Here is a 279,468-nt window from a genome sequence, read left to right as displayed (position 1 = left end):
ATCAGATTGTGCAGGGCTTGAAAAGTGAAGCAGAGAAACCTGTACTTTATCCTAAAGGTAACAGGGAGCCACTGAAGCTCTTTGAGCTGAGGAACCATGTAATCAAACTTGTACTTTAGGAATATCACTTGGGCAGCTGTTTGGAGGAGGAATTAGAGAGGGAAGAGACTTGAAGCAGCTGATATCAAATAGAAAGGTCATCAGCAAGTGGTTCTGTGGATAGAGAGCTAAACCTGGGGTCAGGAAGAACTTAGTTCAAATCTGGCCTCAAATACTTTCTAACTGCAGAGACTGAGGCAAACAGGGTTAAATGACTTATCCAGGGTCACACAATTAGTAAGTGTCCAAGATCCTCATCTGTAAAATGAACTGGAGAAGGAAATGGCAAATCACTCCAGTTCCTTAGTCAAGAAAATGCCATGACCAGCAATGTATTGGTATGCCATGGTCCTCAGGGTCATGCCTGAATTACAATTCAATAATTACTGCAGCAGTAGTTAGAGCTCAAAGGAGAAGGAAGGTAGTGATAGTATGAATAATGAAGAGATGAGTTGTGGAAAAAGTGGAAGGGGAATCAGCAAGACTGGGCAACTGCCTGGATCTAGAGAGATGTCAGCTAGGTCCCACCTTCCCTCTTCATTGAGAGGGAGGCCCTATCTCAACCCCACCCCACAGGCCTCTCTAAGAGCCTTGCAAAAATATGGTATGTGGATAAACACAGCTGGGGGTAAACATTGCAAGCTATTAGTCAGTCCTCCTGTGGTGAGACTTTCTGTTCCTTAAATGAAAAGCTTGGTTGAAATACCCATGGAGACTACAGGGAGCCAGGAATAACCGTCTTCCCCTCCCAGTCACTGAAGAGGAAGGTTAAGACTGCATTCTTTCTTTCCACCAACAATTCTATCAGGGCTCCTGTGAAGGCTGCTGGAGGCTCCAAACTTAATTGTATTTGCAAGCACACTATTCATCACCTCCAGAGCCTTGTAAATTTGTAGAGGCAAGCCAGGGCTCAGATGGTTCCTTCTGAGGTTTTTCCCTTGGGAGGGGAATAGGCGCCTAGGTATCTACCCTTCCCTCTCCTAGAAGGAGAGACATTAGTCAAACCCTCCCAGGGCTTAAGGAACCTTTGTTTAAAATGACCATGAGAGAAACCACTTCATAAGACCATGGGATCATTTAAAGTTGGGAAGTCCCACAGGGGCCATTAGTTAAACCCAGCCCCATTTTACAGATGAGAAAACAGAGACCCAGGGAAGTTATGCATTCTCTCCAAAGTTGCACAGGTTGAAAATAACAGAAGAGGGATCTAGAGGGAAGCTTCAAATCAAGGGGGAAGGATGTTTTCCCCATAAGCTGGAAAAATAATAACTCACGTTTCTATAACACTTGACTCAGAACTGAGTGACATATCCCTGTGATATGTCCTTATGAGATAAACCATATAAATAACATCAATCCCACTTGTAGGGAGAGATCTGACCTGTGATTTCATCTATTCATTGGATTCCCAGTGTGGAAACTCCATTTACTAATGATGATGAGCAACTCCTCCATAGCAATTTGTAACCTTGGAGAATTACCTGGGATCCCGAGAAACTGAGTGATAGGATCATAGATTTTTTATCTAAAAAGATCCATTCTAGCTCATTGCTGTTTAGATGTTTTATCATGTACAACTCTTCATGACCCCCATTTGGAGTTCTCTTTCCTTTTGGGGGGGTGTTTTTTGTGGAGGCAATGAGGTTAAATCACTTGCCCAAGGTCACACTGTTAGTATCAGGAGTCTGAGACTGGATGTGAACACAGCTGCTCCTGACTCAGGGTTAGTACTCTATCCATTGTGTCACCTAGCTGCCCCCTCATTTGGGGTTTTCTAGGTAAAAATACTGGAAGTTTTCCATTTCCTTCTCTAACTCACTTTACAGATGAGGAAACTGAGGCAAGTACTTCACTTAGCTGATGAGTATCTGAGGTCAAATTTGAACTCAAGTCTTTCTGACTCCAAGTCCAGCACTCTATCCACTGGACCACCTAGTTGCTCTCATTTTAGCTTAAAGGCCATCTAATACAACTCTCTTCATTTTACAAATGAGAAATGTCACATAAGGAAGGAAAGAGCAGAGCAGGAATTCAAACCCTCCCACCCCTGACTCCATATTCAGCACCCTTTCAACAATCTTACCATGTTCCCATAGCTAGAATGTATCAGAGGCAGAATTTGAACCCAGGTCTTCCTGACTCCTAAATTGGTCCTTTATCAACTGACATTGCACTGCACCTAGAAAGAAGGAAAGGTTCAAAGAGATTGTGACTTGTCCATGGTCACAGAGCTAGTAAGTGTCAGAGTCAGTCTTTCTGACTCCAGATGAACCCTCTACCCACATGCCATCTATCTGCCTGGTTACAGAGTCAGAGCTAGGGTTCTAATGGAGGTCCTGTACTCATCCCATTAGACTCTTCTCTCTTACCATTCCTCCACTGCCTTGTATGATGAAAGGTACAATCAGAGGAGAAATTGAGAGGGGACCAGGTAGGTGGCTCCCTCAAATATTCCTCTTTACAAATATCTTTAATCTCAGAAAAGTCAAATCAAAGTAGTTGGCTTGGATCATTTCTGAGAATTCCTCCCAGAACCAGCCTTTAAGCCCTAGAACATTCTTCTCAATATCAGCCACTCATCCTTTGAAAGTAAATTTGATTTCTTAATAAGAACTCATGTTCAAATAGCATTTTAAGGTTAACAAAAGACTTTCCTGGAAATGGTTCATTGAGGTAGGAGATATATGTATTATTAATAATAATACCATTTTATAGAGAGAAAAACAAATTCCCAGCAAGACTTTACATATTTTGTTCATGATCATACAAGGAAATCTTCAAGTCAGGATTTGAACCTATCTCTTGACTGCAAGTTCACTCTAGTGAACTACTCTCATCTCATCTGTCAAATGAACTGGAGAAGAAATAGCAAAATACTCCAGCATCTTTGCCAAGAAAACCCCAAATAGGGTCACAAAGAGTCAGACAAGCCTGAAACCACCAAACAAATAATCAATTCAACACATTAGTTTCCATGCTATCCTGTCATTTTTCATCTCTCCCACTGGCTCCTTTCCACCTGCCTACAAACATGCTTAGGATTCCTCTGTCCTAAAAGAAATGCCTTCCCTGGACCTTCCTTCTCCCATCTAGTACAAGTCCCTTCCCTATCAATTCAACAGACATTGATATAAATCCCTGCCCAGGGACTGTGGATAGTAACAAAGACAGAAAGATGACAAAGTCCTTACCCTCCAGGAGTTTACATTCTATGGAAGGTGGGGATGGAATGAGGGAAAACAAACACACAGATAATTATCTTCTAAGGTAGAAGCAAGAAAGCAAAGGAGGAAATCAGACTAAGTGCTCTAGGAAAAAACAGGAGGGAGGAAAGAAACTAAATTGGAGAGATGAAAGCATTCATGAAGGAGAATATAACATGAGGAGAAGAAAAGAATGGAATTCTCTCATGAGAGAGGATTTCAGCAGGTAGATAGGAGAAAGGGCCATATTCCAGTAGAGGCATGCATGGTTCCCCTGCTGGGGCACAAAGACAGAAAATCACAATCAAGGAACTACTAGTTGACCAATTTGACTTGAAATGTAGAGTTATTAAAAGAAAGTAGCATGACATAAAGATGGAAAGGAAGGCTGAAGCCGAACTGTGAAGGGCCTTAAATACCAAGCTATGGAGCTTTCATTTTATCCTAGAATCAAAGGAGACCTTGTAAGTTTTTTGCAGATTGTGACATGGCCAGAACTGTGCCTTCAGATTATTATTTTGGCAGTTATGTGAAGAACAGATTAGTGAGGGGAAGAACTGGAGATAGAAGATGATTTAGGAGGTTGCTATAACAGCCCAGACAAGAGAATGTTGACCTAAATGTCACCCATCCTGGTGAAGATGAAGGACTTGGCAGAAGATGTATAGAGATACATTGAGGAGGTAAAATTGACAGTCTAGGGAAACTGATTCAGTGTGGGTTTACAGAAAAAGGAAGTATCAAGGAGAATCCTGAGATTTCAATCCTGTGCCTCAGTTTGCTCATCTTTAACATGAACTGAAAAAGGAAATGGCAAACAATTACAGAATCTTTTCCAAGAAAACCCCAAATGAGGTCACAAAAAGCTTTTACATCTGAAATTACTGAACAGCTTCAAGGAAGATTCAATCTTCAACAGAAAAAAGTCATATATTCTAAGGAAGTTAAAAGTTCCCATAAAAACTAAAATGCTGATAGCGGCAATTTTTGTAGTAGTATCGGATTGCAAGAAAAGTAGATGTGTATTAAATGGGGAAGAGCTAAAAAACTGTGATACTTGAATGTAATGGAATATTGTTGTTCAGTCATTTTTCAGCCATGTCCTCTTTGACCCCAAATGGGGTTTTCTTGGCAGAGACACTGGTATGATTTTCCATTTCCCTCTGTTGCTCATTTTACAGAGGAGGAACTGAGGCAAACAATATTTAGTGACATGCCCAGGGTCACACAGCTAGTTAAGTGTCTGAGGGGGAATTTGAATTCAGGTATTTCTGACTCCAGGTCCAATGCTCTACCCATTACACCAAATATAAACAGAAAGAATAAAAAAAAAATATGAAATTTAGGCTGTGTGATTATAATGACTAAGGTTAACCCCAAAGCAGAAGAGGAGATAATATGCTTCTTTCCATTCTTTGAAGAAGTGGGGGATTATAGATGTACAATGTCACCTAAACCAGCAGATTCACTTGGGGCACCTGTTAGTCTGTCAGATGCTTGTTTCCTCTATGTTTTTTATTCTTTGTTATAAAAGACAACTCTCTCCTTGAGGGAGGGAAGAGAGAGATATTTGAAAATTAAGTGATGTGTGATTTCTATGTATTCAGCTTTTATAATATGAAAAACATAATCCACAAATGCAGTTGTGATCATTATGGACATGGAATATAGTATCAATTATTATTTTAGACTAGTAACTACATAAGTTTGCCAACTTTTGTTAACTTGAACTATATATATATAGAACAACATAGAGGAAAGAATAAATATTAATCTACATGTATCTTCAGGACTATTAAACTTCTTGGTAATTACAATTTTGAAAACTGAAAAAGGAAATGAAGGTCATATAAAAATAAAAATGTCAATAAAAATTTTTTAAAGAAAGGAAGTTTTACTGAAAAGGGGGTTGTCCATTGAGAAACTTAATAGGCTAGTATAAGAAGAGGATTATTGTTGTTTGACCTTCATTTTCAAAGACATGATGAAGAAGTAGAAAAATAAAAGGCCCCTTTTCCTGGAGGAGCCACACAGGTCTCCAATTTTGATGTTTCTCATCATTCTTCATGGGGATGCCCCCAATACATCATTACACCATGTGAAGAAGAAGAAGAAGAAGAAAGAGGTGTATCAGGCTGAGGGGCTTCTTCAGTTTGTTTTTCTTTTTCTTGTTTTAGGAAAGTGAAGGCTATCATCCAGTCAATATATAATGCTAGGTAACTTAGAACAAAAAGTAGTGGCTATGGATAAAGCACCGGCCTTGGAGTCAGCAGTACCTGGGTTCAAATCTGGTCTCGGACACTTAATAATTACCTAGCTGTGTGGCCTTGGGCAAGCCACTTAACCCCGTTTGCCTTGCAAAAAAATAAAACCTAAAAAAAAAAAAGTAGTGGCTACTGCTTATATGATCCTTAAAGATATTAACTTAGACTTTAATTTCTTGTGACAAAAGCCAGGTAGTTTGACTTTGTCTCCCTCTTGCATACTCTGTTCTAAAATACTGGCCACTGCCTTCCCATATAAAGATAATTGAGATATTTTACCCATTACAAGGAGGTTCAAGGAATGAGAGGAACCTCCTAAAGGTTGGCTTCAGTCAACAAAGGAAGAGAAAAATTCACCTGTTCAGAAAAGAATTAGGAGTATCAAAGAAAATAAGCATTTATTAGACTCTTATTATATGCTTTAGGCATTTTACAAATATGGTTTCATTTAATCCTCACAAGAATCCTGAGAGGGAGGTGCTGGTTATATTTCCATTTTACATTTGAGGAAACAGCATAGGTAGTAAATGTCTGAAGTCAAATTTGAACTCAGGACTTCTTGATTGTAGGCCCAATGTTCTATCCACTGTTCCAACTAGCTGCCTACAAGAAAAAGAAAGGCAAATGTTTGGAATAGTCATGATGGAGAGGTTGGAGTGGGATCATTTAGGAATAAAAAGTACTTCTCTGCATTTTTTGAAGGAGCAAAGATCAGGAAACAAAGTACATGTGCATGAATTGGGAATAGTCAAACAAACTGTAGTACATGAATGTAATGAAATGTTGTTGTTGTTCAGTTGTGTTCAACTCTTTGTGACCCTGTGGACCATACCGTTCATGGAGTTTTCTTGACAAAAGATACTAGAGTATTTGCCATTTCCTTCTCCAGTGAATAAAGTAACTTTTCCAGGGCCAAACAATTAATATGTGTCTGAGGCCACATTTGAACTCAGGTCTTCCTAACTCTAGGCTCAATACTCTTTCTACTGAGTCACCTAGCTACCTCCTAGGCAAACTGAGGTTAAGTGACTTACCCAAGGTCACACATCTAGTAAATGTCTGAGGCTGGATTTTAATTCCAGTCTTTCTGACTCAAGGTCCAGGGCTCTATTTCTGACTCCAGGCTCAATACTCTTTCTACTAAATCACCTAGCTATCTCCTAGGAGAACTGAGGTTAAGTAACTTTGCCAGGATCACACATCTATGAAGTGTCAATGGTCAGATTTAAACCCATATCATCCTCACTACCAGGCCCAATACTCCATCTAAGTGCTAATAAAATATCACTGGGCCATAAGAAACAAAGAATATAAAGAATACAGTGAGAGGTATTGGAATATTTATTAGAACTGATGCAGGGTGGCTAGGTGGCACAGTGGATAAAGCACCAGCCCTGGAGTCAGGAGTACCTGGGTTCAAATCCGGTCTCAGACACTTAATAATTACCTAGTTGTGTGGCCTTAAGCAAACCACTTAACCCCATTTGCCTTGAAAAAAAAAAAGAACTGATGCAGAAGAGAGTATGTAAAACTGGGAAAATAACATATGACTGGAACAAGGTAAATGGATAGAAGAACAATTGAAAAATCCAGCATCCTGTATTTCAGAACTCATAAATACATGCAAAAAGACCACCAGGAATATCATTTCATTTTTATCTGGAGAATAGTTTCTTAAACTGTCTTACTCTGGCATATATGGTACCTTCCCAAGCAAACCATATTGCTATAATTCTCCAACATCATATCCATGTAAAATTTGTTCTGAAAAAGATGCAGGTGCCCCTACTCCTCCTGGCTGAAGACCAGAGCAGGTCCCTAAATGTCATTAATTCCTATGAGTACTAGAGGTCAGAAATCCAGGCCACTTCTTCCTCAACAATAGCACATTTTGGAGAAGGGTAAAGTTTTCAGAAGACAGAGCTCTTTCTCTGGTAGGGTCTCTGAGTGGAGCCAAAGTGACCAAGAATTCAGGAAGATGCCCAAGATTGACATGGGACTGATTTCCAGCACTAGAAGGAGCAAAGAGGAAGGGGAAAGGGAAATTGGAAAATAATGGTGACCTAAAAAAAATTCATCAATAAAAATTTTTGTTAAAAATATTTCTGTGTATCAGTGAAGGCCTGAGGACAACAAATCACAATCATTTGTAGTGAGCTCAGCACAGTTTAGTGGATTCTTCTGACACTTTAGGAATAAGAATGAAGAAAGTGAGGGTGATCCAGAGTTAAGGAATTAACTATATATTCCTTCTCCCCTTCAGGCAGTTAGGTAGTGTAGTGGATAGTGTAAAGGACCTGGAATCAGGAAGACCTGAGCCCAAATCCTGCCTTAGACACCTTTCTATCTGTGTGACCTAAGGCAAGTCACCTAATGCTGTTACCTTCAGTTTCCTCATCTGTCAAATGAGCTGGAGAAGGAAATCGCAAACCACTCCAGTATCTTTGCAAAGAAAACCCCAAATAGGGTCATAAAGAGTTGGACGTGACTGACATGACTAAACAACTCCTCCCCTTCACAGCTATACTTCTTGAAAGACTACATATATACCCAAATGCCTTCATTTCCTCACTACCCACTCTCTTCAACTCATTCTGATACCATTCAGCATGAACACTGTGGCTTGCACACAAAAGGTAATTTAATAATAATTGTTGCATTCATGTTCCAATGATTTCTCTGCAGCTCCTGACATTGTGAGCCACTCTGCATTATTCAATGTTCACTACTTCTTTGATTTTAAAGATGCCAAATCTATTCCTATACCAAGTCTATCCCTACCTTTCAAACCTCTCCTTCACTTACTCTTTTATTGTAGTTATCCCTCAAATATCTGTTTTTTTCTCTCTACTTTTCTACTCCCTTTGAAATCTCCTCTCCTTAAAGGTTCCACCAACATCCCCATTTGCCTATAACTCCAAATTCCCTTTTGACATATCCAAATGCCTGAATAGCCCATCATCATATCAAACTATATTCATCCAAAACTAAGCTTATTATCTGTCTCTGTTCTCCTTCTGAGCTTTATTTCTGTCTGTGACATCACCATTTCTTCTCTCCCATGTTCATAATCTTGATGTAATTCAATAATTTGTATATAAAGATACTTAATATGGATGTTGATTAGAATAGAAACTTTGGTTCTTCCTTCTCCCTCATCTCTTATGTCCAATCAGTTACCAAATCCTATTGATCTCACCTCCACATCTCTAGCATCCATCCCTTCTTCTTTATTTCCACTTTTACAACCCTAGTACCAACCTATATTACCATCATCCTGGACTATTGCAATGACCCCATAAAAGGTCTTTTCAATACCTCTGATCTCTGAACCCTCCTACTGTACTTCACACTACCACCAGGATGAACACAGTGAACTGCACATAGTAAATTTTTCAACATTGTTTGCTGAAGTGATTCTTCATATAATTTGGTCATCTGCTCAAAAAACTTGGGTCTCTTCTTCCTATTGAGAAAAATTCAAATTTTTTGAATTTTTGCTTTTCCTGGCATTCAAGGCCTTCCACAAACTCACAATGACCCACTTTTTCAGCCTTATATTATTCCCTCTACCAACTCTAAACTCTGTGTCTCTCTCCACCCAGCTATCAAAATACTATGTAGGCTCTATGTTCTCCATGCCTTTGCTCACACTGTTTTCTATGCCCAAACTGTCTTTCCCTCCCTTCTCCACTTATTGAATTCCCAAACATTTTGGTTTCCAACCCAAATGCCTTATCCTCTAGGTTTCTCTGATGCTCCTCACTCAAAACAGTAATGAGCTCTCCCTCTAGTCTCCATCACATTTTGCTTTGTACCTCTCTAATGTATTCATCACAAAATATTGTTTACTATCTGTTTATGTTTTACATCCAACGAGACTATATGATGGGTGGAATCTGAAATAACTGAGGAAACAAAGGATCAGTCTTCTGAGCCCATCAATTTATTAAATAATACAAAAAAGTCGCATAACAAATGGAGACCAGGCCTCTTCAGCTTGGCACTAGACCCTGAATAAGGGAGGCAGAATTTTATGCCATAAAAGAAGAGTATTAATAGGATTGATCAGGACAACAGATTAGATAATTTGATTTCTTTGAAAGAAAAATTAGAGGCTTTCTTGGAATGGGGAGAGCAATTCCCTAAAATTAATAAAAAGAATGTCCTACTCCCCCAAGTATCTGACTTCAATCAAAGGAACATGGAAATAATAACTGACCAGTATGGGACCAGTTTGCAGATAAAAACTGTATAATTGTGAGAAAACTCCTTGTATCTATTTTTGGACCTGACTGAGTTTCTGGTCAGCATAACCTAGGTCCTTACCTAAGGATCTCTTAGCAACAGGTATAGATGATTTCACAGTTTCATAGTCACACAGAGTTAGGTTCAAACAATGCAATAAAGTTTTCTTACAATTTCCATAATTGAACAAAGTTTTTTCACAAGACAGAAATTGTACTAGACCATAATGGAATAGGAAGAGAACTGAGCTAGCTCTAGAATTGAGTCACAAGATGGAGACAGTGTGATTCACTCAATTCCCACAGTTCTCTCAACTTTGAGCTTCAAAGGGCAAGGACCTCATCTTATCTAAGTTTTGCATTTCCTCCAGGGCTTAGAAACTTTGTTTTACACACAGTAGAAATACTTGACTGATTTTTGTTAGATGAATAAAGACTCATGCTTCTAAAGCATCTCAAAATCTCCAAAGCCCTCTTGTACTCCCAATAGCCCTGTGAGATCGATAATAAAATTATCATTGTCTTCATTTTATGTAGCAGATGGAGAGAGAACAGTAGAGGCTACACATAGGAGGATTAGGAGGCTCAGAGAGTGAATGAACCCACAGTCAAACACAGTCCCTTTCTGCTAGAGAAGGGATTTAGGCCTACTTATTCAGATTCTAGTCTATTGATTAAGAAGAGGTAACCAAGCTAAGAAATCCTGGTTGTTTTGTTTTTTTTAATGAGGTATGATTGAAAAAGTAGACAGACTGGTGGTTTCCTCCTATGGCTCCTTTCTTGACCTTCAAAACAAACTTCAGAACTGTTCTGAACCCAGGCAGCACCATAGGATGTTTTCTGAAGGAACCATTTTTAAAGTGTTAACCATTATTTCCCTTTGGCCAAAATGAAACAACAAAGTTAGTTTTATAAATGAAGTTTAATTCTCTAGGATCTTACCAAAATCCATGGGTGGATGACATCCTTACAAATATCAACAACTGAAATAATTGAGAAATCAATATTTGTAGAATTTTGACAAAGGATCATAAAATTTTGGCGGCCAACCAATCAGGTTACACATTTGTACATAAAGGTGACATTGATTACTTTATGATTCTCTAACCCATCCATAAGGTCTGATCCATGTCAGAACTGACAAAGATCCAATTAGCCCAGGACTACTGTCTCCTCTTCTGACACTATGTTTTATGTGTTATTAGATATGATATAGACATATGAAACATTGGAGTTTCTTCCTTTCCAAAATGTCATAAGTACAAGAATTTATTCAGGTTCTCATTTAGATAACCAGAGCAAATTCCTGCCTTCTCAGGATGGTCCTTACTTGTTTACACAGCTTCTGCAGTAAAATTTGTAGATGCAAATAGAGGGGCATTCTGTTTCACACAGAAAGTGCCTCCTCTGGAGGGGCAGAGGTGAACATTCCAAATTTACAGACCTCAATTAGAGGCTGATAGAACAACTTTTGATCAGAAATTTAGATCAGAAATATTTAATTCTAATTTAAGAATATCAGATTAGACAAAAGAGATGACCCTGATTCTATCCATTCTGCGATCTCCAAACCCTGGTCTCCTGACTTCATAGTCACTCTCCATAATTGTTTACAGATAAGAGCAGATTGAGCAGGTCAGTGAGTAGGAGTCTGGTCAGCCCTGGGGGAAGGGAAGAACCTCTGAGGTCTAGTACCATTCCCAAAGAAGTAGATGGTATCAAATGAATCCATCCAACCCAGATTCCTAGGGATGAATCAGAATAAATATAACCTGCCTTGGAAATGGCAAGTAGAGCAGTTTAGGGGAGAATAACCTGGGGAGAAGTCTATGGGAAGTGAAAGGGAAATTAAGGCCCAACCTCTAGTTCTCAGCTCGTAAACCATAAACTAGGGTATACTCAATACAAACTGAAATGAGTTGAATTCAAACTCATTTCAGTAAGTTAGTCAAAGATACAAAGAAAGGCCAAAAAATAAAAAACCCTGCCCTCAAGGAGCCTACATTCTAATGAAAAAAAAAACAAAACATAAATAACCAGAAATAGAGACAGAGGCAGGGTAGAGGAAAGGTAATCTCTAGCAGTTGAGGGAAAGAGGGCAGAAAGACCTTCTACAGAGGGAGGAATGTGTCCCAAGGCAGAGCATTTCCAAGGATCTATACAATGCAATTAGAAAGATGAAGATAATTTTTGTTTTACATTCAAAGACAATCCAGCTATGACTGCCAGATTGTCTTGACTTGAGTTACCCAGAATATTGCTTCTCTCCATTGGTGTGGAAAGATGATTGACTGTCTTTGGCAACAATGACTTCCCACCTACTTCCCACTCAGACTTCTGTGGCCATTCTCATCATTGCTATTTTTTTTAAATCCAGACCTATGATTTCAGCAGTATAAGGAGGTTCCCATGCAAACAGGCCCTCCCCCAATGCTGTTCAGCAACTCATTTATATTTATAATCCTGAAGAACTGAGAGGTTAAGTAACTTGTACCTTGTACCTACCTCTTGTTGATTCCAAGGTCAGACAACCCACTAAACTTGGTCTCACTATTATAAATAATAATAATAAATCTTCTGGTGTATCACAATGAATTTAGTCACTCTAATGATTAAGGGATAGCTAGATGAAGCCATAGTGTACACAGCACCAGACCTGAAGTCAGGAAGACTCATACACCTGAGTTCTCATCCAGTCTCAGACACTTACTAGCTGTATGACTCTGGGCAAGTCACTTAACCCTGTTTGTCTCAGTTTTCTCATCTATAAAATGAGCTGGAGAAGGAAATAGCCAACTACTCCAATATTTCTGCCAAGAAAATTCCAAATGGGGTCATGAAGAGTCAAACACAACTGAAATGACTGAACAACAATAACAACAACAAAATAATATATATAAATGCTTTGCAAATGTTAAGTTATATTAATGCTATTTTTATTAAATAAGAATTCTGAAAAGGATTATATTTGAAATCATAAATTTCCAATCGAGTCTCAGACACTAAATGTGTGATTCTGGGCAAGTCACTTAATCTCCAATATCTTTCCCAAGAAAACCCCAAATGGGATCACAACGTCTCAGAAATTATTGAAATAACTAAACAACAACAATAACAAAAGATTCACATAATTGTAGTCCATTGAAGCTGTAATCACAGAATAAAACAATCATAGAAGAATTAAGATTGTGGGTGGTCTAGTGGGCTACAGTCTATTAGTGACAATGACTCACAATAACAAAAGATTCACATAGTTGTAATCAATTATAACTGTAATCAAAAATAAAACAATCATGGAAGAATCAAATTGTGGGTGATCTAGTGGACTAGTCCATTAATAATGTTTGTTTTTCACTCTCAAAGAAGACTATGACATCAGGGAGGTGATGCCATGACAAGAACAGGAATTGGATTTGAATGGGGGGTGCTGTATGTACTAAGTCACAAGACTCACTTTCTCCTCCAGAGCTATATAGGTCCAGTGGCCAGATAAGAATCAGGATGATTGGAGATGTCCGTGGATGTGAGGCAGTCAGGGTTATGTGACTTGTCCAAAGTCACACCGTTAGTGACAGAGACTGGATTCGAACTCCTGTCCTCCTGACTCCAAGGCCAGCACTGTAGCCACTGCCATAGTGATATATACAAAAAGAGAAGTAAAGGGAAAAACATGCAAAAATTCTGTGAACAGAAAAGAAGATGAGCCAATTCTATATTTAGAGTGGAATTTGGAGGCATGGACAATGTGGAGATTGGTTGGTTTTGCTTCAACATAAAAATTTGTAATGAGTTTATTTTTCTTGCTTTCTCAATGGGTAGAGGAAGTAAAGGGGCAAAGGAAAAGGTTTGGAACTGAAAATAAAAGATTGAATTTAAAAAAAGAAAAAGAAAACAAGAGAATGAGATAACAAGAGGGACAGCCCAAATGTTGCTCTGATACATAAAAATTATTATAAGACCTACAAAAAGTCTTCAGTAGTGAACCTTTTCAGTAATTGAAGAGTTTTATAGGAGGTGGGTAGATCCTCAATAGGAAAGTAATGGGAAGTCATTGACAAGAGTTGCAAGAATGAGAAGATCCTGATGGGGTATGATCTGTCATATAGAAGGACAATGGATTGAAGTATATAAGAAATCTGTATATATCATGTTCTTTAGTCTCTACATTCTTCACTTTACATTATTTTTTACAAATTTTTCAAATTTTTTGCATTATGAACTCTTGTTATTTTTCATACTGAAATAATCGTGACATTCACATAAATCTGTTTAGTTTCCCCCACTGGTTGGACATCTGGGTTGCTTCTAGCTTCTTTCTTTATGAATGCTGTCATCACTCAGAATATTTTTGTTCAGAGAGGTCTTTTTTTCTCCCATAAATAACATCTATGGGCCATTGTCCTAGTGGTGGGATCACTGACTTAAAGGATATGAGATTTTGTAGTTCTTATCATGATATAATTTCATATTGCTTTCCAAAAAGATTACACCAATTCATAGCTCCACCAGACTGGCAGTAGAATAATATTCCTGTTTTTTTCTGGTTCTGTTAGCACTGCATTGTATTATTTTTAATTTTGTCAGTTTAATGGGCATAAAGTGGTATCTCAGAACTGCTATAGTTTGTATTTCTCTTATTATTAGGGAATGTGGACACCTTTCCAAGTAGAGACTGGTATTTTTTTCCTACTTTTGAAAACCTTTCATTTCCATTGGTCACATCTCTATTTTGGGAAAGGTGCTTCCCTTTATAAATTTGTGTCTTTCCTTTATAGACTTTGCTTGTCAACAGGACTGTTCATAAATTCTTGTGAGATCATCTGACATGAGCTCTGGAGGTGAGAGATAAGCCAGTTTCAGAACTAAAGATGATGAGGAGATGGGGCAATTATATTCAACAAGCAGGACAGTGTTTTCAATGCCACCAAACTGCTCCCTGTCACCAAAGCCCACCCTTTTAACACTGATATTCTCTCACTGATGCTGTCACTGGAAGCATGGAACACCGGGATCTCAGAAGTCACAACTGCAGATGAGCTAAAGGGAAAGGAGAGATACTAGGTAGGTTTGAGCAGGCATGAAACACCCATGGTGATGATTACTGAGATCCTGCAAAAGCACCACCAATAATGACAGCTAGGTGGTGCAGTGGATACAGCACTGGGTCTGGAGTCAAGAAGGCTTACTGGTCAAGTCTGACCTCAGACACTTACCAGCTGTGTGTCACTGGGCAAGTCATTTAATCCTGTTTACCTCAGTCTCCTCACCTGTAAAATGAACTGGAGGAGGAAATGGCAAGCTCTTCCAGTATCTCTACCAAGAAAACTCCAAATGGACTCATAAAGAATTAGATATGACTGAATAACACTCCATCAACAATAATATAATAGCAGCTCGGGTTGAATTCCCAAGGTGGAACTTTGATCTAGGATTATGGAAACAGTGAACAAAAATGGGGGGAAGGCAGTGTAGTTAGGGAATAAAGAATCATGATGGTAGGTAATAAGAAGACAGCTATCAGTCCAAAAATCAAGGTGAAGGGTTCACATCATAAAGTGTCTTCCTTCTGTCATCCTTTAGTTCTGACCAATTGTTCAGTCAAGTCCTACTCTTTGTGTCACCTTTATGGTTTTCTTAGCAATTACTGAAGTGTTTTGCCATTTCCTTCTCAAGCCCATTTGACAGATGAGGAATAGACTGGGAGAGATGAACTTGGCCTTCAATCCAATTTAAAAAACATTTCATTTTGTAATAGCAAGCCTTAAGGATTATAGCTGATAGCCAAAGATATTGCTGATGATGACAGCTCTGCCTATCCTGGGCAGAGCTTGGGGAACCTGACCATTCACCTCCAAACAAGGGTTGTACAATCCAGAAAATGAGCCCCACCCATTGTGGTCACACCCAGTGTGCACCTGTGTACTACCTGGCAGGACTACAGGACACGTGAAAGCCAGTTCTTGCAGGTAAGGGAAACCAGGCCCTTTTCCCCCCCCTAGCTTGTGAGTTCTGGTGCAGTGGATAGGTTTTCTAGGTCTGGAGTTAGGAAGACTTCAGTTCAAGTCCAACCTCTAACATTTACTAGCTATGTGGCTCTGGGAAAATCAGTTTCCTTAACTATAAAATGAGGATAATAACAGCACCAACCTCTTAAGGTTGTTGTGAGGATCAAACAAGATAATATGTGCAAAGCACTTAGCACAGAGCCTGGTTGTATTTTTCAATCGTGTTCAATTCATGACCCCATTTGGGACTTTCTTGGCAACACTTTGCTATTTCCTTCTCCAGCTCATTTTACAGATGAAAAAACTGAGGCAAATAAGTGACTTGGTCAAACAGCTAGTTAAAGTGTGAGGTCAGATTTGAACTCAGAAAAATTAATCTTCTTGACTCCAGATGGAGGGATGTTTTTCAGGAAGGCTTCCTAATGGATATGGTCCCTGAACTATAGAGAAAAGGGTGTGCATTATGGAGACACTTATACAAATACAAGATAACAGGGGTCCAGTTTAGCTAAGTTCTCAGGTTTGGGGTTCCAAAAGCTGACAAAAGGTCCAGTCTGTGATGAATTTGACTCTCAAACACTTGTCCATAACATCTATTCACAAATTCCACTTTATTTTGAGAAACAAAGACTTGGAGAACCAGACAACTAACAAGGGCAACCCCAGGATTCTTCCAAGGTTTCTCTCCCCACTAGTTCCCCTCATCCCCCAGTCCTACTCTGATCTTAAAGGAAAGAGATCAGATGCCTGCCCAGCAATGAGTATGCTCTTAGCTCAATCGATCTCCTTCCCCTCCCCCTCCCCCCCCAGAGTATGAGAAATTTGTCTAAGCATATAAAGAATAGTTCACAAATAATTAACATCCTACTCAAAATGATGCTGTGTACATGTATGGGAAACCCTAGAATGTATATCCTTTCATATTGAATACGAAAAGGTTTACTGAAATCAGGGTATGTCTAACATGAAAATGTGCTTTGCATGACTACACATGTCTAACCTATATCAAATAACTTGCTTTCTCAATGAGATGAAGGGGGGGAGGGAAGGAGAGAATTTGGAACTCAAATTTCTTAAAACAAATGTTAAAAATTGTTTTCACATGTAATTAAGGAGGAATAAAATACTAAATATTAAAAAGAGAAGTGAGGGTGTGGGAAATGGGACTGAAAATGTTTGGGAACCCCTGCTGTAAGGCAATGAGGAAAGCTAAAGATTTCTGAGCAAAGCTGTGCACTGAGAAATTATGTGGGGACTTGAAGAAAAGTTGAGAAAAGAGAAAACAAAGGAGGTCAATTAGAAGGCTATTTCAGTAGCACAGGAAAGATGTGAGAATAGTTTAATTTAATTATGATAATAATAATAAAATGGCTAATATTTATGTAAGAACATTAAAGTTCACAAAATATTGCAATTACCCTAGGAGATAGGTGTTACTGTTATCCCCATTTTACAAATGAGGAAACTGATTGTTTCCTAATGGGTAGGATTCTATGATGAGGCTTCAAGAGTCTATTTGTAGACCACAATTCCAGAGGAATCAAGATAAACATGTACAGAATGCAAATTGGGACATGAATTTTTCTGGGTATGGACAAAACAAGAACTATTTTACTCAACTAGAGATGTTTGTAACAGGAGTTTTGCTATTTTTTCTTCAATATGGGAGGAGTAGAATGGGAGAGGAAGAAATGAAAGGGAGAGAATTTGGATCTGAAAAATGAAATAAAATTTAATTTTTTTAAAAATCTCACTATCTTCAAGGATCAGTAGTTCTCAGGTTTGAGGTTCCAAAAGCCAACAACAGGTCCAGTCTGTAATGAATTTGACTCTCAAACACTTTTCCAAAATAGATCCATTCACAAATTCCACTTTATTTTGAGAAACAAAGACTTGGAGAACTAGACAACTAACAAGGGCAACCCCAGGATTCTTCCAAGGTCTCTCTCCCCACTACTTCACCTCACCCCCAATCCTACTCTGATCTTAAAGAAAAGAGATCAGAGGCCTGCCCAGCAATGAGTGTGCTCTTAGCTCAATCTTCAACCCCTATCTAAACCACAGAGTCTCTAGAGCTCTAGGTGATGGGGCCCAAAGTCTATGGAACCAAAGGCACAAGTGGCCCTTTGAACCCAAAGAAGCCATCTGTAAATCACTGATGATATTTTTGTGTTCTTCAAAGCCACATTTACTTCATCCTGATTTTCTATCCTTTTAGTGTTAGGCTGGCCCCAAGAGGCAGGAATAATTACTGTATGAATCAGGAAAGCAGATCCAGAAGTCAGGTTACAAGCCCTGGAATTCACCCTCAGCCCTGGGGCCTCCCCCAGAGGAAGGCTCAGCAGAGAAAACAAGAGCAGCCTCAGTGCACAGCTGCTCACCCTCCCCAACTGGGCACACCTGCCCGCAATGTCCTGGGGGGAAGTCAGCTGCCCTCAGCCTGATCCTCAGACACTGAGGGCCGCACTTTACTGTGGATAAAATCCACCAGCTTCCCCAACTGTTGCTCCAGCTTCTGATCTTCACCGTGATTCTCAATGATCCAATCAAATGCTCCATAGTGGTCCAAGTCACATTCTGATTCGGCATCATCCACTCCTGTGGAAAGAGATACATGAAAGGTCAAGTCACTCAAGGCCTCTCCAAAGGTCAGCCCAAAAAAATACCTGTCTTAGAGTTAAAAAAGGACCCCCAGAAGTCACCTGTTGCAGTCCAGATCTAGATAGTACACTCCACAACGGTCTCAATAAATGGTCATTAATTATTAATAATTAATGATTAATATGCATGTGCTGATAATTAAATATTATTTTGTTAGTATTATCATTAAATTATTGATACTAAATCTCAACAGGTGACTATAATAAAAATAATTGCTGGCATTTCTACTTAAAAAACCTATAATGATAGGAAACCACAATCATCTAAAATACTTTGTTCTACTTTTGGCCACCTCTCTAATGGATAGGATTAAAATTGTTAGAACTGAATCCAATAATCATAAAAACAATCTGGTACTAATAAATAGAGGGCACAGCTGGGTGTTAAAGTGAACAGAGCAGTGGATATGGAGTTAAATCTGGCCTCAGACTCTTCCTAGATATGTGACCTTGGGCAAGTCAATTAACCCTGTTTGCCTCAGTTTCCAGGGAAAGGAAAGGAAAAAAGCACCTGTAGTACTTTTACTGAGAAAATCCCAAATTAGGGTCATGAAAAATTGGACATGACTTAACAATCAATAACAACAAAAAAATAAGAGTAGGGGATCAATGGAATAGATTCAATACACAATACACAGAAGTAAATGACCAAAGTAATATCATATTTGATAAACTCAAAGGTCCAAGCTTTGGGGATATAAAATATCAACATTTGACAGAAATTGCTGGGAAAATTGGAATGCACCTCAGCATAGCAGAAACTAAGCACAGACCTTCTTTTCATGCCATATACCATGATAAGGTGTAAGTGGATAAATTATTTAGACATAAATGGCAATATCATAAGTATAATAGGAGGGTATGGATACCAATCAGATCTATGGCTAAAGAGTTTATGATTAAACAAAGATAGAGAGGATTAAAGGAAGTAAAATAGATAACTTTGATTACATGAAACTAAGAAGTTTTGTACAAATAAAACTAATGTAGACAAAATTAGAAGGAAAAGGGGAAACTGGGAAGAGGAGAAATTACAGTAAGTTTCTCTAATAAAGGCCTCATTCCTCAAATTTATAAGGAACTGAGTCAAATTTATTAAAATAAGAACCATCCCCCAATTGATAAATGGTCAAAGGATATTACGCAGCTTTCAGAAGAGGTAATCAAATCTATCAATAGTCTTATGAAAAAATGTTCTATATCACTACTGATTAAAGGATTGCAAAATAAAGCAACTCTACCTCTCACCTGTCAGATTGGTTAGCATGATAGAAAAGGAAAATAAATGCTAAAGAGGATGTGAAAAAACTAGGACACTAATACACTGCTGGCAGAGTTGTGAACTAGTCAATCACTCTGTAGAACAATTTGTAACTATGGCTATAAAACTATGCATAGCCTTTGACCCAACAATACCTGGTCTGGAAAGGGACCTATTTGTACAAGAATATTTATAGTAGCTGTTTTTGTGGTGCCAATGAGTTGGAAATCAAGGGGATGCCCATCAACTGAAGAATGGCTGAACAGATCTGTGTCACATACAACTGATGGAATATTACTGTGCTTTAAGAAATGAGGAACCAAGGTGGTGCAGTGGATAGAGCACTGGGCCCTGGAGACAGGAGGACCTGAGTTCAAATCCGACCTCAGACACTTAATAATTGCCTAGATGTGTGACCTTGGGCAAGTCTTTTAACCCCATTGCCTTAGATAAATAAATAAAAAAGAAATGAGGAGCAGGAACCAAAGCAAAGTTAAGTGAGTAGAAACAGGAGAACACAATGTTGTAGGGATGATCAACCATAAAAGACTCAGCTACTCTGATTGATACAATGATCTGAGACCCGTGATGAAAAATGTTATCCACCTCAGAGAGAGAAATGATGAATTCTGATTGAAGAAACATACTTTTTTATTTTTTTCTATTTTTATTTGTTTTATTGTGTTTGTGGATTTTTTGTTTTGTTTTTGCAACTGACTAGTCAGTTTCCCATTTCCCTTCTAATTCTGGGTGATCTGTTTTGTTATTGGATCAAACTGTAGGACCCTTGCCTCTACTTTCTATTCTCCACTGATGACAGGTCACAAGGACCAGGGCAGTTAAAACACATCACTCCCCACCAATCCCCCAGTCCAGTCCATATTCAACTCAGCTGTCACAGTGATCTTCCTAAATTGCTGACCATGTTTACATCTGTCTCTTCAAATCCCTTCATAGCAACCTTCCAGTGTGCTACACCTTATACCCCTTGCCCCAATACTGTGAACCAATGACAAGGTCTCTTTGCTGTTCCTCCATTTCCCAACTCTAGGTATTTCCTTGATCATCCTCCATGCCTGATAGGCTCTCCCCCCTCATTTCTACCCCTTGGCTTCCCAGACTTTCTTCAAGTACCAGCTAGTTAAATTCTACCATCTATAGAGAGCCTTTCCCAGCCCTCCTTAATCTGAGTCATCCTTCTGAAACTACCCTCAATTTGTCTTTCTGTATCTTACTGGTATATTAATTGTTTGCATGCTGTCTCCCATTAAGACTTCTTAAGAGCAGGGATTGTCTTTTGCTTTTCTAGGTAACTTCAGTGCTTACCATAGGGTCTGGCATATAGTTTTATCTACTATTTCTTAACTGGCTGATTAATCTAAAGTATCATTTTTTGATATGAAGTTTTTTTTTTATGAGATTCTCTGGATGGATTTCCCTGCCTAACTTTGGTCTTAGATGACATTATAAAGCATTGAAATGCCTGAGCAAAGAGCAGCTGCTGAGGAGAGGAAGAGGACCACAAGTGATCAGGGTGTCAGGAATGCCAACCTAAGACTAAACATGCTATAGCAATTCATAAGGTGAAAAAACAAGACTTAGAATGTGTAGCCTCAGAATGTTAAGAGAAATAGAGTTCCCTTTCTATCTATCAATCATGGGATTTAGAACTAGAAGAGACTCAACCTCCTCACTTCACTCTCAGGTAAACTGAGACCCAGGGATGTTAAGAAACTAAAAGTACATCAGAATTTCTTCCCTGTATCCAAACCTTGTCACAAATGAAAATTCATTTTAAAAAACCTCATTCCTACAGTAGTGGTGTTAAGAGTATAGGAAAAGAGGCATTACAGTAAGCAAACATTTTCCATCAGAGCACACTGGATTTATAAACAATAACAGATGGGGACAATTCTTTGTGTCGGTGGCAAAACTCTGCCTGTATCTGATATTTTTAATATACATTTGCATGTTTTCAAAATCCACTAACAACTCAACTATTTCATAAGTTGGGGTCTTAGATTCTGGAGAGCAATTTAGAACTATGCCCATAGGGCTATAAAACCATGAATACTCTTAGAATACCACTACTAGGTCTGTATCCCAAAGAGATAAAAAACAGAAAGGAAAAGTAACTATAAGTATAAAAATATTTATAGCAGCTTTTTCCAACTGCAAAGAAGCAGAAATTGAGGGGAAGCCTATCAACTGGGGAATGTAATAACAAGTTATAATATATGATTGTGATGGAATACTACTATGTGGTAGGAAATTATGAACAGGATGCTTTCAGAAAAACCTGGAAAACTAACATGAACTGATGCAAAGTGAAATGAGCAGAACAAGAAGAACATTATACATAGTGACAGCAATACTGTATGATAACCAATTGTGATTGAAGCTATTCTCAACAATGATCAAAGATAATTCCAAAGAACTTATGATGAAAAATACTATCCATCTTCAGAGAAAGAACTGAGAGGGTTTGAATACAGATTGAAGCATATTTTGTTTAACTTTTTTTATTTTTCAGGGAAAAGGTTCTTTCACAACTAGACTAATATGGAAATGTTTTGTATGACTGCACATATACAACCTAAGTCACATTGTTTGCCTTCTCAATGAGGGGAAAGAGGAAATAGAGAGGGAAAGAATTTGGAACTAAAAATTTAAAAAAAAATGTAAAAAACTGCATTTACATGTAATTAGGGGAAAATAAAATAATATTAAAGAAAAGAAAAACAAATAAAATAAAAAATTGGGGTCTTAGAACAAGAGTCACACTTAAATAGCTTATAGATATAACTCTTTCAGGACTACAAAACAATTTCCTAGGTCAATCAAAGAAATTTAACTTTAGGGGGTGGCTAGGTGGCGTAGTGGATAAAGCACCAGCCTTGGAATCAGGAGTACCTGGGTTCAAATTCAGCCTCAGACACTTAATAATTACCTAGCTGTGTGGCCTTGGGCAAGCCACTTAACCCCATTTGCCTTGCCAAAAAAAACTCCCTTTGATGTGGCTAAGTCAACCAATCAAAATACATCTATAGGACAATACTTTGGTGCAAAGTATTACACTAGGTTAGATATAAAGTTAAATAGATATTCCTTGTCCTAATGAAACTTACAGTCTAATGTGGGCTAAAAGGTATTTGCATTTTATCTGAGTGATCTGCAACATTACACTACCAACCATAATACAAAATATTTTATGAAATTTAAGAGAAAAGGCATTACTGATGAGGGATGCATCAGGACATCTTCATGGAAGAGAGGAAATCTGAGTAAGATGTGAAAGCAGAAGTTATCTTTTTGTGTGTTGTGAATTTTTTCTTAGGAAAATATCTTTAAATACATAAAATAAAATACTTAGAAATACCAAAAAAACCAAATATGCTGAAATGAAAGATCTAATTTTTCCCCCACCCAAGCTCACATACACCCTGATCTCTATACTATAAATATAAAATTTAGAAACTGGTGTTTAAGAACAACAAATCGAATTTATTTTGCTCTTTCAAGCCTACAAAGCAATTTCCTCAGTTAATCAAAGAAATTTAACTTTGACTAAAAACCCCCTTTGGCATAGATAAGTCAACCAATCAAAACACATTTATTAAACAGCTACTTTGGGCAGAATACTTAACCCCTGGTTAAGAATTTCTGCTTAAAGGCTAGGTAGAAATTTAACAAGCAAAATGGGGAAGGGAGGACATTCCAACCCAAGAGTACACCATGACCAAAGATACAGAGGTAAGTTAGAGAGGTAGAGGGGACCCAGAACACGCTCAGAAAGCATGCTGATTTGACCAAAAAGTCCATCTCTTGGTCCCAAGCATTTTCTCTTGTTCTCCTACAAGCCCAGAATTCTCTCCTTTCTCTGCTCCAACTACTAACCTCCCTGGCTTTCTTCAATTCCCAACTGAAATCTCATCTTTTACAAGAAGCCTTCTCCAACCTCTCTTAATTTCAGTTTTAATTATTTCTTATTTATTCTGGATACAGTTTGCTTTGAATAGTTGTATTTGTATGATGTCTCCCCAATTAGAGTGCAAGTTCCTTGAGGCAGGGACTGTTTTTTTGCCTCTTTTTGTATACCCAGTTTAGCACCATGTCTGTCAATAGCCTGCTTAATAAATGTTTCACAAATAGTATTGAATTGAAGAATGGTTTGTAAAAGGAATTAACACAAGGCAGATTGGAAAATTATAAAGACACAGGATGGCTGAAGGTCTTGAATTCTAGGCAAAGAAGGGGGAACTTCACCTAGGAAGCAAGAAGGAGCCATGGAAGACACTTCTGAGCAAAGAAGCAGCACGATTAAATCTGTTCATGGGAAAGATGATGTTAACAGTGATACGAAGCAGAAACTGAAGGAGGAAAAGGATGGAAAGGAGAAGTCCAGCAAAGAAGCTTCAGTTCCTGAGAACAAGGACAAGGATGAGTTGTAGCAACAGCAGATCACATAAAGGCTAAACCCAAAACAAGCAAGAGTGTACAAGAGTTCCTTGGATCTAAGGCAGAATCCAAGCACTTTGGGACTGGTGCCATCCCAAAAGCACATAGCCTGCCCACCCATTATATTTATATTTTCAGATATAGATAGGTGTAAATATATATATATATATATATATATATATATATATATATATATATATATACATAATTAGGAATAATTAACAGAGGGAATAAATATAAAAATACACACATATACATATACACACATATATCATTAGGAATTGTTAACAAAGGTAATGTACAAGAATCCAGAGGGTTTGGGGAAGGTTTCCTGCAGAAGGTGAGGTTTTAGTTAGGACTTAAATGAAGCCAGAGAAGTCAGCAGGCAAACAGAGCATTCCAGGCATAGGGAAACAGTCATAGAGAATGTCTAGGCAAGAGATGGTGTGTCTTGTTTGGCCAGGAGATCAAGGTCACCTGCACTCACACTTCAAGGCAGTCATGCATACTGTGGCAGAAAAAGTACTGAATCTGGAGACTGAAAACCTGAATTCATGTCTCAGCTCTCATATTTACCATTTGTGTGATCATGAGTGAGGATGGCCCCCAGAGGCAGACCTCTGAGCACAAGATGGACAGGCATGGACAGGTTGCCATCTGCATCACTGGAGGGACCTCCCAAATCAAAGAAATCATTACTTAAGTATCTGAGTGACAATGGGAAAGTTGTCTCATCTTTCTGGCCTCAGTTTTCTTATCTGTAAAAAAAAAGGACTTAATACCTGCATTATCTAACTTACAGGGCTGTTTTGAGGAAAATGCTTTGCAAAATCAAAAGGCTGAGTAAATGCAGACTGAAATTTTTTTGAGGGACATGATACCCACACACCATGCTAGGAAGCCAAACCTCTACCCTGGGAAGGACATGATGTCCTTTACCTCTTTAAGTCTGCTGGCTAAGACTTCAAAAAAATTGGGGCAAAGCTCACCTGCTGTGAACACCCAGCCCCGCAGTCGCCGGCTTTCCTCTGATGCCACCACTCGAACCAGCTGGGTCACATCACCAAAGGAGGATTGGAACCACTGGATATCTGACACTCTTCGAGTATCACTCACCAGCTGATGAAAAGAACACACAGTCAAGACAATCCCCAGGATTAGCATGTGTGCCTTACTGGGTTTGGGGGTAGAAAGAAAGAGAAGAGAAGGCAAAAAACCAAAACAAAACAAAACAAAACTGAAGGCTATAGATCCTCCTCTCTCTCCCCTAACCAAGTTTAGGAGTTAGAGGCTCTAACACATCAGCAGAAATCCCTTAGAGTAATATACCTGCCAACCAAATTCTAATCTTAGATGCTCAAGTTCAAATGCTATCTTATAATACAATGGGGAGACAAAAATAAAATCTAATTACATAGGGAGAAAGGAGAAAAAACTGACCAAGGAAAGGCCCAAGAATTAAGAGAGGGACTAGGAAAGGTTTCTTGTATCAGATGGCATTTTAGTTGAGACTTAAAAGAAGCTAAGGAGGTCAGTAGGTGAAGAGCAGGAGGAAGAGTATTTCATGCAAGGGGGATAGCCAGGAAAAAGTGTCTTAAGGCAGGAGGTTGAGTTGTTCATGGAACAGCCAAGAGGTCAGTGTCACACACCCTGAACCTTCAAGACAGCCCTGAATGGTATGGCATAAAAAGTATTAAAATGGTTTCTCCCTTGATCATGAGGGTGGAAGGCTCTTGAGGTGAACCCTCTGACTCTCTGTCCAGAAGCCATTTCTCTTTCACAGGGTCTTCAAGGAACCCCAGAAATCATCTAATTCCAGCTATTGTATTTTACAGATGGCAAGAATGAGGCTTAGGATGGAGGTCAGGTGAATTGCCTAAGGTCAATAAAGGTAGTCAGACCCAGATTCAAGCCCAGGCCCTCTGGTTTCAAAGCCAGCACCCTTTCTACTATACCAGGAATAGAAGATTAAAACTGACAAGAATTTAAATGCATTGAGTCATTAGTTACTACATAATGCCAAGTTCTCCCTCCCTACAAGGTTGAAAGCTTTGTTGACAAGTTCTTTCATCCTAGTCTCCCATACTAACACTAGCCCCACAGATAATGATTTTGAGTTTTAACCAACCAGTTGGGGGCGACAGCAAGTTTCTTGCCAGCAAAAGATTCTCTGGTATTCTTGGAAGACTTCCATAAAATAATCTGCTTTTCTCCTGCATCTTGACATTTATCCACTCAGCAATATCTATAGCTAATATTAAACAAAATAACTAGAACTTCAGCCTAGAACATTCACTAAGCAGTTATGCCTAGGGATTCTGACTCCTAGGATTCTAGCTTCAGGGGCTAGAAGAAGCCCCAAACCCATAATTTCAGGGAACTCAACTAAGGATGAGGTATAAGATTTTAAACCCATATCTGCTATCTTTAGACCCAGGGACCCCTCTATATGCCCATACTGCCAAATTCTAAACACAGCCCCTGACTCTGGCCCTGCAAGTTCCTGCTGGCCTCCTGGTCAGGAGGACCCAGCTGGTCTCACTGTGCCACTGCTTCAATTCCCCATGTGGAACCTGCTCCTAGATGAGGGTGTGGACCTTGCCTCTACCCTATCTAATCTCTTGTACTAATGAGACAGTTGGCACTCTGGCAGCAATATGGCTCTAAAGGAAGCCAAGAGGTAGAGATAAGGAAGGGCAGCATTCCAGAGGTGGGAGACAGTCAAGAAAAGGAATAAAGTTAGAAGATCATGTCATGAGTGAGAGCAACAAGAAGACCAGTCTAGGAGAAGGGGGGCAAAGCTAAGATAGAAGCATGAAGGCAGGTATACTCAGAAACTCATTCCCCAAAATACTCCAAAAACCATCCAATTATGACTTTAGCCAAAATTTAGAGGGGTAGAACCCACAGAAAGACTGAGTGATACAATTTCCCAGTCCAAGACAACTTAGAAGTGCCGCGGGAAAGGTGTGTTTCACCAGGACCAGGGGTTGGAAAAGGCCACGATGAGCACAGCCACAGCACAGCTGGGCCGGGCGCCTGGGTCCAAGGCAGAGGGGCAATTTCCAGAACTCTTGGCCCAGTAAGCATGGGGACAGCGGGAAGAGGTGGTGAGTGAAGTCTGCCGCACCAGAGTGAGTGCAGAGTGGAGCTCCAGCTCAGAGTAGCCCTGGGGTAAGAATATGCAGTGGGAGTCGGCAGAGCCACTCAGCATGTCCACAGCTCTCAGCCTATAGATGGTAAGGGGGTTGGGAGAGACTGCAGAGGTCTCTCTGCCCTCCCTGGGGCAGGACTCAGCTATTTGCCCACACTCAGATCCAGGTTGCAGTCTGGGCCCCTACAATACCACCACAGCCAAGCAGTGACCCTCCTCACAGCTCCAGGACAGAGGGGAGGGCCTGAACACAGGCAAGAGGGCAGTCAGAGCCTCTTATAAGACCTTAGAGGATTTCAGGTCCCTGTGGGTTGTCCCAAAAAAAACCCAAAGCCTTGGAAATGCGGTAAATCAGTCATAGGCTAAGGAAATGAGCAAACAACAAAAAAAGAAAAATCTGACCATAGAAAATTACTCTGGTCCCATGGAGGATCAAAATACATACTCAGAAGATGACAAAATCTAAGTTCTGTATCCAAAACCTTCAAGAGAAATAGAAAATAACTCCTTCAAATGCAGAATGGAACTAAAGGAAGCTGATGAATTTGCAAGAACCCGAAGAAATAAAACTCTCCCTAAAAAAGCCAAAAATTAGAAGAAAATGTGAAATATCTCATTGGAAAAACAACCAACCTCGAAAACAGATCCAGAATAATTTAAAAATTACTGGGCTACCTGAAAGCCATGACCAGGAAAAGAACCTAGACTTCATTTTTCAAGAAATAATACAGCAAAATTGCCCTGAGATCCTAGAAGCAGAGGGTAAAATAGAAATGGAGGGAATTCAACAATCACCTCCTGAGAGATCCTAAAAGAAAAATTTCCAGGAATATTATAGCCAAACTCAAAAACACTGAAGTCAAAGAGAAAATACTAAAAGCTGCCAGAAACAAGCAATTCAACTACCAGGATTACACAGAATCTGGCAGCATCTACATTAAGGGCTTATAGGGTTTGGAATATGATATTCCAGAAGGTAAAAGATCTTGGTTTACAACCACGAATCAACTACCCAGCAAAACTGAACATCCTCTTTCAGGGGGGGAAAAGATGGACTTTTTTTTTTTTAGGTTTTTGCAAGGCAAATGGGGTTAAGCGGCTTGCCCAAGGCCACACAGCTAGGTAATTATTAAGTGTCTGAGACTGGATTTGAACCCAGGTACTCCTGACTCCAGGGCCAGTGCTTTATCCACTGCACCACCTAGCTACCCCAAAGATGGACTTTCAATGAAACGGGGACTTTCTACTGAAACAACCAGAGCTGAACAGAAAGTTTGATCTCCAAGTACAGGACTCCAGGGAACCATAGACGGGGTGGGCGAGAGACTAATTATGAGGAACTTAATGAAGTTGAACTGTTTGTATTCATAAATGAGATAGAAGATACTGATAAGTCATATGAACTTTCTTATTTATAAGAGCAGTTAGAAGGAGCATATACAGACAAGGCAAGGAAGAAGCTAAATATAATGGTATAGTAAAAAGATGGAGTCAATGGGTGATAAAGAAAAGTACTGGGAGGAAGAGAAAGGAAAGGAAGAAGGGGCTAAGATATTTCACATAAGAGTCAAGAAAAAGCTTTTACAATGGAGTGTAATGGGGGAAGGCGAGGGGGAATGAGTGAGCCTTTATTCTCATCAGAAGTGGCTCAGACAGGAAACATACACACTTAATAGGGTATAGAAATCTATCTTTCCCTAGAGAAAAATGAGAGGAAAGGGAAGGGGGAATGGGGGGGGGGGGAGTAGGTGATAGAAGAGAGGGAAGATTGTGGGAGAGGGTATTCAGACACAACACTGAACAGGGACAGGATGAAAGGAGAGAGAGAACAGAATAAATGAAGAGTAGGGAGGAATAGAGTGGAGGTACAGGTATAGCAACTGTGGGAAAAATATTGAAGCAATTTCTCTGGTGGCTATGATGAGGAAGGCAACTCATCCCAGAGACAGAGCCATTGCAATCTAAACACAAACTGAAGTACGCTTTTTTTTCCTCTCTCACTATTCTTGAGGTTTCTCATCTTGGGGGGGGAGGGGATTTATGATTATTCTTACAACAAGATTATTGTAATAATATAAAATAAATAAACAATAAAAAAGAAAAACAGTCTAGCAGAGGTGGCCTAGAAAGGCATGAAGAGGCTAGATTGGGAAAGACATAAAATGTCAAACTGATCCTGGAAGTAAATGGGGGCTGATGAGGCTTATTCTGTCATGGGGTAAGGAGGTGAGGAAGGAACTGTGCTTTGGGAAATCCCTTTGGCAGTTGAGCAGAAGATGGATTGCAGTGGAGAAGACCTGAGAAAAGAGACCAGACAAAAAACCTACCTGTCATCCAGATGAGAGGCAAGAAGGTCCTCCAACAAGGAAGTGGAGAGAAAAGGATGAATAAGCATGGATAATGTGAAAAGGGAAACAAAATCTGATGAGACACTGGATATGTGGGATGAGGACAAATGAGGAGTCAAGAATGACAACCCAGGTCATGAGTCTGAATCAGTGGGAGGATGATGGTATCTCTGACAGTAACAGAAAATTTGGGAAGAAAGGGGAATGAGTTCTGTTTTAAACATGAAATGTCAATGAAACATCCAATTCAAGATGTCCAAAATGCAAATGGTGATGAGAGCCAGGAGCTTGAAAGATTAAGGACCAATAAAAAGACTTAGAAATCATCTCCAGAGAGATAATGGAACCTATGGGAGCTGATGAGATCACTCAGTGAGAAAGAATAGAGCAAAAAGAGGAGGAAGGACAGAACCTTGGAGGATACCTCAAGTTAGGTGGGTGAAGATCCAGAAAAGGAGACAGTAAATTCAGAGGGCTAAGACAAAAAGGCTCATAAATTAAGCAAGGCCTTCAACCTTAAAATACAGTCTGATGAAGCAGGAAAAAGAACAATGAATAGAGCCCCAAAACTCAGAAAGGACAGATTATCCAGGAAGAGTATGATCAATAGTATCAAAATTCACAGAGTTTAAGAAGAATGATTATTAAGAAAAGATCATTAAAAAACATCACTTGTACAAAAATATTCATAGTAGCCCTGTTTGTGGAGGCAAAGAATTGGCAATCAAGTCCTTCAATGAATGGCTTAGCAAACTGTGATATATGTATGTCATGGAACACTATTGTTCTATTAGAAACTAGGAGGGAATTCAGGGGAAGTCTGAAGGGATTTGCATGAACTGATGCTGAGTGAGATGAGCAGAACCAGAAAAACACTGTACACCCTAACAGCAATATGGGGGTGATGTTCAACCTTGATGGACTTGTTCGTTCCATCAGTCAACAATCAGGGACAATTTTGGGCTGTCTGCAAAGGAGAGTGCCATCTGTATACAGATAAAGAACCGTGGAGTTTGAACAAAGTTCAAGGACTATTCCCTTTAATTTAGAAAAAAAACTAATATGTTATTGTCTGATCTTGTTATCTCTTATACTTTTTGTTTCTTCCTTAAGGATATGATTTCTCTCCCATCACACTCAATTTGGATCAATGTACAACATGGAAAAAATTGCTTTCTGTGGGGGGGGGGGGCAGGGGAGGGAAGTAAGATTGGGAGGAAAATTGTAAAACTCAAAAAAAATAAAATCTTTAATTAAAAAAAAAAGAAAAGACCATTAGTTTTAGCAGTTAAGAGATCATTGGCAATTTCCGAAAGGGCAATTTCAGTTGAATGGAGTCAGAAACCAGATTGCAGAGGGTTTGGAAATGGAGAAAAGACAAGAAGTGAAGGTCAACAGGGATCATATGGAACAAGTTTACCTCCTTCCACATGAGCATCCTTTCTCATCTTCCTAAGGTATAGTCTTTAGTTCTTCCCCATCCCAATCCTTCTCCTTGGGACATTTTCCAATGTCATTCCTGAAACATACTGAGAACTGAGCACAATGTTCCAAATATGATCTGAACAGAGAGGGAGCACAGGATATACATGCTTTATCCCATATTAGACTGGAAGTCCCATGAGGGCAGGGAATATCTTATTTAATTTTGCATCTCCCCTCGAACTTAAAACAATGCTCTGCATCAGAGAGTTATTTAATAAATAGTTTGATTGGTTGACTTGTTCTTGTCAAAGGGGGGGGTTGTTGAAATTTAAATATCCATGAAAAACAGATTTCTCTGTAAAAATCCTTGCAAATAGGAATCTTTTACTTTACTCTCCCTCTCGGCATCTCAAACTTAAGTCTAAAACATTCCTCTCAAATAGAGTTAATCTTATTCCTTTGCCAAGACAAACCCCAATTCATGTATCCTTGATCCTATTCTGTCATTTTCCAGCATATTATCAACAATTATCAACCCATTATCACTCTCTTATCTTCAACTTCTCCCTACTGTCTCTTTTCCCATAGCCTACAAATACATCCATGTCTTCTCCTTCATCCATAAAAAACTTTAATTTGAATAGATCATTCCCTGGAGCTGGCATCATCTTATACCTCTCTTACATTTCTCAGCTAAATACCTATAAGATTAGCATTAGTATTACTAGTATTAGTAAAAAATTCATTTTTTTTTTTTTAGTTTTTGCAAGGCATTGGGGTTAAGTGGCTTGCCCAAAACCACACAGCTAGGTAATTATCAAGTGTCTGAGGCCAGATCTGAACTCAGGTACTCCTGACTCCAGGGCCGGTGCTCTATCCACTGCGTCACCTAGCCACCCCAAAAAATTCATCTTTTAGAGGATAGGATACAACAAAAGGTTGCATGTTATGTACAATAGAGAGCCAGTCTCCAAGTCAGGAAAGATCTGAGTTCAAGTCCTGCTATGGATACGTCTGTGCTTCAGCCAGCTCTCCAAGATTATAGGGTATATATATATATCCATCTGCCCAACTGCAATGGTAGAAGGAGTTTCTTCATTGAGAAGCCCCTATATCAATTAAATCATACATATACATGCATAATACACACATATAGTAAAAAATAGATTTGAATTTATAGACCAGAGGATTGACCATTATAACATGAAACCATATTTTTTTTTCAAAGGGCAGAACCTGATGTCCAGAAATTAGGCATGGATTAACAAACATGGTAAAACAGAAAAAGAACATGATTCTTTTTGTGGGAGTGGGAGGACACAGGTTCAAATCTCACCTCCAGATGTGTGGCCACAAAAGTTATTTAAGTTAATTAAAAGGGAGGGTTGGATTAGATGGTCTCTGAGGACCCTGGAAGCTCTTGATCTAGGATGCTACAAGCTGTTCCCAACTCTATCCCCACCCTACAGTCTCTTTCCTGATGTCCCTGTTTAGTTGAAAAAGAATTTGGCAATAGTAGATAAAGGCTTGTTTTCAAAGTGACTAAATGGGGGGGGCGGGTATTTATGGTCAACTGGGACCTAAAAGTGGGTTTTATAAATAGCCTAAGTAGGACTGTGACCACCATCACTCCCATAGATTCTGGTCATCCTAGTCTTGGTAAATGTGTCTGGCCTGAGATGACCCCCCACCCCCGTGTATTTTGTCTAGAACAAAGGATTATATAAAGAGAGAACCAATGGAACTTAATTTTTAAAAATGAACCATTAAAAAAAAATTAGCCTCACTTAACCTCTCCCAGTCTCATTTTCCTGGTCTGTTAAAATGAAGCTAACAATAACACCTAACAAACAGGGTAATAGTAAGGATCAAGTGAAATAACAAATGTAAAGGGCTTTGGAAATCTTAGCAGGCTTATGTAAATATGAGGCTATGAGAATTCAGACTACTCCTGGGAAGGACAAACACTGAAGCTTAAATACTGTCACAATAAGAAGACAGGACTCATAGGAAAAGATCCTGATGCTGGGAAGGACTGAAGGCAAAAGGAGAAGGGGAGGGCAGAGGTTAAGATGGACAGACAGTGTGATAGAAGCAACATGCAGGATCTTGGACAGACGTTAAGATTTAGTGGAGGAGAGAAGGACCTGGCATTCTCTGGTCCTTGTAATCACAAAGAGTTGGACATGACTGAATGAATGAACATCAATGATTATGATTATTATTATTATCTACCTGAGTTTGAATGCTGCCTCATTTGCTTATTTGCTGGGTGACTCTGGGCAAGTCAATTAACATATGCAAAATGGGGATAATAACTGTATCTCCCTCCCAAGGCAGTTGTGAGAATAAAATAAGATAATGCATGTACTTTGCAACCTTAAAGCCCCATAAAAATACTAATTGTCATTGTTGTGGTTGTGGTGGTTGTTGTTGTTATTATTGTTATTAGAGTGTGAGCTCCTCACCAACAGGAACCAAGTCTCCTACCCCACAGGAGAGAACACACCAGCTGTTTAGTAAATCCCTAATGTGTATGGTTCTCCTGTGGCACCAGAGAATGAACAAGAGCAGGAAGAGGGGAGGGGTTCAGAGGAAGGAAGAAATGCAATTTCTGCCTCCTTGGGAGGGATCTGCTACTTTTAACCACATTTTGCACTCCAGGGACCAGTGGGGGAGGGGAGGGGAAGGAGGAGCAGGCCAAGGCAAAGTCTCCCCAAAGAACTCTCTGACAAACTGCTATCATAATTGCCCTTACCCAGACAGGCTGGGGGACCCCCTCCACAATCTTCCTGCAGAAGAAGCCCGGGTCGGCCTTCCTCTTCTCCTCTCCCCAGAGAATCATGTCCTGCCGAAAGGCCTCTTTGTAGCTGCTGGCATCAAGGAGTCGTTGGAAGTCCAGTCCATGTTCCTGCTCAAAATATGTCAAAAAGCATTCTCAGCCTGATGCCCAAAGAGGCCACTCCATCTTCTGGAGATCATTGGTAATAAGTGGTGATCATTCCTGTCTCTTCCCCACCCCTGGGAGGACACTCCCCTCCATTTCCATTTGTCTGGGGATTATATTGTGTGAATTAAATGCATTGTGTATAGATCTTTCCCTGTTATTTTGGAAATAAATTTCCCTCTCTTGAACCTGTACAGGAGCTGAGTCTCAGCAAAACATCAAAGAAAAATGAAAAAAGCTTGCATTTGGGGCCTTGCCTAATCTTGAAGCCCTTCAGCTCCTTCTTAAGGTACCAGATTCTTACACTTGAACATAGGATGCCTGAAGATGGAAAGTCTTTCAAAGAAGTTTGATGTTCTTACTTTACTAGTCAGGACACTGAGGCCCTAAAAGGCTAAACACTTTAGGATCAGAAGAGTTCATCTGGAATTGGAAAGACTCCAGAAGGCATATAGTCCAATGCCTCCATTTTAAAGATGAAGAATGTGAGTCATGGAGATTAAATAACTAGCCTATCATACCCACCATAATCATCAGAGGAAAATTTGAACTCAGGTCCTGAGCCTCCAGAGTCAGTGCCCATCCTACGCTACACTTGGCTAAGGATGCAGTAATTCAGGGCTGGCATCAAGATTTTTGCAATGCGCTTTCCTTGATACCACTAACTCCAACTATGAACTCATCAGATCTCCAGTGGAGTCTGGAACATTCCAGGGGGACATTTTAAAAGGGAAACAGATGAACCGGGACCTATGTGAAAGGACAATGGAGCCTGTGAAGATCTGGATGTCATATCAAATGAGGAGCTGAAGGGCTTGGTCCTGGTCCTAAGGCACTCTAAGGTCCCTCCAGGTCCTCCAGTTCTCTGACTTGTGACCCAGCAGGAACAGGCTGGAGCAGAGGGAAGGGGAACAGGAAAATTGGCTCAGCTCGAGACACAGAGAAAAAAACCAGAGTGGTAGACTTGTTCCTTATTGCTCTAGAAGACTGTCCTGGAGCCACCAGGGGAAGCTCTGAAGGGACAAGTTCCTCAGCAGGAGATAAAGGCATTCTAACAAATAGGGCTGCCCTCTGTGGGGTGGGCTAAAGAGAAAAACTAATCTACATTCTCCCCATCCCCTGCTGTTGTTTAGTTATTTCAGTTGTGTTCTACTCTTTGTGATGGTATTTGGGGTTTTCCTTGGCAAAGATACTGCAGTGGTTGGCCATTTCCTTCTCCAGTTCATTTTACAGTTGAGGATACTGAGGCAAACAAGGTGAAGTGACTTGTCCAAGGTCAGACAGCTAGTGAATATCTGAGGTGTGATTTGAACTCAGGTCTTCCTGACTCTACTGTGTCATCTAGCTGCTTACCCAACCACTGCATGGCCCAGAAAGCTGTCCCAGATCGATCCATGCATCAACAAGCATTTACATACACATTCCCACCCACAAATTTTATACATGAGCACACAAATATTTTACATGCGCAGGACACACAAGTCCATTGTGGTCTGCATGCTGATATACTGTACATGTGAACATATGCATTACATGCATATATATGGTTGTATGAAATGTTTGTGTCCTTGCACATGCATATACATGCTTATATACATATCCAGGGAGCTCCAAAATTCTTGTGCATTTTTAAATATTAAAGTCCGGGAGCAGCTAGGTGGTGCAGTGGATAGAACACCGGCCATAGAGTCAGGATGACCTGAGTTCAAATCTAGCCTCAGACAATTAATAATTACCTAGTTGTGTGGTCTTGGACAAGCCACTTAACTCCACTGCCTTGCAAAAACCAAAAAAAAATTTTTTAAAATAATAAAATTATTAAAGTCTTTGTCCAGGAGGCGGCTAGGTAGTGCAGTAGATAGAGCACTGGCCCTGGAGTCAGGAGTCCCTGAGTTCAAATCCAGCCTCAGACACTAAATAATTGCCTAGCTGTGTGGCCTTGAGCAAGCCACTTAACCCCACTGCCTTGCAAAAACCTAAAAAAAAAAAAAAGTCTTCCTCCAAGGAGGCTTGGTGGAAGAGTATTTAACCAGCACTTTTTTCCCTTTTTCTTAGGGCCAGCTGGGTACATAGGATTCTACCTCAGACACTTACTAGCTGGGATACTGGGCAAGTTACTTAATCTTTCTCAGTCTTAGTTTCCCCATATGTAAAATAGGAGAAATCAGGTAGAACCATCGATAAAATACTGGGACTAGAGTCATGAGGAAATGAGTTGAAATCCAGCCTCAAGACACTTATTTCTTGGGTGACCTTAAATAAGTCACTTAACCTTGTCTGCCTCAGTTTCCTCATCTTTCATATGAGTTGGACAAACACTTCAGTATCTTTGCCAGGAAAACTCCAAATGGGATCATGAAGAGATAGACAGACAAGAATGAACAAGATTGTTGGAAAGATGGCTGCAATGACAGGTGGTCATCTGCTGGTGTTTTGGGGCCAGGCTCAGGCCCTAGTGAGGCAGGTGATATCTACCATCCACAGTGAGGAGGCTTCTGGTCACTTGTGAAGGAAGCTAACCTTCTTTGTCGTGCTCCCAGGGGTGGTGGTCAACTACCTGAAGTTGGGGGAGCATCACAAATGGCCCGGATTCATCCCCTACCCTCACCTTCACATCCAGACCAAGTCCTTCCCATGGGAAGACAGCAACCATACTCTATTTCATAACTATCACCTCAATCCTCTCCCCACTGGCTAAGAGGAGGAGGAGTAAAGAATACTTGGAGCAGACAAATCAAGCACTGGGGACCACAGCAGCCGGTGGACCATCCCCTTCTCTGTATGTGGATCAGAAAATTATATGGGACCTTAAGTTAACTTGCAGCACACAATAACAAAGATGCTGACCTTTTATCATTTTGCTTGTGATTAGGACAGCTTAAAATAAATAATCCTCACCTTAAAAAAAAAAGAACAAACAACCATAATATATGGATATTAGTTTCCTAAAGTTGTTGTCAGGATCAAATGAGATGAATAATTGTAAAGCACTCTGCAAACCTTAAAGCTCTATATAAATGTTCTCTATTAATTACAGCTATATGTGGGGGCGGCTAGGTGGTGCAGTGGATAGAGCATCAGCCATGGAGTCAGGAGGACCCAAGTTCAAATGTGACCCCAGATATTTAATGATTGCCTAGCTGTGTGACCTTGGGCAAGTCACTTAATCCCACTGCCCTGCAAAAAAAAGAAAAAAGAAAACAAAAACAAATTATAGCTGTGTGCAAAATAAATACAAATTAATTTGATCTAGGAAGCCCTAATAGAATTCAAAAAAGGCCTTATGTAGAAGGTACCTGCAACTGAGCTTTGAAGGAAACTAGAGATACTGAGACGAAGAACTAAAAAAGAAAGAAGTACATTTCAGGCAACAGACTTAGGCAAAAGGGCAGGGGTGGGAGAGATTTTTGGGGAGGGAAGATAAGAAGACCAGTTAGACTGGAATGAAGTAATATATAATAAGGCCAGAGATGATCTGGAGCCAGTTGATAAAGGGTGTTAAGTGCTAGAGTTTCTATTTGATCCCAAAGGAAAGGAGAAGTCACTGGGAGTTCTGTGAGTCAGGAATGAGATGGTCAGACTTGTGCTTTAGGAAAAATCACTTTGGACGTTGAGTGGAGGATGAGGTGGAGGAGAGAGACCTGAGGAGGATTCCAGCATGCAATTCAATTAACACTTCTTCAAACATGGTATTTCAAACACAGTGATGGAGCTTGGGCAGACAGTCGGGCTGTGTCCATCACCCCACAAATGACATTCAAACAACAAACCTTTACTGGGCCCTTAAGGAAGCTTGTGGAGCTGCCATCAAGGGGTTCACAATCCAACAGAGGAGGTAATATCTACCATTTGGCTTTTTTTATTAATGAGTTAGTCCATGATAATTGACACCAGAAAGGGACAAACAAGGTGCTCTTCAGAAGGAGAGTTGCTCACTTCTGGCTAAGTAGAGAAAGGCCAAGGGCAGCTTCATGAAAGAGGCCTTGGAGGAAGAATAGGATTCTGACAGGCAGAGATCAGAAGAGAGCAATGGAATAAGCAAAAGCATGGAGGCAGGAAAAGTACCAGGTATACTGGGGAACTGTGAATAATCCAGCAGAGCAATGGGAAATAATTAAATTCTGAGAGCATTTTATTAGGTGCCTACTATTTGCCAGAGTCTATGCAAAGTACAAAAACAAAAAAAAGTAGTTCCTGCCCCAGGGAAACTTATATCCACCCAGGCAGTGAGAAAGAAAAAGGAAGCCACTGGAGTTTTATGAGTAGGAGTGTAAGGAATCATTCCTCTCTGGCCTTCACTCCTGACTCTCCAGATTTTCTCCAACATGTGTCCATGAGGACACCATCCCTTCTCAATTTCCTTTTATGGACTTTCTTCTCTCTACTAAAATGGAAATTCCTTAAGGACAGGGACCATCTTTTTACTGTATTTGTATTCACAAATTTAGCATAGTGCCTAGTCCATAGAAAGGGCTTACATAATGTTTGCTGACTTGACTTAAAAGCCTCACCTGCCTGAAGGTATACCACCTAATAAAAGTGGAGCCCAGAAGTGGGCTGGGGCAGGCAGGAGCCAGTCTGAGATGAAAGACATGTTACAGCTTACCTGCAGATGAGCATTAATTACCAAGCTGAGTGCTACAGCTGCATCATGACGTACCTGGGCGTACTGTTCCTTGAGGGGTCCAGAGAGTCGAAGTACAGCACACACGTCCAGCCCCAGTCTGTGGAATGGGAAGATCCCCATCCCCCCAAAAACTGAGTTAGCTTACTTAGACCTGCAATTCCCCACCCAGTGTTCTGCTCAACTTTCAAGCCAATACTTGTACAATCTGCATAGCCCAGCACCTACCACTCCCCTCTGGCAGGGCTGAGTTTCCCTTGCCAGACATACTCAATAGATTTTTCCCACAACCTTGAGCCCATGACTCTACCAGTTTCACCAGTTACCTCATCGGCATGAGTGATGAAGGTTAGAGAAAAGGGAAAATATCCTGCTGGTGGTAAAAGCTGTAACATCACTATGGGAAGCTAAGAAATGCATTTTTCGAAAGACTCTCAGCAGCTAGGTGGTGCAGTGGATAAAGTACAAGCCCTGGAGTCAGGAGGACCTGAGTTCAAAATCCAGCCTCAGGCACTTAATAATTACCTAGCTATGTGGTCTTGGGCACTTAACCCAATTGCTTTGCCAAAAAAAAAAAAAGACTCCCATCAAAACAGGGAGGCTCCCTACTCAAGGAGATAGCCTAGACAGGGAGAGACAAGGCCAGACCCTGGGTGAAGTCCTGGTTCTGCCATCATCTTGGGGCAGGGCCTCATTGCTTCCTGCCTGGACTGCTGTAATAAGCCTGCTGGTGAAGCTGCTGGCCTCAAATCTTTTCCCACCCAATCCATCCTGTAATCAAAGTGATTTTCCTCAAGTACAGGTTCTAATGAGTCAAAAATTTTTTTGACTTTTTTATTTACTTTATTAACTTCTAAAATTTTTTATTTATAGTTTTATATTTATTATATAAATATATTAAGTGATTTATTTTACTGTTGCTGATTATATAAATATTTATATTATTTACTTAATAAACTCCAGTGGCTCACTATTATCTCCAAGGTCAAATATAAAATCCTCTTTTTGGTAATTCAAAGGCCTTCATAACCTATTCCCCCACCTCTCATTCTTGTCTTCTAGCACCAGTCACTCCAAGTACTCTATGATCCAGGGTCACTGGCCTCCTGGATATTCCATGATCAAGTCACTGTCTCTCTGCTCTGGGTGTCTTCTCTGGTGATCCCCCTATATCTGGACTTTCTCCTTCATCTCAGCTCCCTGACTTCCCTGGATTCCTTCAAATCCCAACTAAAATCCCACTCTTGACAGGAATCCTCTTCCAAGTACTCTTAATTTAAGGTGGTCTCTCTGTTAACTATTTCCTCTTTATCCTATTATTTTTCTTCCCTATTAGACTGTGAGCTCCTCTTGGACACTTTCTTTATATCCCCAGGTTTTTGCACAGCATATGGTATACAGAAAGCATTTAATAAATGCTTACTGCCAACTGACCAAGCAACCTACTTTTCCTTCCAACTTCCACCTCTAAAAAATAGAAAGGGCTAGCTTAGATGACTTAGATCCCTTTCAACTGGGACATCTCTGGAACTTCTCAAGATCCCTCCCAACCTTCAACTTCCAAGACTGATGCTTAAATCAAAACTGGAGCTCAGATCTGAAAAGCCAGGCCTTAGATCTGCTGAAATCGAAGACATAAGAAGAGAAGCCTGGAAGGAGGGGAGGTGGGATGTTGGAATCCCAGAGTTGGAAGAGACCACAGAATTCACCTAATCCAATTCCTTTTTTTTTAAATAGAATTGTTTCAGTCATATCTGACTCTTCATGATCCCATTTGGAATTTTTTTGGCAACTGAGAGTTATTTCCCATTTCTTTCTCCAGCTCACTTTACAGATGAAGAAACTGAGACAAGCAGGGTTAAGTGACTTGCCCACAGTCACTCAGCTAGTTAACATCTGAAGCTGACTATGAATTCAGGTCCTTCTGATTCATGGACTGGCACCTCCCACCACAGCATCACTTAGTATGCCAACCTGAAGCATGAATCTTTCAACATCTCCAATAGGAATCAAGAAACATTTTTTAAAAAATCTAACACATGCTGAATGAGTGACACTTGTCATTGTGGATCTAAGAGATTTCCAAAGGAGTCAGGACAATCTAGCAAGTTCCACCAGTGTGTAATCAAAGGTAAATTCCTTAATGACTCAGTGCACTAAGCAACTCACTAATAAGATTTTAAGTTATACATAGGTGTGGGTAGGAGTTTTCACACCAAGAGTTTCTCCAGATAGATGATAATCACAGATTCAGCTCTTATCTACCTACCTAGCTAAAGTTTTATTTATATGGCTACATATAAAATATGTAGATATGTGTGTGTGTGTGTATATGTATATATATACATATATGTATGTATTTAGGTATATATATATATATATATACATACACACACACACATACATCTCTGTACATAGGGATAACAAGTCATTTTAATCCATGGAACATTTATTCTTACCAGACTAGTTCCCTGCCCAACAAGAAGCAACCTTGCTGAACTGAAGTCATTTTTTCAGTTGAGATTACTCTGGTTGAAGTAAAGTTGAGAATGCTATCTACTGAACTACCCATGACTCTCCCCCAAACCCAAATCCCTTCAGTATTAAGCAGTCAGCCTAAGGCATTTCCACATTCCACCTTTCAACAAGGCAACCTCGAGGCGGCTAGGTGGCGTAGCGGATAAAGCACCAGCCCTGGAGTCAAGAGTACCTGGGTTCAAATCCGGTCTCAGACACTAAATAATTACCTAGCTGTGTGGCCTTGGGCAAGCCACTTAACCCTGTTTGCCTTGCAAAAACCTAAAAAAAAAAAAGGCAACCTCTCTCCCTCATCTATAGCCTTGAATCTAACCCCCATTCCTATCCCCCACCCTCAATAGGCATGCCCTTCTTAAAATGTTTAAAATAATTCTAATGGCATGTACTTTCCATTTTAAGTGCAAAGTACTTCACATATACTATAGCACTTGGTGCTCACAACAACCTTTGAAGTAGGCACTATTATCCCCATTTTACAGATAGGAGCCTGAGGCCAGGAGAGGTTAAAGAACTTGCTCAGGATCATCATTTAGCTATTAAGTGTCAGATCTTCCAGGGCTAACACTATTCACTTGCACCATCTAACAAAGAGGGGAGGAAAGGTCACTAGTGTCATATAGACACTGAGAAGTCAAACTTGAGGCCTAACACTACCAAATGTTATCCTATCCAAATTAAAATTGGGGAAAAAGCAAAATAAATAAAATACATAAAAACATTTTAAAACTAAGTCAGTAGGCAGCCCACGGGGATCCTTTATGTACAGGATTAATGTCCCTCTTTTTTTCTTTTTCAAATTTGACATAACTGGTGTAGAGCAAAGAGACTAATTGAATTTAAGAGTCATAAATCCTATGTCTAATCCCAGCTCTGCCATTGTGTGATACTAGGCAAGTCTATTTATATGGGCCTTAGTTTCTTCATCTCTAGGGTTCCTTCGAGTTCTAAATCCTATGATGCTACAAAGTCTAAATCCCTTGTTTTGGTAGCCTGCAATGTCACTCATTTCTTTGGGGCCTTCAGTCAGCTTTCATTTAATTCAAGAAGCATTGATCAACAAAAATGCCAAAGACCGGCCCCAGGTGTCAACAATAATGCACCTGGCCTTCCAATCTATAGAGAGGGGGTGGACTGCACGTGCAGAAGGCCACATACACCGTCAGATACAATGAACGTGGTAGTTGTTTCACTTCGTTGTATTTTGGGGTAAGTTCCCTGGTGGGCAGGTAGAGGGCTGAGGGTATTGGGTACTGACTGTGACAGGCTCAACCAACAAAGGGATATTTTAAAGCAAGCTTTGAATAAAAGATCCTTCTATGAGCAAATTTCAAGGTGATGGGGATCCGGAAGGAAAAAACAAAAAACCATTCCTGCCCTCAAGGAGCTTATGTTCTAAAAGAGAAAAGTCTCTGCCAAACGGCGCCTTATTTGGGTGGCCAGGACCCCTCAAACCCTTTCCCCAGATCCATCCCCGAGTGGCCCTTGAGCATCTTTCCCACACCTGGCAGCTCTCCCTCCTCCCCCGCTGACTACCTGCTCCGCAACTCATCCGTCACGAAGTCCTTCCCGGACTTCCTCTTGCCGCTAAACAGGAGCACTAGCCTCGGAGATCCGGCCCTCGGGGCCATGGTACCCAATTCCCAAAAAAGCCCCGAACCAGGTAAATTGTCCGGACCGGCCTGCCCAGGTTCGGAACACGTGGGGGGAAGGGCTTAACCAATCGGCGGGGGGGAATGAGTGAATGGAGAAATTCTTTCCTCTTTCTGCCTGAAACTGCACAAGATTCTAGGCTCTCAAACTGTTATTTTTAATCATAAAGGGGAAAGAGAATTTATTTCATCGAGAAGCGAGAGCTATTATCCCCGCTGAAGCCCTCTCCTCGAAATACTCCCCCCCCCTCTCTCCTTTGGGTCGATCCAACCCCTCCCTGGACCGCACCACATCTCCGACTCCGCCTCCTTTATCGGAAGAGGGGCGGGATGAGCATTCTCATTTGATCCGAAGGGGAAGCATATTAAAACTTCCCGAAGTGAATTTTAACTTGACCCTTTTATACCTCTATTTACCTTAAATATATTGATTTATAATGAATAGTTTAAATATGTTTTTTAGAAATTTGTCAATTATTGGTATCTTTACACCAGTATACACCAAGACACATTGAAATTCCCCCATCATATAAATGGTTCATTCCAGGGATTTTATTCAATTACCAAAGAGGCGGGTGGGGGGAGGTACCTAACCTCGACTAGGGCTTTAGGGGGGAATGTTGTTTCTCTGCTGTCATTGAAGAGTAAACAAGCTTTACATGATTATGGGTCCCTAAGGAGCAAAGACAGTTTTAAAAGCCGCCCTCCGATTCCTGAGCCTTGCGTAATAATACAAGCATTATTATGACTGTTGGGGGGGGGGAAACTGAGGCTAAGTGACTTTTCCGCGGCCACTCTGCTAACCAGTGAATTGATCAAAGATGCTTTTTTTAAACCTCACAAACCTGAACGGGGTAATGAGACCCTAACCCAAAATGACTACTCGGAGTCCTCTCAAAGTGGCAGCAAAGAGTTAAAATTTAATTCGGTTCTTGCAAGAAGCTGAGCAGTTCCTAACTCTATGAGAGAGAGAGAGAGAGAGAGAGAGAGAGAGAGAGAGAGAGAGCAGGAAAAGCCGAATTACAGAAGCTAAAGCAGGGTTAAAAAACCACAAAAGCCACAACCCATCCCCCCCTCCTCTTTTTCTGCTGACCCTTACAATTGGTCAAACTTGATGGTCCGAAGAGAAGGGAGGTGTACCTAAGCTTTCCCAGGAGGGTCTGTCTTTGTTTATGTCTTATAAGGTTAGGGTGACATGATTTTTCTAGCCAGAGATCTGGGTTCTCACGATCACCGGATTCTTGAGAAATAGAAACTGAGGCCTATGGCTTAGACTATAAGCACTATGTTTCTGAAAAGTCAGCACTTTGCCCCTCACAATCCCTCCTCTTATTTATTATATTCTCTACTGACTTTTCACCCATTCTATCCCCTGTTCTGCTTGAATTTTTGTAATAACTCCTCACAATGCTGTTCAATTTCTTTATCTCAACTATCTCAGCTCAGAGGAGTCCAGCCTTCTCTCCTTAACATCAGCATTTGGGTTTGGTCTTCAGCCAAAAGAATTTGAGGGAGGATTTTATGAACTGTACTAGTACCCAACCATATCATGTATGGTATATAGGCAGGGTGGATTATCAAGACTCCTAATACTAGAAGTGTCTACCACACTAATTGATGCCACCAGCTCCCTCCAAACCAAGCCCACCATGAAGTGTTAAAGGGAGAGTTCCAAGTCTGGACAGGGACATGGGCTATTTTTCTAATTTCTGTGGTGATCTCCTTCACCAATTTTCCATTGTCATCCATTTTCATACAACAAGTGGACAAATTCAATTTCCCACAAACACCCCGTTCCTCAGACAACAGGTAATCTAATATTAATCTGTGTTGTAGTACAGCTTCCCTAGTTTGGGTGATCTCATCTGCCAATAAGTCCAGTGCCTTTGCCATTTAATTAGTTATCATTTCCACTACAGCCTGAAGCCCAATGATTCTATTTAACATATAGATTGGTGTCCTGTATCCCCAACTCCTATCTTGTGCCCACGTAGCAGGGCCACACTCTTTAATTATCCTTTGTAGGGGCCAGGCATTCCCCCAACCATTAGCATCTCCAGTTATTGTTAGAGAAGTATCCATACTCCATTTCTGGTTTCCTATGTCATATAATTGAACGCCTAAAGAATTTCTTATTTGATCTGGGAGGAAAAAGAACTTAGGTTTAATTAATCCTATATAGCAGATCCCTGTCCAATTTAGTGGGAGGTGTGTGTAGGCTGTTTGCCCACAAACCCAATAATGCCCTTTTAGAGCCGGATTCATTTTCTGCAAAATCCTGGCCTGATTATATTCTGTTACAGGGTAATACTGCATATCCTGATCCCCTAGAGGGCCTGCATCACACCTCATCTGCCCATCATTTTTGTACTGGCATTTCCACAATTGTGGCCTTTCTTCCCAGCTACATCTCTCAGTGCAAGGTTCTCCACCCCTATTTCAGGCACTCCAAAGTAATAAAGAACCCTTCCCATCCACTGGTGTTTACTCATCTCCAACTTTGGAGCTAAGTAATCAGAGGACTATTGTTCTGATTATACTTTTTACATTCTGCTATGGATACATCTTCCCACTCCACTGAGTATATATTGGCAATAATTCTCAACCATTTTGCCAGTATGACATCTAACCCAGGTGCCATCATTACACTGTACACAGGTCTATCCCAAGGGCCTGATACCTAGGGCAATCTGGCACTAATTGTATATTGTCAACCTTAGCAGAGAAAGTCCACCTGCAGCTACTTTGTCCTAAGTCAAGTCCCTTCCCAGTTTGGTTAAGGCAATATCTCCCTGTCACAGATTCCGCCAGTGGCCATTGGTGTTTTTCCTTCTCATTCCAAAATCCAGTTCCACTATGTACCAAGGACTTTTTTACTCAATAACCAAACAGGTTCAAGTGGAACTGGCACCCATGGCTATGTGCTCAATCCTTGATGCTCCCCACAAATCCAACAGTTAGTTACATTGAAAATATTAGCAGTGGTTTGAATTAAGTTCTGAAAAGTGTTTTCCTCTTCAAAGAAGGTGTCTAAAACTGAGGCCTGATATAACAATAGGCTCAAATTTAGAACATGATATCTAAGGCACATTTCTGCAGGATTGTAGTCTTGACCAGAACCTAGAAAGCGAAGGGGGCCAACCCCAGGGAGTGACACTGTAATTATACCCAGGAATGGGTCCCACATGGAAATTCCTTATATTATATACAATTATACCAGCTAGGAAGCAAAGGAGTAATAACAAAATTATAACAAAGGGGAGAATACCAAGAATCCTCCACCTCCTGGGCAAGGTATTGGAGAGTCCATTAGTCCTATACTTGCTTAAAATGCAGTTTCAATCCATTCATGGGTTCAGAGTCCACAGTCCATTCTTTTGGTGGATTCACAAATGTTTTTACTCTGGTATGGTGGGTCCAACCTTGCTCCTGGGTCCGAACAGCAGTGTCTGAGGTCAGGTGAACCTAAAACAGTCCTTCCCAATTCGGAGTCAACTTTTCCTCCTTCCATGTCCAGATCAACACCCAATCGCCTGGTTCAAATTTGTGGACTGCAAACCCTAAAGGAGGAGTCTGTGCAATAAGTCCTTTTAGTTGAATGTCTTTCAAATGTTGGGCCAGTACCTTTATCTATATATCTATATATCTATATATCTATATCTATATCTATATCTATATCTATATCTATATCTATATCTATATATATATATATTCCCTGACAAACATCCTTATTATCTAAACTAGGATCCTATTGTTCAATTCAGCCAAGAAATGGATGGCCATACAACATCTCATAAGGAGATAACCCAATGTCCCCGTCTAGGCTTTGTCCTGATCCTTAACAATGCAAGGGGCAGGCATTTGGTCCAAGGTAATTGTGTCTCAAGAGACAACTTTGTTAACTGTCTCTTAATTTCCTGATTCATTCTTTCCACCTTGCCAGAGGAGGGCGGAAGCCAGGGAGTGTGTAGTTCCCAGGAAATTTCCAAGGCTTGAACCAGGGACTGGAGAACCTTGTAGGTAAAATGTGTCCCTTGATCTGAATCAATCCTGTCCACCATACCATACTGGGGAATTACTTGTTCTAGCAGAATTTTGCTGACCATGGGAGTAGTTGCCCTTGAAAGAGGGAAGGCCTCTACCCAGGAGGTCAGATGGTCTACTATGACCAACAAGTATTTGAGGCAGCCAACAGGAGGCAGCTCAGTAAAATCCATCTGTACACTCTGAAAGGGTCAAATTCCTGGAGGCTGTTCCCCCTGACGGCGTTCGGTGCTGGGCAGCCCTATTTGTCTTTCAACAAATGAGACACCCATCTACCAATTGCCTGACTATTGGATGGAGGCCAGGAGATACATACTTGGCTAAGGCCACATCACACAGATTCTGGACTCCCCAAAGACTGCCTTGCTGTAAAGTCTGCAAGACTTGCCTCATACCTGCTTTGTTCAGCACTTCCTGTCCATTGGGCAAATGCCAGTGTCCCTCATCAAACTCCTTAGCCCCCAGGTACAATATTTTCTGCTTTTTCTTATCTGTAAAGGATGGTGAAGAGGTACATGAAGGAATCTTTGGTATTAGTAATAACATACCTTTCAGTCTTACAAGCTTTCCTTCCCCAGCCGTCTGAGCCATCTCTTGAGCAAGGTGGTTACCCCTAGCTTCAAATGAGTTCCCTGATTGATGTCTTTTGAAATGTACTACTGCAATAACAGGGGGTTTAAGAAAATTATTTAAAACTTCTCTTATTAGGGCATTGTGGGCCAAATCTTTCCCTTTACTATTTATCATTCCTCTCTCCTCCCATATTTCCCCAAATATGTCTACCACTCCCTAAGCATATTTGGAATCAGTATAGATAGTCCCTCCTTTGTTTTCCAATCCTTTTAATGCCTGGTTCAGTGCATACAGTTCACAAGTCTGAGCAGACCATCCTTTTGGAAGGTCTTCCACTTGAACAACTGTATTTTTATTCCCATCTATTATAGCATATCCATTCATTGTTTTGTCTTCCACCACCCTCCAGGATCCATCTACAAACCAGTCTTCCCCACCTGGAATGGGTGATTCCTGTAAGTCCTCTCTCACTTTAGTCAGAAAATTCACAACTTCCAAACAACTGTGTTCTAATTGCTGAGAATCCTTGGGGGTAGCAGACAGAAACTAGGCTGGATTCTGGTTATGATGGTGAGTTAGTATCAAATCATCCCTTTCTTAAGAGAATTGTTTCATATTTTAATAAGCGAGAGTCTGTTTCTGTTGTTCATCATCCCTTCTAATAAAACTTTAGTAGCTTCCTTCAAGAGGGTTTCAAGGGGCTCTTCATTCCATAAGTCTATCTTCTGTAGCTTCCTAACTATGTCTGGCCAGGCATTGGTTACAAAATGAATTTTCAGCATATTTTCCCCTTCTGGACTATAGGGATCTATCCCTGAATAATTCTGGATCCCTGCCTTTAATGTCTAAAAATGCTGATGGGCACTCATCTTTAGGTTGCTTAATCTCAAAGGCTTTCTTTAAATTTTGGGTCTTTGGGACCACATTCTTAATTCCAATTATTATTAATTCCCTTAAATCCTACATATGGACTTGATACATTGGGTTCTTGTTGTCCCAGTGGGGATCCCAGATAGGAAACTTGTCTTCCCTAGGGGGCGCCCCCCCCACTCCTAATCCTTGGGGGTAGTGAGGGTCCCATTCTGGAATAACATATTCATAATATGCATGAGCTCTCCCCAGGTATTCAATCTCTGACAAACCCAATCCTTGGTGGAGCTATATTTGGGCCAAATTACTCCACCACCCAAATTTTTATCCCCCATATAATACAACAATACTTAATTATCTTTTTCTCATCCTTACTTTTGATATTTTGGTGATTGGTCCCAGTCTTGCAACTGGCTGCCTAATGGACTGTCCTTTGGTATTTCCTAATCTCCTACTGCAGCTTTAACTTCAGATTGTTCTTTTCCCCCATAATTTAGCATGAGGTCCATCACCAGCACCTCTGAGTCCATGACTCAACAAATCATCCTAGTCTCTACTAGGCTCACAGTGGGGGTCCCCCGCCCACCATCAGTCACCCTAGAGTTCTTGGTGCTCCTATGAGCCAACTACCCTTATGACTCACCAGATTGTGTGCCTCTGGGTTATACATGTATAAGTTGCCTGATTGGGTTTCCTTCGGGGAAATTTTTTGGATCCATTCCTGGTCTTTGCTTCCACTGAGTTACTCTGCTTCAGGTAGTTTGTCTCAGGGAGAGGGAGACTCCATGACCAGCATCAAGGACTGTTGGAGTAAAACTCTTAACAGGTACCTGCCCTTGAGCTGAGTCAGGGGTCGTCTCTCCCTAAGACCACTATCCCGTAAGAGCCCCCCAAAACTGTTCGGGGTATTGAGACCCTAACCCAAAATGACTACTCGGAGTCCTCTCAAAGTGGCAGCAAAGAGTTAAAATTTAATTCAGTTCTTGCAAGAAGCTGGGCAGTTCCTAACTCTCTATGAAAGAGAGAGAGCAGGAAAAGCTGAATTACAGAAGCTAAAGCAGGGTTAAAAAAAACCACAAAAACCACAACCCATCCCCTCCTCCTCTTTTTCTGCTGACCCTTACAATTGGTCAAACTTGATGGTCCAAAGAGAAGGGAGGTGTACCTAAGCTTTCCCAGGAGGGTCTGTCTTTGTTTACATCTTATAAGGTTAGGGTGACATAATTTTTCTAGCCTGAGATCTGGGTTCTCACACTCACCTGATTCTTGAGAAATAGAAACTGAGGCCTATGGCTTAGACTAATTTAGCACTAAGTTTCTGAAAAGTCAGCACTTTTGCCCCTCACAGGGACATAAGAAGTCAACCAAAACTTCATGAAAGGCAGGGAAAGTGTCTTAGGGAACTCAATTCAACAGAGGCCATTCAATCCCAAAGTTTTTTAAATGGAATAGAAATAAGATGCTAGGGACATGGAGAGACTTAGCCTTGACTCTGATGTCTTAAATGGTTCAACTCAAACTAAGAAAAAAAACAACTGTGCTCTTCAGGAGTCATTTTGGCACTCCAGGAGACAAACAAGATCTAACTCTCCCAGGGAGCTAGTCTTCCAGAATGAGTTTGAAAGTCCTTTCCTTGGGTTCCAGCCAGGCCACCATCTCCCATCCTCATTTTCCTTGGAATAACAAGGACCTTCTTTAACTCTCCAGCAGAGAGTCAGCGATTTCATTAGCCAGGGACCTAGGAGTTGATGACAAGCAAGGGACTAGACATATCCAGCTTCCCTTCCCCCTCTGCCTGGACCCCTATCTATCTGTCTCCCCTGCTATAATGCAAAGAAGGCACTAGAATGGTTCCTTGGGGTTCAGAAAATGACCCATGGATTCAGTTTTTCACTCATACTAACAACAATATGCATTCTCCCTCCCAGTCTCATCAGAGAGCTGAAATCAGTCTGTGGCTACTAGGAGCAAAAAACCAAAGCTCCTGTATCAAGTGGGAGGAGAATTTTCCCAACCCAACATTCTCTGCTGTCTGCCTTTTCTCCCCAATGCATCACTACCCATCTCCTGACCATCTAATGACCCCTCTTCAACAGTCTGTAGCCACCTCTGAACTCTGCCTTCCGTTAGAAGTCCAAATACCCAAGGGAAACCTGTACTAAGGGAATGAATGTGATTAGAAAAAAGAATTTAACAACTGTTAAGTACAGGTACTAAGGATAAGAAACAAAAAAAATTCCCAAGCCTCAAATAATGTACATTATATTGGAACAATTGCTCAAGATAGTCTTACTGTCTTCCTACTCTAAGGCCCTTTTAAGAGGAAGGAAGTGGGGAAGAGATAGTATAGTTGTGTAAATCCTCTTTGTAACTTCCAAATGTCACCCCTACTTCCTTTGGGGGTCAAGTCAAATACCTCTAGTGAGGTACAATGGAAAGAACTCCCTAGGTTCAATTTTTTGTCTTTACTATTTACTAGTTGGACTAGTCACTTACATAAACCTTGGTTTCCTCCTCAATAAAATGGGTATGACACTGATTTTAGGTTGGATATGCATTTGTTATCCCAGGTAATGAGAAATGCTGTAGCAGCAGCCCCCACAAAATCACAAAAAAAAGTGTCACTTTACAATTAATTTGCCAACAAAAGCTATAGTAAGATAGTTATAGAGATATAGAGATACTACCATTTTTATGATCCTGAGCAATAAGATTGGAATTTAAAAGAAAACAGAATTTTATTTTCCCTGACTATAGTGGTATGGTAAATAGAATGTCAGACCTGGAATCAGGAAGACCTGAGTTCAATTCTAACCTGGCACTAACCAGCTGTGTGCCACTGGGCAAGTCACTTAACCTCTGTTTGCCTCAGTCTCCTCAACTGTAAAATAATAATAATTACAGCAACTATTTCACCAGGATTTTGTGAGGATCCAATAAGATAATATTTGTAAAGTGCTAAATATAGTGCCTAGTGCATAGTAAATGCTACAAAAACATTTATTCTTCCTCTTATATATATCTGTTATAAATAAAATGTTAATATATTTTAATTTTAAATTTCTAATATATTTTATTTTTAAATTTTTAATATAATATATATGTATATGCGTGTATGTATAGCTCCCTCCATCAGATGGGGCACTATACACAAGTAAACAGGAGAATGGTACTATCTCACTGAGATTCCCCTTCTACCTGTCAGGGAAAATAAAATTCTTTGTTTTCTTTTAAATTCCAATCTTATTGCTCAGGATCATAAAAATGGCAGTATCTCTAGATCCAAAGTCACTACTCTGCCTCTAAAAATTGTCCTAGCTCAGCCTTGACCTTCTATATTTCTAATATACAAGTAATCAACATTCTACAGCTACACAGTATATTACACAGGTAGATTCCAAAGAAGCTATAATAAAAGTTTTCCTTCACTAAAACTTCACCCAATTATGTTTCCAAACCTCACAGCATTCCATCTCAGAATGTCAAGGGGATGGTCCTGAAACATTTGCCAATCTTTATCCCTACCCTGAAGGTCATGGGAAAGATCAAGGAAAGGGATTGTGTGCCTGTAACCAGCAGCAGGAGTCAGCTCTGCTAGCAAGAGAAGAAATAGGAAAAGGAATCCCCAGGGTCAGCTCCTTTTTTGAATTCATAGCTAACATTCTTTATCCTTGCAAGGGGTTACATTCCCTGAAGATTCTTCCTTCCAGTAACTGTATTCACTGTATCTTTTTAGCTGGAGCAATGTACCTCTGCTCCTTACTTGGATTCATTGTCTCTTATCATTCTACTGCTGTGGGTGGGGGGTAGGGGGATGATGGGTTGGGGCTGGGTGTGGGAGGGACACAAAGTCCTCTTCTACTTCTTCATAGAAACCAAGGAATCCACTATATCAAGAGCTCCCAAGCCTGGATTGTTGGACTCCCGGGAAATTTGACCAATTCTCTCAAAACACTGTCTTTATACACTGGGGCTACTAGGAGCCCCAAACCAAAGCTGATATAATTGGAGAGAGATTTTTACCTGATAGTGATAAGGAAAGACCTAGATTAATTTTGTTTACACTAAAACATAATTGTTGTGAGCTTGTAGACAAATTCCTTAGCACATACTTGACATTTCTGAACAATATTCTGGGTTTACTTTGATTACATTAGTTAGTTGGTAGTAGAATATTCTCTTTTATACATGTTATCAGAGAACTGGAGCAGAATTTGTGAGATGGCCACCTCCAAAAACAAAATTTCCCCTAATATTTTATAGGACACAATGAGAGGACAGGGACACTGGGTGACTACTTTTTTTTTTTTTAGTTTTTGCAAGGCAATGGAGTTAAGTGACTTGCCCAAGGTCACACAGCTAGGTAATTATTATGTGTCTGAGATCACATTTGAACTCAGATCCTCCTGTCTCCAGGACCAGTGCTCTATCCACTGTGCCACCTAGCTGCCTTCGAGTAATCACTTTCAACAAGCCTCAAAAGAAGACAGGAAAGTGGAAAGATATGTAATAAGTGACAGTACCCTTTTCCAGCTGTTTGCAATGGGGATCTGGGAGATCTCAGAAGGAACAGTACTATGACTGTTCCTAAGTCATTGAGATTGGAAATGGGAGACTTTGACAGCCTGGAAGTCTATCTGCCATTGTTGAAGACTGGAGAAGAAAACCAAACCTCTAACAATCAATCTCCTAAATAAGAATAAGGTACTGTTGAAAATCCCATGAACTGGTGAAATCCAGGGACTGAAAGCTCTTTTTCATATAGTTTCTCTTCCTTATAGTCCCTAACCCAGAAATGGAATCTCAGACATGAAACCCCTTTCTTCAGTCTTTCCCATGACCTGAGGATGAAGAAAGTTTTTCCAAAATCTTTAAGAGTATTAGCCCAAGGTTTAGAGAAATAGATGAAGGCAAATCATTCCATGTAGTAAAGTGTATAGACTTTTTTTCTTTCCATTTGCATTATATTCAGGAAACTGTGGTCACAGTATGTTGAATAACAGGGTCCTATGATTTTGGGTTTCAGTGACAGAGGAAATTCCAGGGTAAGGGCTCTAGAATCATGTATGAACTATAGATTTCACATTGTTGTAATTTTAAGTAAAATTCCGGTGTCCTTTTCCAAACCTGCCTTGTTACTTGAAGACTAGTTAAGTTACAGGGGGATGGGAGGTTGAGAAGTGTGATCTAAGTTTCTCTAAGTTCAGCTCTCACTGTTCACCAGTGGGGATACTGAAACCTTTTTTTAGGGGGCTATACTACACATGCTAGGGAAGATAGAAAAGAACTGAGTTGGCTAATGAATTGTTGGCTTCTGAGAATTACCTGGTAGACAACTTAAAGCTTACACTTTCTAGTTGGATAAATAATACAGGGACATAATACCTTTCTATAAACAACAATCAAGTAAATCTGGATTTCACTCCTCTAGTTAGGTACTCTTGTCTTACCTACCTCACTGAGTTATTAGGATGCTATGTAAATGAGAGTCATTATTCTAAAATAGTGAAGTGACAAGATATTTCTCTAATTGATAATTCAGAGCTGGACCTGGGTATGCAACCTTGCCATCATTTCAGCTGCCTTACAGAATGGAAGTAGGTAAAAATTCAGGGGTGAGTGGCTAGGATTAGGGTAGGGGAGACCCTCAGAGGGGATTTTGAAGAGTTGTAAGAGCTCTCCATATTACTGACCATCCTTCTCTCAGCTGTCCCAGTCTTTACCCTCACAAAACCACTATTCTGCTCAGGCCCTCCTCACCTCTCACCTGGATTATTGGAATAGTCTCCTAAATGGCCTCCCTGCCCTCCCAACTGTCCTCTTAATCTCACAAGCAAGTCACTAGTGCTAGGACCTAGGGATGCAAAGATCAAACAAACTAAGAAATCCCTGACCTTAGAAAAATGACATTCTTTTTTTTTTTTTAGGTTTTTGCAAGGCAATGGGGTTAAGTGGCTTGCCCAAGGCCACACAGCTAGGTAATTATTAAGTGTCTGAGACCTGTCTTGAACCCAGGTACTCCTGACTCCAGGGCCAGTGCTTTATCCACTGTACCACTTAGCTGCCCCAACATTCATTTTCAACATTCATCCTTGGCGCAGCTGAACTAAAATAATCTTTCTAAAATCTGACCATATCACTCAAAAGCCTATTCAAAAAATCTCCATTACTATAAGGCTGACATTCAATGTCTTCCACAATCTGGATCCAATTGCCTTTCTAGCCTTCTTTCAAATAATTCCCTGTTGGGGTCTTTACTGGGACTAAATGAGACATCACAAAAGAATTAGATAAATGAAAGCAATGGGCCCTTTTATTAGGAACATTTAGTAGATTGGGGTACCTTTTCTCTGCCAAGGGTCATTTGGGATATTTGTAACATCATTAGCAAGTTATATTTGGTCAAATATTTCATTAATTCACTCCTAAGAAATTACAATATTAATTGAATTTAGAGTCTCTCCTGTTTGCCTTGATAATTACCAGACCAAATCAACCTCCCGCCTGCAGATTCCCTGCCCCATTTTAAAGGAAGGTTGTGTCACTTAAGCAGAGATGACCAAGGAAAGGTGGGAGGATGCAGGGTCAAGAGAAGGATCCAAAGGTATATTGTACCCTACACTGTAACCCAGATGACTCTGGAGTAGAAAGTGAGGCTGGTGATTTTCACAGCCCTCCCTCACTTTATGTTCAATTCACTTGCACAGTAATCACATCCCTGATGTCATGATCCTCTTAAAGAAAGAAGGACACAAGTAAGAGGGCAGGGATGAAGAAAAGGGCATGTGGCCCCAGCATCTCATCTGCCCTGCTGTATATATAGGTGGGTGCTCTGGCAGCTAATCAATGACTTGTCTGTCAAACTTGAAAACTACTCAATCCCATTTCCTTCATGTTTGACAAAGGAAACGATTTTCTCAGGCAACTTGCTGCTTCCAGTCAGCCTCCTCTTCCCCTCTCCCCCATAGAAACCATACAAAGATGTACAAGCCAGCTATACCTACTTGTAAACCCATTCCATTCTGAACCTCATTAGTTAGACCATCAACCACCAGGGGCTCTGTCTTATCTCCTTTGTCTCCCTTGTTCCAAATGCATTTCATCCCCTCTTCCCCATCACCCACACACCATCCCACTTTCAAGTTCTCAAGGATGCTTTGTGTTATAGAGCACCATGATCTGTTCTTATTTTCTAAGAGGCTGGTTGATCATTGACACTGGTGATTAGAAAGGGGGTAGGGTGGTTGGTTTATTTGGTCACTGAGCAGGGAATAGCTCATGATACACAAAAGGAAGTATCCCTTTTAAACCCTGATACTTCCCAAAGCCAAACTGAAGTCACAGAACTGGAAGTAGGAGTGCCATGAGATGAACTTTGAATGTCACATCACCTGTAGCCTCTGGATGGCTCACTCTGGATGGCATCCTGCACTTCAACTGTTACTGTTGGTCTTTTTTTATTTAGACAAAACCTCATTTTAATGTAGTGTATAAAATGTTTTTTGGGAAAGGAATACAGTGTAATGTCTAGTGGGTAAGCTTTCCTTCCTTCCTTGCTTTCTTCCCTCCCTCCTCTCCCCTCTGCCTTTCCCCTGCCCCAATTCCCTCCGTTTCTGATGAGGCTCTAATTAGAGAATTGTTACTGTTTTGATCATGATTAGTCTGGTGGTGCTTACCCATAGCACAAGCTTAAATCAAGTACTGAAACTGTCTTACAAGCTAAGTGTCTGCATGAGGTTACATCTGTTGTACCTACTGAGAAATTTGTATGTAAATGTACAGAAATAAAAACAAAAAAAAAGTTGCCCCATTAAAAAAAAAAAAGAATGAAGGACAAACAACAGCAACAACACTGGGACTAAGTCTAGAGTTAGCACCCTAATTTTAGGTGCAAATCCCCTATGTTTGACCAAAACGGATACCTCCAAAGTAGACCTGGAGAGGAATACAGTCAGGAATGTGGTTAGGAAGCCATGGGAATGGTGGTCCTTGAGCCATGGAAGAGAGGAGTCTGGTATGGCACTAGAGTGACTGCCTCCAGGATTTGGGACATCATAACACTAAGTTCTTCAAGGGACTCATGATTCATATTCACTCCATGCATCAGGGCAGCTCTAAATCCTACTTGGGTAGGTCTGGTTGGTTTTGGATTCTGAGATAATAGCAGGGAGATTGCCAAGCAACCAAGATACAATCAGTTTGTGCCCTGGAAGCTCCCAGGCATAGATAATACAGATACAAAGAGAGGAAGATGCATTCCAGAAAAAGAGCCAAGGGGGAAGAGGGAGATCCTGGTGCATGGAGGTCGGATCTTTTCCTTGTTGTTGATTGGTTGCTTGGTTTTTGCTTATCTTTGGATTCCCAATGCTTAGCATAAATTCCTTGGTCTGGCATAAAGTAGGTGCTTAATAAATACTTGTTGATCAGTTCAAAAAGGAAAAAGACTAGGTCAAAAAAAAAGACTTTTCCATACTATACTTAAATTTATAAAGTATACATTCTAGCCTAGCTAGACCACTTGGAAGCTAGAAAGCATTGTGGATAGAATGCAGGGCCTGGATTTGGATTCAAATCCAGCCTCAGACAATTGCTATCTGTGTGACCCTAGGCAAGTCATTTTTAGTTTACCTCAGTTGCTTCAACTGTAAAATGGGGAAAGAGTTGTTAGTTAAAAATGAGATAATTGTAAGGTGCTTACTTAGCATAGTATCTGGCATAGAACAGGCACTATGTGAATGCTAGTTATCAATCATAATCATCATTATTTTTATTATTATTACAATTTGAATTTTCTATCTCCCTCCTCTGGACATTCAAATAGGCCATTCACAGTTCCTATGATATGATGACCAGCCATCCCATAGAGCATGCCCAGTTGTCATTGCTGGTTCTTGACAACCACACGAAAGCTAGCTACTTGTTTCCAGCTCTATGTGACTCATCACTGAAGGGCTTAAACTTATTCATTATGAAGAGTCCCCTTAACAGCAGCGGAGCCAGAGAACCTAAGGACTCAGTGAATATGCAAAAGGGAGCAGTTCTCAATCCTACTCCACCTCCTCTCTTCCTTTCCAGTAGTAAATGCTTCTCAGAACTGTCTTAAGCTGTTTCCTGGGATCTTGGTTGGGGAGAGAGGTTCCTGTTTGTCTTTTATTTTGAAGACCACAACATCAGGGAGGTGATGCCATGACAAGCTCGTGAATTGGGTTTGAGTGAGGAGGGGAGAGAGGGAGCGAGATCCCAAATCCTTACCCAGTCTCCCTGAGTTCATAAATACGTGGCAATTAAAACACTTAACTCTACTTGGACAAGTCTGAAAGAGGTTTGGGCTGTCTCTTTTGTGTCCATTATTTCTTTATTTTGGGTGAACACAAGATCCTGACTCTTATCTGGTTAGAGCTGAATGGTAGCAGGGGAAGATCCTTCAGAAACTACTTCAGCATTCTTGGAGGGAGCTGACACAAAAAAAATTAGGTCAAACCTGGCTGCTTTATCAGCAGAAATGAACTCAGAAAGGAGTTGTGTAGATATTGTAGAGCTATAGTGAAATGCAAAATGTCTAATTAGAAGTCCTACAAACTGGTTTATATTCAATTAGGTATCAGTCTCTCAGTAGATTGTAACAGCAGTTACAAAATATGTTACTATTGGGTTTTTTTAAGTAAGTTTTTATAAATATACCCCTTTGAGTGACCCATGCTTAATATTCCTTTTGTGTACAAGAATAAATTCTAAGTCTCAAACCTAAGTGATATTGTACATTGAATACTTTTTTTCCTTCTCCCTCTTTTTAGGGAAACTCTAGATGTGAGCCATAAATAAATCATCTTTTGTTTCCTGGAAGAGTCAGCTAAATGGTATGGGGGAATAAAATAATGGGTCTGGAGTCAGGAAGACATGAATTCAAACCCAATCTCTTTTTAACTATGTGACCCTAAGTGAATTAACTTGACCTCAGTTTCATCAACTATATAATAAGGGTAAAAATACTACTTACCTCAAAGGTTTGTTGTGAAGATCAAATGAGATAATTGTAAAATATGAAACACAGTGCCCAGCATATATATTAGGCTATGAAAAGGTCTTTCCCTTCCCTTCTCACTTCCCACATCTCCACATGATAAATTCCTTCCCTTCTTTTAAGATCTAGCTCACGTTCCATATTCCCTATAAAGCCTTGAAAGGGTCTTAACAAAAAAGAAGCTCCTCTAATGATTCTCTCCTCCTGACAATAACCAATCAGTTATCTTGGGAATAATCCCAATCACTAAAAACTAACCAGGAATTGTCTGTGACTCTTTGACTGGGTGCCTATGGGTATATCTACTATCTCTATAGGGTAGTGCCCATCAGATATCCAAAAGGTTTACCACTCAAGTTGATCAGGAAATTTCTTTGATCATTGTCAACATCTCTTCTGGAGGATTAATAATACTTGAAAGAATGGTGTGTGGGAAAAGTACACCACAAACATTCAAGCTCTATAGAAATAGCAGTTCTGATCTTTGGAAGAGTTTGAAATGGCTGTCCTGGAAACTGCTTATGCTTCTTAGATAGGAGCATAAAAGAATGAAATCTTCAAAAGAAGAGTCCCCAGAGAGATTATTTCCAAAAGTCATACTCTCTGTGAGTTTGGTGTGTCTGTGTTTACATTTATTTCAGTCTATGTCCCTCCGGAGATGATCGTCACCCCAGGGCAGAGAACCAGAGTTCTTCCTCCAGCAAATATAACCAAAAATGGTAGCTGACCTTCGAAAAAGAAAGTGATTCTGGGCAGCTAGGTGGTGCAGTGGATAGAGCACTGGCCCTGGAGTCAGGAGTACCTGAGTTCAAATCCAGCCTCAGACACTTAATACATAGCTGTGCGGCCTTAGGCAAGCCATTTAACCCCATTGCCTTGCAAAAAAAAAAAAAACCTAGAAAAAGAAAAAGAAAGTGATTCTTCCTCTCCCTAGCAACTTCCAACTTGGGGGTAGAGATAAGAATTCAGGTTACCAGTAGATATAATCTAGGCCATACTGAGGCTCTCTGAACCCAAAGAAGATAGAGTTCTTGCATCAGGAAGTTTAGTTCTTTACATTCTAAATCCCTCAATTTCTCCTGTTGGAAGTTGTTGTTCATTCTCAAAGAGGACCAAAGTAGCATCACTATATTTGGATCAAGGAACAGTGTGGCTGATCGGAACAATACAAGTTCAGAAGGCTCTATCACAGGTCAGGCACAAATAATCCATATGAACATTTGGAGTGGATTTATCTCTAAACTTGTATATCTCATGTCTCTTTCAGGTTACTGCAATTCTGCTTCACTCATAGAGCATAGCACCTTCTCTGATGTGGGCACACCATGCTGAGTGTCCCACACTATGCCAGAGTTTCCCATGTCTCACAATCAATTCCAAAATTTTTCACCATCCTTGAAAGTGTCCTTGTATTTCTTCTTCTGATCTCCCTATGAACACTTCCCCTGTGTGAGTTATCCATAAAAATATTTTCTAGGCATACATAAGTTTGGCATTCGAATAATTGGAGTTATGCTCTCTGAAGTAAAGTTGGAATGCTTAGCAGTTCAGCTCAAGAAAGGACCTCCATAAATTACAACAAAAACGTGCATACCTTTTGATCCAGCAATACCACTACTGGGTCTATACCCTGAAGAGATTATGAAAAAGGGTAAAAACATCACTAGTACAAAAATATTCATAGCAGTTCTGTTTGTGGTGGCAAAGAAGTGGAAATTGAGTGAATGTTCATCAATTAGGGAATGGCTTAATAAACTGTATAAATATGTTATGGAACACTATTTTCTATTAGAAACCAGGAGGGATGGCAATTCAGGGTAGCCTGGAGGAATTTTCATGAACTGATGCTGAGCAAAATGAGCAGAACCAGAAGAACACTGTACACCCTAACAGCATCATAGGGGGAATGATCAACCTTAATGGACTTGCTCATTCCATCAGTGCAACAATCAGGCACAATTTTGGGGTATCTGCGATGGAGAATGCCATCTGTATCCAGAGAAAGAATTGTGGAATTTGAACAAAGACCAAAGACTATTACCTTGAATTTCAAAAAAAAAATCCTGTTATCTTATTATGTAATTTTGCTCTCTTATACTTTATTTTTCTTCCTTAGGGATATGATTTCTCTCTCATCGCATTCAACTTAGATCAATGTATACCTTGGAAACAATGTGAAGACTGACAGACTACCTTCTGTGGGGGGGGGGTGGGGGGGAGGAAAGCGAGATTAGAGGGAAAATTGCAAAATTCAAAATTAATTGAAAGAAAGAAAGAAAGAAAGAAAGAAAGAAAGGACCTCCATGGCTCAGCCAAGTGGTACAGTGGATAGAGCACCAGCCCTTGGAGTCAGGAGGATGTGAGTTCAAATTCAGCCTCAGACACTTAATAATTGCCTAGCTATGTGACCTTGGACAAGTCACTTGACCCCATTGCCTTGCAAAAACCAAGGAAAAAAAAAAAGAAAGAACCTCCATGTCTGGTATCTTATTTTTCCAGATGATCTTCAGAATCTTACTAAAACAATTCAAATGAAAATGATTTCGCTTCCTGGTTTGGCTCTAGTATATTGCCCAGATTTCACAGGGATACAACAGTGAGGTCAGCACAATGGCTCTGTAGATTTTTAATCTGGTAGGCAAATTAATAATACATCTTCTCTCCCACACTTTCCTTCAGTGCCTCCCCAACCCTAAAGTAGCTGTAGTATTAGCACTTGTAAGGGATACTTTCATTCACACTGGCAAGCTGATTCCCCAGACTTCTGTTCTCAAAGTTCTAGAAGTAACCCAATGGGCTAAGGGGTAGTTTTCTAGTAATATAGCTCATATATAATATGCTTCCCATTAATTATTAACTAGTTAGACAATTATTGTAGAAGCAATTACTACAAAACATCTTCCCCACAAATGTCTGAAACACTTTCTCCAATAAGTATATACAGAATCCAAAAGAAAATGGACTTCATCTTAGAGAACACACTTAGCAGAGGAGGTATCTCATAACTCTTAGTTGAATGAAAAACTTTTTCTCTCTCCATGGATTCCTCATAAAATTCTCCTTGAACGTGGGGCAGTGAGGTAGTACAGTGGATGGAACACCAACCTTGGAGTTTGGAGGACAGGAGTTCAAATCCAGCCTCAGACACTTGACACTCACTAGTCATGTGACCCTGGACAAGTCTGATTACCTCATATCCAGCATCATCAACTGTTGTCCTGATTCATATCTGGCCTGTGGACCTTAGTTGGTTCTGGAAGAGAAAGTGAGGCTGGTGATTTAGCACAGCAGCCTCCCACTCAAATCCAATTCATGATAAGCATCACCTCTCTGATGTCATGGTCTTCTTTGTGAATGAAAGACAAATATAATCCTTGAGTAAAGGTAAATCTCTGCTGGGAATAGTGGGCCTGAAACTTCATTCTAGATGTATGCATTATTTGTTATTAGCCCAGTTATTATTATTATTATTAGCCCAGTCTCTCTAATAGCATGAATAAGGGGTGGGAGACAAGGTGGAGAAACATTTTTTCTGAAATTATTTCCTCCCACTTCATCTAGTTGCAATCTGGCAAAAGCTTAACTCTCAGGATGAGTGCTAGAATGCTCCTTCTGGAATCTTCTCTGCCATAATTCTTTCAGCTAATTTTGATACATTTTGTCATCTGATTTTTATCAAATGACTTTTTGTGGTTTTTGCAAGGCAATGGGGTTAAATAACTTGCCCAAAGTCACACAGCTAGGTAATTATTAAGTGTCTGAGGCTGGATTTGAACTCAGGTACTGCTGACTCCAGGGTCAGTGCTCTTATCCACTGTGCCACCTAGTGCCCCATATCAAATGACTTTTTGAATCTATTTCACTCTTTGAACCTAATTTACACTGCTGATTGACTGAGTCAATAGAGGTATCCAAGAATTCTTTTCACTACAATGTCTGGCAGAGAGTAGGTGCTTAATAAATACCTATTGAACTGAATTTACTGATTGATTCTATAATTTAGTCAGGAGGGATTCTTACCTGTCCTGCTACTTGGTTGAGATTAGGTTATAATAACCCTGAAAGTGTGAAGGCTTTCATAGTAGGAAGTACATTACTTGAACCACTGAGATGGTCTCTTAACTGGTCCTTCTGGCTTCCCATTCCATCCTCCATGTCACTGCCAAAGTGATTTTCCTAAAGCCACAGTCTGGCCACATGATGATGCCTTTCCTCAGTAAACTCCTATAGCTCCCTCTTGCCTCCAGAATCAAATATTATTTCATCTCTCTCTCAAGCTTGTTTCTTATGGAAGGTTTTAATGTACATAAGTTCTAGTGAAGTTGAATATGTATATAACTTTTAAATAAGCCAATACCTATACACATGGAGTATTCAATTTTTTTTTTCACTGATTGGTTATATGATCAAAAAAGTTTGGGGATCATGAACTCTCATAGGGCAACAAGGGGTTAAATCTGGGACCACAAATCCCATCCACATTGCTTCTATCTGACAATTTAAATTCTGGGTACCCAAGAAAGCATTTTTTAAAAGGGTCATCTTACCTCCTACTAATTGCCAAGTAAATGAAAGGAAGTTAAGTGGTACAGTGGATTGAGTGCTAGGCCTGGAGTCAGGAAAGCCTCAGTTCGAATCTAGTCATAGACACTTACTAATTTTGTGATCCAGGTTAAGTAACCCCACTCACACAAAAACCCCTCAGTTTCCTCATCTGTAAAAATGGGCATAATAATAACACTTAGCTACCCAGGTTATGGTGAGGATCAAGTAAAATAATATTTTTAAGTGTTTAGCACAGTACTATATAAATGGCTATTCCCTTCCCCCCTCTAAATAACTCTTCACATCAGAGTCCTCAACTTTCATGCATCTATGTTCTTAGTCATAATCATAAGAGCTGACGTTAATATGATACTTTTAAGGCTTACAAGCACTGTGCAGATCCTATTTCAAGTTTGGCCTTCATAATAATCCTGGTGAGGGTAATCCCACTGCCGTTCTCATCCTTTTTGGTCATTATCATCACTGTTTTATATATGTGGCTCCTCAAAGAGGTTAAATGATTTGCCTGTGGTCACAGGCATTCTAGAGCAATTCACTGCCTCTCAGTATAGTTGATATTTATATTGTTGTTATTGCTCAGTCATGTACAACTCTTTCTTGGCAGAGATACTGAAGTGATTTTTACCATTTCCTTCTCCAGCTCATTTTAATGATATACTGATTTACTCATTTACTGAAGAGGAAACTGAGGCAAACAGGGTTAAGTGACTTGCCCAGTTCACAGCTATTAAGTGTTTAGTATTCTATCCACTGTACCACCTAACTGAGAATAATAAGATTTACAAAGTATTTTAGGATCATGATTTCATTTGAACCTCACAATAACTTTCTCTATATAGAAGGATCTGAATTAAGCCACAGGGAATTTTGCCTGGGATTGAACATGGTATAGTAAAGAGATCTCAAAATTTGATTCCTTTATTCAGGGGACTACCAATGCCAAGGTTCCATTAACTATGCTGCAAAAGACTAGGGCAGGTCATATAGGAGAGAGGTCCATAGAAGAAAGTAAGAAAATTGCAGTTCTCACTATGTCTATCTCCCTTCATGTTGGCTTCAATATTCTTCTGGCTTGCCTGGTTTCCTTCAGGTTCAGCTAAATTTTTCACTTTCTAAGAACTGTGGAGTTTGAACAAAAATCAAGGACTATTAATTTAGGGGAAAAAAACCTGATATCTTATTGTCTGATCTTGCTATCTCTTGTACTTTATGTTTCTTCCTTGATGATATGATTTCTCTCTCATCACATTCAATTTGGATCAATGTATACCATGGAAACAATGTAAAGATTGGCAAATTGGGGGCAGCTAGGTGGTGCACTGGATAGAGCACCAGCCCTGAAGTCAGGAGGACCTGAGTTCAAAATCCAGCTTCAGACACTTAATAATTACCTAGCTGTGTGGCCTTGGGCAAATCATTTGACCCCTTTTGCCTTGCAAAAACCTAAAAATAATAATAATAAAAAAATTGGTAAATTGCCTTCTGTGGGGGAGGGGAGTAAGATTAGGGGAAAAATTGTAAAACTCAAATAAAATCTTTAAATTTTCACTTTCTAGGAAAATCCTTTCCTGATCCTCCTTAATGCTCATGCCTTTCTTCTAGTGATTATCCTAAGAGAGGCTGTGTGGGGAATCAGAAGTATAACCTAAGGGGCGGCTAGGTGGCGCAGTGAATAAAGCACCAGCCCTGGAGTCAGGAGTAACTGGGTTCAAATCCGATCTCAGACACTTCATAATTACCTAGCTGTGTGGCCTTGGGCAAGCCACTTAACCCCGTTTGCCTTGCAAAAGAAAAGAAAAGAAAAGAAAAGAAGTATAACCTAGGAAAGGAAAGAAGACAGAGCTGGCCTGGATTTCTTCCTTAAAATGGAGATTCTGGAAGGAAATAGTCTATCAGAAGAAGAAGAGGCTGAAGGGGTTGATAGTACTTCTACTGTGTGAAGTCCAGGCACTGAAATGACCTTCCAGAGTGGAGAGATTTCTGGGGCATTGTAGAGAAAACCTGGGAGAGTCAAGAGTGCAGCCCCTCATCCGTAGCTCCCAGAAGCTGAAGCAGGTACAACAAACCCCATAAAACTATATCAGTAGATGGATGAGTTAACCAGACTCAAACCCCTTGGTGAGTTGGGTGGGGGAGGGAGTAATCTATCTTCCAAGCATGTGAAGACTTCCTCCAGACATGCAGAAAGGGCAGATGAGAACAATTTGTTCCAATGGCTATAAAAGTGATTGAAGCAGTGGAGTGCTTAGACCTTGGTCAAACATTGAAGACCCCAAATTCATCCATTCCATCCTGTGACATCACTAGTCTTCTTGACTTTGGTCTTGCCATTGGACTTTAATGTCTCTGGAAAAGTGTTTGATTCTTTCAGCTAATCACAAAATATTTCCTGAAAGGATCATTAGTCTTTAAGATCAAAGTAATTTATTCCTTAATTATTCCTTTGATTAAGGACTTATAGTCACATCTAGTTTGATTGATTGACTGACTGATTGATTCGATTAGAGTTGTCTGGGCCTTTTGTGATTACATTAATTGGGGTGAGTATTTTTACCCTCAGTTCCTTATTGGTGCTGCCTGCTACCCTCAATATCCTGAGTCCCAGGGAGCTCTGAGTTCCCAAGGGGCAGAAGGGTAGGGTAAGGAAGACTTAGAGAATCAGACTAGAGTGGGGCACAAGAAATCAAGGATAGATGGGCAAACACATAAGTATTTCCTTCAAGTTCAAAGTCAGTTCTTCACAGATGAGCTCAGGTCCTACTCTGAGCTGTGATGAAAATCTCTTGAGGAGTGGTAGAGCAGGAGACCCAAGGCTCAGACAAGAACCCAAATTGCTAGTTACCAAGAGGGTGAGAAGTCCAGGTCAAAGGCCAGATTCAGGACTTTTGAAGACTGGAAAAGGAGTGAAGATAGAAACTTCTGAGATTCTGAAGGTCTCTTGAATCTGAATGTATCAGGTGCTATTTTGGGTCAGCCCCAGAGAGTCTTGAAAGTTTCCCATGCCAACAGTTAGACATGATGTAACTTCTATCCTTAGGGGCCATAGCATGTGGGGCAGGGTGATGAGGGAAGGAACTAACCAAAAACAAGAATTTTATGGCCACAAGTGTTGATGAGGAAGGGTCGTGTTACCAGAAGGGAGAGAGAAACTGTGGAATCCTAAATAGAAATTGAATGCCAGTCCCTTGTACCAGTCAGGGAGAATAAGAAAAACAGAAAGGGGTGGAGGGGGAGAGAATATCTTCTTCCCACCCTGTCCTGGGAACAACTCTAAGCTCTACTTTGGCACAAATAGCCATAGACAACACCCCTTAAACACCTACTTTGCAAAACACCATGCTAAGCAGAAAGATGAACAAAACAAGGTCCCTACCATCAAGGAGTTTACCAATAATAGAAAGATGAGATGTGTAAATGAACACCAAATGGATAACCAGAATAGAGGGAGAATGCAATGAGTGTACAGTAGAGGTCATGGAGATTCCAAGAAGGGCTTAGCAGAGAGAATTTAATGGAAGCTATGACTCTTGTAATGGGCTTAGAGGGAGAAGTTCACTAGATAAGAGGCGGAGGGGATGTGATTTCCAGGACTAGGGTTCCCCATTCTTACTAGAATCCACAGAGACGAAATAAAGCATGAGAACAATGAGGAGGCCAGTTTAGCACCATTCTCATGGATGGATGGGGATAGTGGGACATAAGATTGGAGATGGCCTCTTCCCGTTGTACAGAACTTTGGATTGGAGACAAACCCTAAGAGGTACCTGGGTCTGAAAAGCATTATAGAAAAGTGAAGGAGTTCTGGGTAAATACTGAGGGGGAGGACTGGGGATTAGAAAACAATAGGAAAGAGAGAAAGAAGGTGAAGGGAATAAGTGTATTGTTATTGGGGAATAAATGTTGTTACTACATTTTAAAGTTTTATAGTAAACTGTAATTTTACAGTAAAATGGAACAATAGTCCCTACCTCCCAGAGTTGTTGTGAGGATTGAAGGAGATATTTAGGTGAATTGTAGTAGTAAGAATGTGAGACTAGGTTTACACTCTGGTCTTCCTGAATCTATAACCTATTCTCTAAGCACTATACCACTTAGATTCCTATGAAGAAGGAGGCTGGAGATCCCTGAGGAAGAAAGCAAGAAGACATTCTTTGGGAAAAGGGTTGCATATTGAGAGGGGTGAGGAGAGAGAACTAGCTGGAGGAGAGAATTTAAATTGTGTAGAGTGCTAGGGAATTTGTTGTCAGTACTATTTAAATGCCCTTGGAAAGTCACTTATCCAGGTTTGCCTCAGTTTCCTCATCTATAAAATGAGGTAGATGGAAATGGCAAACCACTCTTGTCTCTTTGCCAAGAAACCCTCAAATGGGGTTATAAAGAATAGGACATGATTGAACATTGACAAAACTGGTTAAATGTATTAAAATTCTTCAGTTTGGAAAAGGCAAAGAAAGAAAGAGATCCCCAAGGCCTATCATTTTGAGCAGTAAGTCTTATTCCTTTCTAATTCCATTAAAAACAGAGACTAATGCTGTAACATGAAGGGGGAAAGTCAGTGGGGAGCCCAGGCAGGGTCTAAGATCCCTTCCCTTAGATCCATTCCTAACTGGATGAGAAATATTTGAGAATTAGCTAGCATGGTGATAGGTCAGGACTACTGGCTCAGTGTCTAGTCCTTTCCCCTATAATGTTTGTCCATTTTCTCAAAGAAAACCATGACATCAGGGAAGTGATATCATGACAAGCATATGAATTGGATTTGATTGAAGGGGGCTGTGCTAAATCACCAGCCTCACTTTCTCCTCCAGAGCTATCTGGGTCCAGTGACTAGATATGAATCAGGACTGCTGGAGATGGCTCTGAATGTGAGGCAATCAGGGTTAAGCGACTTGCCCAGGGTCATACAGCTAGTAAATTTCTGAGGTTGGATTCAAACTCCCATCCCCCTGACTCCAAGGCCAGTGCTCTAGTCCTCTCTCAGTGAGTTTGGGAAGGAGGGGGAGGGGAAAGAGGAAGAAGTTGGGGCAGAAAAGAGCAAAGGAATTTAAGAAAGAGACAAACAATTTGAGGTCCAGGTTAGTCAGAAGGACACAGACCAAGGCAGAGTATACAAATTTGTCCAAAGCAAAGGATTCCCTGTTATAAAAATCCCCTTGGAGATCCAGTGCAAGAACCTAAGTTTTTTGAAGAAAGCATCTTTAGGCATGGTAAGATCCTCCAGATGTTCTTGTGAATAGCTAATATTGTACTGCCTTCTCCTGCTCCCCTCAAGATCGTAGCACCCAGAGATAATCTATTTCTGCCACTCTCAAGCCATATTTTAGACAACCCATGTGAACTTCCATGACTTACAGAACTATACACATAATTTTACACACAGTTATGTGGAACTCTAAGGGTGATGAGGCACCTTCCCCACAATAACCTTCTAAAACACATAAGACAAGCATTATTATCTTTATAGAGGACTAAGCTAAGGTTCGATCAGGTTGGACACACAAATACCGGATGTCAGAACCATAACTCAACCCAGATCTCTAACTCCAAATCCATCATCATCTACACTTTACCATGCTGGCTTTGACTCTGGAGGTGTAGCTCTGAAGGTAGGTTCTCATGGCAAGGAACTTGATGAATGTGGGGTCTTTTTCCTTGGATCCAGAGCCCCTGTCCACCCCCACCAGGAGCCTTGTGTAGAGGGAGTGAAGATATCAGGCTCTTTATACTATCTTTTCCTTCTGGCTTAGATGTCTACTCCATTCCCTTGAACAGGTTGAGCCTCCTACATGATTTAGGAGGCCAGGAAACCAAAGCTGGTCAGAATCACAGGTAGGCAGTTGGCTCCTGAGGGGAAGCTAACCCAGTCTTTCCTAGAGGGAAGGGTGGGGAGAGAAGCAAGCATCCCTGTAGCAGCTTAGAAAGGAACAATTCTGGGATCTCCAAGCATCCTCCTATCTTCTGAAAGATGGAACACTTACTCAAATGAAGAAGGTAGACTAGATGATTGAACCCTTCTCAGAATCATTTTTTTTAAATTTTATTTATTTAAGGCAATGTGGTTAAGTTACTTGCCCAAAGTCACTTGATAATTATTAGGTGTCTGAGGTCAGATTTCAAATTTGAACTCAGGTCCTCCTGACTCCAGGGCCTGTGCTCTATCCACTCTGCTACCTAACTGCCCCTCAGAATTGTTTTTAAATGCATAGAATTAAGATTGCAAAGGAAAATAATTCTAATGAAATAAAGTTATCTGTGATATTAGAAGACAGTCCCAGCCCAGTCCTTTGCATAGGTGAGAGGATCATAAATGTTGCACATTGCATATATTTAGACTTATGATCCTCTCTGATTTTTTTCTTTTTCCCCCCCTTAAAAAAACACTATCTAGGAATGCAAAGGCAATTTTCAGACAAAGAAATCAAAGCTAACTATAGTCATATGAAAAATTGCTCTAAATCATTATTGATTTGAGAAATGCAAATTAAAGCAGCTTGGAGGTACCACTTCATACCTCTCAGATTGATTAATATGACTAGAAAGGACAATGATCAATGTTGGAAGGGATGTGGGAAATATGAGACATTCATACATTATTGGTGGAGCTGTGAACTCATCCAACCTTTCTGGAAAGCAATCTGGAATTATGCCCGAAGGGCAATAAAATGTGCATATCTGTCTATATCCTGAAGAGATTATGAAAAAGGGTAAAAACATCACTTGTACAAAAATATTCATAGCAACCCTGTTTGTGGTGGCAAAGAATTGGAAATTGAGCGAATGTCCATTAATTGGGGACTGGCTAAACAAATTGTGGTATATGTACAATATGGAATACTATTGTTCTATTAGAAACCAGGAGGGATGGGAATTCAGGGAAGCCTGGAAGGATTTACGTGAACTGAAGTTGAGCAAGATGAGCAGAACCAGAAGAACAGTGTACACCCTAACAGCAACATGGGGATGATGTTCAACCTTGATGGACTTGCTCATTCCATCAGTGTAACAATCAGGGACAATTTTAGGGTATCTGAGATGGAGAATACCATCTGTAGCCAAAGAAAGAATTGTGGAGTTTAAACAAAGACCAAAGACTATTAACTTTAATTTTTAAAAAAGTTATTATGTAATTTCCTTTAGGATATGATTTCTCTCTCAATACATTCAATTTTGATCAATGTATGGAAACAATGTAAAGACTATCAGACTGCCCTCGGGGGGGGGGGGGAAATGAGATTAGGAGAAAAATTGTAAAATTCAAAAAATAAATAAATAATCCAGCCTCAGACACTTAATACTTACTTTAGCTGTGTACTCCTGGGCAAGTCACTATCATGTTTTGCAAAAAACAAACAAAAAAGGGGGGAATAGAGAAGGATACTGGGGGAAAACAAAGTGATATGAAAAACTGAAGACATCAATAAAACATTCAAAAAAGAAATATATTATCAAAATGCTAAAAGAAAAAAAGAATTTTATAGACTCTTAAGCTAAGAATATCTGTTCAGAGGCAAAAACACTGGATTCAGACTGGAGTACATGTTTAGAATCCTGGTGAAGTGATCCAAGTGGATAGAATCTTGGGCTCAATATCAGGAAGATGTATGTGGGTTCAAATCTAGTCTCAGAAACTTACTAGGTGTGTGATGCTGGAAGTCACTTAGCTTCTATCTGCCTCAGTTTTCTCAACTGTAAAAATGGTGATAAAAAGACTTCCAAAGGTTATTGTGAGGATCAGATGGGCTGTTATTTGTGTGGTATCTAGCACATCATAGATTTTAATAAATTCCCCTTTCCCTGGGGGAAGTTAAGGCTGCTGGATCATGAGCTCAGGAGATATAGTAAGGCCACATCTAGGTGTAGATTGACTAGGTGCCTACACTGAGTCTGGCACCAAAATGGTGGCAGTGAGGGTACCACGGAGCTCCTAAGAAGGGGGTGAACTGTTCCAAGTAGAAATAGTGAAGGTCAAAACTTCTATGCTCATCTCCAATGAGACTAGTCATGAGTGTCCACTGCATTTCCCTCCTGGTAGAGATAGGGAAATCTAGGCTCAAAAAAAGTGGGGTGGGCAGCTAAGTGGTTCAATGGCTAGAGTCCTGACCCTGGAGTCAAGAGGACCTGAGATAAAATCCAGCCTCAGACACTTACTAGATGTGTGATCCTGAGCATGTCACTTAACCTCAATTGACAATAAAAAATATTTTTAAAATTTAGGTTAAATGTTTTTAATTACTATATTACTCCTGGACAAGATAGAGGATCTCTATGAATCCATCCATCTCTATCCTTTGATTCCCCAGGACAGAAAAAGGAAATGAGGTCGAGATAGATTGGTTGGGGGCCAGGATAACCAGGTATGCCTCTTTTTTTCTCTCTGACTCAGCTGCTTCAAAACCTCTAGCTCATCATGTCTGTTTCCTGAGGAGGTAGGAACTGGGGGGAACCTCCTTGCTACTCCAGAGCTCGTTATGCAAATGCAAGAAAAGAAGTCTGAGAATCGAAACTGTTTGAAAGGCTTAAAAACCAGGTCCAAATATATAAGAGACACTGGAAGGGTCGACCAGACTTCATCCTGTCCCTAGGGCTAACCTAGGATGTTGAACATTGTAATTCTGAGGACCCTTACAAAACAACCTAGAGCCCCTGTCCATAGCAAGGTCCTGAATTCTGGGATTCCTCTTTCTAGGTTTGTTTCCCTTATTCAGCAAACATTTAACCATATGCTTTGTGAAAGGGACAACTTTGGGGCTAGGAAAATAGAAATGAAGTCATCCCTGCCCTCAGGGAGAATAATGATAGTCATCAATAAAATGGAGGTGATAGGTTTAAAAGTCCCAGGATCCTACTTGCTAAAGCCTAAATAGGCAATAAACTTATCTGCCAACCTATCGTGCACTGGGTCTGAAGAGGGGTACAGATGTCTAAGTAATAGTCTAGGCCTGGATAAGGCAAGGCTAATGTCCATCCTACCCTTCTTTTCTCCACCTTGTCCTTGGCATCCAGAGGATGCTGGCCCCAGAGTCAGGAAGACCCAAACTCAAATCCAGCCCAGACACTAGTTATATGACCTTGGGCAAGTCACTTAACTCTTTTAAACTGGGGGTAACAGCCTCTTGATAAGGGTACTTCCTCTGTGTCCAGTCACTTTTTACTTCTAATTTGCCCCTCTTTCCCTGGGCATTCCAGGACACATTTAGATAAGATACAACTCTGGCATTCACTAAATCTCTGGGTATCCCTTTATTTCTCTGGACCTCAGCTTCCTCAGCTGTAAAACTAAGGCAGTTGGATTAGCTAACTTCAAAGTCCCTTCTAGTTCTAAATCCTTTAATTCTATGAAGCCAAAAAAAGTTCCCAGCTCTGCCTTAGTCTTTCTTCTCCCTGGTGTAGCGCCTCTGGAAAGAGCATTAAATGAGTTAGAATGAGCTGGCTTCACGGCCTCCATCTGCTATTAGGAGATTCAGTAATTCAGCTCTTGCTTCAGGGGGATTATGACACCTTCAGCTCCACCCTAAAGTCCCTTCCCTCCTGAAAAGGCTCCTCCCTCATCTGCCCTGCATCATCTAAATCATTTCCTAGCATCCTTCATGGCTGTATTCTTCCTGAGGTTTAAAGCTGGTGTCCTTTTGTACTGACTCTTAGTCTTTCTCAAAACCAAACATCATAGCCTCCAAAGCTGTCTCTGACTTATTTCTTGTCTTCCATGTCTTACTCATCTCCCAAGGCTGAGAATCTTTCCCCACAAACTCCCCTCCTCCCATCCCCCAGGGTCTGGAGCCCCTTGTGCCCAGTAATGACAGTCTCTTTGGGACCTTTCAGCTCTTCCCTTCTCACCCCCAATTGCAGGAGACAGATTCGGCTGCTCAGAAATACCATTCTGCCCTTAAGATTTAGTTGGGGGTTTCTAAGAGGAAAGTGTCCGGAGCTTCCAAGAGTAGCAAGTAGTATTAGGATCAGATCTCAGGAAGGACTTCATGTGAGGTGACCAAGGGAAAGTAGATGGACTCTCCTTCCCTAGAGACTCAGAAATAGAGAAATAGAGCCTGAGTTAAGAGACCAAAGATCATGAGACCTTTGGATTCTTTGCCCATTACAAAATGTGACAAAATTGACAAAAATGTAAAGACAGGGCGCCACCTAGTGCCACTTCCACCAGCACCCCCACCCCCACCCCACTATTCAGAGATGTTGGGGGCCTCCAAACCCCTATTGTCTGAAGGCTCAGTGGGGCATTTCTGCAGATGCCAGACCCAGTGAGACCTTTGGGACCTGTCAGCTCTTCCCTTCCCCCCATCCCAGCATGGAACACATCCCCCCCACCCAACCCTCTCCCCATCTAAAAACCAAGCCCTACAGCCACATTGCTAACAAAGAAACTTTATTGACTGTGTTGATCCAGTGTCCAAGCCAAAATTCTGGAAGCAAGGGAGTCATCCTCCCAACTCAATACCTACAAACAAATCTACATGAGCAGCAAAGCCTCAGAGCCAGACCCGAAATGACATCCCACACTGATCAAATAAACCATATCTGGTGAGAGATTGGATTCCCAGGGGTTATCTGGGCCCCTTGTTGCTGTCCTCCTCACATATATACAAATAAGGTGTGAAGGGAGGGTCTATCTTGTCCCTGGATCTGATCTACACTCTCACATTCTCTCTCTCCCTCTCTCTTTCTCTCTCTCTCTCTCTCTCTCTCTCTCTCACACACACACACACACACACACATAAACCCCTCTCTCTTACTTTGGCACAATCTGTTTGGCCCCAGAGACATCAAGGTCTCCATCTAGGTACCTGAGACAGTGAAGAGGGCCCAACTGTATTTGCACACATAAATAAGCAGAAGCAGTGTCAAAGCATTTTCAAGCTAAAACAATGTCTCCTGAACAAGCTGGGGTTTGAGCTATCTTTGCTGCTCCTGTTCAGTACCACACACACACACACAGGACCTACCTACTCCTGGGAGTGGAGGCAATGCCTGTGCCAGAGGGAAATCCTCCTCTAATGCCCCTATGCTCCCCAGCTTGTGTCACAAACCTCCCCAAACACACCACACACATGCAGTGATAAATAAAAAATGAAGGAGGCTAGGGTTCCCCAAATTTCTCTGTTGGCTGGGCAGAGCAATGAGCCATGGGCAAACCCTGGGCTCTGAGCCCCTCCAGGCCTCTTCCTCATCCCTCCCGGTAGTTTATGGGCCTCTCCTTGGGCCCTGAGCTTCTGGGGCCCTTCTGATACTTGTTCTTCTTTCCAGATCTGCAAGAAGACATGGAAGGTAGGGAAAGAGGTGGTTTAACATTAGTGCTAACTGAGGGAAGTAGACTGACAACTGTATAAATTGTATCCCTCTCTTAGATTTCCCTGCATCATTGAAATAACAATTCTGGACCAAAAGATTAAGCTGACAGAAAGTGGCTCCTAGAAGAGATAGCAGAGAAGACCCTCATACATACAAACACATATCAAGACCCATGGATGCTACTTCCACTGATGAATGACACCTAATCCCTCAGTCATTCTCTAGCTTTGGTCTCCTAGTTTGAAAGGCTATGCCAAGAGAGGGATGGGATGAAAGGTCCCACTGAAGGCCAGGGAGAAGAGCCGGAGACAGCCAAATTTTCCCCACCTTGAGTCTGATTTTCAGTAGAAGCTGGCTGGAGTCAAACCCCAACCTAGGCCTTCAACCTTCTAACTCCTCCAGTCCCTCCTTTGGTCCTTCAGTGGACCAAGAATTTCCTAGATCAGCCTATTTTCTGTTCCACTCCCCCATAGGGCCCACATTTCTTCTCCCTGGGCTCCCATACCTCTTCCTCACAGCCTTGTCCCCAAAGAAATGGCCAAAGATGAAATCCTCAAAGTCATCGACTTCATCATCATCTCCTGTCTCTCTGACTGCAGCCTCCTCCAGGCTGTCCTCCATGGTCTCCACAAAGTCCCAGAAGCGCAGGCGGTCATGGCGGAAGAAGCCATCATCACTGAAGTAGGTGGAGAGGAAGGGTAGTGGTTCTGGAAGCCGTTGGCCCCAGGGCAGCCGAGCCAGGTATTTCTGTAGCAGTGATGCCAGTTCTTGCTTCCGAACTGGAGTCAACTCCACACCAAACATAGACAGCCCTTCTTGGCGTGCACACTCCACTACACCTGAGCATCCCTGAGGCATGCGATACTTGTGGTCCAGCACCCTCTTCCAAGCCAGCTGGGGATCATGCTGGCCAGGGCTGACCCCCTTGGCCCCTTCCCTAGGGGTCTTGGGTTTCTGCCCATCTGAGGATGGGTGGGGCTCCTCATTCCCTCTTGAACCTCCCCAGTTCTTCTTGGCATGCTCCTTTGACCCTCTCCATTCCCTAGCATTCTTGCCCCTCAATTCTGCTGTGCCTACTTTCTCATCCTTCCACCTCTCTACTGACTCCCCGTCTCCTTTGCCCCTTAAACTCTTCTTCCTCTCTCCAGCAGATTCTTCCTTTTTGCGTTTCCACTTCTCTGCCTTGTGATCCCCTTGCCTATCCTTCCATTTTTCCTTCTGACTGGGCTCCTTAGGGCTGGTGAAGTGGGTTCCTTGCCCCCAGACTTTGGAGGTGTTAGTGGGACCTCTGGGGGGCTGGCCCTCCTTAGAGCCCCAGCTCTCTGCCCCCTGAAGTTCCACAGCCAGCCTCCTCCCCAACTCTGCCAGATCAGCCCGGTCCTTGTCTCCCAGCCCTGACTCATGAAGACTCCTCTCCAGATCCCTTTGCACAGAGCTTAACAGCAGCCTCTGCTTCTCTAGTTCCCTACGCAACATCTGGGCCTCAGCCTCCAACTGCTCCTTCTGCTTCAGGAAGCCCTGGGACTCAGTCAGCCCAGGGGCTGCCTCCTGGGGGGCCGTCCCTGCACCTTGGCTGCTGCAGGCCCCATCGGTCCCCCTGGAGTAAGTCTCCTCCAGACCTCCAAGGCGGCTCCGGAGCTCTTGCATCTCTGACTCCAACACCTGCTGGGACTCCTCTCGTTGCTGCAGGGTCTCCCGGAGCCTCTCGTTCTCCTCCTCCAGCCCTGGATGTTTGTGTAGCAAGTTCTGGAGTTCTTCCTTCTGAGCCTGACAGGAAAAAAAAAAAGACATGGCAGAAGCTGAGCATGTCATGGCCTAAAGAGGAAAGAGGCTCATCAGCAGGGGTATGTGACCATGCCTAAAAAGTGACAACTTTCCACCTCTAATTGATCAAATCGCAAAATAAGGTTGTCTCTATCAGAAGGAGACTCTGTCCCATCACTCAAGTTCCAACTTCCCAGTCAGGGAAGCTCTCCTTTTGACTCAGAATCACAAATTATCAGAACTGGAACTTAACCTAACCCCCTATGCTTGTAGCTTAGGATGGTATCAGAGAAGGGATGCAAGCCCTCAAGGGCTCCTCAACACATGACCAGTGCTTTTTCCACCAAATCTACTTATCATCACCATTAGCAGTAGTGTCCTAATAGCTAACTCTCACTGAATCATTTAACTGTCCAATCTCTACCTGCAACTGAGCCTGAAGGAGCCGGATGTCTTGGTTCTCCTTGGCCAGCTTGTCCAGCAGGAGGCTCATGGACTGGAGGTTTGGGAGATTTCCAGGGGGTGAATGAGCCTGTTGCGGCTGCCTCAGTCCATCCTTAGGGACAAGAAAGCTGGGGGGTCACATGCACATAACCAGAACCAGCCCCCTTTACATGCCTCCAAACAAGTAGATACACATGGGAATGAGTTCCCAGATATATATATATAGAGAGAGAGAGAGAGACACACAAACAACCTGGATCTCCTCAATGTCCTGAGATGCAGACTCTGGGATCACTTGAGCCTCCAAGTTGTCCGCTGGCCCTAGCAAAGAAAGAGAAAGTCTGGGAAACAGGCCACTTGACAGCTAGCCAACCTCTACCTACTTACAAAACAACGAATAATCCAAAACACCATCTCAGTGCAGAACTGCTAGAGGTACACACATTCTCTCTCTCTCATTCTCTCTCTTCTCTCTCTCTCTCTCTCTCTCTCTCTCTCTCTCTCTCTCACACACACACACACACACACACACACACACACACTTTTCCCTCTTCTTCCCCTTTCCCCTTCCTCCCAGCTCCCCAAAAGCCTGTAACCCAAGAACTCTAGTTGGGGTTATTTTCTTCCCCCTAAGAACTAAAACATTAGACACATACAAACTGAGCCAAGCCCCCATCCCACTCACCAGCCTCAAAGTCAGAGAAACCACCTGGAGACAGATAGAGAGGAGTCTGGGTGAGTCCCCTCTGGCATCAAAGTGGGGAAAAGTGGGGACAGGGAGAGGAAAAGCAGAATCAGGATAATGGCAGGAAAAAAGGAGAATGAAAAAGGAGCAAAGTTTAGAGAGGAGAAGGGGAACAGAGGGCCAGAGAGGAAGGAGAGGGCAGGAAGAGCCCCCAATGCTCACCAGAAAAGAAGAGGAAGCCAAGCCCTACAAGGACCAGTGCTCCAAGAAGACAAGTGTTCAGGGTGAGCCCAAGCTCCCCACTTCCTCCTTCACTGCTGACTTGATCATGCACACCCAAGGATGTTGGAGAAAGAGGTGGGCTGGATTCCCGGCCCCGACGTCTCCTTAGGCCCTCCACATCCAGGTCATCTTCACTACTGGAGTAGCTGAATTCCTCGTCAACCTTATCTGGAAGTAGCGAAAGGGAGGAGGGAAGAGTTAGCTATGAGTTCAGGGAACCATGGTCAGAGATGGAGAAAAATAAGAAGTTGCAAAAACAGACAGGACAAAAAAAAGGCAGAGAAGGAGAGCCCCACACTGACCAGGAGTCAGCTCCAACATTCACTAGGTAAGGAACACTGAGGCTCAGTTTCCATATCTACAAAATGAAGATCATCTAATGGGGTTGTTGTGAGGCTCAAATATGAAAGCACTTTGAAAACTAGAAGCACTAAAGGTTAGGTGACTGGCCCAAGACACATATGTAGTAAGGGGTAGCACTGAGCTCAGGTCTGTCCTCTGCTCACCAAATAAGTGGAAATGGCAGAGGGGAGCTCTAGGAAGCGGGGGGGGGGGTGCTCTTACTGCCATCAGGCAGAAAAGGACAGATGAAGGAGAGATGGAGGCAGGATTCTTACCTGCTTTAGAGGACCAGGGATCACTCTTTGGAGAGCTCGGTTCCCTGGGATCCAGGATTTTTGATTCCAACTCTGTCGGTTCTGTGTCCTCTGGCTGCTCAACCTTGGTTTGTTCTTCATCTGGACTTGGGAGATTCAGGTTCTTCTCATTGCTCTCCAGGGAAACCTGACACATGATAAGAGCCCTAAGCAAGGCTCCCCAACCCCCAGGTTCCCATCCCCATTTTACAGAAGAGGAAACAGAACCTCATCACAAGTTACTTCAATGAGTTGAGTTAAAAGTTGAAACCAAGTCTTCCAATTCCCAAGCCTTTTCCCCCCACCATCCTTTCTCCCATGAGGACCCTACCTTGGTATCTCTCTCCTCTGGTGGGCAGGCACCCGGCTGGACAGGAGGGTTCTTATGAACAGCAGATGCTGTGGGTGGGAGGCAGGAAGAAAGCTCAGAGAATACTCTCCAAATCCTAATCCCAGCCCCTGCATTCCCAAAAAGTCTCTCCTGCCCCAGTTTGGAGTAAGGAAAGGTCAAGAATAAGATTAACTGGGAAATCAGCTGACATAGGGTAGGGAGAATGTAAAGCTGAGATGACAGGCAGTAAAAGGGGACAAGGAACTCTCTTCTAAGGGAATCCAGATGATAGAAGTCCACCTGCTCCCCCAGGAAACTTCAGAGCTCCTACATGAGGTCTAATTACCCTCTCTCTCCAAGGTTCCTGGAGGCTCATCTGTTGGAGTCTGTGGGGCTGTCTGAGATTCTGTGCCTAGGGTCTCTACTGGCAAACATCCCTGAAGGAAGAAGGGTGAAAAGGAGACATTTACTGCTGGGGAAGTTGTTTCCCCATCCTCTCAAGAGGTCAGCCTAGCACCCACACCTCAGCCCCTGCACAACACTGACAGACAGACAGACAGTCTCTGCTGGACCCAAGACTGACCCTCCTCTTCTCTCTCTCTCTCTCTCTCTCTCTCTCTCTCTCTCTCTCTCTCTCTTCTTTCCTTCTGTGTGTCCACTCCCTGAGCTTCTGTTATTGCCTCTATGCAAAGGTCTCTTCCATTGCTTCCCCAGCTTTGGCTCCCCAGTCCTCCAACTTGGTAAGAGCAAGGCAAGGATACCTGGGGCTCTCCCCTCACTCTGTCACGTTCCCTGGGTTGATATGAGGGAAGTCCCTTTACAAGCTATAAAATGAGATGTCTAGAACAGAGGCCATTTCTGCACTTAGCACATTCAAATTCACATCCATAGGGGCAGCTAGGGGGTGTAGTGAATAGAGAGTACCAGTCCTGGAGTCAGGAGGACCTGAGTTCAAATCCAACTCAGACACATAGTAGTCGCCTAGCTGTGTGACCTTGGGCAAGTCACTTAACCCCACTGCCTTGTAAAAACTAAAACAAAAAACAAAAATCAAAAAACAAATTCATATCCATTTTTTTCAGTAAAGAGAGCTGGTCTCTGAGGCAAAAAGGTCTAGGTTCATAGTCCCAGGCAAGTCTCTTAGCCTGCACATCAGCCCAATCCCTCTCTTAGCCTGAAAAGTGAATGAGAACATGTTGACCTACTGAGGTGAAGGGAATTTCCTTCCTGGGGCAGATCCTATACAATGAAATAATGGGTGCAGTCCTTTACCCTCTCCCTCTATTTGTGCACTTCTCTTATTTACCCAATTAAGTTGTAAGATTCTTAAAGGTCAGGACTAAGTTTTAATTCATCTCAAGCTCTCTACCATCTTGTGAGTAATACACCCTTACTGAATTAAATAAAAACGAAGGCCCTCCACGTCTGTCTCCAAACTATCATTTCAGCTTTGTCTCCTCCTCCTCCCTGTAGATGTACCCTCCACACCAATCCAACAAATGGATCTGGCCAATAACTCCTGAATATGCCATGACTGTTCTTGGTTTGCTCATTCATTCATACTGTCCTTCCAATCTAGAAAGAGCTTCCACTGTGCCAACTCCTCCAAGTCCTTCTGGAGATCCTTTAAGGCCTGGCTCAAGTCCCGCTTCCTCAGCAGAACAGTCTCCGGTCAGCCCAGCCCTCTGTGATCTCAGGAACCAAGACAGTGTGTTAGAGCAGAGTTCTTGCTACATTTGGAATTCAGAAGACTGATTAAAAATACCATTTTGTTGAGAGATCATGAACAAAGTCATTTACCTCTCTGAGCCTTAATTTCTATATACATAAAAGAGGGATAACAATAACACTCCAGGCCTATTCCACACAACTGAGACCATGGGTGAAGTATCATATGAATATGAATTGCCAGTTTTCCCCCTAGGTATTGCCTATACCAATCATTTGGCCTTTATCATCTACAAGTGGCAGAACAGATCACTTGACCAGCATTTTCCACCTGAGATGTTTAACCAAAGGCATTTGACCTGATTGACTCCACCAGTAATACAGTGCAAAGCAGAGACAAACTATCACCCTGCCATTACTGTTGGGTGACCAAGTCTCACAGTCAGCACATCAAAGAATCATAGATTCTCAAAGCTGACTCCGGTGAGGGCAATGCCAGGAATGCAATACTCCTGCCATTTGGCCCTCCTTTCCTAAAGAGCTTCGGCAATTGTTACTAAAGCCAAAGATGGAAAGGGTGCTTGATTCTGAGCAGGGTGAGAGACACACAGACCCCAGTCCCCATCCCCAGACTCCAAATACACCACCACCCAGAGCCCTAGACTTCTCAGGGATGCATCAAGGATAGGGCCTGGCAAACCTGAACACATGAGACCCATGAACTACTATTAATGTCACCTGAACAGAGCACTGGTATTATTATCAATTACTTAACTAATTTAATTGGATCCTGCACATGTGGATTTCTGATCCTATGGTCTAGTCCTGAGAAACTCTGCTCTGATCCTGTTCTATTCTTTGCTACTTGTTTTACAGCATTTTCCTCTCTCCACCTTAGGCTGTGTGCCCTGTAAACTCAGATAGGCAGTCAGGCAGGGTCTGTTCTGGATTCACCTCAGTCTATCCCACAGCCTCTGGCTCTTTGCTTTATCTAGAGAGGAAGTGCTCAGTGCAGTGACTTGCACATAGAGTTGATCTGAATTAGTCCTCTCAATGAGTCTGCACCTTCCCCTGAACCTTGATGGTTCAGAAGTACAGTCACCAAGCTCTCCCTCTTTCCTACCTCTAACAGTGAACCTCCTGACTGCTTCCCACCCACTGTTCCTATCATCCAAGTAAGAGGAAAGAATGGGTTCAGAGATCATGTATGAATATCATTTACCTCCCCAGGACCTGTTGTTCCTTCCTTCTTCCACTACCATCCTGACTTCACTCTTCCATCAGGGCAAATCTGTTGCACTATTTCTACTATGCTTCACCCACTCCCCCAGGAAGGGACCATTCCAGTCTTCCAGAGACAACTTCTGTTTTGGGTTTTTTTTTTGTTTGTTTTGTTTTTTTTAGGTTTTTTTTTGGTAAGGCAAATGGGGTTAAGTGGCTTGCCCAAGACCACACAGCTAGGTAATTATTAAGTGTCTGAGACCAGATTTGAACCCAGGTAACGCCTGACTCCAAGGCCGGTGCTTTATCCACTATGCCATCTAGCTGCCCCCCAGAGACAACTTCTAACCAGTTTTCCTAGCCATATTTTGCACTAGATTTCTTAAGGAACACCTCCCCAGACTAATAATGCCTCTGGCTCCACTCATTCCTATCTGCTTCCCAAACTCAAGCATGGATAACTAAGCCTACAGTCTGGCTACCTTGATCTGTGGTTCTGGGTCAGCATCCCTGTGGGTGGGGTGGGGTGTCTCTATTGTCTCCAATAAACTGAGAACTCAAGGTATCTAAGGACTTAATTTCTCTCTTTTTCTAGCTTTGCCACCTTCCCATTACTGCAGCACCCAAGGATTGGCACATTCAGAATTGAAGAGGGATATAGACTCCTAAAATTAAAATCTCTGGGAATCTCTTCCCCACCACGCACATGTTCTGGCTCTCCCCTGAAATTCCCAGCCTCTCCCCCCATCTTACCTCAGAGCCAGCAATCACCCAGCTATTATCAGACTCCGGGCTGGAGGACTCCATGGCTGGTCACTGTCCCTGGGGATCTCAATAGACACCACCTACTGAGAAAAGCACTTAGAAATGGGAACTACTCTTAAGAGATCACCTCAAGAGGAAGATGAGAAGACCTGGAGGTTAGGGAAGAGAAAGGCAACTGAATGCAGTCAAGTATCCAGAATCAAGGACCCTGCCTAACACCAGAGCTACCAACTTGTAGACAACATTTGACTTGCAAATGAGTATCTGCAAATGTCCACAAAAGAATAGCCTCTCCTAGGGATTGGCTGGGCCTGCCTGGGGAATGACCTTGAAAGGATACAGAACTTCAGAGCTGGAAGAAACCTAAGGGATCATTTAGTTCAGCTCTCCCTCATTTTTACAGTTGAAACTGTAGCCAAAGGAGACTGGAGGAGTAAATCGCCAAGAGTCAGGCTCAGCCTCAGAGTTGGGAATAAGAACCCAGATTTCCTGACTCCCCAGCAGTACCTTTTTCACTCAGCCAAATTCTGTCTCCTTATCTCTCCTCCCCAGGCTCTCCCCCACCAGTGAGTAACACAATTAGGAGAAAGCAACATGGTGCAGCAGAGAGGCCCAGGCAACCTCTGCAACATACCACTCTATGGCTTGGAGGAATTACAGCCTCTCTTATCTGTAAAGGGAGGGGGTTAGCCTAGAAGGTATCGAGGGTTCCTCCCAACTAGTACCCCATACTTTCAGACTATCTCTCCCAGTCACTACTGTTACCTTTCCTTTTAACTGGGATCTCATATAACCTACCCCAGACAGAGACTCCCCCAGAAGGTTAAACTCAATTATCCCTATAGCATAGCTTTCTCCTCCACCTTCCACTCCTCCCCCAACCCCCCCCATTCAAATCGAGAGAGCCATAACAACTCCATCTTATGATTCAATTTTAGAACTCCCATAGTTCCCTTCCTATTCAATTATGGGACTAGTACAACCTGGTCCTGCATAGCTCTCTCCCTAGCTGCTCCTTAGAGATCCTTAACTAAAGGACTTAGGTTATGCTTACCAGAAACCCGATCCAAAAACTGATGCAAGGAGTTTTCTCACAATTAACCATCTCAAGTAATCCATATATTTTATCTGAAAACCAGCCCATACTAGTTAATCAGTTACTGTTTTCATGTACCTCTGATTGAATATAGATAACTTCTTTATTCTGATTTCAGAGAACTGTATCAGTTTTCTCCCCCCTCCTTAACTCAGAAAGCCCTTAACCCTCCCTCCTAATAGGAATCAGATTACCTAATTATACATCCTATTTTGAATCCTGCTTATTGTTATCTTTGAATATATAAAAATCTGTCTCCCCCTGTACAGGAGTGGGGGGGTCCAAGCTGGGGAGACCTGGTCCTGATTTATTAGGCAATTGGCATGCACTGTTTAAAACTGAAACCTATATTTACTCAGTTATTTTATCTTTTGCCTTCCCCAACTACCACAGACAGAAGTTTCACCCCATTCCCTCTGGCTAAACCAGGACTCATTCTTCAATCCTCAATCTCGAGGTCTTGAGGGGAAATGTCTTTCCTCTATCTCTCTCCTCCTAATTTCATAAAGCATCCTTATTATCTTTCCTCCAAAGGCAGAATAGTGGAAAAAGAGTTGATTCTGTAGTCAAGAGGGAAGAGTTCAAAATCCTAGCTCTTCACAAACTGAGTAGTCATGAGGTAAATGAATTTAGCTTTCTGAACTTCAGTTTCCTTAACTTTAAAGTGGGAATTACGAGAAAAGTACACTATAAACTCTTAAGTGCTCTATAAATGGGAGTTGTTGTTTTGACATTTCCAGTCATATCTAACTCTTTCCTGACCAGAGGTGCTGGAGTATTTTTGCCATTTCCTTCCCCAGTTCATTTTGCAGATGAGGAAACTGAGGACCTTGCACAAGATCATACAACTACTAAGTATCTAATTCAAAGCCCAGCACTATCCTCTCTGAGTCATCTAGCTGCCCACTGAAAACCCCATTTTTTTTCTGTGGGGGGAAGCAAATTTTAGTCAAACAAGTTTTGTACCCTAAACAAGGTTTGAAAATTATACTCCTTTAGGCTATTATCTATCAGAGAATTTGAACTTTTACTGTAATACATGTGACTTAGGGTCACTTATCACAACCGGAAAAGATCTAAGTCAGGGTACTCTTGTTTTTTAACAACTGAGGAAACCGAGGACCTTGTGCAATTTGCCTAAGATCTTAGAGAAAGAAAGAGAAGACTGAGCCCTAGGTGCTCCAACTTCAAATTTAGTGCTTATCATAAAATGACTAGCAGCAGAATATGAAACCTGGGGAATGGATGATAGGACCAAAGCAATAGAAGAGAAGTATCTGCGCTATTAAGGATTCTTGAAACTATTAACAAAGAGACACTAAAACTAGGACCCTCCCTTCCTCCCCAAAATATGGCTTCACTATGATGAAACTTTAGTCTAAAGGGAACAAAAGAATAATCTCACCTTTAAAAGCAATAAATGATTTCAATCTCCTGCCCCCATGGACCTGCATGGAGGCAGATGGATGGTTGCTAGACTTTCTCAGAATTCAGTCCAGATTCTCTGAACACCTACAGATCTGCCTTCAGCTCCATGTGCCTATATTCTCTTCCCTTCCCACTCCTCCTCTAGATCCTTGCTTAGTCAATCATACCCTTTTACATGCTGTTTCAATCTCTTCCTTTTGATTAGTTCTTTCTCATATGCCTACAAACATAACTTGAGTCCTCTAATCCTAAAAAATAATTTCTTCAGTAGTTCAAACCAATTTCTTTCTGATTTACCACCCTTTCACCACCAGAAATCTTGAAAAAGTATCTACAGAAGTCCCATAACTTCTAATTCTTCTCTCAGGTCACCATGGACCTCCTTATCACCAAATCCAATGAATTTTTAGTCCCATACTTCTTGATCTCTCTGCAGTTTTGGAAAATGATCACTTCCTTACTATGAAATATTTCTGCTTCTCTGATGTAATCATTCCACGCTTCTTTTTCTTTTTCTAACTTGATAATTACTCCAATTTCATAGAGTTCCTGTCTTCACACCCACAAGGTGGGTGATCACTAACATTCAGTCCACAGTCCTCTTCTCTTTTTTTTGCTACAGTGACCACTAATCTCATTAGTCACTATGGTTTCAGTAATCATCCCATAGAAATGACTCCCTGGGGTGGCTAGGTGGTGCAGTGGATAGAGCATCGGCCCTGGAGTCAGGAGTATCTGAGTTCAAATCTGGCCTCAGACACATAATTACCTAGCTGTGTGGGCTTGGGCAAGTCACTTAACCCCATTGCCTTGCAAAAGATAAAAAAAAATGACTCCCATATCTCTGCTCAGCTATCCAGGAGCTCTTTTCCAAACTCCAGACCTGTATCTCCAACTGTCTACTGACCTCACTAATCAAACAAGTATTTCTGAAGTGCTCCTCTGTCTAAGGCACAGTTCTCTTATGGCAATACCCTCATACTTATATAGTTCTTTTCCATAAATCTGAGTGCACTGATTACAATAAGTACTTAATAATTGTTAGCCAAACAACTGAAGGCTTCAAAAATGGTATACCCTGCCCCTTCAGGCCCTTTTCTTTCCTTCTTCCATGAAGATGCATATGTGATGCTCTTTAGGGTCCCAGTGCCACCACCTTTCCCCATCTCTGCCTACCCACTGAAACCTTACTCACTCCTTTAAGTCCAGTTTAAAGACATCTCTTCTGAAAAGTCCTCTCTAATGGCCCTCTTTCCTACCTCCCCACATTTCACATGGCAACTTCGACAAATACATATTACAACATAATGCATGTAATAATATCCTATTCCCCCACTGATAGAAGGCGGGGACTTTATCTGAACTTTGTATCCCTCCAGGACCACACTGTGTTTTGCACACAGTGGTTTATCATAAATATTTTGTGAATCTAATCCCTATCTCCTCCACCCCAAGGTTCTCTCCTTTACATCTGCCAGTCAGCTGCTACAGGCCTCAGTCACTAGGTAAGATTGTTGACAAGCAGTAACAGGAAGGAAGTGGAAGGAGCCACAGGTCGGGTCTCTGTTCACCCCTCCTTCTGGCACAGCATGCTCAAATCCCCCAGTGATGGCCACCATGGCAACCAAGGTGATGTCAGGCCCACTGTCACCATGGGGATGAGGACTAGTATTTAGGTCATTGATATATTCTCTCCCACCCTGGGGAGACCCAAACAAAAAGTAGGCTCATGCCCAAGCATCCTGTTTCCTTCTGTGCCAGCATCCTAAGGAAAATCCCTTCCCCTCTTAGGGTCGGCTTCTTCATCCGAAAGCTTCAAATCCTGATCTGATAGTTTCTGCATTTCTATCTAGCATGATAAAAATGCAAAGAGCCCTGGATTTGAAGTTGGAAGGACTGGTATCCAAATGCCACACTTTAATAGCTATGGGAAAATCACTTCTGAGTCTGTTTCTTCATCTGTAAAATGGAGATAAAAATGCTTTGCTGCGACTACTTCACTGGGTTCCAGTGAGGCTAGAGAGCGTGGCCCTGTCAACTATGAGCATAACTCAGCCTCCATTTCTCCCTAGTGGTGACTCCGAACAGGATTTCTGGGGCGTCTCGCCCCAGGAGCCGGGGGATTTATCCGGACTCACCCGCCTGACAAGATTCCTTGTTTCCCTCTGACACTGCGCTTCTAGATTCGCAAAGCGCTTTCCAAGTCCTGCCCAGTCCAGACCCCCGACAAGCCCGAGGACCAGCGCTTAGCACGGCCGCGTTCCAAGTGAGGGAGCTGAGGCCGGGGTCAGTGAAGGGGCCCCGCCCCGGGCCGGGGGCCGAGAGACCTCCTGGCTCCTGTGTCCGCCCAGAGCGGGGCAGGGGCGGCGTCCGGGGCCGCGGGGGCTGGCGCCGAGCCCTGGCTGGCGGGGCCGGGCCGCCTCGCGCTTGTCCCTGTCAATCTCCGCATCCCGGGGCTCGGGCCAGGCTGGTGTCGCCGCCCGCGGGCCGGCCTGGGGGAGGGGCAGGTGGGGGTGGCGGGGCGACCCTCGATATAGAACCCGCCCTCCCGGGGGCCGGCGGGTACCTGGGCGCCCCTCCCTGCCGGGCCCAGCCCCGGCCCAGCCGGGGGACATTACCTGGCCCCGCTCCGGGTGGGCTTCGTCTCCTATAGAACTTACTCCCGAATCCCCGGGTTTCCGACCTTTAGTGGAGGGGGGCACGTGACACGCCATGGACCAATGGGGACGCTGCTCTTCGGCGGGGGAAAAAACTTTGGACCAATGCGAGAAGGCGGCGAGTCGGCGGAGGCCCGGCCGGCGCTTCGACTCGGGGAGGGGAGGCCGAGCGCCCAGCCTGGCCACCGCGCCCGCCCCGCGCACCGAGCCAGGCCCAGGAGGCCCACCTGCCCGGGACGGACGGGGGCAGCTGCGGGAGAAGGGCGGAGGGAGCGAGCGCCGCCCCCTCCCTCCGGGCCCCCGGGGCCTCGGCCTCTGAGCCCTGGCTCGGGGCCCGGCCTGGGGAGGAGCCCAGAAAGGAAACTCGCGCTCCGTTTCTCACGCCCCGGACGGGCCTCCTGGGCCCCCGCACCCCGTGGGAGCTGTGCGGCAGCCCACGCGTCCCAGGCTCACTTGAGCCAGCGGCTCGAGCGGCGGGAAAGCCAGTGAAACGCGCGTGTCAAACGGCAGAGACCCTCAAATACCCCCCGCCCCCCCAAACACAAGCCTGGGATCCAGCGCGGTTTTCAAAGTCACTTTATAAATCCAACCATACAAAAAAGACCAAAGGCCCCACCGACGCCAATCCACCTCGGCCCACTCCACCCTCTTCGTGGGGGATGGAGAGGGCATCGCTTTGCAAAACGAGGGGGGGGGAATAAGAGGAAATGCACAAAAATAGCTAGAGAATGGGGACACCGGGGGCAAACAAAAGGTAACACAAAATGTAAGTGTGGCAGTCCATCCATTCGTGCTCCCCCGCTTCTCACATTACTCTTTGTTCTTTTCCAGGGGAAGAGGGATGAGAACACAAGTTCACTCTTCCATCAAGCTCCCAGTCTTAGCCTGAACAGAAAGGAAACAGATGCCCAGTCCCCTTGCCTTGGAGTCATCCTACCCAAGTGCCTGGATCTGGGGAAAGCTGCTAGGATGCCTAGTTGAAGAAAAGACCAGGGCATCTGGTCCAGGGGGAGGTATCTGGCCCTTTTCCATTACTCCTCAACTAAAGGAGTACCCATGGCTAAAAGCTAATTCCTTCCAGATGACTAAACCTCACTCCCATTCACTAATGGAAAGCTGATATGCAAGCTAGGGGTATCAGCAGGGTGAGCAGAGGGCAAGTTAAGTACCCACATACCTCAGAGCCAGAGAGGCCCTATATTGGACAATCATCTGTCTCAATCAGCAGAATGACTATCAAGAGAAAATACACAGTAAAGGGCTAATGTAAATCTGATTTTTAGACTGCTAGGTCATTATTAAGCTTGGAAGCTGAGAGGCTGGGGAATGAAAAGTATGAAAATATCCAATTATTTCCCCCCAAGGATTCCAGGATTGGGGGTAACCCTGTCCCGTTCAAAGGAGTAAGATGAAAGCTTCACTTTAATACTGTAAGAACAAAAATAAATGGAGAAAATTGTCCTCTTCTTAGGCTCTCAGCATGGTAAAGACACAGGAGCTAAAGGTAAGAGTAGATCTGAAAAAAACCGTTTTAGGATAATGTGTTAAGAGATATATAAAGTGTTGGGGGGTAAGGAAGCATGACTGGGACCAAGAGATAAATAGACTTAAGTTGGGGAGGGAGGAACCTCTGACTCTGGTGTTTAGAGAGGACTGTCTCAAAAGCATCTCTCAACCATTCTGATCTTGCTGCTACCAAAATCTCTAGGATTTTGCTATGGTTCAAAAATCTATCTAGTTTTCTCAAAGCCTTTTGGTTCCAGAAAAGGGAGACCAGTGGAAAGGGGATAGTTAAAAATAGTGATGACCCCTACCAACTGATTCCACGCATTCTCTAATACTGTCTTCTGCACTGGGTTAAACCCCATAGTAGGTTACTGAAGGAATAGGGAAACTACCTCTGGCCAAAGTGGGAAAAACATTCAGGAGTTTATCCCTCAGAGTGAGGCTGAATAGAAGTGTTAGGCACAGATACTAGAAGGCATCCAGCACCAATAATGTCCTCTCATCTCCTACCCCTCTTTCTTTTCCTCTTTAAGATACCCTGAACAATCAGAGAATGGCATTGCTCAGTGGGGCTTTGGTCTTCTTTCTTAGCCTTTCATTGGCAGAGCTCTAGGCATTCTCCTGCCCAGTAAATCTCTCTCAACCCCAGGAGTCACTATGCCTCCTCCCAGCCTGAGTGGGGAGCTGGATCCAAGAGCCACAGGAGGAGAAAGTTCCATGATCCTTGAAGAGATTGCCTGGTCCCACATCAAATGTGCCCAATTCACCCATCATTGGCAGCCACTAGTTGCCCCATGCCCTCTCGGATGTAGACTGATTGGATCTCCTTGGTCTTGAGGCAGAAATCACAGGCCCAGACAGCTGAAGCTTCAGTGGTCAGTAGCCCATAGGCATTCTCTGTCATTCCAGTACACTCTCGATGGAACCACTTCTGACATGATGCTTCACACAAAATGGCATCTTGGTCATCATTCACTTCACTCCGGCATGCCCCACAGGGGTACACTAAGCCTGGAGGGGGCTGGTGCCCCGATGCCCCACCTGTTTTATTTGGAGGTGCCAAGCTATTGGCATCTGGGGTGCCCCCACCCCGACCACCACTGTTCTGAGGAAAACTGGGCTGGTTACCATTGACAGCAGCAGCAGGTGATCCCGAATGAGGCTCCTGGGGGAAGGCAGTCGCTGCAGGAGGGTTTAGGGGCTTCCCTCCATCCTCTCCCCCAGGACCAGGAAAGCCAGGATCAGGACCAGGAAACGGGCTCGTGTTGGGGGGCAGACTCGGGAGCCCTTGGCCAGGCCGTTGAAGAGGTGAAGGCCCAAAGGGAGCACCTGGCTGGGCAAATCGTTGGGGAAGGGAAGGAGGGCCCAGCTCCCCTCTGGGTGGCTGCCCCATAGTAGGTGAAATCATGGGTCCAAACCCCCCCACAGGGCCTGGCATCATTTGTCCCCCAGGAGGGCTAAAGTTCTGGCCCAAGGGTTGGTTAAAAGGCTGGCTGGGGAAGTTCATGTTACCTGGGGGTGGGTATCCAGGGCCCTGAGGGGGCATATTAAAGGCAGGACCCATTGGATTGGGGGGGAAAGGAGGAGGCTGTCTTCGAAGTGGTTGAGGTCCACCTCCACCGCCACCACCATAGCCTGGGGGCACCTGGCCTGCCATGCCCCCTTGTACACGGAATCCACCAAAGGGCACAGGACTGCCAAGAAATGGAGGAGCTGCCCCCCCAACTTTGGGGGCCCCAAAATCATCCTCAAATGGGTTGGATGCCACCAGATGATCCACCATGGGGGTTGGGGGTGGTGCAAACTCTGTCAGGTGTGAGTATGCAGGGCCCTGGACAGGGGAAGGAAAAAGAAGGGAAGGAGGTGTTAAATGTGAACAAATAGAAGAAACCAAAGACCTGGAGAACAGGGAGGAATTAATTATCCAGAAATAACAATTCACTTACAGTAGAAGGGAACAAGGGATCATGGAAACAACAGAAATAAACTGGCAGCTAGACAATGATTTGTGAAGTGCTGACAAAGTCAGACCAAAAAGAGGACCTTCTATCAAACCAAGTCTCTTAGCTCACTTATACCACTCATACCACAAAGGGGTATGAAAAGGGGTCTTTGAAATAAGTAAACCCAATCCACCTTTAGGGTTAAGAATGAAGGGGTAGTGAATGGACCAAGAAGAGATCTATAAAACAGCACCAATAGGAACTCTTCCACCCCTTTTCTTGTATACCTAGTCCAAGGAATATAGGGGAACACTAAAACTTAAAAGCAGAATAGGCACATGAGAATTAAGATTTTGGCATCCCTAAGGCTAATGGGAAAAGACTACTAGCCCACATAATATACAACATTCACCTGAGTATTTGACTTGCGCCGTTTCTTTTCTGGGCTCTTCATTTGCAAACCTGGGAGAAGGAAAGAATGGTTGAGGACAAGTCTCAGGACAAGACACAGGCAATTCTAGGACTCTAAAGCCCCCTTCCCCAAAGTCATGTTCCAAGTCTTAAAGCTCTGTCAGGTCCATATCTTATGAGTGTCTTCCCTCAATGCTACTAGGTCTATGAACTGTTCCCAGATCAAGTCATACTCTTCTCCCTACTCCCTACTCCCATTCAAGTTAGGATCCCAGGCTGAAGAATGGAAGGAGGAAAATTCCACTTAGTCTGTGATTTAAAGGAATGTTTCAGAGCTACAATCTACGACTCCCTTGATTCCTGATCCACCCCCCCCAATTCTCATGAAATAGATTAAGGATCGAGCTAGAGTTATGTGGAAGCCTGGCATGCCTTTCAGATTGATCCTAATCAAGGGCCCCCCTCAATTTTAGAAGTAGGAAGATTCCAACAACCTTAGAAACTCTCCTGGACCCTTGGCCTGCCCACTCTCTCAGCTCCCTCAATAGAAAGTAGTGTCTCCTATAAATCCAGACACCTGTGTAGCCACTGATTGTCCTGTCCCCCTGCAATGTTCTGTCCTCTCACCTCTTTTAGTTTCTCTGACTCCCTTCTAGATTCAGCTCAACCATTCCCCAATTAATACATGACCAAAGGATATGAACAGGCAATTTTCAGGAGAAATCGAAGCTATCTACAGTCATATAAAAATCTTTTAAATCACAATTGATTAAAGAAATGCAAATTAAAGCAACTTTGAGGCACCATACTCCACACTTATCAGATTGGTTAACATGACAGAAATGGGAAAGGAAAATGCTGGACAGAATGTGAAAAAAACAGAGAAACTAATGTACCCTTGATGGACTTGAGAAGAGGTCCAACCATTCAGGAGAACAATTTGCATATTAAACTACGCATACCTTTTGACCCAGCAATACCACTACTAGGTCTAATCTCCAAAGAAATCAAAAGAAAAAGAAAAAAGACCTATTTTTACAAAAATATTTACAGTAGCTCTTTTCTTGGTAGAAACGGAGTGGATACCCTTCAACTGAGTAAAACTGAAGACCATTCAACTGGGAAATAGCTCTACACAAGTAGAAATATATGACTGTCATGGTACACTGTGCTGTAAAAAATGAAGGGAATGATTTCAGAAAATTCTGGGAAAGACTTATGAACTGATACAAAGTAAGCAGATCTGGAGAATATTGGACATAGTAACAGCAATATCGTAAGAATGATCAACTGTGAAAGACTGAGCTACCTGGATCCAGGCAATGATCCACCACAATTCCAAAGGGCCCATGTTAAAAAAAAATGCTATCCACCTCCAGAGACCTGATAAACTCTAAGTTGAAGTATCTTTTTTTCCACTTTATTTTTCTTGCCCCCCCCCACAACATGGTTAATGTGAAGATATGCTTTTCATGACTTCATAAGGGTATCATATTTCCTGCCTTCTCAATGGCTGGGGAAGAGAACTGGAACTGAAAATTTTTTAAAAAGAAAAAGACAACTCAAAAGCCCACCATTTTGGGGAGGCCTTTCCTAGTCTCACCCCTACCCCTCTTGCTAATGCTTTTCCTTTCAGATCATCTCCCATCCACTTTATATATGCTTGTATGCTTGGTTGTTTACATTTTGTATCCACCATTAGAACATTTACTCCTTGAAGGAAAGTACTGGCTTTTGCCTTTCTTTGTATTGCCAGTGGCAAGCAAAATGCTAGACAGATAGATATGTAGTAAGCCTTTAATAAATGCTCATTAATGGTTGTCTCTCAAACTCTCCAAATTCTTCCCTAGGCCCCTCTAGATCTCACAGGCACACAGCATGGGAGATTTCCAGGGTCATTAGCCATTACAAATTGGTAAAAACCACCTAACCCTCAATATACCTCAGTTTATAACGCCTTCTGGATTCCTCCTCTGTGAGCCCCTCCTCTGCCCACCCCAAATTCTAGACCAAATCACGACTCTTGTAAGGGTCGTCGTCCTGGGAGACTTTCAAACTTAAGGTTTCTGGGGTTGACATCATGTACTTCGACCTGGAGCCTCAGAGCCCTCAGTCGGAGACACCTACAACTCCCAGCCCGCGATGCCCCCCAACTTTAGGCCCCCACCCCCATCCCAGGGACCCTTCCTCTCGCTCCCACCCCCACTCCGGGCTCCTCTCCTCGGGCCCCTTCTATCTCAGCACCTCTCTGCCTCAGGCCCCCGCCCCCCGTCACCCCGAGCTCCTCTGCCGGGCCCCCCGCCCCCGCTCTCACCGGCTTTGCCCTGCTTCCTCCCGGTGCTGGGCGGCGCTGGCGGCGCGGCGGGGCCGCCTCCTCCCTCCAGCTTGTCAGGGGGGGGCGGCGCCGCGGCGGCCATGGGGCGGGGGCGCGGGTCAGCGGCGGCGGCGGCGGCGGCGGCCGGGACGGCGGCGTGGGGGCGAGGAGCCCCCGGCCTGCACCATCTCCCAAAGGGGGGGGTCAGGGCCGGCGGAGGCCCCTGGGCGGTACCATCCTGGGCAGCTCGGAGGAGGCAGCAGGCCCCGCAGCCGATGGGGAGCTCCCTCCCGACTCAATGCCCGCCCGCCCGCCGCCAGGACCGGAAGCGGAAGTCGGCCGAGGCCGCACCACTGTCGCTCCGTGGGGAGGGGAGAAACGAGCGGGCGGAAACGAGGACGCTACCATTCGCACGCAGCTTCGGGAGGCGCGGACCGCCAGGGGTGGGGGGGGTGGTCCGGCCGGACCTAAGCGTCCCACAGCACAGCCTTCTGGAGCAGCCTGCGGCCTGGAGGGGCCGGGCCCGGCCGACTGGAGGCCCGGGACCTGCGCGCCCCAACACCCACCCCTCCCGGTGACGCTACCCCCAGACACAGGTACAGGCGCCAGCCTCACACTCACACCATCCACCCATCCACCCTTCCTAGCGACACTACCCCAGATACACATAAAGGCACCAGTCTCACATTCATCCAGCCACTCCTCCTAATGATACTATCCCTGGATATATATAAAGCCATGTATCCAGCCTTCTTATACTGATACTGTATCCAGACGGTTTACATTTCATACTCATCCATCTTTCCTTCAGTGATACTACACCCAGTCATATCACTAATGCTTTTCTTTTCAGATCAACTGCCATCCACTTTGTATATGCTTGGTTGTTTACATTTTGTATCCTCCATTAGAATATTTACTCCTTGGGGGTGGCTAGGTGGTACAGTGGATAAAGCACCGGCCTTGGAATCAGGAGTACCTGGGTTCAAATCCAGTCTCAGACACTAAATAATTACCTAGTTGTGTGGCCTTGGGCAAGCCACTTAGCCCCGTTTGCCTTACAAAAACCTAAAAAAAAAGGATTAGAATATTTACTCCTTGAAGGAAAGTACTGTTTTTTGCATCGATAGCGCACACGCGCACACACACACACACACACACACACACATATACATACAACCACAGCCACATAGCTACATCATTTATACCCATTCACCCTTTCTATAGTGATATCAAAGCCAGACACACAGCTTCAACAATGATACTACTTAGAAATCCTTTCTACACATAAATACATCATACCCAGACACAGACATTCTGGTCCTTTTCCTGCATACAACCATTATCACTATCACAGCATATCCAGCCAAATGGTCATAACACACATAGCCATATCATTATCACAAATGTATTAATTCCACACCCACACTACTTTAATAATATATCCCACCTTGACATCACAACTATGCAATCATATCAGTATTAGATCACACATCCTTCCAACATATCCATAACACATTTTTCAGAATTTTAATCACACGCAAAGGAGTACCAACATCTCATCCATACATCCCTTGAACACAACACATACTAATGCTTACCATTAGTGATATCCCCACCTCCTCCAATATCCTATTACCCCTCATATCACATCACCACAAATACCTCCCACAAGTCTTATTAACCAGATAGGGCAGTAAAGTGGCATAGAGACTAGCCTTGGAGTCAAGACAGGAGTTCAGATCTGGTCTCAGAAACTTGACTAACTCTGTGACCTTAGGCAAGTCATTTATTCCCTTTCTGCCTTACATCCAGGGCCATCTCCAGTCATCCTAATTCATATCTGACCACTGAACCTAGATGGTTCCAAAGGATAAAATGAGGCTAGTGAAGTAGCAGATCATTCCCCTCACTCAAATTCAATTCATGTGCTTGTCATGCCATCAATTCCCTGATGTCATGGTCTTCTTTACATCATCATCATCAACTACCAGACACTAACTCCAACATAACACATACACATTCCCTTCACTTTTAGGTCAAACCAGAACCTGCTTTCCTTTCCCCCAAACCCAATCAGGCCCCAAAGAAACTGAAGGGGAGGCTAGATCGAAACAGAGACATTTGATAAAAGAAATAATGATCTTTAATGACATTTTCCCTTTGGTATAAGTGAGACCCGTGAATAAATTCAAACAAAATAAGGGTAGGAGAGAAATAGAAGAGGAGATAAAAATACAGTCAACTCTCCATTATCCACAACTCCTTAGGAGGAGTATCTTCTATCTCTTTTGTTTTTCTCACAAAGTCTAGCAATAGGTACTCAATAAATACATTGATTTGAATGATCCCCTCAGAGGCTTATCTGCAGCAAAGTTAAATTCCAGCCTTTTTCCTAGGCTAGGATGAGGTCTGGCTTTTAGTCCTGGTTATGTGACCTTTCAACAATCACCTAACCTCTATGCATCAGTTTTTTCACCTATGAAATAGAGATAATAATGCCTGTGCTACTTACTTCACAAGCATGTCATGATGGTAAAATGATATACAAGTTGAAGTCTTTGAAAAAAATAAAGGTGCATTATGTGTAAAGATGAGAAAACTTTTGTGCTCAAGCAAGACATAATTAGAAAATAATTTGGTTGCCAAAACTAACATTCCCACACTAAATAAAAAATTATTTAGGGATTATCCACTGCTATAGATAACCATCACCCTCAAATTAATGCAGAAAATTGAGAGTTGACTGTATAAAAGAACCGAACACTGGATTCACTGTCCAACCCAAAGGAGTTGGAGAGGCTACAAGGGGCTACACTTTGGCTGTAAAGTAGGACAATGTGCATGCAACGCTGGGAGTGGGGGAATGGATGTTTACGAAATGTATATACAGACCCCTGGAGGAAGGGACCCACCAGCCAGGAGGCACTCTGTGGATAGGGCAGAGGGAGGAACAGGGATGGAACAGTCACCTCCCCCTGACCAGGAAGTAGGATTCTGTGATAGGCTTGGAGGACTGAATATCCTCTTTGAAGAAGGACAAGCAACCATATCTGTCCCTAGTCTCCCAAGCCCTGATAGGAGTTGGGGGTAGGTGGTCAGACTAAGGGAGGACCATGGGACAGGTCCTGGGGCAGATGGAGAGTCATCATTTCTAGCCCACAGGAAAACTTTGCATAAAACTTATTTAGACCTGGCGCACGGTCAAAGGCACAAGGTTTATACACTGGAGGAGGGACAGAATTTTATCCCATTGAAGAAAAATCCCATTCCACTGGAATTGTCCCTAAGATTCCTTTCTCCTGTTAGGGGGTCTTGCTCAGGCCCATCTGAAGGCCATGAGGCTGGCATTGGACACTACTACTCAGTGGAGGAGAAGGATTAATCCCTCCTCTAGGTCCTGAATCCTAGGATCCAGGAGATTTGCAGATATCACAGAGTGCTGCAACCATAGCATTTTCCCCAGAAAACTGTTGGAATTGGGACCAGAAAAGTGAAAGGGAGTGTCCTGGAGGCTGGAACAGGGTTGGGCACAGGATCAGTCAGTTACAGCTTCCGTTCCACTGGCTGCTGAAGACATAGCTCGCTGCCTGCAGAGATGATGGGGAGGTGATTGTCCATGTGGTAGCTGATGAGGTGACTGACACTCTCAAATCGATGATCCTTTGTCCGAACCTGGTATTAAATGATAAAGGAAGTTCAGACATTGAGGACTTTTTTTTGGAGAGGAGGGGGGAAGGGAAGGTGGTTAAAAAAAAGCTTAAACATCCAAGAGAAGGTAAATAAGGAAGAAAGAACTGAGGCAACTGGGATGATGAATAGGAAAGGATAAAAAGAATGAAGAAAATGTTTAAGTCTGAGGAAGAACTAAGTATCAAGTTAACAGCTATAACTGAGGAATTCTGGATCTTAGAAGAAAAGGGATAGGGGCAGCTAGATGGCATAGTGCATAGAGGCTCTCAGGTCAGGAGGACCTGGGTTCAAATCCGACCTCAGATAATTGCCTAGCTGTGTGACTTTGGACAAGTCATTTAACCCCATTGCCTTAAATTTAAAAAAAAAGGGGGATAGAGATGACTTAAAACAGAGGAAGGGCAGAGGAGGGGCAGATGTGCAGGGCAAAGAAAGACCTGAAACCATCACCTATGAAATAAATTAATAATAAGTCTTGGGTAAAGACAAAGAGACATATCTGTAGACTGGAGAGATTTACCTACTTGCTCCCCCCAGAGGGAGCTCAGTAAAGAAGCGTGATGAAAAAAGGTAAATATTATGGGAAGAAAAAGATGACAGTTCTAGAAGAGAAGAGCTAAAAGCATATGTGTACTACTATCTGTTCTAGGGATCTTATGGAACTGTGCAATGTGGGGAGAAATGTATGTGATGGTAGAGGAACTATGGGGAAGAAAATACTGGATCTGACAGTTAGGAGACTGACCCTGCCATTTACCTAGCTGCATGACCTTGCCTTAGCCTCTTATCCTCTTCAAGCCCTATTCCTTTATCTGTAATAAAAATAATAATGAAAATTGCTAATAGCAGTATTTATATAATGAGTTCAGGTTTGTGAAGCACATTACATGTTATCTCATAAAAACCCTGGAAGTTAGATGCTATTATTAACCCCATTGTGCCAACAAGGAAACAGATCACACACAAAAGTAAAATGACATGATCAGCTCAGGAAGAAGGGATAAAAATACAGTCAACTCTCCATTATCCACAACTCCTTAGGAGAAGTATTTCCTATCTCTTTTGTTTTTCTAGCTCCTTACAGAGCTAGGAAGTGTCTGATGCACAATTTGAATTCAAGTCTTCTTGCACTCTTCTCATTTCACCACCTACACATACTCCATCAGTCAATATTATTAGGGATCAAGTAAAAAATTAAGACAAAACAAGTATTTGAAATACTTGGAATAAAAATTATATACTAATAGAATAAGTAGCAGAATATTAGCTATTAAACTGACCAAGGGTTAGAGGTTCAGGATCTAGAAAAGAAGTGGCCTATCTGCAAAGGGGAACAACCTAGATTCCAAAGTATTTTCCAGAAAGTGACCAACATAATAACCAACCACAATTCCTTCATGATAAAATAAGCTCCTTCATGATAAAGGCTGCTACCCAGCACCTGTTACAGAAGTAATGGACTGAGTGCATTTTTTTTTGGTATAGCCAATATGGGGATTTGTTTTGCTTGACTATATTTGTAACAGGTATTTATTTTGTTAATAAAGTCTCTTCGAGCTCTAACACTCTAATTTTTTTTTGCTTTAAGTGGATACAACTGGAGGGAACAAACTTATGTATCAGGCCTAAGAATCTCACTGGGATTAGACATTCCCTAGTAGATGGAGTTGGTTTACAGGAAGAAGCAGAAGTCAGGCATGGAAGGGTGACAGTAGAAACAAATGCAAAGAGTAACATCTTGGGAAGATGATAGAAGGCCAGACCCCACCCAAGCCATTTACAAATCTATAAACTTACCACCCCTTCGGGATCAACGAGCAGCAAGTGTTTGGGTTGGCCACTCTGCAGACCAGTAAGGACATACTGGCCTGGGGTAGTTGTACTCTCCCGAACCAGGAAGTCACCATTGAGCCTTAACAGTCCTTCAGCCTCCCGCCTACTCAATTTCCCATGGAACCAGGGCTCCCCTCGGAGCTGCTCAGCCATTGGTGTTGTAGTGGCAGGCGGGGGAACCCGAAGCGCATCTTCAAATGGTTCTGAGAGAATAAAGGCAAGTCAGAGTAAAGAAAGGAAGCAATACATTGTTCTTTTCCACTAGAGGGGACCCTCTTGGAATAAGCACAAAATAGACCCATCCCCAAACCCCACCCCGCACCACAGGAATCAAGTTGGAAGCAAGGGGAAGCCAAGAAAGAAGGAAAACAGGAGTTAAAAAAAGAAGAAAAAATGGGGAGAAATAATCATAGGAAATATAAAAAGAAAATAAAAGCAAGGAAGAAAAGAGTAACACTTACTCATGTCAAAGAGGTCACGTGGGGCACTGCCATTGGTAGTAGGGTTAGGAGGACCACTAGCACCTTGCCGAACTTTTTCCAGGTTCTGGACATTGACATAGGAGGGATCATCAAATAGTTCTCTACCTACCACAGGAATAGGAATTCATCAGCCAGAACTCCTGAGTCTATAATGCTCTTAAATCTCTTCCCAACCCCAATTCTCCAGCTGTCCCAACCTTCCCTTCATTCATACCTGGTCCAGAAGTTGGAAGCTGTTTTCGATTATCAGGGTCACCACCAGCTAACTGTCCAACGGGCTACAGTGGCAAACACAAAGTGAAAACTGAAGATACTAGTAGCATACCCTACTCCCCTAGTTCCAAGTTGACTTTCTTGCTCAATCTAGGTAACGTACCAAAGTAGCTCCTAGGTGGTTGGTGGTCTGGGTGCTAGGAGGGGGTGGACGAGGAACCCCTGGGGCAGCTCCATCCCGAAGTCTCATGTCTACCACCCCACCAAGAGGGGGTTCCTTCCCTGGGAAGTCATTGTAGTACTGATGGTCAGGTGGTTCCTCTTCTTCCTCATCCCAAGCTGAGCCATCAAAGCCAGCCATCCTGGGAGAAGAGGAAAAAGGAAAGCTCATTCATTCCCTGGCCCTAGTCACACTGCCTGCAGAGAATGGGATCTCATAAAGTGAAGATTAGATATCCCTCACTCAAAGAGGAGGCTCTACTTTCTGGCTCCTATGGAGGAAGCCACTAGAAAGGTCAAAGTAGGACAGCAATTCGAATAAGGATTGTAACTTTTAACCTTCTAAGGAACCTGAGAGAGGTCACCAAGTATAATCTCATTTCACAGATGAAGAAACTAGAGCACAGAGAGTTTACTTGTTCTCAGTCACCCCTCTATTCCATTTCAGAGGCAGAATATGAACCCAGGGCTGCCCAAATCCAAGTCCAGCACCCTATCCACTAACCTCTGCTGATTCTTATCTAGAAAAAGTTAACATTGTAGACGGAATACTAGACCTAGATCTCAGTGGGAATCATGACTAACTGTGTGACCTTGGTAAAATCACTTAATTTCTATCTGCATAACATTTATTTCATGGAGCTGTTTAGTGAAGATCAAATGAGATATTTGTATAAAGAATTTTGCAAACCTTAAAAATTATATAATAATAGAATAAGTAACAGAATATTAGCTATTAAACTGACCAAGGGTTAGAGGTCCAGGATTTGGAAAAGAAGTGGCCTATCTGCAAAGGAGAACAACCTAGATTCCAAAGTAGTCTATTTTTCCAAAGAAAGGAATGGGGGAAAAAGAAGCCATTACCACAGCTGCAGCGCTATAGCTTAGACCCCAGGAAAGAATTCTCAGAAGACCAGTAGAAAACATGGGAAAGAAAGAGGCAGGATAGGCATTGAGGACATAGGACTAACTTCATCATTCCCCTAAGATTCTTTTAGCTCAAGAAAGAACTTGTCAAGAGAGGTCACAGAGGAATAGTAATCCCTCACCTCCAATGCTTTCAATGCTCGGCATCTCTGCCACTTCCTATGTCTTGACTTCACTAGTTCTTCTTTTGTCCCACACCCAGTTGTTAGTGTTTTCTCCTTTGTATAATTTAATTCTTTAATTGTATTGATTTGTTGAAATGTAGTATTGTCCCAAGTAGAATAGAAGTTCTGACAGTGTGAGGGAGAGGAACTGTTGATTATTTTTGGTCATTTTAGCCTCATTCACTAGCATCATGCTTTACAAAAAAAGGAGCTTCAGAAAGACTTGCTTTGATAGACCAGATGGGGAAATTTAGGTTTCTATGATATTTCTGAAGTGTTCTTTCCTCTAGGAAATATTCCCACCCCAATGCCCACATCTCTAACCTTCATCCTACCTGTCGTGGGGAGTGACAAGCTTGGGTGGGTTCCTGAGGTATTGTTTGAAGCGCAGCTCAAAGGCCTGGCCAATGGTACTGATGACATCCTGTGCTAGTCCTTCTGGACACTCCAGGATGTGGCAGGCTATGGGCACAGCAGGCATTGTCCTTATAAGCAACAAGTATGGGGCTGGGGATGTTCAGGCACTAGCCCAGTCATCCCAGGCTCCTTGGAAATAGCCACCCACTGGGCAAGGGAGGCTCCATATTCCCTCAATGACCTCTTGTATCAAGAAGGGGACCCCTGACCCACTGAACTGGCATCTCCCTGATCACCCCCATTAGATTCCCTCTTACCTCTCTGATTGACAGGATCTTTGGCAACATAGGCGACATACTCCGCAGTGTCCTAAGGGGATCAGGTTCCGAGTCGGAGTAAGAACAGCCAGCTTGGCTTTATTATCTCCCCCACCAGTCCCTGAAAAACTTTCCCTAACCCACCTCCACCCAACCATTCTGGGTCACCCCAATCCACAGTCCATCAGCTTTTCCCCGCTGCCATTCCTTTTTACCACAACTCACCGGATCCCCACCGGAGGCAAAGGAGATTGACTGCATGTGGTGATTGGCAATGATCTAAGGATTCAAGGTGGTGGGAGCCATTGTTAGCAATTCTACTGTGACCCACATCCTTCAACCTTTAATATTCCCTTCCCTTCTAGATCCCGTATTTCTTCCTGTTCCATTCCCTAGTCCCTTTCTCCACCCAGATATCCAGTTCTTCCCTCAGTTCCACCCCCTGGGTTTCTCTGATTCTCTTCATGGACCTGAATGATTTCTTATCCCCAAATCCCCCTACCCACCCATTCACTCGACCAACCTGTTTACAGTCTGCAGCCATGAGGTTGAGGCTGCTGGTAGAAACAGTTAGGGTGATGGGCATGCCAGCAAACTTTAGATTACTCCTCCCCAGTATGGAGCTGAGTGGGCGACTACAAGGCTAAGAAAAGATGCACAGAGAATTTGGGGGGCTAAGGGCCACAGGTCTACCACTGAAGAAGACCCAGTTTCCATAATCAAAACCCAACTTCCCCTCCCTCCCCATCTGCCCCTCCATACCTCCTGGCTTCCCCTCCCTCTTTCCTCCCATCTGCCACTCCACTGTAATGCTCCCCAGCTACCTTTCTCCTCCGTGCAGCCCCCTTGGCCCCCGGCACAGCCTCGCACACCAGACTGATGGCTTCTCTGAGAAGACAAAGACGTGCTCAGAAGCAAAGATTTCCTGGGGCCCCAACATAGGTCTAAGGGAGGGGAAGTCAGGGATAGACTCCAGGGGCACTCTGAGCTCTTTGTAGTGGCTGATTGAATTAAGGGCCTTTAATATTTGATGATACTAAGGAGCTGCCTGCTGGCTGATTGGATTAGGGCCTCTGGGCCCAGTGATGGACCCAGTCACTTCCCCTTAACCTCAACCCTTCTAGTCACCAAATACTAATTTCCCCTGAAACCATGCCCCCCCCCTTTTTTTGGTGTCTTTGTATTCCTATGGCTTGGCACATAAGAAGTCCAATGAAATAAGCTCATTGATGCAGGTGCTAACCCTGCTCCATTCCAAGGCCAGGTAAGTGAAGAGAGACCCAAATCTTTGATTGGGCTTCCCTAAGTACCTCATCCCTAAGTAATAAGGCTCTTCCCCTGCTATCATGACCATATATCCCCAGTAGATCACTAATTTCTAGAAGCCCTAGCAATGCTGACCCTCCCCCAGCCCCAGAGAGACCCCACTCACCTGGTGACCTGGGTGCGTGTACTGAAATCCAAGGCCCGCATCGACTGGAGGACCTCCACACAACCCATGTACTGAGGGAGGAGGAGGGAGGAAAAGTGGAGCATTTGATCTCTGCCAACTACCATCAGCACCACACTCAACACATGTACACACAAAAGACCCCCCCAGGATTTTCTCCTTTATTAACTCCAGTATGTGAATGTCTACCCACTGGTCCTGCTTGGTATTTAAATGTAGAACACCCCTCGGTCCCAGTGTACAGGAAAAGAAGAGTAGGTTAGAAAAATAGTCTATGGAGAGTAATGGGGAAAGACAATCTTTAGGTGCTGAGAAAAAAAAAAAGGCCAGAATGATATAGAGGAGAAGAAAATAGGAAATAAGAATGGCTACAGAAGAATTAGGGGACTAAATTTTTTTTTAAAGGAACTAGAAAGGAATGGGAACCAACATCTGGGGTAGGGAACAGGGTAGGTAGAAAGTAAAATATGGAGGGTCAATGTCCCTGAAGAGGAGGTAAAGGATAAAAATACAAAATCTAGCAAACCAGGAATTTAAAAGGGTTTTGGGCAAAGGAGGCCTGGATGGCGTGAAGGGAGGAATATTAAGGGTACAAATAAACTCACTCACCCGAACAAGGTAGGGAACCCCCGGCCCCATGACCTTGTCGTTGGGATGCAACCAACCCCGAGTCGGCTTGTTGACAAAGCTCCCGTGACGAGTCCACTCCTCACCCCCCAGCTGGCCCCCTTCCACCCGAGTCCTCCGCCCGCCGCTCAGTTTGTTCATGTCCTGGAGAAGAGGTGAAGGGCCTGAGTCTGGCCCAGCCCCCCCTGCATTTCTTTCCCTATCCTCAGGGCCCCGTCCTGACTCTTCAGAGGTCCCAAGTCGCCCTCCAGTTGGGTTGGCCAGCTTTAAATTGCTCATCCGAGGGAAAAAAGAGCAAAGGGTTGTAGGACTATCATCCCCCAGTACTGGGGGCAAGATGGGTCCCAGGGAAGAAGCAGAGGGAGAAGATAGCTCCCCAGGGGATAAGGATCCCAGAGTCCCCTCTTCCAGTGATGATAGAGATTCATTCCGAAGAGGGTTGTACTTGGACTTGGGGGGCAGGAGATCCATGGCTGAGGGAAGAGAGGAGCTGCTGTCCAGCCCGGCCCTCTCCCCAGTCAGGGTAAGGGGGCCGGGCTGGGGTCATTCCCAGGCCCTTAATCTGATCTGCTCTATACAGGCAGATAATCACAAGAGTCTTTGCAGGGGAAGACCACCACTCCCCCAGCTCAAACTCAGAAAAGCCCCAGCTCCAACCCCGCCTAGCATGAAGTCTCTTCTCTGGCTGGAGAAGAGAGAGAGAGAGAGAGAGAGCTGGACCAGAAACAGTTTGGCTCCTCCTAAGGGGAGGAGAGTTGGCAAGCAGAGCCCAATCAGGAGGACAATGCTGACTCACAGGCACAGAAGGGGCAGAGCCCCCCACTTCTACCCCACCCAAGGTCTCAAATCCTAAGGGAGGGAATTTCTGTGGCCCTCCCATTTCCACATACCCACCACCCCCTCCTCCCAACTGGGTATAACCGGGAATGAGGAAAAGGGAAGGGATGATGAGAAAAGAGAATATATCTGAAAACTTAATGCCTGACACTGGGAAGGGGGAGGGGAAGGCAGGAAGCTAGTGCACAGTGGGGAAAGAACCGAGAGAAAGATAGGGAAAGGAGGCAATCCTTGACATTTCCCTTTCCCACCCCAGTTATAAATTATGGCAACCTTGTCCTCGAGCCCCTTACCACTGCTTGCCCTGAGGAGAAGACGATCCCTAGGGAACCTCAAGGCCATTAGCTAAAACTGCCACAACAGCTGGTGATAGAGTAGAAAGGAAATCTCTTATCTCCCCTGACTGGGGAACAGGGAAGGGAAGAAAGATAGTAAAGGGGCAGAAGGAGCAGGGAGTCAAGAGAGAATTCAAGAGCAAGGGAGCAAGGACAATCCAGGGCATCAGTAAAGCAACCCAACAAGATCTCCAAGGGAGGCCTAAGGGACCCTAAGGAGTTTGGGACTATAAAGGAAGAAGGCAGGTAAGGAGAGTCTCTCTCATCTTTTTAAGTATCTCAACTTGACATAAGGGAAGTGAGCCAGCCCCAAGGACAGTTCTGCCCCCCCCCCTGTACTAGCGGAACCCAGCTGCCAGTTTCTTTCCAAGATGATGGTTAAGCCAAGGAAGCATCACTTGGAAAGTGGGTAAGGCGCTCCTAAGTCATTTTTTCCTGGTTTTAATACCAATAAGCAAAAAGTCCTAGGTTAGAAGACTAGGATGTATCACTACCCAACAATTCTTCTAGGGAAATTTCATATATGCTAGGATTCCTCTACCTTTGGATATGGGCACTTACTTATTCTATGAGGAGCACAGGAAAGAAAAATCCATTATTGATCATAGGATCCTAATTATCCCAATCCCAGAGGTCTATGCCCTGATCCCAAAGCTAGGAGGCTTTCATATAGTCATCTCCTCCCCATAGCCACCTGGCAATGTTATAAGGGCAGATTTAAAAGCAAAGAGGGCTACAGGCAGCTCTTGGCATCACAGGAGATACCTTAAACATATACATGGGAATTCAGTTGTTGCTTCTTTCCCAGTTATCCCTAAATTTCCCTTCTGAGATCTAGTCCCACTCTGAAAAGGAGCTCTTCTCCAACCCCCACCCCCATATTCTAAGCATATAGAAAAAGGGAGTTTGGAAGTCAGGTTAGAGTCTGGACACAGGAAACAAGTCCAAAACCCATTTCCTCCACCCACAAGTTCCTGACTTCCTGCCAAACCAAATGTAGGAGAGGGCAGAAACAAAGGCAGACAGCAAAACTAGAGGAACTAAATTCAGAACTGAGCCTCAGGTACATTCCTAGCCCAGGGAGAGAGGAAAAACTTCCTTTCACCTCCTAGCCAAATTCGTATTCATAGAAGTGGTCAAAAAAGTGGCAGATTTTAAGTCAGATTAACAAGGCTCAAATTTCACTTCTCCTTGGCATCTGGAACTTTAAGCAATCTATGTCAAAGTCTCCTCATCTATAAAATAAGTGAGGGGGAAGAGAGTTGATCTGGATGGTCTCTAAAATCTCCTCTAGTTTGGAATCTATGATCCCATAAAGGGGGGAGGGGAGAGTAGAAAGATGTGCTTGTTTCAACCCATCACCCTAAGACACTGGGAGAAGAAATGTATCATTCCCCATCTCCTTACTCCCCAGGGCGTAGTTCACAGAAAAGGAAGACCCAAAAGATAATTACAGCCATGGCCTACATACTCTGTGCCAAGACTCCTGTATTACCTATGAGATACTCACTATCTCATAGCTTTCTCGGCAAAAAAAACAGTGAGCCATATGTAAAGGAGTATTTAGAAAAGAATGTGGAAGAAATCCAGTTCCAGAGAACTAAAAACTAGACTTTCAGAGGTTTGGAGTGGGGGTGGGGAACATTTGCTTTCTCTGCCCAGGGAGGAGGGAAGGGAGGAGAGTACTGTGGCAGGGAGCAGCCGGAAATGGCAAAAGCCTCAGGAATGTTTCCTGGACTGAAGGTTAGGCAGGCAGGGAAAAGATGGGGAATACCCAGATGAGAAACTAGGAGTGGGGGCTGGGGTAAATTCTCTAAGGCCATAGAACAAAAAAGCACCCCCCAACTGCACAATACCCTGCTCTTTGAGGGTAGGCGGGGAGAAGTTACCCATTTCACAACCCCATTCCACACACCAGGGAATCCATGGCCCAGCCCAGCTCCTGAGGTACAGGTACGACATGCAGCTGTCTCTGGGGGTGGAGCCGGTCCTGGGGAGGGAAACTTAGGGAGTAGATCTGGGAACTTGTGAGGGATTCCCATCCCTTCTCCCCTACCTCCACCCAACCCATTTCAGGTCATCCCACACCCAAGAACAAAATTAAAGCCCAAGAGGGAAGGAAAGTATAGCCAGTCTGCAACCCCCCAGATTTGAGTTAGGGTTAAAAACCAAGAGGTGGTAAAAAAAAGCCCTTGGTTTAGAGTTGGGAAATTTAAGATGATTCTGACATCTAATATTTAATACTAATGTGATCATATCACTATTTCCTCATGTGTAAAATGGAAATGAGAAAACTTGTACTACTACCTCTTCTAAAGGAGTTTACAGGGGTATTGATATATATTTTGGTTATTTAAATTATTACCATCATATGGGGGAGAGGTAGGAGGGCCAACAGGGACACAAGAAACTGGAACTGGGGAAAAAAGCTAGACTGTATGGAAGAACTGTGTGATTGGAAAGGGAGGTCATCTTTCTGGGGTTGTAGTAAGAACCTTTCAGATTACAGAGGACCCTCCAGATTTTTAAGGGCCACCTTAAAAAACTAAAAAAAAAAGTATCTCTTGGAAAATATGATTTCAGAGAATTATAAGGGGCAGGGTCATCTAAAATATTTTCCAGCCTACCTTTCTAGACTTGTATACGTTTCTCTTCTTCACGCACACTTTCTTCCAGCCAAATTATCCTGCTTGCTGTACCTCTGCCTAGGCTGCCGCTCGCCCTAATCCCACCTGATTCATAAAATGCCTAATTTCCTTCAGAGTTCCACTCAAGTGGCATTATCTCCTGGAAGTCCATCCTGATTTTTCCCAAGTGCTGGGGCATGCTTTGTATTTAGCTTCCTAGACGTGCCTGGTCTCCTGTCCATATGGAGCAGGCCCTAGAAGGGGCTGTCTATGCCCACATAAACAAGCGCTGGGCCTGGCACGGGGACCAGGGAGAAGAGAGCCGCGGTGGGCAGAAGGGCCGGGGCCTTAAATGAGGCTCCTCAGAATTCTAGTGGGAAATATTTGCGGGTCGGATGAGGGTACCAGGGGCCGGGGCCACCCGAAGGGCAGGCCATAAAGAGTTCTAGGGGTGCCCCCCCCGGGAAGGGGTGTGCGGGGGGTGTTAGGGGTAAAGAGGGCGTGGTTTCTGGGGGGTGAGTCGGGGATGCCCAAAGCTGAGCTTTCCAGAAAAGGAGGCGGGAAGAGAGAGAATCCGGGAAGCGGGAAAGAGTTAAGTAGGTGACAATTTTGGAGGGGTTCGGGGAGCCCCTGAACTGGGGGCTGGACTTCCGGGGATGGGGTCCCAGAAGGCGGGACTTGTGCTTGAATGGCCGGAAGTGGGATTCCAAGAGATGGGGGAGGGGAAGCATTAGATAAAGGTGATCAAAACTCTGTACTCACCAGGGCCGCATGGGGTCTCCGCTCCGCGCCGCGGGCCGGTCTTACTCCGGGTCTGGCGGCCGCAGCTTCTTCTAGTAGAAGCTCCAACTTTCTCCCCCCCAAGGCCCAGCCTCCCCGCAGAAACTTTATTGCACTCACTTCCGGCCTGACTAACCTTTGACCCATACGCATTACGTGTCTCCTCCTACCTCCATTTCATTGCCCCGCCTCTCTCTTTAGTAGGGCGGGGGGGGTGGGGCCCCCAAGTAATTATATCCAATAAGAGCTTGTATATGATCTCATGGGCGTACACGAGACGTGCCGTCTGGTCCTATGGACCAATAAAAACCCAAAATGGAATAGAGTGAAGAGCATAAAGGCCAATAAGAACCTCAAACATGGGCTTTTTTTCCCGCCTCCAATCGAATGAGCCAATCGGCCGAAGGAGCGGCAGGTTTGAAAGCGAGGCCCCATATAGAGTCGTGGTGCGCGCGCATAGCTGTTGTTAGGCGGTTGGCGGCGCGGGGCTGGGGTCCCCCGGGAGGAGCGGTCATGTCGCATAAACAAATTTACTATTCGGACAAATACGATGATGAGGAGTTCGAGTACCGGTCAGTGCGGGCGCGAAGGGGGTAGCCATACTAGGTACAGTAGGTATCGGCGGGTGAGGGCGCGAGGACCAACTCGTCATTAGCAATTGAGGGGAGAAAGCTTGAGGCGCATGCGCGAGATCGGAAGTTAGAGGCATGCGCAGAAGAAGTTTATAGTGGGGGGGAGCTGTAGTTAGAACGCATGCGTAGAACTCGCGGCTTGGTAAAACGGACTAGGAAAGGGAGAAGCTGCGAAGAGTTGTTTTGTTACCTCTACGGGTCTACCATCTTCACCCATCTCCCCTCCTTTCAAACTGGCTGCTCCCTTTCATGTCGGCACTAATGCTAAAGGAATGCCAGGTGTCTATATAAATAGAGAGTGCGACACGCCCGCCAGGGCTAACCGTTAGCCCAAAGAAAAAGGAGTTACCAGAGTTCAGTGAGTCGAAAGTTCAGGATGTTGAAAGTGCTGTATTTGCCAGGAAATTGTAGGTTGAGGGGAGAAAGGAAATGCAGCTATTTACATACATTGTTGGGTCATTTAGAAAAGGGATTAAACTTCATTTGGGTGGCTAAAGAAAACAACTAGGACCTAGAGGTGACTGATTAAGAAAGCCCTTTTTAATTATTAATGGTGTCGGCAAATGTAAGCTTTGTATTGTATGTTATTAAGTAGTGCCTTGCCACTGAAACTGTTGGGGTAGAGAGCCTTAAATTACTGAGTTAACCAAATGTTGAAGAGGAATTCTTTAATGGGATTTAATGGCAGCCTCGACTGGATAATCATTAAGAAACTTTTGAATTCTAAGATTATTTATATTTTGGAAAAAAACAATTTTATTAAAACCTAATGGCACATTTTAATTTATTCTTATAATGTGAATGTTCTTAAGATAGCTCCAAGTTTCTTTCCAACTAGATTTCAAGTTCCTTATGTACATGAATTTCACTTGTATATCCCACAAGTACTAGTTTAGGGTTCTGTACACTTTAAATGATTTGAATCAACCAACCTATATTGAATGACTACCCATAATCAAAATGTTATAGAGAACTAGTTTAAAAAAAAAAGCCCAGATTCTATTTGGGTCCTGGAAAACTTGCTTTATCCTTAGGTGTTCATTTAAATAATCAGTACCCTGCCAATTATTGAAACAGAATGGGGGCAAAATCAATTGTTTGGTCCTGTGGAAGATTCCAGTTTGGCAATTCAGCTGAAATTGCTTTATTGTGGGTCTTGGTTTAAAATATGCTGTGCTATTGTATTAAGCCAAAATTATTAGGTCACGTTAGTGGCTTTAACTCTAGGCCTGTTAGAATATAAACTCCTAATCAAGGACTTGGGCATGAAACATTTCTTTGGATACAGAGGCCCCTTTGTAGACAAGAGGCATTCATTGACATTAATGAAGCTCAAATTGGGTCACTAGGACTCAGATTCCAAATAATCAAACTACTCATCTGCCTCCCTGAGTGACTTAGGCCTTAGGTCAGTACCTTGACTAAGAAGTAATTCAATTTTTCCAAAAACAAATCAGAAAAGTAAAAGGCATTTAGTTTTCTAATCAGTGCATTGGCTTTTCAGAACCATTGTCTATCACAACCTTCTGCCAAAGTCTTCATCTTTTCCATATATTGGTTAAGATCTATCATCAATCTGCATGTATAACCGATATCAGAATGCTTACTGCCTTAGGGAGGGAGAAAATTTTACAAAAATAAATGTTGAAAATTATCTTTACGTGTAATTGGGAAAAAAATATTAAGATAAAAAAAGCTAGCATCAATCAAGTCATAAATTCTAATTACACCATTCTTGTCAGCATCAATAAATATTAAGTGCTCAATAATATACTACAGATCTTTGAAAGAGTTTGTATAATAATTTTGGCTAAAGATTCCCCCATTAGATTGTAAGCTCCCTGAGGGCAGGAATTGTTTGTATCTCCTTGGTCTGTGATATACCTTTCAGTACAGACTAGTGAAGCATACTACACAGTGTTGATTGCTACTACACAGTGCTTGCATGTAAACCATGCCCATATTTCTGTTACAGGCATGTCATGTTGCCCAAGGACATAGCCAAACTGGTCCCTAAGACCCACTTGATGTCTGAGTCTGAATGGAGGAACCTTGGAGTCCAGCAGAGTCAGGGCTGGGTCCATTACATGATCCATGAACCAGGTCAGTGGAAAAATGGGTAGGATAGCATTGGCAGAGCAATAAGGTCATATATCAGTATAATTAACTAAAAAGATGGGAAATTATAGTCTGTGCGCTTTGGTGCCCACATAATGGCTGACTTTTTTTTTATCTATTCAGGTGGGATAGATGAGAGCCCCTTTGTACAACATGGAGAATTGTGTTAAGAGTAAACTATCTAAAGGTCAATGATGGCCTGTCATTGGGATTTATTAAGCACCTACTATGTGCCAGGCACTGTGTTCAGTTCTGGGGGTACATAAAGAAGCACAAGATAGACTCTATTTTGAACCAATGAGTGAGCTAATGGAGGACACAGCTAACAAACTGTACAAACAAGCTATGTGTGGAATACATAAGAAATAAGTAACGGAGGACACTAGAATAAGGACTGGGAAATGTTTCCTGTGGAATGTGAGATTTTAGCTGGGACTCGAATGAAGCCAGAAGGCAGAGATGAGGGAAAGCAGTATAGGCATGGGGGACTTCCAGGAAAAGAGTATATAAAGGGAAGGGGTATAAGGCCTAAGAAAACATGAAAGGTGGAAGGATGACTTCAAATATCAGTGGATTTTTATAGTTAATCCTAGAGGCAACAGGAAGCCACTGGAGATTATTAAATAGAAGGATGACATAGGCATGTATTTTAGGAAAATCAATTTGCCTGTTAAATGGAAGCTGGGTTAGAGTAGGAAAAGGCTAATATTCTGACTTACCAACAAACTATTGTAATATTCCAGACTTGAGATGATGAGGGTCTGCATTAGAGCCATGGCAGTGTCAGAGGAGAGAAGAAGGTGTATTCAAGACGAGTTTGGGGGAAAGAAGAATTCAGTTTTAGACATGTTTAAGATCTCTATTGGATAGCCAATTCAAGATATCTGAAAGGAATTTGTAGCATATTGATATGGACTTGTTATATTTTGTATCCTCTGATTACAGACTAGTTAATAAACTGCAGTCAAATGTGTCCTATATTATTACAACCTCTATTTCCCCTGCTTCTCTGACTCCTAGAAACCCAATTTCTGTACTTAGAACATAATTGAACTATAGCCCCCCAAAAAATTTTTTATAAATCACAGATAACTCATCAGAAATTCAGCTTTAAGGCAGTGCTAATAAAAGATATTCCTACATCTATGCAAACCTAGAAGAGGGATAATTGATGTTAATATTTGTTTATTTGCTAGCAAATCAGGCTACTTGGTCTTTCTAGGGCTGAATGGTAAAATAAAACTTAAATTCTAATATTAGAATGTGCATATTAGTACATAGATGATGACTTGAGGGAAAAACTTAACTCATGATAATGGAGCAAACTTGTCTCATCTTATCCAAATATCTATTTCCCTTTCTTCCAGAGCCTCACATCTTGCTGTTTCGACGGCCACTGCCCAAGAAGCCTAAGAAATGAAAGAATATACTACTCTGTTTCAAGCTGTACATAGCTGTCCTTACCTTCTAACATCTTTCTGCTAATAGTGTTGCCTTCTTGTTTCTCACTTGGGATATTTAAGGGATGTTTAATACACTGTTTGAAAGTGCTGGTGACTCTTGTTTCTTGAGCAAAGCTGACACCACCACCACCCCCCATTGGGTGCTCTGATGAATGTAACTTTAGCTGAGCTTTGCCTCCAAAAGCCATGGCAAGCTCTATTTCAAGCTGAACACATTGGTAGATGGACAAAGCATCAAGAGTGACTGAAGACTCATCACTGCTCAGTTGTGGGGCTTGTATAATTGTTGTCATTTGTGGGGGGTTTTCCTGCCAGGTTGTGTGCAAGGTGACTTAATGGATTTATATTTTCATTTGTTGGAAACTTTCCATTTTATTCAAGAAATGTCTGTTCTGTTTACCCCTTGAATAAAGAGGAAGTTTTTGTAATTCAATTTTAGGTTGCTTCTGCCTATGATCAGGATGAGTATCATTCAAGAGATACCAGGGTCCTAATTATCTGATTTCAGTACTTTGCAGATAATGAGGTTCATTTCAGGGAGTTGATTTTAAGAATAGATTAAGCTGATTATTCTCAAACATCTGAAAATTTTAATTTCAAACCTTCACTAGCCTAGGGCTGCTCTATCAATAAAGTGCATTAGTCTGTCATTTTTATATCTGTATGTCTACAGTCAAAGCACTGCTTAGCTAATTTAGGTATGAATAAAGGGGACAATTCCATTCAAAACTGTTCCTTTTCATCGAACTGAAGTATAAAGCTGTGTTGGCAGTTCTCTAAGCTATAGACCCCTCAGAAGTGCTGCTTTTCTACCTATTTTTTTTTAACTTAATAAAATTTCCCATTAAATGTTGGGCCTGAATGGGACATTCAACAGATTGGAAGCAGCCTGTTTGAGATCTTGTTCAGTTTTCTACTGACAGTGCAGATGTGACACAATGAGCAGGTAAGACAAACAGTTAAAGTAGAAATTCTTCAGGACACACCAAATACCTTGGTTTCCAAGGACATTCCTCTGGCTTTCTCTTGAGGATGAAGGTTTATAAAATTGTCCTGCTAAGAAAAACTGAATGGATTGAGTTCAAGCTGGCCTTTGACCAGTGACCTTTGGTTTGAGTGGGTAGACTCTGTCAATTCTGCCTTGCTACTATTGGATTTCTAAAATGAGATGCTAAGTGACTGTCCTAGCATAGATTTAGGAATTTTTATTAGTAGGTGAAGTAGCTCACATATAAGCTTCAGGTTTACAAAGGTTTGAAAAATGTAAATTTTTAAGAAACCATGGGTTTTTAAAATGTTTTTGAAGTCTGGCTTTCAAATTATCTTTGTTCAGTTGTTGGAAAATAATCACTGGTACAATAATATCAACTTAAAAGCATTATTGATTTGAGATAATGTCCGAAGTCATCCAACAATATTTAGTTCATTTTGTGAGAATGTGAGTATACAAATTCCCTAAGATGTGGATAAAGCTCCAAATATTCTATATGAATAAAGATTCAAGGAAAGAGGGGAAAAAAGAAAAATGTAACTTGTAGGTTGATATGGCCAAAGCCATACAGTTAGCAAGTGTCACAGATGGAATTTAAGCCCAGCTAGTTGGCCCGGTAAGTCTAGTAGTCTTATGTATACCTTGCTGGCCTAGCTGTTTTAATTTTGAGGTCTGACAAAGGTCTCACAACTCTTAGTGGATCATGTGGTGGTTCCCTACGGCTGTTAGCGCCACTTAGTAATGTTGCTTATTAAGCATAAGCTGCCCTCGCATTGTTTGAATAGGAAGGCTAGGGAGGAGCCCGAGTCCGCACCAGTAAGTGGCCCTAAAAATAAAATGGAAGTGAACTATGAACTTGACACTGCAGGGAAAGTTGCCGGGCTGGGAAGCACAGGCTGGGCGTGGCGGGGGAGTTTTCCTAACAGTAGCTGTCTTTAGAAGGCACTTCCAGGCTCAGAGTCCCCCCCCCCAAAGCCTGTCCTTTGGAGGCGGCGGAGCGGCGGGCCCCGCGTCTCCCGGGGGCACCCACGGATGTGAGCGGCGGCCCGCCGCGCCTCCCCCTAGGGACTGCCGGGGGCCTCGGAGCGCCGCCCGGCCCCACCCCGCGCCGCCGCGCCGCCGGGCGTGCCGGCCACGTGCTCTCCGACAACAAGCCGGCGCCGCTCGCGCTCTCCGCCGGCTCCGCCCGCCGCTCCAGCCCCCGGGGGCGGGGAAAGCCCAGCCAATGGGCGAGGCGCGCTCGTGTGGCTGAGGGGCGGGCTGCGTACGGAGGCCGAGGCGGGACTGCCGGCAGGGAGTTGGCGGCAGCCCGGTGAAGGGGCCGAGGGGCAGCCGAGGACCCGCGAACCCCGGCGGCGGCGCGGACAGCGGGCTGCAGCCCAGGTTGGAGGACGCGGGCGCTGTCGGGCCCGCGCGGGGGGCCCCGGGGCGGGGGGCCAGGACCCGGGCCCGGAGGCGGGAGCAGCGTTTAAAGGGGCGGCTCGAGCGGGCCGCCGCCGCGCTCCGCAGCTTGGGCCTGGGGTCCGGCCCGCCCACACCCACCCGATTTTGCAGATGGGGAAACCGAGGCCCGGAGAGCTCAGTGATTTATCCAAGGTCACACATGCGTAAGTAGCGGGGCCGGGGCGGCGGGCGGGTGGTCCCGAGCTGTCCCCGCCCCTCCGAACCCCGGTGCCCTCCTCAGACAAATAGCGCAGGTGGACCAGATCACCCCAAGATCGGCCAAAGGGCAGGCGTTCCACGGTTCTCTGATGCCCCCACCCTTCCAGTCTAACTTTCAGTGCCCTCCAGGTGCCCCCCACTCTAGTCTTGTCTCCTACCAGGCTGACACTCTCACTCGAGCCATAGCTCCCGATTTTCTGTAAAGCTGGCGGGACCCTCATGTTTCCGAGCACTATACCGGGGCCTGGGTGGCTACCAGAGGGTCCCGCAGTATCCAGGACGGTGGGCCATGGACACCCCCAGGAAAAGCGTGACTGCCGGCATCATCATCATCGGAGATGAAATCCTCAAGGTGTGTGCGTGTGTGTGTGCAAAGGGCCCCACATGGTCTGTGCGGGCCCCAACAGGCGGGCATACAAGTGGGGACCTGGACCCTAGGTGACTCTTCCCTTCCCAGGAGAGCAGCAGCTTAGTTTGAACTGAGAGGGAGAAATGCTCAGGTTAGTCCTGCTGGGAAAGAGGAAGTGAACTTCCCCTAGAGCCACCTAGTCTAAACTTGCAGGTTCCATGACACGGACTTCTCAGTACAACACACCTCCTTACAACGTGACTGAGCCCCTGCCAAACTGGTTACTTAACTCACCCCTGGTTCATTTTGTCAGCTAGGATTTTCCTGGCTTCTGTAAAACTCCCAAAGGAACCCATCATTCATTCAACAGACATTTATTGAGCACCTACTACATGCCTAGGCCTGCATGCTAACATGGGGAATGCAAAACTGTATATAGTATTGTCTTAAGGAAGAAAAGAAGGAAGGAAGGAGTATTTCTTTGAAGTGTTTGCTAAGTCTACAAAGCAAAAAAAGTGCCTGTCTTCAGAGAGCTTATATTTGTAAAAAAGTGCTTAGTATAGTGCCAGGCTATAGAAGGTGGCATATAAATGCTAGTGATTATTATTAATGGGGGAAGAAAGACCACAAAGGGGATTCAGGTTAAAAAATGAAAGGGGGGATAGATTCATATCAAAAATAACTAAAGGATAAGACCTTCAGAATCATTATTTGAGAAACTCCCAAGACTAGATCACTTCTAGGTGATTAAGTAAAGCTGAGCCTTGAAGGTCAAAGGCAGAAATGGTAGGGTGGACCTTTCAAGGGAAAGGAACAGCCTGACCAGTGGATTGAAGATAAGAAAGCACAAGTTCTGTAAGCACTCTATAGTCTGAATTGGCCAGAATACAGGGCACATGTAGGCGGGTCGTGTGTAGCAAGGTAGCCAACCATGCCATGATGAGTTTGGACCGTAGTCAGTGGGAAGTAGGAAGGCCCTGAAGGATTCTGACCAGGATAGTGGTGATCAAAGCAGCGAACTAGGAGGATTGGTGTCTTGTATAATAAGATGGGCAGAAGAGAGGAGAGCCTAGAGGGAAGAAGACCAGAGGTAATGACCTAGATTGTTGGCAGTGAGAAAGGAAGAGCACTGGACTAATTGGATTATTAATTAATAATAATCACTAGTACTTATATACCACCTTCTATAGCCTGGCCATATCCTAAACACTGTACTAAATTTGCCACTTAAAAGCTGGGAGATTTAGAAGTAACTATTAGAAGTGAGGAGTCAGGAGGGAAAGAAAGGAGTTATATGTCATTCTGAAATCAGAAAGTCATGAGAAATGGCAGATTCTATGAGAAATATAACTTTATTTTGGACTTCATGAGTTTGCAGCAGTACATCCAAGTAGAGATGTCCAGGGGCAATTGAAGATAGGACACTGCAGCTCAAAGGAGTAGTTTTTGCTGGAGATTAAAGATTGAGACATCATTTTCCTGGAGCAGATAGTTAAAGGAATGGCACTAGACAGTCTCACCATAAGAGAAGGCTTAAAGAGAAGAGTAGAGGGCTAAGTATAACATCATGGATCTGATCCAGTGAATGACTCTGACTCCATTCCAAATCTTAACCCTAAATAATTTTTCCTTATCTACTGTTTGGCCCTCATTCATTTCCCTCTCTCCCTCTTTCTCCCTCCTTCCTTCTCTCCTCTCCCTCTTCCCCTCCCCTCCTCTCTCTCTCTCTCTCTCTCTCTCTCTCTCACCCACCCACCCATTCCTATAATACCTCCAAGAAAAGAGGTTCTTTTTTCTCCCAGATGGGAATAGCTACTCTCCTTCAACATAACCACACAGCAGACCTCTTCACCCCACTTCTTCCACTTTTCCCAGGGCTACACTCAGGACACCAACACCTATTTTCTGTGCCGGACCCTACGTTCCATGGGTGTTCGGGTGTCCCGGATTTCTGTGGTACCAGATGAGGTGATGGCCATTGCGGAGGAGGTGGCCTCCTTCTCCACCCGCTTCACCCATGTCCTCACTTCTGGTGGCATTGGACCCACTCATGATGATATCACCTTTGAGGCTGTAGCCCAGGCTTTTGGAGACAAACTCCAGCCCCACCCTGAGTTGGAAAAAGCTGTGAGAGCCCTGGGGGGCACTGGGCAAGAGAAGCTGGTTCAGGTACCCTCCACTGCCCGCCTCCACTATGGTACTGACCCTGAGACTGGGGTCCCCTTCCGATTCCCCCTGGTCTCTGTCCGTAATGTCTACCTCTTCCCTGGCATTCCAAAATTACAACAGCGGGTGCTTGGGGGACTGTCAAATCTATTCCGGAATGAAGGGATGCAGTTCCACCTTCGTGAACTATATCTAACCCTGGAGGAATCGTCAGTTGCCCCCATCCTCACAGAGGCACAGACCCACTTTGGACGCCGACTTGGCATTGGCTCCTATCCAGAATGGAGTAGCAACTACTACCGGGTGAAGGTGACGCTGGACTCGGATGAGGAGTCAGCAGTTGAGGAAGCCCAAACCTATCTGGCTGCCCGCCTACCCCCTGGAGCCCTGGTGCCATTTGTGGCCAGTGCTGTGGAGCAGGCTGGGGAGGCTGTGTACAGACTAGCCCAGTCAGGTAGGAAGAAGGTTGCAGGAGAAAGGGAAGTGGCCCCAACATTCCTGTCTCTGGCAGCAAGTTATTTGTCTTAGGAATGGGGACTATAGCCAGTACATCTGGTAACAAGAAGTATGGTTTGCTGTAGCTTTCCTTTCCATCCAAACAGTGCTAGTGGGCAGGTTTGAATATTGCCTCTGGTTTCTCAGTCAGACAAACCATAAGGAGATGCATGCTTCACAGTCCAAGGACTGGGCTAGACATGGCCTCTTTAATTTTCTTTCAATTCTCAGATTCTATATATTCTGCAGTACCTAGGGAAGACTGACTTGGTCCTAGCCCCTGGGGTGGGACAGAATTGAAGGGCTGTTGAGCTGTAAAGAGCCTGGGAAAATTCTGAGCCTATATCTATCTCCCAATCCCTCTGATTGTGTCTTCCCTGTACTCCCCAACATTCCTGGCAGGGACTCCACTGGGGAAGAAGGTAGCAGGGGCCTTGAAGATAATGGAGGAGGCCCTGTCAAGGTACACCCTGACCCAGCTCTGTGTGGGCTTCAACGGGGGAAAGGACTGTACTGCCCTCCTACACCTCTTCCATGCTGCTGTGCAGAGGTACCCTAAGCCCCAGGAGGGCCCTCCTTCCTAGGTGTGTCAGGGGAGAGAAGGAAGACTTTTCATATCAATCAGCAAGGATTTGTGTGTAGGATGCCTTCCATAGATGTGCAAGATGGTAGGGAAGATACCTAGACAGTAGTTATTAGACACCAGCCCTCCCCTCTTGAAACTTATAGTCTGGTTGGCCTGACACCATTGCAATACACAGCCAAAGAGCAGTAAAACATATTCACTAATCATGTTCTGTAGAAGTTAAATCTTTAAAGTTGGGAGAGGTCAGACTAGGGTGGCTTCCTGGGGGAAGGGAACCTTAAGCTGGTCCTTGAGAGGTGGGTGTGCAGGATTTGGATGTAAGAAGACAAAGGAGGGCATTCCAAATGGAGGGGGAAAGGACAGCGTACACTGTTTTAGGGGGCTCTCTTCTCACAAATGAGAAAACCTGACCCCTCTTCCCCACTTACTCAAAGGAAATTCCCAGAGCCCAAGGTCCCACTGCAAATTCTCTACATCCGTAGCATCTCCCCCTTCCCAGAGCTGGAGCAGTTTCTGAAGGAAACAGCCAAGAGGTATTGGGGATTAAGAATTTTGGCTTGGGAGAGGCTATGGGAGTTAAGAGGAATGAGGATGTTGCTTCATTATGGGTTCAAAAGGTGGTTTATGGGACCCTTTCCAGGTATAAGCTGCAGGTCTTACAGGCTGAGGGCGACATGAAGCAAGCATTGAGTGAAGTTCGAGCACAGAACCCCCAGCTGGAGGCTGTGTTGATGGGCACAAGGAGAACAGATCCTTCATCCCGAAGTCTTAGTCCCCTCAGTCCTACTGACCCAGACTGGCCCCAATATATGCGTATCAACCCACTACTGGTAAGAGAGAAAAGATTCCTGACTTACACTGCCACCTTCCTACTCCTCATATTCCCATCATTTCTGGTACCAGTATACTATCCTTTTTAAAAACTAAGCTGAGGGCGGCTAGGTGGTGTAGTGGATAAAGCACCAGCTTTGGAGTCAGTAGTACCTGGGTTCAAATCCGGTCTCAGACACTTAATAATTGCCTAGATGTGTGGCCTTGGGCAAGCCACTTAACCCCATTTGCCTTGCAAAAAACCTAAAAAAAAAAAACAAGCTGAGAAGGAGGTGCTCACTTTCACCTGTAAAGTATAGGAGAGGATGGAAAAGCATAGTAACCTTCCTCCCTCTAGGGAACAAGTTTGAGAAAAAATGCATGGTTCTGCCCATTCTCCCAAAAGTAGAAAAGGGATGTGTGCTGTGTAGATGATTCAGATATTGGTACCTGTTCAGTGAACTGACTCTTGTTCTCTAGGACTGGACATACAGAGACATCTGGGATTTCCTCCGTCAACTGTTTGTTCCATACTGCATCCTATATGATTGGGGGTAAGAGCTAGTGTGGTGAAGAGTGATAAGAGAACATTAAAATGGGCAATCAGGCATTTATAGGTACTATGTCTTTTCTCCCTATGTCTCCAGTTACACGTCTCTTGGTAGCCGAGAGAATACAAAGAAGAATGTTGCCTTGGAGTACCCAGGCCCTGGGGGATGCCCTGCCTATCGACCAGCCTACCAGTTGGAGAATGAAGATGAGGAACGAAATTCACGAACCTGACTCTTTGGACTTGGTGTTAGTTGGGGGCATTTTTGTCCCCATCTGCTGCTCTGCTGAGCCCCCAGTTCCAGCAGCCCTGCCATCACTGCTGATCAATAAATGGTATTTACTACTGTGTCTATTGCTTCTGCTTCATGGATGTAATTGGGACCTCTTCTCCAAAACTTCAGGAGAGCCCCACCCTCAAAGACCTAGAGGGTGAGCAGAAACCCAGAAGTACAGGGTTGAACTGCCTCCTCTCTGCCTAGATACCCTTAACACCAAGAAGGTAGAAGCCAGAGGGCAGGGGAGTTAGGGAGATGGAGGTTGGGGGATATGGAAAAAGAGGGGCTTGGATAGGCTTGAGCTGACATTGATGCTTCTCAATGCCAACATCAGCAGGGCTCCACGTGAGGATATATGACCTGGGGAAGAGAGAGGAGGGAGCTATGCCAGTGGGTAGCTTGGCAGGATGCCCAGGGTTCTCCTACACAGAGAGGGGAGGGACAAGGGGTTAGATACTCCCTCCCAAGTCCCACCCAGTCCAGGCTGACACAGCCTATTATCCCCCATTCCAGAATCTCCCCTTGCCTCATCCAGGGGCTTTGTCTCTGCTAGTCATGAGAGCACCCAGTGCCTAGGGTAGGAGAATGTTTATAAAGGCCAAGGGAGTCAGCCCTTTCTATCATGAAGAACTATCCCTATGCAACCGAGGGCTGTACCCGTGGCCCAGGCCTTGCCCTTCTCCCTCAGCCAAGCCCTTCATGATGCTGGGTTCCGATTGCCTGTCTCCAAGATGGGCACAAGCTGGGGAGTACTCCAACGATGCCTGAAGGAGGTGGCTTATGTCCTTCTCTGCTGCTGGTGTATTAAGGAGCTGCTAGACTAGCCCAGGTATTCAGGACTCTCCCTGCCCATTCTGATGCATGTACCATATCTGGTACTCTCAGGTGGACACATTGGGGGCAGGATTTTAGCTTTCTTGGCAATGTTTTCTGAGCCTACCGTTTTCTCCTCCTAGTGTCTCCATCTTCAGGACTCCTTGTGTCCTCTGTGCTTCCCTGAGAGTACCAATAAATGAGTGGTGTTCAGTGCCTACTGTGAGCTGTGTGGGCTTCTAGCCCCTTTCAACTATGGGGCTGTTTGATTTCTAGGCCCTCTGGACGATGAGAGCCCATTCCTGCACAAACAGGATCTCAGTGAGCTGACAGGGAGAGAGCAAGGTAGGAGTTCATAGGAACAAGGAGGTAGAAAATAAACTGCCTTGTGCCAGGCAGGAGTTTTTTGGGGGGTTTGGTGTTTTGTTTTTCTGTTGAGGAAACATGATCCTCGATAAAATGGGGGGGGGGGCTGGTGGTTCAGTATTTTAGGCCCCACCCTGGCTAGCATTGCTACTGCACTCAAAAGCTTCTCTATCTCAGATACATAGCACACACCACCCTCCTGTGCAAAAATACCAGGGATAGGACACTGTCCCTCAGGGCCCTAGATTCCATCATCCTCTCTGTCAAACTGTAGAAAAAGGGATAGAAGCCTAGTCTTGGTCCTTGGTATAGCATAGGAAATAGGACCAGGATGGTGGAGAAGAGAGAGAGAGAGAGAGAGAGAGAGCTTCCACAATTCAATCTTCCCTTTCCTTTCCTTTAACAAGGCCTGGCCCCCAGTTTGCCCTAACCTACCCTGTGACTCAGGCCCTGGCCTCCTGCCTCTACCAGGCCTTCTACCAGCCCCTTTCCTGTCTCCCAACCCATGACCAACCCCACTCCACCCAGCTGGAGTTGGGATATTGCCCAAAGGACGAGGGAAGGGGGTGCAGTGTGAATACAGGGGGCTGAGAAAGGAACCTATGCCAGGAGAATGGAATGGGCAATGGGATGCTTGGCAAAGGGGATTTTGGGGAAATGGTGGGTGGAGATGGGCAGAACTGTGGTCTGTGTGAGAGAGAGTAAAGTCAGAAAAAGAAGCAGTGACAGGAGACAGACAAATTCAATGTGCGATTTGAGCTATGGGAGTGGGGTAGACATCCGGGAGGGTGAAACCAGGCAGCTGGAAGGGATATAACCTTTTTCTTTCTCCCCACTTCCATTCTTTCCTCTCATACTCACCAAATATATTCTCTCTTTTCTTTTTTCTTGATGAACCTGGTGTTGAGCCGAGGTGTTGAGAACAATAAAGCCTCACCTCCCCAGTTTAGTAGGGAAGTGGATGGTTTTCTCTCCACTACTCCCCTTTCTGCCCACCTCCAGGTTCCCACACTTACAGATGGAAAGAGGAGAGAAAGGAAAATCTGCACCCCTTTATCTTATATCCACCAATATTCCTGATACCATTGATTGGGTATTCCTATTATTTATTACTCCTTACCTAAAGATGCCCATGGGTCGCATATTGACTTAGGTTTACAATGTAATGTTACCTATTTTTTATTGTATTTTTTCTGTATGTTGTTAAACATTTCCCAATTTTAATCTGGTTCTACTGCACTGGGGAGCGTTGAGGTAGGCACCCCTTCCACTCCCCACAAATAGTGCTTTTCTTCTCCTATATTCACAAGGCCCCAGTCCCAGCTATCCTGGGTAAGGACCTCAGGGTAGAAGAAGGCAGTTAAGGGGGTAGGGTTGGGACAGACAAAGGTGTTTAAAGGTAGACAAGGTCTCAGTTCACCTAGGAAACACTATGAGGGATCCTTTAACATGAATGTTCAAAAACCCACATTAAAAATTCTGCTCTACCTGACCCCTGACTATTTTGTGAAGCCAGGTTTCATTTGTCACAATGAAGGTTTAAAGCTTTCAGTAAACATTAATACATTGCCCACCCCCTGAAGGGTGCTTCTCTGGAGGTTTCGGACTTGGGGGTTGATTGGGGAGTGGGTGTTGCCTGTGTTTCCTCATCCCAGTGGTCTAGTGGGCGGTGCCACATTCCTTGTTCTGTGTGACTGAAGGGGAAGGGGAAATCGGGGTGCGCTTTGAGCGGGGGTCGGGGAGACAGAGGGGATTTTCCGAGTCGGCGTTTGAAGCAGCGAGGACATCTAGAGGTTTCCAGTGGAACTGAAGCAACCTCAGAAACTGAAAGACAGACGTGGAAGGGGGGTCCAGACCCGAAAAGGACCCCCTAGGGTCCCTGAGGAAGAGGAAAAACGGAGCACGAGGCTAGGCTCCACAGTCTCTCCGCCAGGGGCCACATGATCCCCTTGGACCTTGAATCGGGAGAAGGAAAGGAACTTGACCTCGTGAATAAACTGGATATCACAATAAAAAAGAACAGACCCTTGGCATCCAGCATCTTCCTGATTGTGAGGTCGCGCAGGGGGGGTCACTGGTGGCTATAGAGCGGGGGATCCTCAACACCCGCTCCCCCTTTCTGCATACATTTGCATCTTAGTTGCATCTGAGTCATTTCCTTTTTGTATACAAAATCCCCCCTTCCTCCCCACAGGGTCCTACTCTGTAGTTGCCCCCCCCACACACGTCTTCCCCCCCCCCCCCAGGTCCCACTGCCCTCTTCTAGATCCCTTTCCTCTTCCCCCCTTGGCCAATCCCTCAAACCCCTGCCTTCTTCTCCAGGCTCTCTCCCTCAAAGCCCTCTCTCCAGCCTCGGACTCTAAGAACCCCAAATTCCAGGATTAAGCTACCCCCAAATCAAACCAGTTTCTTCTCCCTTCAGACCCGCGCCCCCTGCAAGTCCTTTGAAGGGGGAAAGAGGTGAGAGTGCGGGGTGGGGCGGGGTCTGTTTTCACCACCCGCTTCCCCTACACCCCCCCCCCCCCAGTAGTTTTGGAAACTTGCTCCCCAGAGCTTCCTGGGGCTAAATTTAAATTTACCTGCCTAGGCCCTGGGGGGCGCAAAGATCCCAGCGGAGATTAGAGCACAGGAGCCGACGGCTCTGCACCCGACCTCGGAATAGGCACCGGAGTTATAAATAGACCTGCCCGCAGATGCTAGTGGGGGGAGACTGAGGAAAGGGGAGGGGGCCCCCCACCAGCCGCGGCCCCTTCAGGTGGGTTGGGCGGTCGCAGTGGGAGCGCTGGGGTGGCGGCGGCTGGGGGGGCTGCGGTCTGGGCGCCCCCAGCGGTTTCCTGGGCGGCTGGTACTTGGAGGGAAGCGGTGGAGGCAGGAGGGGGCCAGAAGTTAAGAGGTGGGCGCAGCAGGTATAGTCTTTTGGGGTCCCAGCTTCCCTACTAGGGGGTGGCTGACTCTCCCAATCCCAAAAGGCAGGACTCTCCAGAGCCACACTCCTGCAGAACCCCTTCCTTCCACACCCCAAAACATTTCCTTAGTTCTCAGAGCATTTATCTCCAAAGTGGCTGCGCCTTCTCCAGAGGATGGGGTGGCAGCTCCCACTGCCAACTGCATTCTCCAGGCAAATATCCTTCTTTTTCGGGTCACTTACCTCACCCCGTCCTCTCCTCCATCCCCAAGTGGTTACCTATCTGGGTGGGTATGTCTAGAAAAAGGGATGGGAGAGGGGAGGACCCAGCTCAGCCTGGGGAGTCTGGAGCTCCCCTCTCCGCTGCTTTCTCCTGGAGGTCCCTGCAGGCCTCTCACAGCACCCGGGGCCAAGTTCCAACCCAGCAAGTCGAGGTGGCAAGAGACCGAAGGGGGCCTGGATTTCGAGGGAAGGGAATTGGGGATAAGTCTGAATCTTTCTACTTCAGATGCTCTCGACCGTTTGGTTTAGGATGTCAAGAAACGGGGACAGTTTAGTCTGGATCTCCTGCCCCACCTTCCTCCCTCGGAGCCAGGATCCCCAGGGAACCGTAGGCTGGAGACTGAAGAGAGAAGACTCGGAAGGTCCGAGGGGCTTCCTTGGATGGACTGGGGATGGAGGGAGGAGCTGCAGGGGATATAATGGTGAAGATAGAGGCTGAGGAGAGAACCGGAATGATTGGGATTCTTAGGGAAATGAAGATTGAAATTCCTCGCTTCTGCTACCCTGTAGCCCGACCTTGGCGGGGAGGGGAGGAGGAGAGGGGGGGAAGAGTAGCTGGTGGCGGAGGCTGGACTCAGCCTTGCCTGCACCAACCTAGGAGGTCACCGCAACCTTCTCCAGCCCTTAGAAGTGTGACCTTGAGCGAGCCAGAGCGCGAGCCTGTTTCCTCATCTGTATAATGGGGATTCTAATCTACGCCATGCCTACCTCCCGGGGCTGGAGTGGGGCTCAGAAGAGACTTTACTGTAAGAGCGCTATATAAATGTCAGTTGTCATTACTTGTCATTATTTATTGTGCCAATTTATCCCTGGCGCTTCCTCTTGGCCCCCTCCGCCCCTTGTGCGAGCCCTCTCCGCTGACTCAGTTCTACTCTGCCCCTGGCATAGCGCTTTCTTGATTTCGAGTGTGCCCCTGGCACTGCCCCCTCTCGCCTGGCACCGGCCCTTCCCCAGGCCGGCCTGTCCCAGGAGGTAGGGAAGAAATGAAGAAACCCGGGTCTGGACTCTACTCCCTCCAAGTCCTTACAAACCGGACTCTGTCCGCTGAGGCCGGGAAGAAAACCCGGAGAAACTCCCTGACCATCTACACAGGGACTGAGGGGTGGGGGGGTGGGGGAGGGGGCGGGGGGAGGGGGAGGGGGGCGGAGAGCAATGGGAACGGATGGAAAACCTGGAGCGGATCTCCCGAAGCAGTATTCCCACCCCTTCACACACACACCCCTTAAGTGCCCCAGAACCTCACCCCCCTAATTCTCCAGTGAGATAATGTCTGGGGGTGGGGGGCTGTTTGCCTTGGCCTGGGCCCTCTGGGGCGCCTCACACTTTCCGCCCCTGGCTGGGGCGCAGGGCAGCGGCCCCGAGGCTGAGTCACGGCCGGCTAGGGAGGGAGTGTGGATGAGGGAGGGGCCCGGACCCGAGCTCCTCCCCTCCCCCTAGCCAGGGGATCCCAGGTCAGCCAGGGTGAGGGCCCAGGCCCCCGCGACGCCGCCCATTGTGGTCCAACAGGTTCAGCTAGTGTCCCGCGAAGCCACCTGCTGGGGGGGGGGCAGGGAGCCCCCGGGACCAGGAGAGGAAGGCAAGAGAAGAGAAGGAAAAGAGCGAATCTGACCCGGTTCGGCCTGACCCGAATGGGAAGAGGACCGGGCCGGCTGGCCTGGGGTGGGAGGGGTCCTTCCCGGTTCCTAACGGAGCCTCCCAGTCCGCTCGCGTACCTTTGGTCGGGAACAGGGTGAAGTACCAAGTGCCCGCCCTCCCTCAGGTGGCCGTCCTGCCACAAACTCTTTCTCCCCTCCCCAAGCTGCACCCCTTCGCAGCTTTAGTCTCCGGGTCGCATCCCGGCTTGAACATTCCTCCACCGTGGCCTCAGTTTCCCTAACTATCGAAAGGTGAAAGGAATCCAAGGCTCTGGAGCTGGGAGAGGAGGGGCGGGGAGAAAAAGCAACGTGCCATCCCCATTCCCCCGCCCCCTTCCATGAACTCAGCCTCTCCCCGCTGGCGGTGCCAAGGCCGCAGCCGGGCACAGGGGCTGGAACTCGGAGGCCGAGTCCTGCCTTCGTGCTTAGCCTAGGCGTAGGTCCCCACCCAGTGGGGTACCGTGACGCGTGTGGGAGGGACACGTAATGAAGTCTCCAAGTCCAGACCCCTTCCCTCCAGTCTAAGGGGATGGGGGGTGGGGGGGTGGTGAGGGACATGGATCTCAGGCCTTGGCCATTGGTGACTCCACCCTCCCCTTCCCTCCCTCCTGCTGCTGGGCTTCTGCTGTGACCTGATTATTTCCCCTGCTCTGGTTTACCACCCTTCTCTTGCCCTACACAGAATCCCTGATTGCGCCCCCAGATCAATCTCCCCCCAACCCTGCCATTAATTCCTTTTCAAGTCACTTCCCTCTCTGTTGCTGTCCCACCCTTTGAAGAGCCCTTTGGGACTGGATGGGAGCACTAGGGGGAAGGGGGGAGGGGTTGGTGCCCAGGCCGCAGCCGACAAGGTCCCCACCCCCCCCTTCTCCCGGTACCATTCCAGACCAGAAGCCCCTCCCCTCTCCCCAAGGGCCAAGAGTGGGGCGGGACCGAGAGTTCAAGTGATGGCTATTTCGACCAATACAAGAGCTGGGCGGGGGAGCTAAGGGGGCGGGGGCGGGGCATCCCCCTCGGGTTGGATGGGGTAGAGGGTGGGGTTTGGGTTAAGGTGGACTGGGGGAGATAGCGGCAGGAGGAGGGAGAGGGGAAGAGGTACCGCGGCAGGTGAAGGGGAAAAAGAAGGAGAGAGGGAAAGAAGAGAAAAGAGTAGAGAAGAACAGAAAAAGGCAAAAGAGAAGGAGAGGGGAGACCAGAAGGGGGGAAGGAGGGAGGGACAGGCCGCGCAGTGTCCTGGAGGGACAGGCTGGACTAAGGGGTTGAAGTTTATGTCCTTATTGGGCGGAGGGGGGGGCCCGAGGGGGGGGTGGAAAACCAGGAAGTGACAGAGGGTGTTGCTAGGGCTGGGGAGGGGAGTGGGGGGGGCTGCAGGAGAGGGCGGGGGGAGGGAGGGAGGGATGGGGGGAAAGGAGGCTGGAGGACAGGTGAGACAGCAGGACAGGTGAGGCGGGCCCGGGGGGGGTGGGGGCGGGGGGGTGGGGTGGGTGGGAGCCAGGTGGATGAGCGGCTCCCAGCAGCCGAGGGGGGGCGGGAGGCAGGAGGAGGCAGAGGGAGGCGGAGGAGGAGCCCCCCAGGAGCAAGCAGCCAGCGGACTGCCCGCGGCCTTCTGACCAATATTGGAGCAGAGCCCCGAGGCTCCGGCCCCCTAGGTCCCCCCGAGCCCGCAGGGCCTGGAGGGGGACAGCCAGTGCCCTACACCCCGCGCCTCCCAGACCTCGGCGGACAGACCCGACGGCAGAGAGGTGAGTGCCCCCCTTCTGCTTCCCTTCGCGGGCTCGGGGTTCCCCTTCTCCACCGCAGTGTCCTTCTGTCGCCCTGTGGAGGGGGGACCCCGCTCGGCCGGGCCACAGACGCAGGCCCCCCCCCAGCCTCTCTGGGGCGCCCTCCGTGAGGAGCTGGCCCGGCTGGGAGGGGGTTGCGGAGCCGCCCCCCCCACCCCCCGCCGCGGCTCCCGGCCCGGCTTCCCGGGAACTTTCTCCGCACTTCTCCGGGCCCGGCTGCCCCGGGGCGGCTGGGAGCGGCTCTGCCCGCGCGCCCCCCGCCCCAGCTCGGGGATGTCGGGGGACCCTCGGCGGGGGCCGGGCCGGGGGGCATGGAAACGCTGAGTCTAACTAGGACGCGGCCCCCTCCCTGGCCCCGGCGCGGGGAGCTGGACCCCCGCCAGCGGCCGGGAGGGGGTGCCAGGAGGAACCGGCCCGGGGAAAGTTACCGGCTGCACTGGGGGCTTCTGGCTCCCGCCCGCTCCCCGCGCCGGAGCCCCCGGCCCGGCCCCCTCCCCGCTCCCTCCGCTCCTGCGGACCGGGGAGCCCCTTGGCTCGCGGGGCGCCCCTTGGCTCCCGGGCCGCCCGCCGCCTCACCGCCCGGACCGGGACCGGGACCGGGACCGGGACCAGGACCGGGACCGAGGCCGGGCCGGCCGCTGGGAGGGGCTCTTCCCCCCCTCAGCCCCCCGTCCCCGGCGCCGGAGCACCTGCCCCCACCCGTGGGTGCGCGCGCGTGGAGGGGGTCGCCGCCGCCTCGGCCAAGTGGGATCACGCGAATGCACGGGTGGGTTTTGAAGGGGGATCGGGGGTGGGGGGGTGTTTGGCCGAGTCTCCGGCCCTTTCCCTCCTCCCACCCCTACCCCACCCCGAGTCGGAGAGCGACGTGTCCCGGCCGGAGCGAGGGGGGGCTCCGGAGTGGAGGGGGGCGGCGTGGGCAGCGGGTTGTGCCCGGACACGTGCCAGCCCCGGCGCCCCTGCCCGGCTGGTGTTTGGAGAGAGGGCGGGGTCCCCGCTCCCCCAACCCCCCCCCCACGTATCAAAGGGCGGCTGAGACGTGGTGAGACCTCGGGGCGCCCCGGGGGGCGGGGAGCCTGGGTCCGGGGCAGGGGAGGGGCAGAGGCGCCGGGGCTCGCTGACCCACAGGAAACGAGCGCTGCTGACCTAGTTTGGGACACCGGAAGTGGGTGCTCCGAGGAGAGGGGGAGACAGGGAGGCCGGCGGGCGGTCCTGGCTTCCGGGCCAGGTGGAGGGCTTTCCGGAATGAGCGTCCTCCTGCCTGGGACCCCTGGCCCGCGGCTGGGCATGAGTCAGCGCCGCCCCTCCCCCTCCCGGGAGCCGAGGGGGGCTGCAGGGCAGGGAGGGGTTAAACTGGGACAGGAACTCTGCTGGGGGGAGGAGTGGAGGGGAGCAAAGCCTGGAGGATTATGGGGCTGGCTTCTTCCCCCCCAACTGGTTTGGTCACCCCTCTACCTGCCTGGCACTGCCAAAGGGGAACAGGCATGGAGGTGTCGGGAGGGAGGGTGGGCACCAGTGTCAGGCTGCTCCGAGCTGGAGCAGGCTGTTGCGTGCACGGTTGGGGGGCATTGGTGGCGGCTGCCCTGGTAGTTCCTCTCGGTGCCAACCGGAGAGAGAGTGGAATGGGGGGAACTCCCCCCGGAGCAGCTGATGAAACCTCGGAGAAATCTCTGCTACCGCCTTCCGTTCTGGCCCCGGGGACCCCAGACTCCCCCAGCGCCACCTGTGTGTTAGATGGTTACCGTGGGCACCGTGCAGCCGTTGGGCACCCCTGGGCACTGCCCCCTCCCTTGGGCGCCCCTGGGCACCGCCCTTTCCCTCTTGCTCTGGGGTTTCAGGAAGGGGTTAACACCATTAGGGAAGGGGGCTCTAGAAAAGGAAGGAGGCAGTGCCCACTGAATTTGTATGCCAAGAAAAGAGGCCGCACTGAAATCAAGCACCGTCAGGTCTAGGCCCTGGGGAACCGGACCCCAGTGTCCAGGAGATAAGAGCTGCCCCCTCCCCCTCGCCATGGTGCCCCCTGGTACTCAAGGGCCCCCAGCTTCTCCTTGGCACGATGCCTGCCCTAGGAGGGCGCGGCGGGCAGCGGGGGCTGGGCTAACAATGCACCATCGGGCCCTTTGTGTGCTTATACTTGGCACCCTAGGGAAGGGTGGGGGAGGGGTGCCCCCCTGGTAGGCATGGGGGGTGGGGCGCCTCTGGGTGGGGACAGTGAAGATTTGGGGAGAGCTGAAAGGAGAATAAAAGCAGGTGGAAAGGAAAGGGAAGTAGGTCAGATAAAGGGGCTAGCCCCCATCCCAATCCCAAGCCAGTCCGATGCACCACCAGTAGCACCTCCTGGCTCCCAGATGGTATAAGATTTGCAAGCAGGGAACAGTATGTGGTTGGGAGTTGGAGGTCAGAGGTCACTGTCACAGAGAGCTGCCCAGATGGAGGGAGGAGGGCCTCGTGTTCCCCCTCCCCTCCTGTAGGCATAAGGCCCAGTTCCCCTGGCCCTTTGCCTCTGAGAGGCCTAAGGAATAGGGATCAAGAGTCAGAGGCCCCACCCAGGTGGGTAAGTAGGTGGGCATTTTGCCAGGGTGCTGGCCCCAGGACTAAGGCCTCTAGTTCTGCCGGGCCCAACCTCCCAGCAGGCTTCCAGGACAGAGCCCACCTGGCATATAGAGCCTTTCCCCAGATTCAAGACTACCTGAGCTCTACCAGGCTGTAATAATGAAGGAGTGAGGGGACCTGTTACTGACTCCAGCTGAGGCTGGGCAGAGGGGTGGGGAAGGAAGGTGGGGATGGGCAGATGGATAAGACCCTGGCATGGGTGTGTCTGCCCTGGCCTCTTCTCCCTCTTGCTGAGTAAACTTGTGAGTAAACTTGACGTTTTGCCCGGACAGTTTGAAACTGCCTTACTACCCCCCCCCCCCCCCTTAACCCCCTATCCCCACCCCACCTCCTCTCAACTACACAAATGAAACCAGGAACCAAGACAGGCCTGGAATGGGAGGAGGGAAACACTTGCCACCCACCCTCATGAGTCTTGAAGGAACAAGAAAGGTTCCTATCCCCCTATGCCAGGCAAGTTGTCTCAGTGGGAATCTCCTCTATGCATAGGAAACTTCTAGATGTCAGAGGAGGGATGATCTCAAAACAACCATATTACTTTGACAGGGACCTTATAGCCAGTCCTACACCTCAGTCTTGGCACCCCACCCCCCAGACCTGTCTGCCTTTTATGTGAGCAGACACCTTGACAATGACTTGGAGAAAGGCACTCATCACCCCCTCCCCCACTCCATGAACCAACACTATCTATAAAATAGGTCACAAGGGAGTAAAAAAGAGATAGGCCCGAAGTTAGACTCTTGCTGTTGGCATGGCTTCTGGCATTTGGGGGGATGAATTTTATCCACAGTATGCCATCATCTCTTATTGAGGGAAGAGTTAGTCTCTCCCTCTTGACCTCTACACTGAGGGCTAACTCAACAAAGCCACGTGGCCATAATTGACCATACAGGCTAGCCAGCATCTCCAGTACTATCACTTGTCTCCCCCTACTAGCATCCTTAGATGCTGAATCCCACAATTAACCAGGTTCGGAGGCCAGATCCAAAGGACAGGATGGCAGAAAGATAAGAGTCAGTCAGACTAGTCACACATTATGCATTTCAGGAAAGGATTAATGACTTTAGGGAAGGGGGCTATAGAAAAGGAAGAAGGCAGTACCCACTAAATTTGTATGCCAGGAAAAGAGGCCACACTGAAATCAAGCACCGTCACATCTAGGCCCTAGTAAACTGGACCCCAGTATCCAGGAGATAAGAGATGCCTCCTTCCCCCTTGCCATGGTGCCCCCTGGTACTCATGTATGACAACTGAGTCAGCTGCTGAAGTGGACAGTACCATTGTGGGGCACCCCCAAGTCCCTGCAAGACTTCTGAGTGGGGGCTCCCCTAGGCCTTTGTTCTAGGGGCCTCATGTCTCTGGCTTTAGTTTCCTTCCTGTTTCCCCTCCTACACCCCCACCCCACCCATATACCCCTTTCAACAGACATCCTCTCCTCCTTCCTTCCTCCTCGCCTCCCCTATGTTTGGGCCCTGGGGTAGGGGGTTGCTTGCTTCCCACCCCATGTGTTCCTTCTCCATCCCGGCTTTCCCAAACCTAGGCTCCTCAGGAATCCTTGCCCATCTTCCAATGCTATATGCCACCCTGCCTGCTACTTCAATGTTGGGGGGGGGTAGTGTGGAGGAAAGAGAGCACCTATATTGGCCAGAGTGGCTCAAGTGAACTACAACTCCCATGGTGCACCAGGGAGTTTCATGTAGCATACCGGGATCTGTAGTCAGGCTGGAGTTGCTGGAAGAACAAGCTGAAAATTTTGGAAGTGGGATAAAGACTAAGATAGAGTTAGGTAGGATAGATCTTCTCCCTATTTGTACCCCCCCCAGCCACCTCACACTCCTTTGGCCTTCTCTGTGACTTCATGACACCCACAATTTGCGTGAACCTGATGCCAATGTCATTTATGCCCTCTGGGAAGAAAGATTCCACCCACCCTCCTCTTGTGGCCCCACCCCAGAAATGCCCACGCCCTACCCAGGTGCCCCCAGGGGAAATGAAATTGGGGGGCATCTTGTGAACCCCCTCACCTGCCCCAGGCTCTGCTCATTCTCTTTATGGGGATCAAAGGGCAAAGTACTGCCCCACCCACCCCCTCCCAGGCACAGGGGCTCCAGGGAACCCAATGAGAATTGCAGGGACTTTGGTGTCCAAGCAGATGCCGAGGTGGCGGGGGTGCCTGTAGCCTGGCATCTGGTGCCTGAGAACACACCCCCCTCCCCCACCCTGGGGGAGTAGGGCCTCCACTGTTCTGCTATAGATAACCGCCCATCACTGACTGCAGGTTCTCCATGATTGTGTTTATGGAGACCTGGAAATAAGTGCTACCTCTAGAGGGAGGGCTTCAAGGAACCAGGGGCCTCTAGGCTTGTCTGTCTATGGGACCTAGGGGTCCAAGGCTGTGCCAGGCTGGCATGAAGGGTAATATAACCTTCCCCCACCCCCTACCCTAGACTTGGCATGAGGATCCTGGGAGCAGGAGGATTGGTTGGGGGGGAGGGCAGTACTGCCAGCATCCTGGTGGGTAGGTGCCAACCGGGCAGGGAGCTGGTGAGGGGCAGCTGGCCAGGGGCACAGTGCCAACTGCCAGCAGGAGAGAAGGGGAGGGGGCATTTCAGGGGACATTGCTGAGAGTCTCCCCACCCTGTTCCCTTCCCAGGCCCCAGCAAAAACCAATTCAACCCAGTGCCTAGTCAGCTATGCCTGGATTGGAGGGAATCCCCCAATTTCAAAACCTCCCACCTCAAGGTACCTGTCCCTGAAAGCCAGGGAAAGGGAGCCTCTTTGTTCATGCCCCTACTTTAAGCTAGGACCAGAGTCCTGGGTGCCCCTCCTCAGGCCCGGGCAGGTCCCACCCAACCCAACTGGCCAGGATGGCAATAGTCTTGCGCAAGAGGTGGGGCCAGGCCCTTCCCAGCAGATGCCCCCTCCTAGCTCCTTCCTCTTTCAGTGCCTGATGCTCCCCTCCCCTTACCCCTAGAGAAGACACTATACCCCATATCCCCCTGGCCTTTGGGGGTTGGTACAGTTGCTGCCCCCTGGCCTGGTTGGCAGGGGCAGGCACCCAGGCCAGGAGCTGTGGTATGTGAGTGGGTTTGGGGTGAGGCTATAGGGAGGGCGGGGTGCTGCCCCGCCTGGCCCCTGAGGGCTTGAGCCTGTCACCAGGGTGGGAGGGTCTGGCCAGCTCCCATGGGGGGTGGGGGGCCCTATTCCTTAATGAGGCTCCTAAGGGTCTGAGACCTGGGCATCAGAAACATGAAGGTTGTCGGCTTTCTGCTCCTCCCCTCTATTCTCTTTCATCCCTTTTCTGAGCCTCTTCCAAATCTCCCCCTCCTTTCTTTCCGAGACTTATCTGCCCTCCCCAGTCCCACTTCTTTCTGTCTCTCCCAGGCCACCAAATACATTTTGATATTTGTTTTTGCTCAGTGTCGCAGTTCTCTGCTCACCCCCAGCTCCTTATCCTTCTTGCCCCCTCACCTGCTTCCCCTTCCAGAGTTAGGGGGAGGGAGGAAAGGGCGAAAGGAGGTGGTAGTGATGGTGCCAAAGGCAGAGTTTTGCCAGATTCTTGGGTCCTTCTCCCACGGTTGCTGGCCCTCCCAGCGGCCCCTCCCTCCAAGCCTGGAGGGGGGGAGGGCCAGCACCCAGAGGGTTAAGGCTGCTGGGGGGAGGGGCCGGGCCAGGTCGTGGGCGGCCTCTTTGAAGAAGGGAGCTGGATTGGGGAACGGCCTGCCCCCCCATCCCGCCCCCAACCCGCCCATCAACCCCCCCAGCCCAGCCTCCCCCCCCTGCCTGCTCCCCCCAGGGGCCCAGGACGACTTGCAGCCACCGCCCCTCAGTGTGCAGGTGAGTGGGGCCCGCTCCCCAGGGACTAGGAGACTGAAGCCCTAGTGAGTCTTGGAAGAATTGGGGTCGACTGGCAAAGTCTTGAAAACAGTCTGGGGGAGACGAAGAGATTCCATTCCTGGGGAGATGCGGTAAATGAAGGGACAGAGGGTACTGGGATGTCTGGGGAGAGGTTTGAGAGATTTGAGGGGACCAGAGAAGCAGAAAGACAGGAGAGAAATGGACCCTGAGGGAGCCGTCCTAGGTGATTGTTGGGGTGGGAAGATAGGGTTGGCAGGCCGACCAGACCAGGGAGTTGGGCTCAGGGGACCAGGCTGGGGTGTCTTCTGGGGCTGGGGGGCTCAGGTTTCTGCCGGCAGCATGGCGGGTATGGGGTTACCAGGCGGCTCGGTTACCCGCCCCACAGACGCCGAGCCTCAAGGGGGGGGGCAGCAGGGCAGACCCTGGCACCTTTGGGCACATTGGCTAAACCTTCATGGAGAGAGTTGGCTGGAATAGCTAGAATCCTGGGGTCTTCCTGAGGGGATAATAGGCAGAGTGGGGTGCCCCCCGGGGAAGTCCGATGGTTCCAGGGTTGGAAAATCTGACGGTCTAAGCATGTCCCCACCCCCCCCCACACACATCCGCTCTCACTGTTCCCCACCCCACCCCCTCTATCCTTCTTTCTATTCCCCTCCCTCTATCCCTTCTTTAATCCAAGAGACTGGCATGAGGATTTTGACTAATGGCATTGCCTCCTATGGCACTGCCAGGTCTTGAAGAAACAACTCTGGCTCTGATTTTTGTGTCTGTGATGTGCTCCATTCATCTATCGCCTTCTACACTTGAGTGAAGAAACTGAGAAGGTCTGGGGGAGATATATAGAGGATTGGATGAGCAAGATGACAAGTTTTAGGAAGGGCCTGAAGGGAAAGAAGAGTGGACATCAGTGTTGGTAGGATTGAGTAGAGAATAGCGATCTGGGAAAGCCCAGAACATTCTGGAAACAAGGGGAAGAGGAAGGGATAAATTTTGGGAAGGAGAGAGACAGAAAATAGAAAGTGGTAGAGTGGACAGTAGAGGATTAGGGGACCCCCTCCCAAAAAAAGGGGGATTTAGAGTCTCAGATTTGGAGTGGGTAGGGGAAGCTGGAGGGTAAAGAGGTATACCATGAAAGGTATTTGGGGGAAGTGGAGGTCTTAACCCGCGCTTATCACCATCATTGTCTTCCTCCATCTCTCTCTCTCTCTCCTCTACTAGAAACCTAAGTGGCTCTGGGCTTGTGTCATGGAAAGAAAAAAGTGAGGGCACCAAGGTCTCTTCCTTCTTGAGTACCCAGATGATTGGAATGAGGGACCTGGGGGGGGGTTAGTTTAACCCCCGGGAAGCAGCCATCTCCTCTCACCTCCTTCCCCCTTCGTGGCTTGCGGTCTCTCCCCTCCCTGTCTTGGCCCCCAGGAAGTGTGAGTTCTGGGGGTGGTGAGGTTAGGAGGGGGGAAGGGGTGGGGGGAGGCAGGCAAAAGCTGGAGGGGCTAGGGTTGGAGATCACTGGTCCTTTGAGCATCGTGGGTTAAAAGGGCCTTCTCTGAAGCCCAGAAGTCAAGATACGTAGAGTGGAAGATGGGTTTTCTGTCTATCCTCTCCCCACACTTCTCTGTCTTACCAATTGCCCTTGGAATCCAAGTGCCAGTCCTCAGTTTGAGAGTGGGGCAGAAAAGTCCAATGAAGACAATGGGTTGCTAGGTCTTTGGGGAAACTGGTTTGGCTCTTTGGTTGTCCTTCCACCACCCCCGCCACCTATCCCCTGGTCCAGCCACAGGCCAAAGCCTGCGCTTCGTGCAAGCGAACTCCACAAAAACAGGAAGAAAACCTGAAGCTGGAGATGGGGTGGGGGTGGGGTTGGAGGGAGAGAGAAGCATGGGGGAAGGGGAGCTGGAGGTATTCAGTCTCTTCATCTTTGCAGTTTTGGTTGAGTATCTTCCTACTTTTATTCCAAATCCATGAGACCTTAAATACTTCTCTTGAAAAAATCAAACCAAACCTTGAAGCTCTAGCTAGCTCTAGGCTCTAGATCTCAAATGATGACCCCCACACACACATACAGAGAGGCACCCTGTGCTCAATCTTAATCCTAATATGGGAATTTGACAATGTTGGGGAATGGGGAAAAGTAAATGTATGCTTGAATCTTAGTACACTATTTATTTCCTCCCTTACCCCATAATCCTGGCTCCACCCCACTAAACTGGTTCCCCTAATCCCAGGGGTGGGGGAGGTAGTGGTCAGCTTGCTTTACTCAACTGTCCAGGGCTCTTAAACTTGCCCATCAGCCAGCACCTACTAGCATCATGGATCCTGCTATTTATTATAACCCTCAAGTCCCTAGAATGAGTACTGTCCTGGTGTTGGCCTCTGGGGCAACTTTACTTTACTTTATCCAAATTCAGGGCTAATGGCCTCTGCCCTTTTGGCTCCGGTGAAATAGGCATGGCCTGGTTACTGCCCACTGGCACCATGGAGGGTAGCTAGATATTGGTCTCCCCCCTTCATCCCTTTATTATACCCCCCCCCAACCAAGATGGGGCAGATTTGACTCAGGGCCCAGTTTCAAGAGAGCTGCCCACCTGCCCGGCCGGTCGAGCAGGCCTGACAGTGAGGGGAGCCTGGGGGGGTGGGGGTGGGGGGGTGGCTGGCAAGGGGGGAAGATTGGGGCGGGGCCCCCAGCTTCCCGTCCCCCCCTAAGGCAAACAGACCAAACAGACCTCGCCTGGTTCCCTGGCACCCCCAGCACAGCTGCCCTCCCCACCCCCCAACTACTACCACACCCGTCCATGCCCACGAGGTCTTAGCAAGAGGGGGCATGCCAGGCAGGGTGGGGATGGGGCCGCCCTCATGAGGCGTTGGGGGCTGGGTGCTCTGGGATGGAGAGGTGGGCAGGTTGCCCGAGGGGGAGTGGGCACCCTGGCACTAACACCGTGCCCCAGGAGAAAGGTCTCCAGTGCCACTAAACACTTCCCAGAAGCTGGGACTATGCCCCCTTAGCCTGGTTGGCACCAACTTAACTCCAGGTATCACTCATATAGGCATAGGTGCCAGGGTCCTGTGGGAAATAGGGAGGAAGGATGGTCTGTGCCTTATTCCACTACCTGTCCACACCTTCTCTTGTTTTGTTCCTCCCCCTCCTTTAACTGATACCCCTTAGAATGGGCAGTGGTGTGGCATTAAGGAGTTAAACACCCACTCTTGCCTGAGCCTGTGAGAGCTGCGTGGTGAACCAAGCTGCGCCCGTGACCTGACGGTGGGGTCAGCCAATCAGCACCCCCGCCACACCAGGTTGCCAAGGAGATCGCCCCTGGGGTGGGAGAAGGAGGGAAGGCTCAGCAAAGGGAACTAGTTGGGGGGGGGCACAGGAGGGAGTGGAAAGAGCCGTGTGCCGGAGGGTGCCCCAGTCCATGGCCAATGGACAGCCAAGATGGCCCCTCCCTCTTTTCCTGCCTCCTTCACTTTTTTCCTCCTCTCAGAGGAGTGTAAGCCCAGGGTCCCAACTGGGCCACTCTTGCTGCCCACCTCAGGTTTTGTGAATTTTCCACTTCTGCAAAGTCCTAGTGGTCCTTAGTCACAAGAACCTCTTACAAAGGCTGGAGCTAAGTAGGGGGGCCTCCCCAGTGCTTCACTCCTGGGGCTAGCTTCAGAGTTGGGGAATGGGATGCCTGTAGATGCTGGGGTGCAACCTGGACTCCCTTACCCCCCAGAAACACATGTGGGCAGCTGCTTGCTCAAGGCTTGGGGGCGGGGGAACCGTACCCTGGGCTTTGCAATCAGGGAGGTGCACAGGAGAGCCGTCACATAGACACAATGCTGCTCTTGTATCTTAATGAGGAAACTTGGGGCCCCGCCTTATTCCCCCCTCCCCCAAATAACCAAGTCCCCATGGCTGGCCAGGGCTGGGCAGCTGCTGTGGGAGTGGCAGAGGTAACAGAGACATAAAATGCCGAGTTGGAAGGGACCTTGGCCATGGTCGGCTTCAAGGCCTTCATTTTGCAGATGAGGGGAATTGATGTACCCAAGGTCACGCTATGAGCTGGTGGCAAGGCTGGCACTCAGGTCCAAGTCTCCTGAGTCCCAGCCCCTATTTGGAGAGAATTGGGGGCTGTGTCCATGCCATTCATTATGAGTTGAAGAAATCTTTCCCCAATGAGTTCTGGGGTTCCCCCCCTTCTCCATTGAAGAGGCAGAAAATAGAATGGAAAGATGTTGAATTATGGGGGTTGGAGTCTGGACTCTGAGGTGACCTAGGTGAGTCAGGTTGCCTCTCAGGGGCCCAGTTTCAAAATGGAGATGGTAATCCTTATGCAACCTGTATTGCCGGGTTACTGTGGGGAAAGCGCCCTGGAAACGGTAAATCTCCATAGAATACAAGCTCTGGACTAACTTTTTACCTGACCAGTGGTGAGAGGGTTGAAGGCCACCATGATACACCCCAGAGACAAAAGACTCTCCCGGGCTTTCCTTGTCCCAATCTGCTGGACTCCGTGTTCCCTCCACCCCTTTCTGTGCTCTCCTCCTCAGTGTCAGAGTGGAAAAGGCATCATTCATCCCCCAGTAACCCTCACCCCATCTCTGTAAGCCATGGCAATGGTTTAAAAGGGGAAGAGGCTCAGATTGGTGCCTACTGTGGACACTTTCAGGGGTGCCGCCTGCCTGCTTGGGAATGGGGGAGGGGGAGCTGGAATCTGTGAGGAGGGGGTAGGAGCGTGGAGCCTAAGCCTATTGTCAGTGGGGGAGGGGTCGGGCAAGATGCTTATCTTCTGGGCAGGAAGCACCAGAGACACCCCAGCGCCCTTGGTGGCTGTTCCCCGGGCCCCATTGTTGAGGGGGGGGAGAGGATGTAGGGGGCCCCTGGGAGCTGTACATTTCCCGTCCACTAGCTAGGGAGGGGCACTCCAGATGGGGAGAACCTTGGTTGAGGGAGAAAAATTAGGGTAAAAATCTATTAGATTTGTGCTTTTCTTGGAGGACTTTCTTGTGTCCATCACCTCATTTGAGCTACACAAACCTGTAGGAGCAGCAGGGTAGGCAGCCTGGAGGTATTTCCCCCTTTTTACAGATGGAGGAATTGAGACATAGAATGTCTGAGTTGGAAAGAGCTTAGTCAGAAGCACAGCAGTGGGTAAAGTATTGGGCTCTGGAGTCAAAGGACCTGGATTCAAATCTATAATGTTGCTGCTTTACCTACCTGTATGATTTGGACAGCTCTCCTAACCTTTCTATACCTCAGTTTCTACATCTGTAAAGTGAGAGATGATCCCATGATGGCTCTGATTCTGTGATTATAATCCCCCACCCCCAGATGAGGAATCTGAGGTCTGGTGACTTGCTCAAGGTCACACTGTTACTAGTGGCAGAGCTGGGGCTAGATTCCAGGTATTCTCTTTGTCCACTGGTTGCTTTTTGAAGGCAGAGGGATGTAGCTGATGGGGCTAAAGGAGCTCATCTCCTCTCCTTCCCTCAAAATTCCAAGCTCACTCTCCTGACCTTAACTCATGCCTGTCTTTCCATCCTCTCTGCAGGTGAGGATGGGGAGCCCTGAAGATGATCTTATTGGGATTCCCTTCCCAGATCACAGCAGTGAGTTACTCAGCTGCCTGAATGAACAGCGCCAGCTGGGCCAGCTGTGTGATCTCACCATCCGAACCCAGGGCCTTGAATACAGAACCCATCGGGCGGTGCTGGCTGCTTGCAGCCACTACTTTAAGAAGCTCTTCACCGAGGGGGGTGGGGGCGCCGGTGCCGGTGGGGGGATGGCCACCTCCCCAGGTGCCGGTGTCTGCGAACTGGACTTTGTGGGGCCTGAAGCCTTAGGAGCCCTGCTGGAGTTTGCCTACACGGCCACCCTCACCACCAGCAGTGCCAACATGCCTGCTGTCCTGCAGGCAGCTAGACTGCTGGAGATCCCTTGTGTCATTGCTGCCTGTGTTGAAATCCTGCAGGGGAGTGGGCTGGAGGCGCCCGGTCCCGATGAAGATGACTGTGAGAGAGCCCGCCAGTACCTGGAGGCCTTTGCCAAGGTGGGCTCTCGGGTGCCCAATGGTGATGACGGCACCCTGCCCCCTCCTCTTCCACCACCCCCACCCCCAACACGACCTGTTCCCCGACGAAGCCGAAAGCCCCGAAAAGCCTTTTTGCAGACAAAGAGGCCTCAAACCAACCATCTGGTGTCTGATGTGGCTGCCATCCCCCCCCACCCCTTCACCTACCCAGATGAGGAAGAGGCAGCAAGTGGCATCGGACTGGGGGATGGCTACAGCCCCCCTGCTGGGGCCAGGTCACCCCCAGAGGGGCACCTGGGCTATGAAGGATATGAGGGGGAGGAAGAAGAAGAAGATCTACCATACCCTCCAGCCTATGGGCTGGCTCCAAGTGGGGCACCCCCCCTGTCCCCTGAAGAGTTGGGCTCAGATGAGGATGCCATTGATCCTGACCTGATCGCCTATCTGAATTCCCTGAACCACGAAGCCCTCACGCCGGGGATAGATGGCCAGGACAAGCTGGTACGCAAGCGTCGTTCCCAGATGCCCCAAGAATGTCCAGTCTGCCACAAGATCATTCACGGGGCAGGCAAGCTGCCCCGGCACATGCGGACCCACACTGGGGAGAAGCCTTTTGCCTGCGAGGTCTGTGGCGTCAGGTTCACCAGGTGAGAGGGCACCCGTTCTTCCAAGGAGCACTGGGAAAAAGGGTAATGGAGAGTGCCAGCCCCAGGAAGAGCCCAGGAAGGCGGGGGAGAACCCCTCACTGGAGTCCCCAGCCAAGGGCAGAGGTGGGAGCCAAGGGCTTTGTGGTTTGTCCTTCCTTCTCCAGGAGGACCGTGACATCAGGAAGGAGATGTCCTGACTTGCAAGTGACTTTTTTTGAGTTGTTTTTCCCCGTCTCAGCTTGACCGAGTCCCATTCAGTGATACCGGCTAGTTAATGAGGAGGGGCTAAATGGGAGAGAAATAAAGGAAGCCCGAGGTCTGAGAACAGCTTCAGGATGGCCCTGAGAGACCGGAAGGGGTGGGAGCTAAAGTGGGAATGGGGGGAGAGTAGGAAGAGTAGATAGCTACCCAAATCAGGTGAGTCAGGTCCATGCAGAGGTCACGAGGACTTTCTCCAGGCCTTCTTCCCACCTGCCGGTCCTTACCCTATCTCTTCCACCACCCCACCCCCTCTTCCCCTCCCCTAGGAATGACAAGCTGAAGATCCACATGAGGAAGCACACCGGGGAGAGGCCATACTCTTGCCCACACTGCCCGGCCCGCTTCCTCCACAGCTATGACCTCAAGAACCACATGCACCTGCACACAGGCGATCGGCCCTTTGAATGCCACCTGTGCCACAAGGCCTTCGCCAAGGAGGACCACCTGCAGCGCCACCTGAAGGGTCAGAACTGCCTGGAGGTCCGGACCCGCCGAAGAAGAAAAGATGATGCGCCCCCTCACTACCCCCCGCCCCAGGCGCCCACCCCGAGCGGCCCCGGCCTTGACCTTTCCAACGGGCACCTGGATGACTTCCGCCTCTCCCTGGCGCGTTTCTGGGAGCAGCCAGCCAGGGCCGGGCCCCCTCCTCCGCCCCCGGGGCCTCCTGAAGAAGATGAGGAGGAGGGGGCGCCAAGTACGCCCCAGGCGGAGGGGGCCATGGAGTCCTCCTAGGCGGGGAGAGGAGTCGGACCAGGGTGGAGTCGCGGGGTGGGCACCGGTGCGGAGGAGCGCAGGCCGGACTGCGCGTCGGGGAACTTTGCCTCGGAGGGTACCGGGCCCGGCCGCTCCTCCGCACCTTGGCAGCGCCCGCTGGTCCCACCGACAGGGAAGAGTTTGGGCTGCCCCCGGCCGAGCCGCCGCCCCCCGGGGCGACAAGTCTATATGTGTAGATATACATATATAATGGTTTGTATATATATAAATATATATACATGTACACACAGCTCTATTGTACAAGCGGGGGCCCTGCCCCAGCCCTGGCTCTGCCGGGGATCTAGAAGCAATAATATATTTCTGATGTATGGGGGTTCCCTTTTCGGCTATGCGGGTTTTTGGGGGTGCGGGGTCTGGGACCAACTCCCTGCCCCACCCACCCCGGGGGTAGGGCTGTGTGCGGGGGGGAGCCGCCCCTCCTTCCCGACCCTCCTTCCTGGTTTCTGTTCCCCTTTTCCCGGCAGTGGGTGCTGCGAAGGTGGGGCGGCTCGCGGGGGGCACGGGGCGGCGCCCCTCGCCCTGCCGCCCCGGGCCCGGCGCTGAGTCACGGGTCCGAGGAGCGGGGGGCGGGGTGCCTGTCGCCCGCCCCCGGGGCCGCGGAGGAGCCCCGCCCGCCCCCCGCCCTCCCGCGTCCCCGGGCAGGGAATGTCTTGTTCCCGCCGCTCCCCGCCCGGGGCCAGAGGGCTGGGCGGGCCGGGCTCCGTCCCGTCCTGGCCCGGCCCTGCCTCCCCGCCCAGGTGCGCGCCGCCGCCGCCGCCGCCGCCGCCGCGCCCCTGACTCACGCCGCCCCCAGGCTGGCGCTGCAGCTGGCAGCCCGGGCCGGGCGGCTCTCCGCGGGCGCTCGCGCTCGCCCCCTGGCGGCGGCTGCGGGCGAGCGGCTGCCGCCGTGCCCCCGTGGCAGCGCCCCCTGGCGGCGGCGGCGGGCTTGGACGGCCCCGCTCCTCCCGGCCTCCCCCGCTCTGGGTGGGGGTCTCCCCCTCCTAGGCTCCAGTCCGCCCACCCTTCTGTACATAGCATCTTTCGTTGGTCTTGTTGAAATCTAGTTTGAAAATTTTAATTCCCCCTTGATTTCCCGGGGTGATGGGAGGGTGCTGGGGGCTCTCTCCAGCCCTCGTCCTCGCTGGGTGCTGGACCCCCACAGTGGCCTGGGCTCTGCTGATTGGGCTGGGAAGGGGGGCCCCTCCCTCCCCCCACCCCAACTCTGCCTTGCACTATTCCCCCACCCTGGCCTGGTGGCCCCTACCCCTGGGGGGAGCAGGTTCAGGGGCCGGTGCTGTCTTCCCCTCCTTCCCCCTCCCCCTATACCCCATGCCCATTTGCACAGCTGCTCAGGCCTCTCCCCCCGGGCTAGGGGGGTCAGGGGAGGGGGTAGCGGGACCAGTCCCTGTATCTATTTAAGGCGTGATGATGTAATATATTGGGGGGGGGTTGGGTGCCCCGGGCCCCATCTTAGCATTTCAGGTGGTGGGGGGCCCGGGGCTGGGGGGAGGGAGACTGGGGACACCTCGGCCTCCCCTCCCCGTTCCCTTGGCTTTTCCAGTCAGTGCCTTAGGGTTGGGGGGGGCAGTTCCCCCTCTCCTGCCCCATTCCCTATCCCTCCCCTCGGGTGTAAGCAACAGAAAGAAAATAATAATAATTTAAGATTCGCAGTTGTGTCGGCCTCTCTTTCCTTCTTTAATTACAGAGGGGATGGGGATCTGGAGGTCGGGGGACAGAAGGTTGCACCAGAGGGGTCACCTATTTCTTGGGGGGGAGAGGAGGAGGAGGGATGGTGATAAGGGTGGAGGAGGGCCCTGGGGGGGGTCTGGGTTCCTCTTCCTTCTCTTCCTTGTCTTTAGCTTCATCACCAGCGACCCCGACCTCTTTCCCTGGAGACTTGGCACAACGGGCGCCTGTTTCCTCACTGGGAAGGAGAAAACATCATGGGGGCAGGGGGGCAATGGGACTTCCTCCCCCTTCCTTGCCTCTTCTTCATGTCCTCTGCTCTTCTCTCACCTTAAGCCACAGATTGGCTCTGGGTTAGAGGAGAGGGAAAGCTTCTTGAACCTGGCCTTCCCCAGGATCACCTTCAGCTTTTTCTCCAGCTGTCTTCGCTTCCCCTTGCTCAAGCTCTTGGCTGAAGCCAACCACAGGCGGGGGTGCTCATCATCACTGGAGTCCCTGAGGAAACCTCAGAATTTAGGGACCTGGAGGTGGTTTCTGAGTCTTCCTAGACAAATGAATTCCCCTCCACCACCCCCACACTCTACCTCCTGGTCTCCTCCCATCCCCTGCCTGGCTGTGTCCTTGAGAACTCACAGCTCCAAATCCAGGTCCCCCTGGTGAGTCAGGGGTGCTGCACACACCGAGCAGGTGTTATCCAGGAACTGGAAGCAGGTTCTGCAGAAGAGGCCTGGAAGGTGGAGCCCAGGGAGGAGTGACATGGGGGCCACACTTGGCCAGGTTCCTTCTTTCCTCTCCCTCTAGAACTCTTCCTGGCCCCCACCACCTCACTGGACAGCAAATGATGGAATGTCATTCTATAATAGAACTATATGCAAATTGCAGAAAGGGTGCAATGCAAATTAGACCAAAACTCACAAATTTGTCTGCTTTATGCAAATTACAAAAATGCATATGCAATTTTCTGTGCCCATATGCAAACGAACCCATACATTGCAATAACATTGGATCCAAATGTAAAACCTACACAAAACTTATGTAAATGATGGACCACAATTGATTGTGTGTCTATGCAAATGAAATCGAATTATAGATTTTAAAATGGAAAAGACCTTAGCAGTTAATCAATCCACCTCCTCCATTTTAAAGAGAAAGGAAACTGAGGCAGAGGGAAGCTAAGTGTCTCCCTATGTTTCAGAGCGATATATATAGCATTGGAACTTAACCTTTCATCCCCCAAATATAGAGCAATTTCCATGGCGCCATGGGGCACCTCCAGAGCAAAGACTGGTGATCCTAGGCAGGCCTACCTCTGCAACCTGGGGTGCTGCAGCTGACAAAGTCTTCCATCTCATTTTCCTTCTGTGGCCTCCCACAGCCCAGACAGTAGGTCTCATGTAGTCCCAGGAGACTGATTAGGGGTCGCAGGCAGCGCCACCTGCAGGACAGTTTGGGGTACTGCCTCTGAATGGGGCACCCCCCCCACCTCCTCCTATTCACCCCTAAAGCTCCATGATGATGGAAACCAGTCCTTTTTTTCTCTCATTACTTTTGCTTTTTCAACCTATTAGGGAGGTCTTCTTACAGTCTAACCCCCATTGAGCCAATTATTCCTCTTTCTCTGACCTCATTCCTACCTTCTCTTCCTCTAGAGAATCCTTCAGAGTATCCCATAAATCCTGAACTTCCTCTCACTTTGCACATTCCCCTTAGGGGAAAATTTCCATTCTGACCCCCTAGATCATCTGCTCTTGAACTTTACCTTCAGGGAGAAAGGGGAGGGAGAAAACTCACTTGACTGCAAGCAAAAGAAGAATATTGATGTGACCCTGGTCAGCTGTCCGACGCCTCACAGCTCTGACCAGAGAGGTGGACAAGTTGGATCGGCGGGTCAACAAGTTGTTGTACAAGAAGGAGATCCGTTCCTGGATGGGAGTTTGAGGAGAGTGTTTTGAGAGTGAACCCAAATCAAAAGGGAAGGGTTTTCCTTGCCTATGGTTAGGAAGAGGCAGTTGGGGAGGGAGGGGACACAAAAGGAATTACCAAACCCCTAATATTACAAGGGGAAGCCTTCCCACCCAAGATCCCAAGACACCTTGCCCTGAGGGGCTTCTTTCTGTGTCTTGGAAGGGGTTCTATAGAAAATCTTGAAACCTTGGTTACTCAGAAATGGAAGTAAGGACTTGGGAGTTTCCCAAACTCCTGACTGTGCCCTCCCTCCACCCCAACTATTGGGACAGTAGGTCCTTCACCTGCTCCCTGGATGGGTAGTAGGAAGCACAGATGATCCGATTCATACGTCCAACATAAGAACCAAAGAATGTAACAAAGAAACATAGGCCATACATGACACCTGGGGATAGATAGTGCCCAATGCTATGACTCCCAAAACAAATTCCATATTCTGGAACTTCTTCCCTCCCCTCCATCAACTTCATATCCCAAGGATAATAGTATTATCTAACATTTACTTTCTTTTTTTGGACCAGATGTGGAATTTCATAGTTTAGGAAATTCTGAATGAGGGAATTCCTCCCCTCAAGGCAGATAAACCTTTCCTCTGCAATTTATAGTCATAGAGCTACCTTCAGCAATGAGAGATTTAGTGACTTGGGGAATCTGGGAGGAGTCTCACAGTATGTGTCTGTGTCAGGATTTGAACTTGGATCTTCCTGACTCTAGACCTGATACTCTACCCACTGAACTACCTTGCTGCCCTGATAGCCCATATAACACTTTATCTTGATAAAGTGAATTAGGGTGATGTAAGGAGAACAGGTACTCTTTTCTAAGGTTAAGTGATTTGCCCATGATCACACAGTGACTGTGTCACAATCAAGACTAAACCCAGGTCTTTCTCACTTTAAGGCCTATGCCCCTTACCCATTAGAACATATTGTCTCTCATGTCCCTAAAAACATAGCCTAAAATTGTTTTTTTTCCCTTCTCTTCTGTATCTCCAACATTGTTGACTCAAACTTGAACTTGCATTCCACTAAAACAAACTGATTTTCTTTCACAGGAAATTAAGTCTACTCATGTCTCCACTATCCTGTCTTTGTTCAATTTGACTTTTTGAATGTAAGTGAAGTACTCTACATTTATCCCTGCTATATTGCATCTTCCTGAGTTTGGTCTACCACACTAATCTGTGGATATCTTTTTGTATAGTTGTTTTGCAACTATCCTTTTCAGTTTTGTGTCAACTATGAATTCTATTGACATGCTACAAATGCTTTCATCCAAATCAATAAAGAAAAAGAAAAACATCAAACAATAGACTAGGGACAGATCCTTGAGTACTCCACTAGAGATCTCTTTCCTGGTTGACATAGTCACTACTTTTCTTTGCATCTGAATTAATTCAAATTCACTAATTCACTAATTCAAATTCACTTTACAGTTTTGTCATTAAGTCCATTAATTGGACTAAATGACAAATGTTCCAATTTTGATTAACTCTCCTACTGCCCTCTGGGTCTATGAGTCCTTCCCACTACCCTGTGAATAGTTAGTTACCAATGACTCCATAGGTATTGTAGTTGGGTTCTGATGTGCGGAGAAGGCAGCGGCGGGATAGGATGGTGATATTTCCCTGCTGAAGAATGTCAAACACTGAGGCCAGGTCACGGTAGATCTGTCCCACGTAGCCTGTCCCCTGTACAGTCACTGACACCAATACCGGGTCTGGAATAGGTAGTGAAATCATGCTATCTCAGCTTTCCCTTCTTGAAGGGTCACTTTTATATGGATAGGAACACCCTAAGATTCTCTGGGCAGTAAGCCTTGCTTTCTCACTTCACACATACACACACACACACACACACACACTTTCCAGAGCCCAACAGAAGCATCACCCCAAATCCATTCTAACTGGTGATAGCATCTTGATAGTAAAGGTGAAGGCAAGCAGATAGTAAAATCTGTGTTCAACTCCTATCAACCAAAATAACCAGATCAAAAAGGCAAGTGGGTGGTGTGGTGGTAAAGAGCAATGGACTTGACTTGGGAGTTAGAATGACCTAAGTTTATTGTATAGAGTCTGCCTCAGAGTCAGGGAGAATCTGAATTCAAATCTGGCCTCAAGATACTTATTAGTTGTATGACCCTCTGCAAGTCACTTAAAACCTAGTGTGTCCAAAAAGCAAACAGAAAAGGGAAAAAAACTAATTTCCAAACCTATCTCAGATTCTTACTATTTATGTAACCCTCCCCCCCAAGCAAGCCATTTCAACTTCTGTCTGCCTCAACTTTCACATCTATAAAATAAGCTGTTGTGAAGATCAAATATGATGTTTTTGAGGGGTTTTGCAAACCTTAAAGCATGATATAACTGCTTTTATTGTTATTATTAAATGGGAAATGTATTTGAAGTTGGTCAATCTGAGTATCAAGTCCTACATTGGTGACATTGGATAAGTCATTTTTTTTTCAGGTTTTTGTAAGGCAATGGGGTTAAGTGGCTTGGCCAAGGCCACACAGCTAGGTAATTATTAAATGTCTGAGGCTGGATTTGAACTCAGGTACTCCTGACTCCAGAGCTGGTGCTCTATCCACTGTGCCACTTAGCCACCCCAAGTCACTTCTCTTTGATGAGTTTGTTTCCTCAAATGCATATAAAAACCCTACTGGGACCAGAGGGTTGAAAGGATAACTACTATTACATAGGAAATGGTGGGGATGGACTCAAAGTTATGTATTATCCCTTCAGGCTCTGAATCTTATTATCTTTTGATCCAGGACAAGAGGTAAAAATCAGTTGGAAGTTTAGGTTTTTTTTTTTTTCAAGGCAAATGGGGTTAAATGGCTTGCCCAAGGTCACACAGCTAGGTAATTATTAAGTATCTGAGACAGGATTTGAACCCAAGTACTCCTGACTCCAGGGCCGGTGCTTTATCCACTGTGCCACCTAGCCACCCCAGTTGGAAGTTTAAAGAAGGGAATGGAGGTGGGTCAGAGGGTTCACAGGAGGGCAAATGGAGGAGGGGTAGGTTGATAAGAAGGGGTGCTCTCACTTCGAGCCACCATCTCCCCCTGCAGCCAATAGCGAGCCACGTCCAGCAGCCAGAAGATAGCATAGTCTAGTACCACTAGCAGCAATACCACCAGCAGATGTCGGATTAGGGTGAAGAATGTCAAGGTGTAATGTAGCTGCTCCTTTCTAGACAGGTGTAGGGAACCTGAAAGGCAGAAATGTCTAAGGGAGAGAAAGGTTGACACCCAAAACTCAGTACAGGCAGAGATATTACTAGAGGATGTGGTGCCCATGAAGTGAACTTGTGAATATGTAAAAGAGTCCTTTCCATTATGGGATCTCCCCAACCTCTACCCTATACCATGACCCCATTCACCAAGAAATAAGTCCTATTGATCATGGGCAGTTGAATGGAGCACCTGACCTGAGAAGGAATCAGGAAGACCAGAGTTCAAATATGACCTCAGACACTTACTAGCTGTGTGAACCTGAGCAAGTCGCTTCACCCTGTTTTTCCTTCATTTCCTCATTTGTAAAATGAATTCGAGAAGGAAATGGCAAATCATTCCAGTATGTTTGCTAGGAAAACTCCAAATGGGATTATGAAAAGTCAGATATTAACAACACTCTGACATACTTAATCATACTTGCCAATCTAACTGGGCCTCAATCTTCTCATCTAGAAAATGGGGAAAATCATCCTGAATGATAAAAATGGGGGACCAGGGAATGCCTTCCCAAGAAATACACATCTATAACATAACCATAGGGGATCCCTTTTGTCAAATGTGTAGAATCCTACCCCCTTACTATGAAAGCACTATATAAATATTAACTATTATTGTTATTTTTATAGTTTCATAGAACTTTAAGATTTGTATAGAGCTCCAAGTTAGTTATTTCACTGGTGATGACAGAGATGAGAGGCCTGAGGAATGGACCTTCTATTTTATTGATATTGGGGACTCACAGAAGAGGAAAATTCCTTCTACCAATCTTCACCTTCTCTATAATCTATATAGTCTTAGAGACTTGCTAAATACATTGAGAGTTTAAGGGATAGTGGTGCTGATACAAACCTTGTCTTCCTAGAACTTCCAATTCTACTTCTCCACTATAACTGGGCAAAACCTTGTCTTCCAGTCCCATATGAACTGTTCATTCTCCCCCAAGCCCTCCTTCCTTCCTTCCCATCCCTGGTCCATGATCTCTTCCAGGAAGCCTTCCACAAGTAACCACCTATTCTCTGATGGCCCTCCCTTCCTTCTTTAGGTTTCCAATTCTGTTATGTAGTTTTATCTGGATAAATCACTGAATCTTCCCTCTCTCCTCCTATGCCCTTGAGGCAGTGCTAAAGGGAAGAGGAAGGGATATTTGACCTCATGATTCTGGAATCTTCCCAAAGGCTGTCTGTGGCTCCTGTTCCATCTGAGTCTTTTCCTAATGTTAAAAACAAAGGTCTGCCAACAAGTGGTGTGGTCAGTGCCAATAGTAACTAGGCTCCTGTAGCACAGGGTTCTAAGATTGAACCCTTGTTCAACCACCTTTTGATTTTTCCTCAGACACCTCCTAATATCGTCTTTAGGAAATTTCTGTCTTTCATAGCACACAATCACCTGGCCGGATGTATCGGGTCTTTTCCCTAGAACTCAGGGGCAAGACTGAAGGCAGACCAGCCTGGATCCGCAAATTATCCATACGTATGAAGCGATCAGTTATATAGATGTTGTCATAATTGTCCTGAGTCAGATAATAGTAGCGATAAAAGAGGGCTCTAGAGAAGAAAGAGGAAGGGAGATATCAGAGTCCTTCAGGGCCTCATTCCTAAGACAAGTCTAGAGCTGGAACTGACCACTCCAGGGATTTGTACAACGCTTCTGCTACCCTCACCACTATCCTTTTGAGATTATGGATCTTCATTCTCATAAATACAATTTGATTTATAAATCAAGTCATGGAAAAGAGAGAATTTTCTGGCAGTAAATACATGCAAAAAAAGTTTAAAACAAACAAACATATGTACTCATAAGAAAGAAGTTAAACCATGATGTAAATAATCAGTCTTAATCCAAGAGAACAGATGATAAGACATACTTCCTTCCTCTCCAGAAATACTACGGGCACAGAACACAACATACATTGTCAGAGCTACTGAGGAGGCAGCTAATTGGTGCTAAGGGTAGAGTGCTAGGCCTAAAGTCAGGGAAATCCAGTCAGACGTAGCTTAACTGTGTGACCTTGGGTAAGTCACTTAATCTCAGTTCACTTCAGTTTCCTTAACTGTTAAATTGGGATAATATTATCTGCTTCCCATGGCTATGATGATTATCAAATGATGTAATATTTATAAGACATTAAGTATAATGTCTATGCTTTATATTTGATAGTTATTATTATTATTGTTGTTACTTTCACATATGGTTCTTATGCTGATTAGTTTCCATAAAGTTTTTTTTTACATTACAGGAGAGGTTTCACTGGGATGAAATATTGGAAAATGTCTAAACAACACATTAATGAAACTTAAAATAAGGGGAAAAAAAAGTTGCACCTATGACAGGTTCATCCTTTTCTGCCCCAATCCTAGGTTTGTATTGATCAATATCGATTTGGAAACCCCTTCTAAGAAATATTAGAAATATCCCTTTCACTCCAAGACCTCTGAGACCTTGAAATCACCACTCCCTACTCCCAGATTCCCCTGCCTTCCAATGTTCCCCCCAACCCTTACTGGAGGTAGAGGAAAATCAACAGTATTGGAGTGATGTTGCCAAGCAGGACCAGGGTCTCCCTGACAGGAAGGAGCTTCAAGTTGACAGCTTCTCGAAGGTCAAAGGCCAACTGAGCCAGGCTTCGGGAAGAGTTGAGATTCACTTTGAAGTGATGGGAGGCTGTGATGTTGAACTCAAACTCACTTCGTACATGGTTAATCAATTGAATCACAGCTGAAGGAGGTAGTAGGAATAAGAAATGAGCAGTGTTAGGGTGCAGTCCCATGGAGGAGAAGGGATCAAGTATGAAAGATGTTAGTCATATCTATGACCAAAAAAAAGTCATCTGGTTGGAAGGAGGAATTCATTCATTCAAATATCAAGTGTCTAATGGATGCCAGGCACTGTGATGGGGTAGAGGGGATGGGAAGGACATGCCAGGTCCCAAAGATAAATAAAACAAAGCCTTTGCCATTAAGTAGCTCTTTCCCTCAAGGGGAGATAACACATATAAAGGTATTTTGTGTTATAATATAACATGTGGATCTGGGCCCATGTGGTAGCATCCTATGGAATGTAACTGAAAAGGAAGAACCACTTCAGGAGTGGAAAAAGCAACCCTGAGAATAATGATTGTTCAACCTGAAAAGTTTGGAAATTGGGAAGTACCTCTGGGTAGGAAATAGGTCAGGGTGACTCACGGGTGCCAATGGTCTTCCGCAAGAATGGCTGTATATATTGGGGGATGACGCAGAACAACTCGACCACTGGCAGAAGCAGATGAGAAAATGGCAAAATCAGAAAAAGGGATAGATTCATGAGACCTCATTTCCCAATATTTGTCAGGTCTTCCAATAACCCTGTTGTTTCTCATTCTTCACCTCCATTGTTCTCTCTGATTTCATGCCCTCCCCTTTGAACCTAAGTCTCTGCTAGCCCCATCCCTCATCCTTTCCTCATTGTCTCTTCTCCACCCTGACCACCCACTCCCACTTTCCAATTCCTCTATACACAGTGATTTCTCCATCCACCTCTACAATGGGCCCATCCTCACCACTGGCCAGACCACAGAGCAGCAGTTTGAAAGGCATGAGAATATAGCAAAGGTGGTAAAACTGGGGCACTGTCTTCATGCAGCGATCCTTGGCATCCTCAAAGATCCTAGTGCATTTTCCGTAGGGTGAGCCTATCTCAGAATTGCACACATCACCAATGTGTAAAAGCCAGTACCACACATTTCGCAGGGACCTGACTGTGGGGGGAGGGTGGATAGAGTGAGCATCTAATAATACTTACTAGACATGTAAATGGATGGATAGATGGATAGATGAATGGATGACTGGATGAATGAATAGATGGATGGATTGACACTATCCTCCACATACATCTTCTCTCTCTTGCATAGAACCCATACTACTATAACTGATTCTCTTCCTTATGTGACAGAGTGGATCCGGAAAACAAAGGAAGGTAGAGAGGAAGTGGACAACTAGGTGCCTATGAAGAGTTTTAGCTTCCCAGGAATATAGTAGAGTTGGGGGCTGGTGCAATGGGTATGACTGATGGTCCTTTTGGGGCTGAGGAAGAATCTGAGGCTACCAGATTTCTGGATCTCAGATCTCATCCAAGGGCTAAGTCTGGAGGACAGGATCATTGGGTTTTTGCTTTAAGATTAGGTTAGGCAAATGGAATATAAGAGGGACTATTGGGAGAATGGTATAGACCAAAGAGGAACACATCAGGGAGAAGAGGAAGGGGGCGAGAGGACGATGGAGTTTCACTAGGCTTTTTTGTTTGAAAAAAGCATACTGATGACAACTGAACTGACCCACGTGCTTCACACCATCCATGATAGAACGGAAGAATTTCCGGATCCGGTCAGCCACTTCCTTGGCCTTCACTGCAATGGCCTTGATCTTTTTCAGGGCACCTAGGAAAAAACAGAAAGGTATAAAGGGAGGAGGGATAGGGAAATCCTTCCCAGAAGTCTGAGCCCTGTGTCAAGGTAGAGAGGAGGTTGGCCTAGAGCCTGGAAGCATGAATTACCACTTGGTATTTGGAGGAAAAAAAAAGACACTAGAGACATAGTCAGAAGACAAACTTTGCCACTTAGTGAATGTCCAATCACTTAACCTTCCTAAATAGCTTTTAAGATGAGTATTATATGAATTCTTACTCGATTCCAAAACTAGAAATTTTTTTTTTTCCAGTGGCAATGGTAGCATAGAAGGTAATCCAACCTAAGTGAGGTCATTTTTAAAGAAGTGGCAGCCTATATAGCTCAGTTGATCCTTGCCCTAGAAGGTTAGAAGGAAGGCAGGCCCTGGGGAAATGAAACAGAAGGGAATGTGACCCAAGGGTTTCATGGCCACAGGATTAGCCAGCAGAGAGTTCTGTAAGGGAAGTGAGTTCAGAGCACAGGCCCCTACCCATCTTCCCAATCTAGTTATAGCTGATATTTGCACAGCCTCCCTTCCAGGGCAATTGGGAAGAAAGTACTTTGTAAACCCAAAAGTGTAGTTACATTTTGGGAAGATGAGAGGGGATATGGGGTTCCTTAGGATTATCAGATATTGAGATGGAAGAAGCCTAGAGTTTGAATCCCTCCTTTCACAGATGAGGAAACTGAAGCTCAGAGAGAAGTAATTTGTCCTAGGTCCCATTGGCAGGGGAATGAGCATTTGAATCCAAATCTTCTGGTTCCAAATCCTCCAAGAGATCACTGGGCCATCCTCCTTTCCAAGACCCCTCATTTTAACCCTTCATTAGAAACCACAATACCAAATATCCAAGACACTGGGATATTGAAGTAGGGAGGTGGTGAGAACAGGAAAAAGGCAATAACCCTGGAGGAGGAGAAAAAGGTCACAGGAAAGGAGGAAACTCTTACTGATTAAAGGCTGCCGGGCCCGCTGAAGCATTTCTGCACTCTGGTTAAGGGCCAGCTCTGCACCACAAGCCACAGAATCACTTGCTCTACTGAAGTTTCTGATAATGTTGGCACAGGGTCCCTGCATAACTAGCCCGAAGGCTGCCATCAGCAGGAGTGTTCGACCCTCTCCTAGTGGAGATAACAGTTTCTTAGTATCCTCACTGGGGTATCACCTCAACCCAAACTTTTTCATTTCTTCTAGAACCCACTCCAATATGAGCTAGATTAGGATTTGACTGTTTTTCCACCTTCACCTCTAGCTATTGATGCTGTTTCACTTCCCAGACCACCAGAGGATCCAAAAAGCTGAGTTACCCTGCTCTAAACATCCTAGAACCAACCTTCCTCATCTCCCCCCAACCCAAGATCCAACTTTCCTCATCTTCACTCCAAGATTCAACCCTTTTCATCTTTTATTTTAGAACCCAACCTTCTTTATCTTTATCCCAGGAGACAGCCTTTTTCACCATCATCCCATCTTCCCTATCTTTACCTCAAGATTCAAACTTCTTCATCTTTGCCCCAGTCATGGTCTGCCAAGGAGGTTCCCCTCTCCATCCCTTTCAGCCTTTTTCCTTAAGAACTCAAACCAATCATTCTTTTGCTATCTGTAACAGGTCTTTTAATAAGCTACTGTTTCTTGACTTGACCTCTTTTTAACTTTCCCTTCTGTAGCCGTTCCTCCCCTATATATTATTTCCTCAATTAATACTCAAGTTTCTTGAGGTCTGAGACTATCATCTCTATTTTTAATTTTTATGTCCAGTATTTTATCACAATTTTTCTTCACTTCTTTCCCTTATTGTTCCTAACACTACCCCCTTGATGCCAGTGTATTCTCAGGTCCTGGCCCTCTTTGCAGTGATTCTTTCCTCCCCTATCCCCTAGGATTCTTCCAGTCTTGATACTCCATCAGCCCAGTTGTCTTTTTTCTATGTGTTCTCCCAGCCCTTTTTTCTCTTATCTGCAGTGACAACCCAGCCTTTTCTCTGTCTCTCTGTCTCTCTGTCTCTCTATCTCTCTGTCTCTCTGTCTCTCTCTCTCTCTCTCTCTCTCTCTCTCTCTCTCTCCTTTCTCTCTCTCTGCCTATGTATCTCTCTCTGTCTCTGTCTCTATCTCTGTCTCTGTCTCTGTCTCTCTGTCTCTGTCTCTCTCTGTCTCTCTCTTTCTCTCTCTCTCTCTGTCTATCTCTCTCTCTCTCCTTTCTCTCTCTCTCTGTTCCCCATGAGCCACCCCCCACCCCACCCCCACTCACTAGAGAAGGTCCGAGGCAGCATCAACAGGACAGTGATACGAACAGAGAGGGAAAAGCCCATACCTAGGGCCAAGAAAAAAGCTAGAGAGAGTGTGCCTGCCAGGCAGCTCCAAGGATCATGCCCCTGCACCAATAGGCCAAGAAGTCCATAGATTGTAGCCAGGGTGAGGCCCAGAATAAAACCACACACACTCTGAGCCACTTCTTGTCCCTTGCTTTTCTCTCTTGCCCACAAAGGGATCTCTTTGCCAGCCATGAATTTGGGGTATGGCTTCTATACCCATCTGTTCTCTGATCTCCTAGAGATGCCCATTGGGCTCTACCAGAGGCACCTCTTTCTTTAAAAAAGTCACAAACTTGGATTTTCTAGATCCTTCCACCAATATTCTAAGGTTCCAGAATGTCACTTGAAGAAGAATTCCTTTTCCCACTTCACTTAGTTTCCAAGTGACTAGGGAGGGAGAATCTGATTTTCTACATATTTCTTATCACTGAAATATTTCCTGGGCCCAAGTGGGATTCAAGAAGAAAAAAAGGGTCACATATCCCTACTATAAAAGGAGGGGGAGGTCAAAAAAGGTGGAATGATCTTCCCTTTCCCCAACATAACTCAAAATGAGGTCACAGAAGAGGCAGTTGGGGATGAGAAAGGCTTATCAAAACTTCTAGTATAAGCATCATCATGGGAAGTAAATTGAGTCAAGCCAAGGAAGCTGACCTGGAAGGACAGAGGAAGAAACCACCTAATACCAGTAAGTCACTTTTTCAGTAACTCCCTCCTCCAACCTCAGTCTCTACCCCTCTTCCCTTAATATTCTCTCAACCCCTCTCTCTGGGGTGTTTACACTTTTCCCTGCAACATCTCTAGCTGTTCTATGCCCAAGTGGACAAACCCAACCAAAGAAAAGTCACTGGTTGGGCACTAAGCTGACAGTCCCTTGAGAAAAATGGGGTGATGTTTAGGCAACACCTTCCTTCCCAGCTGTGAATTGGTTTCTGAACTGGCTTCTGCCTACTCCCTGTGCCCGGTTTGTGTGGCGAAAGCCAGGAGAATTTCCTGTCACTTCGTTCCTACTTGGAGCTGGCATTGGAGGATTCCTAACAGTGGGTGAGTAGCTGACAGAACCACAGAATCCAAGCATTTGGGAACTGGAAATAACCTAAGTTTTCCTTTAGCCCAAGACATAACACAAAATGCCTTCTTACTATCACATACCTGATTAGAGGTCATCCACCTTGGGGTCTCAAATGAGGGAGCATTTACCATCTCAATTGATTCTACTTTTCCCTCCAATTATCAGGTAATTCCTTCCTGATGTCAAGTTTAAAATGATCACTTTGCAACTACTATTCACTATTCTTTATTCCCATTTCTGCCCTCTGCCCTTCACATAATAGCCCTTCAAATAGTTGGAGATAGCAGTTCCATCTCTCTGTCTCTCCTCTCTCTCTTTTCCCTCTCTGTCTCTGTCTTTGTCTCTCTCCTCTCTCTCTCTGTCTGCCTCTGTCTGTCTCTGTCCCTGTCTGTCTCTGTCTGTCTGTCTGTCTGTCTGTCTCTCTCTCTCTCTGGATCTGGCATTGGAGGATTCTTGGAAGTGGGTGAGTAGCTGACAAAACCACAGAATCCAAGTATACGGGACCTAGAAGTAACATAAATTTTTCTTTAGTACAGGACAACACAAAATGCCTTCTTACTATTATATACCTTCTCTTCTGCAGATGAAATACCTCAGTTGCTTCAGTTCATCCTCTTATGTCATGAACTAAAGTTCCTTATTCTTTCATCTTGGCTGTCCTTTAGACATTCTCCAGTTTCTCAATTTCCTTCTTAAAACATTCCTGGAGTCCCACCTCATCCCAGTAGGGGTAATTATTTATAAGCAGAGGAGTGGGGACTAAGCAAACAGCAGAGGAAGACTTTTTTCCTTTAATTTTGACCCTTTGGTCCCCAGGTCTCGCCCATACTTTGCTGACCCCCATAAATCTATATGAAGAAGAGAAGATAATGTTGATGTACAGCATGGTGGGTGAGTGCAAAAAAAGTAGGATCTGGGAGGCCCCATGTTATGACAGCAGTGTCCAAGGCAGTAAATCCATACTTAAATCATGAGTATCTTTCCTGAGTCAAAGCCCTGGCTAGTGTGTAGAGCGGAGATCCAGAGGTCCAGAGGCCAAATGCCTTAGGGGAATCGGAGTCTCATAGGAGTGAAAGAACACCCCTTCCCAAAGAACACAGTGAGACACTATGAGAAGGGTAGATTCAAGGGAGGGTAGGTGATTGAGCTGGATAGTCAATAATAATAATAATAATAATAGTGGTAGTGGTAGTGATAGTAACAGTAACATTTAAGGTTTGCAAAACATTTTACATATATTATTTTATTTGATCAGAACAATATTTCTAGATTATTATTGTTCAGTCATTCTCAGTTGAATGTGACTCTTTCATGATGCCAATTGGGGCTTTCTTGGCAAAGATACTAGAGTAGTTTGCCATTTCTATCTCTAACTCATTTGACAGATGAGGAAATGAAGTCAGAGTTAAGTGACTGAAACCCAGGGTCACATACCTGATAAATTTCTGAGACAGGATTTGAACTTTGATGTTCCTGTCTGAAATCCAACCTCTAGGATGAAGGTAGGGGCAGGAGGAAGCAATGCTGAGGGAAAGTTCTTAGGGAATGGGAAAGTAGAGCAGATCTGGGAATAAGGGACTGGGCAGAGAAGAGAAGAGGAGTAAGTATACCCTGAGGAAAGCAGATTGTAGAAATGAGTGGATGAGGTCTAGATTGCCCTACCTGGAAAAGAAAATTTAAATTGAAGCTCCTGAGTAGAAGCTCATGGATCAGGTAAGTGTGTGACTAGAGAAGGAAGGGGAAGAAGTCTCCCAGCATTTAGGGTAGATTCACATAGAAGAATTAACAGAATTTATAAACAAGAGGCTTGCATGAGATGCACTGTCAGAGGGAATATCCACATCCTTGAATTAGTGGTCCATTGAGTAGTCACTGAACAACTGTTTTGTGTGGAGAACTGTGCTCCTCATTATAGAAGGTATAGAAAATACCCCTCTATCTTCAAGGACTAGTCAATGTTCCCCAGGGGAACGAGAGGGACTTGGGTGGTAAGTCAGATAAGGGAGAGTTTTTAATGAGCTGAAGGAGCTGAGGAAGTCTTACTGATGAGGCCAGGTACAGATTGACAAAGCCCAGGAGGCAACGTGGTGGGTAGGACAGATCCTGTCTGGTACAATAGACATGTCTCACCCTTTTCCACCCCACTCTCTTGTTTACTCTCTGGATAGGCCTGGGGGCCCTGGGCTGGGGCACTTCACCCTATATTCGCTGTGCCAGCCTTCTGTTGATCCCCAAAATACTGGGCAAAGAGGGAAGACTGCTGATGCTTGGCTATGTACTGATTGCCATCTACGAGGGTGAGTGCCTGAGAGGCATTGGGATGGGATGTTCTGTCAAGTAGTGGGCAGTCACTGGGAGGAACTACCAAGAAAGATGGAATGATAGTTAATAATCAGAGCTAACATACATTTATCTTTCTAAAGTTTACAAAGAAAAAATAAAATAAAAATAAAGGTTGCAATGAACTTTAAAATTATTATCATCTCATTTTATCCTCACAGCAGTTGATTGGTGGGTGCTGTTATTATCCCCATTATATAGATGAAAAAATTGAGACAAACAGAGGTCAGTGACTTGTCCAAGATGAATCAGTTAGAATGTTCCTGGGGCAGAATTTGAACGTCCAGGTTTCAAGTCTTGGGCTCTCTCCTCTGTACCCCCCACCCCAGGAGTGTGATGAAGATATAAAATCATAGGATTTTAAATATTAGGTCTGCAACACATCTTACAGTTCTTCAAAGCCAAAACCCTCATTTTACAAGTGAGCAAAATGAGAGCAATAAGTGACTTGCCCAGGGTCCCACATCTGGCAGGATTTGAAGAAACACAAAACATTGTATCCCAGGGTGAAGTGTCCCAGGATGCTAAGGGAGACATGAAGGTCAAGGTCTTAGCTACCTGAAGTAGGAAGAATTCTAGTCTCTTTCCCTTGGCCTCTTTCCCCTTTCAGGGCCTGTGGCCAATCTGCGGCACAACTTGAATGAAGTGGTGCTATCTCTGGGCTGTATGGTGGAACTGCAGATCAACCATACTCGAATGGCCTGGCGAGTTTCCACATCTCCTCTTCGGACTGTATTCAGGGACCTTCTGGTCAGAAATCCATAGGGACAGAGTTGGGGGTGGGGGAAGGGTGGGATATAAAAGGATTAGGGGGCTTGGGAGATAGGACATTTATAGACCTGAGGGGTTATAGTTATAAAATGGGGGAATCCAGTGAATTTAAGGGGGAGCTAAGAAATTGAAGACTTATAGAGTTGGGCATCAAGTAGGCTCAATGGGTAGTCTGAAATCAGAAACACCTGAATTCATTTATAGCTTCCAGACACTAGCTTTGTGTCCCTGGACTTTAAGTGATTTAAGTCATTTAACCCTGTTTGCCTCAGTTACTTCATCTGTAAAATGAGCTGGAGAAGGAGTTGACAAATAACTCCACTATCTCTGCCAAAGAAAATATAGGGGCAAGAAGAGTCAAATGTGACTGAAAATAACTCAACAATAACAAAGATTCCTGGGAATTAGGAAACCTGAGGAAATAGGAAATTAGGACTTTAGAGATGGAGGGATCTCAGAGTTGGAAGGATTTGGGGGATAGCATAGAAAGGATATAAGGAAATAATCTTCTTGAAGGTAACCAAACACCTGGCACTGGAAATGGCATAAAGTAGGTCCTCAATATATAAAGGCTTGCTGAGTTGACCTAATTGAATGTTGAGAAATAGAGAGGCTAATAAACTCTAAGGAGGTAGGAAGGGTCAGGAGAACTAGGAGTTCTGCATTTGGAGACTAAGAGACAGAAAAAGATGGTGGAACTAGTGGAAAGGAATGATGGAATCCCAATACTGGAACTTGGGACTGGAACTCTAAGGGAGCTTCAGACCTAAAATGGGGAGGCCCAGAGTCAGGAGAGGGACTAAGTACTTAGGAACTGAGAGAAGGTTGACTACTAGAGGGACTGGTAGCTAAGCCATGATCCAAAACCCCTTGGGGGGAGAGATGAAGGTTCTTTATATAGGGGTTAGGAGAGAAGGGAATGTTTTGGGTCAAGGGAAGCAGGGGTGGGGAGATTAAAACTCTGAGGATTCCTTTCCTCTGGCCTTACCACCATTTCCCTTACCCCCAGAGAAAAAAAGAAGAGCTGAAAGTTGATACTGAAAATATCTCAAACTCCTTTAAAGAACTGGATGCCCAAATAAAAAGTAGTGATGGCTATGACCTAGGAACAATTGGAGAATTAAAAGACGAGGGCCCCGAGATTCGAATGGGACTTAAAGGAGTAAAGCCCTTCTCTACTCAGCAGCTCTATGAAGTCAAGACCAAGCTTCGGTGCCGCTGTGAGTGGTGTAGGACCTCTTGTACTATCTTAAAGAGCACGTGGAGAGAGATAGAGGGCCTTTGGAGACTTGGGTGGTACCTGAGGGTTTGGGATTTTCAGTCCTTCCTGGGGGAAGCTTTAAGATTGAGGGAGAAAGGAACATGTCCACATAGTGAGGGGTTTGTGCTAGAGACTCTGATCATCTTCTTCACCCCTTTCCATCCTTCTCTCCAGTTATCGTGAATGAAGCTGTTCAAAGCTGCCATTGGTGGTTCGATCATAAGCACACCCGATGCATGCAAGCCATCAAAGTCCCACTCTTTAGCCACCTTCTCTGCCTCCCGATGACATTCAAGTTCTTGTGCAGCATCACTAGGGGTTAGGACATGGGATGGCTGGTTCAAAGTGGGAGGAACAAACAGACATGGGATCAACATAAGTGGAACCAGTAATAGACTTGAGTGACCCCTGGAATTATATGTGTATATGGGACTAGGGTGTTTGAGGCTGAAGGTGAAAAGGGAAGCAGGAAGGGACCTCAGATGTTCTCTGCTTCAATCTCCTAACCTAAAGCAGGAATGCCAGTTACATAATCCTCACCAACTGGTCATTCTTATTCCTGTCTGAACTCTGCAAAGGGAACTGGGGGGGCCAGAAAATAGGGGGTTCTGGCAAGGAAATATTCAATAGCAGTGCCCCAGAGGAAAAAAGTAACCCCTCTGACTTAGATCTCTTATGCATTTCTCCTCTCCTCATCAGTAATGGAACCCTGGTGCCGAAATCGAATCCCTGTGGAAGGCAACTTTGGCCAGACCTATGATTCTCTCAACCAGTCAATGCAAGGACTGGGAGGGGAGTTCTCTGCCCAGATAAATATCAAGGTGATTGTTAAAGAATAAAAAAAGATTAGCCTGGGTGATGGATGTGAGGGGTAAAGGAGGAAGAGGAAGAGGGGTAGGGTGGGTGATGTGACCCATATTTGGGAATGAAACATGTGGACAGTTAGACATAAGACAAGAATAGGAATAATAATAACAATAATTAGCCTTTACATATATATATATATATATAGTATATCTGTACATATATATATATATACATATAGGGGGTAGCTAGATGGTGCATCAGACAGGGCACTTGGGGCCTAGAGTCAGGAAAAATCATCTTCCTGAGTTCAAATCTGTCCTTAGACACTTTCTAGTTATGTGATCCTGAGAGAATCACTTTACCTTGTTTACTTCAGTTTCCTCATCTGTAAAATAAGGTGGAGAAGAAAAAGGCAAACTACTCTAATATCTTTGTCAAGAAAACTCCATGAACGCTGGGACATGATTAGAATGACTGAACAATGACAAAAAATATTTATATATTGCTTTAAGGTTTGCAAAGCATATTATAAATATCTCATTTAATCTTCCCAAGAACCCTGGGATGTAAGTGCTATTATTACCTCATTTTACAGATGAAAAAAGAGACATTTGGTGACTTGCCATGGATAACACAACTAGCAAGTGTTTTCAACCTCAGACCTGAGTCCAGACCCATTGCTAGGCTCAGATCAGACCTAGCTGGCTCAAGGAATAGCATCCAAAATGCATTGAGGGAACAGAGACTATCTCAAACTGGAGATGTTTAACTTTCTCTTGCAATTCTCTTTGGATCCCTCATCATCTCTTAGAAAGAGAAGCAATCAGCCTTGCTGGGCATCAATATAAGCAAGGCCCAGCTGAGGGAAGAAGTGAAGGATTATGTTGACTATCACATGGCCAAGTTGGAAGAAGCCTTGGGATTGCTTCGGATGCTGTTTTCCTTCACATTCTTGTTGGTTTTCCAGGCGTGAGACATTCTTCATATATATATTGTGACCTCCCCCCATAACTTCTTACCTGTGCACAGTCTTCACTCTCAGAGGGGCAGTCCTGGGACCTCAGGAACTTCAAGGAGGCAGGAGGGCCAGGGAGGGAAAAGAGGGAAGTGGACAAGCATGAAGCTGAATGGACAGTCTTGGTGACCTCCATCACCCCCACCCCACCCCCAGGGAGTCACAGAACCATGGGAGAGAACTTAGGGATCATTCAATCTTTCCCTCATTTTACACATGAGAAATTAATGGACCAAAGAAGGAAATCCATGATTCATTATAGGTCACAGAGTTCCTGAGTGACAGAACAGGAAAGAAGAATTCAGATCTTCTGAATTCTAGTCCGGTGCTCATAGAATCATATAATCATTAATCTTTAGAACTCAAGGGGAGATTGAAATCTTCTAATGACCAATCTCCTCATTTTATTGTAGGCCTATAAAGGCTAAGTGACTTGTCCAAGATCATAAATCTATTTTAGTAAAAGGCCAAAACTCAAACTCTGGTCTTGTGATTGTTAAGTTCAATGCTTTTCTTTCTATGGCAAACTGCCTCTAATTGACTGCATCTAAAGCCACCTCTATTTCTTATTTTGGATGTTGGCCACTTTTCCATTAACTTGAAAAAATAATCCTGGGAATCTTCTTTACCTTGATTTCTATATCATCTGTAATATCCAAAACCTATTTTCATTTCCTCCTGAATAATGATTGGTCAGCAATTTTCTGTCCATTTGTGCCAAAGTCCACCTTACCAAGGCACCACACCCACCTGGAGACAATCTGGTTCCTGGGAGTTTGCTTTGGGCCTCTCCCTTCACCCACCTCACTTCTTTCTTTCACTCCAAAGACCTTTGGAATTTCTAACCTTGGACTCTACTGTTTTGGACACTAGCCTCCACCCTTATGTATTGAGGGGATTGTTTGGAAGAGAAAGGTGGTTCTTAAGGTTAGCTCCTGAACCACTGGAATGACTCCTTTACCTTGACAGCCAAGTGTCTCAACAGGCCTCTCTGCCCTTAATCACTTAAAGTTTGATTTTCCTTCCAATACTCTCCTCAGGATATTGTCCTCCTCAGGCCTCTAGAGCCTCTACCTAACTCCATCTGCTGGCTCCAGAGAATGGAGAGTATTCCCCCTCCAATAGCCCCTTTTCTCAATCAATTAACAAGTCTTTAGAGAATGCTGACTGTGTCACAAGTAAGTGAGGATATAGAGGTTCTGTTCTCAAGGAACTAGTGCATAGTTCGGTAGACTAGACACATATTCAAGAAACAATCAGAAAACCAATGTAAAAACTGACTTTTAACTGTTGCAAAGTAGATGAGTCAGGAAAGACTTCTTGGACATAGTGGGCCTTGAAAGTTGAATGGGCTTTGACTGAACCAAGAGGAAAGGGAAGGTATTGCAGCATGAGCAAATTCAGAGAAGGAAATGTATTTGAAATGTATATGAGGGGCCGCTAGGTGGCGCAATGGATAGAACACTAGCCCTGGAGTCAGGAGGACCTGAGTTCAAATATGGCCTTAGACAATAATTCCCTAGCTACATGACCTTGGGCAAGTCACTTAACCACCACCCCCCATTACCTTGCATAAAAAAAAATGTATAGAGGACATGCAAGATGGGAACAGGTTTTGGAGAATTTTGAAAGAAGTATATGGTGCAGCATATAGGATGGATTCGAGTGGGGAAGGATGGAAATTAGGGAGACCAGTTATAAAATGCAAGCAAGCTTGAGATGAAGAGACCTTGAACTGCAGTGGCAGCAATAAAAGGGGTAAGGAAGGAATGGATCTAAGAGATATTTCTTTTGTAAAAAGAAAATGTTATATTGCTATTACTTTTTTATATAGGGCAGCTAGGTGGCATAATGAATAAGCACTGGCCTTTAGAGTCAGGAGAACAGGAGTTCAAATTTGACATAAGACAATTGATGTGTGACAGTGTGACCGTGGCCAAGTCACTTAACCCTGACAACCTCACTTACAATGTCATCTCCAATCATCCTGATTCATATCTGGCCTCTAGACCCAGATGGTTCCAGAGGAGAAAGTGAGGCTGGTGACCCCTCACTCAAATCCAATCCATATGCTTGTCTTGGCATCACCTCCCTAATGTTATAGTCTTCTTCAAGAATGAAGACTAAGGGTGGCTAGGTGGCGCAGTAGATAGAGCACTGGCCTTGTTGTCAGGAGTACCTGAGTTCAAATCCGGCCTCAGACACTTAATAATTACCTAGCTGTGTGGCCTTGGGCAAGCCACTTAACCCCATTGCCTTGCAAAAACTAAAAAACAAACAAACAAAAAAACAAGAATGAAGACTAAATATCATCTTCATCATTGCATGTTCCTTATATATGTCCTTATCCAAAAATAGCATGATATCTCCCCAATTCACTCCCAATAGAACCCTTCCTTTACCTTCAAAATACAGTCAAGTATACCTCATTCCAAACCCATAAATCACTAAGAGTCTTCTGAAGTCATGATTGGTCACTGCATTGATCAAAAATTTTTAATGTTCATTATTATTTCATTTAGTTATTGTGTAAATTGCTCTCCTGGTTCTACTTGATCAGTTCATACAAATCTTTCCAAGTTTCCTAGAATTCCAAAAGATGTTTCCAAGGAAGATATGACAAGACTACATGATTTGTCAGTTTGGTTTCAAGGATGAAGGAAAAAACGTTAGAGTTGAGCTCAAGTATTCTAGTCTGGGTAACGGAGGAGAATAGTGATACCAATCAGTATTTGTCATTTTCTCTTTCTGTTCTATTAGCCAAATCCATTAGGTATAAGGTAGTGTTCCAACCCATATTTTTCCTGTCAATAGTGAGTCAGGACATTTTTTTTTAATGATTTAAATAGTTTTTGCATGTAGCTGGGCAAATAATTTTTAAAAAGAAAAGAAAAACCCAAAAGATGATTTTAAAAGATAGCACTGATATCTTCATTTGATCATTTATCAATTGAGGAATGGCACTTATTTTTTATAACTTTGACTCAGTTCTTTCAGTTCGAGAAATGAAGTCTTTGTCAGAGAACCTTGTTTCTATTTGCTATTGCTATTTCCCTCCATCCTATTCCCCTCACCCCCATTTATTCTATTCTCTCTCTCCTTTCACCCATTCTTTCCTCAAAAGTGTTTTACACCTGACTACCCCCTTCCACAATCTTCCCTCCCTTCTACCACCTACTTCCTCCCTTTCTCCCATCCCTTTCCTCATCTACTTTCCTCTCAGGTAAGTTAAATTTCTATGCCCAATTGAGTGTATACATGTTATTCCCTTTCTGGATCAATTCCAATGAGAGTGAGATTCACCCACTCATCCTCACCTTCCCCCTCTTCCATTCCATGGCAAAAATTTTTTCTTTCCTCTTTTCTGTGAGGTTATATTTAATCCATTCTACTTCCCCCTTTCTCTTTCTCCCAGGATGTCCCTCTCTCAACCATCAACTCCATCTTTTTAATATCTTATCCCTTCAAATTCAATTCTCACCTACATATTCTCCTTCTAATTTCCCTAATAAATGAGAAAGTTCATATGAGTTATCAATATTATCTTCTCATGCAGAATTATAAGCATTTAAACATCATTAAGTCCCTTATGATTTGCCTTCCCACTTAACCGTTTTATGTTTCCCTTCAGTCTTCTATTTGAAGATCAAATTTTCTGTTTAGCTCTGGTCATTTCATCAGGAAAATTTGAAAGTCCCCTATTTCATTGAATCTCTATCTTTTCCCCTGAAAGAATATGTTCAGGGGCAGCTAGGTGGCGTAGTAGATAAAGCACCGGCCCTGGAGTCAGGAGTACCTGGGTTCAAATCCAGTCTCAGATACTCAATAATTACCTAGCTGTGTGGCCTTGGGCAAGCCACTTAACCCCGTTTGCCTTGCAAAAACCTAAAAAAAAAAAAAAAAAAAAAAGAATATGTTCGGTTTTGCTGGGTAGCTGGGTGATACCACTCAGGAAATGGAAAAGAAAGCCAGGGCAAAAATGAGTTCATTCTCATTGAATTTGTGATGCAGGTGAGAGGGTCCCATGAAAATGTTTAGCTAGAATATTTAAAAAATGTTTAAAATGTTTAGCTAGGAAGGCTAGTGGGAGACCTAAAGAAAGGTCAGGTACATAGCTTTGGAAGTTGACTTCCTAAAAAGATTACTGAAAAAATAAGCACAAATGAGATCTCACAAGAAAAACAGGGGATAAGGAAGAGAAGGGCTTCACTTTGGAGAAAGCAAGGAAACAGCTTGGAAAATGAAACAGGGAAAGAGATGAGTTATTTTCCTTCAGGGCCTTCTCCTACACGGACAACTATTGCAGAGACATTCGTTTTGACAACATCTACATCAGTACCTACTTCCACCAGATTGATGATAGAAGGAAGAAGCAGGTGAGCAGACATTTCCTGATAATCAGCTGCCAGGTCTGGACATTACCCTGGACCCTAGAAACCCCCAGAAATCTGTGTGCTCCAGGATGATTTCTGTGTAGGTGGGCAAGTGGGTGGGGATGGGTTCAGAGGGCTAAAGCTACCCCCGGTTCTTTCGGCTGCTCCCCCACAGGGCAGAAGGAGTCTCCTACCTCTTCGAAAAGTTGAGAAGGCTACCGTCATTTTTCCCTACAAGCCGATCATCCAGGCAACTGAGATAAAGAATGTGGTGAGGAGGGCACTGACAGGCCTAGGCACTTCTAGGTCCAGGCATAGGAGAGGGAGTCTTGTCTTTAGCCAGTAGGTGCCATAGGCTCCACTGAAACTACTTAAAGGTATAAGAGGGACAGGGAGAGCTAAGAGAAAGTTCTGACTCTCAGCCACTGGTCTCCAAAGGTAAAACCTTGTTGCTCTCAGAGACAAGCCCCCATCATGATCTTCAAAGCCATCTAATCTTTTAGTTTCAGGAATTGCTGGGATCATTGCCAGTGTTGATGCTATTGCTGGTTCTGTGTGGGTTGGACTGGACCTTCTATACCATCTTTGACACCATCCGAAGGCATTCTTTCCTACAGTACACTTTCAGCAGTAAGCCCTTTTATCCTCTCCTCTCTTTGACTCTCTAGCCTGATAGCCCTGTTGTCTGTCTGCTGAATTCTCACTCTTTTGACCAAGATGCTCACACCCCTAGGAAAGCCAGGAATCTTCTCCAGGCACCCCACTCCCACCCCTTTCCACCTCCCAGTGATAAGAGGCGCAGCTCCCAACAGTACAGATAGCTTTGCCCTCCCGGACACTGATCCTTTCTTCTATTTACCCTCACCCACTACCAGGCAGTCACCATCTGGAAGTGAAGGTAGGGGGAGATTCCATGCTGGCCAGACTCCTAAGAAAGACGATTGGGGCCCTAAACACATCTTCTGACCTTCTCATAGAGTCAAGCAACATAGGTGAGTAGGTATAGGAGAGTCAGGCCAGGCTTAGCCAAGCTGGAGAGTATTGTGATGGGTGAGATCTGAAATAACTGAGGAAATGTTGCTTCCTAGAATATCGATTTATTAATCAATGTATACCAATCACATGACAAATTAGGACCAGGCCTCCTCAGCTTTGGCAATGTACCACAAATACAAAGGGAGACATAATTTTATTGCATTAAAAATGATTAAGCAAGTAAGATCAATTAATTAGATGAAAACAGTTAACCAGGATGTAAAATTAGGCAATCTGATTTCTAACTGAAGAAAAGATTAGGGGCTTCATGAGTTGGGAGAGGAGGAGCAAACAGGTGCAATTTCTTAAAATAAGAAAAAACAGTGTCCCAATTCCCCCCAAGTATCTGTATTCAATCAAAGGAATATAGAATAATAACTAATTAATTAGTACAAAGTCATTTTTTTCAGATAATTCACATGGATCTCTTGAGATAAAATAATTGTGAGAAAATTCTTCATCTGTCCAGGGTGATATTGAGCTATTATGTCTGAGGCAGGATTTAATTTCAGGTCTTTCTGACTCCAAGACCAGTACTCTATCTTTTCTACCAAATTACTATGTGTTCTATGTCTTCACATTCCCTTTAATTAATTTAAAAACTCTTAGAAAAAGGGCCAGTAGGGGTGTGGGAAGGAAAGGAAAAGGAGTGGAGATTGGATCTGATCAAGTTTCTGGTCAACATAACCTAAATCCTTACCTAAGGCTCTCAGCAATAAATAGAGATGGTCCAGCTTCCCAGTCATTCCGGGCTAGGTTCAAACAATGCAAAAAAGTTTTCTCACAATTCCCATAATTGAATAAAGTTTTCTCACAAGACAGAAACTGGACTTGACCCATAATTGAATAGAAAGGGAACTGAGCTAGCTCCAGAACTGAGTCACAAAGATGGAGTCAATGTGGTTCACTCAATTCCGACAATTCCTTCAGTATTCTGAGTTAGGAGAGCAAAAATAGATAGGATATCAAAATGAACAGTTCTAGGAACTAGGGGTGGGAAAGTAAGGGTCCGAGGCCCCCCTGTCCCTCTGCAAAGTATGGTGAAGTAGGAAGACTACTGCAGAAGCTACATTGGAATCCTATGTCTGTCATTTACATACTGTGTGCTCTTGGGAAAGTCACTTATCTCTGAAGCTAAGTTTCATCCTCCAAAAAATGAGGAGATTGGACCAGATAGTCTCTGAGTTCTTTCCAGGTCTAGGTCTACAATTCTCTTATTCCTCTGTGAAAGGATATAAATACTGTTCTGCAAGCTATTCTTTTGCAGGGTTGTTGGAGGGGCAAATTCTTCTAAATGAACGTTGATATCCTGGAATCCTGCTTCCACAGCCTGCTTGCCCCAGCCAATAGGCATGAACTCCCAAGACTATATGAAGGCCTTTTTGCCAGCCAGTCTGCTGGTGTTTCTTTGCCTGACACAGGCCTTCAGCTACCGCCTTCGAAGGGTTATTGCGGCCTTCTACTTCCCCAAGGTAACCTTGGATCCTGAGCCTTAGACCCTCCCTTCCCTAGCCTGTCATAGAATCATGGGATCCCTCTTCTTGGAGGACTCCAAATACTTCTCTCTAGCCCCAAGAAGACCCCAAGAGGGTGGGAAGTGCTTCCTGCTCCAGTCTCCCAGTTCAGAGGCTAGGATGATATAGGCTCTCTGAATCTGGGAGGTGGGGGGAGATCCAAGGCACCTTCATCTCCCACTTATAGAGAGAGAAGAAGCGAGTCCTGTTTTTCTACAATGAGCTCCTGAGGAAAAGACTGATCTTCACCAAACTTCGGCGGACTATCATCATGGAGAGGGCGCAAAGGCAGAGGAAGCCTGTGAGTTCAGAACTTTTATATTCTGTCTTCTCCCTGGTGGGGCTGGACTCCTATCTTCAGGACTTCGGCAAGAGTGCCTTAGAAATCACCTAGTCTAGTGTCACAGTTTACAAGAGCAGAAAGAGGAAGTCCTTTTTCTGAATTCATACAATGAAGCATGTATAAGAACTCAAATTTGAATCCAGGACTTCTGATTCTCCACATCCATTAGCACTGAAGGCAGGAGAAACAAAAGAAGCCTGGCAATCCCCATCCCTTTCCCCCTCCTTCTCACACCCCAACTACCCCTTATTCTAGGAGCTTGCGACTTAGAGGGAGTCCCAAGGCATAGAACATACAGGTAGGTTGGTAAAAAAAAAAAACAGAGAGGACTGGTCTTGGAGTCAGAAATTCAAATCCTCAGACATAATAACTGAATCACCCTGGACAAATCATTTTCACCTCTCAGTCCTCAGTTTCCTTATCTGTAAAGTAGCAACACCTCCCCCAAAGGGTGGTTGTAAGGATCAAAAAAGATAAGGTAGCTTCTTTACCATATTTAATCTCTATATGAAAATTAACTATTATGTCACATTTAAATTCAACTCAGTCATTACTAAGTACTGGGCTAGGGACTGGAGATACAGTCCCTAACCTCAAGGAGTCCACATTATAAGGGTTTTTTTTAATTTGTTTGTTTTGCAAGGCATTCGGGTTAAGTGACTTGCCAAGGCCACACAGTTAGGTAATTATCAAGTGTCTGAGGCTGGATTTGAACTCAGGTACTCCTGACTCCAGGGCTGGTGCTCTATTCACTGCACCACCTAGCTGCCCCAGGAGTCCACATTATAAAGTGGAAAATGGAGATGAAAATTAGGAACCTGCATAATTTAGAGGAGATTGAAGGTAATCTCACAGGAAGCTAGGTGGCACCATAGTGCACAGAGTGCCTGGACCAGAGTCAGGAAGAATTCAGATCTAGTCTCAGACACTTAGCTAGCTGTGTGACCCTGGGTAAATCACTTAATATTGTCTGCCTCAGTCTCCTCATCTGTAAAAATGAGCTGGATCAGGAAATGGCAAAACACTCCAGTATCTTTGCCAAGAAAAACCCCAAATAGGGTCAAGAAAAGTTGAACACAACTGAAATGACCCAACAACAATAAAATCTCAGGGGGTGGGCACTAGATCTTGAAGGTGAGATTTGAACTGAGTCTTGGAGGAATCCAGAGAAACTAAGAGATAGAGGTAAGATGGGAGAGTCATGGACAACAGGCACTTCAAAGACTTGAAGACAGAATATGGAGTATGCCAAACTTTATAACTGATGCTGGAAGTCATAGGGAGCTTCTGGAAAAGTAGGGAGAAGAGAGGTGGTGATGTGGGCAGACTTACATTTTAGGAAATTGATTTTGGCAGCTAAGTAGGGATAGGGGGAGAGGAAGATAATGAAATCTGTTTGGGGCATGTTAAGTTATTGAGAAGTCTGTGGGACATCCAATTCAAAATGTCCAAAAAGGGGTTGATGTTGTGAGCTGGAACAGAGAGAGGCTATGGCTGGACATGAAATATACAAATATATATGAATATATAGATATAGGACTATGAAAAAATATAAATATGTGGATACATATATTTATGTTATGAAGCACTATACATTTTATCTCATATAATCCTCACAAGAATTCTGGGAGGTGGGTGCTGCTAATTATCTCCATTTTACAGATGAGGAAACTGAAGCTAAGAGGTTTGGTAACATGTCCAGGGTTACCTAGCTTGGTAGGTGTCTGGGGAAGATTTTTGAACTCAGATCTTCCTGATCTCCAAGTCTAGTGCTCTTTTCTATTGTGCCATCTAAATGCCTAGGAATCATTTGCAAAAGTGATACCTGAAAGCCCTAGGAATTCATGAGAATACTGACATAAAGGGAAACGACACAAGGGCCTGGTGGTCTTCTGGGTCTTGAGGACAGCTGTGATTAACTGAGAGTGACACAGCTAGGAAACCTGAGAAGGGACAGTCAGAGAGGCAGGAGGAGAACCAGGAGAGAACAGTGTCCCAAATTAAGCACCTACAGGTGCCAAGCTTAAGGTGTGAGCATACAAAGATAGGCAACCAAAAAAAACCCACAAAGGGTTCACAGTTGAATGAGGAAATTCAGGGTAAAGTGTAAGCTGAAAGGCAGCATACTATTTAGCAATTAAAGAGCTGGCTGGTTTCTATGGAGTGAACTGGATAGGCAATACTTGACAATATTTAGAGAAGAGTTTTATGTCCCGTTTTTTTTATTTTATTTTTTGCAAGGCAAATGGGGTTAAGTGGCTTGTCTAAGGTCACACAGCTAGGTAATTATTAGGTGTCTGAGGCTGGATTTGAACTTGGGTACTCCTGACTCCAGGGCCGGTGCTCTGTCCACTGGGCCACCTAGCCTCCCCCTTTATCTCCCATGCTATCCGCACAACTCTGAGTAAGAGGCTTCTTATTACCCCCATAATACAGATGAGGAAACTGAGGCCGACTGGGGTAAGGTAACTTGTTCAGGGTCATCCAGAAAGTATTTGAGGAGGCTGGAGTTGAATTTGACAGCTGACGAGATGTCAGAGGTGAGGAATGGAGCAGTAACACTGATTGTAAGTGTCACCGTCTCCATTTTACAGATGAGGGAAAGGTGGGGAGAGCTCTGCGTGTTCTATCTGCCACTCCACAAGGCGGCGCCCGCTCCCCTCCGAGCGCCCGCCGGAGGAGAGCCTCGAGGCGCCGCTCTCTCTGTCTCCTTGACAGCGCCACCGTCTGGTCGAGCTGTGTCACCGCCGCTGCCGCTTGCTGCGGTACTTCCTGCGCAGGCGCTGTGTGGTGTGCCAGGCCTCCGAGACGCCCGAGTGCTGGGTTTGCCCCAGCCCGGGCTGCGGGACTGTGTACTGTGCCTCGTGCTGGATAGACATGAGGAGGAAGTGCCCGGTGTGCACTGCCCGCGAAGAGCTGTCCTCCTCGGCTTACAGCAACAGTTCGGAGGACGCCACTTACGCGGAGTGAGGGCCCCGGCCCGCGGCCCCCGTGCGGCGTCCCCATTGCCCACCTGCCCTGCCCCTGCCCTCGCCCCCCACCCTGCTCAGTAAAGCTGCCTTCCCGCGAGGCGGGTCTGGTCAATAAGGGAGGGTCGGCCGGGCCCTCCTACACCTCGGGGCTACCCTGGCTAACCCCACCCGGGCGGGATCACCGGGAGACATGGGATCGGGGCGCCCGGGCTGGGCGGAGGCAGCGGTGGCCCGAGCCCGTTTGACCAGGAAGGAACCCTGGGTCCAGCCGCCCGGCTCGCCCGCGGCGGGGTTGGCGGGGAAGCCGCGGGCCCGGGACGGGGCCCGGGGGCGGGGCCGGGGCGGGGCCGGGGACGGGGCCAGGCTGAGTTCTTGAGTGATGAGCGCTTCTCTAGGGGGCGGGGCCTCCGCCGGGCGCTGAGTTGGGGGCGGGGTCTCCGTCCGAGGGGGCGTGGCTGGCTCTGGGGGCGGGGAGTCAGAGCCGAAGAGCGGCCTCGGGGGCGGGGCCGAGCCGGGGGCGGGGCCGGGCCTGGGAGAGGCTTGGGGCGGCCTCGGCCGGGAGCACTGGGCAGAGCCGGCGCCTCCACGGCCGCGGCCGCTGCCGCAGCCTCGCCGCCCCGGCACCTGCCGCCCCCGGCCAGCACCGGGCCCGCTGCCATGCGGCTGGCGCTGCTCTGGGCGCTGGGGATCCTGGGCGCCGGGAGTCCCGTGCCCTCGGGGCCCCTCTTGGACACAGGTGAGCCCCGGCCTGGGGAGGCTTTGGAGAGGAAACTTGGGGCCACGGGACCCGGAGTGCGGGGTGCGCAAGGAGAGGAGGGGCGCCGGGGAGGCGGTGCAGACGCAGCCCACCCCATTGTGCATCCCGTAGCCCGGAGGCCCGGGACCAGGGGGATGGGGGGGCACACCAGCTCCAATGGCCCCCCCCCCACTGGACCAGCAAGAGCCGCCCCGGGTACCAGGCACACATTTACCGCATCGCCGGCTCTCTGCCGCCCGCGATCGCGGGGATGACAGGCTCCGGTCACCCCCATCCTCCCTCCGGGACAGAACGGGCGTCCTCTCCCCTTCCCCCACCTGGGGACAAGTTGGCCGAACCGCTGCGGAGCGGGGTCCGGAGTCCCCGCAGGGACCGAAGCGAGCTGAGCCCGGAGGCGGGGGCGCGGGCATCCAGGTGTCGGAGTGCCCATGCGGCCGGAGCCTGGGGGCCGGGGAGGGAGCTGGGGAGAGGACGGGATGCTGCTGCCCAGAACTTTCACTTCCTATTGAACGTCTTGGCCCGGGCTTGGCTGGGGGAGACTCCCGAGCGGGTGGAGTGTCCGGAGGAGAGAGGGCCATTGTGTGGGGGGGTGAGGAGGAAACCAAGACTGTGGCTTCATCGGGCGTGCCTGCTGTGGGCATGAGGGGGTGTTTGGGAAGGAGGTGGGGGTGTTTGTTCTGCCGCCCAGAGATGGGTGTTTCCTTCCAAGATGCCACGGGGGGGGGAGAGGGAGAGGAGGTGGGCACTCGGCCACCCTGGTGGCTACGACCATTGCCTGGGAGAAGGGGGAGGCGCCTGCTGGACTCAATGAGAGTGCTCCTTCTAGGGAGGGGGATGGGACTGGGGAAATTAGGAGGGGGATGGAAGAGAGAAAAGACGCAAAGAATATGAGAGGAGCTGCTTAAAGAGGGAATGGAGGCGGGGGAGATGATGGAGGGCCACCCCAGGCTTTACTTTTTGTATATCCCAACATGCATTGGGAGTTACCCCCCTTCCCCAAGCAGCGAAGGTCCTCAGAAAGAGGCATGATAAGAAGAACCTAGGAATAGACTATTGACAAGAACAGTGGTCCCACAAACTTTAGGTTCCAGGACTTTCTTTGCTTTACACTCTGGAGGACTATTTGGTGTTATAGGTCAAAAGGGGGAGCAATTCCCACCGCCAAAGGGGCCGCCTGGAGGATACCCACAGCCTCAGGTTCTTCGGGGCAACCTCACCGTTGATCTCTCAGAAGTCCTCCAGGTAAAGTGTATCCCTGTTCTCATCTTTATCTACCTGTCCTCCTTAGAACTTAGGATGTATTTGTGCTAGCCTTTATTCCTTCTCTTTGCAGATAGTATAATGGATTTTTCCTATTAGATTTGGAATCAGGAGACTCTTGCTTTTGAATCCCTAATTTGTGTGAACCTTAATCTCTCTGGCCTCAGTTTTCCCAACTGGGGAATAAAGATAATAAAATTACATTACTTATCTCATAGTTAGAAGGAAAACATCTTGCAAAGCTGAAATTTGTTATTATTATTTCTATCTCCTTCGAAATTTTCTGCCTGAGGCTTTCATTCCATCCCCAATTTTACTTAAGGATACTTCTCTACCCCCATCTTCAATCAAGAAACACAACTTTTGCTCGCCCACCCCGCCCACCACAACCCTAACATTCCAACTCTACTAAAAGAATTCTAACTCCAACTTAGGTTCTTCTCACCCATTTGGAACCCCCACCCTCATGCCCCCATCTTAGATGGGATTGTTCAAGACCCTAGGGGAAACTTGGAGAGGAGGGGCTTCTCCCTGCAACCCCCCACCCACCCTAAAGTTGAGTCAGAGGAAGGGCTGAGGCCGGGAATAGGTCCTCCTTACCATTTCCTCTTTGGGCAGGAAGCCGAGAAGGGGGCGGTTGAGACACCTCCTTTGACCCTCACATGCCTCCCCCCAAACAATGATCCCAGCCAGGTGGGGCTTCCTGATATTTCCCTTGAGACTTTCCTGCCCCCATCCTCATGATCTAATTTTCAGGACTCCCCTGAGAGTCTGAGTCTTGCTGATTTTTGGAGGGTTGGTGAGTATAGCAGGGAATATTAGGTGGGTGATAATATCTTCCCCTACAGGACAGGCTCCCCCAGAAATTACAGATCAAACTAGAGTTGCAGGGTAAGAGCCACATCTTGGAGCTGCAACAGAATGGGTGAGTGCACCAGAGGGTCCTAGACAGGTAATGCTCATGGTGTTTAGCACTGTGAAGGGTAACAGCTCCCTAGCCCAGGATTTTGTATAGATATATCTGTTTTGTTAAGTTATTAGCAACTGAGCCAGTCATTCCTGACCAGTAAAAGATTCCATTGACTCTGCCTTTTCCTTACTTTGGTCTTTAGGGAGCTGGTCCCAGACACCCCTACCCTTGTGTGGTACCAGCCTGACGGCACCCAAGTGGTAAATGAGGGAGAAACTCTGGTGAGTTAGACCCTAATATGCCAGGGTTTGTTGACTATACAGGAAGTGAGTGGCTCTCTAAGGCTAAATTTCCCTGGGAGAAAAGTGGAAAGAGGGTGCTTTATCTATATCAACAAGATGGATTTTTGTAAGATACCTTAGTGTATTTTTCTCAGATCCTCATTAGGTTTGATTTTTCTGCTGCAGGAGAATTGTTGCTACCAAGGGACAGCACAGGACCACCCAGATTCCTGGGTCTCAGTTTGCACTTGCTCTGGACTCAGGTAGAGTGGCAGAGATGGGGAGAGAAGGCAAGTGATCTTGAGAAGCTGACATACTATCCTGAATTCTACTTCTTTCCCTAGAGGGCTGGTTGTTCTATCGCCAGAGAACATATATACCTTAGATCCTGAACCATGGGGAGTTACCCGTATCTCTAAGATAGAAGATATTCACCTGTCAGGAGGCACCTGTGCCCTAAACCCAGGACTCCTTGTGTTCACCCAGGCACAGTCAGAGCTCAAGCTGGGCCCACACCATCTATATCGGGTAAAATTTAAATAGAAGTTAGACAATCTGCCTGTACCTAATATAGTCCTGCACAAGTACATACACACACACACACACACACACACACACACACACACACACACACACACAAACATTATTTGAATTAGATTATTGACTATCATTGATTCCTTTCTTGTCTCCCCTCCCTCCCTGCCACCCAGAGTAAACGAGATGTGGTGTCAGAGACAAAATTTGTGGAGTTGGTGATTGTGGCTGACCATGAGGAGGTGAGGAAGTTGGCATCTACTGCCAATTCTGTCCATCTCTTGGTGCTCCTCATAAAAGTATCTTCTCCTTCCTTCACCAGGTGCAGAGATACCCAGACCTCCATCAACTGCAGACTCGTATGTTGGAAGTGGCAAACCAGGTGGATGCGGTGAGTTCCCATGGAGGGTGGGCAAGAGCTAACCTAAGCACAAGACAGCAGGGAAGGCCTGACTCTTCTTCCCAATTAGTTCTTTAGGCCCCTGAATGTACGGGTGGCACTGGTGGGCATAGAGGTCTGGAATGAGAAGGACATGATCACAATGGACAGAGATGCGGGCATCACTTTGGAGCGCTTCCTCCACTGGCGTCAGGCAGAGCTGCTCCCTCGGCTGCCCCATGACAGTGCTCAGCTGGTCACGTAAGGGCCCTTCTCCTTTGATCACTATTCTGACCATACCCCTTCTATTAGGATGTGACTGCCAACCTTAGGCTCTCTCTCTCTTCCCTTAGGACCAACCTATTTCTGAACTCTGCTGTGGGAATGGCAGTACAGAATTCCATCTGCTCCCCAAGTCTCTCAGGGGGTGTGAATGTGGTAAGTATTCCTGCATCTCTTCCTGATGCTTCTCCCTCCTTCCACTTTGATACTCTGCCTCCTCCCTCATCAGTCTGGCCTCACTTAGTGCTTCTTGCTAGAAGTATGGTACTGTATGAAGAGAACTGATTCTATGATCAGAGGACCTGGGTTCCAATCTGCCTTCTAACGCTGACCGGACGTGGCCTTGGACAAATCATCTCACTTCCTTGGGCTTTAATTTCCTCACCTACAAAATGAGGAAGTTGGACAGAAGGGTTGGCAAACTACTATCCCTCTGTTTTTGTTCAGATGTTGTTTTTCATTTTAAATAGTTTTGTTGTATTTAAAAATGTAAAAATCCCTAGCTGAAGGTTTTACAAAAAAAGATTGAAAACCATGGGCATAATGATAAAAAAAATTAGCTAACATTCATAAAGTATTCCCAATATGCAAACTATGCTAAATACTTTCAATTATTATCTCATTTGAGCCTCATAACAACCCTGGGAGATACCTGCTATTACTACCTCCCCCCATTCTGCAAATGAGGAAACTGAGGCAAACAAGTGAAATGGCTAGCCCAGGATCATACAGCTAGAATCTGAGGTCTGATTTGAACTTGTGTATTCTCAACTCCAAGCCCAGCACTCTTTCCACTGGGCTACTTAGCTGCTGTAAGAGTTTGCTGACACTTGGACTAGATGGTCTCTTAGACCAATTTTAGCTCTGGATCTATTTATGATATGCCCTCCGTGCTCACTGATGGGCACTAGATGCTGTTGGAGATGCAGGGGAAGTATAAGATATCAGTCCTTGTCTTCAAGGAACTTATGGTCCATTTGGGGAATCAGAAAGAAAATATAATGAGACAGAATAGTGGAGGGCAAAGACCATGACCAAGTCAGAAGTCCTGGATTCAAGTGGAACCTCTGACAATATCGGTCATTTGACCTTGGGCAAGTATCTCCTCTTCACCAGACTTCATTTCCCTAATTTGTAAAGAAGGATGTGTTCGACTGAGCTGCCCTCTAAGATGCCTTCCAATTATATGTGACATGCCACCCTGATATTCTGTGTTCCGAGGGCCTTTCCAACTCTGACATTCTAACCCCTTCCCTAAATGAATTCATCAGACAGTCAGGGGCATAAAAGTCAGAGGAGAGAGGTAACATTACATGGGGAAAGGCTTCAAGAAGAAGGTGGGACAGCATGACTAATATGGAAATAGGTTAAACATGATTGTACATGAACAACTTTTACCAGATTGGTTGCTTCCATGCGGGGGGGGGGGGGGGGGAGGGAGAGTGATAGAAAAATATGAAACTCAAACTTGCAAAGGGATGAATGTTGAAAACTACCTTTATATGTACTTGGGAAAAATTAAAATTAAAAAGAAGAAGAAAAATGTGGGACAGGAGCTGTTTTCTCTCTCAAAAATATTTCTCCTAAGTGAACAATGAATCAAATGTCAGAGTGGTCCCCCTCTTCCCTCCTTACCTTGAGCTTATGAATTCACCTTTCTACTCTGACTTCTTCTTCCCCTAGGACCACTCAGTGAGCATTCTGGGTGTGGCATCCACCATGGCCCATGAGCTGGGGCACAGCCTGGGCCTGGCACATGATCTCCCAGGAGGCATTTGCCCCTGCCCAGGCCAGCCTCCTGCCAAGAGCTGTATCATGGAAGCTGCCACAGCGTGAGTGATGTTGCTCTGTCCAAAGCAGAATGAGGAAGGACCCTGGGTGGGAGACTAGAGGAAAGGGTTCCCTTTCACCATGGTCCCCTTTTTCTTCCATCCTCAGCTTCCTGCCTGGTCTGAGTTTTAGCAACTGCAGCAGAGAAGCATTGGAGAAGTCTCTTCTGCGGGGAGCAGGTGGCTGCCTCTTTTCTCGGCCATCTCAACTGGCCCCTCGCCCCCCTCGATGTGGGAACTTATTTGTGGAGCCTGGCGAGCAATGTGACTGTGGCTTCTGGGAGGTGAGGGGCTCCCACTCTTTCTTCCCTCCCTGGGACTCCTCCATTGCCACTCCTTGACCTGAGCCTCTCAGGGAATTAGTTCTCTTCAACTCTGTGCTTCTGGAGCTTGTCTCCCCTGGACCCTGAGCCCTCTGCCCCACAGTTTCCAGTCTATCTCTCCATTCTCCTCATTTGTGCTCTTTCCTCTGCCCTCCCTCTCTGTCTCTGGTCCATGCCCAGGAATGTTCTGATCCCTGCTGTAATGCCTCCAGTTGCCAACTGATGCCCGGGGCTCAGTGTGCTTCAGATGGTCTCTGCTGTCAGGAATGCCAGGTATGGGCATAGGGCTGGCAGAGCTAGGATGCTCCAAGGATGGTGAGTGGGGTGGTGGTAGTGATGCTCCTGGAGACACATGACAGAGGAAAAGCATCAAGCTGGAGCATCTGTCTTCTAAAGGATGCCCTCTCTCCCCACAGCTGCGCCCAGTGGGGTGGCTCTGCCGCCCAGCTCGGGAGGACTGTGACCTGCCCGAGTTCTGCTCAGGGGACAGTGCCCAGTGTCCCTCAGATGTCAGCCTGGGGGATGGCGAGCCCTGTGCAGGGGGCAGAGCTGTCTGTGCTGCTGGACACTGTGCATCTTACACTGCCCAGTGCCAAGCTCTCTGGGGTCCTGGTGCCCACCCTGCTACCCCCTTATGTCTCCAAGCTGCCAACATACGAGGAGACAGCTTTGGGAACTGTGGGAAACAGTCCAACGGCAGTTATGTCCCATGTACTCCTCGGTGAGTGAGTGTTCTTCCCACCCCAGACCCTATCCCCTCCACTCTCCTTGCTGACCCTTTGCCCTCTGATCACCCCTCCCTCCCCACTTCACTCTATGATTCCCAGTCCCCTTCCTCTGATTCTCTAGCCCCTCCCCCATAGAGATGCCAGCTGTGGGCAGCTCCAGTGCCAAGGAGGTAGAGTCCACCCCCTACTGGGCACTACTCAGGATACACTCACGGAGACTGTAGAGGTTAATGGAACCCGCCAGACCTGCCAATGGACACACCTAGACCTAGGCAGTGATGTGGCCCAGCCCATTCTGGCCCTGATGGGCACGACGTGTGGCCCTGGTCAGGTGAGAGAGCCGGAAATTACTGCTCAGGCATAGGATAGGCCCCATGACCTTTGAAATCCCTTTCAACGCTGAGATTCTATGAAATGTTAAGGGGAGCTGGCAGAATTCTGGGTTCTGAGGCCAGAGTATAGAATACTGACTGACCAGTCTCTGTTTCCCACCTGCTCCATCCTAGCAGGTGTGCATTGATCAGCGGTGCCAGCCATTGAAGCTTCTGGGGGCAGAGGAGTGTCGGAGCAAGTGTCATGGACATGGGGTGAGCAGAGGGGAGGCCAGGTACTCCTAGGACCCTGACCCCCAAGAGCAGACTGTGGGGCAAACTTAAAGAGGACTGTGGAGGTGGCAGACTGAGGTTCTCTAGCTCCATACACCCTTGTTCCTGCAAATACCTCTTTACTTGACCTCCACAAAATTTTTGATGCTTTGTTCTGACATTTTCACTTTGCTGAAGCTAGAATAACATTGGGGAAAATGCTTCCTGGGTGCCCCTCTTCCCATCAACACCTTCAGAGACCTCTGGGTAGAACACTGGAGAGAGCACTTGACCTAAAGCAAGAAAGACCTGCGTTCAAATCCTACCTCAGATACTCATTAGGAATGTAACCCTGGGCAAGTCACTTAACCTCTCAGTTTCCTCAACTATAAACTAAGAATAATTAATAGCAACCTACTTCTCAGGGTTCTTGGGTGAAAATAAATAAGATATTTGTAAAGTGACTGGCACATCCTTATTTTCTTCTTTGCTTTGCTTTTTTCTTCTTCAGGTCTGCAATAGCAATGGACATTGCCACTGTGACCAGGGCTGGGCACCACCTGATTGCTCAAACCAAGGCTTTGGGGGCAGTGTGGACAGTGGGGCCCTGGGCCAGCAGCCCAAAGGTACTCACTGAAAATGGGGGTCCAGAAGGGAAAGGGAGGAACATGGTACTTGAAAGAAAGTGATCTCTCAGCCTAGATTTTAGATTTTCAGAATATGAAAGCTGGTAGGGACCTTAGAGATCATCTATATGAATGGCAGAAGCTGAGTGAGGTCTCAAAAGGTTAAGGGTACTCCTAGCTTGTTAGTAGTGGCCATTCCTATCTCCATCCCCCTTTTCTGACCCAATGACTTCTGATCTCCTTTCTTCTTCCTGGATTTGGCTTCATGTTCTACAGCAAATGGTGGCCTGACTACAGGATTACTCCTCAGTCTCCTCCTTCTGGCATTGCTGATGCTTCTTGGAGCTTGCTATTGGCACCGTACCCATCTACGCCGGAGACTCTGCCAGTTTAAGGGGACCAGTTCCCAGTATAGGTATTGGACCCATAGTTTCCACTAAGGCTTCTGACCCTGAATTTTGACTCCCTCCTCCTAGCCCCTGGTGTCATCTTTAGCCTTGTCTTCATCATTTCTCTACCACACTAACCCAACTCTCACCTTTCTCAGACATGACCCCCTTAATTCATTTCCCCCCAACCCCTGCAGGGACACTGCTGAGGCCCAGGTTCGATTTCTCCATGGGGTTGTTTGTGCCAATGGTTACAGGTAAGCAGGTCCCCTTTCTCCCTTAGACCCTGTCTCCGGATGCTCCTTCTCCACCCCTTGGTGACAGGATGTTCCCTATACACAGCAGTTTAGACTCTAAGGGTTTCACTCTAAGGGTTAACCATCTTGAGCAATCTGATCTGATACCTGGAGGTCTGAAACTTCCTTCTCCTTCATCTACCCAGGGCATCCCCAGCTGGTCCCCCTGAACGTCCTGATCCACCTCAGAGGACTCAAGCAACAGAACTCCAACTGATGTCTAGCACCAAGGTGAGTTCCTTGTACCTGTCAAGGGAAGGGGTAGGGAGACTTAGCTACTCAGCTATAAATCCAGCTGGGTTACCCTCCCCTCCATGACTCTCAAGGGGATTCTTAGTGCCTATTTCAGCAGGTTCTGGATGGTCTGAGAGTGGCTGACACTGCCCTGATGCCAAATTGCCAGCTCCAAGGAGGTTGAGGAGTCATATCCTACCTGGGGTGGGAAACCTAAGATGGGTGATCAATGGAAGTATTGATTGGTACAACTCGTTAATTGAGATGAGGGTGTTGTGCCTTCTACTCATTGGCACTTCAATGATGCCACCCTGGATCTGGAGGCCCCGATGCCCTCTGACTGCAAGATTGGGTAAAAGAAATTGGCACGCTTGGGGACCCCATGTGCATAGACAAACAACAGAGGGATTAAGAAGTGCTCCTGGACCCCCAGGGTGCAATAGAATTGATATTCTCTAGGGACTGTAGGGGGTGGAGGGGGTTGGTTTGCATGCCCACAGCCTAGCACCCTCACTCTTGAATGTGGCTGAGTAACTGCATGATGCCCCTGCAACCCCAAGGTCCTGGCTGCCCCCACTACTGGAGACTAAACCCTCTTATTTTTATCACACTCCTCAGTATCTCTGACTGTAACTCTGATCCTCCCCTCCACCACCCTTCCTTGTCCTCTCTCTTTGCTCCCTCTGCTTCTCCTGCTCTTTCCGCAGTCTGGCGCTCTTGGTCACCCTGACCCCCCCTCCCGGCCGCTCCCACCAGACCCTGTGCCCAAGAGACTACAGGTAAATCTGAAGAAGGGGCAAGGCCCAGCACAGGGTGGGCAGAGGGACTTGGGGATTTAGTGAGCCTAAAGTATTGACCTCATACATGAGAACTAGGATGGAGGAAAAAAACACTACCCCCTGCAAGGGTGGGCAAAGGCACCCCTCTGTCCCAAAAGGCTATGGAAAGAGTCCAGGATTTCTAATTTGGTCTGGATCTCCATCTGGTGGTATATTGTGGCACTACAAGCCTACTGCCCTCATTTCATTACACACCCTTTTCTCTTTCTCCCACTATTCCAGCACCTGAAATCCCTGGTGCCAAACTGTGCCCCGCATGTCTTCTTAGCTCTGTGCATGTATTCGTCCAGCCTCAGGCTGCATGTTAGCATGGAAGCCTATTGAGGGGAGCCTCTGATTGTCATGCCCCCACAAGCAACGCAATTCTTCACCCCCACTAGCTTCCTCACTGGCACTGCTCTCTCTGTCCAGGCTGCACTGACTGATCGACCCAACCCCCCCACCCGTCCACTACCCGCCGACCCGGTGGTGAGGAGCCCACAGGTAACGGTGTGGGGGCGGGCATAGCCCCTCCCCCCTCCTGGGCTGCAACATTGTTGGCCTGTGGCTGTGGTTGCCGGGGCGAGATGGCCCCTGGTGCCCCTTGGGCACCATGCCAGGCCCTTCCCCAGCGGAGATGCCTCCTCAGGAGGTACCGTTGGCAACAATAGGTTTGTTCGGGGATGGTAAGGGACCTCTTGAGGCCATTCCCCTGGTAAATTCTGCTTTCTCTCTATCAGTCTCAGGGGCCTGCTAAGCCCCCCCCTCCAAGGAAGCCACTGCCCTTCTACCCCCAGGGACGGCTGGAAGGGCCTGCTGAAGATAGCTCCGTGCCCCTCGTTATACCGTCTCGGTAGGTGAGGGGAGGGATTGGGGATGAGGATGAAGGAAAGGTGGCTTTGATGCAGTCATGTCCACACTCTCCCCTTTTTCTTCTGTGCCTTTATCCCAAGACCGGCCCCTCCGCCCCCAACGGCCTCCGGGGCAGCTCTACGAGTCTGACTTCATCCTGGGACAGTGAGAGCACCAAGCAGTTCCCGCGGGCCCCTAGTCCCCGACAGGGCGCCGGAGGAGCCCGGGGCCGGGAAGGCCGCCCGCTTGCTAGCCCTGAGGAGCCTGGAGCCCCGGAGACGAGGAGCGGCGTCCTTGGGACCCTACTCGGGTTCCTGAAGGCGGAGCGCCAGATGGACCGACCCCCCCACACACACACAGACACTGTGGACTCTGAGGGGGCAGGGAGAGGGCGGTGTGGAGGGTGTGAGTGGGCCCGGCGCTGCCCGGGCTCGGCCAAAATAAACTGAGACCTGGACGCGCCTTCCTCCCTCCGAGCCTGTGTCCCTCCGAGAAGCCCGGGCCCACCCCGAGGCCTCCGGGCCGGGGGACTGGGCGGCTCCCGCGGCGACCGCCAGGGGACGGTGTTGCCCCGGCTGGAGGGCTGCCCGGCAGAAGGCGGTGCCCGGGGAGAAGCTGGGCTTTGCCGCTTGCCTTCACCTGTCTGAGGCGGGACTCGGAGCCGGGTCGGAGATCGGCCCCAGCACAGCCTGGGTGGGCTGGAAGCCTGGGACTGGCGCGCGGCGCCTTCCCGCTCCCTCCCCGCGGCGCGGCTGGGAACCAGGCTTCGGGAGAGCCGCTACCTGCGGTGGCCCTGCAGGGCCCGCCGCGCCCGGCCGGGCCTAGGCCCGCGCTGCCGCCTCCTCGGGCGGACGCCCCTCTAGTCCCGGGCCGGCCCCGGCCAGGGAGAGGCTCCCGGGGGCCCGGGGGCCCGGGGGCCCGGGGGCCCGGGGGCGGGGCGGGGCGGCTCCCCCGGGCCGGGGCCGCGCACCTGCCTCCCTCCCGAGGGCTCCGGAACAAAGGTGCTTTGTGCCGCGCCGCAGACACCTCCTTACACCCGGCCCCCCCACGCTCCTGCCCCGGGTGAGGGAGGCGGCCGGGCAGCGGAGAGCTGCCCCGGCTACGGCTGGCCCCGCCCGGAGCCCGGCCAAGGAGGAGGGGCGTGACGAGCACCCGAGTCCTGCGCCATCCACTCTGGCCGAGGGGCGCCCGCCCCCCATAAGCAGCCCTGGGGACCTCTCCAGGGAGCTGTAGCTGCCCCGACACACACACACACACACACACACACACACAACACACAACACAGATACACACACTCCACACCGACACAGACATACAACACACACAACAGACACCACACACGACACACAGGCACAGACATACAACACAGATACACACCACATACGACACACAGACAGACGTACACCACGACACCACACACAGACACACACACACTCCACACAGACACAGGCATACAACACACTCAACAGACACCACACACGACACACAGACACAGACAACACACAGATACAGACACACACGAAACTAAAGCTCAACCTCGGTTGGGGGCGTGTCCTGGGAGCCTGCCGGCAGCGAGGAAAGAGTTAACTCGGAGTTGGTCGGATTAGGTGGAGCCGTCTCCCCATTGGTAGAAAGTTACCCGGGGCGTGGCCTGTCCTTCTCTCCTGCTCCCCCCTCCCGTCACTCCCCCCTCCCCCTGTATCCTCCCCCACCCCCCAAGCCCGTCTACTTTGTACCTTCCTCGCCCTGACTCCGGAGCCCGGCCGAGCCGAGCCGGGCCAGACCAGACCCGGGGGCGATGCGGCTTCTGCCTCTGCTGCGGGCAGTCCTCTGGGCCTCGCTCCTCGGGTCCCCGCTCCGGGGGGGGTCCGGCCTCCGCCACGCCGTCTATTGGAACTCCAGTAACCCCAGGTAGCCGGAACAAACCGGGCTGAGCCCAGCCGGGCCAGCTCGCTCTGGGACGGGGCGTGCACTCTCCCTTCCCTCCTCTCGAGTCCCCGCCCGGGCCGGACAGCCGCGCGCTAGGGCTCCTTTGTTTGAGCTGGTTGTAGGGGGGAGGGGCGAGGCTCGACCCCATCACCGCCAGCACCCCCCCACCCCACCCCCGGCACGGCACGGCCCCCACGTGGGGAGGGGGGCGGGAGGGGGAGAGCCTCGGGGTAGTTACAGGCACGAGTTCTGGGGGCTGGGGGGCCCCCATCTCCTAGATTCCAGGCCCCGCCTCCCTCACTAGCCCCTTAACTCGACTTCCCCCCAACCTCTCGCCGGCCCCAGAGGTTTGGATGTATGGAGAAAAGGAAAAGAGATCTGGGACGTTCAGGCTGTGTGTGTGTGTGTGTGTGTGTGTGTGTGTGTGTGTGTGTGTGTGTGTAAGAATGTGTCTGTCCCATTTCGCCTCCGTCTCCAGTTATGTTTCCCTCTCTCAATTTATTCTATGTCTGTATTTGTTTCTCTGTCTCTCTTCCTATACCCCTCCAAACACAGCTCTCTAGCTCTCTCTCTCTCTCCCTCTCTCTCTCTCTCTCTCTCTCTCTTTGTTTCTGTGGAAGACTTGTCTTGCTTGCTTCTCCCCCCTTCCCTATATCTGTCAATATTTAGAATTCCTACAGGTCCGTTGGTCCAAGCTAAGCCACCACTTTGGAATAGGTAGGAGCTAGTTAGAGTTGGTTCCCACCCTTTTGAGGTCCAGGTGGCCCCAAAATAACTTGAATGGCCCAGAGGGAAGGGCAGTGGGAGGTCTGGAGTGGGGGTGGGGTACTGGTTTACTAGATGGGGCCAGACAGAAAGGAAGGATAAACATCCTTGGTGCTATCTCCTGAATGACACCCCCTCCCCCAAGTCAATCACTATCCAGTCTCACTATTTCCCTATGTTACAGTTGCAGGTCAAGGTCCAAAAGTCTGCCTGTGGCCTTCTCTGTTTTCATCTTCCATCTCTCTCTCCAAACTTCAGTCATTGTGTGGTTTTATGCATCTCTCTCTTTCCTTTTCTCTTTCTTGTTCTGCTTTTTTTTCCTCCTGTGTCTGCCAAATGGAGCTCTCTCTATAGGGAGCAGCTCGATGCTTGATTTGGGAAGCCTTTAGACTGTAAGTATATGTTCAAACATATATGGTGGGTAGCTATGCTTGAAAGGGAGAATAATTCCTTTGGGAGAGGGAGGTCTGGCCACTTGGGGTACTCCCAAATCTCCTGTGCTCCTTAACTCCCACCTTCTGAGAGTTCACCCTAAAAGCCCTAAGGTCTGATTCATTCCCACAGGTTGCTTCGTGGAGACGCAGCAGTGGAACTGAGCCTCAACGATTATCTGGACATCTTCTGTCCACACTATGATGGACCTGGGCCACCTCAGGGCCCTGAGACTTTTGCTCTTTTCATGGTGGACTTGGCTGGCTATAAGACATGCCAGGCTGAGGGCGCAGGAGCCGTCAAGCGCTGGGAGTGTGCCCGCCCCTTTGCTCCTTTTGGCCCAGTTCGATTTTCAGAGAAAATCCAGCGCTTCACACCTTTCTCATTGGGTTTTGAATTTCTGCCAGGAGAAACATACTACTATATATGTAAGTAAAATGGAGGGCCAGGTGAGTAAACTATGATGTTTAGGAATGGGGGAAACCAGAGCTAGGAGAGATGTCCTCCCAGCTCAAAACCTGACACCATCTAGGCCCAAAGGAAATGAACCTAGAAAGGAAAAAAGGAACCTAAATGGAGTACAGTGGAGGATAGATATCAGCTTAAACCCCCAAGGAAACAGTAGTGAATGGACATTGGTAAGGTGGGGGAGAAGAGGAGACATCTAAAAGTGAAATAAAAGAAGCCAAAAATAGGGTTCTGGATAATTTATGGCAAGAAGAAAAGGGAAATTAGCTCCATATCTTAGGAAGGAGACTAATAAATAGAAATCTAAAAAAAGAGAGGGACAGGTGTGTGGAAATCTGAAGCAGTGTCAAAAAGCATGAACAAACCTTTTTTCTCCTGCCTACCTGCTCACCCACCATAGCTGTCCCAATCCCAGAAAGCTCTGGCCAGTGTCTGAGGCTGCAGGTGTCAGTGTGTTGCAAAGAAACCAGTAAGTATTTCAACGGGTGTTTTTCCAAACCTGGGTGAGTAGGAAATGCCTCAAATAGGGTAGGGGGGTGTGGGGGTGGGGAGGGAGGCATTGAATGAATCCTGGAAATGAAGTTGTCTGAAGAGCTGGGCTATCTGGAATCCGTCCCCATCGCTGTCATCTTTCTCCCTAGCTGAGAAGCCGACCACTGCACCTCCTTTTGTGCTGCGACAAGGGAATGGGGTCTCCAGGGGTAAGTCAAAGGCATGATAGGACCTCTGGCCTCTGTTCCAGTGCACTTTTGAGCTCTAGTGCCAGACTCTGGGGAGACTAGAGGGTTGGAAGGCCAAGAAGATGGGTGTCATACTGATGATTGGCTTTGAAGGACCCGCTGAATGAAGAGGTGGCAAGATGAAAATGGATAGATGAAGGGGGAATGCATGAAGGACCTTAGAGATCATCTACAGAGTGAAACAGATTTCAAGGCTAGAGAGCAGGGTTCAAAATCTGACCCCATACTTACCACTGTGTGACCTGGGGTTAAGCCTCAGTTTCCTCATTTGTAAAAATGGAGATTTTACTACTTATGTCATATAGTGATGGGGAAGCCTTTAGACCTTGAGAGGTCAAGTGCTGCTGTGATTTATTGTTGTTGTTATACTTTGGCATTCTTATAATGTAGATAAGAAAACTGAGATAGAAACATTGAAGTGGTATGCTCTTAAAACAAGGGTCAGAATTATGGATGGGAGGAATGGAAGAGGAAATGGAATTAAGTATGATAGAATCATCCCTCCGACCCTCTCCCTCTGTCTGTATGTGTTCCAGAGTCCTTGGGTCCAGGTGGGGGCAGCACGACCACATGGCAAGGAGGCCGGGCCCCAAGTCCCCTCTGTCTTCTCCTCTTGCTGCTGTTGCCACTTCTTCGCCTCCTTCGGGGACTCTGAACCTAGCCTTGACCCCACCCCACCACCCTTGACCATCACCCCCAAATCTAGGCTCTGTGCATGCCCCTGACCACTGGCTTCAGCGTGGAGGCATGGCTTCAACTGCCTGGAAAGGGATGACGGGGTCAGTGCTTGGGGGGGGTGGGGTAGAGAGGTATTGTAGGATTGAAAGACTCCAGAACTCTAAGGCAGAGCCTTGGCAAGACATTTTCCTCTGACCTTTGGGGGATATGGTCAGAGTAAGCTGGGGCCATCCCCACAATTCCGGAGCGCATGGACTGATACTGGACAAATACTGAGACTGGACCAATTTTTGGATTCATTCTGAGGTGAATGCTATCACTTCCACCTGTCTGCAACTGGCTGAGGTCCTCTTTTCTTCAGACTGGAATTTTTTTCTGGAAAATGAACCAAACTTCAATCTGGGAGAAACCTAGGTGCCCAGGGAGCTTCAAGATTTCCACTAGTCTGGAAATAAGGAAGTCCCCCCCTTACCCTGATCAGCCAGCCCATTGATTCTCCAGGTGCTCCCCCGGACTGTACCTTGTTCTCCACCAGAGAACTCTCTTTTTGTCTTCTGGGAAGACGGACTTGATATGAGATTGATTTTCATTTATTTGTATTTTTATAAGTATCTGGACTCAACCTTCAATAAACCACCTCTCCCCCTTCTCATATACCACACCCTTCTGCCCTCCAGCTTCTTCCCTACTGCCAGAACCCCAGTGTCCTGGACTCCCACCTTGGCACTGGCTGACTGACCTCCATGCCAGCTGTGCTCAAGTGGTCTGTGCCAGACCTTGGTGAGCACCCCACTGGGCCTGGATGGGATGGTTGCCAATAGCAGCTGTGAAGGTTGGCACCTCTCTCCCCACTTCCCCCCACCTCAGCTTCCTGTGTGTTTGAAGCAGGTGGAAGGGACCACAGATGCTCTAGTACTCCTGGAACTGTTTGAGGCACTGTCTAGGCACGAGGGAGTCACTGAGGCCTGAGCTTTCATTTGGGGAAAGATCAGGTACAAAAAGAAGGCTGCATTTCCCAAAGCTTAGGCCTGAAAAAACCAAGGTGCCCTCCTCCTTTCCCTGAGGGCACCCGGGGCGTGGGTCTGGTCTGGAATTGTGAAGGGTAGGGTCAAATCAAAGCCTTCGACTAGCTCGGGTCCCCTTTGTTCTCGGCTTTTATAGGAACTTGGGGATGGAGCCGTGGTGGGAGGACCCCAGAGCTCCCCGCCCCCCAACCTGTCATTGCCCTCCCGATTAGGGGAAGATTCTGCCCAGTCTCCACTTCCCTCCCACCCCCTTCCACGGTCCACCTGCCCGGATCTCCCAGGCCCCAGGCTCTGCCCTGGGCCTCCCGGCCCTCCTCCCCAGCCTCTCCTGGCCCAGTGCCAAGGTGCTTGGCGTGGAACCCAAGATCGATAAGTGGATGTTGTGCTGATTAGCTCGGCCGGGCTGCTGCAGCTCCAGAGAGCGTGTGAACACGGGGCGGGGCTCCGGGATGTGGGGGAGGGGGGCACCTCCGGCAGACTGACAAACAGCCCGAGTCAGAGACTTTCGCATCCCTCCCCCCGCGCCCCGCACCCCGGTGGCCTGGGCCAGACGCCCGAAGCTCTCCCCAGAAGTGGGGGGGGGCGCGCCGAGGGAACAGCTGTCCCGCGCCTGCTCCCGGCGCGACCCTTCGGCACTCTCGCCGCTGCGGCAGCTCTGTCCGGAGGTGGGAGAAGGGCAACACCCGAGGGACCCGGACCCACCGGCCCGCCTCCCTGCCCCGGCGCCCCGGGGGCCCTGTTCTCGGGCTGCGCGCGCCTGCGCGGGTCTCCAGGTGCCGCTGACTACCTCTAAGCGGCAATGATGTGTGTGTGTGTGTGTGTGTGTACCCCATTATTCCCCTCCCCAGTCCTATCCCTTACCCAGTCCACTCTGAAGGACGCCGCAGAGTGGACTGGAGGGGAAAGGTGGGAGGATAAGGGATGAAAACACCAGGAGCTGCTTAAAGCTCCAGTGCTGGGTTCGAGTTCCTTCCCTCCTGCGGTTAGAGGGGAGGAGGAGCTAAGGAGGCTGGCTGTCTGGGCATTGCCATGGAAACGCTTCTCTCTCTCTCTCTCTCTCTCTCTCTCTCTCTCTCTCTCTCTCTCTCTCTCCCTTCCCTCCCTCTCCCTCTCCCTCTCTCTCCTTCCCTCCTTTCTCTCTCTCTCTCTCTCTCTCTCTCTCTCTCTCTCTCTCTCTCTCTCTCTCTCTCCCCCCTCCCTCCCTCCCTCCCCCAACCAGCTCTTTCTCCGCACCCGCCTCCTTCAGACGGAGGTTATGAGGGCATGGTGGTGTGGCGGACTGGATCACAGTTTCCCTGGTCCCCGGCAAATTCCGGCCCTGGACTGGATCTGGTGATCCTATTCTCAGGCAAGCTCGCAGCGGGGGAGGGGCGAGAGGTGGCGGCGCCGAGACCCGGAGATCCAGGCTGCCCATACCAAGCAGACACGCTCACTCTCTCTCCAGCTCGCTCCGCCAGGTCCGGGGCGCGAGTGGGAAGAAGAACAAGAACGCATGTGCAGACTACATACAGCGACTGGGCCAGATAAACACCCTTGGGCGCTTCACACTCGAATTCGGACACACACCGACACACAGGAAAGCACGCAAACACAAATTGAGGCAGACAAGCCCCAGAAACACAGTGCAGGCTCTCAGAGACGCCCCACTGGTCCCCACTGCCTTCCCTCCACTTGCACGGGTCGTTCGGTTGCTTTACTCTGATGATATTCAGGGTTTGAATTTGAGGTGGGTGTGGAGACAGGAGAATGGGGAGAGGAATCCTTTGAGTGCTTGCGCACTCAGTGCCCCCCCCCCCGACTTTCTCTTTTCTCTTGGGCTGTCAGGATGCCAATGGAGAAGGTTTCCAGGAGGGCCTCCAGTTAAAGCTTCAAGTCCCAAGCAGAGGCTGGCCAGGAAAGCCTCCTAAGCACTGGGCCCTGCCCATGAGAAATCCTCGAGGCATGCTCCCCAAACGCGGTTCCGGAAGGCTTGGAAGCAGGTTTTGGGGAGTCACGAGTTCCCTAACATTATTCTGCTCCAGAAGTCTCAACATGGAGCCAGAGCTTCATAGCTTGCTCTGGTCACTCTCCCTTGCTCTAGGATAAAGTCCCCTCCCCTCCCCATTTCCTCCAAGATCTGCCATTCTCTCTCCTCTAAAGCAGGTCTTCAGTGTTAAGTCTACGACCCCGAATTTTAAGGGTTCATACAAATCAGACCTTTTCTTCCTGTGCTGAAATTCGACTTTTTGTCATTTCCTTTCAGTAATTCATTCATTCCTCGATTCATTTAACAAATATTCATTGAGAGCCTACTACGTGCTAGGAGGTCCCCTTTTCAAGTCCATCTCGGTGAAGCAGTCGGGAGATCCCCAGCTGTGACGCAGTTGGAGCGAATTCCCCTGCACCAAATAACCAATGGAATCATGGGGCCTGGGGCATGAAGTCATCAGTGGGGACTCCCATTGGTGGAGATTTGGAGGAAGGAAAGCCCCCCTCCCCACTTATCCCTTTCCAGGGCCCTCTAAACCCAAGGGCACTGTGCCTCTCTTACTCCTCGCTGCTTCTACCATCAATGGATACTGGGATGGTTCTATGGAATGGGGGAGGGCTCTCTCTGGGTACTCCCATATTCTTCAAGTTTCTCCTCCTCCCCTACTTCCAGAGCAGAAGTCCCCCAGATCTACCTAGCCCAAGAAGTGGAGCTTGTTGAAGTGGTCCTGAAGGGACAGAGGGAGGAGCTGGCATTGCCATCCCACAAAATTGGTTCTTAGATCTAAGTTTTCATTTAAAGTACTATGTCGATATACAGGTTATTCACATCGTCAAAATGACAAATCAATCCCATTTTCTCAGTCCCTTCTTTTTTACTTCCAGAATTTCCACTTCATTCCCCAGTGCTTTTCCACTCTTATCCCTCTCTTCCCAGCATCTCTCTCTAGTCAAACCTAGTATCCCTATAGATTATGTCTTTAGGAGATCATTATACTTGAATTGAGAAATCCACTCTACTTTCCCAGTGTTTTCTACCATTACACCAAGCTATACCTATTTCCCAGAATCTCCATTCCCAGTCTTTCTCTCTCAACCTCTGTTCCCCCAGTCAACTCCCAGTTCTTACCTCACCTCTAGTATGCATCCACCTACTGCCTTTCTTCCCCAATACATGTGTTTGCTATCTCCCCTAGTTTCCTCCTCTCTCTCTCCAGGATCTCCCACTCTCTCTGCTTCTGTTCTCCATCTAACTTCTTTTAGACCAAACTGACCTTTGCATGCTTGAAAAAGTAACTGGTCACTTGTAGGTGATGGACCAGAGGTGCAAAATGAGATGAACATTTCTGGATCTAACCAAAGTATTGATTAGTTTTTATTTGCTTATTCTTTGTTATAAGGGAATGTAGGAGCACCACAGTAATGACGGAAAAAAGAAGAAATTCATGTCAATAAAACATTGTTAAAATACATAAAAGTCTATAGGAGAACTAGAAGGGGACATCAACAAGCAGAATAATTTTGTTACTACTGTCAGCAAGTTTCATTCATAATACTCCCCTTTTTTGGTATTTTAAAGTGTTCATGTTTATTAATGTTTGTTAAGTTTGTAATTAAAAAAACAACTTTTTTTTTTTAAAAAAGTCACAGACTTTCAGATCAATCAGTTTGGAGAGGTGGATTCAGAGGCTGGAAAAAGGGCATGGATGGGAGAGGGGTAGTCAGTGATGCTTGGAGATTCAATTGACAAAACAAATTATCTTGGGTTTAGGAGGATATACTCAACTTAGGTTGGAAAAGGCAGAGCCAGAGAGTAATCAGCTCCCAGTGCCATACACATCATCACCCTAGATGCCCATTCAGGTAAGGGTCAGTCCCCACCCTTCTATATGGTGCCAAAGCTGTTTCCTTCCCCCCCTCCCCCTCAATGAAGCACTAACAAGCTGTCATTAACTCTCAAAGCATCAACCCTCAGGTGGAACTGGAATCTGTGGTCCAGACTGGGGTGGGAGGAGGGGGGGGTGAGCCTAAGGGTATCTAGAAACAAAATAGGCATCTAAGAGATCATGACACAGTGCCAGAAAGGGACCTAGGAGATGGAAGTTGGGGGAGGTGTAGGGAACTCTTGGTTCAGGCCAAGGTGAATCCTCCAACCATGCTTTAGTATATCTTTTAGTATGACTGTAAATGTGTGATTGTGTGTCCTGGAGTAATTGTGTATCTGGAACTGTTTTGTCTGTCCTTGTGCAACTTGCCTCTGTCGGTGTCTCAATCTATACAGTTACATCTGTGTCCACATCAACATCCAGATTGCCTGGCCTCTCTGTCTCTGGAATCTCTTCTGCTGACTCTGATACATGACGTCGGTTTTATAACAAATCAATTCTTTACTGTGAAGATCTTGCATGGATTGGTCTGAACCTGCCTAACATAAGGGAGGGGAAGTCAGGGAAGACCCAGGGGATGGGAGGTGAGAGGAATCCTGTTGTCAGATCCTGGGCTGGGACATAAAGGAGAGAGGAAGGTAGAAGTGAGGTAGCTATAGTGTTCACATGTGACCTTGGACTCTAAAATATTCTATAGTCTCTCTGTGATAGAAAAGAATGGGGATCTGATCTGATGTTTCCTAAAGGGTTTCCTCGTCCTTGGAATCAGGTTGTATCTTCTTCTACCTTCCCTTGAATACAGGGTTGGAGGAGAAGAGGGAATGGAGGATCCTATTTCCCCAGGAAAAAAATTGGGGGACCCTTCCCCCCACTCTGCTACTTGTCTGTCTGCTGAGAAGCTGGGACCTGTATAAACTAGTCCTCTTTTGGCTCCTTCCCCAGGGGAATAGATCCTTTCCAAATGAGACAAGAGGACTGGGGAATGCTGGGGCAGTCTGGGAAGGAGCCTGAGGAGCAATCCAGTGTCCCAATCCCTCCCCCTCTCCCCCTTCTCTCTGCCTGGCTCACAGACCTGGATTCTCCCCACCTACCCCCTAGCTGCCACTCCCAGGCTTCACACAGCAAGCTCTACCTGGCCACCCTTAGCCAAGGCTCACATGGGGAGCTGAGTGGGATGGCATGAAGTTTGTAGATACCCCTTTTCTTTCTTTTTGATTCCCTCATCTTCATTTTTCCTTTAACCATTTGCTATGATGACTTTGGGCAGAGAGAGGAAGTGTTTAGGGAAATATACAAAGGGCCTTGCTGTGGGTAGGAAGTGGACTGAAAAGAGAGAAGGAGGAGTAATTTTAGAAGGGAATGGGACAGTCTGGAATTTGATGAAGAAGAGTAGGTTAGGAGACAGGGAATCCAAACAGCTAGGCTCTATTCCAGTGCCTCTTTGGGACCCATTCTATCATCTTATCTCATGTTCATTAGAAAAATTTACAAAGAGCGAAAGGGAAAGGTAGTTGAAGTAATATTAGGATCCCCAAAAAAGGGATCTTAGAAGAATCAGTTGAGTACTGGCAATAATTTTAGGTATGTCCGTAGTTCCCTGACCATAATGTCAGTGGTTAAGTCCCTACTCCCAAACCCTATCCCTCCTGTCCATTTCTCATTCTCCAAATTCTTGGAACTAGAAGAGATATGGGTTCAAATCCTAGCCACAGCAACATTTTGTATGCCCCTGCACAAGTAACTTGCCCTCTCTGAGCCTTGCTTTTCCCATCTACAAAATGGGGGCAATAAAACATTTATCCATTCTTCATATGAGAAAAGGGCCTTGGTAACCTTAAATTTTTATTATTGTGAGCGATCAGTATTCTATCCCCAACTCTACCACAACATCCCATCTTCCACAATATCCTACTACTTTCCACATACGCTTTCCTATTCTTCCTTCTCCAGGTGCCTGTCCTCCAAGAATCTTAATTTTCTAGGTCCTTTGTGAGAGGGATGGTAATGATTAGAATCAAAAGATTCAAATATGTTGCTTAATCTCTGTCTTATCGTCTCTCTCATGTATACATACTCATTCACATACTTCTCAGCCACCCCTTTCTGTATGAAAATTCTCTGACTCCTCCAACTGGAAGCATACATGTTCTTTATGCTGATGTTTCTATAGATCCAAGTCAATATATACACATCCTTATTGAAACTCACATGACTTTCCTAATATACATTTTAGTGTCAGGGGATACGTGTGTTTCTCATCTTGTTAGAACATGTCCCCATATTATAATACACATATGTTGTTGTATGTTGGTAATCATGTGTGGGTCCTGTGTTGGAGGTGCAGAGCCTGTGAATATTTCATGCCTAGAGCTGTCGGCTTCCTCTCTGGCTTACACTCTTGCCTGCTCTTCTCTCTCTCTCCAGCGCCTGTGTTTATTTGTTTAATGAATTATTTATCCATAGCCCCCCCTTCTTCCCCCTAACCTCCCCCTCCCCCAGGCCCCAGCCTCTATGATTTATTGAACACGGCTCAGCTCTGCGGTTGCCACCCGCTGTCCCAGGAGCTGCCTCTGGCCATGCCAGCCAGAGAGCTTCCCTCTCCCATAGACCTGTTCACCTCCTTGTGACATAGGCACCAAGCTAGGGGTGACCACCACAAGCAGGATCTCACCATTCTAGATATGTTAAGGAAATGGAGGAATGCCTTAAAGGTTTTGGAGTCTAGAAGGGTGGAGTCAGGAGGCCTGAGGATGGTTAAGAGAAATGCTCTCATATAGCTAGAAGCCCAGACCTTATTAGGGGAAAGTCTTAGACCTTGGAGAAGAAGGCCAAAACTCTACAAGAGAAGAGTTCAGGTCCTCAAAAGAAGGATCTAAGCTAGTTAATCATGGAGCCAAGTCCAAGGAAATCTCCAAACTCACAGAGAGGTATTATACCCTATAGCAATGAACCCAAACCCCTAGAGAGAATCCAGCCCCTATAGAAAAGAGCCTCCTTCCCTCCCTAGTACAGATATCTTAATCATCTAGAAGAGATGAAAATGGGAATAAGGAGAGAAGTGAGACTCCATTGCTGAAGGTCTTGGACCCCTATATGGCAGCTGACAGCAATTAACAAAAACAAAATGACAGCATCTCACTGCCATGATATTTTAATGTTTGCAAAATGGTCTCCTCTCAACAATCTTTCAAGTTGGTCATTTAAGTGCTATTTTCCCCATTTTCTGCATGAAGAAATCGAGGCCCAAAGAAATAACTAGCTGATGGCACACAGTTAATAAGTGCCACTGACATGACTGGAATTCAGGTCTAGCACCTGGTCCAGTTCTCCTTCCACTACAACCACCTACCTGTCTTGGGGAAAACCAAAAGAAACTCTCGGGAGAGGGAAGAGGAGGCTGTTTGTGAAGTTCCCTCCAAACTACCCCAAGGGGCCTAATTTACCTTCTGATTTCTTAGGAGAGAGAAGAGATCCCCTATGGGTAGAAAGGAGTCCAGGGACAATACTGCCAGCTCTTGCCTGCTTGCTGGGCAGTAATTGGGCACAATGCCCATTCTGGTTGGCACTGCCTATCAGGCACTTGTGGAAGACACATGACACATGTCCTGATCCTGATGCTTTTTAATTGCGGGTATCAGGGTCAGGGGTATCCATGTGTGTGTCTATTTCTTGGGGTAGCTGGGAGCAATGCCAACCCCTGTGGGTACAGGGGCTTGCCTAGGTTTTTGAAAAACCTTGTCACTCCATCCATTAGCCTGAGTCTTCCCATAAGAGGAATGGGGCATGTCTTTTGCCCTATTCTTCATTCTTTCTCCTAACTTTAACCTCTTGGGATAAGGAAAGGAAAAGAGAGAAAAGAAAAAGGTAGAAGAGGGTAGGTAGGCAGTAGTGTGTGCCAGATACGGGCATGTGTTTTTGCTTTTTTGTGTGAAAACTGTGTGCCTCAGCATAATTGTGTGTACAGTGATTGTGTTGGAAGACCTGGTTTGTGGCTTGTGCTCTGCCCTCTGTGCCTCTGTATTTGAGTGTCTGAGTGTGGATGAAAAGGCTAGGTTTCATTGGCTATCCTGGGGTGGGTAGGGAAGAAGAATGTGTCCCTACCCATAGCATCTAGGAAAGCCTTATTATGAAGTAGGAGGCCTGTGTCCATGTGAGACTCGATTCTTGAGTATTTCTTCTTAATGTAAACATCTTTTGCATGTTTTCAGAAATAGTCCAGAACTCTGACCTAGAAATGGCTCTTGTTGAGCTTAGGGCTCCCTCTTCCTTTCTCCTCACTCCTGTACCCTTTTACCCATGAAAGACATGAAGGAGCAAGGACCCTTAATCCTAACATTTTTAGAATTCACCCTTAACTTACTGGTTTCTGCTATCCCTGCACCCCCTGCCCAGCTGGCTGGGGAAGGCTACCAGGTTACCAGCTGTTCAATCCTTGGTACCAGCCAAGGATAAATAAGCTCTTCTGTGCCAGGCTATCTGTCCACCTGCCTCCCCATAGTCCGTGTCTTCCCTCTAAGAACAGCAAGGGGAGAAAGTTGAAAGAGGCTGGTTCTATTCACACGCGTCCCTATGTCGGGGCTTTACAAGGCTTCGAGCACTACATCGGGGTACGCTGGCATTGCTTTGGTCGTCACTGCTCTTGCTATTCTGGCTCTGTTCCCGGGGTCAGGGACCCTGGCAGTCCTCCATGCCCAGCCCTCAGTCAGGTCTTGCGGGTGGGTAGCGGAGGGCCCGAGACTTCTGGGGTCTCACGGGTGAGTTGGGTGCGCCGAGACCCGCCCTGTCCCCGGGGATGGGAGGGGGGCCCGGGCTCCCGGCCCGCCAGTCTCTTCTCCGGGGAATCCCTCCTTTCCGAGGCGGCGGACTGCCAGCCCTTCTGCCGGCATCGCCCCCCGAGCCTGGGGAAGAGGAGCCGGAGCAGAAAGCGCAAGCGCGCTCCCGAGAGGGGAGGGAAGCCCGCGTCTCCCACGCGCCGCGCGGGCCCGGGCGAGGAGGGAGAGGGGCGGGGCCTGGGCGGGCGCGCGCCGGGGGCGGGGCGTCGGGGGCGCGCCGGCCGGCGGAGGGGGAAGGGCGGGGGCGTGGCCTGGGGCTCGGGGGCCGGCGGCGGCGGCGGCGGTGGCGGCGGCGGCGGCGGCGGCGGCGGCGGGGAGCTGGGAGCGGAGGAGCGGGGCGCGGAGCTCAGTCGGGGGGCGGCGGCGGCGGCGGCGGCGGCTCCGGGGATGGCGGCGGCTCCGCTGCTGCTGCTGCTGCTGCTGGTGCCCGTGCCGCTGCTGCCGCTGCTGGCCCAAGGGCCCGGGGGGGCGCTGGGGAACCGGCATGCGGTGTACTGGAACAGCTCCAACCAGCAGTGAGTCCGAGGGAGCCCGGGGGCCCCGGCGCGGGCGGGGGGCGCGGGAGGCCGAGGCCCGGACAGCAGGGGCCCAGGGGAGGCGCCGGGGGCGTCTAGAGAGGTGGGGGTGGGGGCGTCGGGAGTCTGCGGAGGGGGCGCGGGGCGGGGAAGCCTGGGGATCGGGGCGTCGGGGTCTCGGGATGGGCCGGCTGGAGAGCTCGGGGCCAGTGGCGGGGTGCCGGGGCGCCTGGCCAGACCCGAGGGGGTGTCTGAGGGCGCTGATTCAGGAGTCGGGGAGCAGCGGCGTGGGGGTGCGCCAGGGAAGCCGCCGGGGCCCCGAACCCTCCTCCCGGCCCCGCTCGGCGGGAGGCGCACGCCCCCGTCCTCCGTCCCCACCCTCCTTCCCGTCCCCGCGCGCGCGCCCCGGGGGCCCCGATTCGGGGGTGCCCAGGAAGCCCCGGGAGGGCGGCCCAACTTGGGACGGGGGGGGGGGGGCTGTCAGAGGGCCGCCGGCCCGTCCGGCGGGGAGGGCGCTGTCCAGCCCCATCTCCTCGGGGGTGGGAGCGGGCCGCCTCGGAGGCTGCCGCGGGGTCCGGCCGGCGTGCGGGCCCGGGAGCGCCCGCCGGAGAGACTGGGGGCCCTGGAGGCCGGGGCGCCGCGGCGGGGACTGAGTGTGAGCGGGCGTGCGCCGCTGTCAGAGCGCGTGTCTGAGTGTGTGATTTGTGTGTCTGCGTCGGCCCGGGCCCGGGGCTGGGCCGGGGGCGGCCGGGGCTCCGGGGGCCGGTCCTCGCGCCCCGGCCGCCCCGCTCCGCGGAGCCGCCGTGGGCCGCCCCGGCTGCGCCCGAGCGCCGAGTGGGGGGCGTCTACCCCTAGGGGAGCTCACGGTGACACCTGCCTGGGCGGCCACGGGAGAAGCCCCGGGTCTCGCCTCTCCCCGAGGGGAGGGGACGGCTGGGAGCGGGCCGTAATGCCCCGGGGAGGGGGCCCTGGAGAGCGGAGCAGCCCCGACCCCCAACCTCCCAGGGGAGGGGCTGCCTCGCGCGGCTCCGTTCTTTGTTGTTTTGGGCTCAGCGGCTCCCCCTCCTCCCGGCGCCCGGAGTGTCAGACTGGGGGGTGGGGTGGGACGAGCCGACATCCCCCCCTCCACGATCTTGGGGATCTGAAGTGGCGGAGGGTTTGTCTTCCAGCCCGCCCCCGCCCCCAGCGGGAAGGGGGGGTGCTCCGATGATGGGGGGGAGGCGGTAAGATGGCTCCCCCTCCCCACTTTTCCCTGCTCTCCCCCACCCCCGGGCACGCACGCCCCTCCGCCCCTCTAGAGTCTGGTGGAGAGTCGGGAGCGCGTAGGTAAGGGGGCTCTCGGGTCTCCCCGCTGCCCTTAAGGCCCGCCCGCCTTGAGAGGCGGCCGTGACAGTTGGGGGGGGGGCAGGACTTGATCTTGAGGGCTCGGTGGTGGGAAGGTCAGGGCCTCCCCCACCTGAGCACAGGTGAGGATTCCAGCGTGGGAGTGGGGGCGGCTCGGGCTGGGGGAGGGGTGGCTCTCTCTCGGCGGCCCTGCTTTGAAGAGTGTCCGGCGAGGAGGGGGCCGCGTCCTGGGGGGGCGAGGAGGGCACCGCCCCCCGCTTCCCTCGGCCTTTGTTGCCGCTGCGCCCGGGCTCCCCGGCTCCCTCACTGCGGCAGCCGCGGCCCCATAAATCGTGAGAGCGACGTGCTCCGGAGCCGGGAGAGGAGAGGGCCGGGGAGCTGGGGGCGGGGAGCGGCGGGGCTGGGGGCGGGGCCCCGCCGAGCCACAGGCTGCCACAGCCCCCTCGCCCCCGCCCCACCCCCACCGGGGTCACGTGGGGAGGGGCTCTCGTTGCCACCCCCGGATCACGTGGGAAGGGTCTCTGGCCCCCTTGGGGGTCACGTGGGGAGGGCCCTGGTTACCCCGCCCCCTGGAGGTCACGTGGGAAGGGTCTTTATTTCCACCCCTCCCTTAAAGTCCCCCCCTTAAGTGAAGAGGGTCTGTCACTTAATGAGGTCACGTTGGGGGGTGGCCAACCGGGGGGGGGGGGCAGAGCGGCCGAGGCTTCCAGAGCCAAAGCCCACAGAGGGCCCCTCCGTGGGGGCAGAGTCTGGACAGGAGCTGCACCTGCTGGACAGAGTGGCCAGAGCCGGAGGGTCACGCGTAACGCTAAGGGGGTGCGGGGGGGTGGCAGGCCCGGGAACGGCGGAGCTTGGCGGAGGACGCGGTGCCCGCTTCTGTGCCCCCGTCCTCGTGTGTGCGCGCGCGTGTGTGTGTGTGTGTGTGTGTGTGCGCGCGTGGGCCCCCGGCCCTCGGTCAGCGCCCGGGGCACCGCTGCCTGGCCAGCCTCGCCTGGCCCGGCTCGGCCTCGGGCTGGGCCCCGCGTCCCGACTCCCATGCCCTGCCCGGCGAGGCCCTCCCCGGCGGGCCCGCCTCGCCCGCGCCCGGCCCCGGCCCCGGCCCCGGCTCCCGGTGTCTCCGCTCCCCTCCGCCGCTGCAGATCAATAAACCTTCGCCGCCGCCGCCGCCGCCGCTGTCGCAGGGAGGAGGGGGCGGGGGGCGGGCGGCGCTCATTCTCCGCCCCCGGCCGGGGCCCGGGCCCGGCGCCGCGGGTGGGAGGGGCGAGCCTTTGCAGGGAAGGGGCCCCGGCAGCCCCCCGGGGCCCCGGGGCCTCTCCGCGGGGCCGTGGGGACGAGCCAGGGCGGGGTGGGCTGGGAAGGAGGCCCCCGCGCGTGCCCGCGCCGGGGAGCGCTCTCGCCCCCTCTTCTCCCACCCGGGAGGACGCGCGGCCCCCCGCGTCGCGCGCACGTGGCCCAGGCCTCTACCTGCCGGATGGAAGGACTGAAAGCGCTGCTGCGGGAGCGCGCCGCGGGGCCGGGGCCAGGCCGGAGCAGAGCCGAGCTCGGGGCTCCCCGGCTCCCTCCCGCCTCCGTCGCCCCGTTTCTCCCTCCCCACAACTCCTCCCAGAGCGGCTCTCCGCCGCGGTGGCAGGGGCGTGGAGGGAGCCTGACGAGTCCCCGGGGGTCCCCCGGGCCCCCTCGCCTCAGCCTCGCCTCCCCAGGTGCCCTGTTTGCGCATCCCTAATTGCCCCGGGGGGAGAGGCCCAAGCCTCCCCCACCCGGACACTTCCCCCCGGGGGGCGGAACCGCAGCCGGAAAGCCAGGGCGCCTGAGCCCCTCCGCTCGGCTCGCTGAGGGGACGGTGCCCGGGAGATGGTGGGGGTCGTGGAGTTGGGCGGGCGGGAGAGGGAGTGGTCGCCGAGCTCTGATAAAAGGAAGAGATGGTGATGATGGAGCAGAGGTGGAGGGGAGGAAAGTAGAAAAAGCGGGTTCCAGATACAGACAGAAAGCCGTGCTGCGGAAAGAAGGGGTTGAGGGGCCGCGCAGCCGGGTGGGGGCTGTGCCGAGCCTCCATCGGAGTGGGGGAGGCGAGCCCAAGGAGGCGGCTCTCCGGGGTCCTGGAGAAAGGAGAAGGGTGAAAAGTAGAATAAAGGCAATTGGTTCCAAGGAGCAGGGGTCTGGGTCCCACTTCCCCGCCTACGCACTGCGCTCCCTCGAGACCTTAGTTTAGCTTCCATGGGAACTGGGAGGGGGTAGTCAAGGTAGTTCCCCTCCCCACAGCCCCAAGGTACAGAGTACTTCTGACACTTTCAGTTAAAAGTGCTGAATTCCACGCTATGCCTCCCTGTAGTAGCGGTCGGGGAAACCTGGTACCCAGCCTCTCCTCCATAGATGCCAATTGGACACAAACCTTGGAGGGGGAGGCTGTAATGGGGCAAGTGCCCTTTGCCAACATGGCGAAGGTAATGGGGAGGGGAATTTAGGGAATACTTTGAACAGATTTACATTCTGCCCCCTTTTGCATGAGGGGAGGTAACCGACTGCCGCCCAGTTTCCCTTTTTATAAGACTTCCATTGCCAGCTCCACTAATTAAGCTGAGGCACCTGAGGAGTGATACTCTCTGGAATGAGGTGGGGGTGGGGGTGCGGATGGAGTGCTGGGGTGGTGTAACTGGGTGGAGCTGATTTGGGGTGGGCATATAAAGTATTGGGCGGGGCCAGAAGACAGAGGCCCCAGTGTAGTGATTGGGATGAAACTGGCAGGAGGCATGGTGAGGGGGCAGTTCTGGCACACCACCCCTCAAATTCTTAATGTCTCTTCAGCCCTGAAAGAAAAGAGGGAATCTCTGGGGTTGGGGGTGGAGAGGGCCCTTGGGCGGAGGCTAAAATCCCGGCCCAGTCAAACCCGTTTGCCTGCTCCTAGTGCCCCAGGCCAGAGCTCCTGCCCACCCAAGTACCTGGGCCAGGGAGGGGCCTGAGTGACCCATCACCCCCGTGGGAACCAAGTGGAGAGTGTGGCATACTTGATGACTCAATGGAGGTAGTACCTTTTCTCCCAAGGGGTGTCCCTAATATTGTGTATACATTCCAACTGGCAGAACATCTCAGTCCTGGAAAAGGGGTGCTCAGAGGCAGGGTGGAAAGGAGGGCAAAGACTAGAGAAGTAGGGCAAGTTGGACCCTCTGAGCCACACTAGGCTGAGGCTTTTCACCTCACCCTAGTGGCTTTTAATTAATACTTGTGGAACCAGGAATTGTTTAGTGTTGTTGTCTGGAGCATCCAGTCTCTGTCCCCAGGATATTCTCAGGGACTGGGGTCCCCAATTAAATGGGTACTTTCCTTAACCTCCATGCTATACCCCACCCCAGAAAAGAGAATATTCCCTGTCCCTAAGGGGTAAAATGAAATCTGCCCCCTCCCTATTACTTTCTCCACCCCAGGAATGACCCAAATCAGGATCAACCAAGGAGAAAAGGGCATAAAACCCAAGCTTTGGTGGTACCAATGAGGTTGACAGTCAACATCTCCAAAAGTAAAGGATGGGGTTGGCTAGGTGGCACAGTGGATAGAGCACTGGCCCTGGAGTCAGGAGTACCTGAGTTCAAATGCGACCTCAGACATTTAATAATTACCTAGCTGTATGGCCTTGGGCAAGTCATTTAACCCATTTGCCTTGCAAAAAAAAACTAAGGAAAAAGTAAAGGATGAAGGGACTGTAGTCCCCAGTATTCCACATGGTACAGTGGATTAGGCCTGTGCTCTTTACTTTCTGTGTGACCTTGGACAAGTCATTTCATTTCTTTAGGTCTTAGTTTCCTTATTTAAAAGGGATTTGGACCAGATTACTTTAGAGATCCTCCACAACTCTAAATCTCTCATCTCATGATTATTTGACATTTTAAAGAGGAGGTCAAGTCTCTTCATAGGCTGCTGAACTCCTTATTTATTTTTCTGCTTGATACTGGTGTAGGGGCAGCTACACCCAGATTGGGAAGAGGAATAGGATGTGAAATAGGAGCTTTGGTAGTTTGGTATGATGCTAAGTAAAGTCCATTCCTTGGACTGTTTGGTGCTCAAAGTCAGGCTATTAGCCTGACAAAGGGATGTGTGACACCGGGAGAAGGAGCTGAGGGGAAATGGGGCAGGTTCTGAGAGTGAACGAACCAGGGAGGGAGGGCAAGTAGATGGGGGGAGCTGGGGCTGTCAGCACATCAGCTACATCTACAGGAACAAGTAGGACTTTTCTTACATACAGGCATCTGGTGGGGCAAACACTGAATGCTGAACATATTTGTGAATCTGCCCTAGGACTAATACATGTGCATGCATGAGGCTTATGTGGGTCTGTTTGAGGACAGGTTCAATCTGATACACTAGTGGGTGGCAAGTGTGAAAGGTGTGCTGGGGGAAAGGTGTCCTTCAGAGTGACATGGTGGGGAACCTCACCCTTGCTCTCAAACCCTCCCAGGCCCCCCAGGTGTATTGTGGGGGGATGGGTACTCCTGGCCGGCCTGGGAGTCGCCTGGGCCTGCTCCGTTGCCATGGTAACCAATGCACATGTTTTCCCCCTTGCACATACTCCCTTTAGTGGGCAGGGCTTAGATTGCCTGAGCCTCTGCTGCCCCCAGGTGGTGTCTGAAGGCTGGAAGTGAATGAATGAACGCAGCGGAAACTTAGAGGAAAGAGGGACAGGGATGTGGTCCTGATTACTGGGGAAAGAGGCTTGGGTCCCACCGCAGGAGGGAAGTAGAGAATTTGAAACTGAAGAAAGGCTGGAGCTGGGAGGAGAGCATACGGAATTACAGGCAGTCTGAAGAAAGAAAGCTAGAAAGACATTGGGGAAGGGTGGAGTGGTGGGAGGAGAATCTAGGGCAGATGTGATTGGAAATCACTAGGGAGAGGGGCAGAGACTGGGAAGAACACTAGGGAGAGAAGTTGGATGGGGAACTGGGAAAGAAAGAATGCGGAGGCTACTAGGAGAGAAGGAAGGGACACAGAGAAAAGAAAGTCTGAGGGGCACAAACGGAAAAAGGTGGGGCAGGAGATGGGGAGTTCTAGAGAAGGAGTTAGAGGATACAAAGGAAAGAAACTCAGTGGAGAGGAAGAGACTAGTACCAATACTGGAGAGATGGGCAGGGCTAGGACCCTGGAATAGAGGGGAGGGCGCTGGGACAGCAGAAAGGGGAGAGGCTGGGACAGCAGAGGGTGGCAAACATTCTGGAAGAGATGGATTGATGCTGGCTTAGCTTCAGGGGAGGAAGCAGAGTTTGGGAAACATCGAGGAAAAGAAAAGAAAGGTTATGGAAGAGGGACAAGAGTTGAAGGGCACTGGAGAAACGGAGAGGGGAATACTAGTGAAAGCAAGAGGAGGGGATATTGGAGGGATACTGAGAAGTGGTCAGGCGGGGAAACTAAGAGAAAGGGGCAAAGGTGGAAAGAATACTGGGGAGATGACTGGGACTGGGGAACCCTGTAGGATTGGAGGGAATACTGGGGGAAAGTTGGGAGAAGGGGAGTGGGGAGGGATCTGAGGAGAGGATGGGGGTCGATTAGAAAGACAATGAGGGCAGCAGTGTGACTTGAGAAGGCGTAAGAGGAGATTCTGATTAGCTCCCTTCGGCCCGCAGCCTGCGGCGAGACGGTTACACGGTTCAGGTGAATGTGAATGATTACCTGGACATCTACTGCCCACACTACAACAGCTCAGGCTCGGGCCCGGGAGCAGGTCCGGGTCCCGGAGGCGGGGCGGAACAGTACGTGCTCTACATGGTGAGCCGAAGCGGCTACCGCACCTGCAATGCCAGCCAGGGGTTCAAGCGCTGGGAATGTAACCGGCCCCACGCCCCCCACAGCCCCATCAAGTTCTCGGAGAAGTTCCAGCGCTACAGCGCCTTCTCACTGGGCTACGAGTTCCACGCAGGCCACGAGTACTACTACATCTGTGAGTGACAGGCCCAAGAGTGGTCGGGGCGCGGGGGAAGGGAGAGGCCGCCAGGCTGCGAAGGACAGCTAAGGAAAGGGGCACTGAGTGGTGTCCACCCCCTGGACAGCCCCGGGCGGGGACACATGGAGGAGTGGGGCCCGGGGGATCAGGCCTCCGCCATCCCCCCAGCGTGGCAGGTGGGGGAGAGGAGCCGGGGCTGGGGGGGGGGGCGGGACCCAGAGTCTGCTAGCCGCGGATGAGCATCTCCAGGAGAGCTCCCTGGAGTGGGTCCGCACGGGGCCAACAGGACAGAGAAGGGCTGGGAGGAGGGCGGCTTTTCTGGCAGGGAGCCCTCCAGTCCAGTTCAGTCTGTCCTCCTCCCTCAGCAACGCCCACCCACAACCTGCACTGGAAGTGTCTGAAAATGAAGGTGTTCGTCTGCTGTGCCTCCAGTGAGTATCCCTTCTCCGATACCAGCCATCCCCCAATCCCCGGCTCCCCCGCTTTGGGGCACCCCCCCAGCTTCCTGGGGGTGGGGGCAGAGGCAGCACTGGGGAAGAGTATATCCCCCAGCTGTAGCGGAGGGGAAGGGGGTCCTGGCCCTGACGAGCTCCCCTCCTCTCTTCCCCATCCCCTCCCCACCCCGCAGCATCGCACTCCGGGGAGAAGCCGATCCCCACCCTCCCCCAGTTCACCATGGGCCCTAATGTGAAGATCAACGTGCTGGGTGAGTCTGCGCAGCGCCCTCTGGTGGCCACTGCTGGAGCTGCAGCCCCACCCTCACTGGTGCTTTCCCTTCCGGCTCACCTTTGCATGTGCCCATCCCTCCCAGCCCCACAAAGGGTATAGACCCCCTTCCTCCCCATTATCCGTGGGTGGGCATATCCCTCGCTCTGCTGCTACCCCGCTGCCGCGTCCCCCTGTTTCCCCCCAGGCCCAGTCCTCATCTGTATGTTTATCCACAGAGGACTTTGAGGGAGAGAACCCCCAGGTGCCCAAGCTGGAGAAGAGCATCAGTGGGACCAGCCCAAAGCGGGAACACCTGCCCCTTGCTGTGGCCATCGCTTTTTTCCTCATGACGCTCTTGGCCTCCTAGCTCTGTTCCCAGAGCAGGGAGAGGTGGAGGGCCGGGCTGGTGGGAGGAGCAGCCAAACCACCATCACCTTTCCGGAGGGAACTTTCTTCCCTGAATGGATGTGGGGTAGATCCTATGATGGCTGTGCCCATCTCTCCCCTGTGCCACGCTAAGGGCTGGGCACTCTAACTCTACCAGGCATCCTGTTAGCAGGACCTCAGGTCGGCCTGGGTCTTGCCTTGTGGCTCTGGAGATTTTTGGTACCAAATTGAGGGGAAGAGGAGAGTTTTGGGCAGTGCCCAACTTCCTGCCTCCTCCTGGTGCCCTCCACCCTGCCCCTTGGTGCCCTTTCCTTCTTTCCTCCAAGAGAAACCCCAGCTAAGTTCCAGAAAGAGCAATTTGGAATCTGGGAGACAAATCTGTCCCTCCCCTCCAGGGGCAGAGCCAGGCCCCCTATCAGGGGGAGGGAACTAGGTGGGTGAGGGGGTGGGCGCTGCCTGCTGCCCCCTCCCCCTGTTTACAGCAATAAGCACGTTCCCCTCCCCTGCCCCCACCCTATACCACCTCATCCCAGGATTGTGGTTTGGATGGAGACCAAGTTTACAAGTAGTCACCCTGGGGGGTGGGGGAGGGATGAGGGCAAATGAACAAGGGTGGCTAGGGTGGCAGGTGGGCATGTACAGTCTCTATATCTCTATATATAATGTACAGACAGACAGAGTCCCTTTCCTTTCCTAACCCCCTGGCCCCTCCTTTAACCTTCCCCTCCAGCTTTGGACCCCTTTTCCTACCAGGCCCGGCCCCTACCCTGGGAGCCACCCCTGGCCCCTCGTTTGTCTTCTGTGAAGACACGACCTATGCAACGCACAGACACTTTTGGAGACCGTGAGACAACAACAACCCCCCCAGAGACCGGGACCCAACCCTTGAACCTCCCCACCCCCACCTGCCCCACCCCCCTCCTCCGGGACCTTTTTCAAGTGCTTTGGCTGTGACTTTCATACTCTGCTCTTAGTCTAAAAAAATAAACTCCAGATAAAAAGATACAATTTCTTTCTGTGTGTGTGTGTGTGTGTGTGTGTGTGTGTGTGTAACTTGAATGTCAATGTATATGAAAGGGGGGGGGAAGCACCTGAAGGAAGAGTTGAGTAAAGAGACTATTGAAGGGGGCAACTAGGTGGCGCAGTGGATAAAGCACCGGTCCTGGAGTCAGGAGTACCTGGGTTCAAATCCGGTCTCAGACACTTAATAATTACCTAGCTGTGTGGCCTTGGGCAAGCCACTTAACCCTGTTTGCCTTGCAAAAACCTAAAAAAAAAAAAAGAGAGAGAGACTATTGAACAACTATCCTGCACCATGAATTAAGCATCTTCAGAGGAGGAGAAGGCTGTGGGGTCCTAAACTTGGGCACTTAGGAGATAGACACAGATATGGGCAGTTGACAACTCATTGCTGGAGACAAGGAATATATAGAAAGCATGGGAATTGGGTGGAAGGTGTCATTCTGAAGGAGATTCAGTGGGTAAAGTTATAGAAAAGATGAAGGCTAACCTTGGCTTTAAAAAGGTGAAAGCTAAACTTGGCTTGTCTTTCTGGAGAGAAGGTGAAAAAGGTGTTCTAGATGAGAGGCAGTCTGTGAAATGGCAAATGTGATATACGAATTTAGAGAGTTAAAAGGAACCCACTTAATTTTCCAGAGTATTAGAGATGGAGGGAGCAGAATAAGAATTAAAACTCAGGTCTTCTGATTCCACATTTGGTGCTTTTAAATATAAAAAGTTACATTTCATACTAGGTAGGGGGTAAAGGAACAGATAAACCTGACTCTGAGACTCTCTACCAGAGAAATGGAGATAAGGAAAAGGAAATAAGCATTGTGCTGAGTGCTTTGCACATGCTCTCTCATTTTGAGTCTCACAATAACCCATAAAGGTAGATGCTGTTATTATTCTCATTTTACCATTAGGGAAACAGGCAGGCAGAGATTTACACAACTTGCCCTGGTCATACAAAAAAGTGTCAGAGGCTGGATTTGAACTTGGTTTTTCCTGATTCCAGATCTAACACTCTATCCACTGTACCATCTTGATTGCCCAGTGTGTGAGTACGAGGCACTGATTTGGTGAAAGAATAGAAAATGCGTATGATATGATAGCCAATGAGGAACAAGAGAATATTTCTGAGTAGAGTATCTATAATGTGTCTGAAAGCCAGGGACTTGCTTGGCACTGAAATGGATACTAAAAATTAGAAGATTACTAGATTATTAAATTACTAGGCTTTTTGAGCTAGTAGTAGATTAGAGGACAAATGACTGCCATGCAAGGCAGTAGGAAATCCTAGAGGCACAGTAGAGAGAGCTCCAGGCTGGGAGCCAGGAGAATCTGAGTCCAAAATGAGCCTCTAACACTTACTGTGTGACCCTGGACAAATCACTTAACCCTAATTGCCTTTAACAAAAATCAAATGTGATAATATTTATAAAGTTCCTTGAAAATCTTAAAGTACTCTACAAATGATAGTTACTTATCTTAAAGTCAATCTTTGTTTCTAGAACTTACAGAATTTTAGAGATCACAAGCCAAGGGTTCTGAATCTGGGGCCCGCAGACTTTGAAAGATCTATGACACAAACAACTATGTATTTTCAGTTACTTCTACCTGAGCATCAATATTTCCATTAATCATGACTTTTTAAAAACTCATTATTCTAAGAAGGGGTCTTTAGGTTTCACCAGATAGGCAATGCGGTTCAAACACTATACCTGACCTAGGTTGATCTTCTTGTTAAACAGATGAGAAAAGTAAATTAAATAATTGGTTGAAGATCTATCTGGCAAGTTAGAGACCAAGCTGGGATGTGAAGCCAAGTCTTCTCTTTCCCAGTTTTGTGTTTATATCCTTTACATAACTCTGTTAGCTAAATGAGCAACAAGAGAGATGATGCTAAAGGAGTTCCCAGGAAAGCCTATGTACTCAAAGAAAAAGAATGTTTTAGTGGAAAGAGCACTGGCTCTAGAGTCTGAGGATCTGGATTCAAATCCTGGCTTAACTTAATCATAAACTCTGAGCTTCAATTTTCTTATCTATGAAATAAGCCAATTGAATTAAATATAAAGAGGGAAATTAGGTAGTGCAGTGGATAGAACACCTGGGAGTCAGGAGAACCGGAATTCAAATCTAGCCTCAAACATGTGCTAGTTGTGTGACTTGGGGCAAGTCACTTCACCAGCTCATATGTGTGAATGTATGTATATATGCATGTAAATGTGTGTAAATATATAAGTACATATATATGTGGATATAAATAGATATAGATATAAAGACAGAATGAGAGAGATTCTGAGATCTTTTCCTATTCTAGACCTATGATTCTGTGATTTGGTTTCCTCTTCCACCTGAACTGGCTGAGGGCAATCTACAAAGAAAGTGAAATCTTGTGCTGGGTTTTTAAAAATGTGTAGATTTTTCAAGGAAAGAAGGAAACATTTATTTAATACTTACTGTGGCCAACTGTTTTACATCTGATTTATCCTCACAACAATCTTGTGAACTGGGTGCCAAATTTTATTGTCCAGATTTTACAGTGGAGAAAATTATGAGAAACAAAGGTGAAATGACCTGCCTTGCGTCACAAAGCTAGTGTCTGAGGCAAGATTCAAACTCAGGTGTTACTAACTCCAGTTCTAGAGCTCTATCCACTGGCCATCTACTTGCTTCAATAAGCAGAGATGGGAAGAGGACATTCAGAATGGGGCAGTGAGTAGATAGAATTAGCTAAATGGGGGGGACAGTAAGACAATATGTGCTTTCAAGATTGTAGGCTAACTAGACCTCGCCAACCTCTTTTAAGTTCAAAATAAAATCCCACCTTCTACAAAAAGCCTTCCTAACCCTTCTAAACCTTCCTTCTATTAATTTTTCTTTTTGTCATATATATGTATATATACACATATATATCTCACTTATTTGTATTTGTATTTATTTGTTGTCTCCCCATTAGATTGTAAGCCCCTTGAGAGCAGGGACTGTCTTGCCTTTCTTCATATCTATAGTACTTAGCACAGTACAAATGTCTAGTGGATACTTAAAATAAATTGTTGGATTGAAGAGATCACAGAAAAAAAGTAGTGAGAGATAAACCTAGAAAGGTAGACTCAGATTAGACCATCCTTGAATACTAGGATAAGAAGTTTGGACACTGATTCTAAAGAAAAATGGAGAAAGATGGGTAGAAAGATAAAGACTCTTGGGATCAAGTTAAGGTTGTCTTTAGGACATTTTTCAGTTCTGTTCATCTCTTAGCTAGACCCCATTTAGGGTTTTCTTGACAGATACTAAAGTGGTTTGCCATTTCCTTTTCCAATTCATTTCCCAGAGGAGAAGACTGAGGTAAACAAAGTAAAGTGACTTGCTCAGGGTCACACAGCTAGGCAATATCTGAGGCCAGATTTGAACAAATCTTCCTGACTCAAGGTTTGGTATTCTATCACCTAGCTGCCATAAAGTTAAGGTAGCAAGGATTCAAACTCAGGTCTTCTGATTCCAAATACAATGGATTTGCTGATATACTACACAAGTAGTATTCTGTTCTATTACACTCAAGTAATATATAGTATACATATCCCAGGGTGTTAGGGGAATGGCACCCCACCTTAATTTGGAAAATCCACATAAAATATTTTGACTCTCCCTTCCCACAAAAGAGGAAGGCTGAATTATTATGGTATTTTTGAAAGATAAAACATGATATTTTATACTCTACTATATACTGAACATGTATTTTATGGCTTTATGAGTTTTTAAAACTTTTCCTGTGTCTTCTACTGGCTTCAGCAAAACTCCCAAAATTTCCATTTAACTTCTTATGACAACCTGAAATATAGTGAAACTTCAATGGAGAAAGTCAAGATGTGGAAGGAAAAACTATATTAGCAAATCTATTGTAATTGGAGTCAGAAGGCCTGAGTTTGAATCCAGATTCCTATTTTCTGTGTGACTTCAGGCAAATCACTTCATCTTTCAGGGTGTTCAGATTTTTCCCCTCTGTGAAAGAAGAAAGTTAGTTGAGATGAGATGAATAGATGAGATTCTAAAGTTCCTTTCAACTCTAAACCTATCAAGATCTTTAACAGAGATTATTGGAGAGGGACAAAGAGAGGTGGGAAACCGAATTGGGAGTACCTGAGGGAGTTGTTTCACTAGTAGTGGAAAGCCCTAACATTAAAATCCTGATACTTTTTTCAGACACAGGCTACTCTAGTTCCATATACCCACTGTCCCTTTGAAATTCTGAGACTAAAACAATAGGAATCTCAGAGAAGCAAAAAATGATAGAGACTTAGTCCATCTTCATTTTATAAATGATGAGACAGACCAGAGACGGGAAGTGATTTGCTCATGGTCCTGAAGCAGGCTAATTAGTAGCAGACTTAGACCTAGAACTTGACTCTCTGCCCTGTACTTTTTCAACCACACATTCCTCACCCAAGAAAAAAAAGTTAGCACTTCCTCAGTAGTTGGGGCTCACTCGACTTGAATTACTTTTACCTTAGATCAAGAATGGAATAATTCTTACCGCCAACTCTTTCCCCATTCTGATTCTCTGTCATTTATCTCCTGTTACAGAGATTTCTAGAAGGTCCTGGGTCCTGCAGGGGTTCCACACCCACCCACCCAGGGTGTGGCCTGAGGCAGGAACAGAGGTTAAGGAGGTCAGCTTCATCAGAGACAAAAGAACCATTGATTCTTGGTGCTGGCACTCTGGCTGCTATCTGGCATTGTGCCCTTGGTCTTCTGGGGACTTGGTCTGCATAGTTCCAGGTGTGACCTGAGCAAGGGGAAATTCAGTGAGAGAGTACCTGGGGTAGGGATGGGGGAGTTGGTGGGGGCAGACACTGGAGAAAAAAGGGAAGGTGGGGGAATGGATTACGTTAGAGAGGTTTGGCAGGGGAAAGGATTAGATATGTAGTAGGTGACATATTTGCTAGGTTGGATTGATCTTTAAGATTCCTTCCAATTGTAATATTTTTTGCCTTAAGGGCTAGGTGAGGTTAGGAGAGGTCATTGTCTACCAACTGGCTTTCTGAGAAAAAAAAATGTATTAACTTTTAAGTTCAATTTTCATCATTTGTTAATAAAATTTTTTTCCCATCACTTTCTTAATCCTAGACAACCAACAGTACAATGAATTAAGTCCTGATTTGTAGCATGTGCTGATTTCAGATTTCAGTCATATACTACAAAGTTAGCAACTGGTTCTTGAGAGTCATTTTGAGCCAGGGTTGCTAGTTCAACTCTAAGGGAAGGAGAAGGGATCATAGATAGAGGACTGCAAGAGAATTTAAGAGATCCTTTATTCCAGCCTTTTCATTTTGAGCAGCTAGGTGGCGCCACAGTGCTCAAAATATTGAGCCCTGAAGTGAGGAAGACTCATCTTCCTGAGTTCAAATCCAGCCTCAGTTACTTATTAGTTGTGTTACCCTGGACAAGTCACTTCACCCTGTTGCCTCAGTTTCTTCATCTGTAAAACTGAGCTGGAGAAGGAAATAATAAACTACTCCCAGTATCTCTGCCAAGAAAACTCCTAAGGAGATCATGAAGAATTGACCATGATTGAATGAGTGACTTGCTCAAAGTCACCTGGGTAATAAGTGGCAGAAGCAGGATTAATTGGCAATCAAGTGAACAAACATTTATTAAGAGCCTATCATGTGAATGGGGGCACATAGAAAGATAAAATTAAAATTAGTATTCATATAATGCATTGGGGGGTGCAAAGTGCTTCACAAATATTATCTCATTTTATCCTCACTATTATCCTGGGTGCTTTCTTCCCGTTGTGTTATTAATCCCCATTTTGCAGGTGATACATAAGAGGGAAACTGGTTGTGACTTGTCCAGGGTCTGTGGTTGGATCTATAGTCAAATTTGAATTCAGTTCTTCCTGATTACAGATCTAGCTGTGTGACCTGAGCAAACTTAACCCTGATTGCCTCAAATAAAGAAAGGAATCCTAGAGCTGGTAAGGATCTGTGGCCAAATTCAAACTCAGTTCTTTATCTACTGTGCCACCTAGCTGCCAGTGAAATGGACCTGAATGGAACTCAAGGAACTTCAATGAACTGATGGAAGAGATAACTTCCAATGTCCAAACAAGATTTATACTGGATAAAGTAAAGATGATATCAAAGGAAATGCAATATTAAGGAAGACCAGGAAAGGTACAGAAAGTGGAATTTTAACTAAGACTTGAAGGAGACAGGGAGGTAGAAATGAGAAGAGGTAGAATTTTGGAAATGCAGACAGGTGATAGGGAAATATCATATGGGAGGAAGAGTAAAGAGGCAAACACCTCTTAGAAGTGATAGGGGTGAATAAGGTGGAAGATGACCAGAAAGGGAGGAAGGGTTTTACCAAGCGTTTTCTTTCATCTCCCTAGCTCCCCAGCTAATTCCACTTTGTTGAAGGAAACCTTTCCCCATTCCTCTTAATTCTAGAGCCTTTTTTTCTGTCCATTATCTCCAGTTTATCCTGTTTGCCTCAGTTTGCTCAGCTGGATTTCTTTCTTTTTTTTAAGGTAATGAGCGTTAAGTGATTTGATCAGGGTCATATAGCTAGTAAGTCTCTCTGGCTGAATTTGAATTCAGGTCCTCCTGACTCAAGGGCAGGTGTTCTATTCACTGTACCACCTGGTTGCATTATTTATATTTAATCCATCTGGCTTATGTTATAGATAAGGAAATTGAGACTCAGAGAGATGATTTAGCTAAGGTGCTATGTAGATACCCTTTCATCAACTATATGATACCAGTACCAGCTGGCTTGTTGTAAGGATTAAACAAAAATGAATGTTCATAAAATGTTCCTGGTACATAATAAGATAAATGGTATACCCTTCCCTACACACTTAATAAATGTTTATTGATTGACTTAAAAAAAAACACGAGATAGATTTTTATAGGAAGCATCCCAAAAATCTTGGGTTTTAAGCTAAAAACACATAAAAAATGATTCTGATTTTTGGAACCCTTTCTATTGGATCCTCTAGGGCAATAGGGAGTCATTGTAGGTTATAAACCAGGATCAGACATGGTCTGGCCTGCACTTTAGGAAGATCATTTTGATAACTGAATAGAGAATGGACTTCAATGGGGAGAGATTGAGGCAAGGAGTCTTCAAGGTTATCTTTCTTTCCATAGCACCAGGATGCCTCTGATTCTAGATTAATAGAACAAGGACTCTTAGGGCTTTGGGATGAGGGAACTGAGAACATTCCTTTTTACCTACCTCCTAAAGAATTTGAATATTCTCTGCTACTTTTCCCACCCTGGTGCCTACTGGTTGCCTTAGGATGCTCAGCTGTTTGAGATAGTGACCTGAGGACAGAGGAGTCTTATACTTCCCATTCCAAAACAACTGGTGCCTCCAAACTGGCAGCATCTCTGAGTCAGCCAGAGCAAGAGTCACTCCAACAACCTTCTTCTTCTTAGATGCCTCTTCCCAAGGGCCCTGAGCAGGAAATCTATACTAATGGGGCCCCAACAGGAGTCAGTGACTACATAAAACTTCAAGGACTCAGCTCAGGAGAAAGGAAGATTTGAGAGTTGTTTGGCATAGCCCAAATATAAACAATCCAACTGAACTCTAACCCTTTCCCCACTCCTACTTTCTGGAAAAGGCTCCCGGCAAGGCAATCTGCATGCATGCAGACAGAAAGCGCAGACAGACAACTCAGACAGCAGCGGGGACTCCCCTAAAGAGAGCCAAATCTTAGCCCCAAGGGAAGGGGAGGTTGCATGTTTGGAGCTGCTCTGCATCTTGGGCAGGGTGAGGGGGTGGGGGGCGGAGGAGGAGTGTTTAGATAGCCTGGAGCTGAGGCTAGGCTGCTGTCGGGCCCTCATTCCTGCTGTCTGTCTGTCAAGGCTCCTCTGACTCTGGTCTCTGTCTCGGCTGGTCCTTGCCCTTTCTCTATGGGCCTTGTCCTGTATGACATCCCCGGCCTCTTGTGGGTTTTGTCCGCCAGGAGTCGCCGAAGTTCCAGAGAGGAAGGCCAGATTAAGGGGAGATGTGTGTGTGTGTGTGTGTGTGTGTGTGTGTGTGTGTGTGTGTGTGTGTGTGTCTCTGTGTCTCTGTGTGTCTCTGTGTGTCTGTGTGTCTCTGTGTGTCTGTGTGTGTGTGTGTCTCTGTGTGTCTGTGTGTCAATGAGTCCTGGCTGACTCACTGCTCTGCCCAGGCCCAGACTACCTGTGTCTCACTTTTCAGCTCTGCCCCCCGCTCCCCGCCTTGGGCCAGGACTGGGAAGCGCCTTGGCCCCACAGAGACCAGGCAAGCCCGAACCAGTGCCGGAATGGAGCGGCCGAGCCCGGCGGCCCACAGATTCCCCTCTTCCCTTCCAGCCCCTGTGTCCTCGGGTCCTCCCGGGCCAGAGAAACCGGGCCGCGTGCGTGCCCGGCCCCACGAACCCAGAGCCCGCGTCACCCCGGGGGACTTTGGCCCCGGGCACCTGGAAGGGCAGGTCACTGCCCCAGACCCGCCAGAAGTAAACAAGGAGGCGGAGCTGGAGCCCAAGGGGGAGCCAATGGGGGGGGGGGGGCGGAGAGGTGTTCCGTGTCACGCGGCGTGGGTTTCTGGGTCGGGCTCCCCGCGCCCCCCGCCCGGCCCCGGAGAAGAGTCGCGGCCCCTTCCCGCCCCCTCCTCAGAGCCGGCCCCGGCCGCGTCCGGCCCCAAGCGCCTAATTACAGGGGAGCGGCCGGGCCGGGCCGAGAGGGGGAGACGGGCGGGGGGTCACAGCCCGCCCCCCGGGACACGCAGACAGGCGGACCCACGTGCGGGGGGCCCGGGGCGAGCCAGGCCTGGCCCCGAGACTGTGGCTGGGGCATAAACAAGAGCCCCCATACGGGGAGCCCAGACTCGGGCCACGGGGGACGAGGCCGGACCCCGAGGGCGACGCTGATAGGGACCCCCCCACGCGGGCTCCCCCACAGAGTTAGGCACGCACACACACACACACGAATCCATAATACATGGCACACACAGCTCTTTTCTGGGAAGGGGTCACCGTGTTATTTACCAGCGACACCAATACTTCAGACAAAAACAAAAGTCCCTGTCGTGGAATAACACAGTCTATGTACAGAAAGAATTCTATGCTTTAGGTTTATGTTGCTATATCGTGCGTTTATACTTTATATAGAGTATCCTAAAGTCTTAGTGCTGGTTTAGTCTTTAGTGTGGTAAAAGACTTTGGGGACACTATATTATGTACAGCCTGGTTCCCACTAGAATTGTTGTACATAGGTAATACTGGCAGCAGGAAAAATTCTTTCTATCCCCAGGACCTGGCACATAGGAGCTGCTTGTTGATTAGTTGATTAATAAGCATGACATGGTAGGAAACTTGAATGAAACGTTCTAAGAAAATGGAAGGAGGGAAATAAAACTTGTTTTCATTGGAGGGATCAGGGAAGGTTTCCTATAGGACAAGCATCTTCATATTCCCATATAGATACATTTAAGTCAGAGTCACATATATTCTCACATATGTGGCCAAATGCACACGTGTGTTATACATAATACACAGAGATAAGCATAGTTACTTAGGGATATTGGTACTTGAGGTTGTGCTGGAACCAGCAGAACTGGACAGAAGAACTGATTGTTAAATTTTCAGTGTGAATTTTTATACCTTAGAAATCAACAAATGCTTTGAATCCAACTTCCTTTATTGTCTTATTGTCTAGTCTTAATAAACAACGGAGAAATTAATAATCCAGGTTAAACTTTAAAAAATGGAATTCATGCTTTTTTTTCCAGAGCTAATTGTTAAATATTTACCAACACAACCCAGTTAACCCAGACTATCACGTGAAAATATGTGTTCATAACACATAATCTCATATGTCTAATTTCTGCCATTTGAGCAGTGACACAATCTTTCAAACAAAGCCAACACTGACAAACAGAGCAAACAGTCCGGGTGAGGGAATCTGGGAGGGGCAGTCAACCAAGCAGAGTCCAGACTGGGGGTGGAGGGACAAGGGGGAATGAGAATAAACACCCAACAGAAGTGGAAGCACTTTGGAAAAAGTCACGTATTACTGGTCACTCAATATCCACTGGAAACACACACACATACAAAATATTTAAGAACTTTAGAAATTGTCCCATATGAAGATCTACACAGAGTTAGATCTTTCTTTCTCTCTTCTGTCTCATACACATTCTCTTTCTCTTTCACACACACACACATGCACGCACACACACAGAGCCAAGAGCAGTTCCTATCCCTATCTATGATTTCATCCAACCTGAGCAGAGGGTACCTGAGCAAAAAGGGTAAGCAGTGACAGCCATGTACTATTTATAAGGAATTTCAGTCAGCCTTTATTCCTTATATTGTCAACTTCTCATGGGGTTTCCCCCTTGGGTTGTGGTTGAAATGACTTGCGGATTTCTGCAACCATTCACACACACACACCCCACAAACTTTCACACACCCCTTAGCGTCCTTCTAGGTCATGACACCTAGGCACCTTGATTAACAAAGAGAATTCTGAACCTCTGCCTAAGTTTTGTGACAGGGAAGGATTCTAGAAGCTATGTTCTCTTCCTCACATTCTCTCTTTCCTCCAAGAGAATAGATAGCCCTAATCCCCATGGCAGGTGGCCATGTATTTGCTGGCATTAAGGAATTGTCTCTGTCTTCCCTTTTGCTCTTAGTTTTGTGGGGCACCTTTATTTGTTCTATTTCTGGGGTGCTCCTGTCAGTTATCCAGTCTTGAAATGAAACTATGCCCTTCACATCCAGTTTCCTTTTCTTCCCCATGTTTTGTCATTGAACCCCCATATCCTGTACCTCCAAACCCCCCTGTTGCCTGTGAATTTAAGATGTTCTTCCCACATCCTGACATGGATCCCTGGATTGACTTTTGACCTGTTTCAATGTAGTTGCAACCAGGAACCAGAATGAGACAATCCTATTCAGTCCTGAATGGAGTTATGTTGAGTTAGTGGGGAAATGAGCAAGAAGGAATAGTAATATGGCATAGTAGGTAGGGAGCTAGCCCTAGAGGAAGACCCACTTCCGACACATACTGACTGGATGACCCATTGTTCATTTATTTCAATTGTATCAGACTTTTCTTGGCAAAGAAACTGGACTGCCACCTCCTTCTCCAGTCCATTTTACAGATGAGGAAATTGAGGCAAACAGGTTGAAATGACTTGCCCAGGGTTACATAGCTAGGAAGTATTTGAGGCTGGATTTGAGCTCAGGAAGACTGGTCTTCAGGGTCAGCACTCTCCATCAATACCACCTAGCTGTCCCTCTGACCCAGCATAAATCAATTAACTTCTCTGTGTCCACCTTCCTTCCCCCTTCCATAACTCCAATACTCTAAATTATAGAGCTGAGGTTGATCAGCATTGGTAGATGGAATTTCCTGAGAACTTTTTCTATTCATGAAGTTACAGGTTCCATTTTTTTTTTTTGCAAGGCAATGGGGTTAAGTGGCTTGCTCAAGGCCACACAGCTAGATAATTATTAAGTGTCTGAGTCTGGATTTGAACTCAGGGACTCCTGACTCCAGAGCCAGTGCTCTATCCATTGCACCACCTAGCCGCCCCTTTGTATTTTTTTTAAGATTTTATTTATTTTTTAAGATTTTATTTATTTTAAGTTTTACAATTTTTCCCCTATTCTTGCTTCCCTCCCCCCACCCCACCCCCAGAAGGCATTTTTTTTTTTAAAGAAAGGAAAGAGTTAAAGAGGGTCTGGGATTGGAAGGGAGGGACAGCAGCAAGAACTAGGAGCTCCCTATACAAGAAGCACTAGAGCATAGGTTTAGTTAAAAATAGGATTAGAAGGGATTTCTCCCCTCTCTGAACTCTGAATAAACTTTGCGTGTGCCACTCTTAGGCACTTACCATGGTCTAGTTTGTTAGCCTAGTTATCAGCCCACAGGTCTTATCTCCCCAGCTAGACTGTAAACTCCTCAGGAGTAGGGAGTGAGGACTAACTTTTTTTCATGCCTATGTCCCCCCAGGGAGTGGCAGCCATGACCATTTTGGGGGGAGGAGGAAGGGAGAGAGAGAGAGAGAGAGAGAGAATGGTGGGAGAGAGGGAGGAGAGGAGAAAGAGGAGGAGGAGGAGAGGAGAGATAAAGACAGAGAAACAGAGACAAAGAGAGAATTAGAGGAAAAAGGGAAAGAGAGATAAAGGTAGGAGAAGGAAGAGGAGAGAGAAATTGTCTCCTAATAGTTTCAGCTTCAGCAGCTAGGAGACAATGGATAGAGTTCAAGACCTGCAGTAAAAGAAGACCTAAGTTCAAATGTGACTTCAAACACTAGCTATGTGACCCTAGGCCTTATTTACCTCAGTTTTCTCATCTGTAAAATGAATGGGAGAAGGAAATGGGAAACCATTCTAGTATCTTTATCAAGAAAACTTCAATCTTTTCTTTCTTTTTCCTTCTTTCTTTCTCTTCTTCTTTCCTTCTTTCCTTCTCTTTCTTTATCTTTCTTTCTTTCTTTCCTTTCCTTTCCTTTCCTTCTTCCTCCCTTCCTTCCTTCTTTCCTTCCTTCTCTCTCCCTCCCTCATGAGAAGTCTTTGACAACAGAAATAACTAAACAACAGCATTTTAGCTTCACACATAAACCCCCTGGGGATTGAGTGGGGGAGGAGAAAGTCATAAGGTCCATTGAGGAGAGGTTCCTTTTACCCACCTACAATATCAAGGGCTTACTCTTTAAATCTAGTTTTGCTCAGAGACAGCATCCTGCTTATCTCTGAATTTCTCTGACTTGGGATAATTTAACTCCCCCCAGTTTATCTCTCAATGTGTTCTCTTGGCTCCCACCCAAATTATTGTGGAATATCTTGCCTCAGGCACAGAGTCTTCTCTCTTGTAAAACAATTCTTTCCCCATCTTCTACATTCCTTTTTTCTTTTTAACCCTTTCAATGCCAGCTCTAAAATCTGAATCACCCTAACCAGAGGCTGATGATCCCATGTCAAGGAAGTCGTTGAGAACTGAATCTAGAGGTGGGGCTAGGGCAGTGGGCATCAAAGATCTCGCTGCCATATTATTTTATTTATTTAGCAAATATTATATTGTAATAAGTGTTCCCAGGTATGCCTAATTCCCCAGTTCTCTCCTAGACCAGGTGTGGAATCCCTTAGATAAGGGGAACTAATTAAGTTGATGTGTAATCCCCTTGGGTCCTTGTAAACAAGGCCCTTTGTCCTGGGCCATGAGAACAAAGATCTAATTAACAACATATAACCAGAAGAAGCTATGGTTAGTTAAAGGGGGGGGGGGGGGGGGTGTCACATTTAGATTCAAGGGGACTGGAAAAAGATCAGGTAGGGAGGACAAAGGAGACCATGCTAGACATGAATATGGCCCCCTTGCTCAAGAGGGCTAGACCAATCTTTGAGCTACAGGAACATAATATCAGTCAGAGGGTAATAGAATAATTGCTGATTTAAACCAAGTCAGAAGTTAATAGTGCTGGAAGAGGGGAGCAAAGATGCTCCTCTGTGATGGAGAATACCCTCTGTATCCAGAGAAAAAATTGTGGAGTTTGAACAAAGAACAAAGACTATTACCTTTAATTTTTTAAAAAATGTTATCTTATTATGTACTTTTGCTATCTCTTATATTTTATTTTTCTTCCTTAAGGATATGATTTCTCTCTCATCATAGTCAATTTAGACATAATGTGGACTAAGAACCTTGTCCTTCCTTCACTGTTACTGCAAGTCAATTGGACTTTGTAGGTCAGGGAAGGAAGGGTCAATTCCTGGTGTCTGCAATTTCTTTCTTTACTTGAGAGAAGCTAATCTACAGGGTGTTACTCCAACTATATAGGTCCTTGGAGAAGGTGGGATCACATAAGGGCAGACTGCTTAATACCCCTGTTCTTCCTAGTGTTTGTGTAAGGGGTTGGAGGTTAAATACTATAAATTCTGAAGATTATATAAATTTCTGGGAGGCAAAGATCTACCAGAAAGGGAAGGATATTTGGCTTCCTAAGAACTCTGAGGTTTTGGTTTTGGTTTTGGTTTTTTCTGGAAGAAAGGGTGGCAAGGGGGTGGGGGTGGGGTGAAGACAAAAGGCAACCCAGGATAGCACCATAAATCTGGAGAATTCTATAGGTTTCTACTAGGGAAGGCAGAGACCCATTAGGATAGAAAGAGCAGTTGGTTGGACTATATATGAACTCAGATAAAAGTCTTTTGAGTTTTCTTCTCAGAGATAACAAAACCTATCTAGTGTTCTATCTGTGTGTCTGAATACTTATTTATGAACCAAGGACTCTTTCCTTTTTGTTTTGGAGAAGTAGAAAAAAACAAATGTGATATTTCTAGAGAAAATGGTCAGTAGGGCATAAACAATTGACTTGTTATTTTTAAAACCCTGAAAACTGAATCTAGTCCACATTTGTTCAAACATTGGTTCTGCTCCACAGTTACTACATAGAATGCAAAGATGAATATGTCATGGTCTTTGCTCTCAAGACCAGGAGAGCAGGAACAGGAACAGAGATGTTAGTTAAGAGGAGCCCTATTATTACTTATCTGTTTATCTTCTGTCTCTCCCTATCACAGGGGTTCTTAAATCGGGGTTTGTGGATTGTCATTTTTTTTCATAAAAGATTTTATTTGTAATTTTACAAATTTCCTCCTAATCTTGCTTCCCTCTCCCCCACCCCCCCACAAGGCAGTCTGTTAATCTTTACATTTTTTTCATAGTTTACATTGATCTAAGTTGAATATGATGAGAGAGAAATCATATCCTTAAGGAAAAAAAAATAAAGTATAAGAGATAGCAAAATTGCATAATAAGATAACATTTTTTTAAAATTAAAGGTAATGGGGCAGTTAGGTGGCGCAGTGAATAGAGCACCGGCCTTGGAGTCAGGAGTACCTGGGTTCAAATCCAACCTCAGACACTTAATGATTACCTAGCTGTGTGGCCTTGGGCGAGCCACTTAACCCCATTGCCTTGAAAAAATCTAAAAAAATAAAATAAAATAAATTAAAGGTAATAGTCTTTATTCTTTGTTCAAACTCCACAATTTTTTCTTAGGATACAGATGGTATTCTCCATCACAGAAACCCCAAAATTGTGTCTGATTGTTGCACTGATGGAATGAGCAAGTCCATTAAGGTTGATCATCACCCCCATGTTGCTGTTAGATTGTACAATGTTCTTCTGGTTCTGCTTATTTCCCTCAGCATCAGTTCATGCAAATCCTTCCAGGCTTCCCTGAATTCCCATCCCTCCTGGTTTCTAATAGAACAATAGTGTTCTATCACATACATATACCACAGTTTGTTAAGCCAGGGCCCCAATTGAAGGAAATTCACTTAATTTCCAATTCTTTGCTACCACAAACAAGGCTGCTATGAATATTTTTGTACAAGTGATATCTTTACTCTTTTTCATAATCTCTTCAGGTAGTGGTATTGCTTACCCAGTAGTGGTATTGCTGGATCAAAGGGTATACACATTTTTGTTGCCCTTTGGGCATAGTTCCAGACTGCTCTCTAGAAAGATTGGATGAGTTCACAGTTCCATCAACAATGTATTAGTGTCCCAGATTTCCCACATTCCTTCAATATTGATCAGTGTCCTTTCTGGTCATTTTGGACAGCTGAGAGGTGTGAGATGGTACCTCAGAGATGCCTTAATTTGCATTTCTCTAATGAGTAATGATTTAAAGCAATTTTTCATATGACTATGGATCGCTTTGATTTCCTCATTTGTAAATTGCCTTTGCATATCCTTTGACCATTTGTCAATTGGGGAATGCCTTGTTTTTTGAAAAATTATGCTCAGTTCACTGTAATATTTTAGAAGTGAATCCTTAGTCAGAAATACTAGTTGGAAAATTTTTTTCCCAATTTATTACATTTCTTTTGATCTTGGTTACAGTGGTTGTGGATGGTCATTTAAAAAAATATTTGGTAACTGTATTTTAGTATAATTTGTTTCTTTTATAATCCTATGTATTTTATCTTATGCATTTAAAAAATTATTCTGAGAAGAGGTCCAAAGTCTTCTTCAAACTATCAAAGGGATTCATGATGCAAAATTGATCAAGAATCCTGTGACTTGGGAAAGCTAGGTGGCACAATGGATAGACTATCAGCCCTGAAGACAGGAGGACCTGAGTTCAAATCCATGAGGGCCTGACTTCTGATAATTACCAGCTGGGTGACCCAGGACAACCTGGATTGTCTCAAAAAACAAAAAGAATGCCTATGTCCTGGACTAAACTTGACTTAGACCAGTTCCTTGGTAGTTTAGTTTCTTTGTTTGATCAAACTGAAACTCTCATAGGCTATTTAAAACTTACGAAAAGTTTTACTTGGACCTGGCAAAAGTAGACTATTCAACAAAGAAAGGCATTGAAGACATGTCAAGTTGATGCAGCTGAGCAAAGCTGTCTTGTCATTGTGACTGACTAACCAAGCCTCTTGACTACTTTGTTCTGAGGTGATAAGGTGACATCAGTAGTCTTTACTTGTAAATCTCCTGAACCAACCAAGTCTCAAGGAAAGCCTAAGCCTAAAACTACAGAGAGAGAGAGAAAGAGGTCAAGTTCTTGCTTTCACCACATTCCACCTCTTGCAGTAAGGTCCTAAAAGTTTTCTTAAGTACCTTTCCCTACTTAAATGTCTTTAAAGCTGTTATTAGGGCAGCAGGTAACTCAGTGGACAGAGTGCGGCAAACCTGGAGGCAGAAAGATTTATCTTCCTGAGTTCAAATATTGCCTCAGACTCTTCCTACAGTTTATCATCTTTCTAATGAGTTGGAGAAGGAAATGGCAAACTACTTCAATTAGCTTTGCCAAGAAAACCCCAAATGGGGTCACAAGGAAATAGACACACCTAAAAACACTAAAACTGTAGCAATAGGAGCTGTTTACTGGTCACCCCTGGTCTCAAGAAACCTGATATAGGCAATTCTAAAGCATGGAGGGGAAAAAAAAAAACTAAAACAGAAAATAGAAATAAAACATACCAAACAATGTAACAATTCCCTGAAGGAGTGAGAGAATCTGAAAAATTCTCAGTTTGTACTAATTCCCACATCTAAATGATGAGGTCCATGTGATGAGCACTACGAAATTTTTGCAATTCACAGTGGATCTCTCTCAATATAAAAAAATGATAAATAAGAAGCATCAGGACTACAGCAAAAACGATACTTCCTGCTAAATGAGCAATCCTTATCACAGACCAGGGAAAGTTACTTGTACTAAAACCTACTCAGTATTCCCTGACCCATCAGCCAGGACCTCCCCCTTCTTACAACCATTACTGGGGAGCATATAATATATAATCTTTGCTCCATGAGGGGCCTCTAAGGGACTTCCCTCCCTTTTTATAGGGAAGTTATTCACATTGCTCTCTCCCTTGTTGCCAGATTGCTAGCTCCCTCCTTGAGATGTTACCCCTTGGTCTTCCAAATTGTCCTGGGGAAAGACTTATACAATGAGCATTAGGAATTGTCCTGGCAGCAGAATCAGGGGTGAGCCTTCCTTTTACCAGTCGCTATCCTTCTGCTACAGGCTTAGCCTCTGTCCACTGTCCACTGTCCTTAGGTCCCCAAATATCTGCTCATTGACTCTAGGGCCTTTGTCTCTGCATGCTAATAACTGCAGTGTGCTCCTTCTGGGACCTGCTGCCCCCCTACCCAGGGTTGCTGAGGTCTGCATCTCTGCTGACTGATATCGACTACCTTCATCCTCCTTTCCTGCTGTTATCATTCCTAATCGAAGAAGATCATGACATCAAATGAATGACGGTATGACTTGCACAATATATTTATTATAATGAGGGAAACATTGTGTAAAGACATCCTTCCCACTGCCTTTTCTAGAACCATTTTCACTCTTGGCTTGATTTGATAGGAAACAGGACTTCTGGTGATAGTCTGGATGCTGCTATAGGATCTATTGATGCTTTTTATTGCTGGGACCATGTCAGTGCCCTCTTTCTCCCACCCATCATCAATAAAACTCCAAATCTTTTCCCTTCCTATCTCCATGTAAGCTCTTGGAGTACAGGGACTCTTGTTTTCCCTAGAGCATCTTTATTCCTAGAGCATAGTTCAGTACCTTGCTCCAAATATATAATATACATTGAAAAAATGCTTGTGGGTTTGGATTTGAGAAGTTACCAAGAAATGAATAAAATAAATTTATTAAGTATTTACTTAATGTGCCAAAATACTATATTCATTACATTGTTTAGTATTGTCTCTATCAGTTATTAAGTATTACTTTTCTAGGCAAACATAATCTCAGGAGAAAAAGTGATAAGTTCAAGGAATGGAGAACAGTCCAGGTAGATGGACATAGTAATAAGTAGAGAGGGAGGTAGATCTTAAAAAAACTCAAAAAACAAACCATAGGTTGGAAGAATGTTGAGGCTGAGTATAGACAATATTCAATAGTCAATGGAGAGTCACTGAAAATTTCTAATCAGGATAGTGAAATTTGTATTAGGAAGATTATACTGATAGCAGTATGGTCTAAAGTAGTTTAAGACAAACTCAAAAATCAATTAAAAATAATTTTTATTTGTATATTTGATTAAGGTAGCTTCTAGACCAGGTAAGAGGTGGTGATCTTAACTAGTATAGTAATAATGGAAATGATTAGGAAGGAATAGATATGGAAGACATTTCTTTCTTTCTTTCTTTCTTTCTTTCTTTCTTTCCTTCCTTCCTTCCTTCCTTCCTTCCTTCCTTCCTTCCTTCCTTCCTTCTTTCTTTCTTTCTTTCTTTCTTTCTTTCTTTCTTTCTTTCTTTCTTTCTTTCTTTCTTTTTGCAAGGCAATGGGGTTAAATGACTTGCCCAAGGTCACACAGCTAGATAATTATTAAGTATTTGAGGTCACATTTGAACTCAGGTACTCCTGACTCCAGGGCTGGTAGTCTATCCACTGTGCCATCTAGATGCCCCTGCAAGACACTTCTGAGATAAAACTGAGAACTTGTTAACTGAGGAAGAGGGTATCATAGAGGGGAGGAGTCAAAGATGGCTCTCAGTGACTGGAAGAATAGAATTATCATTGACAGAAATAGAGAAATTGGGAGTCCTAGCTCCCGTCTTTGAGCATGAATAAGCTACAGTATGTAACTACTTCTGAGAATCTATAATTTTGTGGGTGTGGGTACTTCCTCTGCCTACGCAGATCATAACCTCTCCATAACTTGATCACAAGAGTTACTGTGACTGAAAAAGACATCCCCCCCCACGCCTGAACTGGAAGAGTGCCATCTTCTCCTGGGTGTATATGGGTGTTTATGTTAAATTGGTGTTGACTGGCATGGAATAGATAGCAACATCAATTCATTCTCTCTCTTCAAAACCACACCATCCCAGACCACTCCAGACCACCTCTCCAATTCTGTCCCACTGTTCTTTTCCTCACAGATAACACTTTCACCCCTAGACCTCTGTCTCTGGTTGGTGAATTCCTCTCCAAACCTCCATCTGGGAAAGTACCCATGTCATTCATCACATTCTTCAAATATTGACAAACACATGATACTCCAGACCTTACTAGATACCCTCTGTCTTAACTCCCCCAGCAAGTACCTTTCTCGCTCTCTCCTTCTCAAGCTGCCCTTCATCCTTTCCACCTTCCCTTTGCTTCTCCCCTTTTATTATGTGTTGTCTTCCTCTTCTCAGAATATAGGCTTCTTGAAAGCAGAGATTGTCTTTCTTTTTTTTTTATGCTCTTTCTATCTAGCTTCCTATCCACCTAGCTAGCTATCTGTCATCCAAGTCTCAAAGTCCCACATTTCACTGATATGGGATTCTTTCCTCATTGATTAAGATCAATGCCCTGTAACTGCATGAGTTTGGTGGGGTGTGCATAGAGTTGTCAAGAAAAGGAGAGAGGAGAGATTAAAATTCTTCAATCTCCTTGGGTTCTGTAGTTTATTTTAGGTGATTCTGGCTTCCAGCTTTGAGCGAAAAGATGGAGGATACCACCCTCACTTCAGGTTGCTGAAGGGTAAATAAAACTCTGAGAACATGACATGAGAGGAGCTGGCAATGTCCATTATGTCCCTAATGTCTGGCTTGCTATACTGGAGATTTGGGGGAATTTCCCCTAGGGTGAGATCTGGAACTCTTATTTCTTAGTTGGACTGAGTTGCTTTGCTTTTAAGGGGAGGTCTTCATTCAGAATTATTTGAAATATATTCTCCTATGTGTGGTATCTCTGATTTCTGTTTTTGCTATCAATGAAATAATGGATTTCTTTGCTACTTTTGTGTGTTCACTGTAGATCTGGCATTTAGCAGGAAGGGAGTTCTTGGGACCCTCCTTTCCCCATTAATGAATAATGATCAGAAATTTAGCTTGAACCTGATAAATATGTCCTCTAAACTAATAATGTTTAAGAGAGCTGATAAATTTAATTCTAGTCTGCTCCATCCTCTCTCTCCTAGAAGAGTAGAGTGACCAAGCTTCTGTTCTCAACTTCCTGGTAGAAAATAAAGGCTCAGGGGCACCTAGGTGGCGCAGTGGATAAAGCACTGGCCCTGGAGTCAGAAGTACCTGGGTTCAAATCCAGTCTCAGACACTTAATAATTACCTAGCTGTGTGGCCTTGGGCAAGCCATTTAACCCTATTTGCCTTGCAAAAAAACAAATAAAGAAAATAAAGGCTCCCTTGGAGCAGGATGGCGGAAGAAGAATCTAGAATCTATTCTGCCTCCCTTCAAACCACACAAAAACATCCCCATGCTATCTATCTGTGGGGAATAACCTCATTAAAATGAGGACTCTAACCACAGAAATACAATTTCTGGTCACTTATTTTTGCAAAAAAAAAAAAAGAGGGGGTGATTTTTGCTGGTTTTTGTAAAAGCTGGGACAATTTTCTTTGACCTATTTTTTTCAATATTTTATTTCTCAAGGGCAGTCTGTTGTTTTCCAAATGGGCCTACATAACTATATACCTTTTTAGCCTTTATTACCTCTAGTACCTGAAACTGAGGAGGATCAACAAGCTAAACAGAAACAAACATCCCTAAGGCCCATTTCTTGTAACTGAAGTAAAAAAGGGAATTGGGGAAGGAATCTCTCTCTCTCTCACCTTCCCTCTCTCATTCATGTGATTGCTTCCATAATACTTCAAAGATCTCTCAAAGCATCTCCATTTTAGGTTAACAGGAATCCTAATGTCCATTAGTATGGGACTCTCTCCCCATTGATGGAGATTTATATCCCTGGGAGAACAAGAGTGACATTGGAGAGAAGATTCATTTTCTTTACTTTCTTTGGGACTTTGCAATCACATGTGCACAAGTTATATCATTGAATGATTTAGCAATAACAGCACAGTTCTTAACAAATTTGCAATAACAACCATTACATCCCTGAAAAATTCTTAAGTCTAAGATTTTATGGGTGTAGCCAATGGAAAAGTACTTCTACCTTCTCTGAATCAGTGCTCACATCCTTTTTTTGGAAAACTGTGTGACCTGTGTATTTAATAGAAATTCTATAAAACTGGCATTGGTTAATTGCCAGCTTCAGACCAACTTCCTCCATCCAATCTAACATTTTTCATCACTTTTTCCTTATGTTCTTCCAGTGTCTTACCAAAGACAATGATATCAGGGCACACGAACACTTTCATAAAATTCATGTTCCCAACCATTTGATCAATTTTTGGAAAATGACTGGTACCCCTAAGATTCCTTGGAACATTTGCTAAAACTGAAAAAAGTCTAGGTGGACATTTGAAAGCAATCTTTTTTCTTGTATTCCTTAGATTTAGGAATCTGGTATATTCTCTAATTAAGCTCAATTCATCACCCTCTGAGTGATGTTTATTTTAAATTCATCAGACTCTAATGTTTTATGATTCAGAGCCCTACATCCACACAGGTAGAATATTGGTATTTTAAAAATGAGTCTTGGTTTCAGAGAAAAATATGGAGTCATTAAATGAGTTTTGTATTTTTCCCAAGTAATTTCGACCTGTTTTCCTCTCCTTTTTAATGCTGGCCACAATGCACTGTCCATCTGCAGTCTTTGCCAAATATATAAACTGATGGATGAGCTCTATGGGTTGTCCATCTGATTTCATGTCATAATCTGGACAACAGGCATTCTTCACCTGCTCATTCCTTGTGTGAATGGTTAATGATCATGTTCAGCAGATTCCTCAGTGTTCCAGGGCTTCACACAAGCATCACAAATGTTTTGAAAAGCTTTATGAGTATAGTTTATCTTTGTATCAAGGGCAGCGTTAAGGCTGTGAGTAAAGAACAGGCAGTCATTTACAACTGATATTTCAAGGTGGAACCCATCTTTGCCATAATGTGATTGACTGAAACAGGTAGAGCATATAAGATCCCACTGTGCTCATTGTTTGTTGACAATTAAAAAAAACCACACAACTTTTTTTGATTCAGTAGAGCTTCTTTTCTGACAAGGTACTCCCTATGCATTCATAAGAATTACTTAAGATTCCTTGAAAGATATGTAAAAGGAGCTATAAAGGAAGTGTACAGATGTGAAGAAGTTCCTTAATCAATTGGGCTAAAATTGATGTGCAGGACTTGTTGGCTGGCTGGATCATCCTCACCCTAGTGGGTTTTAGAAAGAAAGAGCCAATTTGCATGAATCGATGCTGAGCAAGATGAGCAGAACCAGAAAAACACTGTACACCCTAACAGCAACATGGGGGTGATGATCAACCTTGATGGACTCACTCATTCCAACAGTGCAAGAACAGGGACAATTTTGGGCTGTCTCCAATGGAGAATATCATCTGTATCCAGAGAAAGAATTGTGAACTTTGAACAAAGACCAAAGACTATTATCTCCAATTCAGAAAAAAATTATCTTATTATGTAATTCTGCTATCTCTTATAATTTATGTTTCATCCTTAAGGATATGTTTTTTCTCTCATCACATTCAATTGAGATCTCAGTGTATATCATGGAAACAATGTAAAGACTAACAGAGTGTCTTCTTTGGGGACTGGGGAAGGGAAGCAAGAAAGGGGAAAATATTGTAAAACTCAAAGTAAAATCTAATCATTCAAATGAAAAAAAAAGCAAGAGCCAGATGTGTGTCATCAGTCATTGAGAGGAAATTATTTCTGATTGTTCAGATGAAGTAAGATATGGAGGAGGAACCCAGTTCTTGCAGACATTTTCCCTCCTTACCTCCAATAGAGTGAAACAAGGGAAAGGGAGAAGGTTCTCTTCTTCCAATCCTCCAAGACACACCCTTCCAGTAATAGCATCTTTCCGCAGAGCAGCAAATCTCTTAGAAGATTCTGTACTCAGTAGAGCACTTAGAAATGAAAAAGGTAGAAGGTAAAAACAAACAAACAAATAAATAAATAAATAAATAAATGGAATCCTGAAGAGAAGGATAATATACCAACTCTAGTCTATGAATAGAGTCACTCGTACAATCATAGTTATAACAAACATTTACAGAGCAATCTAAAATTTCCAAATGCTTTATATATGTACATCTGGGGTCACTTCCTACTCAATTATGACTGTTATTGGCAAGTTAGATCCCTAGAAAATAAATTACTACTTTTCTCAGGGTCCTCAGGGCAACCTTAAGCACCTGGGCTTTCCAGCACTATAACTCCTGAGCCCCCACAAGTGTTTTCTCCATTAATAGTTAGCCAGTAGACATTAGCTTTTAGAAAAAGGATTTACTAAGATAGTCCATCAAAACAGTTTTCCCCAAATGGGGATATATATATATACATATATATGTATATATATACATATATATATATATATATATATATATATATATATATATATATATATATATATATATTTTTGAACACAAGGTTCCTGCAGGAGGTGGGCCCAAACTTAAATTCAATGCTAGAGAAACATAGATAACACATGTGGTAAGAGGGTACCTCCCAACTTTTAAACTTGGAGATCCTTTTCATCCTGAAGTTCACTACAGGGTATAATAGCAGTGATGGAAGAATTGTTCTTCTAGGATGGTTTCTCACAGGGCCTGATGTTTCCACTGAATGGACAGTTTTTGCTCCTTGTTTGGGCATGGTTAGTTGGCTTAATCTGCTCCTTAGCTATGTCAAACAGGTTTTTTTATTCTTATATTGGATCTACCTGGGGATTGGTTATTTCTGGGCTATGCTATTCAGGTTTGATATGGTTGCTTGAACTGAAACAACTTCATATTTTTTTTAGGTTTTTTGCAAGGCAAATGGGGTTAAGTGGCTTGCCCAAGGCCACACAGCTAGGTCATTATTAAATGTCTGAGACCAGATTTGAACCCAGGTACTCCTGACTCCAGGGCTGGTGCTTTATCCACTGCACCACCTAGCCACTCCTTGAACTGAAACAAGATGATGGAACATGTATCTGCAAATGCTTAAAGGTCTGAATCGGGCAAGGAATATGTGCCCATTCTTCAATTCCTGTCTCTTCCTAGGCCAGCTCCTAGGCCAGATATTTCATTTATATCATTTTACTTCATCCTCCCAACAACTCATGATTATTCCCATTTGACAAATAAAGAAACTAAAGCTCAGAGAGGTTAAAGAATTAGCCCAAGCTCACACAGCTAGTAAGAGCTTGAGGCAGGATTCCAATTCTTAGCTTTCTGATACCTTTCCTAGAACTCTTCTTTAATACTTCAATAATCTGTCATCTTGAGTGCAGTGCTAGGTGCTGAAGACTAATCAGAAACATCCCATTAATCCCTTCTGCAATGCCATCATGAACATACCAACATTCCATGAAGAGGAATCTCCAAGATGGTTTCACAAATAAGGCCATACATAGCCTGTAATATCATTGAATTGACAGGGAGACCCATCAAACTGATTAGGTGTTCCCCTGGTCAACACCCCCCCCCATAAAAGTATAATAGAATTCAGATAAAGACACTTAAATTCAGAGTCTAAGCATTATTCTATAGTAAACAATTAATCATAAGCTTTCCAAAGCATTTTACATACATCATCTCATTGGAGTCTTTACGATAAATAATACAGGATCCGAGGCTCAGAAAGTAAAATAATTGGCCAAGGGCACACAGTTAATAAATATCAGAAGCAGGATTTGGACCTATGTCTCTCCTGATTCCAAGTCCAGCAGTTTTGTCATTACTCTGTGTCACCTCTCAACAAAACTGCACCTAGACAGCATACAGACCAATTCAACAACCAACATGAAATTACTCATTACCATTATCATCATAACTAGAATTGATATAATGGTGCCTTTAAAATATCTTCTCATTTTATCTTCATATTAAGCCTAGGAGATAGGTGCTGTTTTTATCACCATTTTACAGATGAGGAAACTGAGGCAAATTAAGTTTAAGTGACTTACTGAGATTCATAATTTCTGAGGCAGAATTTGAACCGAGATATTCCTGAATCCAGGTTCAATACTCTATCTACTTTAACCAGTATTTTGTCCTTTACCTATTGCCACAAACACACATGTGTTTATATGTTCCTATATTTCCTGAAAAGACGAAAAATTTACACACAATTTACGAACATAATAAGTTACGATTTACATCCATCCATTTTTATTGCTTATTCTAATTAATGCACAGAATTGAATCCTACAACACCTTTTCTGATCAAATGCAAAGATGACCTGCCAGTTTGCATTCCTCCCCAAAAAGGAATTGAATTGCCGACTTATCCTTTTACAGTTAGACAGCAAACCAGTTTCTCAGACCATCTTATCCTAAGGGACTGCTTTCAAACATTAGGCAATAATTTATGTTGACAAATGGGTGAGTTGTCTTTTCTCCTCAATTCCTACTTTCATTCTTAAGATTCTGAAGAATTTGACTCAAACACTTAACTCACATTTGTCTGCATGCATACATAGTTCAACACAACAGGTATTAATTACCTACTATGTGCTAAGTACTGAGCTAACTCCTGGAGAAACAAAGTTGGAAAACCACACAGCCCCTGACCTCAGTTTCTTCACCTGTAAAATTGAGCTGGAAAAGGAAATTGTAAACTACTCTAGTGTCTTCTATCAAGAAAACCCCAAATGGGGTCACAGAGAATCAGACATAATTAAACAATAATAACAATGCATATTGTTAAGTTATCTTTATGTTCTTTTAATGATCTCAAAAGGCCTTTGAATATTTACAACTAGATAACCTGTAAACATTTCAGCATGTCCAAAACAGAACTCATTATCTTTGTCCTTAATCCCTTCCCTCTTCATGACTTTCCCATTTCTGTTAAGTGCATTTCCATTCCTCTAGACATTCAACCAACTATCCAGATTTTATGATTCTGCCTTCAAAAGGAGATTCAAAAATCTCCCATCTATCCCTTTCTCTGTACTCACATTGCTACTAATTGCCTATTGCCTGGACTATTACAATAGCCATCCTGTTGATCTCCTTGCATTCATCCTTCACATGAGTGACAAATTGATATTCCTAAAGCATATGTCTGACCATGTCACTACCCTGTTCAGAAAACTTCAGTGGTCCCTGTGCCTCTAACAAACAAATAGCAAACAAAAAGCTCTGTTTGGCTTTTAGAGCAGCTCCCAATCTGACTTTAGGAGACTTTTCTAGGCTTACTGAATTAATGAAAAAGCATTTATTGAATGTCTACTAGGTGCCAACTACTGCTCTAGTCATCGGATATGCAAATATAGAAGTGAAATAATCCCTTAAGAAGCTTACATTCTAATATGGGTGGTGTGACCAGGGAAGGGAATTTTGGACAAGGGCATCACAGTGATGGTAAGAGGAGCCCAGTTCTGTTCATTGTCATGTCATTTTCATAAGCAAGTCATGATTTGCTTATTGTTTCCAGAGCAAGAAACAGAAAGCAGAAAACAGAGGAACCACATACAGGGTAGACAGATGTATGGCATTGTGCAATAGTACCCTCTCTGGATTCACTCACCTAAGGTATACCAAATTTATAGATTAACTTCCCAAAGGGCACTTGACTTTGCCCCTCAGGTTACAAAGGGCAATCATAAGTGATTATTAGCCAGTAACCTCAATTAATCTCTAGGGAAAAAATTTACTACAGTAACAAATGATATGTTAATTCCCCTCCAAAAACCTGAGGCATCTCTCCCACAGGTACACAAAAGAGTCCTGAGGAAGAGTGGGCTTAAATTAAATTGATGATAGTAGGGAAGCAAATGTATGTGTCCAAAGGGTTAAATCCATAATTTCAGGTTACTGGAAGTCTTTTTTTGAGTTCAGAGCAGGTAATCTTTTCTTTTTTCTTTTTCTTTTTTAATTATTTAAGGCAATGGGTTAAGTGCCTTGCCCAAGGTCACACAGCTAAGGTAATTATTAAGTGCCTGAGGTCAAATTTGAACTCCTGTCCTCCTTACTCCAGGGCTGGTGCTCTATCTACTGTGCCAACTAGTTGCCCCAGCAATCTTTCCTTGTGCAAGGAAACTCCTTACAGTTATTTCCTACCTCAAATGGTACTGATTTTGCCTATGTGTGTGGTGACTCTTCACACACAGGGTTAGATGAGCTGTCTCCCAGTGGTCTCTTTTCTTCAATGACTTGGCCAATTGAAAGGAGAGGAGAGGGAGGAGACACTCCTGTTCATTCAAAAAGCTGCTCCCCTTAGGGGTTTGACATAATTTCTGGACCCCTCCAGACTGACTGATTGTTCAATTGAGATGACTGATCTCAGTCTATATCACTTTGCTTCCTCATTCAATTAAAGAAAGTCACACATCATGAAGTCAGTCAGCGCACAAACATTTATTAAGCTAAGTGGCAAGCTTTAACCAATGTTCTGGGAATACAAATATAAGCAAAAAGAGTGACAATCACTTTCATGGAGGAGTTACATTGTACCCGAAAGACAATACATCGAAGGAAGAGGAAAAGGGGGAATGAGAGGAGATGGTACCCACAGCAAAGTATTTTGGGGGTGTGAGTTCCCAGATTTCAGTGATCTTCGAGGATGAAGGCATGTTTGAAATGAAAAAGACATCATTGAAATGATCTTCCCCATGCTGGAGCATGATAGAGAAATGCAAAGAAATGCAGTCTTATGGGGGAATGCTGAGGAAGAAAGGATGGAAACGATTTCCTTTATGCATCAAACTTCATTTTCTCTTGATTACTTGATTGACTAACTATGGTAGGAGAGGAACTTCATCATTTTTCATGGTTTAGGTCCAACTAGATAGATTGGGGTGAGTGAGCTTTCATTCATTCACATTCAGTGTAATCCCAGGATGGAGTTCTGGGGAAAGTTAACTCCTTTTAGGAAGGTGGATGGTTTCTGGACATCTGGTCTACACCAGGGGAGGGAAGGGGAGGGCTGAGACAAGGATACCTAGATTGCAAGTTACTCCCTATCAAACAATTTCTGTCTCAGCAAAACTGGCCTATTTACTCTGCCCTGTGGACATACTCTTTCTGAGTCTATCGCAACCCTTGTCTTACAGCTGAAGTGGATTTCATTCACCATTCTGCTTCATGGCACTTCCTTCAAGGCTCAACTCTGGTGCCACTGCTTTCAGACCCCCAGCTGCAGGTACTTTGTCTTCAGGTACAATAAATAGGCCAGTTTTGCCAGAACAGAGATTGTTTGATAGGGAGTAACTTGCAATCCAGGTATCCTTGTCTCAGCCCTATGGATGTGCTATTCCCCCCCACCACCACCCTATATGATCCAAGCTCTTTGTGAGTAGTATTATTTTATTTCTTAGATTTGTATCTCCCAAACCCCAACACAGTGCTTGGCTGATAGGGGCTTAATAAATGCTTAAATGAATACATTATGGTACATGCCCTTTGTGTCTTTTCGGTCCTGTGGTTGTAGGTCTTTAATCTTTTCCTGCCTTTCTTAGCATTAGTCACAAATGCCTTAGCCAATAACTTATAAAAAAACAATATTGGAATGGTAGGTGGGGGGGGAGGCTGAAGAGGAGGGATGTCGATATTTTAGAGGTCACTCCCTTTGAACTCCTCATCATCAGCTCATCTTTCTCTCCCATACTTAGGGAATTTCCCCCTCCCTTTGACTCAGGGTCTCACTCATATCCTCACCAAAACAAATCAAGAAAGTTTATGAAGGGCTTACTTTGTTCCAAGCACTATGCTAATCCCTGAAGGGAAGAGATTGTGTGCCAGACTCTTCTAATTCTATGGCAGTAGCCTAGTGGGATCTCCATCTTTAGAGTGTATTTGTGTATGGGAGGGGCTGTATGGGTTTACCAGCTTGTTGACAACCCCAAAAGGCAGTATCCCCTTCCCGGAAAGAGGGGAAAGCCAGCCTGCCCTTCTCTTTCCTCCCTTTCCAGGATTTACTCTCCTGACCCAATCTTGCCCCATGAAGAGAGTTCAAAGTCCTTGTTTATTATACCCAATCCCAGGTGCTGGCTGGCGCTGAGACTGGGGCAGAGGAGGGAGAGGGAGCAGGAAACTCTGAACATTCTTTCAAACAAAGCCCAGGAGACAAACTAAGAGCCAATGAAGGCACATATTAAATTGCAACTACTCTGCATGTTCCCTTACCTGACTTCTAAGTGTTTTTGATTCAGTCAATGTCCAAGGTAGTTATTGTTCTGAGAATTTCCAAGTTAGTAGAATATGTGAATTCACCAATGCAAGCAACTAAATTTTCCCTTTGAAAAACTATCCCTGGTTTTCCTGCCAGCTCATTGTCTGAACTTGACTAACAAAACCCTCAGGATTTAAATGCCTCCATTTGTAAGCAGTTTACTCTATAGACTTTAAGTCAGAAAGAGACTGTGGGTGTAACAGAAAGAACACTGACCCTGGTAGTCCTAGAATCATAGATGATTTAGACCTGAAAGAGACCTTGGATATTATCCAACTGCCTCATTTTACAGGTGAGGAAACTGAGGTCCACAGAGGTTTATCCTAGGGATAAGGCCTCACTGGTAGTAGAGAGATAGTTGTTTTCCCTTAATATTCTTTTGTGTCTTCTATCTATAGAAAAAAAAAGACCCATTTAAAGCTCAGGACAAAGGCTCCTTAAGAGAGAGGCAGAATAGTATAGTGGGAAAAGATTCGCTGGTGAATTTTTGAGATTGTGGGTTCAAATATATTTTTTAAAATTTTATTTAAGGCAATGAGGTTAAGCGATTTGCCCAAGGACACACAACTAGGCAATTATTAAGTGACTGAGGATTGATTTGAACTCAGGTCCTCCTGACTCCAGGGCTTGTGCTCTATCCACTATGCAACCTACCTGCTCCAATGGGTTTAAATCTTGTCTCAGTAATTTACTATCTTTTATGGCCTTGGGCAAATCACTTCATCTCTCTTGACCTCAGTTTCTTAATCTGTAAAATTAAAGGAATTGGTCTCAATGATCAAATAATCAATTGGCTAAAGTAGGTAGGTGATTCAGTAGTACACTTGGGCTCAGAGACAGGAAGTCTCATCTTACTTGGGTTCAAATCTGACCTCAGATATTTACTAGTGGAATGACCTTGAGCAAGTCACCTAATCCTATTAGTTTCAGTTCCTCATCTGTAAAATGATCTGGAGAAAGCCATGATGAGTGGTTGGGAAGGGAGAATGTAGAAAAATTGTGCAACTCATAAACTCACAAATGGATGGATGTTGTAAACTACCTTTGCATGTAACTGGAAAAATAAAAGTAAAAAATTTTAAATGATGTGGAAAAGAAAATGATAAACCACTCCAATAGCTTTGCCAAGAAAACTCTGAATGGGGTCAAGAAAAGTAGCACCTAACTAAACAACAAAAACAAAAAGCACCTATTTTACTAAGTGAAAACTGTTGATTACAAATACAAAGGACACCAAATCTCTTAAGGAGTTGACAATAACAATTAAGGTTCCTTCTAGAAACAAGGTAAGTAAAATGTTTTGAATATTTTAAAGCTAGTGCTGGCTATTATTACTATTACAGTCTTAAGACCTCCTGGTCCAGTCTTTTATTTCCAGGAAAAGGAAGTATTGTTATTCTCCATTTTATGCATTAGGCAATTTGATTTGTTAAATGAACTGCCCAAGGTCACACAGCTAGTAAATAGTAGGAAGGGATCCTCTGGATTCTGGGTTCCTAGTTCTGTGTTCAACCAAACGCGCCCCTTCCCCCACCTATCCCCAGGCACACTTTTCTTTCTTAATACCTGCTTGTTTGGACCCAAAGTCAATTATCAGAGTAACCCTCAGCTTACAAATCTTGTAGGAATAATCTTTCCTAAATTTGCAAAAGAGCTAAAAGAGTGAACCAGTTTGAAGCAATAATTCTGTCTAACAAGTTGAGCTAACTGTTTGTTTGGAAAGGGCACCATCTCTCCAAACAAAGACCTTGCCAAGATAAATAACCAGGCCCCCTCTTTTCCAGCTGTTATTTTGGTTTCAGCTCCTGAGAAGTCTCTTTTCAGTTGTTAAAATAATCCCATCACCAGCAATCACTTTCCCACTATAGTTTTGCAAAATACATCACAGAATTATAGGTCTATAGAATTGTAGATTTGAGTGCTGGGAAGGACTTGGAGGTCATGGATTTCATTTTACAAATGAGGAGACTAACAGCCCTGGAGCTCTTGTAGAACCAATTTTCACTCTAATTTTCAGGTGTTGATATATGAATTAAACGTGTGTTCTCCTTTCCTATAGGAGAGTAATATAGGATAACTTAGTTTTATTGTTGTGTCCAACTCCTCATGGCACCATTTGGAATTGTTTTGGTAAAGATACTGCCATTTCTTTCTTCAGTTCAATTTACAGATGAGGAAACTGGCAAACAGGGTTGAGTGATTTGCCTAGGGTCACACATTTACAAAGTGCCTGAAGCCAGATTTGAACTCAAGAAGAAAAGTTTTCCTGACTCTAAGCCCAGAATTTTATTCACTGTACCCCTAGCTGCAACACGGGGTAAACAGGTCTTGGGTTCTAGTCCTCACTGGCCTTGCTGTATAACTTTAGGAAAAACATTTCCCTTCTCTGGACCTTTGTTTACATGTAAAATTAGGGAACTAGGTGATTACCCAGACCTAACATTCTGTGAGTCTATGAGACTTCCTCATGCTAATTAAACTTACCAGAGATTGGATCACTTGAAATGTCCATTTACTGATTTACAATGATCAATATTGGAACAGCTGCAAAAGGACATGAATACACTGTGGGATAGAGATTTAAACTCATCCGATAATATTAGAAAGCAGTTTGTAATTTGTTTTTTTTTTTATGACTAAAATGTCCATACTTTTTGACCCAAGAGATCCTCCTGCCAGGCAAAGACAGGAACAAGTTTTCATATATACCAAAATATTCCTAATATCCTTTTTCCTGGTGGAAAAGAATTGGGAACAAGGTAGATGCCCATCAATTGGGGAATGGTTAAACAAAGTAAGGGCAGGTGAATTTAAAGGAATATTACAATTACCTGTTTCTTATTGTTCTAATAATGAGGAATAAAAAGAATTCAGAGAAGCATAGGAAGACTTTATAAACTAATTAACAGTGAATTAAGGGGGGGATAGTTAGGTGATAAAGTAAATAGAGTACCTGGAGTCCTGAGGTTCTGAGTTCAAATGTGACCTCAGACACTTGACACTTAATAACTGTGTGATCTTTGGCAAGTCACTTAACTCCATTGTCTCCCAAAACAAACAAACCAAAATAACAAAAAACCCATTAGTGAATTAAAAAGATTCAGGAAAAAAAATAGATACAATGACTAAAACAACACTACTACAATAGAAAAATATAAATAATGAAAAAAGATGGTATAAAATTTATAATGACCCAACTTGGTCCTGGAGAAGAGTTAAGAAAATGTCATTTGTTCCATCCTTTGAAGAAATGAGGAACTATAACTCCAGTTTATGGCATATAAAGTTCACATGCAGCTGATTTTTTGGTTGTTTTTTTTCAGATTGTTCTTTTCACCTTTTTTTTTTAATTCTTTATTAAAAGGATGAAAATATATTCAAGTCAAGTCCACAAGCATTTTTAAGTCTTTGTTATGTGCCAGATATTCTGCTAAGCTCTGAGCAAATAAAGGGGAAACAACAACAAAACAGACTGTTCTCAAGAATCTATCAGTCTAAATGTACAAACAAGCTATACACAGGATAAATTAGGCATAATCTGAGGGAAGGCATTAACAGCACTAATAAACTTGGAAGGGTTTCTTACAGAAATAGGGATGATTTTAAAACAAAAGATATCTATTAAAGTACTTTTAAATATCACTATGGCTGATGGTATGATTAGTCAGTTATTCTCATAGGGTATCTGCACTCTGTAGGTGGGTCTCCTCCTCTGGAGACCAAATCCTAGGTCAGAAGGCTGCTTGATGAGACCAGACTTAGAGCAAGGAGATGCTATTACAGGGGCATTTCCATTAAGTTGTTGTGGAATGGATGAGACTTGCTCTTTTCATCTCTCAGGGCAGAGATGAAATAACTTGAAACATGTCTGCTAGAATCTGGGTATCTTTTTGTGGACCTTTGTACTTCAGAAGATTGAGAAATTCTTAATTCCGTGACTGCTTTCACCAAACTCTAGGAAAACCACATACCTTCTCACTTCTGTTTTCATCTGTTATTAACCTGTTACAGTTTCCAAGGCTACAGTTCCTCTTACAACAATTACACTCACATTGGTTGGTGACTCCCTAATGGAATTTGAGGGAGTTACCTTAATCTCACCTGTATAATATTTATATCATATCTTTAGGAAGGCATTCTCATCAATTTTATGTCAATTGTATTTTCTAGAGAATTGTCATCTTCTCATCCAGTTCTCAAATTCTGTGGGTGGGGGTGAGTTTTGTTTGGGGCCAACAATCTCCAGGGCCATGCTGTGTTCACCTTAGGTGCCATCTTTTTTATTTTTCCCCCCCAGGAATAAGGCATTGTGCCTTTATGGCAGGCATTTTGGAGAAGATTGAGAATTCAAGAAGAACCACTCTGAGTCTCAGTTTCCTCATCTGTAAAATGAGAATAATACCTGTAGAACCTAACTCATAACATTATCATAATTCTCAAATGGGATGATGAATGTGTTCCTTTCAAAGCACTTTCCTCACAATAAAAACATGGATATTAACACTCTCACCTCTCTCACAGGAATAATAGAATTTAAAAAGCTAAGCCTTTCTGTGTTTCTTCTCCATCTAGATCTCTTCCCAGAGTGGATAACTTCATTCAATTTCTACAACCCATGAAGGGGGTAGAGAGGTACATTTTCATATTGATTGTGACAATTGCATCATCACCAAACTGTGACAATTTGATGGTTGAACATATCTAGAAATGAAGGCGGTTCATGCAGATGCAGGGATTACCAGTTTATTTTTATTTTTTTAAAATTCCTTGGATACACTGTCTTTATTTTCATAACTACAAGTTCTACAACATGGTCTGGTGAAGGATGATCTTGTCACAAAGTCTTATTAAAATTGCATTATCTTGGGGTGGCTAGGTGGTGCAGTGAATAGAGAGCACCAGCCTTGGAGACAGGAGGACCTGGGTTCAAATTCGACCTCAGACACTTAATAATTACTTAGCCATGTGGCCTTGGGCAAGCCACTTAACCCCACTGACTTGAAAAAAAATCTTAAAAAATAATTGCATTATCTTTTCTTCAAATCGGAACTATCTAGGAAAACTTAAGATGTCTGATCACTGCAATTAAGGAGGAAGAGGGAATCAGAGACAGAAACTCCTGGCATACTTGTTACATCCATTGATTGGTCTGTGGTGGATAAACAATACTCAATTTGGAAAGGTAAGTGGGACTTAAAAAAAGAAGCGTTTTGTAGGTTTGGTGCCTTTGAAAGTCCTTGCCCTGTGTCCCTTAGTGTTCAAGCAGCAACAGTCCTAGAGAATCAAGGTAAAAAAACCTTTCATTTTCAATTGAGATTTCCAAGGTCTGAAGAAAAGAAAAATAAGACTATCACTTGTTTTAGGCACAAGTCCATCAGAAATAACAATTAATATTTACTCTTCCTAATCCAAGTATTCTAGTTTATAGTATTTCCCAATTACATGTAAAAACAATTTTTCACATCCATTTTTTAAAAATGCTGAGTTCCAACTATTCTCCCTCCCTCTATAAAACAGTAAGCAATTTGATATAGGTTATATATGTGCAATTCAAGCATTGCTATTTTATTTTATTTTAATTAATTTATTTTTGAATTTTGCAAATTTTCCCCTAATCTTGCTTCCCTCTCCTATTCCCCACAGAAGGCAGTCTGATAGTCTTTACATTGTTTCCATGCTATACATTGATCTAAATTGAATGTGTTGAGAGGGATATCATATCCTTAAGGAAAAAAAATATAAGAGATAGTAAAATTACATAATAAGATAACTTTTTTTAAATTAAAGGTCTTTGGTCTTTGTACAAAAACTGAGGTCCAGAAAAAAATGAATTAAGGGTAATAATCAAAGGGGCAACTGGAAATATCTTGGATTCAGTCAAAATCTTAGCTTTCAGGGCGGCTAGGTGGCGCAGTGGATAGAGCACTGGTCCTGGGGTCAGGAGATCCTGAGTTCAAACCCAGACATTTAATAATTGCCTAGCTGTGTGACCTTGGGCAAATCACTTAACCCCATTGCTTTAAATAAATAAAAATTTTAAAAAATTGTAAAACACCTAGTATGGTTCCTCAAACACTTACAAGCACTATATGAATATCATCATCATCATCTCATTTAATCTTCGATCCTACCTTGGGACATAGGTGCTGTTATTTACTCATTTTACAAATGAGAAATCTGAAGCAGACCAGAGTCGAATGAATTCCCCAGGTCAAGCAAGTAGTCAAATGTCCTAGGTTGGATTTGATTTCATTTGTATTCTTCACTCCAAATCCAGCTCTCTATCCATATCTAGCTTGTTGCATAAAAATGATGATGTTTTTGTCCTTTGTCCTTTAAAAAGACCATGAAGTCATGGAGGTGATGGCATGACATGAAAGTGAATTGGATTTGAGTGAGGGGGTGCTGTGCTAGGTCGCCAATCTTACTTTCTCCCCTGGAACCATCTGGATCCAGTGGCCAGAAATGAATCAGAAGACTGGGCATGGTCCTGGATGTGAGGTGGTCAGGGTTAAGTGATTTACCCAAGACCACACACAGCTAGTCAGTAGCAAGTGTCTGAGGTCGCATTTGAACTCAGGTCCTCCTGATTCTAGGATCAGTGGTGTTCTAACCACTTCACAACCTAACTGTCTTTATAAATGCAGGTTAACTGAATAAATATGTTAAAATGCTGCATTTACATTCCACCTAATCTAACTGTATCAATAATCACTTAATCTTTCCTGAATGCCCCCAGGAGAATCAAGCTCCTAAAATCACACTTCAGGCTCTAACCATTTCCCTCAAGGATTGTCCTTGCAGTCACTTGAAACCAAAAGTAATCAATGGGACCTCCTCCCTCACACCTCCACCCTAATCCCTTCCTGAAAGGTAGAAAGTGGGATGGGACCTTAAATGGGTCACAATCCTATTCCCTTCAGGGTATGGGAGAAAGCTAAGATTTTGTTTGTTTGGTTTTTTTTTTTTAGGTTTTTGCAAGGCAATAGAGTTAAGTGGCTTGCCCAAGGCCACACAGCTAGGTAATTATTAAGTGTCTGAGGCTGGATTTCAACTCAGGGACTCCTGACTCCAGGGCCGGTGCTCTATCCACAGTACCACCTAGCTGCCCTGAAAGCTAAGATTTTGACTGAATCCAAGATATTTCCAGTTGCCCCTTTGATTATTACCCTTAATTCATTTTTTCTGGACCTCAGTTTTTGTACTTAAGAGGAAAGGGGAAAGGGGGAGAAGTCTAAGAATAATGAATTTTAGTGGAGCACATTGTTTCCTAATCTTTTTAATTTATTAAGTACTGATAAACTTTCCTTCTTCCAAGCTTGTCTATAAAAGAACTTAGATTAGAATATTTATTTCTTAAGATTTTCATTTGAACTAAAAAGGTTTCTAAAGTGCTTCCATAAAGGCAAAGGGCGTGTACAAAGGGTACTATTAGAGCTGAAATCTAAAGGACTGAGGACTCCATTCATTCAGCAATTGTTTATTAAGAGTCTATGGTGCTCTAGGCTGTAGCCTAGGCTCTGAATATATATATAGGAAGACAAAACTTAAATAGACCCAGCCTCCTAGGAACTTAACAACACTGACCCATAGATTAGTAAAAAGTAGATAGGAAATAATTGGGAGGAGAGGACTCTAGTCCCAGAGAGGAGAATCACAGTCAAGTCTAAAAGTATTCATTAACCCTTCGTTTTATTTTGTTTTATAGTTGTTATTCATTCCTGTCTGGCTCTCTCCATGACCCCATTTGGGGTTTTCTTGAAAAGGACTTTGAGGTAGTTTGCCATTTCCTTCTCCAACTCACTTTTACAAAGGAGGAAACTGAGGCAAACAAGCTTAGATGACTCACTCTAGGTCACATGGCTGGTGTCTAAGGCCAGATTTGAGTTCAGATCTTCTTGACTCCAAGCCTGGCACTGTATACACCATGAGGAAACAAAGAAAAAGGTCAGTCCTAGACTTCAAAGAACTTATTTTTTAATGGAAGGATTACATGGGAGTCAATAGCTCTTGTTCTGAGTCTTGAAGGAAGAGATTTCTAAGAGAGATGGAGATGAGGAATGGTGTGCATTATGGAACTGGGGGGACAGCCCTGTTTAAAGACGGAGAGAAAGAGACAGAGAGGGAATAAACTGTGTGAGAAACTGCAAGTAGGGGCAAATTTGGCTGGAACACAGATTCCAGGAAGGGGTTCAATGTGAAATAAGCCTGGCAGGGTAAGCTGGCGCCAGATTGAAAGGGGCTGTAAAAATCTTGCAGAGAAAGTTCATATTTCATCTAGAGGCTTTATCAAGAGGAAGCAGTTGGAACCTTTGGAGCCAGGGAGTGATGTGATCACTTTTACTTTAGGAATATCACTCTGGTTACTGAATGGGGAATGGATTGGAGAGGGGAGAGGCAGGAAGTAGAGACACCAATTTGGAGATGATTTTGATAGTTCAGGTGAGAGTAGTGAGAAAATGAAGTAAAGAGATTTTGCAGGGATGGAGGAAGCTAAAGGGAAATATCTTGTGACAGTAGAAGCACAAGACATGGTGAATGGTTGAGTGGGATGGAGGAAAGAGTGGAAAGCATCTGTCGGTCAACTAGCTTTTTATTAAAGTGTCTATTCTGTGCCAGGCAGAGGCAGTTCTTCTGATTTGCTTATTTTCTCTTTTTTTGACTGTTACAAGGGATTGCTAACAAAGTGTGGGAGGAGGCAGGGAAGAGAGATAGAGACAGAGGGGAGACAGAGGCAGAGAGGAGACAGAAACAGAAAGAAAAAGAAAAACAAAGAACAGAGACAGAGATTCAACATGCATTTATTAAAATGCCTATTCTGTGCCAGGCAGAGGCAGTTTTTCTGATTATTTTCTCCCTTTTTTTTGACTATTACAAGGGATTGCTAACAAGGTGGGAGGGAGAGGGACAGACAGTTAGACAGACAGAGACACAGACTTTCAGACACAGAGACAGAGACAGTACCTATTATGTGCCAGACTCTGTCATCAGTGACCCTGGCCCTCTTGTTCTTCTGTGAACAAGATATTTCTGGGCAGTTTGTTCCCCATATCTGGAAAGTCCTCCCTCCTCATCTATACTTTTTGACTTCTTTAAATTCCATCTAAAATCCCATCTTCTACCAGAATCCCTTACCAACCCCTCTTAATTCCAGTGTCTTCTCTCTTTTAATAATTTTCTATTATGGGAGACAACCAGTGAAAATGCTGAGAGTTGGTTTAATGCAGCAGAGTCAAAAATGTTCTATCAAACCTGATGACTAGCAGCACGATAGTACCTGTGACAGGAACAGGAAATGGAAGAAGAAATGGGAGAAGAGTAGAGGGAGGGAGAAGGTTTGGGCATAGATCATAAGATTTAGACCCCAAAGGAGTCTTTAGAGTTCAAATTCAGACCTCACATTTACAAATGAATAAATCGAAGTCCAGAAGAGTTTCTCAAATTGCTCACAGTCACATACTTAGTTGACTAAGTACAAAGAACAAATGGTGATGTAGGGCTAGAACTCAGGAACGAGACTAGGACTGCATTTATAGATCTGGGAGTCATGTACATAGAGATGATAACTAGATTCATGGGGGCTGATGAAATCACCAAGGGATTATGAGATTGTGCTAAGGACCAGGGTTACAAAAAGAGTCAAAAGATCATCTCTGCCTTCCAAGAGTTTACAATATAATGAGAAGATAATCTCCAGCTTGAATTGAAATGTCCTAGAAGATAAAGAAACATGTTAGAATTCCAAAGTTGGGCTAGATGGTACCTCTTAGATGTTCTTTCCAGTTTGGGTTCCATAATCCCCTCTAATTACTAAGGTCCCTTATAGCTTGAGAGTCCTGGTTCTGTGATCCTAGCAATTCAATGTTAACCACACAATATCTGAAAGGATAACTGAGGACTCCTTGCTCATTCAATAGGATCATTTTTGAAAATCTTAAAGTCCTATAGAAATACTAGATATTATAGTTGTTGAGTCATGTCTGATTCTAATTGTGACCCCATTTGGAATTTTCCTGACAATGATACTGGAGTGGTTTGTCATTCCCCTCTCCAGCTCATTTTACAGCTGAGGAAACTGAGGCAAACAGAGTTAAGTGATTTGCTCAGGATCACACAGCTAGTGTCTGAGGCCAGATTTGAACTCAAAAAGATGAGTTGTCAGGTCTGGCTCTATTCACTGAGTCACCTAGTTGCCCCTTTAGACTAGACACAGTGAGTCTAATGAGGAGACTATTGCAATAGTTGAGGTCTCAGGAGATGGAGCCTACCCTAGGTTGTTAGTTGTTTGAGTGAAAATAAGAGGACAGTTGTGCAGAACTAAGCAAACTTGGGGAGGGGCTGTGGTGAGGAAGAGGGAAAAATGGTAGATGCTGGAGGTTGAGGCTCTGGGAAAGATTGTAGGACTTTGAGAGAAGAAAAGAAGGCTGGGAAGAAGAGGCCAATGTGTGTGCATATCCTTGTAAATGTGTGAGCTTATTCAGAAAAGAACATGGTTAGTTGTATCAGTCCTTATCAGTCACAGTCTGATCTGTCTATCCCTCCCAGGGGCCTCTGTTAAGCAGTCACCATAGCTCTGGGCATTTCCTCTTAGAGTGACATGATGGAAAGAAAATTGGATTTGAAATCAGAAAACCTGGATTTGAATCCTATCTCTGCCAATTATTACCATCTTTGCTTCTAGACAAATCATGTTCCTCATTAGTTAAATGAGGATAGCATCACTGAACTTGTAGCTCTATAAAAATAAGATGGTTAAATCAGATCGCCCCAGTCACCCAGACTCAAAGCCTAGAACTTATTTTTGACTTTTAACTCCTTTTTTTTTTTTACCTCCCATATCCAATCTGTTGCCAAGTCTTATTGTTCCTATCTTCATAACTCAGATGGACCCTTGTCTCTCCTCTGGACTTTTGCCTTGCTGGTGAAGGTTTTCATCATCTCACACCTTGACTAATGTAATACTCTCTTGGTTGGTCTTCTTGCCTTAAGTCCCTCCTCAGTCACTGCAGTTTATCTCCTCTCAGCTGTCAGATTGAACTTCCTAAAGTTCACATGGGACCAGGTCACTTCTATTCAATGGACTCCAGTAGTTTCCTCTGTTTGGTTTTTGAAGTTCTTTATAACTTTTCCACTTGTCTCGTCATCTTACACAAACCTTACTCCCCTCAAGGACCTTGCAATCTAGTAACACTGACCTCTTGCTGTTGTTCCTCACATGAAACTAATTTCCTCTGTCATCATCTCCATCTCCTGGCTTCCCATTCTTTTCAGGTCTCAGCTAAAACCCAGCTTCCTGCAAGAAGCCTTTCCTTTGTGCCTTACCTCCTATATTATCACCTCTTAGATGATAGCACTCTGAGTATATCTTTCTGGTCCATGATTGTTTGCACGTTGTCTCCCTCATAAGCCTGTGAACTCCTTAAGGTCAGGGACTGTTTCAGGCCCTTCTTTGTCTCTTCAGAGTTTAACACTGTCTGGAACCTAGTAGGCACTTAATAAATCATTGTTGACTTGACTAGATGTTCAGGTCCCACAAGCTGGAAATGTGGTACAGTAGAAAGAAGATTGGTTATAGAGATAGACACTAAGGACCTGGGTCTGAGATATTTGACTTACTGACTTAGATCCAGTCTCTATCTTTACCTCTCTAGGTTTATTTTATCAGCTATAAAATGAGAGGACTAGATTATATGAACTCTCCATCTGTAATGCTATACACTAGAGACCAAGGATACTTAACTATTGTTTGGATCATGGATCCTTTTGGCATTTGGGTAAGGCTTTTGTGTCTCTTCTCAGAATGTTTTTATATGCATAAAATGAAATTCATAAGTTTTTTTTGCTTTTATTTTTTTTTAGATTTTTGCAAGGCAAACAGGGTTAAGTGGCTTGCCCAAGGCCACACAGCTAGGTAATTATTAAATGTCTGAGGCCGGATTTGAACTCAGGTACTACTGACTCCAGGGCCGGTGCTCTATCCACTGCACTACCTAGCTGCCCACAATTCATAAGATTTTAAAGGAAACCAATTATGTTGAAATAGTTATAAGAGCAACTAGGTGGTACAGTGGATAGAGCACTGGTCTTGAAGTCCGTAGGACCTGAATTCAAATTCACTTAACTTTGATTGTCTTCCCTCTTCCAAAGCAAACAGAAATATAGTTATAAATTTTTAAAAGTTTATGGATCCCAGGTTAAGTATTTCTGCCACAGACTATATTTGCTTCTAGCTTTAAATCCTTAATCTTATGATTATAAGCAATTTAACTAAGGTCACAAAGAGCTATGATAAGGAAATCAATCAACAAGCATTTATTCATCTCCTATCTCTGTGCTAGACACTTGAAATACAAAGACAAAAATGGTCTCTGCTGTTAAGAGAGCACTTTCTGGTAAAACTATATAGATAGGTAGGTAGATAGACATAGACAGACAACAAATAGAGAAATTAAATACAAGTATAACCCCACCCTAACTTCTTGGGCTACTTTACCAACTTGACATGAATTTGTAGGTTGGATTCCCATAGACAAACTACCCCAAAGTTTCATCTTATGAATTTGAGCAACTCCTGTTACAACTTTATGCTACATAGCTCACAAACCTCTACTAATCAGCTTGCTTTAACAGTCAGCCAGTAGATACATAAGCTTAAAGCGCCTACTAAGATGACATATTAAGAAGAATAGCTACAAAATATATTTTTTTAATAAACATGAGGCACTTTCTCCCACAAAAATAGATTTCATTGGTGGGAAGAGAAGGCAAAAACACAGAGTACAAAGGGAATAAGGAACACACAAGGGGAGTATATATGTTGCTGAGACACCTCACACCTCTGGTACTACAGGGCCTCAGTGTTTTTTTTCTCTCTATGGAGTTCTCAAGATGCTTTCCATTAGGTAAAAATATGCTTCCTTCTTTACAGGTTTAGTATCGATTGCCAAAGCTATTTTTCTCTTAAATAAGCTCTCTTTTCAGCTGTCAAAGGTGTCACTCCTTGAAAGTGCTTTGTCTTGAATGTTGCCTTTGTCTCTTTCTGGAGATTGAAACTTTCAGAACTTATTTTTAAAAATTCTGTGTATCCTATCTGTAGAGTAGCTTCACTGAAAAACGCTAGCATGGCTGGAAGAAAGGAATATCCTCTTTTTTCCTCACCAAGATGTTACATTTGATTTCCTCCTAAGGGTTAGGCTCTTCCTTCACTGCTGGCTTCTCACTGGCAGAGATGGCAAGTTAAATTTTAGAGTGTGGCCAGGCTTCAATTTACCAGTGATAGCTGCCCATTCCATTTCAATTAGGGAAAAGTTTTACTCTTCATAAGTGGATAAAGGGCTTATACAAGTCTTTATACTTAGTTTAAAACCTCCTTAATATGCCTCTTACTTTCCAGAATTATATCCTAGACTGGGAGGTTAGTGAGATATCCCCAACATAGAGTAATTAAAGGAAGGAAGATGTTAGGAAAAGTTCATGCAGAAGGTAAGCTTAATTCTGAAGGAAGCAAGGTGTTCTAAGATGAGAAGGGAGTGAATCCCAAACACAGATGAGAGCCAAGGCATAGAGATGAGAGATGTACAAGGCAATGATGAGATGAGAAAAGATATTTGAGAGAACATTAGTGTAAGCTTTTATTATTATTATCAGAATCCTCATTGTCCCTCCTCAAAGACATCCTGTTTGCCCTAAGAACTGGACATTTTTTTCCCACATGTACTTAAAGATTTTATTTATTTTGAGTTTTGCAATTTTTCCCCTAATCTTACTTCCCCCCCCCCGAAGGCAATTTGCCAGTCTTTACATTGTTTCCATGGTATACATTGATCCAAATTGAATGCTCTGAGAGAGAAATCATATCCTTAAGGAAGAAACATAAAGTAAAAGAGATAGCAAGATCGGATAATAAGATATCAGGTTTTTTTTTTTCTAAATTAAAGTTAATAGTTCTCGGTCTTTGTTCAAACTCCACAGTTCTTTCTCTGGATACAGATGGTATTTTCCTTTGCAGACAGCCCCAAATTGTCCCTGATTGTTGCATTAATGGAATTCTCTGGCTACAGATGGTATTCTCCTTTGCAGACAGCCCAAAATTGTCCCGACTGTTGCATTGATAGAATGAGCGAGTCCATCAGGGTTGATCATTGCCCCCATGTTGCTGTTAGGGTATACAGTGTTTTTCTGGTTCTGCTCATCTCACTCAGCATCAATTCATGCAAATACCTCCAGGCTTCCCTGAATTCCCATCCCTCCTGGTTTCTAACAGAACAATAGTATTCCATGACATACATATACCACAGTTTGCTAAGTCATTCCCCAATTGAAGGGCATTTACTTGATTTCCAATTCTTTGCCACCACAAACAGGACTGCTATGAATATTTTTGTACAAGTGATGTTTTTACCCTTTTTTCATCATTTCTTCAGGGTATAGACCCAGTAGTGGTATTGCTGGATCAAAGGGTATGCACATTTTTGTTGCCCTTTGGGTGTAAGAACTGGACACCTTTGAATCATTCTTTGAAACTGCCTCTCCAGGGTACCTCCTAACCAAGTTTCTTGCAGAGTCCTCCAGTGGCAGCCCAGCACTACCTATATAGGTCTTTTATGAAACTTTTGCAAACTTACTCCTGGTTGTGTAGTATTGAAGAAACAAAAATTGATGCTAAAAACAACTCAATTTAGATAGCAGTTTACCTAAAGGTCTTTCTGTACAGCAACCCTCTGAAACAAATATTTCAAGCATTATTATTCCCACCTTACAAATTGAAGAAGCAGGCTGAAAGGGAAGAAAGGATATACCCAACCTATAGAGCCAATAAAAGGAGGAGTTGGGATTTGAATGCAGTCTTCTGTTTCTAAGTCTAGAGTTCTTTCCACTATATCAGACATATTCATAATCTTAAGGACAACCCTTTGCTGAACTCATTGACAGCTGAGTGCAGGTTCCGAACCCTTCCCTGGTTTTATTATATCTCCACTAAAGCTATTTGCTCACCCAACCTTCCACCTGGGGTTGTGGTACTGAGCTCAGAAACATTTTATTTTAAGTAATCAAAACTAGAAGGGACTTTAGAGATGATCTAGTTTAACCTCTCAGTTTACAGTTGAGGAAACTGAGTTCTAGGGAAGGGAAAGGGTTTATCTAAGGAGAATGATTAATCCAAGGTATAACAAGAAGTTACCAGAAATTAACAAGAAGTTAGTTGGAAAATCTAAGATTAAGACATTTGAGAAAAGTCCTAAATTTCTTTCACATCTTTCTGTCTTTGTCTCTGTTTTTCTGTCTGTCTGTCTGTCTGTCTGTCTGTCTCACACACACACACACACACACACACACGTACACAAATATCCTAGAAACAGCCTTGAGCATCCATTCCATAGAATCAAACTAAGCTCTAATAATGGTACCTAGATAAGTGGGGCAGTTAGGCAGCAGACTGACTAGAGTGCTAGGCCTGAAGTCAAGGAGATTTATCTTCCTGAGCTCAAACCTGACCTCAGACACTTAGTAACTGTGTGATCCTATATGCCTCAATTCCTCATCTGTAAAATGATCTGGCAATGGAAATGGCAAACAACTCCAAACTTTGTCAAAAAAAAAAACTCCAAATGGCATCATGAAGAGTTGAACATGACAGAAATGACTGAACAACAGCAATGACAAAGGTACCATAAGAATAAGGCATGATTATAATATCAAAGGGACATGGTCTGTGGTGATGGTGACTTAAAAACGTTTATTACTATTTTCTTTTTAGATCATCTTCATTTTCAAATATGTTTTTCCCAATGCAATGCCAATGAACGATGGGAAATTGCCCTTGTAACATTGAATTAAAAAAAGAAAGAGGGGGAGAAAACCAATTCAGCATAACTAACCAAGTCTGACAGTATGTGTAATGTTCTACATACACAGTCCCCTGTCACTGCAAAGATGGAAGAGTGGGCTTTGATGATATTTGATACCAAATTCAGACTGAGAGTGGTGGGAAGTACCCAGTGCCTCTCACTCCTATTATCTGACTCCAAGTCTCTTTTCCTCCTTCCTTCCCAGAGACACCCGCAACTAGTCCCAGAAAGAACTAGGAGTGTGATTGGGTGGTTTGTCCTCTTTCTTTGGCATGGGGAAGAAACTAGCTGTGTGAGGAGGAGGCATTACTTTGCCTGCTGTTCTCCCCCCCCTCCTTTTTATAATACAGCAATAAGCAATTCCTGCCCCTCCTTCCTCCTCCTTCCTCCCACTACCTGTTCTCCATAACACTGTAGTTTCTATAGAGATCAGGTTTTTAAGTAGTGGGTAAAGGGGAAGCATGCAAAAAGAAATGTGAATGGCCATGTGCAGCCAAGTGCCAGGCAGGCATGTACAGACCCCATTACCCTTCCACATTTCTATCTCTACATATACCACATTCTCTATGTCTCTGCACTTTTTCTATAGCATATTCTATGTTTGTATCTCTCTAGTTTTCTCTATACCACTTTTTACATCTCTTCATACATCAGAAACACACAGACATACTCATTCTTCCTCTCTCTCTTATCTTCTCTGACTCTGAAATTGTTCCCCAATTTCCCTAAGCTGAGAATCTTCCCCAGAGAACTCTTTGTAGCTCTTCATACACAACCAATATAGAGATTTTAGGAGAACAAGAGACTAGCAATGTCTCCTAAGCCAAGAATGGAACCCAATCCCAAAGACCTTTCTGGAGCCTCAACATTTTTTTCAGTGTGTTGACTATTATTCAAACTCTCTTCTTAGTCTAAAAAAGAACCTCAAAATAAAAAGGAAAAATCAGTGTGTGTGTGTGTGTGTGTGTGTGTGTGTGTGTGTGTGTGTGTGTGTGTGTGTGTATGAGAGAGAGAGAGAGAGAGAGAGAGAGAGAGAGAGAGAGAGAGAGAGAGAGAGAGAATGAGTTTGGGGCACTGGAAGGGAAAACTGGCATAGAAATTCACTTTCAGAACACTCACAAAGCAGGACTAAGGAATCCACAGTTTTATGACAGACCTAAATAAATACAGTGCTAGGTACAAAAGTCACTTGACAAAGTCTCACAACATTCTTCTGAGCAAGACAGAAAGATGTAGACTAGATCTACAGCTGACAGAATGACCAAAGAATATTGTTTAATGAATGGGGAGTTCTCCATGGTATGAATTCAGTTCTGACTTCAGCCCCATCTATTCAACAATTTTACCAGAGTTGAAGATCTTTATATAGATAGCATACATTTCCAATTTAGAGATGATATAAAATTGGGCAGAGTCAGTATTCCAGAAAACAGGCAAATGTAATGAGATGAAATTTAAAGTAAGGTCCTGAACTGGGGATTTAAAAAAAAACAACCATATTGAGTACAAGACTTCTGGAGTGTGTGGGTGGGGGGCAGGACAGTGAAAAACACACAGTGAGTCAAAAATTCGGTCAGAAAGAACTCAATGTGAGTCAATATTATTACAATCAGCTGGAAACAAATATAATTTTAAACTTCGTACTAGGGATATAGCATCCAGAATACGACTTTTCAAGTCATACCATTCTCCTCCTGGGCAATTCTAATTGTTGGAAAGTTCTTCCTCATACTGAGCAAAAACCTGCTTCCTTGCAACTTCTGTCCATTGAACTTAGCTCTCCCCGCTGAGGCCAATAAAAAAATCTGTCTAATCCCAATTTCATTTGACAGTTCTTTGAATACTTGAAGTCAGCTATCATATGCCACCTGCCTTTTCTTCTCCAGGCTAAACTTTAACAAATCCTAATATTTATTGAAGTTTCAATTTCCCTCAAAATCTTGATCTTTTCCTCTGGAGAAGCTTCATCTGGAAGGGAAAGAGCAAGGGACCATGGAATGATGAATCAAGGAATGATTCCTCTATTTATCAGTGGTAGAAGAACTAACACTGTCTGACTGATGCTGGGAGACCTGAGTTCTATTTCTGACTGCCAATTACTCTGGACCTGAACAATTCATTGTCTTCTGTTTTGAACAATGAGAACCTCTATCCATAGAATTTTGTAATAGTAAAAGAGCTTCACTGGTGTAAAGGGTGTAACAGAAAAATGTCCTTTCATGTTCCAAAATCTGGTTTCTATGACTGCAGTTGGAATAAGAACTCTTTGACTTTCAATTTCATTTTCTTTCTTCTGGATTACAACACCTTGGGAGAAACTGAGGTTGGTACTTTCTCAAGTATTAAAGGTTGGAATTTAATGCATTCTCCTTGGTTTCTTCTCCCTCAAGGTAGATAGATAGGAAGGAAAGAGATTATTTACACTTTCATAAACTAGACTAGTTTAGGTGGTAGGGTAGATAAAGCCTTGGAGTCAGGAGGACAGGAGTTTGAATCTGACTTCAGACACTTGATTCCCACTAGCCGTGTGACCTTGGATAAATCATTTAACCCTGATTGCCTCACATCCAAGGCCATCTCCAGTCGTCCTGATTCATATCTGGCCACTGGACTCAGACGATTTTGGAGGAGAAAGTGAGGTTAGTGACTTGGCACAGCACTCAAATCCAATTTCTATGCTTGTCAGGGCTTCACTTCCCTTATATTGTGGTCTTTAAGCATGAAGGACAAAAACATTATCCTGTCTCAAAAACTCAGGGAATGAGAGGCCTTGGCCTTCCGCCGCAGTCTGCCGCTGCCCGGGCCCCGCACGTGCCCCGTCTGTGCAGAGACCCCGGCCACGATGTTACAGAACTTAATAAAAACCGTTTGGACTCCACTGAAGCCCTACTATACCCAGGTTTACCAGGAAATCTGGGTAGGAATGGGTGTGATGGGGTACATCGTTTACAGAATCAGAAGTGCTGATAAAAAAAGTAAAGCTTTGAAAGGTTCAGATTCAGCTGCTCATGGACATCATTAAGTGAAATTTACCTTAGATTTTTCAAAACATCAAACTGGCTGTAAATTTGGGCATTTGACAACAGAAGAAAGAATACAAGGATTTCCCATGTTAATTCTTAGGCTTCTGTTCATACTATGAAATAAAGTCATATATATAAAAAAAAACTCAAGGAGTCCTACGGACAGTGTCCTTTCCCTTTCAACCTGGGGTGTGGCCTGTGAGCAGAAGTGAAGGTAAAGGAGGTCAGTAACTCAGAGATACAAAGGAGCAATTGATCCTAGGTTCTGGCACCCTCCATTGCCTGGCACTATGCCCTTGGTCCCCTAGGGAACCTACTCAGTTTAGTTGCAGGTGGAAGGGGGAGGGGATTAGTGATAGGGCAGCACAGATAGGGTATAAGGGGTAATAGAAAGTAAAACAAAGAAAGTTCCTGAGAAGAGACCAAAGAGACAAAGAATGGCAAAATCTAGAGGAGATAGTAGTCCAATACCAGGCATAGTGTAGGGACTAGAAAAGTGCTTGTTGAACTTAATTGAACTTAATATCTCATCCAATTCTAAAATTCCAAAAATTGAGGGTGGATTTGATAAGCCACTGTGGGAAGCTTGGATACTTAGCCAGCCCGGGAGGGCAGGAGCACTAGAACATTGGTGCGTGCCAAGTGGGTACACTCCCCTCCACCTACTTGTCATAGGTAGGGATTGACACGTTCCATTGCTCCATCCTAGTGACCAGTGCTGCCCAGGAGGTGCTGAGATGTTTTTAGATGGTGCCTCAAAACCACAGGGCCCTAGGGCAAGGGGGCAGGGACCCCGGAAGTCCTGCCTGCACCTGACTGGCAGCCTCTCTTCCCAGGTCTGGCTGTCCCCGGTTCAGTGGATCAGACATTTTGCACTGATATGCAAGGTCCTGTGTGTGCTAGGCCCTGTCAGGAGAGGAGAGGGTGAAGCTGGTATACCTGGCTAATAAGTTCCAGCCTCCCTCTCCCTCAGGAATTATCCTGAGTCAGACTCAGACAGACTGACAATTCAGACAGTTACTTGTCTCCCGCAGCCACCCCCCCCCAAAAAAAAAACCCCCAACAACACAAAAAACTCACTAAGCATAAACCTTGGCCCGGGGGGAGGGGGAGGCAGCTTATAGGCGCTGCCCACGTCATTGCGGTGAGAGGTCACTGTGGTGAAAGACAGCGGGCTGGGTGGCGGCAGCTAGGGTGATGGCCGGGGGCGCGGGGAGGAGGCTCCGCCCCGTCTCCATCTGTCTTGGTTTCAGCTTCTCCCTTGGCTGGGCTCCCTGCCGGGTCTCTGCAGCTGCCAATCTGCCCATCAAAGTGCTCTCTGTCCACCAGGAACGGCCTGGGTTCGGGCATGGGGGTGGCCTTAGAGGAGGGGGCTGCAGGATGGGGAGGGGCGGGGTAGGTCTGTGGATGCCCCCACCCCAGTTAGGACCAACCTTCCTGTGTTCTGTGCCCCAGGACAATCACATCAGGATTCTCTTCCGACCTTCATAGGAGCTCGGAAGGGGGGCACCCCAGATGCTTAGAATTCTCGGTTTTGCCCCCCACCCCAGGGGCCCAGGGCTAGGTGAGAAGTCGGCTTGGCCCCACGGAGCCGGGAGCCGCAGAGCCCGAGGACCTCACACAGCACCCGCACACACCGACTCCGCTCCCTCCCGGGCCAGAGAAACCGGGCTGCGGGGAGCGGGCAAAGAAGAGACGGCGGTCCAGAGGGAGCCCAGGCGTCCGCCTGCCCCGCCCGCGTGCGTGCCCGGCCCCACGAACCCAGAGCCCGCGTCACCCCGGGGGACTTTGGCCCCGGGCACCTGGAAGGGCAGGTCACTGCCCCAGACCCGCCAGAAGTAAACAAGGAGGCGGAGCTGGAGCCCAAGGGGGAGCCATGGGGGGGGGCGGAGAGGTGTTCCGTGTCACGCGGCGTGGGTTTCTGGGTCGGGCTCCCCGCGCCCCCCGCCCGGCCCCGGAGAAGAGTCGCGGCCCCTTCCCGCCCCCTCCTCAGAGCCGGCCCAGGCCGCGTCCGGCCCCAAGCGCCTAATTACAGGGGAGCGGCCGGGCCGGGCCGGGCCGAGAGGGGGAGACGGGCGGGGGGGTCACAGCCCGCCCCCCGGGACACGCAGACAGGCGGACCCACGTGCGGGGAGCCCGGGGCGAGCCAGGCCTGGCCCCGAGACTGTGGCTGGGGCGCAAACAAGAGCCCCCATACGGGGAGCCCAGACTCGGGCCACGGGGGACGAGGCCGGACCCCGAGGGCGACGCTGATAGGGACCCCCCACGCGGGCTCCCCCACAGAGTTAGGCACGCACACACGTAGACAGATACACGCGTGTAAGTGTGACACATTCCCCAGAAATAGGTCACGCAAACATTTCAGCCGCTGCCATTAACCTCTAGCTTCTTCTAGTCACAGCTCTTCTCGCGCCTCCCCGTCCCATCCACTCACGAGCACTGACCTGGGCCACACCCCCTTTACATGCATAGTCCGTGGGCATTCACGTTCACGAGCAAGAGCGAAACGAACACAGACGCGCCTCGAACACTCGCGCGTAAACACGCAGATGCCGGAGCGCGTGGCAAACCCCGCGGCGCGAGCCGGGGCGAGCCTCTCCCCAGGCGCTAAGCGAGGCCGGCCCACGCGGCCACCCCGGGGCGCCCCTCCGGCCTCGGCGCGCCGTGGGCGCTTCCTAGGGGCTTGGGTCTGGCCTAGGCCTTCTGGTCCGGCCGCGCGCTGAGGTTCACACACACAGACAACACGCGGACAGACACACACACACACACACACACACAACACGCGGACACAGACACCAGGCGGACACTTCCCGCCACTTCGGGGATGACCCAGTCGCGTCCACAATGCCCGCGCGGACAGGCCTCGCCAAACAAAGGGCCGGGTGAGAGGAGGGGCGGGAAGGGGCGCCGTGGCTGGGAGCCCGGACCCGCCCGCGCCCCTGGAGTCCGGGTTTATGGCACTTTCTCCAGCCAGTCACGGAGCAGCTGTACACAGCGAGGCCGCCTCCCACGGACACGGGCGCGCCTCGCAAGAAAACACGCGAGCCTAGGCCGGCGCACAAACTCAGAAGGACAAGGTAGAGACCCGCTGTCACACGCGCGCGCGCGCACACAGACAGACACACAGACACACACGCACACAGACACAGACACACACACGCACAGACACAGACACACGCGCACGCACGCGCACACGCGCACACGCGCGCGGCTCCGCTCCTCAGGTTTCTCCCTGCCCTCCCCCCTCGGCCCGGGGCGCGGGGCGGGGCGGGGCGGGGCGGGGCGGGCCGTCCGGCGGGGTGTCGGCCCCAAAAGGCGGAGCCGCGGGGCGCGGGGCCCAGAGTTGCGCGCGCCCCCGGACCGCGGCCACAGCAGACGCCCCGAGCCGGGACCGAGAGCTGCCCCGCCCGCCGGCCCGGCCCAGGCGCCCCGCCATGGAGTTGCTGTGGGTCCCCCTCCTGGGCTTCTGCTGCAGCCTGGCCTCCGCAGACCGACACACCGTCTTCTGGAACAGCTCCAACCCCAAGTAAGCCCCCCAGCCCCCCGGGGCCGGCTCCTCGCCCGGACACGCGTGTGACTGCCCTCCCGGGGCTCAGAGTGCTTGGTTTGTGAGAGACACCCCCGTGACTTGTTTACGCGCGCCTCCCTCCTCCCAGCCTCCGACTTTCCCTGGGCCCCCAAGACTCCATAGTAGCACCCCGCAGCCTAAGCCTCTTGCCCGGTCCGCGATCGGCGCGTGGACCCTCCCCCCAAATACTCCCGGAGTCCTCCCCCAGAAACCTGGCATGAATCGGGCTGTTGTCAGAGGAGTGTTCTATGCCCAAGATGGGCCGGGACCGTGGCCAAGAGGGGCGCAGACCGTTTCCTGAGACCCGCAAATGCGAGGAGTGTCTTAGACTGGGGCCAGGTTGGCCAAAAGTGGATGAGCGCCTGCTCCTGCAGCGTTGGCATCAGGGAGAGCTCTGGGGAGGAAAGGTTGCTGAAGGGCACCAGAGGGAGGGAGGGAAGACACAGGGACTCCCGGCAAAGAGTTCAGATGGATGGGAAGGAGTTAATCCTCCTCTACTGGTTTGAAGCTTGGAGGCAAATGGTACTGGGAGGGTCTGGAGACTTCGTCGGCTCCTTTGTTCCCGTCTGAGAGCTCTTAGAAACTGTGGGAACTGTTTGGGAGTGGGGGGAGACCTGGAAAGGGGGAGGGCAGGGAACAGAGAAGTAGGCATAGACTCCGGCCCTAGAACCTGATCAGTGCTTTGAAGTTTCCTCCAATCCTGTACTCTGGAGAGGAGGGAGGGCCCCAGTCTGTTGTCATTCCAGAAGGGCAATGCCCTCTTGCCCAGGGCCACTTGCTGAGCCTGTCCTTTTTCCTCTTTCCTTTCCCAGGGTTTACTCTCCTGACCTGCTCTTGCCACGGTGGGAGAGTACAGAATCCTTGTTTATGCCCCAATGCCAGGTGCTGGGGGGAGGGGGAGCAGGAAACCATTGGCTGGGAGGGGGGGAGCCCTGGCCTTTTCCGTTCCCAAGTTCCCAGGTTTCCTCTCTTTCAGGAAGGAGCCTCTTCCTTGCCAACCTCCCCCCCCCTTCTTCTCCCCCACTTCCCAGAAGGAGGATAATAGTGAAATCAGAGACTTTCCCATTCCAGGGAGAGTGAATGAGGGGTGCCTCCACCAAGCCAAGCTTCTGCCCCTGTCCATCTCACCCATAGGAACAAATATATTTAACCAGATACCAGACCAGAAAGTGGGCCCAGAGGAAGTGAGAGTAGACTGGTGTTGAGGCTGGACCCAACTTGGAACATGCTGAGATATTTCTGAGAGATGGGCAATCCAGAGGCATAATTGGGCAGTGGGCAGCAGTCTCCAAGCCTCCTGGCCAGAGCATTGTGGGAAGGAAGCAAAACCTTGATCTAAAGTGGGCACGTATTTCTTTGGCCTTGGGAGGGGGGCTAAGGTCCTGCTGGGACATACCTACATAAGTTTGTCCCTCTGCTCTTGGGGGTGCCCAAGGATGGTTGTACAACTTGACCACCACCAGGTTTCTTAAGCAGAGAATAGCCACCTTGGCACATCTCACAGGCTCTGGGGGGCGCTGGGGCTGGGGCTAGTGGTAGAGGCAATGAGGGAGTGAGTCAGTGCTTGTCATGGGGAGAGGGAGAGAGACGCCAGCCCCAGAGCTGAAATACCTGTTCTGAAATGGCTTCTATGTTTATCTCTCCAGAGAGGAATTTTAAAAGCCTCTCTCTCTTTCTTCCCTGAGGTGGGGGAAGGGCCTGGGAATGCCCAGTCTGGATACAAGCATGGCCCTGCTGGACAAGCTCATGCATAGTCTTGGGTGTTGGGTGGTGCTGAGTACCAGGACTCCATGTGAAAGGCATCTGGTGCCCATTTAAATCTCTTTAGCATGCCCTGACCCATTGCCCCCCATGCGGGCAAGGTAACTGCCCCTTCTCCAGTTCTGGTGGTGGCTGAGAATATTTTGGAAAGCTGACCAGTTTGAGATGGCTACTCTTTCCACTGGGACCCCACCTGGCCTGGAGCCAGGTGTCTGGAGCTGTGGGAGGAGGGGCAAGTGGGCAGTCAGGCTGGAGCCTGTAAAGCCTGGGGGCAAATGTGGGGAGGGGGAGAGGGGAGGGGGGAAGACTAGTTCCTCCTTGGAATGAAGCAGAGGGGGCTGCAGCTAATCAGAGAACTGCAGCATTTCTGGAATTCTCCTGAATTCTCTCTGGATTTCAGGGACCAGGATATACAGGAAAAGGCAAACATGGAGAGTTGTGGGTGGGAAGGATTGGTTGGGAGGGATTTTGGAAAAGCAAAAGAGAAGGGAGAGAGAAGTGTGGGAATGAGATAGCACAGATTTAAGTGACTGAGGAGCTTTTGAGATAGCAAGGTGAGTTGGTGAAGGTGATTAGGGGAGATAGTGAAGATTGGAAAGGCTAAGGAAGATAGATCTGAGTCAGTGTTGGGAGGTACTGGTGAGGGAGCCTTATTTAATGGGTCAGGTAAATATTTGTGAGGATTAGAACTGAACTGGAGACAGGGTTCATTCACACTAGAGTATTTGGAGAGGTTTTTTTGGGGGGGCAACTGGAAGAAACTACCCTTGTAGTCATTTACTTTTGTGCTTTAAAGATTGGGGTACCATGAGTCCACCTGTCCTTCATCAAGTCCTACATAATATCTCTCATACAGAATAAGGATACCAGGTGTCTATCAGCAGGATGGGGGTGCAAACGTTAGTTTAGATGTGGGGGAAGATTTGAAAGCTGATGGAAAGATAGAAGGCAGGATAAGGAAAAAAACAGAAATGGAAAATTTTTGATCTTGATCGTTTTGGTGTCTCAGATTTCTTTAGCAGTTTAGTAAACTTTATGGATACATTCTCAGAATAATATTTTTAAATGTATAAAATAAACCATATGATATTGCTAAGGAAACCAGTTGAATTGACATAGTTATTAAACTATTAAAAATAGAAGTTCATAGACTCTAGCTTAAGAATTCCTATACTGAGGGGTTGTGCAGAGAACTATTGAGGGGGCAATCAAATGATGTGGTAGATAGAATATGGGGCCTGGAATTATCTTGGTGAGTTCAAATGCAGCCTCAAATACTTACTAGTTGTGTGCCCCGGGCACTTACTGTATCCCTCCGTTTCCACATCTGGAAAATGAACTGGAGAAGGAAATAGCAAACCACTTCAGTATCTTTTGCCAAGAAAACCCCAAACTGGGCTTCAAGTAGTTGGAAATGACGGAACAATCACAACATTGAGATTGATATTTGGAAATTTAGCAGAGAGAGATATTCAGGTGACAAAAGCAGTAGCCTTCTTGATGAGATTTTCAGGTCATGGTCTAAAACTAGGCAGGAGCCATTTAACAGAGAAAATAGAGCTGAAATCACAAAATAGTTAAAAATTTAAAAGTTCAGTAATAATGAAATAATATATACAACCAGAATGATTTCTTGAGGTTGAGATTAGAAGTCCACCAGTAAGGTGTGCTATTCTTTGAGGAGTGATCATCACTAGATCCCATGGCTAATAAGGATCCTTTGAACTCTACCATTTTGCTACTGGATTCAAGCTTACCCCCCCCTCCCTTTTTTTGCTCTGTGTGCAGGTTTCAGAGTGAAGACTACACAGTCCACGTCCAACTGAGTGATTACCTGGACATCATCTGTCCACATTACGAGGATGAGTCCGTGGCCCCAGATGCCATGGAGCGATATACACTGTTTCTGGTGGAGTATAAGCAATACCAACAGTGCCAGCCTCAATCCAAGGAACAGGTGCGATGGCAGTGCAACCAGCCCACTGCTCGTCATGGTCCTGAGAAGCTATCTGAGAAGTTCCAACGTTATACTCCCTTTACCCTGGGAAAGGAGTTCAAAGAAGGACACAGCTACTACTATATTTGTGAGTCAATTAGGAACACCAGCCATGGGGGATTCCAGTGTGGAAAAGCAGTGAGCTTGAGGTAGAAGAAGAGTTCTGGGGAGGAAAGACTTGGCTAGAGTAAACAGGAATATTCAGATCAGGATGGGAATGGGGCAGGTGGCCAGGAACCAATCTAAGTCCACTTCATTAGGACTACACTTTTCTTTTTTTTTTTTAGAAAAAATTTTTGAGTTTTACAATTTTTCCATTCTTGCTTCCCTTGCCCCACTCCCCACAGAAGGCATTCTGTTAGTCTTTACATTGGTTCCATGTTATACATTGATCTCAGTTGAATGTGATGACAGAGAAATCATATCCTTAAGGAAGAAAAATAAAGTATGAGATAGTAAAATTATATAATAAGATAACAGGGTTTTCTTTTTTTCTAATTTGAAGGTAATAGTCTTTGGTCTTTGTTCAAAGTCCATAATTCTTTCTCTGGATACAGATGGTATTCTCCATTGCAGACAGCCCAAAATTGTCCCTGATTGTTGCACTGATGGAATTTGCAAGTCCATCAAGGTTGATACCCCCATGTTGCTGTTAGGATGTACAATGTTTTTCTGGTTTTGCTCAGCATCAGTTCATGCAAATCCCTCCAGGCTTCCCTGAATTCCCTCCTGGTTTCTAATAGAACAATAGTGTTCCATGACTTACATATACCACAATTAAGCCATTCCCCAATTGAAAGACATTCACTTAATTTCCAATTTTTTGCCACCACAAACAGAACTGCTGTAAATATTTTTAGGACTACACTTTTCAAAGGTTGCCCAGACTTTTCTCTTCAGGAATCAGAGGTCAGAAGTTCCCTGAACCAAACACTTGTACCCGAGGAGCAATTCAGTCTGCCCACCTTAAACAGACATTTTTTATGAGTCTATGAAGTCAGGTACACATAAAACAGGAAAACAAAAATCATGCTATCAACACAACAAAGCAAGGAAGAGATTCAAATCTCAGGTGGAACCAGTCACAATACATACATGACCGTGTCTTCTTAGGATCCTTTTCTTAAGTCTCCCTGTTCTTTTCCCTCTCCCCAGACATCAAGGAAAATAGACAGTACTTCTTATTCACTGTCCCTTTTCCTTAAAGCTTTACAATATTTATGTTTTTCATGTCCCTATTTAGCCTTTTTCCTTATTCAGGGAGCTGGTTTCCAGGATATGAGACTGGAGACTTAGGAGGGCAGATACAGATCATTAATACTCAAGCACCTTTATTCCTTAATAAGGAAGCCAGTAATATCCAGGTATCATCAACAGTCTTAGAAATGCATTTCCTTAGAAGCATTAAGAGAGTCAGGAGCTAGGAAAAACAGGGGACAAATGGGTAGTACCAGGATTTTCCTTTGGGGGGGCCCCCTCCTCACCACAATATGGGTGTCTTTTGCAGCCAAACCCATCCATCACCATGGAGACCAGTGTCTGAAATTGAAAGTGACTGTCGATGGCAAAATCAGTGAGTATAAGAGCTTTTTGTTCAGTTCTGGGGCCCAACCCCTCAGCACCACATCACACCATGATGGGTCTCATGACCTAAGGATAGATAGGAAGCAAAGTGGAAAGAGGCACTGAATTTGAAGTATTAGGGTTTGGATTTGAATGCTGACTTGTTTACTCAACTTCCTATGAGACAATCTTCCTGAGCCTCAATTTACTTAATTGAGAAATGAAGGGGTTGAAATGTGTGAATCTCCAAATTTGAAGATTTAGAATAGATTATAGAATAGAAATAGATCATAGAGCAGTGGTAGGGACAGAAGTTTCCTATGGCTACCCAGTTTATTCATAGTGGGTATTCCCTCCTCCCCCTTATCTGCCAGCTTGCTGTGTCTTCTCTCTCACTCTCTTCTCAATCTCTTGCAGCTCACAGCCCCCAGGTGGATGCCAATCCACAGAATGAAAATAGACTTTCAGCAGGTAAGTAAAGGACCCTAACTAGAAAGGGGTGGGATGGGGTAGAAGAGGGAGGAGAGTAGCAGATAGAAGTTAGGGTCCTGGGAAGTCCACATTTGATATGTTGGTTCTCTTGACTGCATTGAGATTTGGGGATAGAGATGACAGAGCAGTGTGTAGCTTTCTCTCTAAAAGGGTCCTTCTTCCATGCTCCTTGAGACAATTTGATCCAATGATTGGAGGCCCCTGGATCTGGTTTTGAATTCAAGATATGCTACTTTCCTACCTAGAAAGGGCATTTCTCTTCTCCCACACTTCAGTTTTACTCATATGTAAAATAATGGAATTGGATTAGACAATTTCTAGGACCCATACAGTTCCTAAATATGTTTTATTCTCTTTCTTTTCCCAGATGATGCAAATGTCCAGGTCCTGCATAGCATTGGACACAGTGCTGCTCCTCGGACCTTTCCAATTGCTTGGGTTGTGTTGCTTCTGCCCCTCATGCTGCTTCATACTCCCTGAGGATGGGTATCAAACCCAGCTTTTAAGGACTAGAACTGGCTGGGGAAGGATGGGGTACCGGTCCCTTTCCAAGGGAGAAAACTGGAATCCTCTGCCCAAGGAACTCCAGCATAGTACCTACCACCCTGGTGGCATAGGTCAGTATTAGGGGTGCCAGGAAAGATGGCAATGCCAACTTTTCCCTGCCCACCCCCCACGGTTGGGAGGACACAACTCTCTTCATTCCTCCTGTTTTGCCAAAGATCAAGAACCTGAAATTAGGGCAGCTGCTCCTCTTAGAAGTGAGGAGCATATGATGGACCCTGGGCATAGAATGGTCATGCCCTCCATGGAAGAACCAGGAGTACCCAAGACGGAACTCTAAAGGAGTAGAAAGAGAATCTGAGCTTTTCATGTGGGAATGGGAAGATAGGGAGAAGGAAGTACTTTGTGTAGTCTGCCTTCCCTACACACTCACATACATTTCCATCTGTAATGCCATATTGGCAAAAGAAGGTTACAGCCTGGGCTCTCCTAATTCAGAGCCATCCCTCTGGGGGGCTATCTCAGAACAATGATAGGCAGGCAAGGAGGGGCAGTGCCCCAATATGTGCTGTGTATAAGGGCAGTGCCCATTGTATATATATATATATATATATATTTGTATGTGAAATCTCTCCCTGGAGAGATTTTTACAACTAAAGTTGCTGTTGTTTTTACACAAGTGCTCTTTGTCAGAATGAAATTGTGTGTTATATTTTTGGACTTCCTCTGCTTCCTTCAGTTCACAGAGCGGAGACCTTGCCAGCCTACTTTTCTGTCTACATGGAACCACCTCTCTCCTAACCTAAATGTTTAGAGGCCTCTCCTGAGAGCATTATGGCTTAGAGGAGAGGTCTCTGATTTGGAATTGAGTGATTAGAGTCCTGGTTACTGGATGAATGGTCTTAGGAAAGTCACTGAGACCACTCTAGGTCTCACTCCAACTCCTTCTCCATCCCACACTAGAGAAGAATTTAACACAAATTATATGTGTATGTTTTAGAGTGTATGTGTTTGTGTATTTATCAATTTTTTGGAGGTGGATAGCATCTTCCTTCAAAGGTCCTTTCTAGTTGATTTGAGCATTTATAATACTCAGAATAATTAATCATTCACATTTATTCTTCAAACAGTATTGTTACTATATTCAACCTTCTCTTGGTTCTGCTCATTTCACTCTTTATTATTTCATGCAAGTCTATGTTTTTCTAAAATCAATCAGTTCATCATTTCTTATAGCACAGTAGTAATTTCGTTCCAGTCATATATACCATAACTAGTTTGGTCATTCTCCAGTTGATGGGCATCCCCTCAATTTCCAGTTCTTTGCCACAACTGGGTCATCTGATCTTGAAGGCCTCCTCCAGTTCTCTATCTATTACTGATTCATTTATGAGTGCTAGGGAAGAAGATAGTGTCTCACCATTTGCCCTACCACCATTTCTCAAATTTTCTTCTCTGTAAAATGGGGATCAGGATACTTCCTTTTCTGGCCTTCTGTGATTTATACTGTTTCCATTCATAATCAAGAAGCTCTTGATGTCCAGTCTCTTGTTCCTTCTACTATACCCTATTTATTGTTTCATTCCCTAGGAGAGTGGGAGGCCCGGTATAATCTCCTTGAATCACCCCTTCTGAATTCCCAGCCCTTCTCTGAGACAATTTTCTCTGCTGTCCTACTGAAGCATAAAAGGGATTTTTCCTAGACCTTCCTCCCTTTTCCTTTAGATAATAGGGGATAGTTGATCAGAAATCTTGGATTTTATGGGGCTCAGGTTCTCAAAATGCCTGGGGTCTTGGTCTGGGCAGAGGAATGGTGAGTCAACTGTGGCATGAGGGTAACGCCAGCACTATGGTATGTGGGTGGTACCCTACATCTTTACTATGCAAACTGTGTAGGAGGTAGAAAGAGAATTCCAAACTCAGCAAACTCATTTGCAACTCCAGGTATTTCATACATGCTTTTGAATTGATTTAGGTTATGCTTTTATTGTATAGTATGTCATTCTGGTATGGATTCCTCCACCTATGCAGATCATAGATCAGTAAATAATCTGTAATTTGTTCCTAGTTGCCTCAGGATCAGAAATGATCAAGTGACTTGTCCACGGTCTTAAGGTCGGGCTGTGTTAGAGCCAGGACTTCAACCCAGGTTTTCCTCCATAATGGGACCCCCAAGTTATTACTTACACATTATTCTTCCTCAAGCACTCCAAATTGGCCTTACTATTTCTCCCCCCCCCCCCACTCCTCTCTCTGACCTCAAAGTCAGGGCTATCTCCCAGATCACACTCTCCATCTACATAGCTTAGATTCCTTTACTCTACAAGGGGTTAGCTCAAGTACCCACTCCTAGTCTAGTCCCTTCAGCTGCTGCTGCTAGTGTCTGCTCTCTCCTTACCGCCCTCCCTCGAATGCTAACAGACTTATAAAGCTTGAAAAATAAATGCTTGTTCCCTCATATTTCTATATATGTCTATATATGTGTTTTCCGGGTCTATATGTGTATGTGTGTGCTTACGGGGAGAGTCATTTCAGAACCGGTGCCTGGCACCTTGTGGCGCGGTCCCCACGGCCCTGTAGGTCCCAGCATGCCAATGCTGGCCGGGGGATTTTCTGGCCAGGGGCAGGGATGGTTGCCACTTCCGTCTCCAGGGGACTGTCACAGGTTGAGTGCCTCTCCCGGGCTCACACAACTATCCGGCCGTCTTCCTGACTCCAGGCCCGGCCTGCCAGGCCGGCATGTGCCATGTGCCGTGCCCAGGTCACAGAGCCAGTGCCTGAGGCTGGCTTTGCGCTGGGGTCCGCCTGACTAGGCCCAGTGAGCCCCGGGGCTGCTTCATACACGCGTGCCCAGCACTCCTGGGTCCCCGGGTCGGCCCTGCCGCCTCTCTGCGTGGGGGGGAGCCTAGCCTGCGCTGTCCCTGGCCTGGGGCCGCGAGGGCCCTCTCCGGTCACGGGCGGTGAAGGGGGACCCGCGCGCATGGGCGCGGATGGGCGCGGATGGGCACGGATGGGCGCGGCGCCGTCACGCGGCCCCAGCCCGGCTCGCCTGCAGCCCGCGCCCGCACACCTGCCACGTGGGCCGGGGCTTCCCGCTCCGGCCTGCCCCGGGGGAGGGGGCGCGGGACGCGGCGTTCGGGGAAATGATCCCACGAGTGGGCGGCTGGGGGAGGCGAGGCCTCATCGGCAAACACTCGTGGCATCCAGCTATGGCCGTGCCGGGGACTGTGGGAAGCTCGGCTTCCCGGAGCTGCGGCGGCCTGTACGTCCGGGAGCGGGCCGGCCTCGGCGTGGAAAGGGGCGGGGCCAGGAGCCTGCGGGGCGGGGCCGCGAGGAGCCTGCGGGGCGGGGCCGCGAGGGCCGAGGAGCCTGCGGGGCGGGGCCTGGAGCCTGCGGGGCGGGGCCGCGAGGGCCGAGGAGCCTGCGGGGCGGGGCCGCGAGGGCCGAGGAGCCTGCGGGGCGGGGCCGCGAGGAGCCTGCGGGGCGGGGCCCCGAGGGCCGAGGAGCCTGCGGGGCGGGGCCCCGAGGAGCCTGCGGGGCGGGGCCACGAGGAGCCTGCGGGGCGGGGCCGCGAGGGCCGAGGAGCCTGCGGGGCGGGGCCGCGAGGGCCGAGGAGCCTGCGGGGCGGGGCCACGAGGAGCCTGCGGGGCGGGGCCCCGAGGAGCCTGCGGGGCGGGGCCCCGAGGAGCCTGCGGGGCGGGGCCCCGAGGGCCGAGGAGCCTGCGGGGCGGGGCCCCGAGGGCCCGGGCTGCGAGGGCCGGGAGCCGGGCCTGAGAGTCGAGGCCTCGGGCTGGGCCGGGATGGAGGCGGCGGCGGCTCAGGACACGCTGCTCTCGGGCGCTTGCGTGTTCTTCACCCTCTGCATGTTTTCTACCGGCCTGTGAGAACCGAACCAGGGCGGGGGATGGAGCCTAGGCGGGGGAAGTGGAGCCCGGGATGAGGCCCCAAGTTCAAGTACAAGTCCGCGCCCATGACCGCCTGGTGGTGGGCTCCCTTAGGTCTGGTGGGGGAGGCGCCGAGGGCGTGGGGGCGGAGCCCGGGGAAGAAGTGAGGGACTTGGCAGGGGGCTCTGAACCTGGCCGCAGGAGGCCCCGGCAGGCCTCCCAGCCCGCCCATCCCGTTACAGCTCGGACCTCCGGCACATGCAGACCACCCGGAGTGTGAACAATATCCAGTTCCTGCCCTTTCTCACCACCGACGTCAAGTGAGGCCGCTCGGGAAGGGGCTTTGCAAGACGGGAGGAGGGGAGGGAGGCGGGCTTCCAGCTTCTGGCCTCTGGGGTACTGGGGCTCCAGCAGCCTCTCCCTCCTGCTCCTTCGGGAGCTCGACCCATCACCTGCCTCCCCTGCAGCAACCTGAGCTGGCTGAGTTACGGGCTCCTCAAGGGAGACAACACGCTCATCCTGGTGAACGCACTGGGAGCCCTGCTGCAGACCCTCTACATTCTGACATATCTCCACTACTGCCCCCGAAAGGTAGAAGCCAATCCCCTCCCTCAACCTCTTAGGCCCGCCTGGAGAACTGCCACGTTGGCCAGGCAATGTCAACAATTCCTAGAATTGTCCTCTGACCCAATATTGCTGCCTTTTCCTGGAGGGCTATCTCAGCTGAGCTCCCTTCTCCCAGGAAGATTTCCCGTATTATATCCTTCCCTTCCCCCAGAGTCTGATCCCTAATAACACAATTGTTGAATTGTTGAATTAAATTGCTTCATGCTTCCTCAGCCCTGGTGCAATTCAATTTAGCATCTATTAACCCTAAATATCCGCAAGATTGTACATTGGGTGGTTGCGGTGATGCCGATGAGAAAGGTGGAAAGGGAGAATGTCTAGATGCTAATTACCAGGTCTGAGTTTAGTTGGCTTTTCTTTAACTGATGCATATGTTTGTGCTCCCTATCTAACAAATTTGGGGCCTTCTGTATACTTTCTTCTGTAGTCCACCTCCCCTCAAGTGACTAGGACAGAAACTGAGGCTTGGGAAATTGCAAAGTTTGGGTCACTGACTGGGGCTACTATCACCCCATTCTTCCTTTCCCCCACAGCGTACTGTCCTCCTGCAAACTGCTGCCCTCCTCGGTCTTCTCCTCCTGGGTTATAGCTACTTTCAGCTCCTGGTGCCTGATTGGACATCCCGGCTAAGACAACTGGGCCTCTTCTGTAGCATCTTCACCATCAGCATGTATCTGTCACCCTTGGCTGACCTGGTAGGTTCAGTGTGGGAGGGAGGATCAGGAAGGGGTCATGGACATTTGGGTACTGGTCTTCTCTCTGAAAGAAACTAGATACTGGAGGAAAGGAAATGAAGGGTGGAGAAGGACACAGGGTTTCAAAAGTACAGAAAGAGGGACCATGGGTTTGAGGAATGAGCACTGGATTTGGAGTGAGAAAATTGAGGTTTACCTTCTGAGTCTGCTGATTTTAGCCCTTGTAATTTGGAGCAAGGCTCCTTCCTTTATCTGGCTTTCAGTTTTCTCACTTCTAAATTAAAGTCAGACTAGATGGTCTCTAAGAATACTTCAATCTCTAAAATCCTCTGATTCCTCTGAACTTTACTACCTGTTACATCTATCTGTGTTTGGGAAGAAGAAGGTGCTAACTTGATCAGAGACAGAGGGAAGGAGGTAATGTTCTTTCTTCTTAGGAGGTTGTGAAGGGCACTGATGGCATCCTTCCCCACAGGCCAAGATCATTCAGACCAAGTCCACTCAATGCCTGTCCTTCTCCCTAACTGTGGCTACCCTCCTTGCCTCTACCTCCTGGACTCTCTATGGCTTCCAGCTCAGAGACCTCTACATTATGGTGAGCCAGGGTTGGGATAGTATTGGGTATAGAGAGTGGGAAACCAGCCCTCCACTTTATTGTGATTTCTTGTTTCCTTCCAGGTGCCCAACATACCAGGAATTCTCACTAGCCTGATACGCCTGGGACTTTTTTGGCAATACCCTCCAGTTCAAGAAAAGAGCTACAGCCTTCTTCAGACCTAAGAATGGTGGAGGTTATACCTTATCCATCCTTTCACCTGTCACCTTGGTGCCAACCTGTTGCCAAAGACTCTTCAGCTATGTCACATTGCTCCATCTCCTTAGCCATAGTGGGGTGAAGCAGAAGGAGTTTCTTTGAAAGCAGAGGGACCAAAATTGGGGCTTTTATTTGGGAGGGATTTTCATTTTTATTTTTTAGAGAGATTATTTTTTTAATGTGGGATTGGGATATTATTTAGTTCCACTGTGCCTTATAATAAACTGTCATACACGTTTCCTCTGCACTCCTCAGTCTGTTCTCTGTGGTTCCACCAAAATGACTTGGGAAATAAGGAATTTATCTGTAGTTCAGGAAAGGGGGATGATGGGTAGTAATATCAAAAAAAGAGAGTTAGGGGAAGATTTTAGAAACTAAAAGGCAGAGGGAAAGAAAGAAGTCTTAAGAGGAAGGCAGAGACTAGAGTAGTTAGATATGAATTAGATTTCATGACTTCCTTGAAGAATAAGGAGACATCTGAAGGAGTAGGGGAGACTGCAGGGGATGATTGAACTGTCCCATCCTGAAAAATAATTAAAAGAGGAAAATCTTATTCCTCTTAGAGTAGACTATGCAATGAGGCCTTCTGGTGATTGATAGAATAAACTCAGAAAGTTCTTTGGCTTAATATATCATGCCTCAATGCTGCAAAAGTATAGTACTCTTGTTTATGGTATAGATAGCAACCCATCCACTCCTCATTTCTCCCAAAATACTCCCTAGAGGATTTGCAAAAGACACTGGAGGTCTTCTAGGCTTTTTAGCTTTTAATGGATATAACATCTGGGCTGATCATCATTTGTGAAATAAGGCTAGACTAGATTAGATGGCTTTTGAGGTCCTTTCTAATTCTACATAGAAAAAGATTGTGATGGGAAGAGATTGTGAACTTGGATTGGGGGAAAAAAAAAATCACATTTTAATTTTCAGTACCCTTTGGTTTCCTTTTGCCATCTTAGGTATTTAGAAATTTTTCTGAGAAGGGTCCAGAGTGCCAAGCAGATCCATAACTCAGAAAACTGTTAAGAGCCCAGGTATCCCTCAATCTGAGCATGGCAGAAACCTTTTATATGGATATTAGCTTTCCTAGTTCTGCCCTTCTCCATCTCCTGCAATGTGCTCTCAGTCCCTCCTTCTCTCTCAGTGTCACTCCAGCCTTCATCTGCCAGTGACCTCTCCATCCCCACCTTTCCCCCTAAGCCCCACCGACCTCCTCTTCTCCAGTGTTTTCCCAACCTCTGATCATAGGCCTCGGCCTCTTCTAGACTCCTTTGCCCCAGAAACGTCCCAGCCAAAGGAATGAGAAAAGGAACATTGACTCTTTTAATTTCGCTGCAGACAGGCGCCACGGGTGGTCTTAGGTGTGGGTGCTGGCGGGGAGTGGGCACCAGGACCTGGAAGCCGGGGTGGGGGCGCTCGGGGGGTCACAGGGTGAGGCCCTTGCTGGCCAGGTCAGCCCGGGCTTCCTGGATCTGCTTGAACAGTTCTTGGGCGGCTTCCTCACAGTCATTGAAGTTGGCCAGGCGAAAACCCAGGGTGCCCAGAGTGTAGCTGCCCGCGGTGACCAGGAGGTAGACGGGCAGGGGCAAGATCACATCGTAGAACCTTCGACCGTAGCCCAGGTTGAGCAGGTCCTGCACCAGGCACAGCCAGCCCAGCGTCAGCAGCAGCAAGGAGAGAGCCCACTGCTCCAGCTTGGTCATGGTCCCTGGCGGGGAGGAAGGAGGCGCGCGGGCGCTGAGGCCGGGGCCGCCCCCATCCCCATCCTCCCTCCGGCTCCGCTCCGCACCCCCCCACCGCCCCACTCCGGGCCCTTGGCCCTCACCTCGCCACTAACCGCCGGCCCGCACAACAGGAACTCCCCCTCCACGATTCTCTGCAGACCTCGCAGCGCCAACCAGGCCAGCCGGGGCCTCGGCGCATGCGCCGAAACCTGCGGTGCCTGACGGGAGTTGTAGTCTTTCGCGGGGTGTCCGCGATAACGTACGGGACGCGCCTCCTCCATCTCTGCCACTTTCCTCTACCTCGCTCCATTTCCCCTGTCTGGGGGGGGAGGAGAGAGAGTAAGGTGGGTGGGGATGAGAGCACAGTGAGAAGCCATGGCCTCCGATTCCCACTACTCCGAATTGGATGGACGGACGGACAGATGGACGGATGGATGGACGGACGGATGGAGCGGATTTGGACCTCTGGGAAGAATCTAGTCGGCTTCAGAGTTGAGATGTGCACAGGGCACAGACACCGTGGACCCCTCCCCACCTCCATTAAATTCCTGAATTCAAACGAGCTTCTTAGAGAGACATAAAGCTTAGAAAAGAAACCCCATCCTTGCCTGGAGTTCATAGTCTGATATTATGTCATTTTTGTTTTCTGTATTTCTCACAATAAACATATATGTTTGTATGGATATAAAAAGCCTTACATGCTCTGAGGAAGATAACATGCAATATCTACACACACACACACACACACACACACACACACACACCCTCACATACATATACACATAAGTATATGTAACTTGGGGCTGGATAGAGCACCAGTCCTGGAGTCAGGAGTACCTGGGTTCAAATCCGGCCTCAGACACTTAATAATTACCTAGCTGTGTGGCCTTGGGCAAGCCACTTAACCCCATTTGCCTTGCAAAAAAAAAAAAACCCAACTAAATAATAAATATATATGTAACTTGCACATGTGTACTATTTAGAATAAATGCACCTGCCTTCTTTGCTGTATTTTCCTCCAGATCCCTACCCTCTGAGGATGTCCCTCGTGGTCTGCCCTCTTCTCCCACTATAATACTTGGTAATGTCATTAGCCATTAGAGATTTAATTACCTACCATCTCTATGCTGTTGATTCTCATATCTACCTTTCCTGTCTCAATCTTTCTTCTGATCTACACACTAATACCTCCAACTGCCTATCAGAATTCTGAGTGTCCACTAGACATCTTAAACTCAATAGATCCAAAAGAGAACTCATTATCCTTTTCCCCTAATCATTCCCTTTCTTCTACTTTCCCTATTACTGTAGAGGTTAACACCACCCTCCCAAGTGCCTCATGTTAGTAATCTGAGAATCCCATCCTGGATTCCTCACTATCTCCCCTGCCCCTTATATCCAAGCTGTTGCCAGGGAAAGCTGATTTCACTTCTTCAACAATTCTGGTATGTGCCCCCTTTTCTTCTCTGATACTGCCACCACCCTGGTCTATGCCCTCTATCACCCTATGCCTGAATAATTGCAATACCCTGCTGGTCTATGTGCCTACCTCAAGTCTCTCCCCATTCCAAATCATTCTCCAATCATCCACTAAAGTGGTTTTCCTACAACACATTTCTGATCACGTAACCCTATCCCCCAAATCTAATCAATAAATTTCAGTGACAATCTTTTGTCTCCAGAATGAAATGCAACATCTTCTGCTTGGCATTAAGCCCTTTATAACTTAACTCCTTCCCACCTTTCCATTCTTGTTCCTTAACCCCATCACAAGCCCTGATTCAGTGACATTGGCCTTTTGGCTGTCCCACAAACAAGATTATCTCTTGGAATCTTCATCTCTAGGCTCTAGGAATCCTTTCTGGCTGACCTGAATTCATGAAACATTTAATCTCCTCCATTCCAGCTACCGACCTTTCTGGTTTCCTTTAAATCCCAATGAAAATTCCCACCTTCTAAGGAAAGCCTCCCCCAAATCCTCAATTCCTCTGCCTTCTCTCTCTTAATTCTTTCTTGAATATAGTTTGTGTTTTATAAATTTGTTTGTATTTTTTCCCCCTCATTAGATTGTAAACTCCTTGAGGACAGGGACTGTCATTTTGACTCTTCTTGTATCTCTGGCACTTAGCACAATGACTGGCACATGATTGATTGGTTGATTGAGAAAGGGTGCAGGAACACAAGGAATTAGGAAAACCCCAGATAAAAAGTGATACTTGACCTGAGCTTTGAAGAGTCCTATGGATTTTAAAAAGCTGAGGTGAAAGTACATAGCAGGGGACGGACAGAAAAGATAGTAGGATTGAGGAAGAATTTTTCTTCAAAGATGAGAAGAAATAAACACAAGGTAGGATACAACAAAGAGAGAATGATTAATGGGAGAGAGTGAATGATTTGGGGGTACAATCTAATTTTGGGAGCTGATACAATCAAGGGTACAAGTCTAGGTGTTGGCCTTGGTGAGGACAATCTCTTCCACAAAGACCAGAGTAAAGGCAGAGGGAATGCTACCTAATGGTTAGGACTTTTAATTTGTACAATAGGGGAAAAGAGCTCTCTATTTTTCAATTCAAAGAGAAGTTGAGGCAATCCTCTAAGAAATAGAGCAGAGAGATGGTTTGGGACTATACATGTCAGTAATTATTAGTAAGGAATATGACACACTTAAATATAACACAAAATTTTAACCAACAGTGTGAGAAACGAATGTTATGTGAGGTCTAAGTGGGAAGGAAGGGCATTACCAACTAAGAGTGAAATAACCAAAACCATCCAGTTCAATAAAATACCTGTTAATTGTTAATTAAAGATTAATTAAAGCTGAGTGCCTACCACATTCTTGGTTACAGTTGTTCATCTAATGCTATGAATCATTCAGAGCCTGGGAGGTGAAAAACTAAATTCTTATATGCATGTATATGGATGTATATGTGTATATATGTTTGTAGGTGTGTATTTAGATCATGTGAATATATATATACATAATACACATGCTATTAAAACCACTGACAAGAAATTAAAAGCAGGTGGCAAGTTCCCTGGATCTCCAGATCTCCCTTTCAAAATCCTAAAAACTCCTTTTCTTCTTGACCAAATGGTCTCTGGCTAGGTGTCAAATCAGTCCACCTGAGAGCAAAGTCCACTTGCTTTGCTCCAGGTCTGCACCAGAGGTTTTAACACCCACAGTAATTCTGACTGGGGTTGTGGGAGTGCAGGAGTTAACTCTAGCTCCCCTATTCTAAAAGTATCTTGGCTCACTACAGGTACACAAAGGAATGAAGCAGTCTCTGCCCTTAAGGAGTTTACACAGCCTAATTAAGTAGACAAGGAGGCAAAGCATAGACACTTGAAAGACAAGTAATAAGAATAATAATTATTATTATTTTATTAATAATAGTTTTTATTTGTACTTCAGTTCACATTTATGAGTTTTTTACTGTTAAAAGCATATCTCATCTTATTTTCACAATTTTGTGAAATTGTAGTGTAACAGGCAATTACATTTGATGAGCAATCAACAATTTTTTTCAAATACTTTATTTTTTCCAATTATATGTAAAGTTTTTAAGTCTTTAATATTTTTATTACCTGCAAAAGCAATTTTAACCTTCATTTTCGACATTTCTGAGTTCCAAATTATTTTCCTCCCTCTCCATTCCCCTTCATTGAGAAGGCAAGCAATTTGATATAAATCCTACATGTGCTGTCATGCAAAATGTATTTCCATATTAGTCATGTTGTGAAAGAAACACAGACAAAAAAAAAATCCCCCCAAAATAGAGAAAGTAAAAAAGTATGCTTCAATCTGCATTCAGACTGCATCAGTTCTTTCTCTGGAGGTGGATAGCATTTTTCATTCTAAATCCTTCAGAATTATCTTGGATCTTTGTGTTGCTGAGAATTAGCTAAATCATTCACAGCTGATCATCATACAATATTGCTGTATACTGTTCTCCTGGTTCTGTTCTTTGGCTTTACTTCAGTTCATGTAAATCTTGCCATCCTGCTCTCAACAAGCACATTATTAAGCAAATTGTGCCAGCCATTGTGTTAAGCACTGGATATACAAAGAAAAGCAAAAACAGGGCCCCTTCCCAGCCAAGGAATTCACATTCTAATAGTGTAGACACATGTAAATAACTAGGTACTAATAGGAGATAATCTCAGAGGGAAGGGGGGTAGAGGAATGGGTGGGAGATTAGAAAAGACTTCTTTCAGGAGGTGGGGATTTGAATTGTCTTAAAGGAAAGTTAGTAGATAGGAAGAGGTGAAACATGAGAGTATTGTGGGTTGGAGGAGATGACCAGTGATAAGGCAC

The 279,468-nt window shown here is 46.0% G+C and overlaps 17 protein-coding genes and 1 long non-coding RNA gene across 53 annotated transcripts; 11 read left to right on the top strand and 7 right to left on the bottom strand.

Annotated features, from left to right (window-relative positions):
* Positions 1–17,530: 17,530 nt before the first annotated feature.
* Positions 17,531–42,930, bottom strand: PMVK (phosphomevalonate kinase). 2 transcript variants are annotated; one of them, XR_012475813.1, is made up of 6 exons: positions 42,767–42,930; positions 38,732–38,795; positions 33,883–34,035; positions 25,187–25,316; positions 24,774–24,955; positions 18,328–18,416 (listed from the first exon to the last, which is right to left on the bottom strand). XR_012475813.1 is itself a non-coding variant. In XM_074223371.1 (5 exons), the coding sequence occupies exons 1-5, from the start codon at positions 42,859–42,861 to the stop codon at positions 18,244–18,246; spliced, it is 615 nt and encodes a 204-aa protein (XP_074079472.1). In that variant the 5' UTR covers positions 42,862–42,930; the 3' UTR covers positions 17,531–18,243. The 2 variants fall into 2 exon arrangements, 1 of the variants encoding a protein (XP_074079472.1); XM_074223371.1 differs by lacking the exon at positions 24,774–24,955 and having other exon boundaries at positions 17,531–18,416.
* A 30,387-nt stretch (positions 42,931–73,317) lies between these two features.
* On the bottom strand, positions 73,318–87,458 carry PBXIP1 (PBX homeobox interacting protein 1). 8 transcript variants are annotated; one of them, XM_074223362.1, is made up of 11 exons: positions 87,195–87,454; positions 82,041–82,201; positions 78,745–78,835; positions 78,399–78,466; positions 78,050–78,215; positions 77,373–77,600; positions 77,151–77,174; positions 76,719–76,786; positions 76,446–76,577; positions 74,763–76,024; positions 73,318–74,214 (listed from the first exon to the last, which is right to left on the bottom strand). In XM_074223362.1, the coding sequence occupies exons 2-11, from the start codon at positions 82,092–82,094 to the stop codon at positions 74,133–74,135; spliced, it is 2,175 nt and encodes a 724-aa protein (XP_074079463.1). In that variant the 5' UTR covers positions 82,095–82,201; positions 87,195–87,454; the 3' UTR covers positions 73,318–74,132. The 8 variants fall into 8 exon arrangements, with proteins under 8 accessions (XP_074079463.1, XP_074079462.1, XP_074079464.1 ...); XM_074223361.1 differs by having other exon boundaries at positions 82,041–82,135; XM_074223363.1 differs by having other exon boundaries at positions 82,041–82,132.
* A 310-nt stretch (positions 87,459–87,768) lies between these two features.
* PYGO2 (pygopus family PHD finger 2) lies at positions 87,769–93,728 on the bottom strand. Its single transcript, XM_074223370.1, has 3 exons — positions 93,408–93,728; positions 91,095–91,144; positions 87,769–90,570 (listed from the first exon to the last, which is right to left on the bottom strand). Exons 1-3 carry the CDS (start codon positions 93,508–93,510, stop codon positions 89,503–89,505), a joined length of 1,221 nt encoding a protein of 406 aa, XP_074079471.1. The 5' UTR covers positions 93,511–93,728; the 3' UTR covers positions 87,769–89,502.
* Positions 93,729–95,530: 1,802 nt separating this feature from the next.
* SHC1 (SHC adaptor protein 1) lies at positions 95,531–108,426 on the bottom strand. Of its 4 annotated transcripts, XM_074223359.1 has the most exons (15): positions 108,251–108,332; positions 107,489–107,593; positions 106,777–106,851; positions 103,672–103,833; positions 103,045–103,115; positions 102,437–102,500; positions 102,136–102,255; positions 101,838–101,891; positions 101,613–101,664; positions 101,274–101,400; positions 99,792–99,990; positions 99,630–99,693; positions 99,395–99,520; positions 98,898–99,136; positions 95,531–97,082 (listed from the first exon to the last, which is right to left on the bottom strand). In XM_074223359.1, the coding sequence occupies exons 3-15, from the start codon at positions 106,786–106,788 to the stop codon at positions 96,954–96,956; spliced, it is 1,419 nt and encodes a 472-aa protein (XP_074079460.1). In that variant the 5' UTR covers positions 106,789–106,851; positions 107,489–107,593; positions 108,251–108,332; the 3' UTR covers positions 95,531–96,953. The 4 variants fall into 4 exon arrangements, with proteins under 4 accessions (XP_074079460.1, XP_074079458.1, XP_074079459.1 ...); XM_074223357.1 differs by lacking the exon at positions 107,489–107,593 and having other exon boundaries at positions 108,251–108,426; XM_074223358.1 differs by lacking the exons at positions 106,777–106,851; positions 107,489–107,593 and having other exon boundaries at positions 108,251–108,426.
* Positions 108,427–108,670: 244 nt separating this feature from the next.
* On the top strand, positions 108,671–112,914 carry CKS1B (CDC28 protein kinase regulatory subunit 1B). The gene is made up of 3 exons (XM_074223360.1): positions 108,671–108,840; positions 110,876–111,003; positions 112,386–112,914. The coding sequence occupies exons 1-3, from the start codon at positions 108,782–108,784 to the stop codon at positions 112,436–112,438; spliced, it is 240 nt and encodes a 79-aa protein (XP_074079461.1). The 5' UTR covers positions 108,671–108,781; the 3' UTR covers positions 112,439–112,914.
* Positions 112,915–114,734: 1,820 nt separating this feature from the next.
* Positions 114,735–120,440, top strand: FLAD1 (flavin adenine dinucleotide synthetase 1). Its single transcript, XM_074223353.1, has 9 exons — positions 114,735–114,855; positions 115,027–115,079; positions 115,296–115,486; positions 117,359–118,103; positions 118,547–118,694; positions 119,165–119,263; positions 119,371–119,560; positions 120,021–120,094; positions 120,188–120,440. Exons 3-9 carry the CDS (start codon positions 115,424–115,426, stop codon positions 120,321–120,323), a joined length of 1,455 nt encoding a protein of 484 aa, XP_074079454.1. The 5' UTR covers positions 114,735–114,855; positions 115,027–115,079; positions 115,296–115,423; the 3' UTR covers positions 120,324–120,440.
* A 93-nt stretch (positions 120,441–120,533) lies between these two features.
* LENEP (lens epithelial protein) lies at positions 120,534–122,440 on the top strand. Its single transcript, XM_074223355.1, has 2 exons — positions 120,534–121,196; positions 121,324–122,440. The coding sequence occupies exon 1, from the start codon at positions 121,006–121,008 to the stop codon at positions 121,189–121,191; it is 186 nt and encodes a 61-aa protein (XP_074079456.1). The 5' UTR covers positions 120,534–121,005; the 3' UTR covers positions 121,192–121,196; positions 121,324–122,440.
* Positions 122,441–127,771: 5,331 nt separating this feature from the next.
* Positions 127,772–143,068, top strand: ZBTB7B (zinc finger and BTB domain containing 7B). 6 transcript variants are annotated; one of them, XM_074223352.1, is made up of 3 exons: positions 127,772–127,808; positions 140,145–141,271; positions 141,799–143,068. In XM_074223352.1, exons 2-3 carry the CDS (start codon positions 140,151–140,153, stop codon positions 142,262–142,264), a joined length of 1,587 nt encoding a protein of 528 aa, XP_074079453.1. In that variant the 5' UTR covers positions 127,772–127,808; positions 140,145–140,150; the 3' UTR covers positions 142,265–143,068. The 6 variants fall into 6 exon arrangements, with proteins under 6 accessions (XP_074079453.1, XP_074079451.1, XP_074079448.1 ...); XM_074223350.1 differs by lacking the exon at positions 127,772–127,808 and adding an exon at positions 127,905–128,109; XM_074223347.1 differs by lacking the exon at positions 127,772–127,808 and adding an exon at positions 134,524–134,595.
* Positions 143,069–143,964: 896 nt separating this feature from the next.
* On the bottom strand, positions 143,965–156,205 carry DCST2 (DC-STAMP domain containing 2). Of its 7 annotated transcripts, none has more exons than XM_074223340.1 (16): positions 155,842–156,205; positions 154,545–154,715; positions 153,483–153,584; positions 152,951–153,088; positions 152,709–152,840; positions 152,356–152,421; positions 151,675–151,888; positions 150,560–150,717; positions 148,984–149,148; positions 147,488–147,655; positions 146,221–146,321; positions 145,763–145,893; positions 145,279–145,406; positions 144,605–144,698; positions 144,302–144,466; positions 143,965–144,209 (listed from the first exon to the last, which is right to left on the bottom strand). In XM_074223340.1, the coding sequence occupies exons 1-16, from the start codon at positions 156,095–156,097 to the stop codon at positions 144,044–144,046; spliced, it is 2,355 nt and encodes a 784-aa protein (XP_074079441.1). In that variant the 5' UTR covers positions 156,098–156,205; the 3' UTR covers positions 143,965–144,043. The 7 variants fall into 7 exon arrangements, with proteins under 7 accessions (XP_074079441.1, XP_074079442.1, XP_074079446.1 ...); XM_074223341.1 differs by having other exon boundaries at positions 155,905–156,205; XM_074223345.1 differs by lacking the exon at positions 148,984–149,148.
* A 75-nt stretch (positions 156,206–156,280) lies between these two features.
* Positions 156,281–173,713, top strand: DCST1 (DC-STAMP domain containing 1). Of its 4 annotated transcripts, none has more exons than XM_074220502.1 (16): positions 156,281–156,593; positions 156,824–156,949; positions 157,794–157,868; positions 159,146–159,274; positions 159,928–160,067; positions 161,098–161,308; positions 161,524–161,667; positions 162,049–162,170; positions 162,968–163,110; positions 167,448–167,547; positions 167,720–167,815; positions 168,048–168,174; positions 168,420–168,536; positions 169,909–170,051; positions 170,281–170,394; positions 173,155–173,713. In XM_074220502.1, exons 1-16 carry the CDS (start codon positions 156,524–156,526, stop codon positions 173,404–173,406), a joined length of 2,109 nt encoding a protein of 702 aa, XP_074076603.1. In that variant the 5' UTR covers positions 156,281–156,523; the 3' UTR covers positions 173,407–173,713. The 4 variants fall into 4 exon arrangements, with proteins under 4 accessions (XP_074076603.1, XP_074076602.1, XP_074076606.1 ...); XM_074220501.1 differs by having other exon boundaries at positions 162,968–163,125; XM_074220505.1 differs by lacking the exon at positions 156,824–156,949 and having other exon boundaries at positions 162,968–163,125.
* Positions 173,714–173,940: 227 nt separating this feature from the next.
* ADAM15 (ADAM metallopeptidase domain 15) lies at positions 173,941–185,002 on the top strand. 7 transcript variants are annotated; one of them, XM_074223329.1, is made up of 24 exons: positions 173,942–174,144; positions 175,301–175,407; positions 176,274–176,350; positions 176,538–176,616; positions 176,803–176,879; positions 176,961–177,144; positions 177,327–177,392; positions 177,473–177,541; positions 177,621–177,790; positions 177,883–177,967; positions 179,495–179,643; positions 179,750–179,924; positions 180,144–180,236; positions 180,380–180,684; positions 180,827–181,022; positions 181,198–181,278; positions 181,787–181,901; positions 182,178–182,316; positions 182,488–182,547; positions 182,733–182,817; positions 183,528–183,599; positions 184,071–184,142; positions 184,379–184,491; positions 184,592–185,000. In XM_074223329.1, the coding sequence occupies exons 1-24, from the start codon at positions 174,066–174,068 to the stop codon at positions 184,638–184,640; spliced, it is 2,697 nt and encodes an 898-aa protein (XP_074079430.1). In that variant the 5' UTR covers positions 173,942–174,065; the 3' UTR covers positions 184,641–185,000. The 7 variants fall into 7 exon arrangements, with proteins under 7 accessions (XP_074079432.1, XP_074079436.1, XP_074079430.1 ...); XM_074223330.1 differs by having other exon boundaries at positions 181,201–181,278; positions 184,592–184,999; XM_074223331.1 differs by lacking the exon at positions 182,488–182,547 and having other exon boundaries at positions 173,941–174,144; positions 184,592–185,002.
* Positions 177,260–185,538, bottom strand: LOC141513487 (uncharacterized). 3 transcript variants are annotated; one of them, XR_012475810.1, is made up of 6 exons: positions 185,130–185,538; positions 182,695–182,832; positions 181,412–181,568; positions 180,905–181,014; positions 179,447–180,305; positions 177,260–178,196 (listed from the first exon to the last, which is right to left on the bottom strand). It is a non-coding gene; the product is annotated as an uncharacterized LOC141513487 (long non-coding RNA). The 3 variants fall into 3 exon arrangements; XR_012475809.1 differs by having other exon boundaries at positions 177,260–177,667; positions 185,130–185,537; XR_012475811.1 differs by lacking the exon at positions 180,905–181,014 and having other exon boundaries at positions 177,260–177,667; positions 185,130–185,535.
* Positions 185,409–190,507, top strand: EFNA4 (ephrin A4). Its single transcript, XM_074223339.1, has 5 exons — positions 185,409–186,401; positions 187,749–188,044; positions 188,485–188,553; positions 188,726–188,785; positions 189,361–190,507. The coding sequence occupies exons 1-5, from the start codon at positions 186,289–186,291 to the stop codon at positions 189,477–189,479; spliced, it is 657 nt and encodes a 218-aa protein (XP_074079440.1). The 5' UTR covers positions 185,409–186,288; the 3' UTR covers positions 189,480–190,507.
* Positions 190,508–199,600: 9,093 nt separating this feature from the next.
* On the top strand, positions 199,601–209,084 carry EFNA3 (ephrin A3). 2 transcript variants are annotated; one of them, XM_074223336.1, is made up of 5 exons: positions 199,601–199,728; positions 206,679–206,992; positions 207,361–207,426; positions 207,624–207,701; positions 207,940–209,084. In XM_074223336.1, the coding sequence occupies exons 1-5, from the start codon at positions 199,601–199,603 to the stop codon at positions 208,068–208,070; spliced, it is 717 nt and encodes a 238-aa protein (XP_074079437.1). In that variant the 3' UTR covers positions 208,071–209,084. The 2 variants fall into 2 exon arrangements, with proteins under 2 accessions (XP_074079437.1, XP_074079438.1); XM_074223337.1 differs by lacking the exon at positions 207,624–207,701.
* Positions 209,085–257,315: 48,231 nt separating this feature from the next.
* On the top strand, positions 257,316–257,546 carry LOC141513483 (ATP synthase F(0) complex subunit j, mitochondrial-like). Its single transcript, XM_074223327.1, has one exon. The coding sequence runs from the start codon at positions 257,342–257,344 to the stop codon at positions 257,519–257,521; it is 180 nt and encodes a 59-aa protein (XP_074079428.1). The 5' UTR covers positions 257,316–257,341; the 3' UTR covers positions 257,522–257,546.
* A 3,335-nt stretch (positions 257,547–260,881) lies between these two features.
* EFNA1 (ephrin A1) lies at positions 260,882–270,048 on the top strand. Its single transcript, XM_074223326.1, has 5 exons — positions 260,882–261,048; positions 264,640–264,935; positions 266,355–266,420; positions 266,828–266,881; positions 267,270–270,048. Exons 1-5 carry the CDS (start codon positions 260,957–260,959, stop codon positions 267,380–267,382), a joined length of 621 nt encoding a protein of 206 aa, XP_074079427.1. The 5' UTR covers positions 260,882–260,956; the 3' UTR covers positions 267,383–270,048.
* A 1,093-nt stretch (positions 270,049–271,141) lies between these two features.
* SLC50A1 (solute carrier family 50 member 1) lies at positions 271,142–273,664 on the top strand. Of its 2 annotated transcripts, none has more exons than XM_074223323.1 (6): positions 271,142–271,286; positions 271,533–271,610; positions 271,758–271,881; positions 272,451–272,612; positions 273,088–273,207; positions 273,291–273,664. In XM_074223323.1, the coding sequence occupies exons 1-6, from the start codon at positions 271,207–271,209 to the stop codon at positions 273,390–273,392; spliced, it is 666 nt and encodes a 221-aa protein (XP_074079424.1). In that variant the 5' UTR covers positions 271,142–271,206; the 3' UTR covers positions 273,393–273,664. The 2 variants fall into 2 exon arrangements, with proteins under 2 accessions (XP_074079424.1, XP_074079425.1); XM_074223324.1 differs by lacking the exon at positions 271,142–271,286 and adding an exon at positions 271,335–271,404.
* Positions 273,665–274,726: 1,062 nt separating this feature from the next.
* Positions 274,727–275,356, bottom strand: DPM3 (dolichyl-phosphate mannosyltransferase subunit 3, regulatory). The gene is made up of 2 exons (XM_074223325.1): positions 275,252–275,356; positions 274,727–275,134 (listed from the first exon to the last, which is right to left on the bottom strand). The coding sequence occupies exon 2, from the start codon at positions 275,127–275,129 to the stop codon at positions 274,851–274,853; it is 279 nt and encodes a 92-aa protein (XP_074079426.1). The 5' UTR covers positions 275,130–275,134; positions 275,252–275,356; the 3' UTR covers positions 274,727–274,850.
* Positions 275,357–279,468: the final 4,112 nt, after the last annotated feature.

This window comes from Macrotis lagotis, chromosome 2 (assembly GCF_037893015.1).
Source record: "Macrotis lagotis isolate mMagLag1 chromosome 2, bilby.v1.9.chrom.fasta, whole genome shotgun sequence".
NCBI lineage: Eukaryota > Metazoa > Chordata > Mammalia > Peramelemorphia > Peramelidae > Macrotis > Macrotis lagotis.
The sequence above is the reverse complement of the archived record's forward strand: the minus strand, read 5'-3'. Positions and strand labels throughout refer to the sequence as shown.

Excerpts from the sequence above, each read along its gene's own strand:
- EFNA3 (XM_074223336.1), top strand. The coding sequence starts at position 199,601 with ATGGCGGCGGCTCCGCTGCTGCTGCTGCTGCTGCTGGTGCCCGTGCCG. Across the intron at positions 199,729-206,678 it reads TGGAACAGCTCCAACCAGCA|CCTGCGGCGAGACGGTTACA; the intron begins GTGAGTCCGAGG and ends TTCGGCCCGCAG. Across the intron at positions 207,702-207,939 it reads TGTGAAGATCAACGTGCTGG|AGGACTTTGAGGGAGAGAAC; the intron begins GTGAGTCTGCGC and ends GTTTATCCACAG.
- LOC141513483 (XM_074223327.1), top strand. The coding sequence starts at position 257,342 with ATGTTACAGAACTTAATAAAAACCGTTTGGACTCCACTGAAGCCCTAC.
- ZBTB7B (XM_074223348.1), top strand. The coding sequence starts at position 140,118 with ATGCCTGTCTTTCCATCCTCTCTGCAGGTGAGGATGGGGAGCCCTGAA. Across the intron at positions 141,272-141,798 it reads TGTGGCGTCAGGTTCACCAG|GAATGACAAGCTGAAGATCC; the intron begins GTGAGAGGGCAC and ends CCCCTCCCCTAG.
- EFNA1 (XM_074223326.1), top strand. The coding sequence starts at position 260,957 with ATGGAGTTGCTGTGGGTCCCCCTCCTGGGCTTCTGCTGCAGCCTGGCC. Across the intron at positions 261,049-264,639 it reads TGGAACAGCTCCAACCCCAA|GTTTCAGAGTGAAGACTACA; the intron begins GTAAGCCCCCCA and ends CTCTGTGTGCAG. Across the intron at positions 266,882-267,269 it reads TGAAAATAGACTTTCAGCAG|ATGATGCAAATGTCCAGGTC; the intron begins GTAAGTAAAGGA and ends TTCTTTTCCCAG.
- PMVK (XM_074223371.1), bottom strand. The coding sequence starts at position 42,861 with ATGGCCCCGAGGGCCGGATCTCCGAGGCTAGTGCTCCTGTTTAGCGGC. Across the intron at positions 38,796-42,766 it reads ACGGATGAGTTGCGGAGCAG|ACTGGGGCTGGACGTGTGTG; the intron begins GTAGTCAGCGGG and ends CCCATTCCACAG. Across the intron at positions 25,317-33,882 it reads GGGTCCCCCAGCCTGTCTGG|CTGGTGAGTGATACTCGAAG; the intron begins GTAAGGGCAATT and ends TCTTTTCATCAG.
- DCST1 (XM_074220501.1), top strand. The coding sequence starts at position 156,524 with ATGGGAAGTAAATTGAGTCAAGCCAAGGAAGCTGACCTGGAAGGACAG. Across the intron at positions 162,171-162,967 it reads CTGCCCAGATAAATATCAAG|AAAGAGAAGCAATCAGCCTT; the intron begins GTGATTGTTAAA and ends ATCATCTCTTAG. Across the intron at positions 167,816-168,047 it reads CAACTGAGATAAAGAATGTG|TTTCAGGAATTGCTGGGATC; the intron begins GTGAGGAGGGCA and ends CTAATCTTTTAG.
- EFNA4 (XM_074223339.1), top strand. The coding sequence starts at position 186,289 with ATGCGGCTTCTGCCTCTGCTGCGGGCAGTCCTCTGGGCCTCGCTCCTC. Across the intron at positions 188,045-188,484 it reads AGAAACATACTACTATATAT|CTGTCCCAATCCCAGAAAGC; the intron begins GTAAGTAAAATG and ends CACCCACCATAG. Across the intron at positions 188,554-188,725 it reads AGTGTGTTGCAAAGAAACCA|CTGAGAAGCCGACCACTGCA; the intron begins GTAAGTATTTCA and ends CTTTCTCCCTAG.
- FLAD1 (XM_074223353.1), top strand. The coding sequence starts at position 115,424 with ATGGACACCCCCAGGAAAAGCGTGACTGCCGGCATCATCATCATCGGA. Across the intron at positions 119,264-119,370 it reads CTGAAGGAAACAGCCAAGAG|GTATAAGCTGCAGGTCTTAC; the intron begins GTATTGGGGATT and ends GACCCTTTCCAG. Across the intron at positions 119,561-120,020 it reads TGCGTATCAACCCACTACTG|GACTGGACATACAGAGACAT; the intron begins GTAAGAGAGAAA and ends CTTGTTCTCTAG.
- PBXIP1 (XM_074223362.1), bottom strand. The coding sequence starts at position 82,094 with ATGGAGTCCTCCAGCCCGGAGTCTGATAATAGCTGGGTGATTGCTGGC. Across the intron at positions 78,836-82,040 it reads GGGTGATTGCTGGCTCTGAG|GGATGTTTGCCAGTAGAGAC; the intron begins GTAAGATGGGGG and ends TTCTTCCTTCAG. Across the intron at positions 78,216-78,398 it reads CAGAGGAGAGAGATACCAAG|GTTTCCCTGGAGAGCAATGA; the intron begins GTAGGGTCCTCA and ends ATCATGTGTCAG.
- CKS1B (XM_074223360.1), top strand. The coding sequence starts at position 108,782 with ATGTCGCATAAACAAATTTACTATTCGGACAAATACGATGATGAGGAG. Across the intron at positions 108,841-110,875 it reads GATGAGGAGTTCGAGTACCG|GCATGTCATGTTGCCCAAGG; the intron begins GTCAGTGCGGGC and ends TTTCTGTTACAG. Across the intron at positions 111,004-112,385 it reads TTACATGATCCATGAACCAG|AGCCTCACATCTTGCTGTTT; the intron begins GTCAGTGGAAAA and ends CCTTTCTTCCAG.
- ADAM15 (XM_074223329.1), top strand. The coding sequence starts at position 174,066 with ATGCGGCTGGCGCTGCTCTGGGCGCTGGGGATCCTGGGCGCCGGGAGT. Across the intron at positions 181,023-181,197 it reads CGACGTGTGGCCCTGGTCAG|CAGGTGTGCATTGATCAGCG; the intron begins GTGAGAGAGCCG and ends GCTCCATCCTAG. Across the intron at positions 181,902-182,177 it reads CCTGGGCCAGCAGCCCAAAG|CAAATGGTGGCCTGACTACA; the intron begins GTACTCACTGAA and ends CATGTTCTACAG.
- DCST2 (XM_074223340.1), bottom strand. The coding sequence starts at position 156,097 with ATGGCTGGCAAAGAGATCCCTTTGTGGGCAAGAGAGAAAAGCAAGGGA. Across the intron at positions 152,422-152,708 it reads GCTCTGTGGTCTGGCCAGTG|TGGTCGAGTTGTTCTGCGTC; the intron begins GTGAGGATGGGC and ends TGCTTCTGCCAG. Across the intron at positions 150,718-151,674 it reads TTGATTTTCCTCTACCTCCA|AGCCCTCTTTTATCGCTACT; the intron begins GTAAGGGTTGGG and ends TTTCTTCTCTAG.
- SLC50A1 (XM_074223323.1), top strand. The coding sequence starts at position 271,207 with ATGGAGGCGGCGGCGGCTCAGGACACGCTGCTCTCGGGCGCTTGCGTG. Across the intron at positions 271,287-271,532 it reads TGCATGTTTTCTACCGGCCT|CTCGGACCTCCGGCACATGC; the intron begins GTGAGAACCGAA and ends ATCCCGTTACAG. Across the intron at positions 271,882-272,450 it reads TCCACTACTGCCCCCGAAAG|CGTACTGTCCTCCTGCAAAC; the intron begins GTAGAAGCCAAT and ends TTTCCCCCACAG.
- DPM3 (XM_074223325.1), bottom strand. The coding sequence starts at position 275,129 with ATGACCAAGCTGGAGCAGTGGGCTCTCTCCTTGCTGCTGCTGACGCTG.
- PYGO2 (XM_074223370.1), bottom strand. The coding sequence starts at position 93,510 with ATGGCCGCCGCGGCGCCGCCCCCCCCTGACAAGCTGGAGGGAGGAGGC. Across the intron at positions 91,145-93,407 it reads GAGGAAGCAGGGCAAAGCCG|GTTTGCAAATGAAGAGCCCA; the intron begins GTGAGAGCGGGG and ends TCCTTCTCCCAG. Across the intron at positions 90,571-91,094 it reads GGCGCAAGTCAAATACTCAG|GGCCCTGCATACTCACACCT; the intron begins GTGAATGTTGTA and ends TCCCCTGTCCAG.
- SHC1 (XM_074223356.1), bottom strand. The coding sequence starts at position 104,160 with ATGGATCTCCTGCCCCCCAAGTCCAAGTACAACCCTCTTCGGAATGAA. Across the intron at positions 101,892-102,135 it reads TGGCTGCAGACTGTAAACAG|ATCATTGCCAATCACCACAT; the intron begins GTTGGTCGAGTG and ends TTGAATCCTTAG. Across the intron at positions 99,991-101,273 it reads CTTGTCACTCCCCACGACAG|GATGGCTGGCTTTGATGGCT; the intron begins GTAGGATGAAGG and ends CTCTTCTCCCAG.
- LENEP (XM_074223355.1), top strand. The coding sequence starts at position 121,006 with ATGCAACCGAGGGCTGTACCCGTGGCCCAGGCCTTGCCCTTCTCCCTC.